At 44.2% G+C, this 263,300-nt stretch overlaps 2 protein-coding genes across 9 annotated transcripts; one reads left to right on the plus strand and one right to left on the minus strand.

Annotated features, from left to right (window-relative positions):
* Nucleotides 1-20,420: 20,420 nt before the first annotated feature.
* EPHA5 (EPH receptor A5) lies at nt 20,421-220,454 on the plus strand. 8 transcript variants are annotated; one of them, XM_075033393.1, is made up of 17 exons: nt 20,421-20,675; nt 36,915-36,979; nt 64,919-65,582; nt 130,831-130,986; nt 136,900-137,235; nt 168,190-168,314; nt 171,138-171,297; nt 175,342-175,447; nt 191,950-192,017; nt 193,435-193,560; nt 194,604-194,789; nt 199,784-199,845; nt 200,665-200,874; nt 202,730-202,879; nt 207,558-207,751; nt 211,233-211,388; nt 219,688-220,454. In XM_075033393.1, the coding sequence occupies exons 1-17, from the start codon at nt 20,549-20,551 to the stop codon at nt 219,791-219,793; spliced, it is 2,997 nt and encodes a 998-aa protein (XP_074889494.1). In that variant the 5' UTR covers nt 20,421-20,548; the 3' UTR covers nt 219,794-220,454. The 8 variants fall into 8 exon arrangements, with proteins under 8 accessions (XP_074889494.1, XP_074889504.1, XP_074889513.1 ...); XM_075033403.1 differs by having other exon boundaries at nt 175,345-175,447; XM_075033412.1 differs by lacking the exon at nt 219,688-220,454 and adding an exon at nt 215,058-217,636.
* A 27,263-nt stretch (nt 220,455-247,717) lies between these two features.
* On the minus strand, nt 247,718-248,839 carry LOC142036600 (glutathione reductase-like). The gene is given in 5 exon segments (XM_075039941.1): nt 247,718-247,852; nt 248,071-248,113; nt 248,115-248,202; nt 248,378-248,506; nt 248,590-248,839. Coding segments are annotated over 5 exon segments (645 nt in total).
* Between the last annotated feature and the right edge of the window lie 14,461 nt (nt 248,840-263,300).

The following is a 263,300-nucleotide window of genomic DNA, read 5'->3' on the forward strand; positions in this document are numbered from 1 at the left end:
CAATTCTCTGGCTCAGCTGCATTTCCACTATTTATATACCTGCAAAACAAGCACAGGCCAAACAGTTCCACTTTTTGGTATTCCCCTCATCTACAGAACTGGCTAACACTCAGTGTTACCTGGAGGCATCTGCAGTCTTAGGAAGGGGCATAGTGAGCTAAAACAGGTATGACCTGCTTGTGGAAGCAAACTGATTATCAAAGGGAACGCCACAGGGCATTCATCATTAAAAACTGAATTAACAAGGCACTCTGCATTTCCTCTGTAGAATTTTCTTTGAGGGAGGATTTAAGGGATGCTCTGGATTCAGGACCTCAATAAATATATTGAAGTGTCACTGCAAACCTTCTAAAACACATCCCGACCCACACATTGGCATGCTACTACAGCAAGGCAGGCGCGTACAACTTGCCAGCAAGGAACAGTACAACACAAGACAAGCCTTTGAAGTCTTCCTTAAAATCTGGACCTTGGCCAATCCGCCCAGGTGAACCAAACACTGCTTTGAACAGCAGACCAGGGAGATCCTCCATACAGTCTACCATCAGGATACTTGTCTCCTACCCTGTCCCAAGGAGCTCAGTTGGATAACAGGCCAGTACTTTGTCAGGTCTTAGCAGGGAGAGGTGGAGACATTAATGTGGGGTTTCCCTTACATTACAGCATTCATCTGAACACTCGTTTCCACTAGCAGGGCTGGTTTGGAGTCTGGCAGCTTTTTTGTGGAGTCTTTGTACAATCCAGCCTTTTCTCAAAGTTAATGCACTCCACACAGACCTTTTTGACTAGAAGGTATTGTGGTTTTAATCTAAATTCTCTGTAGAGGGACACATGCTGTCAATATCTTTGAGCAACTCACCACTGCAGTCAGCAGAGAATTCTGCTCAGAAAAATCAATGGCACAACCAAGCCCATGGTTGTTGGGACTTTGTTTTGTATATTGTGTGTTATAGCTTTTAAATGAATCTTGGCATTGATCCTTAGAAAAATTAATGAAAAATTAAATTAAAAGGAGAAAAAGGTGACAAAATACTTGCTGCAGTCAAAAGGCTGGTAAGTGCAAAGACAGTAACATATTGTGCTGCTAGAATAATAGATGTAGAATCTTGATAATGTCATAAAATAACTTTGCTCTAAGCCCGGCAGCTGTTTGTGGGATGTCTGGATCATTTGATTACTTATTGTAGAAGCAGCCAAAAAAAAGCAGATTAGGGCTACCACTATCTGAAGGACTACAAAGACCTGGCCAAAGGGAGGCCTATCTCAACAGCATACAAAAGCCTTCAAGCACATTTTTACCACTAAAAGGAAAGGGACTAGCTCTCCTAAATCCTTTAAGCACTTTGACAACCTTACCTATTAGGTGCAAAATTCTAGCAGAGTGCAGAAGCTTTTCCAACATGTACCGGCCCCACTAACTACAAAAAGATCCATTTTTACTAGTTAAGAAGCCACCCCCACCTCTCCAAGCTTTAATGGAGTTGTGATTAATTGCACCAAAGTGGATCTGGCCCAGTCCTTTCAATTCAACACTATTGATTTACTCCTGCAGCACAAGTAGCCCACCAGATTTTGACATTGAAATATGATCTACTTTAATGACACCCTCTCTTAGTAATATCTTCCAGCTTCCTCTGTTATTCATTCTGGGATTTAGATTTAATTTGGGCGCTGTTATGTTGCATATACTTTTATTGTGCTCTGTTTACAAAATGATTCTTGCAATTAATTACAGTAATGAGATTATGGCTAAAAGACTTACAGAATGCTGATTAGATAATTAATGATTGGTTGTTGTTTGTAGCATTTTATTGAATATACACTCCAGGGTGGTCTCTCCCCTTTCCTTTTTTGGTCTTTCTTGCCTAGAGTTCTAATAGGTAATTGAATAAATGATTAGTGGGAAAGTAGATTACATGAATCATATTTAACCCCTCGGCACTCAGACAGGAATCCAGAGTAATATAATGTGAGAAATATAAGAAATCAATTTCTTTGGTATTTTCCTTGTAGTAATTACAGGCTGAAAATAGTTTTAAATCAGACATTAGTTCAAAATTGGCAAATAGGCCGGACCTGACATAAGGAGCCTCTCTGCAGGAGGAAGTGATGTTAGAATAGCTGCCTGCCAGCAAGGCCAGGACTGACCATCCTGTAATGGCGCTGGCCAGGACACAGCCGAGCTTAACCATGCAACCTAGTGTGGCCAAGTCAAGTTGAATGGCTGACTATGCAAAACCAAAAATAATTTCCTTTCAGGGCCTGGGATGGAAACAAGAAATCAGGTCACCCTTCCCCTGCTCTCAGTAAGATCCTGTGAAACCCTTCAGCCAAGCCAAAGGCCCATCTTTCTTCAGGGCCAAGCCATACCACAGACAACAACATATACCACCATGAGCTAGACAACCAACTGGTGCAGTCAAATTCCAGACTGACTAAAAGCCACACATCAAAATACCATTGACTCAGTCTGGTTTGCTTTCAAAAGACTAGAAATAGAGGCATAAAGCCACAAAGATGAACACTTTGTGTGCGCATGTAATGATACAGTCTAATTAAGAGAGCCCCCATTGACTTAAACCTCAGCGCTTCTGAGAATCAGACCTCCAGAAGGCACACAGAAAATGAGGAATCTATTCAGGCCAGTGAAGCAAAAGTCCTTCCAGCTGTCTTCCCTTGACTGAGCCCCAGAGAAAGTCCATTCTGTATCCTAACAGAAGTAGGGACCTCATGGACAGTATTTAGATAACTGATAAAATTTTATATGCAAAAATTGACCAAATGAAAATTGTGGGGCAGCCTTAACTACTGCTTTCTTGGAAGAGCAGAACACTCTTCCCCAGTTATTTGGCTTGTTTCTTTGCTCAAGGCTGACAGCTCTTTCAAATCCTAACTAAAAAGGTTAGGTTTTTTCAGCGCTTTGTTGAAGGGCTTAGGTTTTCTTAACTAGCAGAAAAGAAGGAGCAAGAAAAGCTAGCACAGCCTACTTTCAGCTTCTGATGTTGCCAGTGAGATGAAATACAGAATAAGTCATCATGAGGAACTGATAAGTTAGATTTATTCACGGGGACCAAGGTAACTAAAATAAAAGTTATATTGTCAGAGAAGGAATTATGGTATTTTCCAACCATTCTATAGAAAAAAAAACATCAAGCCATGATCAGCCTCCAACTGTCCCACAATGACTTCCATATAATTTTTTATTACTAGAGTAACCCAGCATTCCCAGCAAAACAGGATGCACAAGACCAGATACAATATTTGAGTTTGGTCCTGCAGTTGCAGGCAGTTTCAACATTGTTGTGTGTCCCTGTTTCAGCTGGGATAGAGTTAATTGTCTTCCTAGCAGCTGGTATAGTGTTGGTTTGAGTTCAGTATAACATTGATAACACACTGATGTTTTCAGTTGTTGCTAAGTAATGTTTAGTCTAAAGTCAAGGATTCTTCAGCTTCTGATGCCCAGCCAGCAAGAAGGCCAGAGGGGCACAAGAAGTTGGGGGAGGACACAGCCAGGGCAGCTGACCTAAACTGGCCAAAGGGGTATTCCATACCATGTGATGTCATGTCCAGTATATAAACTGGGGGGAACAGGACTGAGGGGAATCACCACTCAGGGACTAACCGGGCAACAGTCAGCAGGTGATAAGCAATTGCATTGTGCATCACTTGTATATTCCAATCCTTTTATTATTATTATTATTGTCATTTTATTATTGTTATTATCATTTAGTTTCTTCCTTTCTGTTCTATTAAACTGTTCTTATCTCAGCCCATGAGTTTTACTCCCCCCCCCCCCCCCATTATCTCCCCCATCCCACTGCAGGGGGAGGGGGGAAGGGAAAGTGAGCGAGCAGCTGCATGGCGCTTAGTTGCTGACTGGGGTTAAACCACAACATTGCATCATATAGAAGAGGTATCTTTCCTTATAAAAAGATGCCTTTTCCCTGTCCCTAATACCAGAATAGGCCCATCTCAGGCCTGAAGATGCAGAATTTTCTCCCAAGGATTTGGCCTAAGAAAAAAGTTGTGTCACTGTCCTGCAAAGGGCAAGATCATCTCAAGACATCACCTTGTCACTCTTGTTTCTGACCTCAAGCAGTCCTTGAGCCACAGCTTATCATACAAAACCAGAATTAAGCATTTAAAGAATTATTTCTCTGCCTTAAGACATGTGCAATTGGGTCCAAAGGTGCAGACTTTTCTAAAATCCTTCTGAAGGGGGCAGAACCTGCTTATGCTCAGCCTCCTGGAAAAATCCAGGCTTTTACATGCCTGCTTCATAGGTGAAAGCTTTTGAAAGTCACACTTCAGCCCCAGGTGCTGGGAAGTAGACCAACTTGCTCACAGTAGTTCAGATGTCAGCCTCCACAGGTGAGGTGGAAACAAGCATAAGCTTCAAAAGGATGCGAAACCGAAGATTCCAGTGTTGTGCCTTTAACAAGTCACTTTTACCAGTCACATGACAGATTGCCAAATTCACTTAGATAAGTTGTATTCATTAACATCCATCAGAACCTGGCTATCCTGTGATCAGCATTATTCCACTACCCCGTCAAACCACCCAGATTACAGCAGATGACATACCAGCCTATTCTGAATACATTCTCACATTGATTTAATGAATGAAGATGAATCATCTTGCCTCCATCTACTACTAAAGACACAGGCCTCCATAGATAAATTCCTGCATGACAGACCTATTCACTCATGGAAGAGCAGATTAAGCTATCACATGCCCAAGGCGCATAACTTTCACATTATTCTCCTGTATTTCTGGCAGTTCAGTGGTCTTCCAGTGGAACACATATCTTACAATTCATTTTCAGAAGACAAAGAAACCTAGTATGGAGAAAAGCGGGCAAGATTGCTCTCCACCCACCATCAAAAAGAAACATTACCAACTGACTATGATAGCCACACATTTGAGGGAAGCTACATATTGGGCACAGTTTCCTTCTACACAGCATGATCATAGATAATTAACATACATGATTGCCAAGAACACAATTACAAGCCCCTGGCTAGAACCTGACTTTGCAAGAATACCATTCAAATCAGGGGTAGGAGGGTCACAATCTGTTCTGATTATATCATATGTTATAGATGCTTCCAATATGTTCAAGACAAGGAACAGGATTGCTGCTAATACAACACAAGCTTTTTCATAAGGTTCAGAAGCTGGCTGTCTTGGAGTAAAATCAAAGTCTAACAACACTCCTGGTTTGTGCGAGCACGGCTAACAACAAAGCTGCTTAAGATGCTTTTTGTTAACTCATGTACAGCACCTAACACCTGATCAGTCATTGTCCTAATATTTTAAGGGATTAGCATCTATCTTGATTGAGAAAAAGCATAGGAAGGATTTTATTTTATTAAGAACAAGCATGTCCTGCAGTTACACTTACACACCAGTCTGTGGCAGTCCTCAGGCTGCTGGCAGCTTGCCTGCACTCGTGCAAAAAACTACTTTGCAGGAGTACAAGGTTTAAATGCCTTCCACAGTTCCCAGCTAAGAGCTAGACCCCTGCAGCTTGACTCACCTCCTATGACCAAGGCCTGAATGAACTGCACAGCAAGCCAGAATTCAGTTTAAGTCATTTTATTTTGAAGTTTCTGGCTATTCCTCATTTCATGCAATACCTGCTTGGAGACTACTAGGGAAGCCACTGCTGCGGAAGGGAGAAGCAAGATTGAATATTAGAGCACTCCATCTCCAGCCCCCCCATTCATACATGAAATTTCAAGAGGGCAGTGGCTTCCCTTGTAGTCTCCAAGCAGGTATTTCAGTCAGCCTCCGTTTTGGAAAAAAACATGGGTGTTTGGACAACCATTGACCAATCAGAGTAAGAGTCAGTCTGATGAATTACCAAACCAATATTTAACTCAGACAAACCTCCTAAGCCAAGGCCAACCTCTTCTCACTTCACTGAGACTTATATCATATAGTTACCACTAGCTCTGCTATTTCCCTGAAGTTGGAGTATATAGTTTGGGGAAAACCCATGAGAATTCTTACCATCCAAGATGAAAGTTACTGAATATTTTTGCCCTGAAGCCAGACTGCAAAGTACTATAGATGCAAGAGAAAAATCAGAAGCTTGACAGGAGGAAATACTTGCAACTAGTTCTTTTATAAAGAACCCTGTACATCACAGACACCATGATAGCAACTTCCGTTTTTCTTGGCCACAAAGCAAGGAACCTAATACCACACGAATACTCATTCCACTTCCACAAAGCAGTGAAAACACCCATCATACATAGAGACCAACCTCAATCATACTATTGATTAACTACCTGCTCTCTCTCCCAACTTGCCCCCATGCACCTTTGGTGCCTTGATGGACAGTTAAATGTGATGTAAGCAGATAAAGTAGAGCCAAACAGTTATATTAAAGTGAAAAGCAGGACTTCAGTTGAAGGAATTTATTCCCCATCCACATATGCCAAGGGGATGTGTCAAGTTTGCTTGACAAATATCACCTGATGTATTATTTTTTATTACTGGGCATCTGAGATAGAAGTCATACTCCTTTCTCATAGCTTTTATATACCCAGGTCTAAATAGAAGAGGTTGAGTTAGGTGGTCATTTGCTACAGGATACAGACTTCACACTCATAAGCCATGAGGCACTGTCCAGGATCTGTGTTGTATCTGACATGTGATGAGCTAACTCCCAAATTGGTATTTCTTAGTTTAATTAAAAAGATACAAGTTAAACCTTAACAGCATGCTACAGGAATTAAATGCTTATTTTTTCATTATTTGCCTATTGACAGACCACATTTATACTATCAGATACAGCACTGGTATGAGGAAGAAAAAATCTGTAGTCCCTAAGACCAGTACAAAATGGTGAGACCATAAAAATCAACTGGTGGTTACAGCTGTACGTTAAAGGAATATTAATCAGTCAATTACTTTTTTCATTATAGTAGCTTCTATAAATTAGTGTCTGAAATAATTCTTTTGTAAGAAAGACTATGGAAACATTTCCAGCAAGGAAAGTGAAATTGCCAAAGAAAAACCCAGGCATGACTTTAGTTTCTTGAAGTTAAACCTGCAAAGGGTTTGGGTTATCCAGCATGAAAAAGCACTTCCAGTAATGTGCAGATTTTCTCAGATGCTGCACCTTACACAGCTAAAGGCACCAAAAATCACTTTTGAGCAGTCTTTCACAGCTCCCATACGTTGCTTTTTTAAATTTTTCAGGTACATGCATACTTGTCTTTTGCAGGCATCAGATAAGTTTCCATTTGGAACAGCTGAGATGGCAATAATTCTTCAGAAATGTGTGAAAGTTGCTTTCTGTGACCATCAATCCCATTTAACATGAATACATATAATTAAGCAGAAAAAGTCCATCCCTACTGTAGTACAGCCTCCATACATCCTCTTGTACCATTGGTGAGACCAGCAGATTCATGACCCCTGCATTTGGCCAAGAAAAAATTCTCTACTGGAGAACTATGGGCCCCATCCTTCCCCATGTATACACTCCTCACCCTCCCTACCCAGGAGCATATAACTCATGGAGCAGCTTAAAGCACTTAATTATTGTTAGTACAGCACAAGTCCTTAGGGATCCTAGCAAGGAAGTACCTTATCACACACACTGCATAAGAAGAGCAAGGAATCAGTCTCTAGAGACTTCACAAGCCAAATGCCTGTATATACATCTAGATGGAGAACTTGACGTATACAGATTAAAAATAGAATAAGATGAAGTGAAAGGGTTAAGCATTATTGAACAGGCTTCAAAAATAGCACACTAGTAGGAAAAGGAAAGCCCTTCAATTCTGTGCAACTGCATCTGTAAAACTACTTGCACTGTTTTGTTTAGGAAAGACCATATATGAAGTCTGGGTGGCAGCCCCTGTTTTACACATAATAAAACCCAGGAAAGTGAAAGTTAGCATACAGATCATCAAGGATTTAAACAGTCCTTTCAGGCTCATAAGTATGACCACACACACCTTAAGACTCCTTGGTTCTGCACTCAAACACCAGCTCACAAATAAGAGCATTACTGAAGTCTCTAGGCCATATCACAACACAATAAACAAACTGAATCACTGCTCTAAGTTTAAAGAGGCAAAAATATACATTATGTAAATTAACCACATCAAGTATTACTGACAGACCACATTTCTTCTGCACTTACTGTAGAACCAAGTCTATTTTCTGTAGTTCCTTGCACAAGCTTAGTTTTACACACCTGAAGCAGCCTCAAACACACCAGCAAATTTACCCACAGCCTGAAATTCAACATATGCTTAAGCAAAGAAACAAAACTCATCAATGTATTAGCAGCTGTGCATAGAAACAACCTGCACTGACCAGGCACATAGCTTTCACCTGTACCTAGCAGGCAAAGCTTAACTAACCCAGCTGAAACAATCAGGTTTTGGACTGCCTAAGGAAGACCCAAAGTTTTAACCAATTTTAACTACTTTTCTGAAACAGCAATTATCACAAGGAGCCCTAGTAACCACCTCTCCCACCTCCAGTGTCCCAGGGAAAGAAAGGTACTACTGATAAAAAGTATGTATGGAGGGTAAAAAGCAGCTCAGGAAGAAAAAGCCATAATACTACTTCTCAGGAATAAACTGAGAGGAGAGAAAAGTCTCTACTTCTTACTACGGTAAGAAAAAAGGTTTCTTCAGCTCCCAAAACTGAACATCCTTATTCTCTGTATGATGTTTTAAACATTTTAGTAACAGAAGAACAGAGCTCACCTACACAGCTGAGAAGCCCCAAGCTACTCATGAACAAGAGCTGCTTATGGAAAAGGCACAATTATTTAGTTGAAAAGAAACTAAAGGGCTTAGTAACATGACTGCTACCAACCAGAGACCTCTTGTAAAGGTCTCCATACTGCCTGAAACCAACAATAAGATACCATCTACAGCTCATAAACATCTCTGTAGGCTTCCAGACCCCTAGCTCGCTGCTCCCTAGCCCTTTATTTTTAACAAAACAAGCAAATCTTTCCTACTGCAAATCTTACAATGAAAAGAAAACACATTGCTTTTCCCAGTAAGCTACAGCCTATCCCTCCTAGCTCCCCTACCACACAGTCCAGCTCCCTCTCACAGACAAATTCCCTCCACATGCAGTCTTTATAGCAATTGTGCCTAACTGGTGCTTGGTCACAGCTGGGGGAAGGTATCAGACACTATTTATTGCTTGGGTGCACAATGGAGGCTGTTGTTTGTTCCTTGTAAGACAGTTGTAGAGTAGAAGATAGTTTGGGTCTAATTTTGTATTAAATGTTGGGGTACATCATATTTATTAGCTTTTTCAATGTATTGAAGCAAGTGCTGACTTTGAATTTTGTCTTATTCAAATGATTAGCAACAGGATTTCAGCCCTTTGATTTTATTCTTTTTATTTTATTTATCTTGTGTTAGTTCATAATACAGAAGACTGAAGCTGTTTGGTATTTCTTGTGGAAAAGGTGTTGTAGGCATACAGTTCATCTAGTGTTGTGGTTTCATGGATGCTTTCCAAAGGTATGTTGTGTTATTAACTGATATCAGTGTTTGATTATAGAGAAAAAGAGGCTACTTTAAATTATGGCTTATAATATCTCTAATATTTCTAGTTGTTTTACTACTTTTTTTAAACTTTTTGCTCATGCCTACAAGAGGCTTACAGAAGGTATTGATAGCTTATTAACCATTTATAAAGTGAATGTCTTTTCAGAGGACTGAATTTATGTGTTTGTTTAAAAGTAGTAACTGACTAAACTTGTTCTCAAACTTAGTCTCTGAAATATCTCAGTTCCTCTAATATTTCCCTCTAAGAATCTAGTTTCCTAGTTAAGAATATTATAGCAGGTAATAATTGAGATTTTAATGAAAGTTGATATTTTCCAATGCAGGGAAATTAATGAACAGGAAAAAAAGATTCTAAAACTTTGCTTTATCTGTCACTATGGAAGGAGGATGTTCTGACTGTAGCCAGTGTTATGTTTAAAAACATAACTTTAGTCATTTTCTTGAAGGCTTTAAATTTCTGTAGTCTAGATGTTGGTCTTAATAGTGTTTTAGATGGCTCAGTAATGATAACTAACTGGGGAAAATGTTAGTATTATTTTAACCTTTTGGAAGGATCAGTCTGAGTATCTCCAGATCTACATGGGCAAGCTGTAGACAACAGTTTGGTACAAAACCAGGATTTTTTTATTACATTTGTGGTTACAAAAAGTACTGGAGGGGGTTTAAGTTCAGGTAACAGCTTCTACTCTGTCATGTACTTGCTGTATACATGTTGCTCAACTTCTAGTTTGACCAGGGTAGTAGGATAAAAAAAGCTTTCAGTAGCTAGTGATACATGTGGTTTCTTAGTTACAGTAATTCTGGTTCTTTTATGTTTCAACATTAAATAGGACTCTTCTGAAATGCAAAAGTGAGAAGGACTGAGACTCAGCTAGGTCTTGGTTGATTCCCTTCTACTTGAATGAGAATCCCACTTCTGGTAGCCTAAAAATGATGATGCTATGCTAAATGCTGCATCTCTAACCTGGTGTGTCAGTGCAATGTGATTTCCAGTTTGCTGGCAGCCCATCTTGCTCAGAGTACTTGTAAACAGTGATGCTGGTATTTTTATTGGCTAATTTTACAAGCTGGCATCTGCTGTCAGCAGCTTCGTGTAAACACACTCCTGCCACAGCATCTGTTCTGCTGCGTACTGCCCTTACCCTAGCGCTCGAATGGAGCTGGGGAGGGAGAGATAAAGCTCTCTTCTGAAAGGAGGTTATGTGTTGAAAAACAGGAGCTGAATAAAGGGCTCAGACTTTCTCCTGGGACTGAATTTCTGGAAATGGACTACTTGAGCCAACTCAAGGACACTGTTTGCTAAATGGCTTTGAAGCCTCCATTTAGAGTCCAATCCTGCTCGGTGTGTGAGCATATGTGCTTTCTTAATATGAAGCAGGAAATGTGACAGTGATCAGAACAGTGGACTTCTGTATGGAATGGAAGATGAATTTTTTTTGTGACTAAGACTTGACTGAGATGACAGGACTGAGTTGCTAGCCAAATGCAATTAAGCTAAGACTGATCTCTTGGAACCCAGATATAACCTACATGGATATAAGTATCAGGAGAGAACAGATCCCGGTCAAAACAGGGACTGTTGTGCAAGGAGCTAGGTATCTACATGGAGACAAACCTTTGGTCATAATGGAGAAGGTAAAAGGTAACTATGACCTGCACTTTGCCAATGTGTTATCAGGCTATCTATGTATAGCTATATATATTAACACCAGAGCAAATCAGTGGCAATGCCACAAACTCCAGCTTGCTTTGGTGTCAGGACAAAGAACAGACCTAGGCAAAAACTGAATAATTACATTAATGTAGTATGTTATGAGGTATTACCGTGTTTAAGTGACCTCATGCATTTCCTACTGCTTCTAGTGTAAACATAGTTGCCCTGTTTGAGTGTCTAAGATTTTTTTCTGTGCTTATCACCACCAGCTTTCCTTCCAGCAGAGCACTGAGGGCTGTTTCAGATTGGGATAATAGAGAAAGAAATGACAGATGTTGGCCTTGTATTTTTATTGGGAGGTGTTGAGGTTTTTGGTTTTAGAAGTTCATGTAAGGCCTTGGATCAGTCCTAGGAAAAAGGTCAATTGCGGAGCAGAGAAAGCTGTGTTGCTTTATAAACATGGCCTAGGAAGTAGACGTTTTTTCTCCCATGTTCAACAGTGCCCAAGTGACATCTTATGGCTGGTCAACTTTTTCCACTCAGTATGTTTTTCTGCCTCCCATGTTTGTGGGGGGATGACACCCAAATACTGAAAAAGTAGCTACTAACCTAAAAATAAACGAAGCCTGCTCCATTCTCCTGGAGGTGTGGGCATACCTGCAGCAGCCTCTTCTCCATGGATGCTGATATGATGTGAATGTGCTCACACCTTCCAGATTAGGGGCTAACTCAGACCCAGAACAGGTACCTAACGTGTAGGTGCCCAGTTCCTGGGGAGGTGGTGAAGAGAGTTAATGGAATGGAGTTTGCTGTAAACAAAATGGGGAGAGCTTGGTATGGAGGAAACAAATTCACAACACATGCCAGCAACAAAGCAGCAGAGAACAGAAGCGTCAACTGCTACCTTGTTGCAATGGTCAGCCCCTTTGCACAGCATTTTAGTAAATGCTCATCTTTGGTGCAGATGCTTGTGCTGGCCAGGGGGTAATGCTTGGTGCAAATCCCTGCCTCTCTCCTGGATGCTTCTCTGTAGCTCTGAGGTGCTCATACTTTCTGTATAATTGCCTTTGGTTAGGGGACTTGTCCGGAAAGGAGGGACTGTGGATTTGATGGTTCCCTCAAAACACAGAGAAAGCTTATTTAGTGTTGAAATGTTTGTTTGGCATGGAATAATTCTATCTGAATTGGTCCAGAAAGATGAAACAGGTAAATGACTGGTCAACTAGTTAAGTTAACAAGATAGGTAGATTTGCACTTCCTCCTGACTGGACTCTTCCCTCCCCTGTAAATGCTTTTTAATCTTTTTTTTATTCTGTGCGCAGAGTCATGTTTGTCACTTGAAATATGACAAGCTGACTTGTCATATTTAAACACAACTTGCTTGTTAGTGTCGAAGTGGTTCTGAGCATGTGCAGAAACAACATGTAGCCCCACAAAAATAGGATGTTATGTTTTAATTTAATGTTACATTGGGATGTGTAAGGGGTCTGGGTAGTGTGAATATGAAATAGGAGTCAAAATACTGATTCTTGATTTAACTTCTTTAAACAAACTGATCTGCAGAGGACAATGTGTGTCTAAGATGGGATATGTTTTGAGATGGTTATTGTTCAGTGACCAGTTCTTGGGTATGGATAATGCATTGACCAAAAGCCATACTAAGGGCAAGTTTTCAGTAAACCTTTATGTAAATGGCCTGATAATGACTTCTGTTCACCTTGCTTATTTTATTATTCACTTCCCTATGTAGCTTCACTGTCTAAAGGACCTATGCAATCAGTGCATCTGTAATGGTTTTATTAAAGTTTAAATGTTTATACCAGGCTCAGTACTTCCTGAAGTAAATGTCTTTGGGTGACTATTGCACTCTGGGTAAAATGTTGATTATGTGCCCTAGACCAGAGACCCATTATAAATTCACATTACAAAGTATTCTGCTCTAGGCTATAGCTGTAATCTGATTGCCACTCCTTTCTTGACTTGCTGTGCATGTGCCCCAATATCCTTCACCTCCTGACTGAATGAAATTGTAATCGCCTACTCTTCTATTTAGCTGGGGGCAGAATTAAAGGCAGAAAACATAGGCAGCCAGAAGTGTCTGGGAGTGCACACTTGGGAAGGCAGAACCTACCAAGGGGTGAATTGAGTGGAGATTAAGCAAAGGTGCCACAGCCCAGAAGATCTTGGAAGAGACAAAGGGGAATGACGTTTAGAGAGCAAAGAGGAGGAGCTATAAAAGGAGAAACAACTGGTAACAAGCTGCCAGTTCTCTCTTATAGCCATGTCATGATGCATGGTGTGCTTACACCCCAGTACTGTCCAGTGCACCAGTAATACTTCAGTGAAATCTGTGAGGAATACAAACACGCTGTCTGAGCATGCAAGAGATGAGGTTAGAAAAGCCAATGTCCAGCTGGAATTGGATCTGGCAAGGGATGTCAAAAGTAATGAGAAGGGCTTCTATGAGGAGGTGGTGACAAGCAGGCATGGCCAGTGGTTATGTTAAAGGGCAGTCCTGCTTGAAAGAGAAGGGAAAGGGTGTCTGGCAAGGGAAGGGGCAGACTCAGAAGAACAGGGAGGTAAAGTAAGGCACACCAGTGGTTGTAAGTGTTGGATTTGGCTTGTCTGGTTCCCAGGATACTGCTTGGGTTGTTAAATCAACTGCCAATGAACAGTAATGCAAAAATACTACTGTGATAGTCATGGTGACCAGGATGGATGGTGATCCCCTTCAGCCTCACCTCAGATGTAATGCTGACCCTTTAAAGCACGTCTTTAAGAGGACTTTACTTGCACCTCATTTGGGAACCTGTCATTAAGCATTGAGTAAAGGGATATTCTCAACTGAGAAATAGCTTCCTCGGGATCACTCTGGATGTCTGTGTCAGAAGCAAAACTTATATCAAGGCACCTGAGTCTTGTAGCTTGATTGCAGTATTGCCTAACTGCTCCAGTTCTGTTAATGAAGGAACAGTTTTTCCTAGTAATGAGCAGAAGTCTGTCTGGAAGGCTTGCCACTTCATGGTAGCTAGACCCTCATTTTGGGAAGTTTGTGTATAAAAGGTGGCTGCTGATTTTTTGCCTCTTTCCATTTTTCAAAATCTAGCACAGGTAAGCTCTTTTGAATAGTATTTTGTTTGTAACTCTTGGATGGGGTAGGGAAAGAAACACTGAAAGCTGAGTGACAGTGGGAAACACATGTATTGTATGTCACTGGGCAATACTTGCGTCAGAATTTGTCACGTAAGGCACTCTGTCCCAGAAAGCTAGCCCTGATCCTACCTTGTCACTCTGGTTTTTTTTAAAAGTTACTTTAAAAAGCACATGTCAAAAAAATATTTATACTTGCTGAAGCACTTCTGAGTAGACACTGGAGTTTTGCAAGCGAAGTATTTCTGTTTGGAACACAAGGCCTACCTAAAGGCACAACTTGAACATTGCAAAGGAAGGAGAGAAATAAATATGTTCCTGCATTTCAAAATAAGTTGCAATTAGCTGATGGAAAGGACTCAAAGACTATAGCTGTGATCCAGATGCCATCTCAAGAATATAAATGAATGTGTTGGCAGCTGAAATTGCTAAGCATTTGCAAGTATTTGAGATATGAAGTGACTGACAATGATGTGATTTATTTAGGAAATCATTAGGGGTAGGTTGAAATAGAGAAGTCTGTATCAAATGGCTCTGCTTGGAGGAGCTAGGTGAGATGAAAGGGATTTGCTTTCCTCAAACAAGAGGAGAATGGACACAGTTGGCCTTGGTATGGAATACAGGGCAGTAGCTTGAGTTAACAGAAGTAGTCTGCCTATAATCAAAGAAATTCAGGGTAGCCATCCAGACTGCCCTTAGAAATTAAAGAAGGCATTATTGACCTTATGAAACATAGTTCAGGAAGGAACTGAGTTCTGGACAGTATTGTATGTAGGAGATTAATGTACTTCATTATTAAATGATACACTAATATAGTGATTTTCATCATTATATCCATTATTGTGTTTGTACCTTGAAAGAATGTGCATTTAATGAGTGAAGTGCTGAATGTGAACCCTTGAACTACAGTAATGTCCATATTTGTTAGCGTAGATCCTGATCCAAAATGACATGCTGGAAAAGGAAAAGTGAGAATGAAAAGCAAATGGATGCTCTAATAGCTTTTGAGCTTGATTCAGGTCTGCCACACACCTTCTGTGTGACCTTGAGCAAGTTACTCAAGGGCTAGGTTTTCACAAAGCACTCTGGTACTTGCAAATGTACCCAAGTCACTTGCCCGAGCTTGTGCAGTGTCTGCTAAAGCTCATGACTGAATGTCTTGAGGAGATAAGCCAGTTCCTCTTAATATCTGCTGATTCTTATTCTGATGCAAGAATAAGATAATTTCATTAATATTTTAAGAACATTGTCCCTGATCTAGAGGAGCCATAATCAATTCAGTAATTTTTGTCTGGATCTTTAACATCTCCTTTGCTTCTGTCTATCTGTTGCAGGAGTAGTAACGCTCCTCTTCCTCACAAGGGTGGGCTGGGAAGACTGATTCAAGAGCGTGAGGTGCTGAGCTATTGCAGTTAGTGGATGCACGTAAATAGCTTACGATGAGAAATGTGGAAGCGAGTCCATTATTAAATTTATACAGGGCTAACAATGTAATCAAATTAGCCTTTGCACTTTCTCCTGTGCTCCACTTTCTGCATTAGAAAATCTCCATAAATCTCTGCAAGCCATTTCACTTGTTCCCTTCAATGATCTCCTTTGCTGTGATGCAAAGAAACACCTCAATACTTGTTAAGTAGCGGGTGGACTGCAAGTACTGCCAGCTCTATCTGCTGCTACTCTCAGTGCTCACAAGCATGTACTTCCATGTCTGACCTGGATTATTTTGCTGATCAGTCAAATCCAGATTGGCATGCAAAATGATATACGTTGAGCCCTCCGGGCCAGGGACTGTTCCTTTGCTTGCAGGTGTACAGTGGGTTTTTAACACCTGGGATCTGGCTCCATGGGGTCACTACAGGGCAGTGAGAGAGGGGAGTCGTGACACAGCATTTGCAAATGGGAGAGTGCACTGCCAGGTCAGGGGCGTTGGGAAGAACTGTTTTCAGGACCAAGGGCTGGGGATGAAGCACTGCAAAATAAAATGCCAGGCTGAAATGTCATGCTTTCTCTAAGCCTTTTCTGACTGAAACAAATATTCACATGTTTTTCCCATGGATTTTCATGACTTTGGATCCAATTTCAGGCTGTAAATGAAGTGAGCAGATTTTCCTAAGTGCACAGTTGCCAGTAGCTCATGTGTTTTGTGCGGATGGCAAAAGACAAATCGGTGCCGAGACCATAGAAGTGGCTGGGTTGTGAACTTCCACAGGCAATGCTTTATTTACCACTTGCTCATTTTTCTTCATGCAAATACTGGTTCGTTGCTTAACATCTTGCTCTGCGCTGAAGTATGAAGGTTTCAGCAGTGACCGAGGGGCACAATCACTGATATACCTCGTCTGGCCAAGGGGTGGCCCACCTGCACTTGATGTTTAACTTTCCTGTCCCCGCTGGCTCTTGGTACGGATTGTTCTGTTGTCTGCTGGGGCTCTGACTATTGCTTTCTGCAGTCCTACACAGGCTGCTGTGGTGTTTGTTGAACACAGCCATTTTGTGTTAAAATTGTAGTTGCATTTATGGTACAAATCCAAATATATCTACTATGCAAAGCTGCTTAGCTGCTCCCAGATTGCTTTTAATATGCATTTAGTTTTTGAATAGAAGGTAATTCTTCTGTTTCAAGGGGCTTTGGAGGGGGGGAAACGACAAAAACTAATTACTAAATTTCACGAGGGTATTCCTTAAAGGTGTCATCTTCTCTGACTCTTTTGAAAGAAAAGGACTTTTCAAAGGAAAACAGAAATGTTTATATGCCTATCTAATTAAACAGTTTGTTGCATTACAGTGGGGCTTCTATTCCATCAATGCAATGAAGATGTGGCTTTCGTGGGACTGTTTACACTTAAATTTAAAGTATGAAATTGAATCTTTTCTCAGATGGCCCTATTGAATATGGAGATTCAATAAGTATTATGCCCTTACACTTCAGTAAAGGATAATGATACAGGGAATAGATTTGGTTGGCAGTTTTTGGTTCCCAAAATAATCTGAAGGATAGACTCATTTATTGTTCAAGTGTATCCTGTTGATGATAGGATAAACAGCACACTAATGAAATGAATTGGCAATGTGGAATTAGAAGCCAGTCAGAACACAGGAATTATATGAAGGGAACTACATACATGGGAGAGAAATTAAATTAAACTTGGAAAAATGACCTTTTGCATAGCTAAGTGAAATAATCCAAAATGCACTAACTCAAAAGATGTCTGGTTTAAAAAATAGTTTAAAATATGTGCAATAGCTGACAGCAAATTAGATATGAAGTGGTGAGTTAAACAGGGCAAAGCTGTCACTTCAGTTTCAGACACTATATGCAAAAGCAGTTTAGAGATAGTTGTTTATTATGGCTTTAGTATGATTACACTTCTGGGCACACTGCTATGAGGGAGATGTTGGGAAAACTGGAGGGAATTTGGAGTATAACAGTATTACTAACACTCTATAGGAATGACTCATGAGAAAAAGATATAAAGGATCAAATACAAACCTTAACTGAGTGATGATGAAGAGGCAATACTGTTTGCATAGGTGAAAAGGCATAAATGTAAGGGGCAGGAATGAATTAATGAGATGCAGGAAGAAAAATTGGAAACTAACACAAAATACAGGCTGGATATGGGGAGAAATGGCATGAGCCTGAGGTGGTTTATGTTCCTGAATCGTTTGCAACCCACACCTTGTGATTTTTACAGTGGATTCATTCAAAGCAATAAAAGATATAATCTGGTGGGAGATAGGATGAGATCCCATCAGATTGTCCAGTTTCTCTCTGATTACCCATCAAGGCTACCAGGAATGCTGCAGCACTTTGCTAAAATTTCTGTCCTCTCTTTAAGAGCCCACTGGGTGCACTGATGAGGCAAAAGGCAGGAGAGAATTGCCTGCTGCAGATTACTAGTAAGATTGGTGGCAAAACAGGGAGGAGAGTTGTAGAAGACTGAGCCCCCACCAAATAGGATCCACTAGACAGTGCATAAAGTTGCAATACCCTCTGTTTGGTGATAAGGCAATATCCCTTTTATAAGGCTGTATTTAGGGGGGTTTTATCAGTAATCAATGATGTCCTGGGAGATGAGGTTGGGACACTCTTCCTGTGCCACAGCCAGGGTGGAGAACAAACCAAACATCTTGGAATCAGAGCTGGTTTCCTGCAGGAAAAAAGGCAACTAGGGTCAAACCTAGAGCATGGTGGCTGTTCTTAAATAGCTTATGAATCATACGAAGCTCATCTCAGTGTTTCCTAGAAAATTATGATGTCACTAACATATCATCTGAAATGCCTCTAAATTATAAGCCTGGCAGTCCAAACAGCAGTTAATGACTGTCAAATAGCAGACAAAAATAGGAGACAAACAACAGTTTGACATGAGATTGTGATAAGAGACTTGTCAAGCTACAGCAGTCTTGCCCCTTGGCCAGTGGAGGCTCCCATCCACCTTGGCATTTTACTTGTTCTTTGCCATCTGATCCTTTTTACTATGCTAGCAAGGTGCTGTTTCTGATGTCGTTTTCCTGCATTGCCCTGATTTCTGGGTGGCAAAACTTACCACTGCTTCTACAGATGGCAAATCCCTAGAAATGAGTATACCACATGGTGCTACTCCCATCTTAAATCTGATGCAGGGCTGGGGTCAGATGTTCTCAGCTGTGATTTATCCCAGCTGAGGATCTGGCCATGCAGCTTCATGCAGGGGTGGTCTGATGGCAAACCTTAGCGCCTTTTGAACTGCAGACTAGTAGGATATTTGGATAGTGAATACCAGATGCATGCCATGCTTTTCATTTGGCTGGTAACTTTACTGATGTACTTCATGTTTTAAAGCAAAGCCCCTTCCGTGTCCTCCTGGTGGCAGTAAAAATGTTGACTAGCTTGAGGTAGAAAATCCTCCTGCAAAAGGAGCAAACGTTTTTGAAAATAATATGCATGTACATTTCAGGACTATGTTTGTATTTTGGGAGTAGCTGAGGTTTGCATATGGTGCAAGGGCACAGAGAAACACATTGTCCAGCTACTTATGAATAAAAAATGAGCAATGGTGGCTTATCGGCAGTTCCCCTGGTTGAAGACTACTTGTCCTCTTAAAGCTGGCTTTGGGGATTTTGCAATTTTAATTGCAACTTGTTTGGAGCCCTGGACCTGAGCCTTGCCCCCTGGAGAGAAAGCCTTTTGCAGGTGCTCAACTTTCCCTTACTGCTTTTATAATAAAAATGAACAGGCCAAAATCTTGGCAGTGGTGTGAAGTGGAGGAGGCAGCTCCAGGTGAGAGGGGTTTTGGTCAACCTTGACTTTCTGCTTCTGCACCTGCAAGGCTGGGGTTTTGTCTTTATTGGCTTATCTGGAGGTAGTCCCCTCAGGGGAAGAACTGGTATGGGAGAATGAACCTCCAAGAATTAATTTCTCATACTTTTGGGATTTATGTCTTTATTTTTTCAGGAAGATGAAGTGGGTGACAACTAGGGCTCTGACAGGTAAAAAACCTCAGTGAAAACTTCCATGAAACTAGTTGTCAGCACTGGATTCAAAGCTGTGCTCTGGTGGTGACCTGAGGTAAAATACACCTGAAAACCATCTTTCTATTGGCTCCATGATGGAGTTTCTGGCATTCTTGCTTCCCTGCCCGGGGACGAGCCTTCCTCTCAGGCTTGCCCGCCCTGTGACATCGCGGCTTCCCCCGCTCTGTGGGCTGGGGAGTTTTTGGGACCGGGACCCGTGCCGGCTGTGGGGAGAACCGGGGCTCCCCGTCCCCCCTCCGCGGGCTCCCGGGGGCCCGAGGGACGCCTCGCAGGGACGGCGCTGCCGCCCGCTCTCCCCCGCGGGCAGCGCGGGTCTGGGGGGGGGGGGGGGTTCCCGCAGGGCGGCCATTTTAGATGCGGTCCCCGCTGCGCCCCGGGGCGCCCTGAGGCGCGGCGGGCGCCGTCCCCCACACGGGATGGCGGCGACGGCGGCGGCGGCGGGTCCGCCCCGTCGGGGGCGTCTCCGCGGCGGCGCGGGGCCACCTCCCCCATCCCCGCCCCCGGCTCCCCAGTCGCGTCGGCGGCTGGACGGGAGCGGAGCTGAGCCGAGCCGCGCTGCCAGCCCGCCCCGTCCCGTCCAGTCCTGAGCCGACCCGAGCGGGCAGCGCCGGGGGGGAGCCGCCGCCGCCGCCGCCGCCGCCCCATGCGCTGAGGGGCGGCGGGATGGGGCCGCGGGGCGCCGGCGGCTGGGCCGGCCGCGCCGGGGCGCCGGCTCCCGGTTGGACGTGCCTCCTGCCGTTGCTGCTGTGCGCCGCGCTCCGGAGTCTGCTAGCCAGCCCCGGCAGCGAGGGTGAGCGGGGACGGGGCGGACGGGCCGTCGGGGCAGCGCCCGCCGAGGAGGGGCGGGGGGGGCTGCCCGGCGGTGCGCTGCCTCGGGCTCATCTGACTCGATTCGGGGACTTTGGGGGGGCGGCGAAGGGGGGCTCTGCCGGCGGGGAGGCGGATGCCGCGCCGGGGGAAGCGGGCGACGCCGGCCGGTGGGGCTGGCGGGGTCCCGGGGAAGGGAGGCGGCAGCGGCCGCTGCGCGCCCCGCGGGTGTCGGGAGCGGGGGAGGCAGCGCTGCCTCAGGGCGCGGGCGGGCTTGCACGGGTGGTTTTGCACAGATGCCTTGGCACGGGCGCGTCTTGCAGTGGGTTTTTTTTCTTTTTCTTTTTTTTTTTTTTTTCGGGGGGTGGTGTTGCATAGGTGCCTTTGCACGGGTGGGTTTGCACGGCTGTGTTTCCGAGCGGTTTAGCGCCGGGGGAGTAGCACAGGTGCATTCCCGCGGGTGGGTTTGCTGAGCTTTGCACGGCTGTAACTGCAGGGCTTAGTTTGCACAGGGCCGGGGGTGGGGGGGGTCTTGCGGGGGTGCGGGCAAGCGGGGCCGGGAGCGGGACCGGGGCTCGGGGAGGCTCCCGCTGGGCAGCCGTGCAAGCGCTGGCCGCAGTGCGCTTACTTCGTGACTTAAAATACATGTATAAAAGAGGAGGGGAAGCCGCGGAGGTGCCGGTAGTTAACCCGCAACGCAGCGGAGCGCGGCCGCTGGGCACGGATTTTTTTATACGTTTCATCTCTGTGAGGCCGATAGCCAAAAACATGTGTCCAGGCTTCTTGTCTAGCGGGGTACTTCCAGGCTTTCAAACCGGACTGTGGTGTTTTGTTGGGTTTTTTCTATTTTTTTTTTTTTTTTATACGTGGTGCGGGCACTGCTTGGGGCTTTTTATTATTATGTTGGGATCCGAGGGCAGAGCTGTAATGGGAAAGCAATGGGTGGAGAAGTTCAGCATCTGAAGGGGATGCCGGCGGCTCGTACGTAGCAGGCTTCATGATGCACCGTAATTATTTGTGAAACTCCTTTAGAGGGAGGAGGTATGCAGGGGTTGGTGAAGGAAAACCGTACCAGAATTTCAAAGATGTGGCCTGAGGTAACCAGCTAGCTGTAATTTATTTTGGAGACCGAGAATGATGTGAATTGCAGTTTTCTTAAAAGAAAAAAAAAAAGTGCAGAGGAAGGGGAAAATACTGTTCCTCTGTGTGTGAAGATATCAAATGTTCGGGAAGTGCGTTGGTTTGGGGGATGATGGAAATGGCTTTGGCTTTGCCTTGGTTAGATAACAGTGGGCCCAATCCTTCTGCCCCCACGCCATTTCGCGTGATTTCACCCATGGGAGCAATGCTGGGGAGGTGGTGTGGCTGCTTTTGAAGGGCTTTCCCTGTTACTCACCTGCCTTTTGGGAGGCACACTCTCCTGTGCGCTCCGGTGTGCCCCGATATGGTGCCAAGAGCCTGGCAGATGCTCTGAGCCCCGTCTCGGTCCTCAGTCATCCTTGCCAGTTCTTGGAAAAGCTGGATAGTACTGATGGAGTCAATGGGACCGTTTGAGCGTTAGAGGTGTCTCTGCACAATCAGGCAGCTGCAGAATAAGACTTTTACACAATAGGAAGCAGTACTGGAAAGGATTAATGAAGCTACCTAGCAAACAGGTCTAGTGGCACCTTTACAGGGAGGTTGCAGGGGAATATTACAGTAATGATGAGCAGCGCGAGCGCTTGCTTCACGGTCTCTCTCCCCCTACTTTTCTGACTGCTGCTCTCTAATATCTGTCTCTTCAGTAAATGCAAAGCTAAAAGACTGCTGGTAGGAGGGGTCTGACTGTGGACCTGAACTTATTCAATAACAGCTGTCCTTCCCTGCTAGGAGATTTATTTGTAAACAAGCATTATTTGACAAGCGCTTCTCACAGCATGTCTCCTTTGCCAATTACTACTGAACGGCTCTGCTTCTGGGAATGGCTCACCCTGCAGTACGTGAAGCCTAATGCATGAGAAACCTCAGATGCTGAAGTCCGCCTGCCTAGCCGTATGCCGCTGACACTTGTCACTGGTTTGGGTTTGAAAAGTTCACTTTGGCTGCTTCTGGGCTCTGATGAGAGAGATCCTTCCCTGGGGTTAGTTGTCATATTCAGCTGGTTGGGAACTTTACTTTTGCTTGGAGAGAGGTAGCCATCTTAGACCTGGGAATAATATTTTCAAAAGTTGGTGGTATTGGTTTTTCTGGGTTTTGTTTTTTATTTTCCCTCATTCTACTCACCATGGGTTAAACAACTAGTCGATACCCTGTGCTGTGTAGGTATGTAACGTATGTAGTTGCATAGAGGATGATAAATTCTCACAATTACTTTTTCCTTTAACCCTGCATCACATTTTTTGTTTCTCTAAATCTTACTGTAATAGACAGTGACTTTGTTGGATAAGATACATGCAGTTAACAGTTCACAGTGCATGATTTTCTGTTTTACCCTATAATGGAGGGACACTTAGGGAACATGCTTTAAAAATCTAGGTTAAGATTTGGAGGGGGGAAAAAAAAAAGGTAAATTCAGTGTTTGGGTTCCTTAGCATGGAAGTAGCTTTTTTTGCAAGGGCAGCTAAGCTTCAGAAGCTCCTGCCATTTTTATGGGGAAGTATTGAGTGCCCAGCCTGTATCATAAACCTGGTCACCTTCATAGATATCTCTAGTTATGGATTGAAGGATATACATTGGGAAAACTGAATTATTTTTTTCCAGGTTTTCCTATAATAGGAAAATAAAATGGATTTTGATTTCAATCACCTTTTCTCAGTTTATATATTAAAAGCAAAACATGTAGTGCAGGATGAAGACTCAATGCTATTTCATGCATTTTCAAGTGTTGTTTAGCCGTTATTTTTAACTCTTTAGCAGAGTTCATTGATTAGAACCAGAGATTTTCTTCTTCTCTTTGAATACTTTTAGAAATTCAGGAATTAGTCACAAAGAAAATATTCCAAGGAGTACACTGAAAATATTACACAATTCTGAAGTGCTGGTATTTCAGAAGTGCATTATTACTTTAAAATACATTCCCTATAATAATAGGGTGTGTGAGAGGCAGCCCTGCAATATGCGACTAGGCTTCCTGTACCTCCTTTAGTTTAAAAATGCATGTGTTTTAAATCTTTCTGTTGTAAGTACTAGGGTTTGGGAAGTGGCTTATATAAATTGTTTATGTAAAACACAGAATGAATGAAGCAATTGTTTAAAGACACATTCTGCCTCCCCCCCCCCCCCCCCCCCCAAACTTCATGATTTGTTACTCATTGCCTGTGGATTTGGATTGGTTTGCAGATCTCATTTGGACGTCACCCAGATGACCTTAAAAAGTGTCATGTGGGCAAATTATTAAAAGAATGGAGTACATCATATCTGATTGCTTGTAACAAAGTAACTCCACAACATGCTTGCATAATGTCATTAAATACAAAGTATATTTCATTTTAGGGCTTTCCAGGAGAAGTAAGTGGTGATGAGGCAGTGCTGTAACAAGGAAGTATATTGTTAAGCAAATGAAAAGAAATACAGTTTGAGATAATGACATTGACTTAAACAGACAAAGGTGAGAGAGACAAAATCAGTCCTACTTTGTAATGTGTTGTGTTTAAGACTAGAAGAATATTCTTTAGGTACAAACTCCTGCATTTGGTCCTCTTCCTCTTAATTCTTTCAGGGTTTTTTGAAGCTAGCTTTATCTTAATGTATTATTTTAAATTTGAATGAATGAATAAATGAGTACAATTAAAGGGGTGGGTCTGGTGCAGGCAAAAATAAAGGAAGGTTGTAATTTGCAGATTATTCATGCCAGAGCCTGGAATGAGCCTACCTGTTCTCAGTTTATTGACTTGTGTGTGTATTGTTTCATACTGACGTATAATTTCTGTGTCATGGCACACTGGATAAATACGTATTTAGGTATAACATCACAATGTTTATCTTTAATCAGTGAATGAAGTCTTTTTCAAGGAGGCTTTTTTCTGTATTTAGTAGAAGCAGGTGTGAAAATAGTCTTAATTTTCATATTGATGTATTTCAATTAGTCTAATGCTTTGGGTAAAAATACGCATGATCAGAACATTTTGCTTATTAGGTTGTTCTTAGTAGCTTGGCTTTCTATGTCATGCATTCACACAGCTATTGCATTTTGTGTAATTCTGTAGGTACTAAGTACTGCTAGCAGGCATGTACCTTGTGTATGCAGGACGGGTAAGTTTGGACACATTTCAGTCTGCTCACAGTGCTTTGTAAGGAGGCTTTGAGGAGTTGCGTGTTCTTTACTTCACGTATTGGAATGGTTCCCTGTGTGCTTTCCATGATAGCAGAGCATATCCTTAGTGCTGTGTGTTTATTTTACTCACAGGAGTAATCCCATTAACTTTTAAATTTACTGCAGTGGAATTACTGGTATGAGGAAGGACAGCTCATGTCTAATGGTCTTTTTGGGATCAGTCTGATGTGTGATGTATGGCTTTTCAAGAGGTTTAGAATGACTCAATCATGGCTTTAAAATGGAAACCACTATCCTTTTGACAGTAAAACAACATTTGAAACGCAGCATTTTTAAGTATATGACTAAAAGCATTGCTGCCTAGTGACACATGTTTAAAAAAAAGGAAATAAACTATAGCGAAGATTGACTCCAAGATAGTACCTGTTTCCTTTTGAAGTTTACCTTAAAAATTGTAACAAATAGTGGAAAACAGGCAAACTGTCTTAAGCAGAACCACTGACAGACTGTCTGCTTATAGTATCGTAAATGTTGACACCGTAAGTTGATGTATAAAGCAGCTATTTGCACTTCAATTTACAGATGGGTAAACTGGCAGGTACCATGGGAGGAAAGGAAGAGTTGGCAGGCTTGTCTGACAGCTTCTTCCCCCTCCGCTATTAATTCTCCCACTGTTGCCTCACTTTTTAGCTCCAGTATATGGTCCGTCTCCATGTCTGCTGTTCTTTCTGTTAAATAAGAAAACAACCCTTGCCTGTAAAGAAATGTTTATTCTTTGCACTAAAATACAAAGTGTTTTGCAGAAGGCTCGGGGTGGGGGAAGGTGGGAGCAGGACTTTGTAAAATCTGGCAGAAATTGCAAAGCCAGGACAGTTTAATATGTGGTGCCTTGCTCTCTGATCTCACTGGTTTTATGCTTTATTGTTCTGAGGATTTCTGTGCTGCTTCTGCAGGAATCCTTGTTTCCGCCACATGCTGAGTGAGCGCAGAGCCCTTGACCCGGGAATGTCCAGCTGAGATTGCTCAGCTGAGTGGTGATGTTGGGCCCTGTTGGCTTTAGGGTCTTGAGCAGAAGTGGGACTGTTAGTTCCCCCCAGTCTTTCTGTCTTGGAGCTACATTTTTAGTGGTCTGTTCCTGTAAGTGTGCCGGTATGTATATCCTTAAATAGAGATGAGCTTTAAGCACTGATCAGGGATGTCAGGGAAGTGAGACCCTGCCCCAAAATAAGAAAACAAACTTTTTTTTTAACATTCTCACTTCCTCCTTAGGAGATATATCTAAATCTGTATGTGGTTCAAGGGCAAAATGAGATGTAAAAAAACCAAACACACACAGATTGGTCACTTGGTAGAAGCACTGAATTTCTTAGTTAAGTGCTCAGTTCTATGGAGGAAAGAGTATTTAGTGCAGCTCTTCAGCAGATACTCAGCCTACTATCCATTAAAAAGGTTTTAAAAAAAAGGAAAGAATCTTGTGCTTATAGTAAAACATCTAAGCAGAATTAAAATATCTGTCATAAGTGCACCTTTCTTATTTACCGTAAGTGCTGGTGAGAGATAGGGCCTCATTCCAACCAGGATGGACTTAAGCTAGGTATTTTTCTTTACTCAGAGAATGTTGCAGAAATACTGTGTTAATGATTGCATTGGAATGAACAATTTTTTTTATAACTTACTCTTTACTAAACTAATTTTCTCTGATCTCTGCTGTAAAATTGCTGCATATTTTAAAAGCTTGTAGAGAATCTTTTTCTCCTTTGAAAACACATTTTGTTCTTAAGATGTCCCTGGTTTTGGCACAGGCAGAACAGAGAGATGGATTGTCCTCTACGTTCACATCATGCCTGTCCCTCCTTCTGCTCTGTGACTGTCTGGACATTGAGGTGACAGGTTTTGCTGAGGTGAAAGTGTGTGCTGCCCCAGTTGCTTTCACGGCTGTCTGTATTGGTGAACTTGAGCACTGGCCTTCAGTAGCTTAGGTCTCTCTGGGGATTTGTTACCATTTTAGTTGTCTCTTTGACCTATTATATCTCTTACGGTCTCAGTTTTGGTATTTGCTATGGCTTTGGTCAGTGCAGTATCTGAGCCTCTCCGAAGGTTTAATGCGCTTAGCCTCTCAGAAGTAGAAAGCAGTTATCCCTGTCTTCTGCAAGAAAGCTAGTTGAGAGGAGACAGTCAGGAGGAGATGTAAGCACTGCAATTCACAGCACTTGACTTCTAGGTTTGGGAGGTGATGGATGGGTGGCTGCTTGCAGAGGTCCAGTGTCATGTTGCCTGCTGTGGACAAGGGTGCTGTGACCTGCAGGCTGCCCTGGGCTGTGTGTAGAAGCAGGAAGGCTGTGCTAATGCTTTGCAAAGAGGACTAAAGATGCTTTGGGCCAGAATAATTGGCATGGGAGCATTCAGTGCATGCTGCGACTGTCTCACTGGGGGTGTTGGTGGTGGCAAACACCCTCCTTTTCTCTCCCTCTTCCCTGGTATTTGAGTTGTGCAGGAGGTATGTTAGGAGGACTTTGACCAGGTAGAGCTGCTCAGGTGACCGCTACCTGGTAGGATGGGAGATGCCTCCTGGAGAAGGTGATGTAGCGTGTACTAACACAGCAGATCAGGGAATACTTGCATGAGCTGGTCTGGCAGCCCTGAGGAATAAGGTGAGTCCTGCCTGTTCTCTTCCCTCTGGCAAGCTCCTGAGCATCAGCGGGGGTGCAGCTGGCATGCTCCTGAGTAAACTGTGCCTTGGGGGTATGCATGGAGAGGAAACAGTCTCCTGCAGAAGTTGAGAGGTTCTAGTTTAGGTGGCTGTGTAGCAGGTATTGAGTCTGTAGGAGAGAGGGTAGGACCCTGGGCTTGCAGGCTTTCATGTCAGCTACTTCATTTTGGTGCAGAGGGCAGCACTGAAGTGTCTTGCCAAGGTATTAACTCCTGGGTTCTCTAACCTGGATCACTTAATGTTAGAAAGAGGTCAGAATGACCAGTTTGAACTTTGTAATTCTCTGAGGGGATAGAGAAGCACCTGGGAGGAAATTAATCATTCAGCATCAGTAATGTGCATTTCATGATGTTTCTGTGTAGAGTTGTATCACTTTTTAAACTGTTTTGCATGTCCCAAACCAGTGAAACTACTTGGGGGAATTATCTGTGTACTTGCCTTTGTAAGTTAATTTCTCAAAAAACCTCAGTCATTTAGGTTTATTCATCTTTGATTTAGTAATGTTCACATTCATTTTTTTTCATAAAATGTGTTGGCAATGTGCTGTTCCCCCTAGCAACCTCCACCTTCTTCCCTTAACAGAAATAGAAGGGATAAATTGTCAACTCCCCCCCGAAAAGCCAATAGATCATCTTAAACATTTTTTTTTGCTCCCAAATGCTGTCTAAGCATTATGTCAGTTCCTTTTTTTCTGCTTGAGTGAACTCAGTGGTGGCAGAGCAGTCATTATTGTCAACACGAAGGCTTTATTGGTGATGGACAGTGAGGTCTTGAGTCCACTGGTAGTGAAAGCTGACAGCCTTGACACTCTGGGTGTGTCTGTGCCAAGTTTCTTTACTTTTTTTAAGTTTAGTTGCATGCATGTCCTGATTTTGGCTGGGATAGAGTTAATTTTCTTCCTAGTAGCTGGTATAGTGCTATCTTTTGAGTTTGGTGTGAGAATAAGATTGATAACACACAGATGTTTTCAGTTGTTGCTGAGTAGTGTTTAGACTAAGTCAAGGATTTTTCAGGTTCTCATGCCCAGCCAGCAAGAAGGCTGGAGGGGCACAAGAAGTTGGGAGGGGACACAGCCAGGGCAGCTGACCCAAACTGGCCAAAGGAATATGCCACACCATGTGACGTCATGCCCAGTATATAAACTGGGGGGAGTTGGCTGGGGGGGACAGGGGCTGGGAGCAGATCGCTGCTTAGGAAATACTGGGCATCAGTCAGTGGGTGGTGAGCAATTGCATTGTGCATCACTTGTTTTCTATATTCCAGTTATTTCTATTATTATTATGGTCATTTTGTTATTATTATCATAATCATTATTATTATGGTCTTCCTTTCTGTCCTATTAAACTGTCTTTATCTCAACCCATGAGTTTTACTTTTTTCAATTGTTTCCCCCTTCCCTCTGGGTGCGGGGGGAGTGAGCAAGCAGCTGTCTGGTGCTTAGTTGCTGGCTGGGGTTAAACCATGACAGTGCATAACAGAATTTGATCTCCATGTCTTTTAGGATACCTTTTAGGAATGGAGACCATATTGCTTTTAGTTGGTAATGCTCTGATTTAGGGAATAAGGTGAGAATTCACCTCAGCACTGCCAGCAGGTGTTTTGATTGCATTGGGAAGCTGTTGGGATTTTAGGGCTTGACTTTATGTGTGTGCTTACTAAGGTGCTTGCTTTAAGTAGGGTCTTGAAACTGTCTGCCTCCTTCAGTGGCTTGCAGATGCCTTGGCAGTGGTTGGAGACCCTGGGTTCTGCAGACAGCACTGGTATTTTGTTTCTCCACACAGGCTGGTTGTCAGGTTGCTGGTTGCAGGTGCTGGTTGTATCTTGCCTTCAGTGGAAGCTGCTTTTTCATTCTTAATGGCAGGGTGATACATGCCCAGATGGTTTCCCCAAAAGATTTGTGCTGCAGCCAGCTTGGAGATCTGCTATTGTGTTGGTACAGTGTTGTTTCCAGTGAATCTTATGAGTGGGGCTGGAAGCATTTTGCTGACTTTCTTCACAGTGAATAAATCATTTTCAATTAAATGGTGATTTTGGTGGGAATGGGAGTGTTTGCCATTAAAAAAAAAAAAAAAGCAAACCATGCTGGAGTTAAGTTTCCAGGCACTTTGGTGTCAAGCTAATAATCTCCTGACCACTTCTGCTTTTAAGTTATGTATAGTGGGAGAAACAAATGACTGCCTCTTGTCTTGAGTGCAAGTCCTTGTAAGGAAAAAATCTGCAGTTTCCTATTTGTTTTAGTGGGTCCAGTTATTGAAGTGAGCTTTAGGTCCCACTCACTGGTGCTACGGCCAGTGGTGTTCCTGCAAGGGAAAAATGCAGCCAACCCGAAGAACTTTGTCAAAGGGCAATATCGCACCGCTTGTAAACAGTATGTTCAGACAAATTACAGATGTAATGCAGAAATTACTGGGTAGAATTTTCTGGCTGATGTTATGGTTGCAGTTGTCCATCTGGCCTTAGAAACCTATGAATCTGTGATGCAGATTCTAGCGTTTTGGCTCTTGCTGTAAAAGGGAATCATGAGAAAACTTGGAGCAGAATGAAGCCAACATAATAAAATATAAATCTGCAGTTAATATTAGTTTGTGAGTTCATTAAGTAGTGTATATTTTCTTCCTCCAGTGGGCTATAAATAATAGGTACTGCTACAGCTTGCACTCTGCTTTAGTTTGTTTCCACTGATGGAAATGTTTCAGAGGTTCTTGCCTGTGTGTTTTGTCCCAACTCAGTGTAGCTAATTAATTGAAAACATCTGCTCCCTGATGACTTTGATTTCTTTCAAGAGTTTTTTTTATTTGTTTTTGCTTTCTTGGATTATTTTTGACTGTCACTTGTTGGAGCGCCTTGGATTTATACTTTTTGAAGAAATACTTGGCACAACAGGGAAAACAGTTGGAAAATGAATGGTAACAATACTGCAATAAAACCAGTGAAGATTTATGAAGCAGGAAGACTTTGACTCATGATGATGAAGAGTCCTCTGCAGTCAGTGTGTCTTGGTAGTGCTGTGAACTCCAGTAGTGCAGGAGGAAAGATGGGGAGGTATGCAGTGTAAAAGGAGAAACCAGCTCCGTTAATGATGATGTGTTTGGCAGCTATACACCCTGCCTTGGGCAGAGGGAAAGAGGAGGAGAGCAGAGAGGTGTGAAGCTTGGTGGAGAGCCTGTGATGCTATTCAGGAGACTTCCTGAGGAGGGTTCCGTGCAAAGCACTGCTGTTGCATCTTGTCATAGGACCCCCATCCAGCAGAGCATTTTACCTCATGCTTAATTGGCGCTGTGTGAGTATTCCCATGACAGGTTTCTCACAAGTATTTTAAGTGTAGTTGCTCCCACAAGCTATGAGTCAGAGCTGGGGCTACCTTGATGTAGCTCCAACCTTTCCATGGGTGGCTACATCCTGCTGAGTGCTGTGCAAAGGGGGCCAGGAGCTGTGGGAGGAACCTTGAGGAGGATGTAGCAGCACTTGATTCACACCTTTTTTCATATGGGAGTTCAGATTCAGGCTACCCAAAACAATGTTCAGATTCCTGTTCAATTTGTAACAAAGGTATTAAAGCAGAGTTTTGCTTCAGTTGTTTAAAAGAAAACATTTTGATTCAAATGTTATTGTTTAAAAATGTGCTACTTTAGAAATCATGTGATGTTTTAAAATACTTATGCAGACTTTAAGGAAGGTTTCTTTACTCCTGTTTTTGTGATGGAAACTGTAGTTACAGGGTATTGATTTGGTCAAAGAAGATGTTCTTTTCCTCCTGCTTTAGGTGTATTTCAGTGAAATGAAAGATTCTTATGGCTTTACAGCTTCATGGCATAAAGTCCATCAGCTTTTGCTATCTTGACCATTTTGCCTGTTCTAGAGTGATTTGTCAGGATAAGCTTTGGTAGAGCGTGCCCTGTGGTAAGCCTTAGCTTGCAAATGGTGCTCCTGAAGAGCAGGACTACTCCAGTGTATAAGGATTTATTGGAAATCAGCTCAAAGACTATGGCAACCCAGAAGAGTTCAGTCTTTTGTATGTCTGCAGGGACTTTGCCCTAGTGTGAGCAATGAAGGTTTTTCTGGAAGATTCTTACATACTGAAATGGCAGGAGGGTGTGTGGTTGGTAGGATCAGAAGTGCTCAGTGGTTTAGCCTCTTGGTGGGGGATTTTTGTTTTTTTCAGCTTGGTTTTTTTCCCATTTGAAATTGGAGTGAAGAAAATGAAGTTGCTCCAGCTGATCTTGCTCCAGGCCAAAGCCAGAGGAACCATCTCGCTTCAGTGGTGTGACCAAAAAAATCCATAGATCGGTGGCTTCTACTTGAGGCATTGTACCATCGTGACGGACCTGTCCTGCTTTTGCCTGGGCAAGCTAATGCTGCCACATGGCACTCTTTTAGGTGGCTGTGTCTGGGGTGCTCTGCTGTGTGGGCAGCAATGTTGGTTTAGGTAAATGTTGAATGCCATTAGCCTTGGCATTTCTTGTGCTTACTTCCAGCCACAATCCCTGTGTAGCCATGGTGAAGCTGCTGAATGCTGGCTGTATGAACGTGATGGGGACATTTGAGTAAAAAGCCATATCCAGTCTCCCTGTCAGAGATTCCTGAGTGAAAAAAACACTGTTAATTCACCAGCTAGAGGTCAGGGCAAAGGTTTAGATCACTTCTGGTTTTATTCTAACTTGATTGCTCACCCGTAGTAACCAGCCTGTCTGAGAACAAGAGTGTATGCAAATTCCCTGAGCTATTATTCTGTATTAAAAAAAAAAAAAAAAAAAAAGGCTGTGGTATGACTTTAGACTTAATCATCATTTATCCTACCCTGAAGGCATGGAAGTTAATGATGATATAGATCTGTGCGGTTTTGTGTTCCCCTTGACTGAGCATTAGAAATAATTAGGGCTTGTGGGATGGATGCACTGATGGTGGAGATGAGCAGAAAACATTTTTGAATGTGTGTATATGCCTCTTCCAAGTTTGCTGGCAAAGATACAGGTGCTAAGTGTGTGCTTATGGGCTCTGAGGTTTCTTACTTGTTCGCGGAGACATAGCTAGCTGGTGTTGAGGAGAAAGGAAGCGGGAATAAATGAGTTCTGTTATTTTGGAGGCTTTCAAGATTATGGGCCAAGCAGAGTTGCTAGTGATTTCTGGAGAGATTTCTTCAGCAGGGTAAGCTTTCCTGCATCCCAAGTGCTGTTGAGTACAGCTCTGGGTTATGCCTGCGAAGCATCTACAGCGTTGGGGCTAGTCCAGGGATCCCAAGCTATACAGGAGGCTGGTGCTAGACCTCTTGAAGTATGGAAGCCTTAAGCCCATAGTTGGAGGTTTTTCTGAGTTACCTTCTTCAGTGACCTGAGTGTTTGGGTTAGTTGGTTATTAGACAGCCATGGCCAAATGCATACTGATGATCATCACAGGTTGGATGGGGAGGAACTGGTTCTGCTGCTCTAGAGAAGACCTCTGGTCTCTTTCTCTGCCTTGCTGTGGATTGAACCAAAGACAGTTTCAGGGTTGTTTTTATTCAGGTGCAAAAGAGCTTCACCTCTTCCCAAGTAGCCATGTGGTAAGTTATGGAAGCATCTGTTTGGGATGGTGGCAGCCCTTCTATAAAGTCTCTGCTAAAATGGTTTCCTCTGTGTTACAGGTACCTAGTTTACCTGCTGTTTGCCCACTGTTTCTTCCCCAGCCTGGCCAATCTGCAGTTCTTTGATGAAAACCATTTTAGCAAAAATAATGTTCCTGCCAGGCTGGAAGGTGATGGGAAGAGAGGTGGTGCTGAGCCTGTATGGACTTGTGTAGTAGGACTGTGTGCTGGTGGCCTCTCTGGCAGTATGGGATGGGAAGGCTGCCTGAGAGTGTCCCAAAAGTGCTGGTAGCACTGTCACCCTGCATGGGGAGCTCTTGCAGCTGGGCCATTGGAGGAACCACCCCCTTGGACAGGGGATGCTGGGGCTCTGGCCTGGTTCAAGGCTGAATTGGGGTGGGGTTGGGACCTGGCAATGATGCAAGTAAGGGACGAATGTAGTAGAAAGGGTAGGGTGCTGATGGGGAGGATGCAGGTACCTTGATTCTAGATGGAGCAGTGGTAATTGGTATTTATACCAAAATCTTGGGGATTCTCAAAGCAAAACATTTTGGTCCTTGCGGTCAATTTAGAATAACTACTGGCTAAATATAGTCCTCAGAGCAGATCAATGTAATGCAGAATTTTAGAAGACAGACTGTGAAAGCAGTCCTGGGTAGAAGCTCATGGGGCAGCCAGAGGCTCTGCTGTGCCTTAGCAGCCCCTCAGAGCTGTCTGAGCTGTGCTGGGAGCCCCCCAGTCTCCAGAGCAGCCCAGGCACAGCCAGAGCTTAAAGTCACTTGTTGCTTTTTGTGTTCCTGGCATGTGAATTTTGGGTTACTGTGTGGTGCCTGTCAAAAAGTGTATCCTGTCCTCTGGTATATATTTTGCTCTATACAGAATTCTGCTGAAATAAGGGAGGAATTGAGTCTTTTCTAATTGGAGATTTAGTATTCAGCTCCACTGGCTGACTCACCGGTAGGAAAATTCCCACTGACTTGAGTTAGAGTTGAATGGATTGTATTATCTTTTCATATGCAGAAAATTATTTTGAAATTGAAGTTAATAACAGCAATTTAAAAATTGTCATTGATAGAAAGATAATACAATATTTAGTTGTATCATGTTCTTTTTATGATCTGATGTTTGAAGAAAAGCACTTTTTCTGCTTTTTTCCTTAATTAGCATGTCATGAAGAAGTTTGTGGCATCAAATACACCATCTAATTACATTCATTAGTAGCATCTCCAGGACAAGTTTTAATTAAGTTGTACAATGTAGATCAATACTTGTTTTGCATCCATTGCAACTTACGACAGGAATATACCGTTCTGCACAGTTTAATTACAGTGATTGTAATAAAAGGAATTTGAGTAAACCTGCCATTTTGGCAACCGCACTCCTGTCTCTTGCTTTTTAAAATAGTATACAGTTATACTATGGGACATGTTATTTATATGTGTCCTGTTTTGAAGAATATTTTAAGATTAATCTTTTTATCCCATTAAAAAGAAAATGCAGTGTGGTTCAGGAGCACTTGGGTACTAGTGCTTGACTTCAGCTGGAGCAGGAGAAATTAATGAGCTTTTTACCTGAAGACTTCAGGAGGAGAAAGACTGGCCATCACTGTGTAGATGATAGCAATACTTTATTTTGCTTAGACTGTGGGGTGGAAAGCCGCCTAATTGTATGTTTACTTACTGTGAATATAGTTCAGCCTGGTCTCCGAGTATTGCTTCCACCAAATGTCCTGTAGTTCGGAAGCATTGCCAGCTCCCAACTGTTTTCTGTTTTGGCAGGAGAAATCAATCCAGGCATGAAAACCCTGAGCTACCACATGTTTTTGCTCAACATCATGGAAAATATACTTGACCAGGCAGAATGTCTATATGCCTTATGACAGTGTCCTGCATTAATATTTGCATAAATTGTGAAAATACCTGGACAGACAAATCTCTTTTTAAGATAAGTGTTTGGTGCCAGAGTTGAGAACTGATTTTTTTTTTTTCCTACCTCGGCATTGTATTTTTGTATTTTGGGCTGCTTTTGTGTTCAAGGGATTACAGTAGTCAGCCTTCAGTACAGTACAATGATTAAGACCAAACTGACTTGGAGAACTTTGTTTTTTCAAACTAAATATGTTGTTTAATCTTCATTTGTTTTTTAAATACTCCTTAACATTTTAAAGGAGCATGCCTTTTAGTTTAGTATACTTCTGGGTTTTCTTACTATGCCTCTGTAAATAGTGTAATCCTGATATCTCAGGTACTCACTTGGCAGCATTTTTAATTTTGTCTGCGGTGCCTTGCAGTGGGGTGTCCTAGGCTGGTGTAAGGAAGGGTCTGTATGCCCCGTAGGTGTTTGCACTGGTATGTTTGGCTGTGCAGAGACAGCAAATCAGCCTGAAACACAGGTACTAGGGGTGAGGGTTATGATACTCACATCCTTTATGCTTGTGCATGCAACCTGTTTGTTCCTCTTCCCTAGCAATCTTTAAGTACCTACATGGTTGCATTTCTAAAGGAGTGACTGGCAAGCCTCCTCCCCGTTTCAAGCTTGTTCTTGGGCTAGATCATCCTGGGCTGGAAAGTCTTCAAAGTCCAGTTGTGAAAACTTCCAGTGGGGTTTTAAAGAGCACATAGGGTAGAGATCAGGAATTGAAGACCCAGTGAAATTGCTTCCTTTTCAGGAAGGACATGAGTACAAAAAGTGAGGTATTACGCAGACAAATATACTGTGAGAAGTGAGTGTTATAATACAAAGTGAAGGAAGTGTGCTATTAAAGTGGAAGAAAGTTCCTCCTAGGTTGAGATTTTGGATGACAGCTGTTGATTCAGAGACAACCTTTTAACTTGGAGATTTAAAGCCCTGGGTACAGGAGGTAAAAGCTCAGCATCAGAAACTGCTATTTTTCTTAGCTGAGTTACGTGTGTGTGGATTTAATTACTTCACACTTTTTACTCAGTATTTCAGGTAATATGAGGGGAAAAAATGTATAAGCTTGGGAATGCTTTTTTTGCTGTTTAATGGAGATTGTTGATTGCTTATGGGACTTAACAAAGCTACTCTGAATTTATGGGGGGGGGGGGGGGGAGAAGATCCCTTGGATCTCTTACAATGAAGTTGTCAAAGACTTGGGGAAAAACATGGGAGAGGGAGAAAAGAATAGATTCCTGATAACAGTAATACTGTAATACATCCACATAAAATACTTTAAAAATTGAATTCATAATAATCAGGAAACTCTGCATGTTGTTTCTTGTTTTATTTTTGTCTTCAATGCCTGATTATGCTAAAAACATATGCCACCTTAGAGGAGATGTGTGTATAAACATGTATAGATGTTTGTGAGTGTATGTGTATACCTATATACTGTACGTCTTGCACACTGTGTTTATGTGTATATGTACTATGTATTTATTCCCCCCAAAAGACCAGATTCTAAGAATGTGAAGGATCTGGGTCTTACAGAAGCTTAGTGTATTTGCAACTTGGTTTCAGTGGCAGATCTCAAAGGAATAAAGTAATGCATGTGTAGAATTATTTTCAGTGTATGACCTCATTGTTAGAGGAGTTTATTGCATTGTTGTTCTGCTTTACAAAAATCCAACTTTCTTGGTTATTTATAAATAGCCTGCTTACCATAGCCACCCAAACCTTGAAATATTTACTGAAGTTTGAAATCCATCCATCTTAACAGTTTTTTTTCTCTTATTTTCAGTGAATTTACTGGACTCACGCACAGTAATGGGGGATCTAGGATGGATAGCCTACCCAAAAAATGGGGTAAGTCTCTGTTGTTGTTTGCTTTCTCTCTCTCAAATTATACTAATCGTTTCCATTCGGAAAGTAGACTACTGGGTTTAAAAACTCCCTGGAGTGATTTGTTGGCAATGGAAGGGAAAAAAAATAAATAAAACAACAAGCTGTGACTGGAAAAATGGAGCTGTGTGGCTAGGGGATTGATTTATTTATGCAGTAGAGCCAGCCACAAGTATAAAAAAAACAAAACAAAAACAAAAAACCAAAACAAAAAAACCATGAGTCAGCCTCCTCACTCCTCCCCTCACCAAGAAAATCCATGATGTTATTTAACTTTTTTTAAAAATATAAATTTCTGCTCTTTTCTTCTTATGCCTTTGCAGTAAATGTACAACACAATTTTCTGAAAGTTTTCTTCTGAAACACAGGGTCTGGGACACTGCTGTGAGCTTTAAATGAACAGGATTGTTCAGAAATACTTCTCAGGCACATGATAAAATTCTGGGAGCTGATAACACTGGAACAGGAGCTGAGTTTTAAGTACCTTGAAGAACCTCTGTCCCTTACCATTACCTATACTGAGAACTGAAAGAACCTGGCCTCCTAATTTGATACCTGAAATAAGTGCTGAAGTTTAAAGCCATTACTACCCTCCAGTGTGTCTGCTTGGCCTGACTGCATCGTGCGAGCAGTCATTGCTGTGACTTTAGGTCTTTGGTTTGGCTGGGGCATCCTCGATGCTGTACTGTAGCAGAGCTTTGGTACAGTCTCAAAAGGTTGACTTCTGCACAGTGCTGAGTATTCCTGTCAATTCCTGGGAGCCATGAGCACTGTGTGAGTTGAGAAAGTATCCCAAGACAAATGCTGTGCGACTGAGCTCTCCAACAGGGCGGCTCTCAGGAATGTGTTATTCCAGAGTTTAAGTCACCAGCTGAAATGGGCTGCAGAATTGTCTTGGATGCCAGTTGGATTGTCATAAAAATTGTGGCAATGTTTATATAAGACGCAGCCAACCCTGCATATATATATATGTTACACAGTGAATTAAAATCTGGCTTTCTGTATATTCTGTGTGGATGAAAGGTTGTAGAAATGGCAGCCTCACTCAGACAAGCTGCATGTTTGCAGGCGCTGGTTATGGCAGGGATGTAAAAGCTACATAGGGAGCTGAGTTTATCCTCAACTCAGTTCAAGATCTAATCTTGTTGTGGTCAGAGTCTATAGCATATTTTTTTATCTACTGATTTAAAGCCAAGAACTAAACTTGTTCCCCTTGCATGTGTGGGCATCAGAATAACCAGTGCCAGATGTGCTGGCAGAGCAGTGTGTTGGTGCTGTGGCACACCATAAAGATCCTGATGTCCACTTCTTAATGGAAGATTTTTCCCTTTTGGACACCCTTGGTATTTTTCCTATGGTATAAAGCACTGTTGCTGTATATCCCAATGTCCTTACAGGAATATCAGTAGAAAAATAACTAGGCCTGAGGAGTTCAGAAGACTTCTGAGTCTGTGTGGATGAGTAAATGAAAAGCTAAATATCCTATGCATAAGCCTCAGTTGTGTCTTTTCATTATTTAGAGACACCTTTCTATATTTACAAGCTCAGTTTCCAAACAACACCTGGAAGTGCATTCATGAATGCCAAATTAATGGTTACTGACTCAATAGGGAGAATTTTTTTTCCTTAAATTAACTTCCACAAATAAAGTGAATCAGGCAGTTGGTTTTTGAATTTCTAGGAATCTCCTCTTAATCTTCTTTGTTTTCATGGGACATCATAAAAATTCAGGAGGTTAGTCCAATTGTCTCTTTTTTGGCCTAAATATTTGCAGTATTTTACAAGTACTGAAAAAAGTCTTTCCAGATTTACTTCTCTAACTCCCTTACCTGCTCTGCAATCAGCTATGCTGCAGTCATACTCTGTTTGCTTAATTTTTTTTTTTAAAAAACCATCTACCTCATATAAATATTTTAAGTAACTCTCACTTTAGGATTTGAATTTGGAAAAGGAGGGAGCTTTAATTGAGATCAGAGATATGCAAGCATTTTTTGAGGTATTTTTATACAAATTTGTTATGCCAGAATGTCCTCTTAGGGAAAATTTTGGAAGGTCCATGTATCTGTCTGCACAGTGCCCTATCAAGGAAAGGAGCAGAAATGGGATAATGTGTCACACTTCGCAACACTACAGTGTGTAGATACAGACCATGTGCTGAAGTAAGCTTTTTGATGCATGGTATTTTATTATTGCTATTAACAGTATCTTGTAGAGTCTAGTCACTTTTCAAGTACATGGTAGCAATTTCAATGGTGATATAGTTCCAACTGAAGATACATTAGCTTTTGAAGCAGCTTTCAGCTCTTTTAGTGTTGCTGCTTTTCCACTTGATTTTTGTTAGGAATCTTAAAGAAATGTACTATTTTTCCTAGAACCACATCTGCTACAAGTAGGAGATTGCACCAGGAGCACAGCTGCTGTTAAAGAAAGCAAGTGTTTAGTCTTTATAGTTGTATGGGAGTGCTTGGGAGAAGTTATCTGTGTATCACAAAGGCTCAAGCTGGTAGGTTTTGAGAACAGATTTCTACATTTATTGAAAAAACCCTACTACCGCCACCAAAAAAACAAAACCCAACACAAAACCCCCACCAAAACAATGGGGCTAAGAGGTGCAGTCAAGCCAAATGAGCTTGCTTTTGGCAGATTATTTGTAGGTATCATCATCTAAATTTTTGTTATAGCTGTGTGCCATGGTAATCTTTGTGTATTAAAGCTTTAAAACATTCCATGCTCCAGGGACGTCTAGCTGCCCTCATTTAGCCTGTTGTTCACCTCATTTTTGCTGAACACAATAGGAAAATGTGATCTAACTTGGGAAACGAAAGCAGCGGTGTATGGGAAGGAGACTGACCCTCCAGTCTGGAGACAGATTAAGCTTAGAGGTAGACCTGTTTCATGGCTGTAATTCCAAATAAAGCACCGCAGCTGCTTTAGTCCCCACAAGATCAGACCTTGGTCTACTGCTAAACAGTGTGCACCAGCTCATCTTGTGAGTAATGGGTTTTAGGGGAAGGGAGAGGAGCGCTTTAGCCCAGGGTTGCCTCTACAGAGCTTTGTCTAGCTAGGTCCTTATTTGGTACAGGTTTTGGTAGTGTCCAGTTTCCATGCAGCCTGGCCAGCCTTCATTTCTCCCGTGCACATAGAAGGTAAGAAAAATCCCCCCTCCTCCTTCGTATGGAGTATTGAGGGTTCAGGGGAAATGAAATGATGTGAGTGAAGTAGGCTGTGGACAAGCAGGGGTTGAAACAATGTCTCCTGGTGTGAAGAACTGGCTGTTTGCAGGAGAAGGTGCTTTCTTCTTTCTGCTGCTTTGCTCTGAAGGATTAATGAATTGTGGTAGTGTGGCCTCCTGGCTGCCCCATGAGGCCTTCCCTGGCTGTGTGGGTTCAGCAGCTTGCAGCAGTAGGCTCTTAAACCTGCAGTTATATCTGTTAGAGCGTGAGGAAAGTCCTTGTGAGGTCTGCGTGGCCATGGAGCTCAGAAAATGGACTCTCTCCCTGCCAGTGGAGTGTTGTCAGCATGGAAGTGCTGCCCCTTTTGCAGCTCAAGTTGGGAATTGATCCTGTTATTACATGCCAAAGGGACAATTTGGACTTGGCTTTGCAGCTCATGTAAGTTTACTTTAACCTGAAGGAGGTCATTGGAATTATCAGAGGCTGTATCAGAAAAGTCTGGTCCCTCTTGTGTCGTAGGAAGCCCTCCAAGCACATCAACAAAACCAGTCAGGTTTTCTTATTGAAGCCTATACTTGTACAGCAGGTCTGCAAAGCCTTTTACCTCCGGACTGATTCCTGGGGTGCCTCTTAGGATTACCCAAACTGGGCACATCAGAGGTTTACATGTGCGTTATATATAGATGGGACACTAACTAGCTCTGACCTACAGAAACTGCCTGCACTTGGCTGTGCTAAACATACTTGCTTATCGTGTGGAAGCTCACAGAAGTAGTAACAATGGTAAGTGCTGTGAGAGAAATAGCCAGGCCAGGTCAGGCAGTGTTCGTAGGCTATATTGCCTCCTCTCCTCCCTTATTTTGGCAGGACACTCTGCCTGATGCATTTTGACTCCCTGCAAAGCCGTAGCAGGGGGAGAAGCTAGAAAAAGTCCCCTGTAAACCTTTGCTGTTCAGTCTTATTTGGTCTGGCCAAATAAAAACACAGCCACTTCTAACACTATCCAGATAATTGCAAAAGTTGCTGATTAAAATAAATGCTTTATTTTAGCTGGCTTGATTTATTCAGCGATTATGTCTGATTTTTGTTTCAGTGGCTATAATAGCACTGATTTACTTGTTTCAGACCCTCCCTCCTTTCAGGGTTTATTTTAAAACTTATTTCTTTACAGCTTAGAAGTACTCTTTTTCTGTCCAAATCAGAGCATCGTACACCTGCTTTGCTTTTGTGTAACAATCCTCTTCCATCCCCTCCACCTCCTGTTCATTTCCCTGACCTTCCTCTAGCACAGAACAGGAAAGCCTGTGTGGTCCTTGGGGTATTGGCTGTGTGCTGTGGCTTGTTGTGCAGCTCCATGTGCTGGAAATTTTTTTTTAGGCTCAGACAGGAAAATAAACATGTACTAAGGAACCTGGTCCTGTGGAGATGTTCATAATTCTTTATTCATTGCAGAAAAGGAGAGAGCTAGATGACTTCTTGCATGTGAACAGCAAGAGGGAAGGCAATTACCCCTGCTTTTGGTGGTTAGTAAGGCCAAATACTGAAAGTCAGGGGGGGTAAATTCAGCTAGATTGATTCTGCAAGTTGCTTCTCATTTATGTAGGACATTGGTGGGTTTGATATTTTTTTTAATTTTTTTTTCTTTTGCAAGCAGCATTTCTGGCTCATTCTTTTGAGGACAGGTACCCTAAGGTGCCTCTTTGAAGTTAAAAATAACAGTGGTTTAGATTACTCAGCGTGCTTCATTCATGTTGCTCTCTGTTGATCTTAGTTCAGATAGAGATTTTTATACAGGAATCCTAGATTGGAAGCAGTGTTTGTCCTCAGGGATAGAAATAAAATAAAGGGGAAGGGATAGGGGGTAGTGAAAGGAGGAGGAGGATTCTTGGCACCATTGAGCTGTGTCATGTAACTATGATTATAATTGGCATTTTTGGGGCAGTACTTTTGGCAGCCTGTGTTGAGGTGTTTTTTCCTTTTTTTTTTTTTTCCTTCCTGCAAATGCTGCTGCTCAGCTGTGACCAGTGTAGAAGAGGAATCAGGGGGATATGCTGTTGTGATTTAACCCTAGTTGGCAAGCAAGCACCACATAGCTGCTTGCTTGCTCCCCCTCAGTGGGATTGGGGAAGAGAATCAGAAGGGTAAAAGTGAGAAAACTCATGGGCTGAGATAAAGACAGTTTAATAGGTAAAGCAAAAGCCACGCACACAAGCAAAGCAAAACAAGGAATTCATTCACTACTTCCCATCAGCAGGCAGGTGTTCAGCCATCTCCAGGAAAGCAGGGCTCCATCATGCTTAACAGTTACGTGAAAACACCATCACTCCAAATGTCCCCTCTTCCTTTTTCTTCCCCCAATTTTATCTGCTGAGCATGACATCACATGGTCTGGGATATCCCTGTGGTCAGTTGGGGTCAGCTGTCCCAGCTGTGTCCCCTCCCAAATTCTTGTACCCATAGACTGCAGTCCCTTAGGGGAGTACCTGTTCCAAGTGGACCCTTATCCATGAGCCACAGTCTCTTCAGGGGTATACCTGCTGCAGCATGGACCTATCCACAGACACAGATGCTTCGAGGTGTACCTTCTTCAGTGTGGACTTATCCTTGGGCCACCATCCCTTCAGAGGTATACCTGCTGTGACACAGACAGAAGCACGGCCGCAGATGCTTTGAGATGTACCTGGTCTGGTGTGGACTTATGCACAGCCACGGACACTTTGGGGTGGCCTGCTCCTGCGTGGACTCATCCACAGGTCACAGTCCCTTTGATTCGAGTTCACACTGGAGTTCTAGCCTGTCCAGTGCAACAGCACAGAAGCAGCAGCAGTGCCCTGGCCATCTGCCAGCCCAGGTGCATCACCATTGCTGTTATCAAAATGTTCCCAGGCACGAAAGAGTAAAATGATAAGCAGTACAGCAAGCAGTGAAAGCAAAAAGCAGCCACTAAGAAGCACTAGACTCTAATATACAGCGAGGCAAGCAAGCCCCATGCTTGCAAGCACAGAGGCCTGTTAATTAAAAGCTAAACAGCACTAACAGCTATAGACTTGATCTAGCACATTCCAATCAAATCTGTCCTTATTTTGAACCCTTTGAGCCCCATGTTGGGTGCAAAAAAGGAGTGTTGTGGTTTAGGCCCAGCTGGCAACCAAGCATCACACAGCTGCTTGCTCACTCCCCCTTGGTGGGATGGGGGAGAGAATCAGAAGGGTTGAAGTGAGAAAACTCATGGGTTGAGATAAAGACCATTTAACAGGTAAAGAAAACAAGGAATTCATTCCCCACTTCCCATTTCCAGGCAGGTGTTCAGCCATCTCCAGGAAAGCGGGGCTCCGTCATGTGTAACATAGCACCATACAAGCTACTATGAAGAAAATTAACTCTATCTCAGCCAAAACCAGCACATATGCTAACATGGTAATAATGCAATTCATACTGCAGCAGGGAGCATAATGGAAATAAGTAACGCCTGAGTAGGTGAAAAAATATATTAACGACACCCTAAAACCCTGCAATTTGGCTGCTTTGTTTACATGTACATGCTTTTGTGTGTGCACAGGTTAGTAAGAAACATAATGCACATCGAAGTATTTGAAGTTAACTGAGCAATCCAAACTAAAGCAGTACTTAATTTTCTGTTATGTACAGAATTAAGGAATTTTACATGAGTAATTTGTGGGATGAAGTTGAAGTCAATAGAGTTGAAATATATGGGGTGTTTGTTTTCCACTAGGATTCCTTAAGGTAAAGTACAGTATCTGTGTATATGTAAACTTCTGCTCTCTGTGACCTTCCCCCTGATTCTTCTTGTGCTTACATGGTCATTTTTTGCTTGTATCCCATGGAGCCATGATGATGTGTTTTCTTTTGGTTATGCTGCCTGTTTTAGTGTGCCAGACTGACTCATGCATGCTTGTATTGTATAGCATAAGTATAACAAAAGAGCTTGAGCTTTGGGTCTGAAAAGACACCAGAAGTTAATAATGCAGTTGTGCAGGACCCTTGTGGTAATTGAGCTAAACTGTGTTTTAAAGCAGTGCTGAGTTCATGTTTCAAACTCTGAAAGCCCCGGAGTGAGATTGAAGATGCTGGAGTTAATAGGAGTAGGGGCACTGCCATGAGAGCTGAATTTGGCCAGCTGACTACTGTTCAAATTGGTGGATTTCCCTGGTGAGTTGTTGGCCTTGCTAGTGCTTGTAGAGCTGCATTTGTTTCACAGAGCTTAACCTAAAGAGATCAGCTCTGCAATGGAGAGATGCATCTTGTGTGGAAAGGCTGATGGAGTTGGGTGTAGCATAGAGTATTGGACTGACCTACAACCACTTTGAGGGATGCAGAGAAGAAAGGAGTAACCTCTTGTGCAGGTTTGCAATGGGTATGACAAGGAAAACAGGATTTGTTTTAGCTAAGCTGATTCAGGCTAAATTTGCTGGAAAGTACGTACTTTCTACTGGTGCACCTTTGGGGCAGATGTGGGGTTTCTTTCACAGGAGGTCTCTGACAGCAGGTCAGACCATAATCTCTGTTACTCTGGACAAGCAGAATTCATCTCTTCTGGAGGAACAAACCAGGTGATCGCTTTTGGCCTTTTCCAGTCCTACATCTGAAGCCCTCCTGTCTAAAAGCTTGTCCTGACTCTGTCTAGGGTGAGATCTGTTTTTGTTTCTCTGAGCTTTCCTTTTTTTTATCTTGCCTTGCTTAAAAACCACATTACCGTTACTCATTCAACACCCTGTATTTAAGATCCACTCCTTTGAAACTTGCAGCATATTAGCTACGGTATGTAGCTGCTTTTAAACCAGAGTACCTCATGCTAGATAGCAGTTCTCATTGAATAGCCTTACCATTTTATTCATGTCCTTTCTCATATCTTCTTTCCTATCTGAAGTTAAATCTTCTCACTCCATTTGAGAATGCTCTTAAACTTCTTGTCCTGGACCCTCAGCTAGCTGCCCTTTGGTTTGTATGCTGTTGACATCAATCAAGCCTTTATTTGGGAGCAGCATCTGGCGAGGCGTAGGTCTTATTAAAGGACACCTAAAATGTCTAGAATACTCTAAGGTACTGTAAAATAAATTAATACTAGTAAGATTAAGAATAAAGCAATTCTTTATCTCTGCTAGAACTGTATTACTGGAATAATACATTACTATCCTGGTCTTGAAAATATACCACAGAAAAAATCAAGGCTGATCCCTCAGTGTATCGTTTCGTAAATACAGTTGTCAGCATTAGGTTCCTCCACACAAGCTCATTGGGCAAACAGTAATCTCCTTTCATACTAGAAAGTCTTTTTTCCTCTACTGTCTAGCAATTACGTTTGGGGATAAAAGAGCTTTGAAGAGCTTTATCTTCTAAACCCATTGTTTTCTCTGTTATTTTTGTGCTAGTTTCAGAAATATTAGTATCCAACGGTTAGTGACCATACAATTAAAATGTATAAATGTAGTGCTGCTATGGAGAATTAGAAACTTTGCAGAATAAAATATTACCATTACAGAATGCATATGCAACAGCCTAAGGTTTATAAAACATGCATTAGGATTTTATAGCTTATGTTGATGGATTTTTTTGTGGTATATTACTACTTCATATGCTAAATATATGTACCAGTGCGTTACTTATCACTTAATTGCATAATCCTTTTATAAGACTTAAAATGCGTTGGCTTTGCTCTTGCCCCATTTGACAGCATATATTTTTATTCAGGTTAATGGCTTTTTTGGGTAACTAAATTCAAGAATGCAGTCCTGTTTGGTTTTCATTTTACTCATTCAGGAAAGCCAACTCAAAAAACATGAAATAAAATGAATGCTAACTTCATAACATAAACACATGGTAGGTTTGTCTAGAAGGAGAAAATTTTAAATGCAAAATTCCTGAAAATAGCATTAAGATGGAAGCTGCTATTTTGTCTTTGTGACCAGTGGTTGCCTCGTGTATAGCACAGTGAATGAAGACAGTAAAAATTAGAGGCCTTTTTTGAAGACCCATCACCTAGCTTAAAACCAGTAAGGAGAGCTTTTTGATTGACTGCTGGTTTACTGCAAAGCCCTGATATGTGGCTATTCAAGAAATAGTTCAGCAGCTGAACGTCTCATCCATTTTTTCAAGTTATTAATGGGAATGGTCCAGGATTTTCAGAGACTGAAAATGGTGGCATCATGTTCTCTGTTTGCTTGTCCTGGTCACAAAACCAGGGGTTTTTTTCAGTTGCTGAAGGCTTCATGCACATATGAAAGGGGAAGGTGGGACTGGGTTTTTGGCTATTGAAAGAAAATGCCAGTATTTTAGTTGGAAGCTGGTTTTGCCTCAAAATATTTTGGGTTAATATTCTTATTTTATCTTAAGATGTCTTCATTTTGGGAGGAAGAAGCTTGCTGAGCTATGTGATTTAGTGTGTTTGACTAAAGCAGGCAGTAATTATGAGGTCTGTTGCTTTTAATATTGGAAATACTGTGGCAAACCAGATTGGAGATTAAGTACCAGGAGTACACATGGATGCATATACATCCTTTCGGGGGTTGTGTGTTAACTCTTCTCCAAAGAAAAGTGGTAGCTCCTGTCACCAACTTTTAGACTCTTCCCAACATGAATGATGAAGCACTGTTGAAGGGAGCGTGGGTGACACCTGCCTATCAGTCATCTCTGCGTTACCACTGTGACATTGTAAGCTGCCAAGCCCCTGTGATCGATTGTACCCCATGGGCTGAACAGTGAGTATAAAAGAATTGCAGAACGTGATTTAGCTGCTGCTTCCCCTGCCTGGTCAGAGGGTTTTGAGGGAAAAAACCACCCCAAAACCTTGAAAAAAGAAGGAAAAAAAAACCCCAACCCTGCAGTCCTTTGAAGAGTTGTGAGCATTTAGGGGAGAGAGTGATTCTTTTTTTCCAAGTGTAATGGGAGGTTACTGTTCCTCATTTCTATTTCAAAATGGTTTACTGAGAACACATCAGTGATGTAGTAGTGATTTAGTTAGGAGTGAATGGCCCTTGCATGTTAGTTTGATCCTTACCTACCACTGCTGTATGATCTTAGTAAGGAATAATCCATGGACAAGTTGCGGGATAGCTGCAGGGGAGCTAGGATCAGGCCCTGGGTTTGGTAGGAAGCAAGCCCCCCTCCCCCCCAAGAAGAGTGGGGGCTGTGCATCAGCATGTTGATGGAGGAGGAGGAGGACAAAGAGTTACCTGCTGAGCTGGGCACCTGTGGGGCAGCTCCCGGGAAAAGGGTGGTGATGGTGACAAATAGAGATTGCTGATGGCTTTTTAAAAACTGCATCTGTCAGACCAGGCTGAAACACCCCCAGCACAGCCCTTGATTTGCCTCCTTTTGCTGCTTTCCAAGAAGGAAATTATTAGATGCCTGGGTTTTGCCAAAATGCTCTGGTAAGTATTTAACTTACGTATTCTTGCGTATTTCTCTTTTGTGTTCATTACTCCAGCAAGTGCCATGCTAGTGCTTTGATTATATTAAATTCTTGATTTAACAAAATGAACAGTAGAAAAAAAAAATGATTCTATTTTAGGCAGATGTGTTTAAATTGTTAGAAAAGTTACCCATTCCTAAAGCCTGGTTTCACTTTAAGAAATCTTACTGATTTGGGTGTATATGAACTACCTGCATATTGAAACACAGAAGATAGTATCCTGTAGATCTGTTACTGTGCTGAAATAAGATAAACCAGAAGCTTGTAAAGATGTGTGCTTTCTGTAGATAATTACCCTCCTTGGGATGCTTTCTTGCAGTATCAAAGATGAGAACTTTTGGCTCTGAAGCGGGGGAAGGACTGAACATTTATGTTGCAAAAATTCTCATTTGACTTCAGCAAAAATTTTTTGGGGCAAGTGACCTGGCCCTTGTCTTCAAAGGTCTTCCTATAACAGCAATGATTCTTCCTGTAATATTGACAGTCCATAATGCCGTACAGAAGATGCAGTTGGCAGAAGAAGGTAGTAGCGCAGAGTATTTCTTAACATGATTTGAGATGGTGTATGCCGTTAATCCATTTGCAGTTCTGTTCTAGTTGCAAGGAAGAGCTGCAGGCTTGGTGTTAACTCTTGTTCAAGTCAGCCCCTGCCCTGACTTCCTTTTGGCTCTGAGCTAGGCCAAGAACTGATGAGTGAAGGCAGGGTGGGAGAGGAGGTGATGACAGGATTTTGTAATTTAAGTATCTACTTCTTGAAAGTGATCTTTCAGAATTAATTGATCTTTCCGGTGTTTGAGTTTCTCTGTGATGCAGATGTGCTGCTTGTAGGGAGCAATCCTGCTGAGATGATATCCCGAAGACCAGCATAAACCAAGCAGGGTGGGAAGATTGTCTGTTTCTGAAAAGGAGGACTCACACTTGCTATTTTTTCCTCCAGATGATTAGGAAAACTTAACACCATCTGCCTGTGCTGGCAACCTTTTTCATTGGGACCTCGATTTTTTTTCTGGGGAGGGAGAGGGGTTTGTCTTTGCATATTCAGCCTGCAAACTCCAGTTACAGCACTGATGCTGTGATTCTCCTGGTTTCCTGCTGGAGCCTGGGGGTCATTCTTGAAGTTTGTCACTTGAAGTTGAGGGCCATCAAAATAACTTCTGCTCTGTACGATGTCTGCTCAGCGTTGCTTGCTACTGGTTCAGTCAACAGTAAAGGACAGCAAAATTGTGGCCTTTGGTCTTCTATTCAGAAACTTTGGAGGCGTTCAGTTTTGTTTTATTTTAGCTTTATTTTCTTCAGAAATTGGGAAGATTCACACTTGAGTTTTGCCTTGGTTTCAAACCTCCAAACTGTTTGACTGGGCAGCTGTTGGAGCTTCTTGCAAGACATAATTTTAAGCGCTGTTACAAATTGTAGGGCATGCACTGACTGTTTTAGTTGATTGCAATGCAAATATATAGTAAGCCCATAAATCGTATCCAGTGTTGTGATTACAAATCGTTACAATAATGCGAGATTATTCAGTTTGTCACAAATCCTTCTAGACTACACAATTAAAGTCATAACCACAAGTATAATCCTGTGAGATAAAGTCACTTCATTACACAATCTCCTTCTGGTTTACTGTTTGCTTTATTTTGATGCCAGATCGAATAATGAACGTTCCTCTGTAGTTAACTTCAATGACAGCATATATGCTTTTTGTGTCTTGCTAATTCTGGAGTTTATTTTACATCCTTAAAAATATGGATATTGATTAATACAATAGTTGGGTAAAACCCTGATGATTTCAGTTCTAGTGCTGGGAAAATCAACCTAAAAATGAAGTTCTAGAAAAGAATTCCTAGTTATGTCAGTCACTATAGATGTCTTGTCAGACAATCAGAAAATAAATGAGTTGTGGTCATTGATACGTGATGTTAGGTGATGGGGTAGGTGACTACAAGCAGATTGGTGCCTCCCTGCAAAAGCAGCGGCCGCAGTCACTCTTCTGCAGAATTACAGTGAAGCAGAGTACGGCTGCTGAACCAGGAATGAAATGAATATTTCACTTGGAAACAGATTTCAGACCAAGTCAAGTCTTTTCGCACTGTTTCAGAGATCCATCTCCAATCTTGTGTGGTACTTGTCTTTTCCTGATGTTGGATGTCATGATGCTTCCAGTGCAAAGGAAACTGCAGTGGGCTAAGGAACAACTTGTGCCCATCGGCCAGAGCCTGATGACTCAGTGTGTCGGAGTAATTCTGATAAATACCCAGACTGAGATAATCAAAACCTGTCAGGGGATTTGGTTGTTGTCCTACTTATTAATTTTAATGATAATTGAATATCTGTGCCAATTACGCAGGCTGTAAGCTCAGCTTCCCAAGCCCTGTATATTCAATTTCAAAATGCTGCTTATTCAGAGTCTGGTATATTTAACTCAGAGGGGTGGTCTTGATGTGGACAGGCAGTACAGATAGGCAGGAGCTATTGTGTCCTTTGGAGTCACAGTAACTAAGTCTGGCAGAGCCTGTTTCTCAGAGCTGTATAAGTTTATCGAGCTGGCAAATGTCTTTAGCCCCCAGGGGATTTGGTTATGATGCTGCCTGTATAATGTTTGTAAAAGGCTGTTGCTGTGAAGGTGGTGGAAAGAAAGTGGGGAATCTTAAGCAGCTGTTGCTCGGTGTTTGCAGAGCTGTTTTGTTGGATGCCACTAGCCCAGGTAAACCTTTTGGACTCCTCTCTTCCCTGACCCTTTTGAGCATAGCGTTACTCCTGAGGTTTTCTGCTTGCAGGGTTAGCTCCTCCAGTGCTAACCCGGGGTGTTTTCCCCCAGCACCTCTTTGCAGAGGCTGACCTCGCCAAAGCTGGATGTGCAGAAGTCCCTGTGCATCTCTCCAGGTGTTGCAGAGGGTCTTTGGCAGAAGCCAGAATCTGTGTTGAGAATTTTTGTATGAGAGAGGCGTTTCCCAGATGAATTCTCTGGTGCATCTGTTCCTGCTGAAAGAGCACCTAAGTGTCCCCATTGATCAAGGATAAAGCAAGTAACCGAGACCCAAAATGGGTGCTAGTGCTGTAGGTATCCTGTGTTTTCTTGAACTGGGCATGAGCTGAAGGTAGCAGTCTTAATTGTTGCCTTTAAAAAACAGAGTGTCCCCTTCCTCTTTTTGTAACCTTTGTTTTGTCTGTTCAAAAATAAAGCAGCAAAGGGAGAAAATAGGGTGAAAACAATTTTTTCATGCACAATGCTGTGACGAAAGCTATTACTTGGCAAATTTCCTTTCTTCTCTGCTCTGCACAGTTTTAAATCTGAGAACTGAACTAGTTTTCTCCCATATTACAGTAAATATGTAAGTAATCAAAATGATATTAAGGAAGAAAGTTGGGCAACTCCCTGCTGTTCAAATATGTTAATTGCAAATCATTGACATTCTAGACATGCTGTTTCTTACTGAGTTATAGTTTCCTTGCTGGTGGAGTAAAACAATCAATTGAGAAAAAAGCACAATATATTAGTATTTGCTAGTTCTTGTTATTTAAAAATAAGAGCAGATTTGTGGATGTGTGAGCTGAAGGTAATGGTGTTGTAGCTTCATAGGATTTAAGACCAGTGGGTCTGTTAACATTATGCAGTTGAATCTCCTGTGGTATGTACAGTGTAGAAACTTGTTCAGGGGTCCTTGCAGCAGGTCTGTAACCTTGGTTTGACCTACAGTGCATCTTCTGGAGAGGGATTTCTTTTTTGTTTTAGTCTTCCTCATATGGTGAGTCCACCATATCCCTTTGTAGCTTGTGCCAACAGCAAGCTGTCCTTGTTATAAGGCAAACTAATCTTTCTAGCTTGAAGTGGTCAAACTTCAGTTCTCAGTCAATGGGTCTTGCTATGCCTCTTCTTGCTAATTCTAGAGGTATGTACTAGTCATCGCCCTTCCTCCTCCCCACACCCAATTTCAGGCAAGTAGAGGCCACAAGCAAGTTAGCCACATCCCAGCCTTCTCTTCAAATTTTTTTACAGATTTTTATGCTGTAAAATAGGTTTTTGATTTCTCAAGTAGCTGTCAACTCTTCTGGGATCTTTACAATTTGTCCTAGCTGAAGTGTTGCCATTTGCAATGAAAGTGGCTTTCTGGAAGTGGTCTTAAAGTGTTGCATTATCTTTTTTTTTGCTCTGTGAGGCAAATGGATCACGAGGAGAAGAAAAATCATCCTTGTGATGGAAGCCAGGTAGAAGTTAAGGGGGAATCTTAGTGGCTGCTCAGCTGAATGCTGTGGCAGGGAGGAGTTGGGGTACAGGGCTAGATGTATCCATGACCTGAAACTGTGTGCTAGAGCTGTGCTGAAGCCTCTGCCATCAGTTAACCTGGGCAATTGGTTATTTGGTAAGGGGAGTCCATGGGAGATGGACGTACTACTACATGAGTGCATCTTGTATATAATTTCTGGTGGGAAGACAGGTTCCTGTTAGAGGAAGATAGCACCCTGCAGCCTCCTAGAGCCCTAGGAAAGGTAGGATTCAGTCCTAGCTCAGCATCAGCTTTAGTGCAAGTAAAGGCTTCAAGCCTGCGAAGCCAAATACCTTGCAGCAGCTCAGGACTCTGCATCCCTGAGCAGAGGAGACTGAACTGAAATCACCTGTGTGCTCTGATGGCCCATCTCTGACTGCTTCAGTGCACGCAAATATGAAAATTCCCCTTTTGTGTGTATGAGTGGTAGAGTTCTTTGGATCTGGTCCTATGTCACTCACACCCAAGGTGAGGGGAAGCTGTGGAAATGCAACAACAGGTTTTCGTGTCCTTCCCCTAAATGGCTTATTCCTTTACTTAGTATGAAGTTTCTTTCACTGCTTACTGTTTTAAGTTTCTTTGTGCACAATAATTTATGGATGAGAGCACACGTTATGAGAACACTTTATGGACTGTGCACGGGGGGGGCAACTTTTCAATGTCAGAGTGCCATTTCTTCAGCTGTCTAACTTTCAGTGGGTATGTGTTTTGGTAAGAAGAATGATGTCAACTAACCATGTAACCTGTAGAAATGCTGTTTCCTATGCTAATTAGTTCTTCCTCTGAGAATTGTACTTTTAATTTATTTTTTAAAGTGCATTCATTCAGCCTTTTCCTTTCAAACTTCAACACTTTGTGAAACACACATCCAGTTTCGCTGAAAGAGTCTGAAGCTGAAGAGACAAAGTTTGAAAGGGGATTGATTTCATGGTCTAACTGCTAAATAATGATGAAACTGGGTTTGTAATTTCATGTTTGTGTGAAGTGGTCAATCCATCCATTTTGTAGAGTGAGTGTAAGGTCTAGAAGAGGGTTGGATAAATAATCATCTGTAGTTTCTGTGCTGAGCAGTGCCTTCTGGGGACTTCTGAAGTTTATTTAAAACTTTTTTTACCGGAAGTTCAGGCTACAGATGAGGATTATCTTGCCTAGCAGTAAAATGCTGTTGCTGCATTTCAGCTGTTATGTCCATAACCTGCACAAAACTGCGAGAAGCTTGCATTCAGTGATGGGCCTGCTGTGAAAGTGTCTTTTCCATATGCCAGTCCAAGGGAGGTCCTTGCTTGTGGTTTTCTGACGGGCCCTGGGCTGGTAGGGGACAAGAAGCACTGAAAGGAAACACTGAAGGCTGGAGCTGTGCACTACAGCAGATCGGAGTGTTTGGGGTGGCCAAACCCAACGGGTCTGCCGCTACCTGGGATGGACCGGCTGTGGCTCTGTGCACTTCTCTTCATTGCCCATCTTAACCTGAGTCTTGTACTGCTGGAGGAAGGGTTGGTTGATGGCAATCTCTTTTCTCTTAAAGAAACATAGCCCCTTCCCATGTCTGTATTTTTAGCTACTCCTTCTACTCTACAGCTTCAGCTTCTAACCCACTGTTAATTCCGGTGTACCCTGGATGGAAAATAACGGTAGTATGAGCTTGTAGCTTAACTGAGCAGGCAAAGACCTAACAATAGACCAACTACTGCATTTTTTTGTTTCAAATTTTTGTGATAGCTTTTCCTCTGAGGAACTGTATGTCCTCAGCATTTCAGTGTTCTTCCCCTCAGTGCCTCAGGGACTTGGGCCTGGAACACACCCTTGTTGTAACCTGGTGAGAGGAACATAAATGAACCTTTAATACCTATATATTCAGCCTCTACTCCCACTTGGCATAGGCCTGTTGGTGCTAGCTTTAAGGCACTTTGCTTTGATGATGGATACACGTGGCTCACCATGGGCTAGGCTGCCTGAGCAGATCTTTTCTTCTGAAACTTCTCCAGATCTCCCTTGAAGGTTTCAAATTATGGAGGTTAGACTCCTGTGCAAGTTCTCCCTATGGTTGATTACACTCCCTGCCTGCCCCCCGCCCCTGCCCCTTACAATAACTAAGTTATCTTACCTTCTCTTCAAAAGTGTTTAATTTCAATTCCTGGAACTTTTGTTGGTGACATGAAAAGCAATCTAATAACAGAAATTTTCTCCTCATGTAGGTGTTGCAGTATTACTGTCAAGGTAACACATACTTTACCTCTTGGTTAGGTAAATAATTTGAAATTTTTCAGTTTCTTCTGAAAACTTAAGCAGCTTTCATAGACTTTGCATTATCACAGCTGGTTGCTGAAGCAGCATTTATTTTTGCACTGCAGACATCTCAGCTCAGTATTTAGCACATGATTGTATTTGCTTTCCTAGCTGTGGCATGTTGATATTCCATTGGTTCTTCAGTGGTTGTCAGATGCTGCAAGAGAGTGTGGAGTAGCAGGAGGTTGCAGGTGAGGAAAAATAGCTGATGAAGTATGGAACCTCTCCAGAAATGTATCTTTTCTGAGATGGTTAGGATATAGGACATCAATCACAAATAAGCAGCACATCCGTGTTTCTTCAATTCCAGATTTAAAGAAACATCGAGGTCCAGGTTGCATCTCTGTCTGACAGATTCACATCCTTGTAATTCTGGTGCCATATTTAAATAGCAACATAAGCCTGATGCAGTGGGAATTAAATCCCATAGAATAAAAAGTAACTAAAAGTTTCATTGTGTTGTGGAATAAGCATAACAAGCATCCACATGTATAATTTATTACCTATAGCGGGTAAGTACTTAACAATAGTCATAAACTCATTCTGTTCATTCATTTTTAGATCTTAGCATACTGATTCAGACCTTAACTGAAAGTGAATATACAATCAATGTGAGGCTTTTTATGCTGGTTTAATAATGTAGGCCTGCTGAGGATCTTTAATTAAATAATTATTCTTTGTTCAATCAGGATAGATTGCTTCACTATAGGGATTGCAGGCAAGCACATGCAAAATCTGCCCCGAACTGATGATGTTTTATCTGCTTACTGTAATCCTGTGTAAGTGATAGTCTGTCACATAAAGCAGTGAGAGCAACCCAAAAACCAGGAAAAAATTGTAGTCAGATATTAAAAATGTAATGCCTAATTCTAAGGTGATCAAAGAAAAGTATGCTAAGATGCAATTTGGTGCTGCTGTGAACAAAGTTACAGCTGTCTGACAAATGGGAAAAGTGGATTTTCTACAGGGTTCAGCTTCAACAGCTTGCTTTGGTTTTGGTGACAGTTGTAAGGTGCTCAGCATGTAGGGAATCAGAAAATCTGGGTTTCGGTTTTCTTACGGGTGACCTCATGTATTCAAGAGGTGGCAAATGGAGCTGTTAAGAGGAGGTGCAATAAACTGCATGGTGTATGTGCCTGCTGTGCACGCCAGTTCCCATAAGAGGGTCTGCGCAGGCAGAGCAGCCTTCTCATTTCTTCTGTCTGAGGGTATTGGAAATGCAAAAAATCTGTTTGGTGTGGGGGCTGCTGCTCGTAGCATTGCACAAGGCTGGTTTTGCATGGCCCCTGCTGCCGCGGCATGTCATTAATGCAGCTCACAGCGGCTGGACTGAGAGGACTTCAGTGTTTATTAGGGGAATATAATCATTTAAGCCTGAATAAGCTTCAAAGCTCTAATGTGGCTGTTTGGCCAACAGAAATGAGATGTAAATTTGTGCTGAATAGCCACTGATTACAGAAAGATGATTAATGCAAGATTTAAAATTGATTTATGGGTGCAGTTGTCAAGGCCTAAGTCATGAATGTAATATTATCTCTATGAAAAGCTTTGGGTAGATGAGAGATCAGGGAGCAGGGGCAAAACAATGCATTTGCTGGAGGATCTGATAAGGTGTATGGGCTGTCTACAATCTAGTCAAATTTGGTGTATGCCAAAGAGGTTAGACTTTGCCAGCGCAGCACATTGATAATTGTATCACTTTGCCTGAAATATTAGAAAAGCAAGAAGTTTAATCTGTTTTATTTTCATTAAATGTACTTTTTGATCAAGTATTTTTTCTTTCTTACTGGAAACTCTTGAAAAATGTTTCCTCACTTTCACAAAATTATAGATAGCTGGTGACAATGATAAAGATTAGAGATTTAGATTATTTTTTGCAAATTTTCACTGTTGTGTGCATTAAATAAGCCAAATTATTTGTTTTATTCCAATTGTAGTAAACAGAAGCCCAAATAAATTTTGATTTATTTAAATATTAGAACAACGTTAAAATAACAAGGAAATCTCCCTTTCTTGCTGCCTTTGAAAATTGTTCTGTGAACCTCTTGGTATCATCAGATGATGGGTAATGTGAGCAGTATCCCAAAAGCTTTGAAAATCCAAGCGTTTGGTTGTAAACCTAGAATGTATGTCATACTGTGAGTCCTTCTGAAAATCTGGCTCTGTCAGTCTTCCAGTGTTAAACCATGTGGTGTCAACGCTGTTTGTTATGGCATTTGTTAAATTGTTCTGCAATGAGTGTTACATTAAGCAGTGAAAAATGATTTAATGGTATTGTGTTTCTTCATTGCCTCTTTCATGCTCATCTCCATTGTCTTACCCTCAATTGTTGGACTGTGGTTTGAAATGGATGTTTTAATTCAGATGTACAGAGAATTTCAAAGCTTAAAAAAAAAAAAAAAAAAGGAGGGGGGGAGTGGGGTTTGCAAATAATGCATTGCTTTGTTCTGGGAAGGGGTCAGAGCAGTCTCTGATTAGGCATGCTGGAGAGGGCCTGATGCTCCTTTTCATTTTAGTTGCACTAACCTTCAGCTGCATTCTCCTTCCATTTGGATTCTGGTCCTGACATCTTTCATTGACCATGCAAATGATCAAAGTCTGAGCAAAACTTGTGTCCCATTTTCATTTTTTTCCATTGCATCTTGGTGTGCAGCACTGAATAGGTGACTTTGTCCTGACGCTTCTTCATTTTTCAACAGCTTGAATTGTGCAGGTCTCTGAACAGGTAATATACTTCATCATAAGCATGTACTGCAAATAATTTTTAAGGTTTTAATTGCTCTTCTTTCTTATAGGCTTGCTTGGGTGGCACTTGGTTTAGCAAATTACTGCTTGTGTTTTGAGATGCTATCTCAGCTTTACAGAAATTTGCATTGTTTCTTGTCAGAAGTGCAGAGCAATCCAGGAATTGTCAAAACTTTTGCATTATATTACACCAAGGGAGTTTTACTGAGAAGTCTCCTGCACAGCCTGCTGCAGAAATAGAAGGTGTGGCAGCAAACTTTGCATGTGTATTACAACTGTAAAAGAATGTTGAAGAATCGTTCAAGTAGCAAATTCAAATGTTTAAACAACAGGAGCTGATGATTATGAAGTTCTCCATCTAACTTTAGGTGAGACTGATATGTCTTCACATCTAGCACTTCTTGAGAGGAGCAGTCATGCTTAGTCTGAGTTTCAGAATGCATCTTTCCTGTTTGATGTTTTCCCTCAGCTCCAAGCAGTGTGACTGTGTGAGAACCTTACTTGGCATTACTTCATGGAGGAGGAGGATTTCTAGCAGTCCTGATTGCGCACAGCACTTTGAAAGCTTGACCCCAAGTGGAATTAAAAAGATCCAAAACACTGTAAGATACAGAAGTATCCACCCAGATGCTTAAGTTCTCACTTCTAAAAATTGCATTTTTTTTTAAAAGCTGATTACTGCTGATGAGTTGTTCTTGGTATTGGAGTGTGCATTTGGCAGCATGGAATTGGGGTGGACCATGAGGGTGCTGTGAACATTCACCCAACTCATTTCCGGGGTAGTTCTGTTTTATTGTGGAGACGAAACATTAGTCATTGCCCTATCTTCGCTAATCCCCCTCCTGCCCTCTCGCAGTGCAAAGCAGTACATAAAACCTTGACATCAAGTGAAATTGAGCCTTGTTAAATATCGATGCTGTGGTGAGTAGCCTTTAACATGGAGTAAGGCCCTTTTTCTCCTCTTAACACCTTTGCTGCCCACATGTTGAAAGAGTTCATTCAGAAGCACATGTCTGGCTGTTCCTTTAATGTTGCTACAGAGTGAATTTGCTCTTTTTTCAGGGGTGTGGGCTTGTATTGGAAGTGACTTTTTAAGTCTGCTTTGTCCTAGGCCAGTATGATATGTGGGATAGCAGGGAATATGTGAGTGTTTGGTTAATACAGAGATGGAGAAATAAGTTCACTAGTCAGATGTGGCATGTCTCAAAGATGGTTTAAGCTTTGAGTTCATACATCTTTGCAATTTATTTCCCCCACTTATGTTTTAGTTTATGAAAAATGATCCTTAGGTTCTGGCTGGGAAATCTCCTGTAATGAGTGAGGAAACTCTCATTTACTTCAGATAATTAACTTCAGGATGTTCTGAGGCTGTGTGTTAACTGGACTGTGCAGCTTAGTGGCCAGAGTAGAGTGGCATTGTGAGAAACAGCAGAAAACTGCAATCCAGTAGTAAAATCACAAGTCTAGCTGAAAAGTTGTGGTGGTATTATTTATTTTTATTTATTTTCCTAGTTGGATGAATTGAGGGGAATGTGCCAAACCACCAGAAAATGTTAAGTTCCTTCTTTGGAAACTCAGCTTTTTAAATTAATTTCATTAGACCAGATTTCTGCCTGAGTTGGAAGACTAATCAGATCCTCTCTATCCTCTGTGTCTGTTATCCATTATGTTTTTTGCTTGACTAGTAACTGCTGTCAGTAGGAATATATGTCTTTATGTATAAATGTCTCAGTTGTAAAATTGCCATCCAAATGAGTCTTGAGCCTCGGGTGGGGGGAGTATCAGATGTATGGAAATGGTAAGATCTGGGGCAGTTACAACTGCTTCTGTTATTTAAAGGTTTTAACAAACACTGGGCTGAATATTGTTTGTATTGAATTCACTGCAGTTTCCTTTTGACACTGGCTCCTGCCCTTAAAATGAGCTCCAAACCCCCCCAAAACAGGCTGAGGCTGTGTAGGAATCTCTTCACCTTTTGCATTATAAAAGTGGATGTTGGTATTGGAAAGGAAAAGTTTGTACAAGTAAGAAGTTTGGTTTTTCTGTTGTTCTTGTTTTGGTAGCTGAAATTAAAAAAGTGTGTTTGAGGTTGAAGGAACTAGTTTGGGTTACTCTAGAACAGTTTTCATATTAATTTCTTTTTTTTTTCTGCCTTCTATTTTGCTTAAATTCAGGAAGAGAAGATGGTGAACACATGGTTTGGGAGGCTGTCAAAATCGCTGTTTTCCCCTTTACTGATTTCCCCCGTCGTCCCCCCCCATCCCCTCCCCTCCTCTCCTTTCCTAACTTGATCCAAGTGAATGAATTGCTCTGATTTCCTGATTGTTTTTATTTCAAATTTGTGATTTACTGGAAAAAGTCATGTGGTGGTTGGTGTCCTTCCATTGTCTGGTTAGTGCAGGGCAGGAGGGGGGCGTCTGCGAGGCTGCCCTGAAGCAGAATTTGAACTTTAAGCCTGAGTTGTCACACTGGCACAAATGCTTAAAAATTGTTGCCCAAGAGCTCTGTTTAAAATGGGATCCAGTGGCCTGGCAGTGGTGGAAGAGAGCTGGGCAAAGCCATTTTGCCTTCTATTCTGTCTGCAGGTGGCATGTAGTGGGCACCATTTATCCTGTAGATCTTGAGCTGTTTGCCATGTCTCTGCTCTGCTCCTGGCACTGCTCCTCCATTGGGAAGAGCAGACTTGGAAAGTTGGCAGCACTGTGTCAGGTTACTGCATTTTTTTTTCTGCTTGAGAGTGGTTTGGATCATTGTGCCTTGCTGTGAGAGGGCACCAGGCTTCTGAAGCGCTTCATCAGATGCTGGTGGACTCTGCCATGATTGGTAGTTCATATAGGTTATATATATATACTTCTTGCCAATGCCGGCATTCAAAACAGAACTGTTTTGCTTCTGCCAATCCTGGGGTCAGCATCACTTTAGAGGGGGTTACAAATAAGGTGACTTTTGGGTGCTTTCTATTTTGTGTCCTTGTTCTTTGAGCAAGCAAAACACTTTTTCTTTTAATGAAGACTGAAACACCCCCAACAAAAGCAAAGACTCTCCTTTAATCATATGGCTCCAGAGCTGAAAATCTGAGCAAGCCATGCATCGCAGGGCATGTTGATAAAACTGGCAATATTGGTGGCAGGCTTTGAAGTGTTGAATTTTAGGACTGGCATATCTGTAAGTGGTGTTTTGCAACAGGTAAGATGGTGACACAGCCCAATTTTACAGCTAGCACAGCCCTGCAAAACCTTCTGCAGTGCAGAAAAAAAGATGCGTAGTGCTCTGCCTGGCTTTCACTAGAGACTTAGCCTTACGTGACCTTACTGAAGTCACTGAAACTGTGCAGAGGAGAGCCTGCTGCTTCTTACTTACTTTAACTTTGTGCTAACTTTAACTGCTAACAATAGCAGGTGGAAAGCTGGCAGGCAGCTTAAAAAAAAACCCAAATAAACCCAAGTTTTTGGTTTTTGTGATGGGAGGAGAGCAGCAAAGGGATAGAAAGAGCAGGCTGCAAGATAAAGTTGAGTAGCGGGAGGGAACGTGTGTGGGAGCTGAGCTGGAGGCTATTGATTGGCAGCTAGGTCTTAACATCAGCTGCATAAAAGGAAATCGAAGAAACTGCCCAAATATTACCAGGATGAAAGGCAGGATAAATAGCAGAGCTGAATGCTGGGCTGGTCTGCCCTTCTGGAAGGGCGGCAGGTCTCCCCTTTTAACTTTGCATAGGGATTGCATAGCCCCACACTGTGCTCTCCTCTGTACCAGTGTGTGCTCATGCTGGATTTGACAGCAGGATTTTGGGGTAAAATTATCCTCCTCTGTCTGTGGGCAAAGTGTGTGGAGTATCTCAGATGCTTCTACACATTCAAAGCCTGGGATCTGAGATCTGTGTCAGGCTTGCCTTTCTCCAAAAGGAAAAAAAGGTGAAAATGCCTAAATCCTTTTTCAACTTTACATCTTTGCGAGCAGGTACCTGAATTAACATGCATAAGTTGCAGAGCTCCACGTAGTGCATTGGAAAATGAAATGGGAGAGGATGAGGCTTTTTGTACCCAGGGAGCTTGTGAAATAGGTAGTGGGAACAGAGGCAGGTTGCACAGTCCTTCGAGGGAGGGAGTCCTGCTGGGTAGGTTCCAGGTAAGTCTTAGGAACCCCTTTGCTTAATGCTCTTAAGCTCCCTTTCCCTCTTAAGATTCAGAGGATTTTGCTAAATGCCTAATTTCTCTTTCAGCAGTGCTAGGATGTGTGGAATTAGGAAAGAGGCTTGAAATTTCCACACCACCTTTAGTGGCTGCTAAAGAGAGTGAGTTACTGAAGACCAGTAACAAAAATTCTCCTTGTGGGGAAAAAACCCCACACACCCAAAAACCAAATAAACAAAAGCTCTGAAATTTTCATCCCCACTGTCAGTATTTTGGGGCAGCAGCCTTTTGGTGTGCTGTGGTAGCAAATTGCAGTTCTGGAATCCCAGAGATTAGAAACAAGCCTGAGTAACAGACAGCTGGTGAATGTGTTTTAAAATTGTCCATTTAACCCAAGGCTGCTCCACTGAATGCTTTTTTAGCTCTTATATTTTTAGTTAGATGTGTGATATCTTTGGCCTTTCTATAGGCAGACAGCCTGCATGAATTGCATGCTTCCTATTGATGGAGCTGAGTGCAGTCTTTAGCTTCTGTTAACTCGCCAGCAGTAGTGTACTGGAAATTTCTAATTCAGAAATAGGTCTTCTACAAATGATTTAACATCAGGCCATTGAAATTCATTTGTGTTTTCCTTCTTAAGGCTATTAAAGACGTAGAGAAAACATTTAGCACCAAATTAATGGTTGCATTTTTGTTTTAATCCTGCAGATGGGGTTGATTTATATCTCGAAATTATGTGCTGCACAGAGGAATTATAATATTGCACAGTTTTTAAGTTGTACTTAATTTTTTTTCATGCCAATATTTTCAGCTAGATGCTGTCTCTTTAGTGTGGTGAGTTTTCTTTTTCATTAACTGTAAGGCGCTGCATTTCATCCTCTAGTTTGTATTCCTTTGTCCATTGAAATACTTGTCTGAGGTCTATGGTGATTGGGAAGCTGGGACGAGGCAGAAGGTGCTGGGGCTCTTGCCACCATCCCCTTCTTGTGGAGGGATGTAAAAGCAGAAGGGTGGCAGGCTGCCTGCAGTCTCTGGGGGGAGGCAGATCCAGCTGAAGAGAAGGAAATAGTGCACTCCTACATGCAGATAGAAGAGAAGAAGATGGGATTAAATAACAGAGCAGAGATTTTGCACAATAGTGGCTGCTCTGATAAAATCTGGTTGGCTTTCCCTTGAGGATTATACAGAGATAAGCAGCCTTAGCTCATTAGCACCTCTCTTTCCTCTTGCTCTCTGATGATTGCTTTAGGTTTGATGGCAGGACTTGCTCTGCTCCGGGGTGCAGTGCTGGAAATGCAGCACATCCCGAAGCCTGAGATGTTAGGTCATATGCCATTTCTTGCAGCTGAGATAAGACTCTAGCTCAGTTGCTGTATGTATGCTTGGACCTTCCTCCTCACAGTGTTTAGTGCTCTTGGTGCATGAAAGCAACCATTAGAATCACAGGATTGAGTTTTTGAAAAAATGAGCTTTCTTATAGTCATTCCCACTAACACAAGTCCCGAAGTAGTGATGGAAATGAGCTTAACTTTGTAATTCTGGAGAGCATGATGGTCTTTGAAAATTGATCTGGCAAGTATTAAAAAAGAGGAGTGATGTTTTTCAATGTGCCTTCAAGTTAGGTCACTAATGATACTACTGCAATATCACAGTCACTGCAAACGTTAGTTCTTTGAAAGAAATACACGAGATGCTCCCTAACTGTTGTACGGAGTTACGCTGTATACCTTGTGGCAAGCCATACACATCCCCACTTGCTAAAACTGGTCTGAGCAATTTCCAGCCCTCGGATGCTTTTTACCAGCTCTTGCTGGAGGTTAACACTTATCCATATCTGCTGTTGACGTGTGTGATTGTTTGAGTGATCCTCTGACCTTCAGCCAGAAAAAACAAAGGTTTAAAGTCATTAATGTCTTTCCTGGGCTATACTGGGATGTGCTCGCCTGTCCCCCAGGCTGATTCGGCAGGGATGTCTGCCTAGGTTGGGGGGAGACTTCGCATTTTTATAGTCATGTTAAATGAATCCACTTGGAAGCATATTTAGTACTTAAATTAACCAGAGTAGTTGAAGAATGGTGCTTTCCTGCTTTTAATTCATATACCTAAACCTACCCTATTTACTGGAACATAGAGAAGCTAGCTGCAGGTTTGTGCTATCTTGCATGCTTTTCCTGTGTGTTTTCTCAATGACTCTACTCTTTGTAATTGTTAATTGCCTCTCCTCAAAGTTAGGTGTGAATCCTGCATGGATCTGCCTAGCTTTTGCTGCAGGCCTATCTCCAGCTAACTCCAGCACTAGCAGGAAGGGCAGAGTGACAAGTACATGTTAATCACAGTGGGCTCATGGCCTGTTTAAGGCCAGGGACATGAAAAGGGTTTAGAAGTTAAAATATTGCTTACTATGACAAAAATGCCCTCAGATTAGGTTCCTCACTCGGAATACTGGTGGTACATGTGGACTCTGCGCATCGTGGTGGGTGTGTCTTGCTGAAATTGCAGAAGTCCCCGCTTTCACATCCCAGGTCAGGAAGGAGAGGAAATGCTTTTCTGCTGGTGGTGTAACTCGTTTTGGACTGTAGCATCAGGTTATGTTTCCATGCCACTGGTTGCTGCCATTTTAATTTAAAATTTAAGAACAGCATTTCCCTTAAAAAAAACTTCATCATTATGTTGACCCTGAGGGTGTTCCCTGTCAGCTCTGCAGCAATGGCATCTGGGGTTGAGAAGGCTCTCAACTTCGTCTCAGGCAGTATTTCCAATGAAAAAAATTGGCCTTTGGCCTCAGAAGATATGCAGCTTGGAATATAGCTATTACCTTGTACTGGAGCACCTTTAAATTATGCTCTGTGCGTTTCCTTTGTTCTGTGTCCGCAGCTGTGACTAGATGTGGGCAGCAATGCTGAACAGAGGATGGAAGAGGCTTTGGGAATTAAGGCCTTGCAGATGAGCAGGTCAAAAGTAGAAGGGAACAAAACTGAAATCATCACTGGTTCTCCCAAGTTCTTTGCTGTACTTATGTGGGTTAATCTAATCTCTTAATGTGATACTACAGTTGTCAAAAGCAGAGAGGAAACACTGATGTTGTGTCTCTATTGTAGGCACTGTTGCAGTGCTACTAACTGTGGTGTGCTGGGTCAGGAAAAAGCATTTCTTCGAAGTGATGCACTTCAGAGTGTGGCCAAAATAAAATGTAAAAACAGTTGCTACAATTCCCACAAACAGCTGTGAATAGTTATCTGGAGCTCTGCATAACCTGTGTAGCACACAAACAGCTCAAGATTTGCAGATCCCTCTACCCTTTACTGGAAGTAATCTTCTCTTTGCAGGAGCAGGCACTCCTCTGACTCGCACACTTGGGGAGGGCGAAGGCCCATTTATTTCATACATCACTCTGCTGATTTTCTGGCAGGCTGTTTGGTGGGGCAGAATAGCTTGGAGAAATGTGGTCATCCTCATTGCACTGGGCAGTGATTTGAGGATGTGGTAGAAAGGAGCCTGGGGGAGCAGGGACAGACGGACTGTAAATAGCTTTTCTCCTATGTGGTTGCATTGGAAAAGGCCAACTCATGGCCCCATCTGCTTTTGTTTTGTTCCCTAACAAAATACTAGTGGACAAACCCAGCAGTATGTTTTCCCACTTCTGAAATGTCTGAAACGAAAGGTTTTAGCTAGCATCCTTTTATATTTCTAAAGGGTCCTATATCTACTTTATCAGGAATGTATCAAGCTTTTAGTATGGAAAACTTTGCTATTTAAAACTTTTTCCCCCTAAAAGTCCTCTTGAACCTCTGAAGCCCAAGGTGCTCCTAGATAGGAAAGCTTAGATTTTGCAGGAGCTGTAACTTTTAAAAAAAGTAATACTTGTCCTTTTTATACAGTGGGAAGAAATTGGTGAGGTGGATGAAAACTACGCTCCGATACACACATACCAAGTATGCAAGGTAATGGAACAGAATCAGAACAACTGGCTTCTGACCAGCTGGATCTCTAATGAAGGGGCATCCCGCATCTTCATTGAGCTCAAATTCACCTTGAGGGACTGTAACAGCCTTCCAGGAGGACTTGGGACTTGCAAAGAGACTTTTAACATGTATTATTTTGAATCAGATGATGAAGATGGGAGGAACATCAAAGAAAACCAGTACATCAAGATTGATACCATTGCTGCTGATGAGAGCTTCACAGAGTTAGACCTTGGCGACAGAGTTATGAAGCTAAACACAGAGGTGAGAGATGTTGGGCCTCTAACGAAAAAGGGATTTTACCTCGCTTTCCAGGATGTGGGTGCTTGCATCGCCCTGGTCTCCGTGCGCGTGTACTACAAGAAATGCCCATCGGTGATCCGCAACCTGGCCCGCTTTCCTGACACCATCACGGGAGCAGATTCCTCGCAGCTGCTAGAGGTGTCGGGCATCTGTGTCAACCACTCAGTGACTGATGAGGCGCCGAAGATGCACTGCAGTGCTGAGGGGGAATGGCTGGTGCCCATCGGGAAGTGCTTGTGCAAGGCAGGGTACGAGGAGAAGAACAACACCTGCCAAGGTAAGGGTTTTCAGGGATGGTGCCGTGCTGAGGCTGCCAAGGTGATGTGTGGTCTTGGCTTTCTTCTTTTCCATGTCCTTCATGCTTGGTTGAGTTGACAATGGTGGGTCGGGTTCTCGCTTCCACTGAGGTCCTTTGAACGACTGTGCCTTGGCTGGATGTAGTGGGACTTGACACCTGTGAATGGGTCTTTCTGGTGCTTACAGGGCTGTGGACAAGGAGAATCTGGCATGCCACTATTACCTCTGGAGCACTGTACTGTTGGCTCCATGAGGTGATTGCAATCTGACCTGTTATTTAAGGCTTTACGCTTTTTTCCCTCAGTGTCAAGGTTTCCTTATGAATTTTAGAAGCTTGGTTTCTTTTTTCTGGACTGTACCAGGGAATGTTTGAAGTTAATCTCCTGATGCAAGATGCATTTTGGTTTTGTATTTAAAAGAGTATGTTTTTCTCTCTGTCACTCTATGGGGCTGTGTGTGGGAATTTCATGTTGTGTGAGTTATTGATTCTCCTCTTTGCTAAATAGTTTAATACAAAGCTGCTCAGGTGTTCAGAGTTAAACCTAAAGCCCCACTGCTAAAAATGCTTTCATATGTGCTGAAGTTTTCACACAAGTAGCTGGCTGAGGTTCCTAAGCTGCTGGTCAGGATGGGTCTCCTGAATCATCAAGGGCCTTGTGCAAGAGATCTAGGGTATCTGAAGCTCAAGACTTAAAAAAGAATACTTTTAAAGAAGTGCAACATACTGTAAGAGTCTATAAGCTCATTTTATGGTTTGCTGTATTGCACGCTTGTTTATAAAATTTACCCTTCTGTTCTAAGTATGTAACAAGTAGCTTAAAACCAATTTGGACATAAAAGAGAAGGGGAAAGAAAAAAAATATTTCCATGCAGTTTGTTTTTTTTGCAAAATTATATATTGGTCATCGATCCCATCTTAATTGCCTTGTACTTGCAGCCACTTGGTAACGGATAACCTGTGGGGAAGGCAGAGGGATTCTGCTCCAACTGAAGCTGGTGTTGCATTTTCTCTTCACCTTGCTCCAAACATTTGTTACTGGTGTTTGTAGTGTTGGTGCAAAGGAGAGAGGAGTGCATATCCAAAGCAAACTGTGGCCTTGATCCTTCAGTCCTCAGTCACGCACTGTGCCACTGAAGATTATATAGTTTAAGTCTCTTCAAGTCAAAGGTTGACTTGAAAAGAAAATATAAGTATGTTTGTTTCTGGAGAAACCTCTAGTAAACATCACGTGGAGTATACTTTTTGACCAGGATAGTCTCCTTTTTCTGCAGATGTAGTCAATATAGCAAAATCTGACTTGGTTTTGCTTTTCCTGTGGCAATAAAGACACTTCTCCCATTTAGGGGGGAAGAAGAGACTGACTTGATGTTTGATACTGCACAAGGAGAGCTACGATCAGCATTAGCCCAAGCTGAGGAAATCTAGACTGTCACAGATGAGGGATGTGTGTCAGATCAGGAAGGATCTGCTTTATTATGGCTAAAAATACCGTGTCCCAGAATAACATGCACTGGTTTGGTGCTATGTCTAGACACAGACTTCAGTCACCTGTAACAATTTTTGGAGGAAAGGGGTACATCCGTTAGTCACCTTTCAAATCCTGCCCTCCCATGCTGCATGAGCAGCATGGTGTGTCTCAAAGCACTCTTAAGGATCTCAAAACCAAACAAAAAAACAAAACACCAAAAACACCCAAACCAAAAAACTGGACTGGTTTAAACTAGAAACCTGAGACTATCTTTGAAGAGCCTGCTATGCCTGTGGAGCAGTTGGGTCCCTGGCAGTGCTGAGATAGCAATCTGGGGCGTGCTTTCAGAAGACCTGAGTGATTTGAGGTTCTGCTTTCCATTTTGGGGTGTGGGTTGTGTTTTGAAATTTATTTTTCTTAGTCATTTGAGAGGACATTGTCTGGCCCCACAATTTATGACTGTGTTGAGTAGGACTGTGATCGTAGTTTGGAAGTGTAAAGATGCTTTGTGGAGAGGTACCCTTGTTCTTCTGTCATATTGCATAGCTGCATAAACTACTTTAGTACTTCACCTACAGCCTACATCCAGGGCAGGAGTTTATCACTTTAATTGCTCTAGAACTGTTAAAGCCCATAATTCTCATTTGTAGGAAAGCCCTAAATTCCATCACCAAATCAATGGGATGTTGGGATCTGAGTGCCTATGGCAAAGTCTGTTTGAGGGCCCCATTTGAATGTCCTGTGTTTAACCCAGGTCATCATGCCAAACGTTTCCTGCTGGTTGGCTCTGAGATGCTCAGTTGATAGGAGACATTCAGCCTTAGGTCATTCAGGAGGTCTGCCTTCAGTGGGTATGGAGTTCACGCTGAAACCCTGTGTGAGTAAAATGCTTTCCAGTTTGGATATTGTTATATTTACAAGAATGAGGTTTTTTCTAGGACAGTAAAGTTAAACTTTGCAGCCCATAAGCGGAATAAGTAACACCAAGAAAGGTCCTATGTGCTTGTAAATGCTTTTTTTTTTTTTCCCGTTCACAGCCTGACTGGTGTTTAGGAAATGCACTCCATGTTCCTGGTTGACATGACGATGGTCTTGGCACTCTGCAGTGTAGCTTTGACAAACACCTAAATAACTTCTGACCTTTGGCTTGTAAATCACTTGGGTGCATCTTGTAAGCGGTCTGCCTGCTTGCTTTCACTGAGGCGTAAGCAGGTTATTAGTGACCACACTTTGGGAAACATTTTCAACCCAGAAGAGCCTAGCTTTATTAAAATTTCTCCTGCAAAGATGACATTTTCCAAGTTCTAGTGTCATGTCTGGACAGAGCAGACTACACTCTCTTATTAGAGGTGATGTAAATCCCAGTCACCCTCACAAACATATGGGAACTATTGAAATCCCTTCTGCCTACAAATCATTAATTGGCAACGATGTTCTGAATTCATCATCTTGTCAGCAGGGTTCCTGTTTGAAGAAGGCACTGACAGTAACAGCTGAGCAATTTCTGTCGCTGGGGACACTGAGGTTGTAAATATGACATGGTCTAATCTCCTTATATAATGTGCTCACTCTCTCAATTAATATAGGCAGCTAGGTAGCAGTTACTGTAAAGAACCCAAACTGTTTGGATTTTTACAATTCTTTTGGCAACATGGCCCATTTATCAGCAATTGCTATGGGACAGCTAGAGGTAAATTGTGACTGTTTTGGGACGTGTTTATAAAGGACCAGTGTTAAGGTTCATTATTCACAAGAATAAATTGCTGTACTAGTTAATAAGAGAAATGAAAGCAGTTGCTCTGTGAATTTCTACGCTGGTTTCCAGAGCGGTGATTTGGTGTCACTAAAGGACTGATGGTTACTGGCTTTGCCTCCGTTCAGCCAGTGCCATCTGAATAGGTCCTTGAGGAAAATGCCCACAATTTCAAGTCTCCTAAAGGTGGTTTCCTCCTTAGCAGGCCAGCAACCAAAGTTGAGGGCCAGATTCTAAAATGCTGTTAAAACCTGATGTAGGCTGAAGTCTCTGTCTTTACCCATTTAGCGGTTTGGCCAAACAATTTCTTATCTGCCCCAGTCTATGCTTTCCTTTTTCCTGCAGTGTCATAGGGGAGTTTTATTGAAACTTCAATTTTAGTTGCTTACTGTATACAGCAGGGCTCACCATTGGGGTTTGCATAGGAAATTAATAAAATTGCTGTGAAAAAGGCATCTTCTGGCACTTTTCTTTGTATTCATCCTCACCTTCAGCCCAATATGTTCTCAGTGAGAAGCAAGAAGCACTTTTATGCCTTTAAAGGCTCTGGAGCCTATGCTACTGGAAGGCAGGGGATGTTGACATGTTAAGTTAATGAGACCCAAATACACTTGAAGTGGTGAGGTCATGCTAGTGACTGGGGGGCTTCAGAGTGGTAACTGCAGATGTAATTCATTTGCAGAGCCTGATATTCAGCTGCTTTTAGAGCTGAATTGCAAATTAATTAAATATTTGTTAAAAAAAACCTACCAACCAACCAAAACCAACACCTGCATTGAATGAGAGCCAAGCTGAAAAGGTGAGTAGTGAGTTCAGGAGGTCACCAGGCTCTCCTTCCCAAGAATCAGTGCATGCTGCTACTTGAAGAGACGTCAAAAGGAGTACAGCTGGTTTTAGCCAGCTACAAGGCATGGACAAGATTACAGATGCTAGAGGTGGACAAAATAATGGAGGAAAACTCGGTGAAATCTTTCTTCACCCTTGCCTTCTTCTGAGGAAGAACTTTAAAATTGAGGGCTGGAGGGAGGATGGGTTGATGTGGTTTTCTGGTTTTAGAAAGGAATTGCTGCCAGAGGAAGTACTTGGATTTATTATTTTTTTTTGTAAAACAACTGTAGAATGTTCAAGCCCTTCTGCTGTCTTAAATATTGATGTTTGTTTGATTAGCCTTCCCTTAATCAACTTTGCTGAACATACCTCAATGCATTTACAAAACAATATTTATTTTTGCTGATTGCTCATTACTTGTATTGCAATTCAGCAGAGCTCTTGCCAAGAGAAATGAGAATTTCTTACAGAAAACAAAGGCTGCAGAAAAATCTCATGTTCGCAGGTCTTTTATTCTGGATATAATTAAAACTAATTGACATAGGTAGCTAGCTTATGTAGATCAGAAGTTTACCTGCCGAATCAGTTCTCGGGTGATTTTGTTGCTGGCTGATTGGGGGCGAAGCAGAGTTACTTATCTTCCTCTGAGAGCAGTGCAATCAGTGCAGACGTTTGAAGGCCCTTTCCCAGAGCAGCGATTGCCCCCCTGTTGATCAGCTATTGAAAGGATGTTCGGAGGCAACTGTTTTTTTTGCAGCTGTGCGGGAGTAGGCACGCAGAGGTAGTGACCCTCGGCTGGTGGGTAGCAGAAGGCACTGTCTGTGGAGCATTGGGAGGCAACTGAGGGCTTGCAAAGGCGGTGATGGCAGAGCCATGCTTGATGACTGTCGTGTTTCTGTGTCTGCACAGCAGCTATCCCAGAGGCCTGACATGCGAATGAAACACATAGCTGATACCATGATAAAAAACCACCCACAACCTGTATTTTTAACAAATCAGCTGTGTGTGGTTTCCTCAGGTGATGTAATGCTGCAGCTCAGCTGTTGCCTTCCCTGTCCCCTTATTACTAAGAAATGGAAATGTGCTGCTGTACAGGTAACCTTATTTTGGAGCTTGGGCTTTTGCTCTGAAGCAGCCAGTTTTTGCATCTGATGTAGGCACAGGAGGGGGGCAACTTTTCTTCAGCCCCCTCCACAACTTGCTTGCCTGCTTCTCTGCTTCAGGTTGGCTGAATTCTCGCTCTGAACTCCTTGTTATGGATGATAGAAAGACAGTGTACTGCTAAATCCTTCCTGTCTTGTGGGAGTCTTCCCAGCTGGGACTTAGGTGAATAAGGCAAGTGTGCTTTTACCCTTGTGGTGGAGTGGAAAGCAAGCAAAGTCCAGGGATAAAATAAATGTCTCTTTTTAATTGTTCTACTGGGAGGTGATTACATGGCAAGAAAAACATTGATGGAAATATTCAGTATACGGAGAACACTGAATTTGGAAATACCGTTGCCCCTCCAGGGAGTTCTTTGCCCATCATTCATACTTCTCATGCGTTTTTCTGATTAAAACCAAATTGGCTGGGAGTGTAGCATGGTAGGTGTTTATATAATTATGAGCTGAAGTGCCTAGTTAATTTTAATTAGGCACAAAACCAACCAGTGTCAGAATAGCGGAATTTTTGGCCACACAGTGTGTATTATCTTTTCAAATGTAAAGAAAATCACTTGAATGCTACACTTCAGCAAAAGGCAGTTGTCACTGGAGGGGAAATGGGTTTTACTCTGTAGAGAGGTGTGTGTGTGTGTATGTATTTAGGTGTTTTGTTCTGCAGCTGAAATAATTAACAAAAGCAGGGAAATGTTCTCCACAGATCAAAACTGTGTTGCAACAGGATTGATTAAATATTACTCTCTTCTTTGTTTTATTTTGCATGGGTATTTGCCTTCATTATAAGAGGCACTGTATCTGTGTATGCACAATATATTGTGCTTTGCTAATGAATTATAACCTTCTGTACTACCTTGTATGCTCATAACCCTGATGACTCTGAAGATCTTTCCTCATTCTGCAGCAATGATTTTAGGCCATTACTTTGACCAACTTAACCTTACAGTTCTTTGCAGTGTGGCTGCTGTGCAGTCACCTTCCAGAAGGACAGTTAAGGAGTACCTTATTCCCCCCCACAAAGTATAGATTGAGCAGTGCAAATAAAACAAAGTTTGGAAATGGCTCTGAAAGTGTAAACTGTGAAGGTCATGTTTGCTTCTTAGCCATAAGATATTTTGGGGCAGATCTTAGGGTATGCTTTTTAGTCTGGTCCTAGATAACTAGCTGATATTTACTTGAATACTGACTTTGTTTGATTTTACCATTCTTGAATATAGGTTAGCCATTGGTAGCTTAGGGAATTCCTTAAATTATGAGATGGGAGAAGTGTTGCAGGAGAAAAGAAGTATTAGTCATGGTGCCATTAGGTTCCTTTGATTGCCACCGTCAACTTTGAATTGCTTGGAAACAGCTTGCTTATTAATTGTGGTTTTTAGAACTCTGGAGAAATACTAAGGATAAACTACATGAATGCTGGTTGGCAATCCAGTGAATTTAATTGCCTTGATTTAAGATATGTATGTCCCCAGCTGCCCACTCTGTCCCATTGCTGGAAGCTGCTCTGGGCTCTGTAGAACTGGATAGTCTGCCCATGAGCTGATGTGACCAATGGAGGCCTTGTCTTGATGCCCCATCCTGGAGGCAAATAAGATGTGGGCATTATCCCGGGATGGTGATCTTTAGCAGAAGGGTGGCTGCAACCTCTCGAACTGCCAAGGGTTTGCCAGACGTCATTTGTCAGAACCCTCATTCCACCTAATTTATATGGGGTATTAAAATAAAGTTGTACTATTGTGTTTTGTTCATAATTTGGGATTTTAGTTTTGTGTTTCTCATTTAAAAACACTTAGCAGTAGTTAATGATGTGTTGACATTTCAATAATAAGCTTTTCTCTCTGCATGCTTTACATCTTGACCATTTTAACTTGCTTTGTGTTAACACTGAGGTTGAAATTCATGCACTGCAGAAGGAGGCCACAACTGTGCCTTGTATGAACAAATTTGTAGCTTACTTTTTTTTCATTTCCTTAGCTGGATAAACTTGTATCCCGTATAAGGTGAGTGTTCAGTAGACTGCAATAAGAGCAAAGAGACTGCAACAAAGATGGCTGCAGAAAGAGGTGAATCTGCTCTTCATGTAAACGAGATGCCCATTTATTTTGCTGGAAGCTTGCTCATTTTCTGTCACTGAAGAAGTTAAGTATAGACACAATGGTATCCATGAACAATGCATGGTTAAGGTTGTATTGAGCATGGTACTGATGTTCTTCCATTTTTTTATTTCCCTCAGGGTGGCTAGGAGGTTGTTTAATACTGGAATGAACTCAGAAGAGTGAGGCTAAGTGTTATATAAACCCCAAACCATACACCCAAAACAGATTAAAGAAAAAAAGACAAAAGAGACAACGTCAGGCTTGTGGATGTCCCTTATTATTTTCATATACCTGTCTTGTCTTTATAAATGTATGTCCTTAAGAAAACAGCTGAAGTTTGAAGAACTGGGATTTAAGATGACAACTTTCTTCTCACTGTGAATGACAGTTAATCAAGCTAAGGCCAAGGAAATACCACCCCCTGGAAAATCCAAGCTGTAATAGGTGCAGCTTAGTGGCATTATTAGGATGAATCCACTGGCTGGGGGGGGAAATAAGACTGTCCCTGCCTGCATGCCTTCCCGTGCCACCTGAGGCTATGTTCCTGGAAGCAGGGTGGGTTGGAGAGGTTACGCATCAGCAGAGCATCTTCATCTGCATCTTCAGCCTGGCATCCTTGCACAGCCCACTGTGGTGGTGACGGTGGTGGGCTCAGCTCCCATGGCAGGTTTGCCTGGACAGCGTGGCACAGGAGGCAGAGCCAGCTTGGGATATGACCCATTCTTGCGGTGAGACTTGGTGGTATATCCTGAGTCAAGCCCTCATGGTAGGCTTTGAGTGGCTTATGAGTAGTTTTGCTGGCACTTCAGATGTGAGTATTTCAGTGTGGGGAAAGAAATAGTTAATACAGACTATTAAAAACATTTCCAGGTCCTACAAAGGGCTTTTCTCTGTTGGATCTTGAAGGGTCTACTTTATGAAGTAGGTCAGAGTCACTGTTCCCCATTTAATAAATGACAGCCTTGGGCCAGAGGCTGAGTTGTTCAGTGCCAGCTAGAGGCTGAACCAGGGCTCTGGGTGTCAGTGCTGTACTTGATCCTATGTGCTTCTTTTATGGTCTTAGACTAACCTAAACCCCTTGTAAGATCATTCATCTCCAGGTGGATTCATTGGGAAGTAACAGCAAATTTACCATTCCTCTAGAGCTAGAATTTGAACACAAGTTGTCTTTGCAAAAGACTTGCTTTTGTACCTCAATTAGATGCTTTTCTTCAAAAAATGTTTGGCCTGGAGGTGCATTTTCTGAGAAGGACTCTCACATCAACTGGAGCCTCTGCCTAGTGTGGAAGCTGTTCTGAGGAGTCCATCTCTGCCCAAAGGTCCCTTTTGCTGCCAGAGCCTCAGCGTCACTGAGTACCAGACCCTCTGTGTACAGATAAAAAAGCATCCCCTGCCCCAGCAGACTCTCAGTCCCTCTGCATGTATGTGACTAGTATTACTTGAATAAAGTGAGCCTGCCTAGGGAGCCAACATGTTTATTGAACTCTGGAGTCACAGTTACCATCCACCAAGTGAAATGGCTACCTCCTGCGTGGTCATAAGGGTCACGCTGCTATGGTACTAATTCCCCAAATAATGCATTAGAGGTCTTACACTGAGTTGAGCAGTCTGTCATCCCATTGCAACAGTGACAGAGGTCACAGCGTTGCCTTCGAAAGCTGCCTGGAAAGGAAGCTTTTTAATTACTGCAGCGCCAAAGGAAAAGCTGCTCCCTGTGAGCGTGGGGAATGTGCTAATTTGGTATTCGGTGGAAGCAGCTTGTGGGTTGCAGCTTCCCAGCTCCAAGCCACCTTGCAGATAGCCTGCAACCCAGGCAGTGACAGAGCCAGGACCGTGGACTTCATTACTGCTGGGGCTCTGTGCGGGTTTGAGAAGCGCCAGCGATGATGGGATCTTGGGACAGCAGCCAGCATTTTATTAGTATAAATCCAAGGCAATTGGGCATGTTAATTACTGGAAGAAAGCCACAGCAGGGAGGAAAGGGTTCAGGATGACGGGGAGGTGCCATGGTTAATTGCCAAGGTCCATGGATGCCCTGTGACCCTGTACTGGTGGGATTTCCTTTGTTGCAATGGTTGACTTGCAGCAGATTGAGTATTATCTCTCCAGGAAGAAACCTCTAGAGCGAAGTGTCTGCAGAGGGAAATTGAGGTAAAAATGGCTAAAGGCTCAATGAGTACTGTGGCAAAACCAGTCATGGGACCTTCTAGTCCCAAGTCAGATGTTGCTCAGGGCTTTTGCATGCATATGAGTGGTCTGGTAAGGGATAAGTGTACAGGTGATGGGATTTCACTCTTCCTGTCCTGCCTGTTTTTGGGGCTGCTTTTTCCTGAGCACTTGGTGCTCTTTCAGTGCCAGAGCAGGTGATTGGCAAGAGACTCATCCTAGAAGTGAAATGCATGGAAGTGGCTACAAACCTTTGCAGAAAAGGGCAGCTGTCTGTCTTGCAAAATAATCTTTCCTTCTCTGCCTACCCAAAGTTCTCAGTGAGGCTCAGATAAAAGCTTTTCTCCCCTTCCTGTGCACAAGGCTGGCCCATATTATTTATTTATTTGTAAAGCCTTTTTTTTTTCCCTAGAAGAGCTTTTACATTATTTTTCTTTGCTCTCACAGTTCAAGCATGATTTAATACGTCAAAACTTGTTTGCGTAGCTGGCCTTGATTGTCTTGCATACTTCCACTAAAACAGGGCAGTCATCCTTCCAGGCATGCTGCTGCCCAGACAAATGAAGTGTCACAGCAGCTAGGACCTGTTCTCATGTTGTGACAGCAGTAGCATCCTCTGACAAAGCCAGCAGCGGGGAATTTAGATGGGGGTAATGCCTCCGTATAGGGCTTGGATCAGACCAGTGTGGGCCCACACAGGCAGGTGCAGAGACAAGCTTATGCTTGAGCGACTTAATTGATCATTGATGTGCAGAGGCATTTTGGTCCAGATTGCGAGTCTAACTAGTACCAGAGAGAGAAAGAAACTGTCCTGTTGGTGCCTGTGTTGGCGAGCCTGGCAGAAATGGCACTTGGAGCCCTTGCTGCAGGGTAGTGCTGCATGCAGGTTTCCTGGCAGATGTGAATTGCAGTGTGATCTTGTGCTTTCTGTAGTCAGTGGGGATTTTATCATTGATTTTGATGGGAGGGAGATGATAATCCTTTATAATATATTCTTAACAACTAAATGATTTCCTGGCCTAGATCTTTATTAAGTGTTGGACTGACTGCCAGCAGAGCACAGCTTATAGGATAGAAATTTAGTTCATAATAATTGATGTAACTCAGATCAGACCTATTTCTCAGCAAGTGGTCTGATCTTGATCTCCTCCAAACCACCCAAATATCAGAGAGTTTCTGGCGCTTTGTGGTTGTCTTTTTCTCATCTCATGCAGGGGGACACAGGCTAAAGTTCATCCATGTGTTTCTACACTGTGCTCTGTTGAAAAGAGTAGGGAAAAAGTTTTGAGTCACTCCTCACTCTTATTACAGTTTGAAATGGCATGTCACCCCTTCGAGCCTTCTTGCAGGACTTGGTGCATCATAGGAAGCTTTCCCTAAGCTGCTGCTGCAGTGCTGTCTGCTCAGCTGACTCTTGCTCTGCCGTTGGTGTCCTCACGCTGATGTCTTTGGGCTCTCACCTCCTGTATGCGTTGGTAACAATACTCAGCAGTCAGGTCAGTCAGGTGCTTTTTTTGCTGGTGTGCTATGTGGGGTTTGCACTCGCTGGTGTGTGGGATGGCTGCTAGCTGGAAATCTGGTGCTTGGGGACAAGTGAAATGATTGTATGAGTATGTTATTGACTAAGCTCTGTGCGTGGCTAATGGCATTGACAAGAGCTGTGTCATCCTGATGGTGAAGGCAGCAAGTCACGAGCTGGCTCTGAAACGTAGTGTGTTGAGTGTGCTGGTAGATGGGGGGGCCAGTGCCCCCTGCCAGACCTTGCCCTTCAAAATAATGTAGGGGAACTGTTTGGTTTGGTGGCCTTCCAGCAGTTCCCAGGGCAGAAGGGTGCTTGGAGAGTGCCAAAAAGTCTGCTGCTTCCCCCGTGTCCCCCCCCACCCCCCAAGACTATGCTAGATCAAACTTTGGTATATAAAGCAGTTGGCCAGTGTTATCTGAAAACTTGATCCCATGGCTGCGTAAACTTCTAGTTGAATGTATGCTCTTACAAAAGGTGTTTATCAAGATGCTTGTGCATGATATCTTCTGTGTCTTTGGTCATGCCTGTACATGCAAATAATTTGCCGCACTTTGTGTGTTGTGCACACAACTAAGAACACAGTGCTTCTAACGTAGCATGTGTGTTTACTCTAATACCATGTGTAGCTTTGGGCTAACAGGAAAATTAGTGTTTTACAGGAAAAGCAAGACCAGCCCAAACTAGAGTCAGTGTTTTCAGGTGGAGGCATTTGCTTTTAGGTTAGAGGCATAATAGCATTAGCTTAAAGTTCCAGTGTTCATTTTCAGCGAGCTTGTTGTAAGCATTTTGATCAGGGAGAAACTGAGACTGTGCAACCGTCGTGCTGCAGTTATGTCTGTGGGACATTTGAGTCTGCAGAGGCATTGTGGGATTTAGTCGGAGGCACATCGTCACTGCCTACGTGCTGCTGGCAGATGGGTGAGGGCCTGTGGAAAGCCAAGCTAGACCATTTCTGGTTGTGGAGTCCCCTTCTGTGTTTTGTATTGTGTACGTGCATGCAAACAGTGTGGGCTGTGAATACAGAGAAACAAAAATATTATTTCTGAAACTTTATTGAGCAAAGGCTTCTGGTTTAACAAATTCAAATTTTACATGTTCCAAAGACTGATTTCCAGATGCCATTGGGAAAAGTGTCGGGCCACATTCAAATTAGCCTTGTTGTTCCATAATATCTTACTGAAGTACAAGGTTAATTAGTACCATAGGCAATATGCATTATTCATCACAGCAATCAGGCTTTTCTTCTGTTGGGCTGTTGTATGCTGCAAATGTTTTCCCTTCCAGTAACAAATCCTTGATATATTATTTTCATATTTAATCCTGCCAAATCGTATTTGTGATATATAAATTATGTGGGCACACTCATGCTGATGGAAAACATTTCAGGTGTCAAAAGGACTATAATTTTAATGTTTAACTCCTGACTTGATTGAGCAGAGACCTCCAGGACCATGGGAGATACAAGATGATTTTATTAATGCCCATCTTCAGTCTGACCCAAACTGGGTGTTACGGGTTTGTGTGGCACGTTTTTTTCAACACTAGGAATAGCACTAGTGACGTCAGTAGTGCTGTGTTTTACATCAGTAGTGTTTTCAATGCTAATTGTCAGCAGTATCTCATTGCAGGCGAGAACTGCTGAAGTCGTGTTGCTGCTATGGCACTGTGGCTGCTTTGCAATATCGCAGCACAGAACTGAAGCATCTCCATTCCCACCCCGAGGGTTGTGACCAGGGAAGGCTCTTTCCAGCAGGGCTCCTTCAAGCTCAAGGGCTAAATGTGACGTACCCTTGGCTACCTCCCAGTGCCAGGGTCCCTGCCCTGCTTCAGGGTCCCACGTGGGCTGCAGCTGTGAGCAGGGGAGATGGTAGCTGACTGGTTTGCACAAGGTTAGCAAGGGCTGGCTTTCACTTGCAAAGCCTGTTTGTGGTGCAGAGGATTTGGCCTTTCTTTCTCAGTTCAAGAAACCAGCACTACCTCATCCACAGCCAGTAATGAGTCCACTAGAGAAGAGTCATGTAGGAGGAGGAGTCACACAGTGCTGTGATTCATCTGATCCTTCCTTTCCCTAAAGGCAAGGCACTTTCACCCCTGAGATCCTGCTGCCTTCCTTGTCCAGCATTCAGGAGGCTGAGTCACTCCCGTATCCTGAGATTACTGTGCTGCAGGTGCCTATAGCTTCCAGAACAGCACTTGGAAAACACGGTGAGCTGCAGTGATCCCTCTCTGCCACAGTGCCTACTTAAAGAATAATAAAAATCTGAAAGATCTTTGGGAGGTCTTTTACTGCTGCTTTCTAGCTCTGACATTTTGCCTTGGCTGCCTTCTGGAGGAGTTTTCCAGGCTTCTGTCAGCTTTCTGTCAGCTGTACACGCATGTATTAAGTGCATAGATAGGTATTAGGAGGGAAAACTGAGACACAAAGGCTGGGTGACTTGCTGAAGGGCCCATGAGCCAATTTTGTCGGAGTTGGGAGGCTCAGGCTTCCTGCTTCTGCCATCCTTCTTGAAGATCATTAGCAATTCCTCTGATCTCTCTTGCTGTCCTGAAAAGGATTTAGGCATGCACTTGCTTTCTAACATAAGATGGTATAGTCTCCCTCCACAGCTGGGCGTACCTTTCAAAGTGATGCTGTGCTGTCAGGGCCCAGGGGGGTAACTTGCACTGACATGGCTGGAGGATAAATATGGCAGAGTTTTACCTTAAATAGCCTGCAGCAACAAATCCTCTGTGCTACGCCAGCCTTACTGAAGCAGTGACGAGGAATGCTTGAGATTCCTTTGTGTTCAAATTGGCAAGTAAATATTTTCCAGCAACCCTGACTCACTTCCCTTCTGCCCCTCTTGTTTTGCATGTGCATTGTTTTCCCCTCCCGCGTTTCCCTTTAGGAGGGACAGAACACTAGCTTAGGTGACTGCTTTGCTACTTGCCTCCTCCTGGCTGGGACAGAGAGGAATTTCAAGGGCATGATTTTTGCAGTCTAATGCAGAACACAATGTTAGTTTTGTGTCAGATAATAGAAAACGAACACAAGCTTTGAAAGTGAGTACCCTGGTGTGTCCAGGGCTTTTGGGACAGTTTGGAAACAGCTTTACAGCAAGAACAGGTGGGTGGATAAATGCCTGAATTACATTTGTCTATCAAACAACTGGCAAATGTCTGTGGTCCTTGATTTAGGTGCTGTTGTGATATAAACAAGTGAGCAGTCCCAGGAATGTACAGAGGTGATGATGAGTATTATTCTTTTCTCCTATTATTACCCACTGCTTTAAAACGAGTAGCTGAGATGCCTTTTAGGAGACCTCTGCTCTTGCATGAAACTGCATTTGTAGAGTAATTTGGATTGCTTCAGGTTAAACCAGAAGGGTATACACACAATGTTTGCTTAAAAGTTGATTATAGGCAGCAGAGTAATAAGTAAATTGTACCTAAAATATAATTATGTAAATCACCAAAAGTGGAATGGCTTTGTCAGCTTAGTCTTCAAGAGTCTCATCAATAACTTATGAGCTTCAGGAAATGCGCACTGCTCATATGCTACTTTGTTGCACACTGTTATGACATAAAGGCAAAGGAATTTAATTTTTTTTTAAGCATTCCTGGGGACAAAAAAAAAAGTTCACAGCAATCAGTGGTGTGTAAATTTAGTGTTGTGTTGTAGATCAGCATGGCTGAAAGTATTAATGAGAGAAAAATCTTCTGCAGATGCTGTGTCCATAGATCTCCGAAATGGCTCATGGGGGCAAAGACTAGACTATGTGGCTGATAAATAATAGAAGAGCTTTGCTCCCTCTCCTACCCTCCCTTTTCTTAGGTTTACATGACATGAAGCACTACTTGGAAAAAGTAGTGTGGCGTTCAGTCTGTATCGGAATATAACAAAAGCCATCGTTGTTCCAGCAAGAAGTTATATTTCTGTTACGTTTCAATTTTTGAAGAAGTTGGTCTATAGGTCTGTTGAATCTGAAGGGGAGAAAAAACTATTTATCACCACAACTGGCTGGCATCATGAGTGGAGAAAGAGCCGTGAAACTGGAGGGTATGCACAGGGGGGGAAAAAAGCCCATAATCTTTGCTTTGGCCACATAGATATAACCAGCAACTTGAAAATTTGTCTCTTTCAGATGTGCTTAAAAATACAAACAGTGCATATACCTGATGGCCCTACCCAAGGAAGGGGAGGTCTGTTCCACCAAGCAGCGTCTCGGAAGAGAGCTGGGGGTGGGACGTGGCACACCAGCCAAGCTAGTGACATAATGTTTGGCAGGCATCATGGGGACTCTGTGGTATTTTTTCCTGGTGCTTTTATCCCATAAATATTTTATGTCTACTTATTAAAGGATGTAGTGCTGTGCTAGGTGGGACTGACCTGTGATTTCCTGAAAAATGACCCCATAAACTCAGGTTTATCCTCCTTTTTTTCAGTGCTAGATTTTGGACTCTGCTTTGAATTTTTTTTCCTCCCCTAGTGGCAGCAGGAGATTAGTCTCCTAGATGCTTTAAAAATCACCATGTTTAAAAAATTTTTTGAATCTTCATTTCTTGGAGAAGAATAATCAGGTCCTACTTTAAATACCTTATTTATGTTTTGTAAAAGGCAATAAAGGAAATGTATGATTTCTTGGGCTTTAAAACAGCAACAACATAATGATAGTAGTACTAACACGTGGCTAACAGCCTTTCCAAAGCCAGGGAGTTTTGCAATTGATGATGAGGAAGAAAGGGCTGAGCAGTCAGTCTCAGTTATGCTTCTTGTATGCTTGCCTTTTTGGCCTGGAATTCCCAGGACTTCTGTCACAGGATCAAATATCTGTTGTATGTAGGTGATGTCATTATCCTTAGTTTGGTGATGCGGAAGCAAAGCAAAGAAAGGAATTGTGAAAATCATGTATCATTCAGTGGAAAATCAGGCTTCCCAATCTTGTACTCTACTTGCTAAACCACATGTCCATGCAGATACAGTGACTGTTATTTCTTCTCATTAGTAAGTATAGGCATGTATCTACTATATTTTAGCTGATCTTAAGTGACTCGCTGTCCTGGCAATAGTTAGTCTCTGATGTGATTCGTAGTTTACAATTGAGGGGTTTTTTTCCATATACCTAGGCCAGCATTTCAACTGTAGCTCAGTCAATCACTTTATTATACTTATTGCATGTTCTCACAGTCCACAGGATATTCTCAACTAGGTTAGAAAGCTAGAGACAGAAGAACATCATCGATGTATAAGTATTTCATTTCTAATGTCTTATGTTATTGGGGAAATAGGAGATATTTAATGTTACAGAAATTCCACTACAAAGTACATGATATTACTAAGCTATCTGTATCTTCCTTTCTTGAGGAGGCTGGATTAAATATTTTGCTCTGCGCTGACTTACTAAAAAGAATGATTTGCAACCATTTCTCTTTTGCTGAAGCACCAGATTCTAAATATGTGTTCCAACGCTTGCTTTAAAATAACATGCCACCGTGGATGGTGTTTCTACATCTCTTGAAAAGAGAGTGAAAGCGGATCAGTGCCTTACAAAGCAATATGCCTCTGTTTTGCATCCTGTGGCAACAGGACTAGATCTCTTCTTCTCAAGTAAAAATGAAAACAAAAGCTCTTACTGTGTTCATGCAAAACTGGCAATCTGCTGTTTAGACAAAACCCCTCAGACTTGCAGCTTCTGCAGTCAAAAGATTAGCAAGCCAAAACATACAAGTGCAAAGTTTCCAATAAACGATGATTAACTAGTGTGTAGAAATGAAGCGTGCTGTGAGCTTTCAGTCCCTTCAGTTGAACTGTTTTATAATGTAATGCTATCAGGATATTTCATTGTACACAGAAAGGCAAGGGAATAATGAAATATATGTGCTATAATTCCCATGTGAGGGTGAGTTCCTTGAATTTATCAAGCTTGCTGGTGTACCTCCAGAAATTTTCCCCAAAATGATGACTAGTCCTTTAATTACACTTAGATAGAGCTGTGGTGTTGGTGGTATTTGAAACTACGGATTGAATTAGGTAATGTAAGTGTCATTAATCTGGTGAAATAAAAATGCTGAGTTTTTTAATAAGGTCTCAACTTAATGTTTTTAAATGCTCTGAAAAGATTTAATGCTCAACCAGCTGATATAAATCTGCTTGGCTCCTCTGTAATTGTCTCTCTCAAGCATGTATCTCTCTTCAAGGGAACTTGGCTCACACTAATTTCAAAGCTGTTTACTGCCCACATGAATTTGATGGACTCTCACTTTTATTGTTAAAAGTTGTTAACATCAGAGGTTACCAGGAAGCTGAAGTGGCAGAGTCTATATATGGTATTAATTTTCCTGTTTTTTGGTGTTTTTTTTTTTTTTTTGTAGAGTACCACAGGAAAGCCCCAGTCTTTCTATTATGCTCTAGATGCCTAGACCCTGTCCAAAAGAGTTCGCACATTTGAGTCTTACTGTCTTTTAAGCCTTACAGGTGAGGTTTTGGCCCCCATTTTGGGGGACTTGCCTGTGTAACAGACTGTGGCTTGCTTTTTGATCTTGTAAACGGAGGTGTATCAGCGCCACTACTTGATCTTGCTGATTGCAAGGCATTGGGAGATGGAGCTTTGTAGCTGTATCAGCCTGGTGCATTGAGGTTTCACGCAGTGCTAAATGGAGTAGAAATATGCCATTGTTTTAATGATTACATTTGTTTATTCCTAAATAAGCTCAAGTCTTTTTTCCTGTGGCATTTTGTTTTCCCCTCTTTTTTTAGCCAAACATACTTTTCATAAATCATCAAATCGGTATGTTCAGACGAGGAAGGGAGAGCATTACTTGCCTTGTGTTCTAATTTACACATATGAAGTATGCTGGATTGGCATTCCTTCTTATGGAAATGGTGGTGGCTTCTTCATTAAGCTTATGTTCATTCAACTTCCGTGGACATCATTTATACTGGTGTAAAGTGAGTCCAAGATGAACTCCCTACCATGCTTAGTTTCCTTGTATGGAAGAGCTGAGAAGACCTTGCCTTGGGGGCCAGGATGGAGCTGCCTGCATGTCAGTGAGTGTATTTAGCCATCCTAATAGTAAATATTGTGGTTGAGAGGCAGTGGTATTCACAGGGGAGCTGAATCACTGCAGACGCTTCAGAGCAACAAAGAGCGGAAACTGTATCAGCCTTGAAGATGAATCGCTGCTGCAGTGATTAAAAAGATATATATTTCCCCTGTTCCACATAGGAGTCGGCATTGTTTTCCCTGGGGATTTTCATCAGTCTGTAAATAAAAGATGCTGATGGTTTCCTTGGGGAGCTGCTTAAGGTCTGAGAACATCGTTTGCCATCAGATACTCCTCATTAGGCAGTGGCTGGCATAGGGAAAGGCGGGTAGGGTGTTGAGCTTTGGCACTTTTCCTCTCCCTGGCTGAGTCACACCTTCCCTTTTTGAGGCTTGGTGTCCCACCATCTAGCTGAGATGAGGGAATACTTGTGGATCAGCCTCCCCAGGCATTTGGGGGGTGGAGGGGAGAAGGTTTCTTGGGGACTCGATGCTGTGTGAAGTTAGAGAAGTCCAAATAAATACTGTGTCTCTCAGCACGGGGCTGGGAGCCTGTGTATTTGCAGGCATGAGGCTGGTGGGGCACGAATGCTCCTGAGTACCACCATGCAGTTAATGAGCACTGCTGCTTTTCTTCCATCAATATGTGAGTGGCTTGGCAAGCATGCCAGGGAAGATGAGGGGCAGCTCGTGAGCGCAGTCACTGTCCTGCTCTTTAATTATTACTGTTTTCAAATCCCTTTCAGTATTCACAGCTCAATTTATGTGCTAATTGGCCCTTTTAATAATCAAAAGATAGAGACTACAAAAGTCGGGGTGTGCGTTCTCCTGGCAGTGCCACTGTGTAAGCTGTGATAAATTATCTGTGGCAAATGTTCTGTTGCCTTGTGGCGCTTGGCCTCTATCAACCAGCACGTTTTCTGCTGGGTCTGGTGGCCTCCAATGTGGAAGCTGCTCCAGGAAGGAAAAAAGCTGAGGGGAGAGTGGCTACCCGGTGCTGTGGTGCTGTTGGAGCAGGGGGATGCTGAGGCACAGAGAGGTGGATGCTGCTTCAGGGAGGTTTCAGCTGCTGGGGGTGGTGATAGAGGAGTGAAGACCACCTTCCCCAGATGGCAGGTGAGGAGCTCAGCACTGAGTGCATGTTGAAGTGAATTATCCACAGCTTCTCCTAAGGTACAAAATAGGATTCCTCATTTTCACTGGCTCCCTTGGCTTCCTGTGTCAGTCTCCTGCTCCTGTCCCCCATGAGATCCAAGGTGGAGCAAAACCAGGCTTCCTCAGCACGTCTGACTCTGTGCCATTGCATACACCGCAGCATTTTGCTGGAGCTGCTTGAAATGAAGCTATAATTATTGAGTACATATCTGCTCTCATTCCCTCCTACTCACCCTCTGGTACCTTGTGCCAGGCCTTGCTTTTCCCTGCAAACCCCCTCGCTCGTTCTGAGCACTTCCATCTCCCCTCTCCTGCCTCCCTGCTGCTCCTAGGTGTGGGAGAAGACCCCTCCTGCACCACACAGCCCTTCCCATGCTCTTCCAAGCCCACCAGTGGGCTTGCTTTTCTGTGCTGTCCGTGTTGGGAAGGGGCAATGTGCTTGGATGTAGGCTGCCTTCTGCCCTGGGATGCTGGTTTGCAGTGTCCACAGGGACCCTTGCAAGTGGAATCGTCGCCTTTTTTTGTGGGACAGGCAGTTTTGCTCTGATGTAGCAGTGTGTGCAGGAAGAAGGGAGATGTAACCCCTCCTGCCCCCTGCAGCATCCCAGGCAGCTCATGTGTGTGCAGCAGGACCCGGCATCTGGGCTCCCATTACCAGCGGAGTGAGTGGGACTGGAGAAGACCCCAGCCTCCCAGCTGCTGGGGAGGGTGTACATAGCAGGATGAGCTCCGTGGGGGGTGATAGAGGAAAGGGACAGCTCAAGTGGAGTGAGGGATGGCTTTATACTATAAAGCATGTGAATTTACTTTTCCAGAGCTTTCTCTGCACATGAGAGTGAGGAGCGTGGGTATGGTGTGGGCCTTCGGGGGGGATGCTGTGTTCTCTGCTTTTTACAAGAAGGTGGCACTTGCAATTTGTTCATGGTTGCTAGTTTGCTTCTAAACAGCTTATTTATTTTTGTGGACCATCACAGAGCTGGTAAACCTTTTTCCATGGAGATGGTTTATGATGTTTGTCCTGCTTATCTGGAGTTGAGAAGTATCCGTCTTTACCTTTGGAAAAGTCAGTCATTTTGGAGCAAGCTATTTTTGTTGGTGCCTTAGCTTCAGGAAATATTATCATGTTGCTTGTGACTTGCTAAGAAACTTTTTCCCTCCTAGGTGTTTTCCTTCCACTGATAACTGGTCAGTCTTCGAGGCCAGCCCTTTTAGAGAGAAATCAGACATACTGTGCATTAATTTCTTTTAAATCAGTTCTTTCACTTCATTGGCAAGAGAAGTTCACCATGAAAAAAATAAGCAAACCTTCTTTTCACTCTTTACAGTAATAATATTAGTAAAAGAGCCTTGAAGTAGAAACTGTTCTCTTAATTTCTTGGTAAATTTGTGAAAAATGAAGGGGAGGTTATCTGATTTGTTAACACGGCTTGGAAAACTCCCTTGGGAGAATCTGCTATCCATTATGGCTATGTGTCTGTGCAGAAATAAGAGTCTGCAAAAATAACCAGATGCACCTAGTACACTGAAAACAACAGTCATGATACTGCCTTGAATAATACTCTACTGAGTGATCTTGCTGGAGGTGAAATAAGATATAACACAGGAGAATCAAGAGTGAGTGTTGAAGACCGGGAGGTAGCTAGGTGTACTGCATAATTACTTAAAAATATCTCTTAGTTTGTCTTCTCTGCAAGCTTCGATGGATCAGAATTTTCTGGTCTTTTTCTAAAAGCAGTAATTTTCTTTTTTTCTTTGTTTTCATGGAAAGTAATGAACTGAACACAAGCTGATTTGTTTTGAGAAAGCTTCTACCCTGTTAACTAGGGACGTAAAGAATTCATGCTGAAAATGTTATGAGCCCGAGTTGCGTATAGCTCTCAGTATTCATATTAACCTGCCCTTTGACTTTATCTTTTTTTCTGGTGGGAGGGGAAGATGTTTGTATCCCTAAAAATACATGTGGTACCTAGTAGAACAAACCCAATAAATTATCAGAAAGCAGTATTAAAGGTGGTCAGTAAACAGAGTTCAGTGGGTTTTCCCAGCTCTTGCTGCAGGCAGGTGGATGTAGTGAGTGGCTGGGGTAGGGCTGGTGTATGGGTCGAGCAGCTAAATGGGAGATGTTTTTGCAACATCCATGCTTGGGGAGAAATGTGACTTGAGACAAGGGGTTAGACATGTTAATATAGGTTCATCTTGGAAAAGAGTAAGTTTCAGACTATACGTATTGCTTTGGTTTTGGAAAAAATGTAGAAAAAGCCTTGGGATTTAGCAACCTGTGAGACTTTCTCTTGCCTAACCTTTTCATGTTGGTTGTTTCACAGAATGTGATTTATGAAATGGGATGGTTTTAGGGGGTTGGTATTTGTTTCTAATTGATAGGTCCCAGTTTGTCTCAAGCCAAGAGTGACCAGATGTAATTACCATATGGTGGCCATATATAAATAGTTATGGGAGTGTGGGAAAAGAGGGAGAGGCGAGGAGATGGGTAGAGTATTGGCTGCGTGTTGTTGCTTCTTGCAGTAATCAGTATCACAGTATTGCAAATGTATGCATGCAGAAGTTGTGCAGTTTGCTTGAAAATCATGAATTTTAAATCCTACTTATTTGTTGAATTCTTTGATTTGCCTCACAGATTTTGAGCCTTTAGTTTTAATTTTCAAGCTTTGCTTGGCATATGTGAAGCCAGCAAACCTAATTAGAAAAAGGATGGAGGCTGTGATTCTAATGGGTCATATAATGTAAAATACCAAATATGATGAAAATAAGAGACCTGGCAAGAGTGGCAGGAAAACATAAACAAACCGTTTGTAGCTGATACTGACTGCTCAATGCTCCAACTGAGGAGCATGCTCCAGGAATAACTGGGTTAGGTTTTCTGACTTCAATTTGCTACTAGGTGAGACGAGATAATATAATAAAACCAATTTGGCTTCAACATTTCAGTGCTTTGCATCTAATGTCTTTTTCATTAGAGGAGTGAACAACTGTACCCATCTGAAGATCAACCTCACTGTCTGCATCTGTAATAGTCTCTGAGAGGACTTGAAATAATAGAGGTGAGTTTTGGGAATATGTACGGCTTTTACCTAGGCTATGTGAATTCTCCATTGGAGAAAAACAAACGTTAGCCCCCAGCGCTGCCATTCTGTCACTTTTCTTTCCCAGCAAATTAAGATATTATCCATAGTGTAGTAAATTATTTAAGATCAATACACTTGGCAAGTTCTTATCTTGTCCAGTAGGCTGAAGATGAAAAATTATACAGCACGTTCCCAAATGAAGTGTTGCATACATGATAAATAGTCGTTAAATTGTGCCTCACAGATGACATCATACCTAATAATACATTAGGAGTGTTTGTATCTATGCAGCTCCCAGGAGTCAATTATTTTTTCAGCTAGTGCTGCCTCATGAAAATAGCAGATTTTTTCACCAGGGCCAAGCAGCTCGCCATGAAGGAGAAACTAAAGCAGATACGTTAGTGGGAAATGTGGCATTGCAAGGCTGGTGTAGGCGAACTGAATACTTAAAAGTTGTAGAGAACCTTGAGGTTGATGCTTTTTTCTCTTCATCTTACTGGCAGTATCAAATGGCCAAAGTGCAGAAGCAAATGTTCAGCTTTAAAAACAATGGGGAGCAACAGAAATTTTCTAAATGGGGGTGTGCACCTCCAAGTTAAGCACAGGCTTAATGCTTGTGTAGTGATGTGCCTAGAAGGAAGATTTTAGTTTTTTTGATTTATATTTATTAGCTACCCAGTCACTAATGGTGCCTACATGAAACTCCTGAAAAGTTGAAAGCTGCCTCCTAGTTTTAGTAGAATTATTTACACATTGAGTTATACTTCATATATGTCACTGTCGGTATTAATCTGCAAGCAGTCAATGTACCTATTTGTATCATATGTGGCATATATCATATATAGAATCATAGAATCGTTTAGGTTGGAAAAGACCTTCAAGATCATTGAGTCCAACCATCATCCATGCCCACTAAACCATGTTCTGGAGTACCCCGTCTACTCGCTTTTTTAATATCTCCAGGGATGGTGACTCAACCACTTCCCTGGGCAGCCTATTCCAATGTCTGACAACCCTCTCAGTAAAGAAATTTTTCCTAATATCTAACCTAAATCTCCCTTGCTGCAACTTGAGGCCATTTCCTCTCATCCTATCTCCAGCCACCTGACAGAAGAGACCAGCACCCACCTCACTACAACCCCCTTTCAGGTAGTTGTAGTGAGCGATAAGGTCTCCCCTCAGCCTCCTCTTTTCTAGACTAAACAACCCCAGTTCCCTCAGCTGCTCCTCATAAGACTTGTGCTCCAGACCCCTCACCAACTTGGTTGCCCTTCTCTGGACATGCTCCAGCACCTCAATGTCTTTCCTGTAGTGAGGGACCCAAAACTGAACACAGGACTCGAGGTGCGGCCTCACCAGTGCTGAGTACAGGGGAACAACCACCTCCCTGCTCCTGCTGGCCACACTATTTCTGATACAGGCCAGGATGCCGTTGGCCTTCTTGGCCACCTGGGCACACCACTGGCTCATATTCAGCCGGGTGTCGACCAGCACCCCCAGGTCTTTCTCTGCCGGGCAGCTTTCAAGCCACTCTTCCCCAAGCCTGTAGCTCTGCATGGGGTTGTTGTGACCCAAGTGCAGGACCCGGCACTTGGCCTTGTTGAACCTCATACAATTGGCCTCAGCCCATCAATCCAGCCTGTCCAGATCTCTCTGTAGAGCCTCCCTACCTATGTCTTAACTGGTTTAGCCTTGTTTTAGAAGTGTTTTTCTGTTTCGTATGAATGATAGGGCTGAACATTTCATTATTTTGGGGAGTGATGAGCATGTGCAAATTATAACAATCTTGCATTGCCTTTCTTTGCAGCAGTTGCAAATCTTGACATAACCAGTAGTTTATCTTTGTAGCTGTAGCTCCTCCTTGAGCTCTGTTATGTAAATGTTTGAGCACTTTCTCTCCTCCCTTCTGAAAAAGTTCAGCTTTAAGACTATACTGGGGCAGAGGTGGTCTCTGATCCCCTTTCTCAAAGCTCACCTATGGCAAACCCTGGAGATGCAGGCTGTTCAAGATGTCTGTAGCACAGTCTCTTCCCGCACCATCATGCAGATGGTGCACCCCAGCTGAAGGGGAGCTGCAGGCACCTCATTAGCTTGAAACCCTGTCCCTCATCACAGTCTTTCCTTTGGTGAGAGTTGTTTGTAAAGTTTTCTCAAAAAAATATACCCAAGGTAGTTTCTGCCTTTCGTGTTTTCCTGAACACAGGTGGTAAGGTGGTTGTATCCACTGGATATCACGAGAATGATGTTCTTAAGTTTAAATAGGCTCCCAACCTACTTGAAATCCTGAATATGCTGATGCAGGCTGTATCCAGTACTGAACTGGCAAAGGTGAAAGCGTGGAATAAATATGAAGCAAAGGTTTTGACACTGGTGCATCCTTACTTGCTGCCAAAACAATCTGTTTGTATGTGTCCAAAAGCCTTTTAGGTAGTGAAAGTTATCCAGCAGTAGAGTACGGCCAGAAAATGTCTGGATAAAGAATGCTTTAAAATCAGAATTTCTTATGACAAAGAAACACTTGTCTTGATTAAAGCAAGAATACCAGTTGAAAACTTTTGCAGCTTTGATGACCTTCATCTCTGTACTCAGTTTACTGTGTAGAGCGTGTTTCAAATGCCTAAATACTTTGCATCTTTCACTACAAAGAGTGCTGGATGCCCCAGGAGTCTTGGAGGCTACCCAAATTGGCCTTAGACTGTTTTGAGACTGGTTGCTATGTGACCTAGAGAGATCCCCTGCAGCAGATTATCCTTCTAAGAGGAACCCAGCAGGTTTTGCTGAAGCATCCTGCTGAGATGAAGGAGAACAAGAAGGGTGCAGTGCTGGCTGATGCGCAGAAGGACCATGAGGTCATGAGGAACCATGCTTGTGGCATGGACAGCATTGGGAACCATGGTGCTTGCGGGAGTGGTCATGACTAACCTAATGCTTCTGGTCATTTCTCTACCACAGGCTTTCCTAGCTGCTGCTCCTCTGCTGCAAATTAATTTGGAGCAGCACTGTGCTGTCTGTCATGAGTTTTGCTCAAAAGAAAGAGCTGATAATTGTGATAAATTGACCCTGCAAACAGTGGGGAACAATGGTCGCTGTTTTCCATCTTTCCACATTCGCAGTCCCAGGGCCTGTGTTTCTGTGGGGACTTCCTGAAGCCCTGAGGGCTGTCACACAGGATAACTCAGTGCATCCGTGAGTTAAGGATTTAACAATTTTGCATGCTCTTTGATGCTGTTGGAGGGTGGTTTTCTTGATGGCTGTGCTGTTGGCTGCTCTGTCCACGGTCAGCCCCTTGTTTTCAGTGATGAAGCCTCCCAAGCAGATGATGTGCTTTTGGACTTCTGTTTTCTGTAGGGTTCCAGGGCAGAGACCCTCCTTGGAAGGGAAGGGCCACCTGGGACCCTCCCCAACCTCTTACTTCAAGTGGATACTTGATGTTTTTATGGTGAAAGTAGTTGGGAGTTGATGTGTTGGAAGTGGTTCTGTTGCTGGCTATCAGCAATCACCTCATGCATTTGCTCTGAACTCACCTTACTATGTGTGAATACATAAGCTGATCTATTGAGTCTTCCTTGCTTTAGCTAATTCAGTCATCCTTATAAAACACTTGTTAGTCTAATTCCAGCAACATGCTTTTGCTTTCCCTCAGGGTTTTTGGGTGTTTCTGTGCAGAAGAAAGGGCAAAAAGAGAAGAGGAGAGTGGGGGGGTTGAACCACGGTTGTAAGCCAAATGGGAGAAGTACATTTTGAGGAGGAATTTTTAGGACAAGAGGTGGGATGATCTCAAGTGACTCATTCAGAAACCAGGGGAAATTACCTTTTTGACTCTAAGTATTTTTGGTTGAAATTTAAGGACTGTAGGGAGAAAACATAAGAGTGAGAAGTAGTGGCTGGTATGGTGGGAGCTTTTATAAAACAAAAGAAACTTGCTACCTAAGAATAAAGCAAGAATACTGTTTTACGTGTTAAAATATTTTATTTTGATTACCTGTGGCTGGATTTAGTTCATTACAGTAGTGTTTTTAAGCATATATGAGTACAGTCTTATTGGAATGTTACAGCTAGCATCCAGTTTAGGTAGGACACCTACTTTCTGGCAGTATTGCTGACAGTAATGAAAACAGTGTTTTCATCATGTGTAAAACCCATGCTTGTTCTAGGTTAGTGTGGAAATTGTTTGCATTAGTTCAGTGCTAGCAATACAACTATAAATTGTGTTCAGAAAACATGACCTTGAAATACCTTTAGTTTTACACTTTTTTGCATGTTTAGTGTGCTCTACTAATCTTTCTTCCCCAAAACCCTGTTTTAGGGAAATGATGTATAAGACTCAAGGAGCAGTCATAGATATCACTATATTCTTCTGCTCGCTGTGTGCTTATTTTCTATTGCAATGCTCAAAGCATGTTAGGATATATTATTTTTCATGTTGTAATTAGTTTCTTTCTGGGTGGATGTGGGGTCTTTTTTTTGCTCTTAGGTATAATAATCCTGTGTTTTTGTTCTGAAAGTGTAGTGCAACAATTTGTGGTGTTTTGAGAAGGGATTGGATCCTTATATCTGTTCATGTATTTGAACTTCATGCACTATGTTTTGAGGGAAATCAGTTGACCCAAACTTTTGAGAGCTTTTTAGGATACTAGCTAGAGGGTTCTTCCATGTGACCGGTCTCCTAGCAAAAGCTGAATCCCCATAATCAGAAAATTGGACCTGTTTTCAGGTTCTTGTATTGGCCTCTAAAACATGTAGTTACCAGCTTTTGCAAATCTCACCTCTCTTCTAATTCAGCCCATAAAACCTCAATGTTTTTTCCTATATTCTCTTCCAGCTAGAAATTACCTATGCAGGATCGATGGTAGGAGATGTTTTTCCCTCTCCCTGCACTCAAAAGAAGCCAAGAAGCAAAGAGGTTTCCAAATCGGAAGCCAAGTTTTAGAAACTTCTCGGTATCTTGTAATGCTCATGGATTTGGAGAGCTTGTTTCAGGATGTGTGTTAGGCCTTTGAAGATCAGCTACAATTGCACTGTGTTGCAGGGAGCTCTTTGAATACTTGGCCAGAGCTTTATATTGTCAGTATTAAGTCAGTTCTGTGCTTGGGAAACATGGGCTGGGACTGTGTGTGTCACTGTACTTGGATACTGTGCTTGTCTGAACAGCTAGAGCCTATGCTGGTTACTCAGGGAGCTTCATCTTGCCCATTAAATTCAGTAAAAGTGGAGGTGTTCTCCCTTTTCAGCGAAGGAAACCTGAGCCACCTTGTTCCCTGCCAGGTTGGATAGGGAAAGGGGAATGATTAGGTGAATAAGGGGAGAGGACGGAGGAAGATCGTCTATTTCTGTGGTTACTTGCACAGCATTTCCACATGCTGAAAAGCAGCCAAGATTCAAAGAAAAATGAAGTAGCACTGGTTTGGAAAAAGAAAAAATTCTGATTCTCACCATTGTGACAAGCAACTGGAGAAATAGCTGAAGTATTCAGAAGAGACGTTGATGTGCCATCAGGACAAAATATTAAACAATAGTTCCTCTGAGTCACCTACACCCATGTTTTGACTCCTGTGCAATTGCCCTGATGGTCAGACTTGGTATTGAAGTGAGTAGAAGTTGCTAGAGCACAAGGGCTTTTTCTACTTGGGTGACTTATGTAGGTGCCCAAATAAGCGTCGAGAAGACTAATTTCAAGTGAGCCTTGCAAAAGGCAGCACCAGGGGCAAAATTGTATCTCCCTCTGAAAGTTCAGTCTTGCTCTGGAGACTTATGGCTCAAATGTGTTGTTGAAAGTGCATTTTTAGAAAGATGCACAGCCTGATTTCTGAGGACTAAACAGGAAATGGAGGGATTGATGTAAATCTGGGGAAGGCTTTGCAGTGTGCTGTGAACATATCCATCTCTGTGCAAAGAGTAGAGGCTGGGGTGTTTAAAGCAGTGCTTCTGACCTTGGACAAGTCTCTTTCTGCCTGTTTCCCACCTTCTTGTCAGTTCAGCCTGTTTCTACTGTCTTTTGGGGCAAAGCATACCAAATGGCACAGAGATTTCCTAACCTTATATGGGGCGTATCGATACTGCTGTATTACACATAACAGTATGCTTGGCACTTGATTTTTGCATACCCATCTGTTTGCCCTTACTAATGCTAGCTATCAGCTGAGTCCAAGAGCATTTCTGCCTTATCCTGGACATTTGCATCCATTAAAGTATTAATGATAAGAAGGGAAGGAGGACGAGCAGTTGGAAAACGAGATTTGCAGTTAGTAGTAGGTGAACCAACGGAGTTGGAATTTGCTGAAGCACCTGGGATTTGGTCAGACTTGCTCTCATGCATGCGCTCCCCATGCAGCAGCACACAAACACTGGGGTGCGGCATGGGCAGCCCGGGTGGCTAATATTTATTGAAAATGAACAGCCTGTGAAATCGCTGTGAAAACACTGCATTGTGGAAAGACTGCAGAGAGACCCGAGGGCAGCTGTTGGGATGAGACAACACAGATGCTCCTTTGGAAATGAGTGATTTGCTGCTGAAGAGCAGCCTGGCTCATTTGTGGAGCGTGCCCTCGGCGCTACCCAAACAGGAAAATCCACTGTGCTGGCTGCTTGTGTTGTAGCAGGATGGGGTTGACAAGTTAAGTGCTTCCTTTGGAGTTTTTACAATACGACTTTCAAATGCTGCCCAACAATGCCGAACTGGTGAGTTGATAGTGCTGCTTACTGCCTTACGGAAAGCCACGTTGCTGTGCATTTATTTGCTGCCTGTTTGGCCTTAATCCTGAATTTTACAATATTTATAGGTCAAAATTAGGGGAGAAGGAAGGAAGGATTTGAACTTTTTCAGATTCTAGTGCAGTCCAGAAATTTGCCCTGGTTCAATGATTTAAAAAAGGTGTACAGAGACATGAAAGCAATACTTTACAATTGGGCATTTTATGACTCCATAATAAAGCTTGAGCTGAGCTGGGAATCAAACCCTTTTTTTCCTAATAAAAGCAGTTATCCTGTTGACATGCTACAGAGTTTGTAAGTCCAGCCATTACATACCTTAAGAGTTAAGGCAAACATGTTAGCAGCAGATCTTGAAAGACTCCCACATCTCATCAGGCTCTCTGCGGGCTGGCTGCTGGGATGCAATGTATTTTCTTCCAGGTTCATATGCTGCTGAATGTGTCCATGCTCCAGCCCAGAGTTTGGTGATGGAGCAGGTAGCTGTAGTGAGCTGAGCTATGGCCGTGTTGCCAGCCTGTGGTGTAGGCCTATTCTGGAGTCTGCTGGCAGAGGGGGTCAAATTAAAAAATGGATGTAGGCATCTAAAAAGGGATTCAGATGGTCTTCTAGGGCTGAAATCCCAAATCCCTTCCCCACGCTCTCTCCATGCAGCAGTGTTATACTCTGGAGGTACCTTGTTAGGTACCTCTGACTTGAACTGAAAAAAAAATCCAGGGCACCTACAGTTATTCCTGCACAGAAAAAGTTTATTACATTATTATGTTGCTGAGACACAGAGACTGACCACCAACAGCAGCAGATGAGGCCCCTTGTATAAAAATGGGAATATGCTTTTGTTGCCCAGAGTCCTGGAAGTCCTCGTGGTGCCTGGGGGAGACAAGGATGCTCCTCATAGCTGAGGGGTTCAGCTCCTTCCTGACAAGAGGATAGGAAGTGCTGCTCTGGGGGCACGATTGAAGGAATTTGGATTCTCTAATTGTATTTCTCTCCTTAATATGTTGGGATTTCTTATCTGTGTAAACTTGACTGGCTGTGTTAGGTGTGTTCCGTAAATAGCTCCCTCTCCTGTACTGTCATTGCATATGAGTTAAATAGCAAGTCACTCCGAATTGTAGGGCTGTGGGAGTTGCTAGAACTGTGGGTAGTTGGAATATCTTTTAAAGCAGGTCTGCTATACCAATCCTGGCTTTTTCCTCTTTTGGTTATTTTGACATGAGAGGTTTTTCTGGAAATGTTTGGCTTTTTTTGGCTGTCTTGTAACTGTGCAGGAGGCATCAGGCGTTTTCCCTTCATTTTTGCCTGTTCTTGGAAAAAGCCTGTATCAGTAAAAGCACATTTCAGGTAACTAATACCTTCAGATATTTGCAGCCAGTGAGTGCCATAGAAAGTCTACAAATGAGCTGTTGGATGGAAGAATAGTTTGCTTAAAAAAAAAAAAGTGTTTTACCTGTTACAGAACTCTATTTAGGTCATCTGTTATGGGGGGGGGGGGAGCTATTACTCTTGCTATCTTCATGCTGCTTGTGATTTATTCTCAACTTAAGTATCATGCTGGCATCACACAGGATGCTTACGGTTCTGAACTGAGATGCCTCCCTCCTTGCTTGGTGGTAATGCCCTATCAACTCTCAATGGCAATTAATGCTGTTTTCCCAAAATGACTTCTGCAAAAATAAAGTGTAATTGGAAAGTAGTTGCCCATTACAGTGATTTATCTTGTCAGTGACTGATTTGTTACTTAACTTTAAAACATTTTATTGATGTCTTTGGAAAATGACTATGTGACCTAAGTAAAAATGTTAAACTTATTAATCATGGTAAGTTTTCTCTGCTGGGTTTACCATATACATGAATTACATAGCTTGTAAAATAGGCTGTTTATTATTCTAAGAAAATACAGTGCTGTACTACAGGCAGCACATAGTTTTAATTTTATTAGTGTTAAAAATAAAATGTTCAATAGATAAAAAGGTTAAGTGCAAGTTACTTGGTTCATTTTTTATAGAGTCCCTTTGAAGATAAAGATGCTGTGTCCATAGCGAGTAGCGTTGATATTAATTTCCAAAACCTGAAGCTCTTATTAAGTTGCAACTGAGAGGAGAATCACCTGTTTCCCCCCAAAACCTCAGGGGTGGTGGATTGCAACAATTTAGGCCTTTCTGAGCCTTATAGATTCCAAAATTTCTACAAATTTGTTATCTTTAATGTAAGAAAATAGCCTTTATTATCTATTGGATTCCTTTACATTTCTGGTGGAAAGCAATATGACTAATAACACTAGCTCCCCTCTTTGCTGCAAGAGTAATAACTGTGAGGGTTGGTTTTGAAAGCATAAATGCCAACCTCGGCTGAGTTGTGGCATTTCTCACAGAAGCGAGGAGAGTTGAAGAAAAAGATCTGGAATATTTCTGTAGAAAAAAGTAAGAAAAGGAGCGGGAGTGCAGCTCTGCTCGTTCTGAATTGCTTGGGATGCGAGAAACGAGCAAAGGATGTTGCAGATCCCAGGAGGAAGAGTGGCCATGTTGTAAAGGAGGACCTGAAGTACAAGGGTTTTCCCTGTGTCTCTGCTATCCAAGACAGTGTTGAGTTGTGTGCAAAGAGGAGTCAACTCAACTTGAAATCAATTTTCCCTTCAGTTGGAGTGTTTTCTGGTACTAATGGGGAAAGATGAGCTCGAACCTATTCATTTTGTACCTAGCGGTGCTTTGTGCAAGTCTTTCCTTTGCAATTCATCTTCCTCATGATAGGAATAGATGCAAGAGCTGTGCTGCAAGTGGGGGCTGTCTCAGGACAGGCACCTTGACCAAACTGAGGGACAAAAGTCAAAACGCAGATGGTGAAAGCATCAGACCTCTCCTTCTTGAACTAAGCAACCCGGGAACAGAAAACTTGGGCACTCACCAAAAGTGGCTAGGCAGAATCACGTTTTTTTAGCAGAAATCCTGTCATAAAACAATTAGAGCAAAGTTCTTGATGCTGATTAAAAGTAAATCCCATGGTTATGAAATCACTGCATTTTTCCATGCAGTGACTGCTCCCAACACTTCTCTTGCTGCATTGCAAGAGGAATGAACATTATGCCATACCAAGTGAGATTTCTGTGATTTCCATGTCTGATGGGGACATTTGAGAACAGGCAGAAACTTGGGCATAATCAAATTGGTATTTATTACTCATCTGTTTGTGCTCCATCGCTGGAGGATCCGAGCGGTTTATTTACAAGACTGTCCACATCCTCTTTCTCCTGCCAGTCCTGTGTTTCATTGCAAGTGATAAAAAGATGCTCTGATTTGGGTCTTGAAGACATATGTGTGTTAATATCCTGTTGAATAAAAATGCAGCTCTGGAGAACTTTTTCTAATTTCCTTCTATCTGTAATGCCTGAGACATTCATTATATGATCTCATTTTATTTTATTACCTTACTCTTTTTAATTTTTATTTTATTCATAACAAAAACATAGGATGAGCAGAAAAGATGAAGATCAAATACAAGACCAGCAACAGATAAAGAACTTTGTAACATGAAATAGGAAATTTCATGCTATTAATATTCAATCGTACTGGAAGCAGGTAGGGTGAGTTGGTTGGGGGGAGAGAAATCAAAAAAATCTGGGAAGAGCACTTGCCTTGGAAGGAACTCTTCTGCCTGAAAAAGAGTCTGGATCATGTGATTGTTGCAAAATAGCTGTGAGTGGTGAATTTTACCAACATTTATCTTCACTATGGAAGTCCTTTATCCTGTTTCTTAACTGGGATAACAGATGACTAAACCTTGTGGTTCTTAAGAAACAAATGCTTGAGGAATTTGGCCTCTTGGCCTCCTGTCCTGCTACAGATCTGGGGGACTGGGTTTATTGCTGGACAAGGTTCACAAACTGCCTTGTCTCATTCCTGACCTATAAATAATATTCCAGATGGGATAAGCTCTGAGCAGGGCATGCATGTGAAACTGTCAGCTCATACTTGGTCCAAGCAGGTGCCAATCCATGATGTAGCTGAACAGGGGGAAGCTGCGGTGTATCCCAGCTTGAACATCAACATTGTGAAAGGCTTGGAGCAGGGCATGGCTATTTTGTGTCTGAGGGAAAGCTGTGAATGCCTGATGAGGAAGTAAAATATTTAGGTTTTGCAACGTACTGCAATTTGTGAGTTGGACAGTGATGATGTGAAAAAACAAGAGACACAGACTCCAAATTCCTGCTTCTCTTGGAGTTGCAATATGATCCTCGAGCGCAAACTTCATGGAGATCTGGTAGCAGCAGGAGAGACTGCAACATATATTACTCGCCTAACTGTGCATCTAGTGACACTTGCAGAGTCTTTTGACAGCAGGCCTTTAAGCCTTGATCCCCAAGTCTACATTTTAAGCAGTAAGCATTAAAATTAAGGATTTCAGTTTTTAAAAGTGGGATTGTCTTATTTGCTTGATTCAGAGACATTGCTTAAGATGTTAAAGGTGGTTTATTGATGGCCGTTGTGGGTTCTGGCATTTAACATTGGCCAGATCATGGCTGAGGAAGTCTTTTCCTGTTGTTTGTCTGTAATGTGTCTGTGGGGTTTTGCCCCCATCAGGCACTCTCCAGAACTGGTGGTCCCAGCTCTGTAGGGCTCCTTGTGGTCACCTTGTCAGCAGTGCATGGTCCTGTCCTGATCGCCTTGATTTCAATGAGCACTTGCCCCTGTGTTCCTGGTTTGCAAAGGCCGTTGAAGTCAAATTCAAGTGGTAGGTACAAAGCATGGTGGCAGTGGAATACTGGAAGGACATTGAGCTGGGTGCTTTTCACAGGCTATTTGACATGGTATAATCTACTTTTGTACTTTAGTAGTTCATTTCATTAGCTTGGCACTCCCTGTCTAAATATAAAAAATGCACACTGAAAAATCGATTACTGTCACTTGTCAGTGTGCCTCATTTACCCTGCCTCAGAAGCCTGGGGATAATTGGCAACAATGGAAAAGTTAGCAGCCTCTGACTGTCAGGAAGGTTGCAAAAGCACAAAACAGGGTCTCCTATCATGACATTGGCACGTCAGCTTTGTAGGGGTTTTGAAGCTGGGTTTGGAGACGTGGTGCCCATCGCAAGCTTGTTCTTGCTCAGAAAAGCCTCCCTTCTCTGAGTTGCTCTCTGGGACAGGCCATCCCTTTTACCCAGCTCTGCAAACCTGTCTGTAAGCAGCTTTCTGTGAAAGTCAGTTTAAAGAGCTGGAAGTGCTGCTCAGGAAAGAAGCCTTGTTGGGTCTTGTAGCTCTGAAATAAATCCACATATATAAATTTTGAAGTTGGTTCTTCAGCTTGTGCTTATGTTGAAACTTGGATGGAGTCCCGTGAAGATGCAGTATATAAAGTTTTCCTTAGGGAAGGTAAGCCCATGCTTCTAGGGAAACACTGGAGAGTTGGGTGTACTTGAATTGTACTACAGCCTTTCTAGTTGGAGCTGTGGCTTTAGGAATAACTCCAGGCAAAGATTATAAACTCTCTAGGGTGCGTTGTGTTTTAGTCCTCCTAATCTATAATATTTTCAGACTGCATATTGATTGATTTTCTTTTTTCTTTGGTGATGTTAAGAATAATTACCAAAATGAAAACCTCAGTGCTGGACATCTCTGCTGCTTTGATATGTTTTGTTATTCCTGGTTAATCAGCAGTAAGTCTCAGGGTATCGGTGGGTGGTCCTCCATATCATCAGTTAATACAGCTCTGTGGACCAAACCTTGATGTCTTGCAGTTTAAAGTATATTACTTGATGGAGCAGCTGAGGTTTTGTCCTGTCATTTTGAATGATATTCCATAATACTATTTAATGTGATGTTAACTTTCAACAGGGGCATGACTAAACACTAGAAATTAAATTTTTTGACATTTGTCTGTTGTTCATTATGGTGGATGTGCAGTTTGGCATCCTTTTTAAGTAACACTGCATCTAGCACTGATAACATGCTCGGAACATAATGAGCTGTCGAAAGATTATAGCAACGGAAGGGTCAAATAATCACTTAAACATGGTTAAAAAAATAATTATTGAAAACACTGTTGGGCTGCTTCTTCATTGGATTTAGTTAAAATGTTTAAAGAAAACCCCCCAACTCCCATAGTTCTGTTTCCCTGAGATAAATGCAACAGAAATAGATAATATAGAGGAAAAAGAAAACCTCTTATGTTTTAGCATTGTTTTAGAGAAATAAAACTAAGCACCCTGACTTGACAGGGAGGCACTCTCTGAACATATTTTGCAAGCGTGTTTGTCTCTCGGTGCAAATTAATTACTAATTGCCTGTTATGTGATGTGTTGAAATTAGCTCTTTCTTCCTCATCATAGCTTGAGACATCTTTGCCTCCCACTTCTTAAGGAGGTCAGGGCTTTGGCCTCCTCTGGAATCCCAAATGAGGTTTGTCAGTCAAGCGTAGCAAAATCTAATCTCATCCAGAGAAAAAGAAGAAAACAGACCAGAAAATGATCTGATTTTCTGATTTCATGGCCAAGGTTACCCCGGGAAGTGCTGAAAGTGGCATTTAAAGCCCGTAACTAAGGTGGCATGCCAAACTAAGCACTAATAACAGAGCAACCGTGTGGAAAGATATCGCTTTAACAATTTTACAGTTGCTAAGTGTGAAAATTGTAGTGTGGGCAAGCGCCTGGAATCTGTGGCAATTGGTTCAAAGAGCTGGAATTGATGCTCAGTGAGAAAACACTCTCAGCCCCTGTAACTCTTAAACACCGATGAGGTCAGTTCCTGCTTTTGCTGTTCAAACATAAGGCTGAACAGCTTCATTAGAGAGACTTTTTTTTTTTTCTTGGAGAATAAAAAGAAGCAACAGCACCGCATAGAAGGGGGTTGGTGGCTTGATAGGATGGTGTTATCAATGTGATCTTGTGCTGCACAGACGTAAAAGAAAAAGGATTAGGTGGGTGCACTTAAAAGATGATGCATTCTTGCTTGTTGTAAGTGCCATTCTGCTTTTGCTTCTCAGACCCACATGCTTGTTATGCACATGCATGTGTGCATGCTCCCCTCCCTTGAGTTATGCCTGTGCACAGCTTCACTCACTGAAAGTATTTCCCTGATACAATGTGTTAGGCATGATGCATACATGTCTCTGGGATGGGGATTGGGAGATGATGTGTATCAGGAAGGTGTTGAAAGAGCAGATTAAAAGCTAAGCGTACGTTCCTGTTTCTGAATTTATCTCCGGGCTGATTTGCACTAGAGATAGTAGATGCCTTGGAAGAATAATCTGTTGAATGAGTTTCTACATCAAAGGGGTGGCTACTGTCTGCCAGATATTAAACCAGCCAAAGGCCACTAAACATCTTCTACAAATTATCAGCCAACCTTCCTATCCCAGCATGGTGAAGTGCTCATATCATGGTGTTTTGGGTTTGTGTGGCAGGGTTTTTGGTAGTGGGGGAGGGGGCCGCAGGGGTGGCTCCTGTGAGAAGCTGCTGGAAGCTTCCTGGGCTCCAAATTGGACCTGCCTTTGGCCAGGGCTGACCCCATTAGTGATTGTGGTAGCGCCTCTGGGGTAACAGATTTAAGAAGGGGAACAGGTAGTGAGTGGGGGGATTGGAATGTGAGAGGAACCCCTCTGCAGACCCCGAGGTCAGTGAAGAAGGGGGAGGAGGGGATGCCCCTGCAGCCCGTGGTGAGACGGCAGGCTGTGTCCCCCAGCCCATGGAGGGGAGCGGGGGAGCAGATGCCCACCTGCAGCCCGGGGAGGAACCCACGCTAGAGTAGGGGGATGCCCCCCGAGATGGCCATGACTCCATGGGAAAGCGCACGCTGGAGCAGTCTGTGACTGGAGATCGGCCCGCAGAAAGGACCCATGCCAGGGAAGTTCGGGAAGAACTGCAGCCCCTGGAAAGGATTCATGTTGGAGAAGTTCATGAAGGACTGTCTCCCATGGGAGGGACCCCACGCTGGAGCAGGGGAAGAGTGAGGAGTCCTCCCCCTGAGGAGGAAGGAGCAGCAGAGACAAGGTGTGATGAACTGACCCCAATCTCCATTCCTCCTGCGCAGCTGCAGGGGTAGGTAGGGAACTCGGGAGTGAAGCTGTGCCCAGGAAGGAGGGAGGGAGGGGTGGGGCGAAGGTGTTCTAAGGTTTGGTTTTCTCATTATCCTTGTTTTGATTTGATTGGTAGTAAATTAAATTGGTTTTGTTTCTTCCCCAAGTTGAGCCTGTCTCTTGCCCGTGACCATAAGTGGTGAGGGATCCCTCCCTGTCCTTGTCTCGACCCACGAGCTTTTCTTTATATTTTCTCCTTATCCCACCGTGTGTGGGGGGGAGGAGTGAGCAAGTGGCTTTGTGGTGCTTTGTTACCAGCTGGGCTTAAACCACAACACATGGGCTGAATGTAGCAAGGGCTCCAATCCCCCTTGTAAAACTGTGTTGCCAGACTTCCCTCCTCTGATCAGTCTTGGCAGCAGAGTTGGCACTTGCCATCTTATGCAGCAAATGCCTAGGGACTATCCCAATCACTACCGTGGTGGCAGACCCACCCCACCAGAGATGGCTGTGTAGCCAAAGCCCTGCAGCTGGAGGAGCCTTTGCTGGGACTGGAGGAGCTTTGCAGAGCTCCTGATCACCCTTGGGGAAACACTGCTGGGAGGAGAGTTGTCTACAGCATGAGGAGCCAGGCTGCAGCAGTGCTGCGGGTTGATGGACCACTGTGTCTACAAGGCACTGGGTGAGAAATTGCCATTGATGTTAGGAAGGTGCCCAGAAGTGATGATTACAATAGTCCTTTCTATGAACATGGGAGATGATGTGTCTTTCTGGCTAATCCAGTATCAGCATCTTTGCAGCTGAGCTTGTTTGAGTGTCTAAATGAGGCTGCAGGGATCAAGCTTTAGGTAGCTGTTAGTTAAGGTTGTGGCTCTTGATCAGCTGGCATTAGTGAGGCTCAGGAAATTACCCCTGTTGCTCTTGGGTTAGGGGTGGGAATTTTAAGCCTTATCTATTTGACAACATATTTATAACCTGCCATTGAAAAAATTTGTCCTGGCCTGTGTGAAGCACAGCTAGGGAACTCTTCAGAGCCAGTGTAATTTTTGTGAAGACTTTGTAATGGATTTTTTTCCCATCTGTATTTCTACTATTGTAAGCCTTGCAGATCTCTTGTGTGTCTTTTTCTCCTAGCTAGTTTTAACTCTCGCCTTCTTAAGGCAAAGATTCCTGTGTGATAGCACTAGAGAGGCAAAATGTGTCAATGGTTGGCTGAGCTGCAATAAGCTATTTCTGCACAAATTTCTTCTCACCTCATGTTGATGTCAGTATGTCGTGTTTCCAGAACCAGAAGTCTAAAGCAGCTTATATTTAACACTCTCTCTAGAGAAAGACTGGAGCCTTGCATGCTCATGCAGAGTAATGAGCTCTTGTCTTTCAAGGACAACCCAAGAAGATGTCTTGGGAGCCCATGCTCTGGAACACATTGTGCCATGGGCTGCCTGATGCAGGCGACGAGCATTTGGGCAGGTGAAACCCTCACTCGGTGGGTGGGAGTGAGTGGATGCTCCAGCGCAGGCTTCTGCAGTGCCTGCTTAACCTGGCAGCAAGTGCTCAGAGCTGGCTGACTTGGCCTAAGTCAAGTTATGATTATGAGTTAGTATTTCTCTTGTTTTTAGGAAAAAAGCTTAGAGAGCAGAGGACTGAAGAGCAGAGAGGACTTCCACTGTTCTTGTGCTAGGCCTTGACTACCATAAGCACTGAGTCATGTAGTCGTGCCCATTAACTCATTTTAACATCTTTACTGTACTACCTGTTCCAAATAAGCTGGAGGTCTGGTTTAACCTTACTTGGAAGCAAAAAACCAAACTCTCGACTTCCTCTATATGGAGGACTCCTGGTGCAATGAAAGAAAACAAAGGGAAATGCTGATTCAGTTCTTTCTGTAGATCTCTGTACCACAAACCTCTCCGTTTTGGAAGAATTATGAACCATGTGTTGCCCCTGCCAGCATGCCAAAAAGGAGACTTACGGAGAAATTGCGCATATGCAGTCCTTAAGGCTCTGTTCTCAGGAGCCATACCACCTGCTTGAAATGGGGAAAATAAAGCAGTCCCAGTGTTTTCTTTGCAGCTCATTCCTACCAGCTCTTGCAGGTGTGCTGAAGCATTGGGAAGGCTGGAAGAGACTGAAAAAAGCTATCTCCCTTTGGGGAACAGCCTGAGCAGCTTCTGACGCTGGGAACAGCAGCATCCTGCTGCCACCGATGGTGATGTGGCAAGGCATTGGGCCTTGGCTGGCCTATTTGGGTTTGTTGGGGGTTTTGGGTGTGGGTTTTTCTTCTGGTTTTGTGGTTTGTTTTTGGTTTTTTTTGCAACACAAGGGAATTAAATGTATTTGCAATCAGGCTGTATTGTAGTTGTAATCTATGGCAATTGTGGATGTAGATTTGTCAGATCCTTCATATTTATCTTAAAAAATTTGTTTAGAGCTGGCTCAGTCTAAAGATGCTAGAAATGCTGTTGTTGTTTCAATGGGTTTGGCTTCAGAAATATGTTGTCTGCATGGGTACTTAAAACCACATCCACTGGCATGTACTGCAAGCTTTTTTCTGATGCCCAGAATGCACATTACATGTTTACCTATGTAACTTTGTTTATAACACATTTTATAAACTTTAACCCTTCATTCATGTGCTTTGCTGCATCAATCATGTTTCTTGCAGCCAGAGATATTTGGACTCCTGCTTGTCTACCTCCTAAATGAGCAGGTGTGACCTCATACATTTAAAGTGACACATAGGAGATATTTCTGGGTTTATCAGTAACAGAGAGCAAGAATTGCTTACTTTTCTATCTAACCTTTTTGGGTCGGAGGGGAGGAGAGTTGGGGATGGGTATCACCATACACAGTGATTAAATCTGTCATGTGCCTGAGTCTGAGATGTCACTGCTGGCATCTCTGTAGGTGGCAGAGGCAGCTGTTAAAGGTTAATGTGTGTTAACTTGTGTTTTTATATCTCTATCTGCCGTCCAAACCCTAAGGGAGGGTGAAATGGGGAGCAAATGACTGGAGCAGGAAGGGGCTCTTGGGGCAGCCTTGGAAGAAGTCAGAGTGCATTGGGTTCAGTCCTTGCCTGGGCTGGAGAAGGGTGGGGGGAGATGATGCTTTTTCTGCAAGACATCATTTTGCTGTTGGTTTTCTGATAGAGGCTTTGAAAAAAGGAAGGAGCCCAGGCTGCCTGCTTCCTTCTCCAATGAAGAGGCAGCACAGCCCCTTATAAGCCTCTGGACTTTGGTTTACAGCCAGGCAAGTTAGTTCCTCCAGGTTGTCTCCTCTTCTGAACTGGTGGCTAATCCCCTAAATAATGAGCTTCTCTTCTTTAAAAAAAAACTTAAAATAATGAAGCATTAGCTCCTAAACCACCTAGGGAAGTAGCATCTGGTGTGTCTACTAAGCCATATGCACTCAAATTCAATATAGCAACAGAAAAAGACAGGGTGAACATTAATTAAGAAGTCCACTGATAATAAGAACTGACTCCTCTGTAGAACTGATCTGTGCTTGAAATACAGTCTGATTTTAAAAAAGAAGGAAAAAAAAGACCTAATTGGCAAAAGCTGAACTTTGAATATTCTAAAAATAAAGATATTTTAAGGGGTGGATTATAATCTATTTGTAGACAAATAGTACAATGGATTCTTTCATTTGTGCATCACTGCCTTTTAGCTCAAGACGTGGTACCCAAATATTATTCCCTCCTGAAGATTTTGTTTGGGGTGCATCTTCTTCCCACATCAGCAAGAACACTGCCTGCTCTTTTCCTCTCAATTACTCAAATGGTTAGAGGGACCAGGCAAAGGAATGTTTTAAAAAACACCAGAAGAGCCCACAAAAAAACCCAGAAAGGCCCCAACACATTTGGATTGTGGATGGATGTGTGTTTAGGGGGGTGTACATCTATTTATATATATATGAAGCTATCTGATACATGTTTAAGAGATTACATTTGAATAGTGTTTTGTAACTAGGCAAGGAGATGAAGATCTAAATATGGGTACTTGGCTGATAAACAGGTATTGTGCAGTGGTGCTCTGCAGTGGCAGTGTGGATTTAGTACTGTGGATGGAGAGGGATTTCAGACCTGAGGTCAAGACCTGCTGGATTCCCATACGGGGGTATGTCCTGTTCTCTTGGCCATGTCTGCAAGCCCAGCTGGCAGGAAACTTCCCCGGACTATGAAAGCAAAATCCACCAATTTCAGTTTAGAACACCTTGGCTAGTGGAGGGAATGAATTTCACCAGTAGACGTTAGCAGGCTTGCACAAAAATAATGAATCATTAATTTGCCCTGATATCTTTGCTGCAGTTTGATGTCCAGTTGTAGTAGAGTCAATTGGAGGATGCTGTGTTGTTTGTGATGAAAAAGGTTAATTTATGCATTGTAAGCTATTCTTACGGTTTGGCTTTGTTTCAGTCCTTGCCCTGCTCTCCCTTCTGATCTGTTTCCCATAGGAATTTTGACCAGAAGCCCCAGATGCTGCTATAAATTAACCTAAATGAGCAGCCATGGTGCTGTATGGGAAGAATGCAACTAAATGTTTTGAGGGTATATAAAGTACGTGTATCATCAGCAAAACTCATTGCTGTGGAGACTTTTATTAGAGCAGCTACCAAGTGTTTTCCATGAATGTTTCTGAATGAAATTAAAAACTTTAAAAATTCTTCTCATAACTTTGGCTAAGATAACCTTTTGCAGAGTGAAAGTATCTGGGTTTTTTGGACAATGAGTGGAAATTATTTAAATGCATTAATTATCCAGCAATTCTTAGAGGAGAGATAATTTAGAAAAAATAGTTTCCAATGAAAAGTTTTGATCAACCATAATTATAGGTGCATCTCAGTACTTTGCTGGCGAGTAACTGGAGTGTGTCCGAGTTCCCCCGGTGCCCATTGCTTCTCTTGGCAAAATAAACTCACGGGTTCTAGTAACTGTTTAGTAAAAGTCTAGCAATTTTACAGATGTGTTAGTACACCATTTATACCTGCCTTTTCCCTATGTGGAGAGCTCTTCTGTGTTAAGCAAGTCCTTTTTTCCATGTGTTTCTTCATGAAAAATTGACAGTCTGAGTTTCTTGTCATAGCAAAGCCAGGAACAAAAAGCAGGAGATAAAACCTCTTCCAGCACAACCAGATACAGAAAGTTGTAACTAACATCTTGATGGGAAAGGAATGGTATCTGTTACATATGTTTAAACACGTGCATATACACGTGTATGTATACTTGTGTATTTGCGTAGGTATTCTGATTTTTAAAGGGATGAATCCTGAAGGTGAAATGAACACTGGAGATAAATAGAACCGATTTTTTTTTTTCCTCTTCCATGGGACTAGCTGAGCCTGTCTTAGTTAATATAAATCTGTGTTATGAGGCCACAAGTCTGAAAGCGATGCTTTTGCTTTGTGGAGTCAGCACAGTGCATGTAGTAGTAATTGAAACCTCAACTGACACCTGACTCCTATATTCCAAAACTCAAAGAAAAAAAAGCAGAGAGAAAATAAAAATATTTTTTAGTCTCTGCATGAAAATGCTTCAGCAGCTCTCCTTTAGATCCCAAAGATACAGGATGCACGTTTCTGGTGTTATAAAGGAAGCAGTTTTTAAAGCCCACAGCAGAGAGCGATTGCTGCTTTCATGTTCATGGGGACAGTAGTATCTTCCCAGATACAATTCCCAGCGTCAAAAGAGCCTCTGGGTTATGACGGTAAGTGGAATATCCGGGTCCTGAGGCTCAGAGATATGCAGGATGCATGCAAGCTCCAGCTTGCCTTGAGACACAGGCAAGTCTGCCTGCTCTTGACAGGTAAATGTGTTTCTCTCAAAGGGAGAGTTGTCTTGCAAAGCAGCATACACTAATGGCCTGGAGGTCTGACCTACTTTGACGGCTGGACTCAATCTTAAAGGTCTTTTCCAACCTAAACGCTTCTATGATTCTACCCAGCTGGACCCTGTTTAGTGCCTATGTGATACAGATATGGCCTGTATTTTGGCATTCAGACTGGGACCTGAACTACTTAGGCTCAAGGGGTTAAGCCAACCCTTCTTACTGCATTTCTTTCATGAGAGCTAGCCAAAACCGGAGGTCTTGGGTTGTTGTTGGCTTTGTTTTGTTGTCTCTGCTCTCATCTCTCCCTGGTGTGCAGCTGTTGATAAGCGCAGCCCTTCCAGGTCCTATCACAGAGAAGTCAAAAAGAACCTGCAGGTGATGTTTCAGTCCTGGCATTATTGTTTGCAGAAAACCATACCATGAACCCAAAATGGCTTGTGCACAGCTGTTGTTGGCAGCAGCTGCTGCCTTACCGGACTTGGTAGCATCTCCAGATATTGTGAGCTACCGAGTTACAGACTACCAACTGCCACTTCAGTGTTGATTGCCACAGTTGTCATTATTAATCTTCTTTCAGATTTCATGATTTCCACTCCTGCAAGTGTCCCTTTCCATTTCACTCCCCAGAAATGAATAGAGAAGGAAGTTTTGGAAGGGTTTCGGCTTCGCTTCCAGTGATAGGCTTGGATATGGTACAATGTGAAAGCAGCCTTCCTGTGTTGTAGAGAAATACACTCCTAGCAGCATGCTGGAGTCACTGGGGATAGATCATTGCATGACTTGCCCCTGCCTGGAAGGCTTACCTATTAGTCAGGTAAGTGGATTTGCCTTGAAAACATCCAGCAAATTCAACTGTTGATGGTTTTAAACTCCACGAAGAAATCTGTGCATCTACAAGAGGACTCTCCTGCTTCATTCCTAGAAGCAAGGTTAAAAGTTATTAAAAAGGGTCAGAAATGCATTTGACATCTGTGGCACAAACACACTCAAATCTTCATCTTGGGGGAGGGAGGGCCTTCAGGTAATGGGATTTAGGAATTTTCTCTCCTCTTTAAGACCTTGTTAGGTGATGTGATTGCCTTGCCACCTAGTAACAGGCCAATAAGGAGACTTTTGATGGCTGTCACTCAGCAAGGGAAGTGAATGAAGTTAGATGATGGTGATAAATTGCTTGCCATGTTGGCTGCAGAAGGGGTTAGGACAGGGCAATTGTCTGCCTGAAGCGATGCGGAGCAGGTGCACTAGCACCTTCGCTCAGTAATGGGAAGTGCATTATATTAGACTTAATCTGTGCATGCATGTGACAGCGAGTGCTGCAAGGTATTGTGGGGTTATTGTTGTCATAAAATCCTTAAAAAGCAGGAAAAAAACCAGGTAGTAAGCAGAAATATGTTAATTTATCTGGCAAGGTCAGTACAACTCCAGAGAGCAGTATTGCTGTGTTAACTGGCACCGTCAAGTTCCTGGCCCTACATTTCTTTTTCTTCCCGTAGGTTCCCCCTGCCTCCACCCCGCCCCAAGTTTTCCCTATGCAGAGTTCTTTTTGTCCCTTCCAGCAAATGCCCCACACCTTTGCATCATGATTTTCATTCTCTCTCACTATGGATTTCTTGCTTTCTGCAGTTGCTATTGCCTGTAATACAGTAACAAAGCTGACTTTTGCCCTGGTCACATCAAGGGAGGGGACGTTGTGCAGCATTGCTCAGGCTGGGGTGATGCTGCAGGGGAAAACATCTAGGAAAGGGTATACCTCTAGGGATGTAAAGTGCACATAGCAGAGCAAAGCTCACCAGTGATGGTCCAGAAAAATGGTGCAACTCTGTAAATGAAATACATCCAGACCTTTCCAAAGGGAACTATTCTTGGGGCTGGAGTTGGAAGATCAGGTAAGGCTTTTCCTGACCAAATATCTCTTATTGGTAGGATTTCATTTGTTTCCCTGCTTTCATTGCTGGACAAGGCTAAGAGCAGATGCTTCCCCAGGTCCCCAATTGGTGAGTTGTGGCAGGTAGGGTCTTTGAGCTACATCTGTACCATACTCGAGATGAGCTGGGCAAACACTCTCCTTGCTTTGGGTGGTGTCTGTAATGCAAAGAATGTAAATGTTCGTTTGGTTTTGATTCAGTTTTGAGCAGAGTTAATCCTGGGTCAAACAACGTTATAGTACAAGTCCTAAACAAGCAAATCTTCTTCCAGGCTTTCATGCTGACTTCTTAGAAATAGCCACTCAGCTGTGTGCATTGCTGCATAGCTACGCAAGTCTGGCTAATTTTGGTTTCCTAACTAAATCCTTGTTGGTTGTTTTGAATTTTTAGAGTGAGATTTCCAAGACAAGCAAGCTAAAGTTAGGTTTCTAAACCTGTATGCAGGCATGTAAGTAAAAGGTGTGGAGTAAAACCTCTATCCCATTGAAGCTAATGGTGAGCCTTCGGTCACTCCTAATTTTCTGGGAGGGCTTATTAAGTTCCTAGGAGTAGCTGGGCACTGACACAGCACAAGACAAAAATCTCACACTCATTTCTTGCCTAAGTGTAGGACTTTTCAAAGGAGTCAACGGTACTGGGAGTGATCTGGACTTGGGTTGCCAAATCCTTAAAGATTGGGCTTTTAAATGCATTTAGGTATTTCATGACTGGACATGCAGGACTTCTGAAAACCTAATTCTGGCTTAGAAAGTTTTCACCCAATATCTTGCTGTTAGAGTAAATGAATGTCTGTGAAAGGTGCTAAGTATTTGTTAAATTTGCGCCTTTTTGTTTTTTAGAGGCTAAATGTTGCCATTTGCCTTCTAGGAGGGAGTGAGTTCTGGTAGCAGCTCAGGAACATCCCCTTACTGAATCCAAAGTGATCCAGAGAAATTTTCTGGACTTGGTTGTGGAAAAAAAAATAAATGCCTGCTTAAGCCGTATCCTTTATTAAATTTGAATTTGTAGCATGGGATGAAAAATGTCTCTCTTCATAAAGGGTATACTTTATGAATCAATTCTCCGCGATGGTGGTTGATGGAGGCTTTATACAGAATATATGCTTGGGAATTTAGCTTGGGCACAGACACAGCTGCAATTTCCTCATGTCTATCTTTCATGAAATCATTGCAGCAACATTTACCTGCCTTCGTACCTCAGCAGCAAATGCTTGCATAGAAAGGAGATGACAAATACAATTCTCTCCGCCACGTTACTCTTAAGAAATATTAATTGCTTGTAAAGCTAGAGGTAAATAATGGAGGGGGTGAAAACAGAAGGGGGAGGCCAGGAGGGAGTCTGTGATCCAAATAACTGCGTGGTGGGGGGTTGAGCTGAAGGCACTCTCAGATTAGAAGTAATCACATGCCATGAAACCCATAGGTAAACACCTGGTGTCCTGATAACAAATGTTGTCACAGCACAACACAACCAAAAGGATTTTGCATGCGTATGCCTTGCTAGGACGCTCACTTTCCTGCAGCCCCTCATTTTCTCAGTTAATCTGAGTGCCATCAGGTCAGATCCTGCTTTTAGGGCTCACCCAGGGGCTGTGGGGTGCAGGGACTCCAGCATTGCTGGAGGCGGCGGGCACAGAAGCATGTTCTGCAGTTAGTGCTACATGTCTCTTGAGATGTACCTTGCGAATAATCAGTTGATATAGTAACACTATCAAACAGTCAAGATTTAAAAAATACTTTGGTTTCTGAATTACAAATTGCAGTGAATTTTTTTAGAGCAGGTGTTGTTATGGTGTGAGAAGAGCTGGCTGGAGTGACAGCACGAAATCTTCCAGTGCATGTAGACCAGCACGATTTCCCATGCATATGGATGAAAAGAGAGGAACTATTTGTATTTTCCCCAATAGGCTCTACCAATGTCTGACATATTACCGCAGGTCTTCCAGCAGAATAACAAAGAAAACAATAGTTTTCCTCCATGGTCTCATTGACTCTCTCTAAGAGTTCTGGCTTGGTATTAACAAGTAAACAATGTTTGCTTCTGCTAGATTGCCTTATGCTACAGAGATAAAATAAAATTACCAGGAAGAGAAGGTTTTATAAACGAGTTACTGTTTTGTGTTTTTTTTCCTTTCTGAATACAACCCAAACCAAATGCTGCCAACTGAAAGGAACAAGGGGAGAAGTCACTGAAGGAGGAGGTGATTGGATATATATTTATTGCATTTGTAGGAGTACATTATTGCTGATTCAATGAAATAAGAAAATTGTTTAGGCTTGCCTGAATGAGCATTACTTTATCTAATCAACCTTTTCTAAATTGGTCTTAATGTACTTCTATAAATACATTATTTCTAAACCCCAGGTTGTGTGGGCAGCATCAATTCTGCTCTGCTGTGGCACCGAAATGTGCCCACCCTTTTATTCCATGTTGGAAAGCATTATACTCCCCACCCCCCCGCCACCGAAAGAGGGGTTAAGAAATTGGTTGGAAGGATAATGGATCATGTGTGGCTGAGTGGGATGGGTTATTTAGTGGCAGGGTGCCAACTTCTCTGTAAGCAGGCTGCTGAGCGCAAGCCTGGGCTGCCGCATGTGTAGGGCTGGTTTTGGTGCCCCTCTGGCAGCCTTCTTGTGTCCTTCAGGCCAAGAGGACTCAGCATCCTTGTGCCCATGAGGTCTGTGGAGTGAGTCGCTTTTCCAGGCGGCGTGGGAAGCCCAAGTGCTTTGGCATTTAAATACTGAGAAAACTCTGTGGCTTGGGACTTTTCAGAGTGCTGCCAGGCTCAATTTTGGAGTTTTTAGAAGATAACCTCCAAAATGTGACCCAGAAGGCTGATTTCATGAGGAAAAAGAAGGATGCACTGCCAGAGCTTAGTATAACCTCAAGCAAAGGAGTTGTGGTGGTATTGATTTGGGTGCGGGAAAGGGAAGAGCCGCATGGACTTTGCCTTGAGGAGCTGGGATCAGGGGCTAAGCTCTCCTCCTTGTGCTGGTGGGCAAGGAATTTTCTGGCTAAGCAAATAAAGAAGGGTTTTAGTGCAGGCTGATGGTTTATGCCTTGCTAGCAGAGCATGCAACTTCTCCTTGCTCCTACCAGAAATTAAGCTGGGACTGTTCCCTTAAACGCATTAAGAGGTTGTAATTGTGTTGTTATTAAGCTGAAATGATACATCTAAAGATCTTCATGCATGGATCATGAAAAAGCTAAGTAGCATTGCAGGGCTGGGAAGCAATAAACCATGGATTCATGCAAAGAAACCCCCAACAACCCTTGTCAGTTTTGCCTTTAATAAGCAGTTAATTTAGCTCAGAACTGGCAGAATTCCCTGTAGTTTGTGCAGGGAATTTCTAGGTTACACTGTGAACATCAGAGTAATATTTGGTTATCTGAGACAACTGACAAGTGTTGGAGCGTGACAGCTATTGGGAAAGCAAATTCCAAAGACAGGTTAAATCTGAATATATTATAGCATAAAGGCTGCTATAGGTGTCTATTATGGCAGAACAAAAAGCAGGATTGTTTTAGTTAATGATAGTAGAGGCTCTGTCTACATTAGCAGGTGGGATGACACATTGGGGATGGATTCATAGGGTGAAGCGGCATGCTGTGCATCTTGCAAGGTCCCTGCTTTGCACTGGCTGTGGCTTGGCCCCATGGAAAACCCTCGAGCATGGTAAGTACACTCCCAGGGTGCATCTTTAGGTTGAGTTTCATCCCCCCACAAATCCATTTTGCACAATTGGTATTCTGTGCTAAGGGATGGTAAGTTGGGATAATTGAGAGGTTCACTTAAAAAATACACTCCTGAACCGAATCTTCAATCTGAGTACATTTACATTGTATTTTGCAGCATTTACTTTGTTCACACTTAACTTATTTAAGCAACTGTCCATTTTAGCACCAAAACATGGTATGGTCAGTAGCTTTGCTAACCCTGCACCTGTAAACAAGGGTGTCTTTCCTCCATCAAACCATGACTCTTCACTGTACTCCTATGAGATACACAGCACCTGTTACAGGACTGTGTTTTGAAGATCCTGTTGTGAGTGTATGGTTCAGCTAGCCAACAGGTCTGTCCAAAGGAGAGGCCTTTAGCAAACAAAAATACAAGCGCTACAAAGAGAGGCAATGAAAGCAGCCCAAAATCTGTTTCTCTCATCTAAGGAGGGTTTAGAAGACCTTTATTGTCCCTTCTGTGATGTCCTGATGTTGGTATGGAGGTATCCTAATGAAGCAATATGGAGAAGATAAATGATTTTGTATAATTTATAGAAATCTATTAATGTGGGGAAGGTGTGTGGGCATATTTTTGTGATGATGGCCAGGATTTTGGTTCATAATCAGCACTCTAGCAGGGTGCTTCCCACCCCACTGTAAGACCTCAAGGGATTGTGTCCTAAGGGTGTGCAAGCAATTGCATTTGATGCTCCATGGTTGGAGAGCAGCCCCAGGTAAGACTGTAGGTGACAAGTTATCTTGGCACACAACAGCTCGCACCGGTTGGGGAGCTGAGCCATGAGAAGCCCAAAGTTAATACACAGTTAAATTTGGAACTTGGGAACTGCAGCTGAGAAGCTCATGACTATTCATTTTAGGTGTTGAAACGTCTGTGGGGTTGGGGATTGGAAGGTGAGATGCTGCAAGGGTTGCAAGGTAAGGTCTCTCGGGGGCAAACTGGTGTGTAGGGAGGTGGTAGCTATTGCACTGGGGGCTTTGCAGAATAGCAGGCTTAAGAAATAAACAACAAACAGACCATATTTGATCCCCGCAAGGCAATATGAGAAGTTTAATGCATAACCTTCTGCAAAAGCAAAAACGTCATCATTCATAACCTTTTAAGCAGCGATCTCATTGAAGGGAAATAACAGATAGCAATCTGGTTATTTATTTATTTGACATACTTTAAAAAAGATGAGAGCTAGTTTCTATTTGTTCATCTTCCGAATGACATACAGCTCTCTGAGTAAGCTACACATAAGTTTCATAGACCGTGGCGGTATATTTTGGTTTTTTAAGAGCTATCGGGTAAATCCAGAGACTAGCAGATAATATACTCAGCTTGAAAATGATAAGCACAGAGATATGAAAGCCATTCCTTTCCCTGCTGTTGAAATGGGAAGATTAGTGGAAATGTCATGGCTTAGAATTCATGAAGCAATGTTCTCCTAATCAGCCATCAGACTAAATTACCAGAATCCAGTATATTTGTATTTATTTCTTTTATATGAAAAGACTCTGTCTAAAGGCATGCTGAAACAGGTGTTATGTATAGAAACCTTATACGTAATGTTCTGCATTATAAGGCTTATCTCCTAATTGTTATGTCTGTGATTAGCTACTATAAAATAGCTTGGCATACAACTTGGTAAATACTTGCCATAACATGCTCTGCAGGAGGGGTCTGCCAAAATGCAGTGCTGCTCGCTGCCCATTTACCTTGACTGGGGGTATGGCCCACGTATGTCTGATGGTGCTGTGTCCTTTGGCTCTGGAGCAAGTAGGGGGTAAAGGTTTGCTTTGCTTCAGAAGAGGTCTCGGCAGTGCCTGCAAGTAATTTGCTGCTTCCAGTTGCTAGTGGTGGTGTCTGGGTGGATGTGTCCGTATTGCTTCTGTCATTCTTGGGAGATGTATATATGCTAGAAAATGTCGGATTTAGGAAGAGCAGGGGATAGAATTTGTATAAGCATGTCCTATACATATAAATATAAAAATATATATACACACACACTCATACATGTGTCCCGCTGTTCCTCAGCTGGAGGTTTCTGCCCCTTCGGGTCTGGACACTAGAATGAGTGAATAGCAAAACCAGTAACAAATTATTTGAACTACTCAGCTTGCTTCACTGAAGCAGGTGAAGGAGAGATCGCTCCAACTGCTCTGGTGGCAGATCTGGAGGGGGAGTAACTTCTGACTAGGAGAGCATTTGGGGCCAATAAACTCTTCCCCCATTAGGGCCGGGTACAGGAAAGGAAACGGGCGTCCTTGGTGCTTCCTGGGATGGGATGATCTTTGTGCTTCCCTGTTCTGCAAAGGGAGCAGGCTGGAAAATAGCTCTGCTTGCTCCTGAGGATGCTGTGTGAGCAGAGAGAGGAGGATGCTCCCTAGTAAAGGGAGCTCATGAAGTAAGGAGTCAATGAGGGACATAAAGCAGAAAAAGCACAAAACCTGATGGGACAACATAGGATATCTCCCCAGTTAGTGACCTTGTAATGGGAACCCCATGGGCCCAATAAGTGTGCCAAAAAATATTGCATGGTATTTTGAGGTTATATTACCTTTTTTATCCAGCACAGACAAAATTCATGTTCTCTGGTCTAGGATGAGATTTATAGTGGTGCAGGATATTAGTACTTTTCCGATTACAGCACTGTGGCGGTAGGAGACTTCCATGCGTCCCTCTTGCTGCTAGAAGGCTGACAGCGTGTGCTTATTGCCTGCATGTGTATTAGCAAGGGTTATTAATTTCTTTTGGATGCCAACCTAAAATTAGTGTCCCTTGGCTTTTTCCTAACTGAAAATGGCTTTTTAAATATGTAAGAATCAGAAATCTTTTTTTTTTTTTGATACCTGGGTCCTTTCCCAAGCCTATCATTCACATGATCATTTGTCATTAGGCACAGCGGGCAGGAGGTTAATTGTAATTGCGCGGTCACCTGGACTATTGTGTGATTTGAAGCAGAGTTTCTCTGCTGTGTCAGGTCCAACAGTATATTATTTGAAAGCGTTAGTGCCAGGTTGCTCTTTAAATCTGCCAGGGAACTGAGGAAGAAGTCATTTAAGCTTTCGATTTAGTGCTCTCTTCTTGCTGTCCGCTTCAGGCCACTTTACTAGTGATAGCAGAATGTGAGCGGAATTAAAATACAGAATTTTTAAATAAAATAAAATCAAAAGTCGCAGCTGAGAAGGTGGAACCCTTCATCTTGGTAACTTAATACCATGTATCTTTGTTGACAACTCCATATGTAAATCACTAATTATTCTAAAGTATTCAGTTTCCCTCCAGGAAATCCAGACTTCAACATTAAAGGCTAGCTATAAGGAATGAAAGCCTTGTGCCAATTCCCCACAGGTTTTATTAAGCTGCAGAGAAAACCCAAGTTATTTTTGCATCGTGAATAACAGTGATAGAGGGGTCAGCAATTTACCTACATCAGTGGAGATTACTGGGTTTGGGGCCATAATTGTGAACACTTTACGACTTCAGTAATAAGTATTTTCTACCTCGGTGGAGCAGCAAGGGAAGGAGGGCATGACTGGCTCTGCTCAGCTGAGGTGTCCTTTGATCGCTTTATGCCAGAAGTGATGTCCAGGAATGCTGTGAAGGTGCACAACTGATCAGGGATGTCTGTCTTAGATGGCTTTTGATATAGGCTTTTTCCCAGCCTTCCCTTTTTTGGGATGGCAGGTCATTTGCAGACCTGCCTGGTGGCTGGGACTGGGTTTGATGGCTTTGGCCCTGTCTGGTCCAGCTCTCGGGCTTGCGGTTTAGTAGTGCTGCCAAAAGTGAGCTGTAGGTTGCTTGGTCTGTGTATGTGATGGTGGTACGTACCCTCCCATAGCCATGGGATGGCCAGCTCTCTTGTCCATTGATGCATTTGAACAGCACCTGGGTCGTCTTGTGTGAATTGGGGGGGTGGCTGGGCGCCGGATGAGGGCTGTGGTCTCTCATGTGTTTTGGACCATGAAAACTGTGTGTTGGGCTGCATGGCCGTTGAAGGGAGAGGGCAGGTAGAAGATGCCTCTCTGCACCCTGGTGATGTGGCGTGAGCAGGTGTCGTGGGTGAAGGCAAGCCCTTGCCTGGTTGTACTGCCTGGAGGCAGCACTGGTGTGGCTGATGCTGCGTGGAGGCCCTGTAGTGACTTTGACATCTGCTGAAAGGTAAGATCTGGTTAAAACTCCCACTACTTAACACGCTTGTTCTGGATTTTAACTTGAGTTATACGTTCACTTTTGCTTTTAAACTTCTCTTGAAGACAGTCTTGCAGAGATGCAGGATTCACAGAGGCGATCAGAATCCCTTCTTTACCTTCATTCACCAGCCAGTTACCATAATCTCTAAACTCTGATTACTGTCTTGTTTAAATGCTATATTTATTTTCTGTTGTTTCATCTTTGTAGCTAGTTCTTACTGTGTTTCTTCGTAACCCATCCGTGTGCTTCTGGTCCAAAGTTCTTTGCAGGGAGAGACAAGCTGAAGGCTTCTAAATTTGGGACTCAATAAGCAGATCATGTTCCTACATTATCCCTGGAAGAGACAGCTTCATCACCTTTTGCTTCTCTCCTCAGGCTGGAAAAGGGCAGCCTTGGGAAGCAAAACTTCCTATTTAGATTTCTTCTTAAACCTAATTTCTCAGAAGCAAAGGAAAGCTTTCTTTTTTTTCCTCTCTCCTTTTAAAAAAGAAATAAAACCAGCCAAACATCTTCCTGTGGATGAGTGTACAGTGATCCTGATACCTTCTCCAACACTGGCCTTTTGTCTTCTTTCTCCTCTGCCTTCTATTTACATTATTCTTGAAGGAGCTATTGATTAAAGGTTGCAAACTGCCTCAGATCCTGCATATCAAGCTGCTCATTCTTTTCAAGTTGCTTGGTATGTGAAGAGCATCCATTTTTGCACTGCAGTGCAGCTTTACCCAGATACCTGGTCTCTTCATCCCCATCTCTGCCCCCCCTCCCCACTTCCCTGCCCTGTTTTTTTTTTTCTTCCCTTTACCCTCCCATCCTGCTAAATGGACATCTTGTCAAATTCTGTTTGCACAGACTGACAGCTATAGAGGTCTTGGAGAAAAAGCCAGATCCCTGCACATACACCCTAACAAACAGAATCAAAATGTCAAGGCACAAGTGAAATATATCACTGTGCTTCCCTGTCAGATTTTGCTAATATCACCTGGATAAATTGACAGAGGAACACCTGCAGCAAGTTAACCTATTTTTATTAGCACTTGTTTCACATATTTATATTTGGTGATGAATATAGGGACTGCTGGGGAGAAAGCTTTCAATTATTTCCTGGCAGGATGAAATGCCCCCTGTTCTTCATGCCCAAAGACAGTCAGGGCAGTGAAGTCACTTTCAAATAGCACAGCAATTAATAAAGAAAGAAAAAATAATTTCACAGTCTGTTGTTAAATTAGCAATTCTTCAGAGTGTCTGGAGTTCCTGGCAGAATTAATATGCACTCTGAAGCCTTGGGCAGCCTCAGTGCATATCATTTACCCAGCAGCTGTAAGAGCAAAATGCAGAGATGAGGAGAGGTCCTCGATTGCAAGGGAAATACTGGAATTATCTGTCTAGTAATCATTCAGAAGCCTTGTTCACAAATAATCAAGAAACATTTGGATTTGGATTACATCCCTCATTCTTTCAAGACAAAAGTAGCAGAAACAGTGGCTGGAAAATGATGTGTTAAGTAACAGGGGGGCAAGGCAGGGAGCAACATACATTCGAGCAGGGAGAAGAAAGACTACAATAAAAGTGCAATAAATTTCCCTTGTATTGAAGAGGAATATTTTATAGCAGCTTTCTGCAAATTGAATGCATTTACATAAATAATGTAGCGACACATTTAATTGCAACTATTTATTTTTAAATTTGGCTGGATGACAAGAGAATTTCAGTGTGGAATAATGAACCTTTTGTTTTTGCCACTTGTGCAACTTTCAAAAAAACAAATTGTGAATGGTATTTGGGCTAAGTGTCAGAGCCTCAGAAGTGCCTAGCTGCTGTCTAGCGCATCTGAGAAGAAACCAACATCCAGAAGTGCATCCATATGGAACGGATGCTGGATATTGGGGAGGCCAAGAGATGACAGGGAGGAAAATATTAACAGTCCCTACTTGAGTCAGGAAACTCCCATTTGGTCTTTCAGTGCGAAGTGTACCACTTCAGATAAAAGAATAAATACTGGGCCTTTTACATTTGCATCCTGCTGGTTGACCTGTTGGTGTTTGCATTTTCAGGCTTTCTTCTCAAAAAGGCTAGAAACCTCTTGTTTGTTTGTTTGTTTGTTTATTTTCATGGCAAGACTGATTCTTCAGATTCTTCTGCAGTCTCTACATTTCAGGGCTGCTGAGAGGACAAGCAGCATCTTCCTGTGCCACCCTCACCCACTGGGTATCACAGGATAGATGCCACAATACTTGACAAAGCTTTGAAAACAAGCTGTGGAAGAGGAACTGTGGTGTGACAAACTGTTAGGGGCGGTTGTATATGAGACAAGATGAGCAGGTTGCAGTCTTCTCTTGCAAGGCATAGGTATGCCAAACCCAGGGTGCAATGCCCTTGTGCTCACACCAGCTTCTCCCCTTTCTCCCCTCTTATTCTCTTCCAGTCTTCCCTTGAACAGATCAAATGTGAATGGTTTCTATAAAGCAGAAGCATTGGGGTTTTTTTTCCCAAACCATCTTAGGAGGACTGTTCAAGTTGGTGTGATACAAGGATGCGGAGATGCAGCAGAAATTACAAATATAGATGGTGCTGGGTTTCCAGGGCAAACAGGCTCATGTAGGCAATGCTTATTTCTTTGGATGTAGCTGGAGAGCCACACGTGTTACACATGAACAACAATATCCCCTTATAATGGTGTGAGAATTAAATCTCCATAAATCAGGTTTTGGCAGCTCAAAACCTTAAATAAAAAGCCTGTGAGAATGGCCAGCATCACTGCTGCGAAGTGTGGTTCAGGTTAGTGCTTTTATGGGGAAATGGCTTTGGTGGAAAGGAGGTTGTGGTGAGGTTTCATGTAGCAAGAGGGAAAGCAATGTTCACTTTGTTTTAGTTTTTGTTTCACATCTGAATTTCTGGAGCAGTTGCATATGTCAAAAAGCCATTTTTGGGGCAAGAACAAAGCCCATGAGAAGAGGCAAGTGCGCAGGAATGCGAAGCAGGACGTCTCCCTCCCTAGAGTAGGATGCTTTTGTCTCAGAAAAGTACTGTTTATAGTCTGACAAAGAAAATACCTTCTTGGGATGTAACTGCATTTCTTTTTTTCTCTGGGGTTTTGGTGTTTTTCTGTCTCCTCTGGAGTCACAGCAGTTCTAGCTAGGTCATGGCAAGGACAGTCCAACTTCAGCATCCAAAAGCCATGAGGCCACCTACCCAAATAGTCTTGAGATTGGCTCCAAAATCAGGAGGTTTAAAGTGTCAAGTTGTATTGATTTATTTGGGGTTTGAGCATGTTTGTTCATATGCAGCAGTTTTTTTCTAGAAATGGGAGAGATTGTACTGAAATAAATTCTCTTGTTGCAGGGCTGCAGGATTGGAGCTCAAAGAAAAGCTCCCAATATTGTCAGGCTGACATGGGAAGAGCCAGCAATGCCTCAGGTTGCCCTTTGTCGAGCTCATTCCTAAAGAGGAGCTGTTCAGTGGAGTTACTTGGCAAGGCAGATGAACTGTGAAGTGTTGCTATGTTATCTGACCCAAAGGAGTAGTTTAGTCAACTTAAATAATGTCAGTATTTTTATGTCTGATTAATTAAACTGAAATTATGAAGTGTTTTATCTGCATGTGATAGGATAACTGCTTGATGTTACTGCACTTTGTTGGGTGTATGGAGCTTGCTCAGCTTTCTTCATTAAATTTCTCAGGGTATTAATACTCGCCACGTCCTCCTTGCACACACCCTTTGATTTATTGCCTCCTACCCAAAGCCAAAGCATCTCATAGTATGCATATCAGGCCACAATTTAGCTCAGTGAGACCTGCATCTGTAACTCCAACCAGTGTGCTCCAATGCTAAAACCCACCAGCTTCTGTGGAAGGAAGCATGACTGAAGGGAGATGTTCCCCAAGAGACACGTCCACATTTCCTTCTGTGTGCCTCTAAGCTGCGTGCCTGCTGCAGAATTGGCTACCATTGCCTGTATCTTAAATTTGCAAAAAAAACCAAACCCAAACCCCCCACTTCCCCAGAGTCACTTTTATGTGCATAAACCCTTTTAACACACTTAGACCAGGCAACTCTGGTTAAATCCTTCCTATCATTTTTTGGTCAGAAGGACTGTAAAAGATCCATCTCCGTCGCCCTCTGATGGAATTTGAATAGATGTGTCTGGAGTGACATATGTTCAGCCATAAATTACAGAGGAACAATTTTAAAATAAATTGTCTGCAGCCAGTCCTACCAAATTTACCTCCTGAGACAGATGATCATAAAGCTAGAAGCAAACAAGCCCTTAAACATTTGAGGCAGGGTTTGAAAGGATCCTTTTGTGTAGGTGTTAGCATCACTGTAGGTTGGTGGGATGCCGCCTATTTTGGACCAAAATAGTCAGCGGAGGGAAGGCTGATTTTATAACACCTAGAAATCTTGTCTACACAAATGAAGTTGCACAAGGTAGAGCTAACCAGAAGGAAATATTTTAAGTGTTTTTACTTCTCTTTACTGCCTGCATATGTACAGTCTATTAGTTCAGGCTAAAACCTTGAAATGTTGGTAGAGTAAACATGCATGACATAAATCATCAAAATAAATCCTCCCAAACGTCATATTTCTTAACCACAATAGGTTGCAATTGTCCAAACCACAGCATAATTAGAGAATCTTTCTTTCTTTCCTGGCTGGGCTCCAGATCCCTATGGCAGACTGAACCAGAAGACTAAAACCCTTTTACTGTAGTATTGTGCCAGCAAACATGCGGCTTTGAAGAACCCTATTTTCCAGGAGATTTTGCCGACTGGTCTTTGCATTACTGTCCATAATATGCATACACAAACTGACAAAAAGGGGTTTTGGCTGCATCATTTTCAAGTTTGATCCTGTCCCCCTGTTGCCATTAGGGATGATGCTTGTTATTTCTATTCACAGTCAACGCTGCTGTCGAACTCTAGGGAGTTCTGCGGCTTGTCCATCAATCCTCCCCCTGCTTAGAATGCAATGCAGCTTGAATGTTTAAGTTACCATTCGCGTAACAAGGATAACCAGGGGTGCGTGTCTTTGTGTGCAGAAACACCCAAAACAGACTGTTGTGCCTCTTGGATTATGCATGGAGCCAGGCATCTCAAGTTATGTTTACGAGTGTACAGAAACAAATGTCTCTCTGCTGCCTTCTGTATCTTAAATTGTATTTTTCCCTCAGGTGCAGGACTGTAAATCATCACTTCCTCTGTTTAAGGGAGTAAAATGATTTCAGTTTGTCTTCATTAAAAAAAAAAACAAAAAAACATGATAGTAATTTAAGTGTAATTTAAGCGCATCTTCGTCCTGCACCTCAGAGAACAAAGTGAAGATACACAGATTTTTATAGACATAGAGATTTACAGAGATAGATATTTTATAGCTATAGTAGGCAGAGAGGCTGTAGCAACAGGATGTGGACTGCCTTTTTTTATTGTAAGCCAGATAGTTGGGGCTCAGCAAGACCAACCTGGATCTGTCCCCCCTTGTAACCAGAGAGCGAGGAGGACCACGGGTGCCATCTGGGCTGAGAGCTGAAGGAGTCCTTGTACGCAACTTGCAAGGGCTATTGCAATAGCATGCAGCTATTGGTCATGGAAATTTGGGGTTTGCTAGGAAATGACACTTCATCCCAAGCAGTGCTTTCTCTAGAAATGTACTGGTTTCTCCCAGGGTTTTTTTGGACAGTAAAGTTTTGAAAAAAAACCCACAACACCAAAGCACACCCAGCTAGCCCTGCCATTGACACAGCTGGTGGGAGCAGGCTCACGCAGTTGCTGAGCGCTTTTGAAAAATCTTCTGTTTCCCTTAAGAGCATTTATTTTCTATAGCTTGCTTTCCTTCTATGACATCAAACCCAAATGATAGCGTGGGTTTGCATATATGCCAGGATAAATCTCCTTCCCTGCTCCTCCATCATGCTGCTGAGACTTTAGACTTGACTCAGGTTTTGCCTCATTGATTGCTTCAAAATCTTCTTTAGAGCAAAGTCGGGATGTGCAGAAATATAGCCCATTAAGATCTTAATGTAATCAGGAGCATTTTCAGATGCATTGTGTTCTAGGTATTTTTATGGCTTGCAAATGTAGCTGACTTGGGAATTTGATGAATTTTTCAGAGTGATGCCATGTGATGAAGTTTTATACCGTTTAGAAGAAACACATTAATGTCATTAGTGGCAGTTAATTCTTAGTTTTCCAGCAACTATGGTCATGTCATAAATTGCTGTGTGACAATTTAGTGAGTCACATGGTAGAAAAAGTGGTATTTCAAAGGGAGGAACTGAAAGTACTAATTTATTTATATTCTAGTTTTCAAGGTTGTTTTGGTATTCGGAGCTAGGGCTGATTTCACTGTGAAGCAGAGGTAATGCAGCCAGAGTTGGTTTGGGGTTGGATGGAACAGCATCAAAAGACACAATATTTTCTTAGAACAAAAATAAAGCTTAAAAAAGTATTTCCCACTTGAGATGAATGAATTGGCTTACATCCAAGGTAAGGGTCAAGTCTCTTTTTTCAAGGTGTAAAGCCCTCAGATGCCCCACTTATCCACCAAGCTCCAGGAACGTGTTTAAAACGTCCTTTAGCAGGTCTTGGGCTGCAGTGTTGGATGCTGGAGTTGTGGAAGGATGCTGGCAAATCTACTGGATTCAAGCAAACCAGCAGCTTCGAATTACAGTGTTTTATTAGCAGGTATTTATTTAATTCCCTTCAAATCCCCAAGGCGTGCTGCAGGAAGCAACGTAGCACTATTGCAGATAGAGAGACCAACCCTAAAGGAGATATAATCAGGGCATTTAACACATTTTTCTATAGCTTTATAGCTTTGGCAGCAATTTTGGTGTTGGCCTGCAGTTCAAGGAGAGCCGTTAGGGAGGGCAGGATTAGCTCTTGGGAGCCTGCTTGTAAATTCTGCAGGAGGATGCTCAGTGGTGGGTTGCTGTAGTTCTTGAAATACTTTTTAGAAGAGCGTGGAGATCATCTGTTTATATATTGGTTGGGAGACATGAAGACAGTCTGCTGTGTTTTTTGTTCTGTTTTTTCTTGTAAGTAGAAGTGTGTGTCAGGAGCATAAGCTGAGGCTTGGAGCCGCTCAGCAGTTTAATTGATTCCACATTGTAAAGACTGTACCTCGCTAAACCCTTCTTTAGGTTTTGGATGCATCTAAGAGGAAGCAGCCCCCTCTTCTCAGTGCAAATGCTTCAAGGCATGGCAACTCCAGAGACGAGAAGAGGGGTTGGTTTATTTGTAGCGTGTTTTTGCTCAAATCTTTCAACTCTCGAGGCATATTCCCTGCACTAGAGCAATGTGCTAATGAAGGCAGAGTTGATGAGCTACAGAGCTTCTCTCTTTTCTGCTGAACACACACACGCGCGCACACACACACACACACAGAGCCCACGTCCTGCCTGTGTTTCAGCTGAGAGCTGGCTCGGTGCATATTATGGGTCTGTCCATGGGACAGAGAGTTTTATGCTGCAGTTGCTTCTAAAAGCTGTGGTAATTTGAGTTGTGTGTCCCTCTCCAAAGAAGTTTACAGCCTGAAAAGGCAAATGGGACTAAAGGGTAGGAAGAAGCAGCAAAGGGTGTTGCAGTTTGGAGAGGAAACCTCAGTTTCAGCCAGATAACCTGTGCTCCATCTGGACTAGGCATCCTTATTCTCATTAATTTTTGTTAGACTTTGTCCATAAGCTTTATTTATGGATTAGCGGCACTGCCTTATGAGTTATACTTGGTGGTTTCTGATTACTGAGGAGACTAATTTGGTGCTCTGCAAAGGGAGACAGTGTAATTCCTGTTTGAGCTTTATTTTCTGGGATATATGAAAGGTCGCTTTGCTGATCCTAAGCACTTAAGTATTGTGGGCTTATCCTTCCAGCATCATGAGAGTGCAAAGGGAGTAATAAGTTGGACCTTTTTCATATTTCCTGGGGTTTCAAGGCTTATAGGGTCGTGTTTCCCAGCTTTTCTCTCTCCAGGGACAAAACTGGAATTCCCACTGATATTCCCACCCAATTGGGTGGTTTTACCAACATGGCCACATATGTGCCTGTAGATATGGAGAGCGTCGGAGGTGGTCCTTGCTTCCAGCACTTGTTGCCTGGGGTCAGTGCGCATCGAAGGTGTGGGGCAGCCAGAGAGGAGAGGAGCCCTGCCTGTTTGATGGCAGCCTTCAGCTGAAGCTCAAGGTTTGTTACAGGGATGCAGCTGTGAATCATTTGATGTTAAGGCTTGCAGAAAATAATCTGTCAAGTAGTCCCAGTTCTTAGCTGTTATTGGCTTGTTCTGCCTGCTTCTCCCCCTCCCTGGCCCCAGTACTCACTGTCTCTGCTACTGATATAGCACATAAAGTTCAGCACGTCGTTTGAAGAGGCCAGTTTTCATTGTAAGAGGACCAGTGATTCCTCCTCTATCCACCCACGTTTGAAAAGCCAGTTTCTATTAGCGTGGCTCTTGTGGGCTCCTGTCTGCAAGGTACGAAGCTGGTTTCTAATCTGATTGTTGCCACTTTAAAGGATCAGCTCACACCATTGCTGTCCGAGAGGCTCTTGCTGCTGTCCTTCATTGCAGCCATCTCTCTCTGGCCTGGCCTGAAGTGCGCAAGCAAGAGGCTGCACAGATGTTAATGCTCCGTGCCTGCAACATTTTGTGGTTGCTACTAAAAATAAAAAGAGTGAAATTAATTTGCTAATAATGGATGTGCTACTAACAGAAACACATCCCACTTGTACCTAACACCAGCAGGTTGTTTATGGCATATTTGCTATGTCTAAAAATACTCTCTTTTTTTTTCTAGCAACCAATTTCATTTAAAGACTTATTTTCACACATCGGTGGCTGTTAATCAGTTAAGGAGTTATCAGTTTTAATATTAGGAAGAAAGAAGCAGATCTCATCAACAGCTTAAAACTTTATTTCATTTCTTTTCAGCTGGCTTGCAGCAGATTATGGGGAGTCTTAGGCTCATCTTATTTCTCCTCCTTTTCCTACCCCCTTGAAGAGAGAGATAGTACCATTATGTGTGTGACTGTACTGTGCTAGTTCTATGTATCCTTTCAAGAATCATTGAATTAGAAATACTGAGATAAAAATGTAAGAAGACTAAAATAAGATTTAATTAGAAATTAAACCCCAGACACCCATGTAATTTTAAATAAAGCCATGTATACTTCACGAAGAGATTATAAGGTTGACTGTCAGAAGAGGAATGTTAAGATAAAGACCAAAACCCAAGGTACATGCAAGGTAAGCTGTTTGTGGCCCTGTTCTACTCTGAATCTGATTTCCAAAATAGCTGAGACATTACCACTGGTGGCAGAAAAATGACACGGTACTAACCCCTGCTTTTGGCTGTTGAGCTCAGCCAAGACTGTGCCTGTCTGGCTACCGTGATTCCTGCTCTGCAGTGTGGGGGCATAAGATGTTCCTGGGTCAGCTTTTATCTAACAGCATCCGTTTAATCACAGTATGCCTGCTTATTAGAGGATTGCTGCTTGAACCACCTCACTGGCTCTCCTTTCCTTTGTGTCATGTACAAAGCAAACATAGGAAAGGGTACAGAGAAAAGCGTTGTAATAGATATTAGTTATGCCTGAAACACCCAAGCAGCTACAGCTGCTTCTGCTCCTGATCATGGTAGTGCAAGTGTGGTTTCCATCAGGAGTGGTCCCCAATCCGCTGGTCACAAGAGGCTGGCTGTTCTGGGGGAACCCTGCAAACTCCCCTCTGTCCTCCCCAAAGCATCTGCTGCAGGGGTGTGGACTGGGCATGCCACCACTTGCTGTGGTGATTCTTGCATTTATTTTTATCTTCTGTCCTCCCTTTTTTTGCATATCCCATCTCGTGTCCCTGAATTCTTCCTTTCTAACTGACACAAGAGTGTTTCACTTAAATACAGCAGCACGCTGCTCTGCTGGCTGTTTGTTATAAGAACTCATGTTGAAATCTTCAGTATAATTTAATGCTCTTGAATGTTCCTCCTTATACCTTTTGGATAGAGAAGGGACTTGCTTGACCCATGGGAGCCTGCAGATTATACAAAAATTGATTCAGTTCAGGTTTATTTCACATCCCTCATTAAAACATGGGTTATTGGCGTTGTACATCTGCTGGCTCCGTACTTATTCATGAAAACGAAACATTCCCTTTGAGCTGAGCTACGTATCATACCGTCATTAACAAGCTGCACCTCGTTGAAAACCTGTCAAGGAAAACTGACTTATTTTGCATTTGCTGCTTTGCACAAAATAGAAGCACAGTAAACTCTTGTGCTGTAATGATTTTCTGTCTGTCTTGATGGGACATAACGAGATAAATTCAAGTCCTTTTTTGAAGGCTAATTACACTGAGTACACACTAGATGTGGGCTGCCCTCGTTATATGTTGCGCGTTTTTGTGCTTTCATTTCCCCATCTCTATTGTCTGTGTGTGCATCTGAGTTTGATTTGGCTTTGAAATACAAATTGTAGGCTAGAGAGGAGCAGTTTGGTGGTCTTCTCTCCCAGAAGACTCTTCAGAGATTGTATAACAAGTCCTTGCTGTAGGTAGGGTAGCATTTGAAGGTGGCTGTGAAGTAAATAAAAAAACTTAACTCTGTGCTAGAAACTGAGGAACGTGCCATAAAGCATGAGGGCAGCTTGTGGCAAGTCTGCTAACAGCCATCAAGAATAAATTCAGCCCTAGGTCTGTCCACTGGTCCTGGTGTACGGACACAAAGCAGATGAACTGCATCCTGTAGAGTTCACAGCCTAGGTATGGAGCACTAGTTGGATGATGAGCGATTATGGAAATTGCATTTTTAAAACCTGTAAATCCCCCCAGTCCTACTAGTTGTTCTCTGCCTGTCTTGTGGGAAGAAAGGGGAGCTGGGAGAAGGTGGGGGAGGGTGCCTGGTTTGGGGAGGTCAGTAGGGATGGAGATGAGCATCCCCTAGAGTAGGATGGAGAGGCTGCAGGTGCGTGATGGAGACCTGGCAGCCCATAGCGGGCTTGGCAAATGCTTCAAGGTTGTATGGTGCTTGCTGTGAGAGCTTTGTGGTCCAGGCAAGACTGGAGGTGGGGCCTGGGGGAGGTCTACTGGATGCTCTTGGATCACACCTCTTTTGATGCATGAGTGATCTTCATCAGCAAAGACTTACTGGGTGGCTCTGGGAGTTAGGAGTTGATGTGCAAATATCTCACCTTTGTTGAAGAAGCTGGTGACGTAAAAGGGAAGATGTCGAGAATGTTTCTCTGGTACTGCAGGAAGCAGAGCCAACTTTAGGGACAGTTGTCCTAGTTGGTCCATCAGAGGAAAAGGAATCATTAGTTAAAACCTATACTTTATCTACAGTGAAGATGAATTCTGTCATCACTGGCTGAATTTTAGCACATGACCTTAGTGCTGTGATTGTCTGGGACATTCCTGGTGGGATAAGATTAATGCTTTTGCTGTGAGCTCATTTTCTTTGCAAGCTAATTACAACTGAGGAGGTTTGAATGCAGATGGAAAGGCTCTGGGATTTCCAGGTAACTTCTGTAAGTCTCATAGCAGACCTGTTCATCATTGATAGCATACTGGGCAGAACTATTTTAGAAAGTCTCTGAAGGAAAAAACATAGCAGCACTTGGAGCTGCTTTAACATGTCTCCATGTCTCTGCTTTTTAAGACAAACAGAAAATCATGTTTTCCTCCTTTTGCTAACAGTGGGTTTGTAATTCTACATGTAATAGTATGATTACAGGGCCAGCTGTTTTTTTCCTAAAGCCAGGGTGAATATATGCAAACCTGTGGTTGTCACTGCTCCTGGCTGAGTGTGCACACACAGGTGAAGTTACAGAGTGCTTTGCATAGGTGAAAGAGTACCTTGTTTCAGGAGGCTGGAAAAAAGATATTACTGTATTAACTTCAAATTATTTAAAAAAAAAGAAAAAAAAATCCCAAGCTACTCTTAGCCATATATTATATTTGCGAGAACAAAAATCGTTCTTGTATCAAGTCTTTGTGCCTTGTAATGCATATATATTGAAGCTGGAAGGAATATCTTGTATGGCAAGCATGCCTGGTTCAGGCTATATCCAGAGCAGTCTGTCTTATGTGGAGCACTTTAAAATTCATCACAGGTTTGCAGGGAAAAAGACCCTAGGGAAGTAGCCTTATCACAATGTCTTAAAGCTGTCGATCTTGAGATCCCCTCCACCACCGTGTTGGTATTTGTTTGCTGAGACATTGATTTCTAGGTGTAGAACATCTTAAATGAAAACCATAAGATGTATTTTACCTGTTTTTCTAAGACTGAATGAAAAAAACCCCAAACACTATAATGTTTTCTAAAGCAGAGCCCAAAAGATGTTAACTCTAATGCATTCAACAAGGAAAATAAATACCCAGCAAAGGCAGATGCTAGGGGAAAAAAATGATCAACAGCTTCTCATTCTCTTTTCACGCAGATATTTAAGTATGCACTGTCTGTTAGTAGCATAGACTGTTGTAAAGTATGCAAACCAAATAGCTTTTGAGTGTTTGTTTTCTAGCTGAAGATATGTTTTGTTTTGTTTTTTTTTTTAAAAGGAAATGTGAAGAGACTAATTTTATGATGGAAGAGCTTAGTCTGTGGTTCTTCTTTTCACAGTATGCAGACCTGGGTTCTTCAAAGCTTCACCCCACAGTCCATCCTGCAGCAAATGTCCCCCTCACAGCTACACGCTTGATGAAGCATCCACATCTTGCCTGTGTGAAGAACACTATTTTAGGAAGGAATCAGACCCACCTACAATGGCCTGTACAAGTAAGCATGTGCTTATAGGGTTGTTTTTAATCCTTTCGAGCTGTTCCTGTACTGTGACTGGACATTATGATCCTAATTAATGTGCTTTTACAGGCTCTGGGCTGGAGTCTGAAGTAGTCTCGACACACTTGTAATGTCACTGGCTTTGTCTACCGTACCCCCGGTTGCACAAGAACAGACTTTTTGAAGCCTTTTGCTTCAAAAGCTGGCATTAAGCCCAGGAAGCATTTTTGTAACGAGGGGTCGCTCTGTCTTTTGCCATCCACTCATGGGCGGACTCAGCCAGCAGCATGGCATTCAGACATCCACATCCGTGCGTGCGTGGGTACTGGTGTGGGGCATGCATGCGGAGGAAACGATGGGTAGTGCTTGTCAAGCAATAGGCACGGAAAGAGCCTACATGGCCTTGCTTAGTATCATCTGTTAGCTCATTTTCAGTAAACGAGCAGGGAGAGACCCCTACCTTTCCAAGCTGCCTGGAGATGGTCTTTCTTCAGGGTAGCCTCAAAAGTCTGTGACGGAAACTGCTTCTCCAAACCTGCAGCAAAAATTTAGAGCTTATCCCCTTGGTGTAGGGGGAGGGTAGTATAACAAGCAAATGGGGGTCTTGCGAGTCCGAAGTGGAGTTGGTGGAATAAGAATCACTAATTTTGCCCTTTTCCTTCCATCTGTGAGCTATCCTGTCAGCTGCACCTTGAAAGTTTCTTGTTCAGTTTATGTTTCAGATACTTAACGGCCACAATTCGCATGCCCCCAGCTAGTCCTACTGAGTATAGCACAGACCACAGGTTTTTGCTGAGCTGGGTCTGTCATGCTCTGAATGTGATTTTTGTGGTGCAAAAGTTGTTAAAAAAGACCAAAGAGGAGCTGAACTACTGGGGCAGGAGCAGGTAGAGCTTCCGAGGAACTTAAGCAATGGAGGAAAAAGTAGGTTTATGAGTCCTTTCACACACAGCCACTGGGCAACAGCGCAGAGGTGACTTCCATACTGTTTCCTTGCATTACGCATGCATGGTAGTGGTTTTTTGTGCCTTTGTTCCCGTGAAAACAGATGTCCTTCATAGCTTCCCGGGTTTGCACTTCAAAAAGAGAAAGAAAAAGTCTGTTCCTGTTGGAGATACACTCTTGCAAAGGAATTTGCCCTCGGCAGGTGTCTGCTTGCCTGCAGGAGGCACTTGGGGCAGAATCGGGGCCCGTGAACTCTGCGTTCACTTTTCACGAGCCGAAGGAGCATGAAGCACGTGGCTGTTGGAAGGTGTTCTGTAGGGAAGGAGAAGACAGCCTTAGGCAGTGTGGCAGTAGCTGGTGCTGTCGGATCAAAGTGGTCTGGGGGGGAGAGTCACGCAAGCACTTCTCAGTTTATTAAATAGATATGCTGGTGTCTTTTGGAGCAGTAGCAGGGGGTGGGTGGGTTACAGCATAAAAAACTTTGATACCAGGGCTTCTTGATGTCCATTTTGCCCCTCGGCCTGACTTAAAAAACATAGATAAACGAGAGACGTTGAGGTCCAGCATGGTATTGGGAAATGGGAAAGGAAAGGAGTACTCTGAGCTCTGGAAATGCACATAAAATTGGCTTTTCTGTGCAGGCAGAACCAAAGCCAGGGACTGATACAGCGTTATGCCAGACTGCCGGTGTCCACAGTGCCTCCTGCCTGTCCTCAGTGGTGGTGTTCCGTGTCCCGTCTCAGGATGGAGGGGTACAAATCCAGTGTGTCCTGCTGGTGAATTAGCACAGGGAAGGAGCTGCCATCCCCAAGGAAAAAAAGGTTTATGCATACCTGTGACTTGAGCATAGGGCAGGATTTTCGGAGAGGCACAAGCAAGCTTGGTGACCAGGTCATGTTAAAAAGAAATGAAATTTGAGTGCCTGTCTCACCCAGGTTTCTGGTGCAATTTGAATCTTGAAGGTAAAGGCTGTAATTTCTGATTCTGCGAATACCATGGGATTTTCTTTTTATGTTTGTTTGGGGGTTTTATGCATATTTGTTTTTGGGGGGGTTGGTTTGTTTGTGTTTTGGGGGTTTGTTTGTTTTTTGTTGGTTTGTTTGTTTGTTTGGGGTTTTTTAAGTTTCTTTGGGGGTTTAATGTTTGGGTGGTTTTGTTTCAGGGTTTTTTTGTTTTGAAAGCTTACTATAACCTAGTTTAAAGTGCAGGCATGGTGCCTGAAGCTGTATTAGGATATGGCTTGGCAGGGTACTGAGTACTTCTCGGGTAGATGAGAGGTTTAATGCTGACCAAGGCACTGCTCAGCTTCTGTTGCCCGCTGCAAACCCTAGTGCATCAGTTGAGCATGGTGCAGCATTTCTGCTGGCATTCATACTTACTAGCCCAAAAGCAGAGTGGGTCATCTGAGCCTTCTCCCTGTGTTTTAGTCACCGTTGCTTGCCCTATTCATCCTTTCTTGGGATTTTGTCCTAATCCAGCTGTATTTCTGCTGAAGGTGATAAGGAGGGCCCATGTGCTACCCCAGCTCAGCTGCAGGGGTAGTAAATTTTGGCAGGGACAGTAAAGAGTACGTAGCGACACTAACAGTTTAAACTAGTCCAATTAGGTCTGGAAGGGAACATCTCATCGTGAACTGAAACACAAGCAAGGCAGACTTGAGTCAGGACTGGTGGGAAGATACTGCAAGTTTTTGGTATGTTTCTATTATTTATTACCGTGGAAGATAATAATAGTCTTAGGATTCCCTCAACTTGAAATCTAGTTAATTTTAGAGAATACATCAATGTCCATTTTTAGCTCTACACTTGCAAAGTCCCCTTGCCGGTTGGTATAGCTATAAAATCACATTTTCCTAATTTAAAGTGAATGTTTTTCAGTCCCAAGCTGTATCAGTCGCCCCACCACCACCAGCATCACTAAAGAAAACTGCTACACCACTGCCAACTGTTCAGTTAAGTACAGTGGGGGAAAAAATATAAATACATTTTTATTTAATTTTTCCAGTTCTTTAAGCATGTTTTGTAAGTAATGTTTGGTAATTTTGAAATTAATTGTGCTGTGATGCAGTCTGAAATAATTATTGCCCTCATACAAAACAAATGTTTGGTCCTGATGGGCATTTGAGAATTCTCTTAATATTATTATTTATCTTTCAGGAAGTAATTGCACTTAGTTTCTTCTAAACTAAGTAATCCTAGCTTCAGTTCCTAGCACAATATCTCTTTAAATCCAAAACATAGTTACACCCTTTTTTTTCACCTCCAATCTCTGTCAAGTAACCCTATTGCTGTTCAGAGCATACTGGGGAAATATTTTTAATAGTATGACACGTGGGACAAACTGAAGATTTTATAGTATTTAGTGTAGTATTCTATTCATAAAAAGTTTACAGTTCACTATATTCTGAGTGTGTAGATATATATATTTGTATCTTGAAGGTAGTTTCTCTCTCAGGTTATATTTTAAAATATGTGCATCAGCAAACAACAGGTTTGCTCTCTGTCAAGAAAAATACCAATATCTTTGTGTTCAGAAAGTATTTGCCTCTGGTCAGTAAATTGTGGTGCAGAAGGGGTGAATCTTACCTCCTTAGGGTATAAAGTAGCCAATTAAATAAATAAATAAATAAATATATATATATATAAAGAAAAAAAGTAAACTAATATCTTTGTCCTTGACAAAAGGAGGTTGGAAATGAAAACAGACCTTCTTAGCAGACCTAGGGCCCCCCTCTTCCAAAGGTATAACACTGTTTTTTTCTTGCAGCTGTGATTTATCAAAGTTTTACCCAAGTGCGGTTTCAGGATTCTTCAAGTAGATCTTGTTAGATATCTGTAGACTACTAAAGACCTTTCTCTGAGCCCCTGTGAGAGTGCTAATTTAATCGGTTATGAAGTCCCACTAGCTTCAAAGCACTTCCACTGAAGTTGATGTTTTTAAGCCTTCAAGAAGAGCAGCTGACTCTTCTGTACAAAGCAAGTAAAAACCTCTGGTGACTTTACAAAAGTAATAATTTATCCCCTGTTAAAGACACATTGTCCAGTAAGTGTTTCTTGTGCCTGACTTCTTTATTTTTTCCTAGAGTGCTGGTAGCAGTAAAAGGGCATTCATCCAGTGGAAGAAAAAATAGGGCAATTTAACCGTTAAAAAACATATTAAAAAAACCCTGAGTGCAAGATACATATAACTCCACACAGCTCCAGTGATGAATTTCATAGTTTCCATTATATCAGTATGAGTATGACAGTGCAGAAAATAGTCCTGACTTGGACTGTACCTTGGTGTCATTAGCTAAATAGTGCTGGTTCCCACAGCACATGTTGCAAGTGGCATGCTTCGAAGTGATCTGAAGTGATCACAGAACAAAACAAAGCTGATCTGCCTTTCCTAAACTAACTTAGCTTTTGTCTTCAACTTCTTCACACTCCCCCCCGCCCCGAAGAAAAAAAAAAAATCAGGATTATTTATTTCTTCTGGCAGCGGGTTTCTCATTGAATCAGAACAGCTTGACTCGAAATCGTGACTGTTTTATCAGTGTTGCCAATTTTATAGACTTAAAAAGGGGAATAGGGAAGGGAAATAGAGGAAAATGCTTCTGGTTTATAAGATAATTTCATTTTTGCAACACTGCCTGTTTTAAATAACGAATCGAGTTTAATTATCACAACAAAATGAGAAGATGACAGCCTAAGACAGGCTGTTAAATTCATATGGATTTCTAGCTGGTGAAGCTACTTGTCGGGCTTTTTTTCAAGGAACTGCTCATGGGTTTTGACAGCTTCATTCAAACTGAAGGGGAGTGTGTTCCCTTCCCTCCTCTACCTCCCTTAGAAACATCCCAGTCTTTGCTCTATAGCTTCTGGTGATGCCGTGACTAAAATCCATCCCGGCTTGCTTTGATATATTTCTCCTTTCTTCCTCGTTCATTAGCATTCCCTGAGTATATAACATGTGGATCTCTTGCATGAGATTCCTGCTTGTCCTTTCACATTGTCTTCAGGGTGTATCTGCAGCTTGCCCTTCATCTCCAACACAAGCCTGTTAGAGAAAAAAAAAAAAAAAGCTTGCAGCACCTTCTGCAAGTAAGCAGTCTTGAAGGTGTCTCCAGGTGGGCTTTGCTTGCCTAGCCATGGCCTTTTCCAGCAGGATGAAGGAAACCAGTTCACATCTTGCAGGAGCTGTGGTACCTCTGCAGCAGCTCTTCCTCCTTGGATAGCCTTGCCAGCACCACGCTGGCATCCTGAGCGGGGAGGCTTGGCAAAATAAGCAAGCGTGGTGTGGCTAACCAACCGTGCTAGAGCTTGGCAGGGACCAAGAAGGCTGCCGTTGAGTAGCCAGATACGACTGTGTTTCCAGTGGCCCGTGTAGATCACCATCTGCTTTGGGCTACATTGAGCATCTCACTTAGGTGTGATTTGGATGCCCAAGCTTAGGCTTCACTGTTGCCAAATAGCTGATGGGAAGAGGCGGGTGCATGCAGAGGAAAGTTTCGGTGTCTGAGTTGAGTACCTAAGTGGCATGAATACCCCAGTGCATGTCTGTTTTTTAGGACCTAGGGCTAGTAAGATAGGGGCCGTGGGGTGAGGAGGGGGGATCTTGCCCCTGGTGAAGCTGACAGTGACTTGGACAGAGCAAAGATTTGCAGCTCCCTTCACAGGAAGAGCAAGGACAGCACCAGAGGCAATGCCCTGGGGTGGAGTGCTCCTCCTGTTGGGTTTGAGCCAGCCCCCTGTCTTGTCCTCCTGCGCAGGTGGCTGCATCCCAGCACAGACCCTTGAGGTGAGATGGGAGTGCTCAAAACAAATCCCAATTTTCCCAGGTCTTCGGGTGCTGCTGCAAATGGTCCCTTGTGTATTTTCTGGCACGTGAGCAACGGGACATCTCTTTTCAGCCTAGAGAGTAGTAGAGAGCAGGATAACTGATAATACTGTTTTTACCATGTGTTTTTCTCACTTTATAAACCAGGACCCCCCTCTGCTCCTCGGAGTGCCATCTCAAATGTTAACGAGACTAGTGTCTTTCTGGAATGGATTCCCCCTGCTGATACTGGTGGAAGGAAAGATGTGTCTTATTATATTGCATGCAAGAAGTGCAACTCACACTCAGGTCTGTGTGAGGCGTGTGGCGGTCATGTCAGGTACCTCCCCCAGCAAACCGGCCTGAAAAATACCTCTGTCATGATGGTGGATCTGCTTGCTCATACAAACTATACCTTTGAAATTGAGGCAGTGAATGGAGTGTCCGACCAGAACCGCGGAACCCGGCAGTTTGTGTCTGTAAATGTAACCACAAACCAGGCAGGTAAGTGGATCTTCAACCTGGGGAAATGTCTGGGGTGGGAGCCCGAGCCAGTCAGACCCGGTGCAGACCTCCCTTTGAAATGGGTGGAAGTCCCCAGCATGGAGGGCTGGACTGTGGCCTCTTCAAATATGTGTGTGGGGGTGGTTGTGTCTCATAGGTTATAATTACTGCAGTCTTCAGCATGTTTCCTTCCAGCAGGACGCACTTTTAGGATTTGTGGCTTTTTCCTTTTATACTAAGCTACTTGGAGATCCCTCCACTTCTTTGCATTTTGGTGTATCCACCCACTAAACCCGAAAGAAAACAGTTGCCTCTCCTGTTGGGAAAGGGAAGTTTCTAAGAGTTCATTTCGATTCCAAATGCCAATGGTTAAAAAGTCCTAACTTTGCAGACTGTTACCCTAAGAAAATTGTTTTGAGTGTCTTTGGGAAATTTAATCCCTCTTCTGCACTGTGATGCTAAAGTGACTGGGCTCAGGCTGGTGAGATATGGTATGCTGTCACTGTTTCTCCAGCAAGGTAGGGCTGAGATGTCAATGCGTATTGTCTCCTTCTTGGGTTTGCATTGTACAGGCAGAGATCATGTAGACTGGTTTGTTCCTTTGTCCAGGGCTCAGATCTGCCTGCCCCTCCTTTGCCCAGCGGTTGAAAATAGCTGTCACCTTGAATGCAAGCAGGGTGTTGCCATTGTCCCCTGTCATTTGGAGGTGTGATGGGAGGCAAAACATGATTACATCTCCTTCCATGCACATCAACACACCAGGCACATCACGTGGCTTCTGTAATCCCTGGAGACCTTTCTATCCTTCTTTTCTTGACCCTCATGCTCTGTGTTTTAGGGTCTCTCCCTTTGCCTACCTGGCTTGCTTCCTGCCATTTAATTCAGGCCTCCCCAGTGGCACTTCTCTGCTGCAGAGCCCTTCCAGGAATGTGAACCGGTGGCATTTGGGACCGTGAGGACTGTGCTGCCAGATCACTGGAGCCACCCCTTGCCTTCTCCTTACAGATAAGGCTTAGCCAGGAAACCTGGTGCAGTATGCAGCATAACAGCTAGATGGAGATTGGCAGATCCTCACTGTGGAGCAGAAAAATGCTAGCTGGAGCAGGGCTGCATCTCATTCCTGCTACCCAGGTGTACATGCGTGGGCTTGGCAGCCAGCAGCAAGAGAGTGCGATGGCATTGCACTTCATCAGATACCTGTCCTGGTAATTAGAGTGGATTGTTGAAGTGTTGGACAAATCGTTGGGATATAGCTCAAGGAGAGGAAATAAAGGCACGCCGGGGTTGCTTCTGATGGATGTGGCAGGAAATCTTCTGGCGAAACATCAGTGGATGTCAGTATGACACCTGTTGAAGGCACCTGTTCAATGCAGATCAGTGGGTGTCACGGTCCTAATGCTGTTTACTGTTTTCCCGTTGTGAAGGCTGCTGCCAGTAACTCTGTTGTTGGAAAAAGTATATTTTCCTGTTAGTGGGTTTGCATTAGTATTTCATCACTGGCATTGGATTTTCCCTGATGTGTGGAGTTAAATCCACATAAACCTCAGTAAATGTAGCTGCACGAGAGGAGATGATACATTGCTGATCAGTGCAGACTGTGAGGAAATGGTCCTGGTTTGTGGGTTATGTCCCAGACTCCCCATAGTTGCAGCAGGATTTATCCTCATAGCTGCCTTCCTGTGCATCAAGCCAAGAATAACTCCCTTGCACAGTTATCATCTCCAGTCTTGTATTGAAAGGTCCGTTACAGGAAATGGTAGGCTTCCGACGAACATGGCTCATGCTAAGGACAAGTGGGTAAATGTAGCTTCTGGTTCAGTCTTGCTATTTACCCTGGTGAAGCCGCAATCAAGGGAGATACTAATGGATCAAGCCATGAGTGTTTAGTTCACTGTGTGGTGTTTAAGTTGCATCTGTATGCTCTCGTGTTTGATTCAGCAGGAGTTTGAATCAAACCTCTGTCCAAAGCATGGAGTGGTGACTGTATTTTCTTGTCTCTGGCCGGTCCCACCACTTGTTCAGGAGGAGAACCAGGCCTGTCTGCTGGAGCTGTAGCACCAAACGTGCTTCCCAGTTATGTGCTGTTTCAGCACTCCCAGGGGTGTGTTCATCAGTTTGTCCGTGCCAGAAATAAAGCGGCTGTAGAGGGGGACTTCGCAAATCAGACTACCTGCCAAGCATGGCAAGTAGATATCTGTTTTCTTAAGGTGCCTCTGAAAAATGTCCTTTGAGGCAAGTAATGGAGCTGTGCAGGTGGAGTGGTCCATGCCTGGCCATGCCCAAAGATGCTGGATATATCTGAAAAAGCCTCACCTTCAGCTATCCTCTCTCAAATAAGAGCAGGCAGGGCATATGGGGCTTCAGGGAGTCTCAGCCCACTCAGGGCACATGGGGCTTCAGGAATTCTCAGCCCACTCATCTTCTCTCTGAAATTACCACCAAGAGATGCAGCTCTGGGGCCTCATCCTCTCCCTCGCACAGGTTTTCTGATGGTATGATTATATTTTCATGAAGGCTGGTGTAATGAAGTCGAGTCACTAAAGGTAGTGACACAAGGCCAACTGGAGCAGTAGGAGAAATCCTGCTACAAGAACTGCTGGCTGCAAAAAATGAAAAAATTCCATGCTGTGGGATAGGTCTGGCTGTTGGAGTCCCACTGGCAGGTATTCACTAACCCAGCACTGCAGAGAAATGCCAGGGTCTGTTTGGTTGGTTTGGCTTTTGTCCATCCCGAAAAGACCATGCTAATTTCAGGACTGCAGAGAATGCACAGGCAGTGGGGTGCTGAGCGTGTACCACCTCTTCTGTGCATGGGAGCTTTTCGCAGCAGAAACTACCTCTGGTTTGGGCTCTCAAAGGCATTGCTTCCTGGAAAAAAAGTGTTTGTCTCCAAAATAATTTGTCTCCCTTCGTCTCTCCCCAATTTAAAATAATGAGAAAAAGAATTGGCACCAGCAATCAATCTGGCATTTTCAGACTGATGTAATTTTCCTCTGAACTTTTGAAATCAGATTCGGAAATACAGCAAGGAAACAGTAATGTTTTGTGCACAAGACGAGGCAGGCAGATCAGCTAATCTCAGCTGGTGACCCCAGCGTGTTTCTGCTCCCCCAGTCCCTGGGGACCTGATGGTACTTGGGATGGTACCGGTCCACATGGTACACAGTGACCTTAGGCTTCGGTTACAGGATTAGTTCCCCTGTCACCCTCTTGCAATCTGCAAACCTCTGTTGTTTCTGTGGGATTTTGTACATGTTTTCTGCTGGAAAACATGTATCTAGAAAGGGTGAGCAATGCCACAAGGCAGGGGAGGCGGAAAGTGTGCTGGCCTCCGTCGTGACTACCCTAGATCTGCTGCACGCAGGCAGAGGACCTTACTGCCTTCGCAGGCACGTGGGTTGGCCAAAGCATGGTTCTCACCTATGGGATTGCTGCAAAACACGTGCCCAAGGGACTTCCCAGCACAGATGGCAGGGAGCCATCTGTAATGCACTCTCACAGCACATTAAAAAGTGTGCCTCATGCACGTGGGCTGGAGCCCAGTGAATAATTCATAAGTGGCAATGATGGGATTGAGTTAGCCATCCTTTTCTTGCTCATGGTTTTGCTCGAGTTTTCATATTTTTGAAACTGCCACCTATTTAGGCGGTTTCCAAAGAGCAGTCCGCATGTGCCGCTAATATTGAAGTTTGCTTTTCAAGTGACAACTGTGTGATGTTTTTTTTTTTCTTAGCAATTTCACCAAGCTGGATGATTAAGTAACGCTGTCACTCTAGACAGAGATGTGCATCTCCCTTGAGGTCTTTCATCTTATCTGCCCTGTATACAGAAAGCACCTACCATGACGTCTCGGTCAGAGACGTGTGTCTCGTAATGGGTCCGTAGGGAGCAAGCAGTTGTGATTCATGGTTGCCTGAGTGCCCGTTGTATCATTGTAGGAGCACGCTGGGAAGATGCAATGTTTAAAATCTTTCTAGGCTTAAAACCTGCCAAGAGTATTCACTTTAAGCCAGCCTAAACAGTCAAGCAATTTTCTTTGCTTTTCGTTTCCAGCATCTCTCATGCTGGGCATGGCTTCAGGCATGGAGCTGGCCTGGAGGTAGGGGGTATAAGAGTGGGGTGGTTCTCCTGCTGGCATCCCAAATGCCACGGACTCCTTTACGCTTAAAGACCTTCTCTGTGTGTGTTTTCAGATAAGACCCCTGCCTGTTTTCTGTTTGAAAAGTCAGAAGCTAGCGTTCAATCCCTTTCTGTGACCTGTGTGATATTTTTGACCCTTTTGGGGGAGAAGGGGAAGAAAGATCCTGACTTGCTGCTTGCTAACAGAGGAGGAGTTAACATGTCTAATGCCTCAAGGAGTCTGCATGCCCGAGGCCAAACCAGAGATACAAGTTGCATCCTGTGGTGCAGCAACGCTATTTAAGCAAAGGTGTTGGAGGACAGGACCTGGCAACCCGTACTGCTGCCTGGGAGGCATGGCTAGATTCTTGCTTGATCAAAAAAACCCACTAGATGCTTGGAGCAGCTGGAAAGCTCTTGGAGCAGGGAGGTGTGCTAAGAGCCATGATCCACGCTCTGATTGTGCAGGCTGGGATGCTGCAGTGCGGGGGGAGCAAGGGAGGTGTTTTCCTTAGCACTTGGGATGTATTAGTCTTTGAAAAGCAGGCAGGGGTGATTTGGAAAGGGAAACCTGCAACACAGAGCTTGTTGCAATCTTATGTCAGCAGCTGCATGCTCTTGAAACCGATAGACTGCAGCCCTGGCACAGTCTGGGAAGAAAACACCAGAAAATGAGGCAAGAAGATGGCTGTGCTGGGAAGCATGTTTCAGAGATTGCCTTTGGGGATGGACAGGTTTAAGTCCTGTGATGTTCAGGATCTGATTCTTGCAACTTTCAAGTCTCACAAGGCTTGTTTGGTTTGGCTTGGGGAGGGGGGCAGCTTGCTTATTTTCTTTAGGAATAACAAAACATTTCAAAGAGGGTGTTCCAGTAGATGCAGCATGTTGGATGCATCTCACATGAGAAGCAAGACTGGTTTTGCAGTTCTACTTTTCAACCAGAACTGCTGACCCAGGGCCTGCAAAAGCTCAAGCAGATGCTTATTTTTGGAAAACTCCCTTTCTGCAGCCAGGGTGGTGAGCAGGGCTTGCCTGTGAACGTCCATTTTAACAGTACTCGATCCATTGGGCTGCATCATCTTCCCAGCAGTGGTCAGTAGCAGATACCATAGAAAGGGTAGGAGCACGAAGCAGACATGTACCAATGCTTCCTTAGAGCGCTCTCCAACCTCTGGGGACAACCTTTTTGTGCTTTATAGCCCTTAATGGATTTTTCTCCCATGAATTTGTCTAATCATTTTATGAACTCCCAAGAAAATTTTAGCAGCTGCAGGCCATTCTATATGAATTCGGTATGTCTGATAGTTTAAGCTGTGCTTTAGATTCACATTGGTCAGAGAGGAGTTATTAGTGGCATAAATAGAGGGTTTAAGGCTTACAATTGCCCATCTATTTGGAAAGCACTGTCATTTAGAGATGCCGCACTAGCTTCCAGAGTATTAACACAGGTATTGCAGCATTTAACCTAGAATGACGTAGTCTTAAAAGCAAAGTGTAATCGTCCATCCCAGGATGGGCGAATACAGGGATATTTTAATAAGCACAGGTAAACTAGTACTGCCTCGAAGACCATGGTCTCCATTTAAACTGCGGCGCACCTGGGACTGTAGTGTGTGACAGCATGGCTGCCCCTTGCAGCAGGATCCTTCTGCTGGCTGTGAACACCTTTCGTGTCCAGAGAGATGCAAAAATGAGTATTGAGCTGCTAGTGAGTGTTCAGGGAGGAAGAGAGAATAATTTCATTTGTGAAGTCCTGTGCATATGCTGGTAATCAGCTTCAAGACATATTTTGCTTTATTTTTGAAGCATGGTCACATGTAATCAGAGAATGCGATCGTAGGTAGTTAAAAAACAAACACACTGGCAGAGCAAAGTTGAAGACCACTGTTGCACAAAAGGTTTATTGTTTGACTTTTTTTATTGTGATGGCCGCATTTATTCTGAATGCAAAATCTTCATCCACCATCCTATTCCAGAGTCGTGAGTTCACCCCAGCCCAGATGGCTGGGTGTCTGCTACCAAATGAATTATGGATCAGCTGAATATTTTACAGTTTTATTTATAACTCCCCAGTTGGTAATTGCTACTTTTTCATAGTTTGTTAAAAGTCTTTTTGTTATACTTGGAGTATTAGAAATACATGCTTGAATATTGAAATAATTCTTTGGAATATGAAAAAAAAAAATCCCCCAAATTACAATACAGCTTTTAGTTAGAGGTCTTTTTTATTCTTGAAGTGTCTGAGACAGCCCTGTTTTTGATATATGAGGAGATTAAAAGATGAAATAAAAAGCATTTTCCTGCATCTACAGACAAACCTTTCAATCTTGACATGAAATTAAAACGTCTTATGTATAGATGAAAATAAAAATAGTAAGAAATAGTCATCCCCATCCATACTCCTAAAAAAGGGAAAGTGAAAGGTGCTGAAATTCTCGTGATGAGATTCAACCAATGACATCTATTGCATGTTGTGCAGTAGGGTGCAGGTTTTACCGTCTCCCAGTGGCAGTGAGACAAATATCTTTATGGTAAAGTGATTAGTCTCCTTCAAAGCATGCTGCTTGTGACGCAGTTGCATGAGCTACAAAAAAAAAATGCCAGGTTACACCTGGGGAAAATTTATCCATGGACTGCACCCGGATGGTGCCATCCATGAAGCTGGGTACAAGGGAGCAAGAGCTGCCCAAAATACCCCGCTTGAGGTGCTGCAGCCAGCAGGACTGACACTGATTCCTCTATAATATCCCAGAGCTGCTGGGATCACCACCAGCAGCATAGACTCAGGCTTGGGCTAAAGTAGCAGAGACTGAGCAGCCCAAGTCCAGATTTTCAGAGGTGTATGAGGAGCAAATACTGACATTTTCCAAAAAGCACAGAGCAGGCTGTGTGTGGTAAGAGCTTCACAAGGTCAGAGCTGTAAGAAACTTGTGTTTTTGCAGAGCACCACTGATGTTACATTGCAAGAGTGATAGTGCTGTTTTAAAATTTTATTTCCCATTTTGCTGGCATATTTTTAAAGGATTGCCAAGTAATCTTACATTAATCTAATTCTAATCGCCTTAAACCACAGTCTTTGGGGCCAAGGAGTTCTTTTTGTATTGTGCTGAGCACAGTACTTGGCAGAGAGCAAAAGTAAAGCATCTAAAATGGCTTCACTGCCCAGATGACATCAATGTATAGATTATTTTTTTCCTGTGAATGCAGCTTCTGAATTTTGCTGCTAATAAAATCCTATTCAGCTCTGTAGTCTCAGTCTGCAAGCTGATAATTCCTTTGTCTGATATGTTATTTCTCTGATTTTAGCATTAAAAGTAGCTTTAGATTTTTAACACTCTGTAGAGATGATAGTTCTGAAAGTGCTCTTAAGACACCAGGACTCAAAAATAACCAAAAAAGAATGTAAACATACTTCCAGTGCTGTTCAAGAAAGAGCAGAGGACTTGTAGGCATTTAATAAACGTCCCGCTTGCTCTCTGGCTGCTGTTTCTTTACCATACCAAGTAAGTTCTTTGTAGTAGTCTCCCTCAAAAGTTAAATATAACGGTGGAGGAGCCAGAGTAGTTTGAAACGTTTGCATTTCAGTAATTGTGCATTGAGTGAGCTGTTCTATAGAAACACCGCTTAGGGTATAGCGACTTCACAGGGCATTTGTCCTTTCCCATGCAACTTAACGTGCTGATAACATGAATTTGAATGAGCATGAAGGTGTAAGTACGCACATGGCAGTGTGTATGCATTTGTGTGTGTGTACAAACATGCAGGACACATGCCGGGCAGAAGATGGAGGTTACCCATCCTTGTTTTATGTGGTTATCTGTGACAGCTTTGTAAAGCTCACGTGGTTCAGATGCCTTTTGCTCTTGCTGCCCTCATACCAAATTGCATGCTAGCTGGTCCTGTGTTCAAAGAGGGTGGCTCTCTGTGCTGCAAGGCCGCCCGACAGTTTTCTGGCCCTATTTTCCTCCTGCCTGCTTTCTTTTGCCTTGAGCCCAATCTCTCCTTAATACACAGTTTGTAATTTGTCTATTTATTTGTTCATTTGGCCAGATTTTTTCCCCTTGGTTGCTGATTCACCTGGTGTCTGCACACACGGAGCAGGCTGGCTTCTGCATCTTGGAAAGGATTTTGCTGTATCCAAACTGAAGTCCAGCTCACATAGTGCATGAATTACAGGCTTCCAATTAGTATTTTACAATGTCAGGCTGAAATGCTTTTCTTCCGTGGATTGCTTGTTATTGGAGAGGTGTGTTTCAGGGAGGCTTGGAAGGTTTTTCCACATCTTCTACTGTGCTTGCTATTATAGTGCACTTCAACAGCAAACCCCATGCTCATTCCTTGAAAGACATCTGAAATGCTACTTCTGGCACTTGTATTTCTTGCAAAGAGTTAATGTAATAGCAATAACAGGGCTGGCTAGTGCTTTATCCCAGCTTACTGCCCCTCCTCTCTTCGCTGCAGAGCGGCGGGAGCGCTGGAGAAGTCTACCTGGCTAGCCAAGAGCAGCGCCAAGGTGACAGACAGCCCAGCAATAAACTGTATTTCTTCCACTGCAGCTGGGCCAAAGTTCAGCTACATGCAAATACTACAAAAAGCTCAAGAGTTGGAAGGCTTTAATTAAAAAGCACTTCAGATGTGCTTATTTGCTGGTATGGCAGAATGCTTTCTGCATCTCCTGGTCCTGGTAGAACAGTCCTGGTCAAAGCAAGTAACTAATGGGATTTCTGGCTAGGTCAGTACAATAGAAATCACCAGAAAGAAAGTGTTAATTATTTATTTATTTTTCTGCTTCTTCAGGCTTGATAATTTTTAAGAATACGGGGTCTGATCAAAAGGCCCTATATGAATCAATGCAGGACACCCACTGGCTATGGTGGCACTGGGTGAGGGTTTTCCTGCTGCAATGCAGCAAGCTGAGGCGATGTATTGCTCTTTGCCGAGAGATGCCAAGCATGCCGGCCTGATCCTGTAAGTGCTTTGGCTTGGGCAAGCCTTGGAGAGAGTGCTGCTCTGTGGAAATTGATGGAAAAATTTGCAAACTCTGTTATGCATTTGGCAAAATCCTCCCTGTGGGTTTTGGCCAGGGGTGGTGAGAAAGTCAAGTGGTAGAAGGGGCCCTTTTCTCCCAACCCTTTAGCTCTGCAGGACCTTTGGCAGAGAGAGACGAAGATGCCTCAAAAGCAAATTTGCAGAATTAGGTGGAAAATGCCAGTGGAAGGCACCAGCACCCAATTGCTGCCTTCCTGGGAATACACATCGCAATTGCCCATCATGCTTCTGCATCCTGCTGTGCAAAATTTGGGCATCTTTATTCTGTGCCCCTAAATGAAATGAAAGGAAGCAATGTTGAATCAGTTAAAAGCAGAAAACTGGGCTTGCCCTCCCTTCTTTGGTTTGCAAGGGCTTATGGGACCCTGTGTGCAATTCTTTCGTAGCTTCTTCCCAACTTTCTGCAATCTGCCTCAATCCAAGAAGAGAAGGTGGTGCTCAGCCAAGAAGATTACTAATCGTGCTATCTCCTGAGTTGTCTTTCACACAACTCAGCATTAGTGTGGCTTATTACAGGGGACTGATCTGCACCGCACCGTTATCCTGTCATCTCCAGGGCTCTGCCTTCCCCATGATGGGTTCCTGCCTTGGATCATTAAACCATGCAGCTCCGTGCTTCTGCCTTGTTCTCCTGAGGAGTGACACCAAGAGCGTGAAATCGCTTGCTGACCTTGCTGGAGACTTATGGTGTGAGCCTCTAAATGCCTGGCCATGCAAAGACAGTTTCCACAGAGAGGTGCTCTCACCCAGTTCAGTAAACTGGAAGACTATCGCTGCAGAAATGACCGAGTTATTTAATTTATTGTACGTCTCTTTGTACCAGGAGCGACTTGGGTCCCTGCAAGGAGATGGAAAGGAGGTGGAGGATGACTGGGCAAGGATGCACATGAGGGCACAGACCCATCTCCGCCTTTTCCAAAATTGCAGACAGCAACTAGCAAAGCTGGGTGTGCGTGAAGGACAAAATGCCCTGGGCTTTCCACAGAGGTGATGCACCAAACCCTCCACTACATGTTGGCTGAGGCTTTGAAGGGGACTTATGCCAGAGTCAGATAGCCTTGCAGGGCTTCAAGTGCTATTTGCAAGCCCTGCAGAACATCTCTATAAAACAAAACAACTCGCCATAAAGTAGTCAGGCAGTTGATAAGTATTGCTTGTGCTCAAAGAATAATTGTGCATCTGTCGTGGCCTCACACTGTTCCTATATCTTCTGATATTAGTCAACGAATGATGACTGCTATTTTAAATTCAGCTTGTACAGTGTCCGGTTCTTCATTTAGGACAAAATACGGAAGGGAAATACATGGTTGTTATGCAAATGAATGCAGTAAATAAATGCAAGTTGGCTCAGCTTTCTTGTGTCCAGACCTGATGGATACAGCATCATTGGAAGGGGTGCCTAATGTCAGTAAATCACTATTTCATTGCCTACAACTTAGGCGCTGCCTTTCATCAGGGAGGTCTTTCAGGCATCTGGTTTGTTGATGGGGAAACTGAGGCATGGAGTTGCAGTGTGACCGGCTTGAGGGCACACGCCAGGGCTGGCACTCTTGCTGCTCCTCTGCCCCTGCTGAGCCCTTCCCATAGGGCTGGAGCCCTGAGCTGCGCTGGAGATGTTTCCTAACCTGTTTGCCACACTGACTTTAAAAGCAGATAAGAGAGGCTGGTCAGAGTCCACTGAAGAAGGGCTGACAGGTGGGTTGTTGAGTTTTGGGGGTTTTTGTTTTTTTTTTGGTTTGGGTTTGTTTTGTTTTGTTTTGTTTTTCTTAATTGCTTTCAGTATTGCTGTGATTTCAATTTCACAGCAGCAAGAAAAATAGAAATGTCAGTCAACAGTATATTTATCCAAAATGTTTAGTGAGCTAAAGTATGCTGAATAGCTTGGGGAAAAGTGTGGCGTGGGGTCTGTTTGCTCCCAAATCTTAATTGCAATAGTGACAGTTCCCTTCTTCCCTCTTTTACACCATCAGTCAGGAAAGACAATTTTTGATCCAAGCCCAGCTGAATGCAAGGTATTGCCTGCAATACGTTTGGTTGGTGAACTGTGCTTTGTTTGCTAAAAACGGAGCCATTAATAATGTGACAGTGATCATTCCAAGCGGATGCAAATTCCAATGCCCAGGCGATTAAATGTAACTAAAATCCCAATCCTTTTTACTTTCTATCCAGCAGGAGAGCAATTGCTACCTCTTCAGTAAATACACTGTGTTTTAGTTGGCCTTTGGCAGTAATAGTATTTAGGGTGGCTTGGCAATTATTCACTGATGAGGGTCCAAAAAAAGCACTTAACAAAATCAAGGGATAACAGTAATGAAGTGCTAAAGGCACTGACACTTTGTTTATCCTCTCGAGAATTTAGCAAAGATTTCAGCGGCCCCTCCTGGTTTCTCTACCTCTCTCAACTTTTGAACCTGAATCATGAGACTGGCTGCCTCCTAGCCAGGGGCATCACTGCACAGGGCTGTGTCAGGCTGTCCTCCACTGGGATGCTGTGGTCCAGGGCCGCACAGGGCTGTGTCAGGCTGTCCTCCAGTGGGATGCTGTGGTCTGGGTTAATCCAGCCTTCTGCTTCCCGGTCCCCGTGGCTGAGACCCAGGCAGGTGCCAGAGGGGCTGCACCGGTGGTTTGACAGGAGAATATGGAAATATCTGAAGTATGGGGCTCTCAGGTCTCCTGCCTCTGTGTCTCTGGCTCCAGCTACTCTGCCTCATAGAAGTAATGATGTACTTCTGGGGATGGGGCACGCACGTGGCTCCTAAACCATTTGACTGTGGAAGGTCTGTGCCCTTTTCCATAGCAGGAGAGATTCGGTGCCACATTTGGAGCAGTGCTCCAGCACGCACAGCAGCCACCTTCTGCCTTTGCCAGGTGGATGCTTGAAAACTTGAGAGATGCCTCGAGTCAGACTTTTTTATAGCTGCCATTTGGCTGAATCCAGGAGCGTTTTCCTCTCCAAGAGAAGCAGCGGGTATTTTTCACAGACCAAATGAAGCCACCTGTTGGGTTAACTGGGCTTCGTTCAGTCCCCGGGCAGCCCTACATAACCTTTAGGGCCCAAAGGAGTCTTTGAAGTACCATTGAATTTCATTGTTAATGTCTCAGTCATTTACCCTGAATGGAAGAAGGTATTTTTTTTCCACTCGCAGGCATGAATAAACTCTATAGATTGCAGGAAATAATCCCTTTTAAAGGAGAGTTAAAAATGCTGTCTTTTAATATAACATGGGAGGAGGCAAGAAAAAAGAAACCTGGTGCTGAGCTGTGCCTAGGACTGCTCCAGCTCTTCTCAAAAGCACTGGATTTTGTTCAGTGATTAGAAACAGAATAAATCAGATAAAAGGAAAGGAGCTGATGACAGGGTGATACATGGGTCGGAGAAGGGGAGGGAGTGGCAAAGGAAAAGCACATAATGTGGGTGACTTAAATTATGTGGAAGGTGGGAAGATTGACTTCCCTGTCCTGAGCAGGGTGTGTGAGAAGATACATTAGTCTATATGCTATCAGGGGTTGATGAGGTCTTCTCGAAGATGTTAGTAGTTACTTGGAAGAAAAAAGGTGCACTCGCTGGCAGTATTTATGAGAGCTTTAATTAAATTTCACAGACTGAGTTCCAATTAGAAAGGAAGGGGGGAAAAAGAGGAAAGAGAAGATGTACAGCATGTGTTAAGATCACAGTGATAAATCTATGGCTATGGATAATGGTAAACAAGGTAGCCGTACATCATGGCATCATTTGCGCACTTCTATTTTTAGGTGTTTATTCCAACTTCCCCCCCCATCACAAGTAAAATGCTCATAAAGGGGTCAAACACAGGCCTCCGTTACTCATCTTCTAAGATGGAAGGCAAAGATCATTTGCAATTGCTGCGGTACAAGGCTATTACTTTTTTTTTTTTGCCAAATCATTAACTGTGTCATAAAACAGCACTCCAGAAAAGGCAGACAGAGACAGATCGCAACATTTGTCTCTGTGCTCATGTGAACAGTGGAAAAATACTGCTATCATTAGTGCATCCTTTCACATTATGTTTAATGCTGCAGGTTCCCACACTTAGAATCATAGAATGGTTTGGGTTAGGTTCACGTTATCCTTGTTATAATCTCACCTAACTGGCTTCTGACCCAGATGACCATGATGTCTGTTTATTTTAATGTCAGGAGGTAACACTGAAAGGGGAGATGTATAAATTGCTCAGCACTGGCTTAATTCTCTTCCCACTGTAGTCAACCAGGGACTTTGCCATTTACTTCACTGCAAGGATGGTACCTCCATGTCTGAGTGGCTTTGACACAACTCTCTCATTACGTCCCTCTCACATGCCTTGGAAAGAAGCTTTTCTGTACTCTTTACTTGTGTAAGCTGTTTGCCAGTATCTCTGCAGGTGATGCAGGTAAGAGATGTGTTTTGTCTAATGACATTGGCGTTAGGCATGGGGAATACCTTGGATCTTGCAGTATTGTTAATTAAATGTAAGTCTGCAAACAGTTCATGACAAACACTGAAATTGTGGCTGGAGAATAGCAGGAATTAGCTAGTGAGATTGCTTTCATTTCAGATAATATCATTCCTCCCACTGATTAATAAAAGCGCTAACAATGTTTCTTAATAGCAGTGAAATGGCTGCAGTGAAGCCCTGGCAGTACTTTGGCGAATGGGAATTTTTGCTTTTCTGTAATTCCATGATCACACTTGGAAAGTTAAAACGGATCAAAGGAAAAAGCTCCCTTTTCTTTAGTGATGTTGAAACCAAAATCCTTGTTTATTTAAAAGTAGCTATGTCAGGAGTAAGGTTTGATGGAGTATAATTGCAAAGTTCTTATTTGGCAATTAGTATCTTGCAGCCATCTTAATGCTATTAAGAAACAGGCATAATTGCACGTAGGATGCGTATATTTATCATGGGAGCTGGCACTTCAGACCATTAGGAAGTATCTGTAACTTTGCTGTGTGCTGCATGTAGATTAATCTAGTTTAGGAGACTTAAGAGCCTGTCAGAGAGACGTTCCCATCATCCGAGTGGTTGCTCTGTCAAGTGGTAGGAGAGCACTTGGAGAGGCACCAGATGTTTCCCATAGCCCTGCTACAATAACATTGTGGGTCCCTGATATTTATGCATTTCCAGAGGTTTCCCTGTTTCTGGCTGCAGTATGCACCACTGCCTGTTTTATATATACACATAAAAGAAAAAAATTTGGTGAGGGCCAGGAGGGAGTAGTGTTCATCTCTGTTTGAGCTCTGTTGCGCAGGGTATTTCTGCATGCCAGCATCGGAGGAGAGAGACCTGGACTCCTGGGAGCCGCTGGAAAAAGGCTTGACTATGCAATAACGCCAGCCACATGTCACAGGCACAGGGCTCTGCAGCCTTAAATGAAAAAATTGTTGGGGATTAAACCTGTTCTCTTGTCAGCCCATCAAAGAAAGTATAGGTAGAAGCAGCTTCTTGCAGAAGTAAGCAAGACTGGAAGTCGTGGCTAGGGATAAGACAGGAACAACTTGCCAAGGGAAGAAGATTTTCAATAAAAGATCGTCATTAGCAGTTCAGCGCTTAGAGCTTTTTAATTAAATGTGTTTGGGATGGGATGGACAAGGAGGATCTCGGGGCAGAGATTGTTTCAGCCATAGGCCTAAAGCTACTGCCAAAGATGAGGTTGTACGCGCTTCAGCGGAACATGTTAACTGTGAACCTCGTGGTGCTTTGTGAGGGACATGAATGTCCCTCCTGCATGTTTTACAGGCTGGAAGAGAGACTGAAGTGATTTTTCCCGAGGTCACCCAACAGTTCAGCAGCAGGGCTGGGAAGAGACCAAAAGTCACCAGGGTCTGGTGGCACGGCACTTCACTGGAGTCGAGGTTGAGCCATAAAGTTGACATAGTTTATTTGTGTCCTCCACTTCTCCCCCATGTTTCTTGACTACTTTTTAGTGCTCTGTGCAGGAATACAGGGTAAGGGATTGAATCCTAGTGTACGTCTGAGTCCTTCCTGATGAGGACTGCTGAACAATACAAGACCATAGATAGGATCTCTTCCAAAATTAGAGTAAATTTTTTCTGTGTTCATCTGCAGCTGACCATAGGTCCAAGTGGTCTTCTCTTTCATTCATTGCTTTGGCTAATTCAATACCTGGAGGGATATATTACATTTCCCCTTCCCTTAGTGGATCAAATTCTTGTCCTACTTGTATGGAAGTTATTTCTGATTAAGTTGGTGAATAGTCTCTTATGCAGATGAATGCAAGGTATGGCCTGATGCCTCAGGTAGATTTGATCTTCCCACTTTTTCCTCTGGATGTCTTCACAGCTGCTGCTCATGTTTCTGTTTGGGCTCTAGAAATTTTGGCTTTAAACATAAATTTTTTCCCAGGGTGTTGAGAAAGCAAGATTATCTTGTGCATGAAAGTATAATCATTTTGATTTTCATTCTTTTAACAATGCACTGTCTTGCAAAACTGCTTTTTTTCCTCCACAATTTTCTGAAAATCCCTTTGCCCAGGTCATTTAGTATATAGTTGTAGTAGATGATTTGACATGCCTTACTGAGGAAAAGATGAAGCAGAGAGCATCAGATTTATTTTTGGGTCAGTGACTGAGATGTTGTTTGAGTTCCCAGAGCTTTATCATAGTGACCATCCTAGGTCTTGTCAGTAAAGAGATGATCTTGAGAATTAGATCACTAAGATTGTAATATACTGCTGTGTTAGACAAGATTCATGGTTGAGAGAGGATATGGCATTTAATGGCCCTTTTAAATGTCACATCCAGCCTTTAAAGGCCATAGTCTCAGAATAAACAAAAGAGAATGCAGCTAGCTCCAGCAGCTTTAAAATGAGCAGCACCCCAGTGATGGCAGTGGGAAGTCGCGGTCCATATTTATGCAGCAGATACAAGACTAAGTGGCCACTGGAAACCATGCAAGGATGATAGCGATATCCTTCTTGAGATACAAGGTAAGATGTGCCTATGCGGTCAGCATGCCTTTCATTTAGCAGGAGAAAGAGGTAAGTAATATGAAGTTCTTATCAGAGTGATGCACAAGAAGTTAGACAGGCATTAATGGCTTGAGTAATTTTGGTTGGAGTACAATAAATAAAGAGATTGTGTACCACATGAAGTAATATATGCCTCTGCAGGCAGTTGCTTGGCAGCTGTACGACTGGATGGGATTTTTTTTTCTTTTTTTTTAGCTATGTAACATCTTGAATGGATGATAACACTGAGAAAAATGTATTTCCACTTTTCTCAGATGCATTCATCACTGGTAGAAAAAGGCCCATGGGAGGGTAATCCATGGAGCTGAATTCTGTACACTGTAGTGCTATATAGTATAAAAATGCATGTGGACAGTTCACACTGATCAGATGCAATAGTTCAGTATCTTCAGGCTTTTTAAAATCAGACTGTTTTTATAATTTTTATAGACTGATAAATGTTGCCTAATTGCTTGGAAATTCACTGACAGTCTTCAAGGGACATTCAACTTTAAAAAGCACACTTGAAGCATACATTCTTACTTAAGTCTTTTTTTTGATTTTTTTTCTGGGTGACTCATGAAAGTGTGCATATGTGTATATATTTAAAAATGTCATTTTCTGTTTTGTTTTTCAGGTTCTCAGCAAGTAACTGTTGTATTGAATTTTTTTTTATTACGTTTTGTCTTCAGTACTAATTTCTAGAACAAAGTTCAGTTATCGCTTAAAATGTTCTTTTTTTTAACCAAGTTTATGCCTTTTTTCAAATGGTGCCCTTCCTTTACCCAAGCAGACATCACTAGTAGATACAAATGTGGTTTTGTAATTAAGGACACAGGGCAAGATGGGCAGTACTCCAGCAAGCCACTGCATGGTGAAGTTTGGTAATCTGCCCCCAGGGGTGAATCATTATTGATTTAAAGGAAGATGAAAACTCAGTGGTATTTTGTGGGAGGGCTAAATTATCTCTTCTGGCCTTAAAATCTAGGGATATTGATTTAAAATTGATTATCTTGGTTTACCTGCTGCCTATAAATTTGCAAATTCAAGTTAAATGAGCATAAAACATGTTCTGGTTGAGTCCAGTTTATTTGTACAGAGTTTTAGCTAAACTGTTTTGAATGCTGCTCTTTTTTGTTAAGCCCACTTAACGGTGTGTAGCGCTCTTAGAGTACTTCTCATTTTTGGGGGGGCAGTCTAGCAACATTGAATTCTTCACTGTAATTGAATCCTGATGCAAACCTAAGTCTGTGTTATTCTTGCATCCACTGCAGTGACCTTGATAATGCGAACCCTTCACCTTTGCTACTCCTAGGAAGGCAGTCCTGTAAAAACGGGATCAATTATGTGCATTGCTAGGATCCCATTTTCAATACCAATGAATTAAAAATGGTTAGGGCTAGTTAATGGGCTTTCCCCTTGTATAGAAGGCGGGGCAGAGGGGGGAATAAACGAAGGAGAATAGAAGCTGAATTGTTTGAGAGGAGGTAGTCTCTGATTTGTTTCTGCCATAGATTAGGAATGATTAATTATCATGTCAAAAGGCGGAGAAGCTAATATACCCCAGAATCTACACATAGTTATTTAATCATCCTGCTTGATGCATAGCATTCATCATTCACATTTTTAATGCCACTTATTGTTATCATCTCACATTTGTGCAGGGCACATTTAAGGAAAGAAAAGTCATCCTGATAGGCAATGTCCTGGGGAATAGAATAGTGGAGAAACCCATAGGGTTCCATTTCTGGCTCTTCAGCCAAACTAGCTTGAGCCCTGGCCCCACGCAGACAAACTATTGTACAGGTCTGATCTTGAGATGACAGCCCTGTGGATGACTCAAGTTGTTGTGTGAAGGAAAACCTTAATGAACTCCCAGCTGTACTGGGTGGGTAGCCCTCAGTGGTGTTGTAAACTGCTTTTTTTCAAGAGCAAGCGGGAGCTAACATTGTCACAGACCTGTGAAGGATGCAAGCAAATGCCTGTGAGCAGCTATTATGTGCGCAGTAAGCCCATCCTGTCACCTGCCTTGTTTGGACTACTTTTACCCATCTTCAGGGTGCAATTTCAGCCAGCCACTGGATGAGGTGAGCACTTGCAGCATGAAGGTTGGTCAAGGGCAAGTCATAAATGTGCAGGATAATACTAAACAGGGAAGTGTTTTAGGTATTGCGTGTATGGAGACATGTGTGTATGTATTTTATTTTCTCACTAAACTTTTTGGTGGTCTAGTCCACACACTGAATAAAGATGCAGGTGAGAGAGTTGGAAGCAGTAGTGCACTTGCTTAGGTCTATCCAAGACATCCCCTGGTCCAAGTTGGAGAAGAGAACCAAGAAACTCCTCTGAAGGAGGAACCCCTGGTGACTGATCATGTTGAAATCCCCTTTTCTCTTCTAGCAGTTACAAAGCTGAGAGGAGGTGAGTGATCAGTATAAAAATAACTTGCCAAAACCAGATCTGTAGGCCTATTATAGTGGTTGTGAACCAAAAGAGGAATCTGGGTGCAGTGAGACTTGTCTCACCTCCATCTTTCTATAATGAGGTCTTGGGAATGCTGGATGAGACTATGTCACCAAAACCTCAAGATATATTTGAGAGTGCAACTTCACAAACGCTTACTCTAAAGCAGTAAGTTGCTTGATTCCTATAAGCCTCTTCCTAGCCATATCTATGAATAGTGAAGCCACTGGTTTTGTTTCGCAGCCGGGAGGTGTATGGATCTGAAATGTGGATTTGTGGCACTTTTTTTTTCCCCTGGCTCTTCAGAGAGCAGCACTGTTGGAAACACAAGCCAAAAAGGCAGAAAATTCCCACTCTTCTGTCCTGTGTGCATATATCTCACCTAATTTTTGATCAGTCATACCCACAAAGCAGTGAAAAATACTATCGCAGGAGGACCAGCCAACCAGTATAGATTGCGTTAAGCAGTGTATTGCAGACAGAAACCTGTTTGACCACAGTTCTGATGCTGAGGAGAAGCTAAAGATGTGTCCATTTATGCATCACGTGTGCAGCTACAATTTAAAACATCTGAAATCTCTCTTGGGACCATTTAGCTTCTGGATGGCAATCCCACCCTCGGATGCTCGGGCTGTTTTCCTGTTCCCATAGCATTGCCCCGACCTTCAGAGCCCGTGGTGACCCAGCTGAGTAGGCAAGTGGTTAAGACATACCCTGTCAGCAGCAGAGGGGAAAAATTGGACTAGAGAGTCCCTGTACAGTCTGTAAATTGGGTTTTCATGTCAGAAGTGTTCTGGAGTATCCTTGAGTTTGACTCTAAATCATTTTCAACGCCTTCAGAAACCAGCTGGACTGAAAAAGCCTGCCATATTTTGTCAGAAGAGAGTCTATATTTGCTTCCTGCAGGAAGGTAATGCCTCTGCAGGGTGGGAGAGTCAAGAGCCATGCTTTCATATGCAGCTGCATTTATCCCATTCAAAACACTGATGTTCATCCCGGGCCTTGTGTTGCTCGGTTGTGATCTCTGCAGTTCCACCTCAGCAAAGCAATTTTACACAGCGCTCATTTTTAAGCACACAACTAGTGCTTCTGGTTGGAAACAGAAGTTGGAGAGAGTTATTAAATTATGAAAATAAGCCTTTACCACAAATTTCCCCATAATTTTCCTTTTTGTCACTCACATAGGGTTTTTGTTCCATGTTGGAGCTCAGTGTGGTGTCGCCAAGTTCCTTGTGATTTAAATAGAAGAAGCCAGCTGCCAGCAGTAATGCTTGCAGGTATTCCTTCTTTTCTTTATTTGCCTTACAGCAGTGCCTGCAGGCCAAAGGAAAGATTGTGCTGGCAGCACCTGAATAGTTAGTTCCTGCCCCTCAAGTCAAAATAGATAAAGGAATTATCATTATCTTCATTGCACAGATAACAGCAGGGGAAGATGAAGTGACTTGCCCATGGTCATGCTACGAGTCTCTGGCAGAGCTGGAAAGCAAAGTATTATTTCCTCTGGTCTTCTGCTTTTATCCCAGTGCCATCCTTTTGTGCGACTAGCTGCTTTCAACAATTTAGATTTTTCCTTAGCATCTCCTGGCACAAACGTGCAGGCTGGTAAATGGCATGAAATGTGTGTCTCCCAGATCTTTGTCTTTCAAGATCCTTTTTGTTTTTTTATCACTCACCTTATGATGCCCAGCTGCCTTTGTAGAGCCATGTGTCTGGAAGGATCTCATGATGTGCTCATCTAACCTCCTTTAAAACCTCCAAAGACACAGATGCCACAGGTTCACTGGGTGGTTTTTCCTGGTGCTTCATTATTTTTCTCCTTAGAAAGCTGTTCCTGAATTTAATTCTGTGTTTGTCTTGCTCCAGAGACAGCAGCCTTTTACTTATTTGGAGACTCATGTTCTCTTTCAGTCTCTTTTCCCCCAGAACTGAACAGCTCTCCTTCTTTCGGTCTCTGTTCATAGCTTTCTCAACTTGTGCTTGTTCTCCGATTCCTTCTTGGATTCCTTCAAAATGTACTGTGTTTTTCCTGACATTCAAAATGGGGCACAGTAGGGAGCCACCAGCTCCCTCGAGTGCTTTCCCTTTCTCCCTGAGGACCCGATAAATCTCTTCTCTGCCTCCTGGGACACCCTGGGTTGAAGCTGCAGCTCTTCTTCCTTCCTTCCAAAGGGGCATTGTGTACTCCCATGTTTCACACTGCAAAGGTTACCCCTCAGGAAACTGAAGGTACCCGAATTTCCCGTGGTAGTATCAAGAGATGTTTTCCCAAGCACCTGTAGTGCACTTTGATCTGTGCCAAATTTTCTAGTTAGCTTCATTTCAATGCTTGGAACCTGAGATTTTAGGGCAAATGGTACCTATGGTCACACCTAAGTTTCAAAAAACTGGGCAGGATGTCTGGGTTGGCAGCAAAGATGAGATCTGTTAGATTTTTGTTTCTATTTGTCTGCCATTTCCCTTAAAAACAGTAATAGCCTGGGCAGCATTTGCCCTGATATATAAAAGCCACTGTCAGTCTGAAACCAAGGACAGGGTGGGAGTGGGTTTATGGATCACAGGGGGGTGTGTGTGTGTGTGTGTATATATATATATGTGTGTATATATATATATATATAAAACCACAGGTATATAAACCTTTCCATTTCAGCTTTAGTCACTTTGAGGTTTTACTGCTCTAGGTTTTTGTTCTAATATAACTTCTTTGGTTTTTTGTTTGTTTTTGTTTTTGTTTTTTTGTTGTTGTTTGTTTGTTTGTTTTGTTAAGAATTTTATTTCAAGCCTTCTGGTCTTCATTGGGGAACTTGCTTATGGAAGAGGTCTGGACCATGGTTCTGCAAAGCTCTGGCCAGCTCAGGGTCCTGTCAAAGGTGGTGGGCTTGTGCTTTTATCCCATTTATGAAAGAGACATGAGAGAAGAGCAGTGGTGGCAGGAGGGACCAAGTACCATAGGAAATCTAAAACTAGCTACCACGGGAGTTGAGGACTTTTTCATTCTTCCCTCTGACCTGCTGCACCTCTTCGGTAGCTATTCTTCAAGTGGAAACATAAGGAGTTTATTTGGCCACCTCTGATTTTACTGGAGTGTTTAGTAATTTGGCTTTAATATTAGAATTCATCAGCAAGACTGATTGGTGTATCATACAGAGTGGCAGGCTTGGCAGAGAAGGAAATTTCCCACACAGTTTAAAAATGGTCTGTGAATTTACCGGGTTTAGAGTTTGACAGCAGCTGGAAGAAGGATGCAGCATGTCTTGTATGAAGAAAGGAGCCAATATAGGAATTAAGAAGGTGGGTTATGGCAGGGAGCAGGAACACGCACATTTTATGCATTTTATTCAGTAACTATGGTTTTGTTTTGTTTTTTAATGGTGTGTGGTTTTTAAAAGGAAGCTTTTGCTTAAATGCAGATAAGATATTAGGTTACTAATGATAGGAGAGGCACTGGTAAGTGTGCTGGAAGCTAACCTGATAAATGCACTCAATAATGAGGATTCTACTGCAAAATGCTGAGCCCTGTGGCTATGATCCAGCAAAGTGCTGACAGCAGTGGTAGCGCTTAAAGTTAAGCATTTTCCCAAAGCACTTTGATGGATCAGAGCTGGAGTCCTTATCACCTTGCTAGCAATGAATTTATAATAAGAGTCTTGTGAGTCAATAGTATTTATTCTTAGGCTTCACAACGAAACCACTAATGGAATATAGGGAAATTACAGCTCTTCTGTGGCGTGAAGGAATCTGGCTCTGGTCTTAACCACAAACTGTTCTCCAGCTTTGAGAAAAACTTAGTATCTTGATTTCCAGAGGCCCTAGAAAAAACAAAAACATGTATTGCAGTTCCCTGTGGATCTGCACCCTGTAGCAAGATATTCCTTCACTCCTCTCTTCCCTGCGCCAGCAGCCCTTCATCTCAAGTATGCCTTGGCCTCAGGTGCAAGCACCTGCTAGGGACAGCAGAGAGAGCCCTCTTCCCTGAGCCGGGGCAAACCATGATGCCTTAATGTCTCCCTCTTCCTTCCTGGGATCAGGATAAATTACAGCACAACAGGAACTGTCTGTGCAGGACTCAGGGCTGATGCTGCCATAAGCACAAATGGATGTATACTAGGCCTGGCAATTGGAAAGAAGTTTCCCAAATAGTGAATTATGGCCATGGCCAGTCTTGCCAGGCCAATTTTTAAATTATTTTTTTTTTTAAACAGTCTGTAGCTTTATGAAGGGGATTTTGCATTACGGTGTCTGTGACTCTGGCTTTGGAGTCCCTGCAAAATACAGGTGAGTGTTTGCAAGCGTTCAGGTTTCAAGGGCAAAAAATTACGTCAGTTGACATTACAGAGCATGGTGCCCTTTGTAGCTTTATTATATAGACAGTCCTTAAAATTCTCATATACCTTTGTTCCTGATAAGGCATTGAATGTGTTTGTTGAGTGAACAAGCTGCAAGTAATACTTCCCCTCCCTCGAGATGAGTGTGCTCAGTATTCTACAGTTGTCTATGATAAGTCTTCTCAGAAATCACAAAAGAAATGAAAATAACAGAGTACAGAGGATTCTCAACAACTGAAGTGCCAGGACACTTCTCATTTCTCTACATCCCAACAATGGGCATTTCCAATGGCGACCATGCTAGTTAGCTCACGCTGTCTGGAGATAAACCACCACTGGTGCCATTATTCTCATTTACAACTTTTAAGATTGCCAGGGGCAGGGAGGTTTCCTATCACCTGCAATTTTCTCTTGTGATATCTGGTCATGTTTTCCTAAAGCCCTGTGCCTGCAAATCGTGGGAACCTGCAGGCAGCTTCCAGTCTTTAAAAGTATGTGTCTCATGTCTATGATTGCCAGGAGCTGAAAGCATGTCTGTACAACTCCGTAAAGAGAAGGCAAATGGTAAGAATCCAATTTATTTTTTGAAATCATGTGCTTATAAAAGTCTTGCCCGAGATTATGCGGCATTGGAGATGGCGGTGATATATGATAGATTCCATTAAATATTTGGGCTCTATTGTATATGGGGCGGTGTGCACATGATTAATGATGAAATAGTCTTGGCCAAAGGCTCTATAGTTTAGTGCCCAGATTCTGTGATGTCTTTAGGCTCTGCTAGTAATCCTGTCACAACTGCAACATATGATAGCTGTGTCATGGCATAGCTTTGTTATGCTAAATTTTTTAGAAGTTATTTACTTTTTTTTGTGGCAAAAGCAGTGATTTTTAGAAATATTTGTGCAGTCAGCAACAGGGCATACAGAAAGGAGTGCCAGAGGTGAGACATTGCTACGCCTGCCTGGGTTGCCCCCACAAAGGTAGGCGCTTCAGTGAGTCTTAGCAGTATTTTTCTAAGGCAAAATATTTTGTGAATGGCAAAGCTTGTGTTAGCTGCATCCACTGTCCTTTGAGCAGTAGGTGTTGAGACCTGCTTTTTTACAATTAACACTGTATTTTGATTAAGAGGAAAAGTCTGCATACAAATGCTTTAAAGTGATGCATTTTATTGCTTTCATAACTTATGCATCAATAATCAGTAATCAGTCTTATTAATGAGGTATATTTTATAGATACATTTTTATAATACAAGTTAATGTAATGAGGATTTGAGTAGTGCTTTTGTACACGCAGTAATACTACTCTCTTACTATTTGTTCTTTTAATACCGTTTTATAGTAGCAGCTAAATATCATAGAGTGTTCGTTGAAAGATATGTGGCAAGAAGCAATAGGTCCTTATGGGTGGACCAGTTGATGTTAGCTAGTCGCTGTGAAACAGAAGATACTTGGTTTCCCTTGTTTTTTCTCTTTGCTGTTTCTCTCCTTGCAACCTCATCCAGGAAGATGCTTAAAAAAAAGGTGAATTTAGCGTGCACGCACTCCTCCTTCCCCCAAGTTGTGCTAGCACAGTGGAATTACAGCAAAAACAGGCTATTGGGGCACAGTAAATCTTGAAGCCTTAGACCACACTGGTACATTGCAGTCCCAATCTCAACCAGGCCTATCTCCTGAGTTATTACACAGATCAGAAGTAAGATATTAACCGTTATCCCTGTGCTAATGCAAATTGCATGCAGATTACTTTTGTTATCTCTCTAATGTGAGTATGAATTTAAGTATTTTTTCTGTTTAGTATCTTCCAGCCATGAGCACTTCTCTGTAGGGGGGCTGCTGGTAATTAAAAGCATCGGGTTAGTAGTGTCCAGAAAACCACAGCATCCATCCTGCTCTCTTTGCCTTTAGCAAAGGTACTTTTCTGGTATCTTAGGTCCAAGCATTAGGAGTCTAGAGAGAAAGTATCTGAGCAAAGCTTTGTCAAAGAAAGAACAGGCTCTCCAAGAGTATTAGGCAGCAATTTGGGTATCGCCTTGCACAAACCCAAACCTCTGTCCAGCTGGGAGGCAGCAAGGTCTGGGAGCACCTTGACTCTGTGACCAGCTTGGGCTTCAAGTCATGTCCTGCTGTCAAGCTCAAGGAGCTGCATTTATAATCTTTTGGGGACTGAGGTGGGAACCACCTGAAAGATCACCCCTTTTCATATGAGATGAATCTGGTTGCTTGGGTTAGCCATGGACTCATGTTACAAAAACGGGATCTTGCCTTCTTTTGGGGCCGCTGAGTGCTTGAATTGGCTTCCTCTCTCTTGTGTGACCTCTTTTGTTTCAAGGCACACATCAAGGCATCTCAGGTTTCAGAGGCATTCAAAATGGAGGTAGGTACAGAAACTGTAAATTGGTCTAAGACCTGGCATTTACCTCAGGTGTTCATCTTGGGAGGTAGAAGATGTGAAGAAACACTATATATTTGTTGCCAAGGAAATTTGAAGACTGTGTTCTTGTTTTGATATTTGATATGTGAAAAGGCCCAGGGTGAAGTCCCCGTCTGCTCAAGAGAGACCTTGAAAAATCATTTGAAAGAAGATTATCTCCACATATGAAACATGTTTTAGGATTGGGCAAATATTTGGCAAGGTCTTTGAACTTAATCCTGGGGCTAAAATTTACCCCCTTGCACTATGTAGAGCCTGTGCATCACTGAAATCCAATATAAGTTCTCAGATAAAATTGAAATGGCATTTAATGCTATGTAGTCCAACAACCTTTCATTCTCTGGACTCAGTTTTCAGAAGCACTTAACAAGCACCTGCAAATTGAGGTCCAAACTGTTTGCCTAACTAGCCAGGCATGGTTTGCAACTACTTGTCCTCAAGGGACAAACAGTTTTGAAACCCATTATCCGGCAAACTGGGGTACACTTTGGGATATTGAAAATTGCAGCACAAAAGTCAAATTATGCCTTAAATGCTAAGTTCTGACCCAGGAATAGTATCTGCAGTAAAAGTACCCTTAGGGGAGCCATTGGGTGTTGAGCTTTTCTAAAAATGTATTGTTTCTATACAGAAATGCAAAGAGATAATACAGTGAAGTCTTTTTTTTTTTTTTCTCAAAACAGTGTTTCTGTTTTAACTAATGTATATATCTTATTTAAAATTAATCTACTGCTTGAAGCCACCTGCAATTTCACATACCTTTAGTGTGACTCGGTGAATAATGCAGGTCTTGCTCTAAACTCTGAAGTCACCAAAGGCCTGAGAAAAAAAATTCAATAATGTCATTAATTAGAAACTGAGTGAAAAATTGCAGTATACCAGACTTTTGAAGTGGAACCAGAATTACTTGTCTTGTGGTTACTCTTCTGATACAGGTTTCATTTTCTTCAATTAAACCTGACTTTATAACTGCATTAATGGTAGCATAACTATTTGGTTATATGATGACAGATGAAGGTATTGATTTAATCACAAGCATTAATTTGACTTTTAAATCTTCTGGTGTAAATTCAGACTGCAAAAGTCTGGCATCACATGGAAGGAGGAACCCCAAGGTGTATTGTGAGGTCTGAAGTGTGGGATCCCAAACGTCTGCACACATAGGAATGTAATCACAGTAAAAGAAATTGCAAACACATGAAAAAGACATGAAAATCCATAACACAGATGTCTGTATAAAGGTGATGTCTATATCTGTAGACATATATGTCATAGATGTCCGTAACAGCAGCCAGGACAGAGATGATAGCAGCAGGATCTTCCTCTTTGATGCCTTAGTTGTCTTTGGAAAGGGACCAGAAGCCCAGATACCTGGAAAGCCAAAGAAAGGAGAGGTGCCAGCCCCTTTGCCTATGTAAATCAGCATCTCTTCCTGGGCTACTCTGGGTTGCTCCAAGTGAGGATCTCTCCTGGCAGAAGTTAAAGCTGGATTGAAGGTCCTGGGCTGGTGGCTTGGCTTTTGCACTGAGGGTGAAGGGGGCTAGTTCGTTGTTGTGGTTTTTTTTATCAGAAGCGGAAAACTTCACTGACTGTCAGGCTAAGGGTGAGATGGGAAACCATTAGATGTTGTTTCTGCCAGAGTGAAAAATATCAAGGCAAAAGTAATTGGGCTGGAGGGAGCATTAGATAGACCATGAGATGTAGAAACTGGATCATTTGTTTTATCTTGGTGCAGTGGTCATTCACCTGATAACATTAGTTTCTCTTAAAATGTAATTAATGTTTTATTCAACTAAGCATCATTGTATGTTAGATGTTAGTGGGACACAGCACAGTATGTTGTAAATACTGGGTTTGGTGCCTAGATGGCTAATTCAGTGCTAATGTCATTATCAAATGTGCAGAGGAAGAATGTCCTAAGACGTCTGTTCCTCATGAAAACATCTCCTGTAGTTATTCAGATGTGACTAATGATGCATCTTCTGCAGAAACTTTAATTTCCGTATTTGGTATGTCCCCTTATTCTTTTTAAGAAATGTTAGAACAACAACAAAAAAAGATAGAATCAGTTTTCTGTGCTTTTATTAGCTTCCTCATTAATTTTGGTCTCAGGAAAGCAAAAATGTATATTAGCAATTTCACACCTTGTTATATCTTCTGTTTGCTTTCATCACACGCATGGCTGTTTTCAAGAAATGGCAAACATAAATGTAAATGTTGTAATATCCCTCTTTGATTTTGAGTGTCTTGCTGAGAAATTAATGCATATGTGCAGATTACTTGTAAAGCAACATGTGAACAATCACAATGTACATCCACCCTTTGTAGTGTCAAGGCAGGGATTTGAACAAGAATTCTACCTGCTTACATAAGAAACGTGGGAGATTACAGCTTTATGTATCTTGAGTCTTGATGTGAATTCATTTTTTTACATGTTGTACTCCAAATGGAAGTGCTCCATGGCTTGGCCTCTTTCTGTTAAGAGGATGCTGCCCTTCCAGAAGCAGTGACCTTTGAAAAGCAAGTCTCAAGTAATCCTTTTATTTTCCTGACATCATATAGCACAGTATCCAGTTGCAGGCTTTTAAGATGGAATGATTGCAGACTTTGTCCGCTTGCCTGGATTGGATTACATTTTCTTTGACAAAGAAAACTCTAAAATACTTATACCTTCCTTCCTTCAGTTCAGAGCATCGTAATCTCTGTGCATTGAGGACGCAGAGTAGTTGCCGTATCATTCCAGCACCGCTGGGATTTATTGAATTTACTTAATTGGCCTTTATCTCATGGTTACACTTTAACGCTTCTTTTGAAGGAGATTCAAAAAGGATACAGTTACTCCTTTTCTAATTTACTTTGAGAGTTGGGTTACTCATTTTCTTATCTTCCCTCCTTTTCCCGGTAGAGCAGAGCATTCTGCAGAGCCACGATTGAACGTGTTAGAGACTTGCGTGGCAAGACATTTAAGTCCATGAAGCTGTTGAGTAGCCAAGCTTTTTACACACTGCTTTTTAAAGAGGGTGCTCTGTTTTAGGGGAGTAGGGAGATTGACAGGCACTTTTGGATGGCTGGCGGTGCATTTTGTCTTGTACTGTGCTGATGCACGTGAAGGAGAGCTAAACTCCCCTGAACCTCCCAGGGAAAGATTTTACAGCAGAGTTCAGGAGCACTTGCATTGTTCTTTTGTTTTTAAAGCACTTGTGAGCCTCAGTCCTATAAACACTTCAGGAAACCTCAATAAGTGGATGAAAAGTCCATTATTTGGTCAGGCGATCTCGACACTGAGAATTGCATGGGTTTTGTCTTCCTGAGAGGCATTTGATACCAAGGAGGGCTGAGGTCTCCCTTCACTGCACTTCTCAAATTTGCTTTTGCTAATAGGAGTTTTAAAAGGTTTAATGCTCCATCCTGCCATACCTCTGCTGCCAGCTCTGCAAGCCTGGGATAGGCATTGCAGGGATTTGGGGGCATTGGAGAACAGTCCCAGAGGGACACGGGTCCCTTTTTCTGAGTACTTCAGTGTTTCCATCCCCTATATATAGAATCTGAGTGGCTCATGGTGAGAAGTGATCAGTACTGTCTATTTAACTAGGGTTGTAGAATTGCCTCTTGTTTGGCACCACCACCCCACAGTTAGACTTGTTTTCTGATGCCTCTGAAAACCATGTAGCTCCCTTTGCATTAGAAGGGAAGTTTATCCTATTTTAAGGGAGTTCACTACTCACTATGTCTTCTCTGGGCTAACACATTTGACCATACACATGTGCACGGACCGTATATCTCACATGCACAACTCAACTTGCTGTGAACATGCATGCACAACATGTATTTAGGCACCTGGATTAATTAATGGGAAGTCCTATACCAGATTAGAAGTTTGAGTCTAGGTTGTTATTTCCCTTCACATAGCCCAGAAAACTGTGGAGCACATCAGCTTAGGGTAAGGTGACTTTTGCAGATGAAAAATTGTTGGTGATCACCGTGCAGTGTCTACGGAAATAACATAATCATCATTCAAATCAAGATGGTTTTTACTTGCTCAGTGGACCATTTGTGAGCACAGTGGTGGATGCACAGCTAAAAAGTGAGTGTTGTCTGTGCAGCTTGATGCCAGCTCTCCAGCAGAAAACAATATGGAAATGGTCAACACCTTTCAGGATCCTCCAAGAGCCAAGTTGGGGAGAGATCAATAAACAGGAATGAGAAAAACTGGGGCCAAAAAGAGACTGAGATGCAGGAGCTTGCTTTAAAACAGAAGGCTTGCTGCTAACCTTCAGTCTAGGGATAATTGTCTGGAGCTCTTCCCTTACTCTTTTTGGCTGAAGATCAGACCTGGCAAAATTAATTTGTTTGTTGTCTTTATTTTACTTAATGGGTTGGAATTTTTTAGTATGATGATAATTAGCTAGTCCTGCATATAGGAGAAGTCTTCTTTTTTGTAGTTCCAAATACATTTTGGAAGATAAAATGTGGTCATTTGCTACTACTCTTTGCACTCAGTTGCCCAGATAGCCACAAAAGTCTTTGCCATGGATCTCCCCAGCTCCCCTGTAATCCTTGCCAAGAGCTGGCATGTCCAGAGGGTGAGTCGAAGGCCCTCGGCCAGGCATGGGCTGGTTTTTCCTCTGGAGAAGCTGCTTTTGGCCTTGCAAATTAGAGACTATGAATTTCATCCCATCTTTTGACTCAGTGTTGTTTCCTAATCTCTGGCATGAAATACCTGGGGTGTTGGGGTTGCATTGTCCATAGCAACTTTTGCTAGGGAGCTGGCAGGGGTGGCAACAGCCACGACTTGAAAAGTCTCTGCAGATATCGGACTGAAAACAAAGGATCAAGCCCGTTTCTGATGCGCACATGTGTGCTGTGAAGGGCAGATAACCTTTCAGGCTAGCATCTTAAAATAATAAGCAGAGCTAGTATAGCTGCTTTCATGCTGCAGCTTCCCCAAGCATGCCACAAACTTCCAAACTGTGGTTGCCATTAAAATCTTTACAGTTGCCATTTGCAAGGAGTTAGCATCGCTATGTGAGCTGTAACACACTAGCGATGTTTATGGAGAGCAATTGAATTATAAAGGTTGTAATGGCCTTGCTACCCTGTTCCTTGCTTCTGGAAGGAGGGGGCTGGAAGATGCCTAGGCTTTACCTATTGTACAAGACAAAAAAAATTAGTTAAGAAGCCCACATAATCTAAGGTCTTCTGAAAAATACATAATGTCAAAGCAGCTGAAAGCAATCAATATGTAATCAACATGTAATACTGATAACGTAGCCCCCGACACATTTGAAAAGGCAAGGTGTGGGGTTGATGTGTTTGAAAAGTGCTTGAAAAGACAAGGTGGATGTATAAGTTGCTGATGGTAATTCATGTTGTTACTTTGCTCGGGTAGGTGATGCTGGTCAGATCCTCGGCTGCTGAAAATCTGTGCGAGTCCAGTTGTTAAAAAATGGGCAAATACCACCAAGGTGAAAACAGACCCTGCTGATCTGCAGTAGCTAAGGATCGCCTAGCATTTGAGGATGCGCTGATGAGTTTGACTTTGGCAGGGGCAGAACATCTTACTAACCATGGGTTTTGTCTGTTCTGTTTTTCTCCTGTCTTGCAGCACCTTCTCCAGTCAGTAGTGTGAAAAAAGGGAAGATAACTAAAAATAGCATCTCCCTTTCCTGGCAGGAGCCAGATCGACCCAACGGCATCATCCTGGAATACGAAATCAAATATTTTGAAAAGGTGTGACGGACTGATTGCTGAGCATCCCAAGTACCTTCTCTTTACTGTCCTCTTCTTTTAGTTATAATTATTTGAGTCATGGAAGGGAATGGAGTGATTTTATGCATAAATCAATGTCAGATTGATTTTGCAGTAAATGATTAGGAAGACTTGAAATGAGGGTGTTGTTTTCCATTAGTGCGCCACTTCTCTTGAACAAATACATTAAATCTGTGTGTCAGATTCCTCTCCGGCCTTATCACATTAAGATAGAGCTTGCTCATTTGTTAAAAATAGGAGGGGTTTGGGATCAAGCGTCTATCTCCTCCTGGAAACATTAGGCTATCCCTTGCCTTCGGTATTTCAATTTCTCACTTGATTTTTACATCCACGGTGTAAGGACAGGAGAAAGATTTTGTGGAGAGACTGTATCTGCTCTGATGTGAAGAAGGACATCCTGGCTTAAAAGCTTGCCTGGCTTTTCCAGCTCTTGCTCTCAGTCTAATGGAAAACACTCTCTCTTCCTACAAAACTTGCCTCTCCTAGTCTTCATTTCAAATGGTGACTTGTTCTGTTCCTGCAAAAATAATGCAGTTTAAATGAAAATGGTAACAAATGCACTTTGTCTAAATAACATCTTTTGAGAAATGCAGCCTTAGATCTTTGGAAATCTTAGATTTCCAAAAATCAGGTTTGCAAGAGTTGACTGAATAGCAGTTTCTTGCCTTAGCTGGGATTGTAAGGTGTTCTTTTTTCTTCTGAAACAGCCAGGCTTTCTACATGAAAATGATGAAATTGAGTCACAATTCACTTTTCTGGGGGGTTGAATTTCTGTATTTCTGTTTTAAGGAAGATCTTCCATTAGTTCTGGCCATGACCCAGGTGAAACCACTCAACATGGACTAGGGTCCTTCTCCTCCTCTCTTCTTTCTCTGACCACGGGAGGGACCTGCTCAAGCAGCCCGTGCAAACAGGGGAAAGAATTTCAGAAATCTTCTGCATCAGGATAAAATCAACATTATTTTTGCAGATGGGGGAGCTTGGGCAAGGGCACAAGATGTGCAAGTGGCTTAAATAGGGCTGAGGTTTTAAAAAAAAAAATTAAAGCACAAAGCAAGAGTCAGGATATGCTATTGCTGGAAATAATCCATTACTGATTCTGTTATTAGCTTGTTTGAACGACCGTTGTGGCGCATTGAATCCTTACCGTGAAGTGGCCTGGAAAGATTAGCCTCTAGAAATCTTGATAATGAACAAATAATTAAAGCAAAAAAATCCATGTATTTGTTTTATTTAGTTTGTTTTCAAACAAGTTGGGGGTGTGGGGAGGGCTTAAAATGTTGTATTTGTGGTCCAGAACTACTCTGAAATAGCTTCAGTAGATAGTTCTTCAAGTACAAGTCCTTCACGGGGAGGTAGCTACAGCCAGTCCGAGTTTATGCTGTCTTGATTTATTTCTTTCAGGCTGATAGTGAAGCTTAGTGTTTTCTGTAGGAAAGCTCAAGTGTTTATATGTTTGCAGAAGGCAACAGTGTATTGAAAACCTAATGGGGTTGACATACAAGCAAAGATGTGACCTAATATTCACTTATTGCTTTTTAACCAGTCATTGAGTTAGATTTGGGATGTCGTCCTTAATCCTTGTTTGTTGCTACTGTGATTTATATTCTCTCAGTTTTCAGCCCTTTATAAGAGTCAATTTGCAGCATTCATTTCCAAGGGATGAGAATGATCTATTTTAAATATTTTGGAAAATTGACTTTTGTCAGTTCGCATTCCTTTAAGAGAAATCGCTCCTTAATAAGAAAAAAAAAGTTGCGCATATATATATACACACATATACAGACATTTCTCCAAAACAGTCTTGTGTAACTACAGAGAAAATCTCTAATCCTACATTTGGAGATTCCCAGGGCCTTATCCAGGCATATTACTGTCTATAGAAAGTTGCCCATTAAATTAAAAAGAAAAATCGGTGCAGATCCTAAGAGCTATGCAGAACTCTTGGTAGGGAATTACTAAGAATTCCTGTGTACCTCATAATAATTTGGATCTGAGAGGATATGGTGAATAAAAAACAGTTTCCAAGTTTGTAGACCTTAATTTATGAGCTCTTGTCTAGATTATATGTTACAGTAAATAATTCTAAGAGTAATTACCAAGCATTTGAGCGAAATTTTAATCAAAGAAGTGAAAGTCTTTTGCATTAGAAACTGATGTAAATGAAGATTTATTTCAGCAATTTTTCTTCAAGTTTGTTGCTTCAGAAGAACAATGCAAAATTAGGTATTTTCCTGGAGTTTTGGTTTATTATCCCCTTCCCAAGGTCTAATTCATGGTTCTAGAAATGCCAGCATAAAGTTGTACAACATATAATATATTATGTTCCTTTAGGCCTAATTACATTACTGGGAAGTTGTTTTGGTATAAATTTAAATCCCTTTCTAAGGCGATGGGACTTCTTTCCTCTTCCCCGTGCCTTGGGATTGGTCTCTGTAGGATGAACCTTTCCATTGTCCTGGGCTGTGTACATCCTGAGCAATGGAAAGCTACTCCTACTGCAGATGCCAGTTTGGTCCATGTATTGTCATTTATGGGTGGAAAGTCCCTCTGCTCTGTTTCATGCCTCCTACAGTCATTGATTATGAAAGAGAAAATCAGATCTCACATTTTGTACTGCAGAAATGGCCTTCAGAGGGGGGTTTTGAGGAAGAGATCCTTAAAAATGCATATTTCAGTCATCCTTTGTAACATTGCTGTGGGGGTTGTTAAGAGTCTGTCTTCTCCAAGAGCCACTGTTTGTGTGTTTCAACTTTGTGTTTTTTGCTGGGGGGTTGGGAAAAGGACCAGGAGACGAGCTACACCATCATCAAATCCAAAGAGACGACGATTACGGCAGATGGCTTGAAACCAGGCTCGGCGTATGTCTTCCAGATCCGAGCCCGGACAGCTGCTGGCTACGGTGGCTTCAGCCGAAGATTTGAGTTTGAAACCAGCCCCGTGTGTAAGTCCTTTTAATTACTGTCAGCCCATGTCTCTGGAACGGTTACCAGTAATGAGTCAGGGGATCGATACCTTTGCAGAGAGCTCTTCCTTGTCCTGGCCTCATCTCTTGACTTTGGAAACGCCAGGCACATCATGACCGTGCACTAGACAGGCTAACACATCTGTCCTTGCTTCCTCAACTCACACGGTGAGGCGGGAATTGAAGTCAGGACGTCTTCAGGCTCCAGAAATTCATAGCGTTCCCTGCTTGGAAAAATCGAGAGCTGATGCCAGAGAGGACAAGGGCCCTCCTCTCAGGAGGGACAGAGGGGATGATACCTGCTCCTCTGTACCTCTTAATGGCTATCTGCAGAGGGTGCTGAGCTCTCTCAAATATCTGCCTCTGGGGAAAAAAAACTGAAATGGTGCCTCTCTGCAAGGGGAAGAATTGAACCAGCATTAGCATCTTTTGGTGTAAGATCCTGTCAAGTTGAAAGATGGTTTCTGTTGGCTGCCAATGCCACAGCCTCGAGGAACGGAATTTGACTTGTGATCAGAAATGGGAAAAATATGCACTGCAGGCACAGGACTTTTGCTTGGCCTGTTACAAATTTGTGGGGCTTGAATTTAATTATTTTTTATTATTTTTTTTTTAATGAATCTGATCATCCAGGTCTGGATTCTGGAGCAGATTCTGTGGTAGGCTAAACTCCTGAGGCACATAGAGGCTCAGCTGTTCTTTCCCCTGTGTTCAGGCACAGCTGTGGGGAAATTCTTTTTGTCCCGATTACCAAATTTTTGCAGATGTGTCAAAGATAATTTCCTCCCTCAGAAAATATGTCTTATCTATTTCAGTTTGTACAACTGTCATTTATTAATTTTTTATACTGTTTGCACAAAAGAGAAATTTTCTCGTGGAAATACACTGTTCATTCCTGTGGGAAAGAGCCTATTTTCTGTATGTTTTCCTTGGAAATTTAAATTCGTCAATACTTTGATTACTATTACTCCAGTTCATTTAAAATTCATCATCTTTGAGAATAAGATGCCAAGTTGTCTTTTCAATGCATTCTACCTTTGAAGCTGTAATAGATTTTAAAGGAATCATTATACATGTGCAGATGTAGCTGTGGAGCCAGTGATAGAGCTAATACAGTGCAAATTGCATCACGATGCAAACATTAATGCAATAAGAATGGTCTATTTAATGTATTTCTTATTGTATTAACCATTAATTGTGCCCTATAAGTAGCAACAAAATTATGTTATACCGAAAATTATTCTATATTATACTAAGGAAATTTTGCTTGCAGTTGGAAAGTTTCTAGTTTAGAGTCATTTGAGTAATAGGGTTCCAGACTATTAATAAGTAATACATGAAATATATGCACATTTGATCCAGTGCCACCAGTACCTATGATCCTGGTCCAAAAATAATGGCACTTCTGTAAAGCCTGTCATGTAAGTATGCGTGTTAATCAGGAATTTTGAGGACATCATGTGGTAATATCTTTAAACCCCTCGAGTCATTTAGTCACACGTGTACCCCAGTCTTTTTAGCGTTTTAAAGGCAGAGGAGTAGGTAATTCTCTGATACTAAGGACCTGCCGGTGTAGTCGGAGGAATACCTACTGCATGGTCCCCAGTTTGGGAGCTGGGAACTGTTCCTGTGTTGGACTTGAGCTCTGGCTGAAGCAGGACTTAACTGGATGTTTAAATGCTTGGTAGAATTGAAATGCAATGTGAGCCTCAGTATCTTGCAAAATGCAGCGCCATTTGACATTTAAAACCTTTTAAAAAGTGATTTTAAATTTTTTTTTTCCAAGGCCCTATGTAAAGTCAATATTAGTGCTGGGAGTGTGACCAGGCTCCCACTGCTTTCCTGCACGTCCTGGTGAATCTGAAAGCAAGCACAGATCGAAATCTCACTGCTACATCGGAGTGCAGATCTGAACCTCTTCTTAGAGCCAAAGTAAATTATTTTGATTCAAGCACAAATAAAAACCTTTCAGTGACTGTTGTGAGAATCAAAAACAGCCTCCAAAATCATTTGGACCAAACAACAGGTTTTGTTTCCAGTTTGCAAGGTTTATGTAAAGTTATTTTTAATACACTTGGAAGAAATATGAAACAACAGCCTGAGAAATGCAATGAGGGGGAAGCCATTACTTGTTTTGGGCTTCTCTCTTTTTCCAGATTCGGGGGGTTTTTTACACACTGTTGCCTGCATGTGCAATTCTGCAAAGTGCTGCAATGCAGCCAGGGCTGCGTTTTTCAGTGGAAGTTTTTTATTTGGGTCAGTCTGTTGCTGGGTGTATCTACTTGCTGCTGTCCTTTCCAAATGCCACTGAGCTTGTCTAGCCCTGATAAAACTAACATTGCCAAAAGCTGGTTTTCAGCTGGATTGGTGAGCTAATCCAGCTGGTCAGCCGGGCAGGAGTGAGAACATGTCACCCAGTTGAGGAGGGGTAATGCAGGTCCCCCCCTGGCTTTAAATGGCAACAAGGTTCCAGCTCAGCTTTTGAATTCAGGCTTTTTAGCTGCCATAGATCACAGCAGGATTTATCTCATTTCCCCATCCCTCGAGCTGTGCAAAAAAACACCAGTCACAGCTTAATGTTCTCCTTTAAATGTTTTTCTTTTTAATTATTTTGTCAAAAAAGCAATAAAACATCATCTTAAGGAGCCTCCATAAATTTGTGAGGCTAATAAAATCTCTGGATGATGGCATGGGTTTGAAGCAGTTAACATTAAATATTTAATGTATCGCAGCCAATCCTTCTGAAATCATTTACATTGCTGTAGCAGGTCCACGCTGCTCATTGTTGAGCTCTGGAGAGCTCCCGTACGAAGAGCTACTGGAAACCCATTGCAGATCGATGTTTAACGCCATACCTTTTTGTCTTTCTTTTCTTTTAACAATTAATATGGGACTATATTCAGTTATTTTATAGCCTCCATAAAGTTAATCCTGTGCTAAGAACCCCTTTTTACTTCACTTATTTAGTTAAAGGCTTCTTCAGTGTACTATCGATTCCTGCTGCTCCCCGGGGTGGATGAAGCTTCATCCGGGGCTGGCACGACAGTAGGAGCTATAATGAGGTTTTTCCCCACACAACAGCAGCGCCTACGCTGGTGAGCTGTTTTTGCAGGGAGGAAGCCAGACTTGTACCTCAGGATGATTAAATATATGGAGCTCAGTAAGCTGGCAGTGGAGAGGGCAGGGTGAGGAGGCTTTGGTTTCTGCTTGGGGAACCCCACATGCAAACCGCTGAGGAGAGATGGGCTCCTTCCCCTGCAGTGCAAAGCAGATAAACAAGATAAAAATGGTCTTAGCATTTCCATTTTACAGGCTGCAGGGCCTTGCTTACCTGCTTTTACTTAACCTGTGGCAAACCCCAGTTCTCCTGACCTTTCTGCTGGCATCTTGATCACAGGACTTGTCTCCTGCCTTTTGGCAGGAGGGCTCTTTATAAGGCATGGGCTAGGAGAGTTCTGCTTCCCTTGGCCAACTAAAAGACCAACCAGTGCATGTGTCTTAAAAAATTCCTGTTTTACAGAGGGCACCTACTAGCCACGTGACATAGATGCCACAAGGAGTTAGTTTTTAATTGTTTATAGCTTCTTGAAGTGCAGGTAATGCTGTTTATCACAGAGATCTTGCTTATGTCTCTTAATAACATTCCATAAATGTTCTTTCTGCAAATGGGAACCTGTTGGGTTTTGATCTTTTATCTCTGTGATTTCTAACGCAGCTAACCCAGAAAGACAAATTTGACTTTGCAAACTCAAAGGCTGCATTCTGCAACACTTTGGTTTCTGAATTCAGTGATGAGTTGCGATTTTGTTGGGGTTTTGGCTTGGTTTTGCATGTGTGCTTGGTTTCTTTCCACCCATTTCCTTTCCAAACTAGAAACAGACAGCAAAGGGGGAAAACACAAACCATAAAAGAAGAAACAAACTGGTAAGACTTGAAACCTCACTGGCAGCCTCACTAGAAAGATTCATGTGAGTGCTGACTATCATTTTAACCTTAATCTCCATTTTCTGTTTCTCATCTCAGCAGTAGCTGCATCCAGCGACCAGAGCCAGATTCCTATAATTGTTGTGTCTGTAACAGTGGGAGTCATTCTGCTGGCTGTTGTTATTGGTTTCCTTCTCAGCGGAAGGTAAGAGAAGAAGCTGTGTATTTATACTTCTCCAACTTTTGTAATAACTTTATCTGACCAGCTGATTAGCACAATTTAGGTGAAAGCAGCATGTGAACGAAGCTGTCGAGTGGTAGCACTGTAAAACAGCATGACGGTGGGCTGATTGATCTGTTTGGACAGGCAGGAATGGCAGAGGCTCGCTCACAGATGTAGTTCACTTCCCAATGATTTTCATCTCTGTATAGACTGGCCCTGATTATTCGACTTGATTCTCACAGGAGTGTTTTCACATTCCTTTAAAAATAAGCAGAACATGTTACTACAGGTAAAATATCCTGAAGCCCATATGTTTGCACTCAGAGCTCACAATGGGCTTTGCTCACAGAGAAAACCTGGGTTCAGGAAAACACTTGCAAAGAAAAAGAGAAGAAATCCAGCCAAATGGCCAAACGGACCAAGTTTTGGTCAGGTCTGGATTTCATTTTTCATGTGTAGGACACTAATGTGTTCCCCACGCGCTAGTAAATTATACAGAGAGCTCCCCCCACGGAGAGAGACGCTCAGCTTCAAACCATCAAGTGATCCCATTGACTTCTCATGTGCTTAAACATAGGCAAGTGATGAAAGCCTGGGCTATACCATCTTTGACAAATCTAATGGAAGTGGATGGAACTTGTTTGTGAACAAGGGATTGTGGTATTGGGAGGGAATGTGGCTTGTATCGGGATCAGTTTGTACTGCGGCACTAAATTTGCGTAGCAGCCAGCACAAAAGGCACTTGTTTCATATACTTCACATGTATTAGTACATTTTTTAACAGCAGTAGTCAAACGATGCAACGTCCTTCATGCAAAGCAATGTGAGGTGCATCTATTGATAAGGCTGAATTTGTTTTCACTGCAAAGTAAACTTTTATGCTTCTAAGATACCCATCAACCTGCTGTTGCTTTCATGATACAAGTCTGTCTTAAGCTCGGGTCTAGCAAGGTGGCTGTAAATTACAAGATATTGTTAAGTGTTAAGAGTAGTTACAAGACAGTCACAGAGGAACTGTGCCGATAGTGGACGTATTGGCTGAGGGTCTTATTTCCCAGAGGAGGTAGGGTATCAGTCTGTGAATGCAGCGTGGTGAAATCCAGCCAGGCTGAGCATCTCTGTCCCCAGGCGTAAGGCATCCATGGAAGGACACAGTTATTTCCTGTCTTAAAAGGTAAGTGTGCTGCCAGACTCATTTCCACTCAAGGTCAGAGACTGACAGTCTCTTCTAGCTCAGCTGTTCGAGCTCCTGTCTGCTTTGAGTGACTTGTTCAGCTTAAAAATGGGAAAGTAAATGTTCCTGTCTGCATGAGAAGCATGCAGTGGCATGGGGGGTTGAATGGCTACAGGCCATTCACACCAGGGGCTACAGGAAAGCTGTAGCCAAAAAAACTTGGCTCTGAACACTCTAGGCAGGAGTTCAAGTCTCTCCTTAAAGGCTGGAGGTTTTGAGTCAAATCCCTCCTCGAACAGAGCGGGGGGATGTGGACTTTGGCCTCCCCCAGCCTGGATGCATGCTTGTATCGATTCAAACAGGAGGATGCACGCGTGGATGTAGGGAAGCTATGGATGTAGCCTGGCATCTCTGCAAGGAGGAGTCTAGGGGAGTGAACTGCAAGTGGAGGGACGTATATCCCTCTGTGGCCATAAGGAATCGCAATTGTGTCACAACCAGCAGCTCTTGCTCTTCCCACAGTTGCTGGCAAGCACTTGGGACCCCTTTGGGGAGGATGTGCCCTTGCAGGTCTCCTTTTTGCTGCTACCCTCTCTGGTCCAAGAAAGCAGTTGCAAAGCCCGAGCTGTTTGTCAGCAATTCTCGTCAGTTATGTCTTTCTGTCCTTTGCCCTAATGGGCTTTCCAGGATGTGCTTCCTCTTGGCTTTTTATCTCTTGGCATGTTTATACAAGCCCTTGTCTCATTTGTCTAGAGTTTTATCGCCGCCTCTGCTGCTGCCTTAATCCTCCTACCTTGTACTCACACCTCTCTCTGTGAACCCCATGGCAGATGCATGTTCCCAGGAGCTTCTCCATGGTGCCGTGCTGGACGTATGGGAAGGGGCAGTCACAGGGAGTTGAGCTCTTGGTCCATTTTTATCTTTTCAACCCTTCCTCTAAACTAGGAAGAACCTGGTCCCTCAGCTGGAGGTGGCGGAGAAGCCTCCAGCACCAAGATTTGGTCCATCATTAGAGAATTGGCTTCAAAACCACAGAGCTTTTCGGCTGCTTTGAGTTCCCATGAATTTTAAAGCCCATCTAGTGCGCTGAGTGGCTTGTGAGAACAGAAAAATAAACCCCAGAAGCCCAGAAAGCTGACAGCCAATTTGAAATTAAACAAAGCAAAACAAAAAAAATTGCTCCTGTTTGGAAGAAGCAGAGATGCTGCTGAAATGTGTCACTCATGCTGCTTTGCCTTGGATATGATTTTGAGACAATTTGTGGAGTGACTCTCCTGCTGTGACACTGCAGGGACGATAAACACATTCCAAGTCATGGGATAATCCCTTTCTGAAGCTCTTAACCTGTTTCTGGAAGATGATTTCCTGTATCTTTGGAGTGGTTATGTTGTTCCAGTGCCTGGTTCCAGGGGGTTAAATTTCCTTTCCTAATTCTTTCCCATACTTGCTTTTAGAAAAATAGACATTTTGAATGCCAGGAGTTGCTCCAGCTGGAATCACCACTGCTTTCCACGCCAAGCAAGCTGTACAAAGCCCAGGCTCTGTCTTTTCTGCTAATGCAGGTACTGCCCAGCAGCAAAGCTAAGGAGAAAAACACTCTTGCCCTGCAGCACTGAGGACATAGCCTTGCCAGCTCCTGCAAACACAGTCCTCATTGCTGGCTCTGTGCTGCTCTCAGGCTCCCTGGGAGGCCATCGGCACCTCAGAATTAGGATATTCCTCCCCAGGATGCTGTATGGCATCTCTTTGCGCCTATCCTCCCAAGTGCTGGGCTGAAGCGAGCAGGTGCTTGAGAGCAGTCCTGCAGTGAGAAGGTGATGTCCTCCTGCTCTCATCAGCTTGGAAAGAAGTTTCCCAGCCATAGGACTCAGGGGTTTGCTAGGCTCTGCAGACTTTTTATTTTCTGTTAGGTCCCTGGAGGCAGAAGTTTCCACACCTCTTCCCCTTTATTTGCTTTCAAGTATCTCTGCAGTTTTCTCACTTCTTTTGAACGAAGGTAAGTAACAGCTTGGCATTTCCCGTTGGCAGCTGGCCCTAAACCAAAGGTCAGCTGAACGGTAGTCATGGTGGCATTTCCACATGCCAGTGTCCATCTGTGAAAATGCACTTTGTGTCTGAAGCTGGAGGTTCCTGGGAATTTGAAACTAAATGTGCTTTGCCCTAAACAATTAAGCTGCGTTTCAGAGCTGATTTACTTGCAGATGCTCCAGAAAACTCTTCCTGTAAATAATGCATTCTCTGACCAAGGTCATAAATGCCAAGCAGAATAGCTGATCGCTTTTTTAAGTTATCCTGCTCTTTCCATCAAGGGCATATTAATAATATAACGATCAGGATTACAAATCAAAGAGGTTCACTAAATCAGACTGTAGTTGTCTCAGCAAAAAGAGAAAAGTGGATTGAAAATCTATTATTAAACCAGCTACAAGCATTAAATTAAAGAACACGGAGTTGTTATTATCTTTGTTTTGTTAGGATTATGTGTTCTTCTCAAAAGCGCAATGCATTTTACAGATAGAGCAAGGCTATAAATTTTGCTTTGCTAGCAGTGCTTGAATTAGATGCCGCTTGGCATTATTGTTCCTGATTGAAGTATATATTAATCTAAAATCATTACAGACTTTTGTTTTACAGTCTGTGTTGGATAATGCCAGTCACAAAGATCTTTGTGCTCCGTCTTGCAAGGAGCAATAAGGTGCTGCAGTTGTTGTGGCATCAGCCCCTTTCTTCCTACCATCTGAGGTAAGAAGCCAGGTTTGCATCAGCCTGGGAAGGAGAACCACTGCTCCAGAGCAGTTCCCCCTCTTTTGTCCTTCAAATGCAGCCCTGTTTGCAAAACTGACAGGGTCTTAGAGTGAGTGTTGAGACTGCTGGTCCCTCCGGTCCCCCAAGCATCTGAGCTTTGTAGCACTAAACAAAGGCGTGGGCTTTTGCAGAGTAAAATGGGGATGCTATTAGGTCAATGCTGTACATGTTTGCAAGAGCTGCTCAAAATAACTAAGAAGTGTACTGTGCATCTGCATTTATAGCCAGCTACCCATTATGGATGACCTTTCCATCTCAACTGATCTTCCAAAGAACCGGGGGGAGCTTTTTATAGAACTTAAGAAAAAAAAATAGATATGAAGCAACAAAAAATTGCCCCTTGCCCTGTGTCATGCATATATAGAAAGTGTCTTTGTGGCAAGGAACTAGCCTTCGAAAGACAAAGCAAAGACAAATCTTGCCACCTGGGTATTGGCAATTAGAGGCTTCTGCACCAGAGTATCCATCCTTGACCTTAGCTGATTTAGACTTTTAAATATCAGCCCCTGCGGTGGCAGAGGGCTACTTTCTGGACACAAATATGTGCATCTTGTTAAAAAGCAACTTCCGTGGAGTAGAGAGGATGAAAAGATTGTGGCGTATATCCTAGGTCCTGAGCCAGCATTTGCAACCTTCTGTGATGTGTAAGGTCAAAATGGATGAATTTTTCCACCACCTCCTCCCCATCCTATTTTCCAAGATGTGTCAGGGCTTAAAATAGTTTGCTTTTTTGGTGTTTCCGTAGGAAACGGGAGACAGATAACGTTTTTCATAGAGAATTTTTCCAGCATGAGTCATAATTTTTGTTAGTTGTGGCTTTTTAAAGGATTTTTATCTCTACATTCTTGCCTGCTCTTCCTTCTTCCTACAGGACATTGTCTCCTGTGATTTATAGCCACTTTATGATGCTGCCTACTGCCAAATATTCCCTGCGATTCACCTGACAAGAGGAAGGATTTTGTTGGAGAAGCTAGTGCTCTGCCAAGTCAAAATTCCCATCCACCAAGATCAGGCAGGGTCTGGTCCTGCTTCTGTTCGGGTCAGGTTTTTTACGACCTCTGTCATGTTAACAGCCTCTTTGCTCTTTGGTGGTACGTTTTGCCAGAGAGGAATGTTAGCAACATTGGTATACAGGGTCCCTCTCTGGAAAAAAAAGTGCTCCAGTGCACCCTTCTGCACAGGGTGATGCCTTCCCAGGGCCGGTGTGGAAATCTGTTGCCTGTAGTCACCATCTCTAGCATCCTGCCTAGATCAGCTTGGCAAATATGGCTGCTCCAACACCTTTTTTCTTTTTTTATTCTAAACACTTTTTGGCTTAGTACTTCCATGCAGACACACTGGCCTCCACAAGCCAGTCTGAGCTGCTGCAGTTTCGAGGCGGGTTTAGGGACCTAGGCTAACCTGCCTTTAGATGACTTTGGCCCAGACAGAAGGTGAGAGTTGACCAAGTCTGTAATTAAGCTCCAAGCCCATGAGGCATTGCCCTTGAAAGCATCGTTTCTGAGTTATTCTGGCAGTAGCCAAGGGAACAGGACAGGAGGACCGTGATGAACAGATAAGTGGATGGCATAAGCTTTGTCTGAGCAGGGGAATTGTGGGGCAGTGCAGCAGTTAGTGACAAAAGCTCTTCGCCTTCATTCAGATGATGCATTTGATGGCATTGTGCAAGTCCTGTTTCCACGTCGAGAAGGGAACTGGGCTGCCTTTCAAGCTGAAAATGAAACCTGACTTCAGTGGTAGCAGTTCCAGGCTCTTGCTGAGCACTGGTGAAAGCCCCATGTGTATGTAGTGTTTTAAAGTGGGGTTTTACAGTGTCTTCTCTTGGCTATGGAGTGGGTAGAGGACGAAGAAGAAAATCAGACTGTCATCTGTCTGCACTTCTGAATATGTGGATGTTTCACCTTGCTTTGGATGCTAGAAATAGGAAGCATGACCTCTCCTGGGGGCACACCATGTTGTGGCATTTGGCCTTTTACCTAGAAAAAAGGTTATCTGTACTTTCTTACAGCTTAGACATAGCAAAGTATAATGCCAGAGGTCTTTCCAAGTGCAGTTCCTTTCCCTGGAAGCATTGCTCTCCTTCCCCACAGTAATTGCACAGATATCACCTGCTTGGGCTTCTGCATTCTCAGTTATTCTCGAGCAGCGCAGAGACATGCTTTAACGTGTGAACTGGGTATAGCTCAGCAGGAAGTGGAGGTGACTCCTTAAACATTCATATAGTTCTGGGCAAAGTAGGAATATATTCCTAGCAGCTCAGTGTGTAATGCTGCTCCTATGATGTTTGAAGCAAGCATGCTGACTCACGAGGTGCTAGGTGTAGTGCTGGCCTCCTGACCTGGAGATGCAGGAAGCAATCATTGCCATCGCTCAAGGCTGCGTGAAGGAATAGAAAAATCTTCCCAGGCACCCTGAAGTATTTCAGTCTCTAATTGCAAGCCTCTGAAGAACATCCCATTAGAGCAGCTTATTAAAAGCAACAAACGAGGCTTTCATTTATCATGACTCCAAGTCTTCAACTTATAACTCTTAAAAGCCGCAGCTATATATGGCAGAGCCTCTCTGAGATCTATCTAGCCACTAGAAATGTAGTTTAATTCCTAATGCTCTCTGGGTCATCTGCAGACTTGTGGTAAATTAATTACATTGATTGCAAGCACAGTTGTTGGGGCCCATCATATATATAAATTTCATTAACAAAGCATGTAGCCCAGGGTTTGAAGTGATGCCAAGGGTGTTGATAAGTCCTCCTAGCACAGGTTTATTAAAGTTTGCTCTCTGGACAGTTGGTTTTGCAAACCACATAGGCATTGCGGGGGTCACCTTTGCTGGAACTGGAGGAGTGTTGGCTTTGTGTGCCTGAGATAACCGAAAGCAGTGGAGTTGGTCTAGTCAAGCAGCAGGGCAGTGCCAGCAGGCTGCAGAGGTCCAGGAGGTGCCGCTGCAGCTCCAGGCTCCTCTCATTGCCTCTGCCCATCTGCAGCCCTTTCCTTGAAGCCAGGGCTCAAAGCAGAACTCACACCTCGTTTCAAGCCAGCTTGGCTTTTGGAGATGCTGCTGCCTCAGCACCTTGTTCTTCCCCAGCAAAGGGGATTTAACGCTGCAGGTGTTTTCACAATAACCTTCACCATTACCTGGACATGTCACCTGTTAACCTGCAGCAGATTGGAGGGGCTTTTGAGCACCCACTGGAGCCAGGGGCAGCCCCCACAAGCTCTCCTCATAGTCTGCTTGTTGGTTCAGTGAGGCTGGAGGAGACTTTGCAGATAATTTTGATGTATACAGTACTCAGTTCAACTCTGACTACTGCCCGATACAGGTCAGCTTGCTGGCTAAAGATCTTAAAACCCTGAAGAGGTCCGGGCATATTTCACTGAGCGGTAATCTCTTATCCTGCCACAGCATTTGATCTCATCTGGAAAGCATTTGCTTTCAGCTTCTCAGTTTCTAGACCAAGAAAGTTGTCTGTGGAGCAAGGAGAGAGGGAAACTCTGCCCCTCCTAGAAGGCATCAGCACCCAAATGCGGTGGCTGTGAGGGCACAGCGGGCTTGCTGGAGTTTAATATCCAGTTTTATTTGCCTCAAACTTATATTCTAAAGTTTACCTGCCAAATCAAGCCATTCTTTTAACATGAGCAGTAATAAATCTTCCATTGTCCTAACTGTTAAGGCCAAGTAGTCCATTACCTATCCAAGTGCTCCTGGGACTAGAAAGTGAATTTTGTTGTTTGCTGATCCAGTTTAGTTTGTTTCTATGAGCTTTAGGTTTCGCCTAATGTTGCACCTTAGAGTATTTTGACCCGAAGTGCACAGTGTTATGTGACAGGTGTGCAGGAGTAAGGCTGCATTGAGGCATATTTTCTTTGCACTTGAGCATTTTTTTCCTCCCCACAAAGGGAGCAAGTGAGATCTGAAGTGCTCTGCATTCAGTGCAGGGAACTGATTTTGTCTCAGAGCAGCTCAATTGCTGATGAAGTGCTCAAAGAGTTTTCTTTAGGAAAATAGCAAGCTCTTTTTCATTTTAAGGAGGTGGTTGCTTTTCAGGTTAATTGAACTGTTGTTTCAAAAACTTGACTTTGCACGCTGAGCAGTGTGGGAAGGTCTGGTGGCAGCAACTGTTAGAAAATGCCAGGGGGGAAAGGGCCTCCTAGCTAAAATGTAAGCTAAGTTGTCACAGCCACAGTCATCTGGAGACGTACCAGTTCCCTGCGCTCAAATCCTGCGAGGTTAAACCCAGAAAATGGCAAAATTGACTCAAAATATATAATTCTTGGGTTGCCTTTGTGTGCTTTTGGGTTTTGGACCTCCAGTGTTAATTCGATCAATGCAGAGGTTTAGTGAAGGCTGAGCTGCTCCCATGTTAGTATGACTGTACAAGCAGGGGCATTATGAAAATACAAAATATTGTCAATTATAGTAAAAAAATATTGGCATCATTGTTTAGAAAATGTTAGCAAGTTGTTTTGCTGATGCAAAAGGAGCTTAGAAAGACATTCTTCACCAGTTCTAATTTAAGTAAGCACATAATCCAGTATATAATTCTGTAAATCATTGCATGCCTGAAGTTATTTTGCATCATAATTTAAGGCCGTGCAGTTGCAGAATGTTAATTTTGTCTAAATAGGCTATTTTAATGTGTTTTAATGTGTAAGTTTATACTTTATAAAAATCTAATGGGCACAATTTTTTTTTCAAGAATTACGTATTATGATGATTTGCAGAGAAATGATGAGTGAGATCTTCAACTGACTTTAACCAGAGTATGTCTGCACCATTGGACTCCTGCTTGTATATTGTACTGAATATTCTTCCTGTTGTTTCTTCTGCACTGTGTTCTTTTTCAGGGTGAATTACCTTAATAGATTTGGTAACAGAAAAAATTGTCCATGCAAGTTCTCTGACAAGGATAAAGGACAATTACTGAGGTGCAGCCAGCCTTGGGTTATGGACTGATGCCAGGCAAACCCGTACTCTGATTAGACTAGAGTAATGGCTCAGCAGCCTTCAAAAGCAAGCTGTGGACGCACGCAGTGCCTTTCAACTCACCACATTTTGAGTTTACTTAGGCTGAATACTTTCACACACCTCATAAGGTCTGGGTCTGCAGATACATAATGCACGTGCAAAGCTTCACTGATACAAGGAGACCCAGAAAGGGCTGTGTGAGTTGAGTACATGCATAAGGGTCTGCAAAAGCAGGGCTCTCATTCATCCAGTGCTTTTTTTTTTTCTTAAAGGAAATTGTAACTGTACCGCACGCACGCTTGTGGAAAAAGTCACTTTGCCTGCTCCAGGGCAGGTGCTTAAGTTTAAGCACATGGGTGGCCCCGTTAATCCTAATGGTGGTACTCAAGTACGGGAAACACATGGTTAATTGCTTTGCAGGACCATGGTCTATACGCTCTCCTCAAGGCGTTTTTCCCCAATGGTAGCACGTGCCAGGAAATTCTTGCAGCCCAGGGTGTTAAGGTCCAAATAATAATTGCAATACGGAGGAAGAAGTGCGTATAAAAATGTTGCAAATGTATTTGCACCTTGCCAGGGCAGTGGGATTATTCCTTATCCTGGGCCTTTTTGTTTGCTTTTCAGTTGCTGCGATCATGGCTGTGGGTGGGCTTCTTCTCTGCGTGCTGTTGCCTATCCGAGCCTAACATGGTCAGTGTTCCCACCTGTGCTGGCTCCTATTTTGTGTCCTCCCTCCATGTTTTCTGTGCACAGTCTGCCTCTCCCTCCCTTTCTTGTATTGGCCTGGAAATCGCTTTCTCATCTGATCTCTGCACCCAGCTTGTCTATCTCAACAACTGGAAATAGCGTGACCTGAAGCAGAGTGTGTCTCCAGCAAGAGCAGGAGTCCCAAGGGAAAGAAAGCCTGATATGTTATGCTGTGATCGATCCAGACACCACACCAGCAATGTCATATGTCATAATAAAACATCACGTATGCTGGACACTTCATCAAATTCTGCTTCTTGTCACAAAAAGGGGCCAGGGGAGGTAATTTGCCCTCAGAAAGGAAACAGGGGGCAGGCGGGAGTGGAAAGGTATTTAGTGGCATGTAACATGCATGTCAGTGAAATGAACTGTATGTCATTGACATACATGTCAATGTATGACATACATGGCAATACATGATGCTGTTTGCCAACGATATGCTCCAGCAGCGCTGGACATATCTCTGTGGGTGTCAAGAGCTGCGTGTCCGTGCTGCATGCTGCCCTGTTCTGCCACCATCTGGGCTGCCTCACCAGTTTCTGGTCTCTTGTACTCTCCCCTCTTTTCTAACTAATTAAAGGAAAGGTGATTTTAATTTCTGTTGGTTTGACTGGATGCGAGTTGAGTTGCTCCCCGAAAGGAATGTGTTTTAGGTCTCTGAATCGGCTGTAATCTGTGCAGGTAGAGATCTTCCTAAGCCTCCTAGGAGACTCCTGAAATCACCATCCCCATCAGGCAGCTGCTTGAGACCATAGGAGCGCTGAGACATCCCATGTGTGTTGTTAAACCGGTTAAAGCATGACAGAAGGGTTTGCAGCATAGCTGGGTGAGAGGTGTGAAACTCTTCTACTGTATTTTTTGAGGGATGCTGAGGCTTTGCATGGTGGTGGTTGGGTCATGGTGCAGTCCCTGGCTGTGGGGCACTGCAGTCACCAACGTGAACAGTTTTTGGGTCCTCTAGTGCTGTATTTTGGCTCTGACAGAAGCCAGAACCAGGGAGTTTGCAAATGCAAATCCCAAAAGCCCTAAAGCAGAAGACTTTTTTTTTTTTTCCTGTTGGAGCATTTTTAAATTGATTTTTGTGACTTCTGAGTGCTTAAGAGCAGCGTTAGCAAGCAAGGATGCTCAGCTCAAAGTGTTTGGCTGCAAAATGTTCTTCTGGTATGTGCAGTCATTCCTGCGAGCCACCGGTTTGGCAATGATTGTGCTAGAAGAAAACCTGCCGGTACTTCTGTTGTCTGTCATGCCTGTGCCACCAGTGCATGAGCAGTCCCTCACTGGGAGTCATGCTTCAAATGTCCTCAGCAAGGCTGCCAACCAGAGAGTGGCAGCAATGGAAAATATTTCTCAAAGGAGACTGGGAAAGGACTGGATGGCTACGAGGAAGAGAGACGCATAGGGAAAACTTGGCTGACCTGGAAAACACCTTTTGCAAGTTTCCTCCTAAGCTGCAGAGAGACTAATGTGGTAGCAAGCTGGGATGGGGAAATGGGAAGAGTGACTTCAAGGCACGGATGCCGTTGGCTGTGCTATGGGAAGTCACGACAACCTCTTTAGAGAGATTTATGGAGAACACTTCAGAGGGAGCTTCCTGTGAGAGGGGGAAACAGTATCTTGTTTAAATTATTTTTAATTGTTCTGGCAGTGGTTTAGGAAAGCAGGGAGTCATTCAGTGCGAAGGCAGGGAAAGACTAAAGGCTAAAAATACCACCACTGGAATTATGAAACTTCCTTTGTAATGCATCCAAGTTAATCGGAGGTCGAAAGCAGGGTCGCGCTGTGTAGAGGGGGACAGCAGTGGCTGGGAAAGCAGCTGAGAAGACAGTGAACCTGCAACCCTTTAAGAAGGGAACCTGCCCTAGTTCCTCTTTGGGCAGTCATCTAGTGTATCTTTGAATTAAGCTGAAGATTGTAGCTTGTCATCTCCAGATGTTTTACTGCTCTTTTGATCCCGTTCTCCAAGTTATAGGACTTTGAGAGTAGATAGAGGAGTTGAATGAGTCAGATTCCCAGCCTGCACGAGTTGCTCCAAGTTACTCCACATGAAAGTTTGGTCCAGTGCAATGGAAGTAACTCATTATAGACATCAAAAAAGCAGGAGGAAAGTGAACAGAAAAATGGGAAACAACTTCCAGTATAAAAGCTGTTTGTTTTACACCAGGCCCTTGAGTATTCCCTGGTTTTGTGATACTGAATATATTCTAGGATTGCAAGCAGCAAAGGTGAATGCTGAACATGGACCAACATCGCTAGTGGTAGACTTTTGCCTCTGGCTCTCAGTATTGTTGTTGTTTATCCAGGATAAAAGTATTTTCTGAACAAGTAATTGTCTCCACACATGAGCTGAGGTGACAGGATCTTGGCCAGATGAACGGATCCATGTTTGTTTATTCCTCTGGGTGGAATGCGGTCCTGCCCTGCAACACGTATGCAGCCTTATTGCTTTAACATCTTGGCATAAGTAGTATGAAATGAGCACTAACCCCTTGTAAACAACAATCTTGCAGTCCTCTCAAACCTCCTGTAAAATGACGGCTCAAGATGGGTTGGATGTATTCCTCAAAGTTGATTTATTGTAAAAGATGTGCTTCTGAGTGAAGGTCTCGCCCCTGAAAAGCAAGTGGCATTTCGTCTCTGTTTCAGAGAAGCACACAGAGTTCATTTATCTCATATTTAAGAGATTAAATACATGTATAAATCTCTGCAGGACTGGGTTGGGAGATTGCATGCTGCTTTGGGGCACAAGCCATTCAATGGTACTGGCTGCACCTAGCAAGGTGAGGTCCCTTTCTTCATTGGGAATGTCTAAATGCTGTCCCCATGTGCATTTCCAGTAACACCTTGGCTGTGTGCTGAAATGTTTTGGCCTACGTCTATAAAAAAAGTATGTAAAGACTCTCCCACATCACTGCCTAGGCCATCCTGCCTGGGTTGTGACCAGAGCGGTGACCCTAGCTAGGGAGATGGAAACTCCTTCCCTTGGGCATTCTGTGGTTTTTGGGGATACCTCGGGTGGCCGAGGAGCCACACACCACCCAGCAAGGGCACCCTGAAGTACAGTCAGACACAAAGCATCTCCATTGGTCCAGGGAGAGCAAGCATCTTCCTGCCTCCTTTCTTGAAGGATTTTTCTCCGTGAATTGGCTTCTGCCATGCGTGGCAGTGGGCTTTAGTTTCCCAGCTGAATTCTTCATTTTTCTACCTGTCCATTTTATATTTTATAAACCTATATAGGGATCATTTTACAACTTCACTTTTATAATCTGCCCCATAAATACTTTATGAGCTGCCTGCCAATCTGCAAGTAGTTTTTAAATAAGACATGATGCCTTAAGAATATTTAAAGTCTCACTTTTTTTTCCTCTGATATTTTTATTGAAAAACACAGAGCTGTGCGAGGAAGACATCTGCTTTCTAGATACAGAAACTGGGACAAATCCACAACAGAAGTAAATGAGTTGAGATTCAGGTGTGCTGCTGAATTACATTAACTCTTTGGCTGAGTGTCTTCAGCTCAGTGGGAGATGAAGCGAGTGTCAGGATCTTTATGCTTTTGCTGTTCGTGATACAGAAAAGATATAGGAAATCTGTGGTTTGTACAATGACAATAAACTAGAGAATGAGGCTTCCATCAGGAGGCTTTTGACTCGCAGCTTTTCCAATAAATATTAAGAGCAAATGCATGTGCAGAAATAGATTATTTCACAAATAAGTGGGAGCTTTTTCTTCCCCCCAAATATATTACAAAGCCACAATATTTAGATACTTTTTTCTGCCAGTAAGAGTCACATAGTGAATCAGGAATGTTAATGTGAAATAGCAGATTTTTATGGGATTTAGCTGGGGAGGAAAGGAGAATAAAATGCTTGTGTGTGTGTTACTTAAAGCATCTGAAGGTCAAGAAGGGAAGAATTTCGGTTTAACCCCAGTCAGCACGTACATGGCTTGTTTCTCTCGATAGTTTAAGAAAGTGAGCGTGCGAAGGACACAAGTGGTTGCAACAGGCAGGTTTTGCTGCAAGCTTTGTTAGTGATGCCCAACTGTTGCTTGACAGTCTCAGTCCACTAGCTGCCATTGCACTTTGGTGTGTCTTGTCAAGGCTTGTTTTAATGATGCTTTGGGGGTCCCAGAACCTGATTTTGTATGCTAATGTGACATGCTGCTGTATGTGTTACCCAGCTTGAGAGAGGGGGACAGCTGGAGCCAACTGGTTTGCATTGGCCCTTTGAGTGTGTCCCTGGGCAGTAAAACATGGACCACTGTGCATCAAGGTGTGCTTGGATCACTGGACGCAAATGATGGCATGTTCCCCATTTCTGTCTCCTCCCTCTCTATGGTCAAAGAATCAGGAGATGGAGGTTTTAAAAAGGATAATGTTAGAAAAGCCTATTTATAGGTGAAGTACTCCAAACCTGAGGAAGAGATTAGGGCATTTGCTCTAAAAGACGAACAGAAGAAATCGTGTATATGTGCATTTGGTAGAAAGATTGAGACATTTATTTTTAAGAGGAAAATTGAGTTATACACCTCAATCCAGAAAATCACTTCTGCAGAAAACTGATGTAACTTTTGGCAACTTGCCGCAGAAATATTAGGGGCTGCCAGAAGTGGGAATTGATACTGATACTCTTATCTCTAGTTTATGTACTTAAACAGGGAGGCAGTATGATGAAGAAGGAGAAGAATCCATTTTCACCCAGGGATCGTGAATACCAAAACACACTTTGAAATGACCCTTACTCCCAGGGTCTCCGCGTACACCTAGTGCTTAGTTTTTTAGTTAATTAGGCAGGACCCCATCTCAGGAAGTGGCGCTGCTGCTGCTAGAGCAAGGCGACGAGCACCAACATGCGGATAACTGAGCCGTGTCTCCAGGCACCTTGTTGCCACTCTCGTGGGTTTTGCATTCGGAGCGTGATGGTCTCAGCTTGTTCACTGCTGCTGAAATTGCACCCTGCGTGGATAGTCTGGCTGTTTATCAATGGCAACCCATTTATCTCGCTGCCTGTGTCCCCAGACCGCCTGTCAGCCTCCCCCCTTGTCTTCTGCACTTTGTCTCAATCCATTCCTCTGTGCTTGCACAACCTTTGCAGTCTGTTTTTTCCTCCTCTCCCCTTTGCACAGGTCTCCCTTTCTCCCTGAGGTAAGCTTGTGTGCCTGCTCCCCTTCCCTGGAGTAACCCCAGGAGCTCATGTTGCTTTTCCCCTCCTCGACCGTCCGGTGTCCAGCTCTGCTGGGGCCAGCTCAGTGGCAGCGCATGCATCCCATCGTGTTGGGGCTTTTGTTTGTAATAGTGATCGTTTCACAAATCCGGTGCCAAAATCCTATAGCCGAAAGGCTGCTTGGCCCCTTGCATCCAGGCAGGCAGCAGTTCCCTGTAATAGGACTTCACGCTGAGGGCATGTTTCATGCAGATGCCTATTACTGCCTCCTCCTAATTACAGTTTTGTTTCTGCTAATCGTGTGCTCCTCCTTGCTGCGAATGATGCTGGAGTTCTTGCATCCCCCTGTCTCAAAAATCATGGGCAATGGAAGACAAGACTCCAAGTTTCTCAGCTTTAAGTGGCTTCTTGGTAACCTGAGGCTTTATTTGAGGTGTGCCAGCTAGTGATCCTGCTGCGTGCTGGCTGGCTTGCAGGTGTCTGTTGCAGGTTTTTCATTCTACCAAGCAGTGTCCCTCTGTCTCATGTCCATGTGGTTTGCTTTAAGGATGATCTAGTTCCTGTACCCAGTTACTTCAGGTCCTTGGAAAGACTGCCACATATATGTGCATCATACGTACCTCATCCTGTATTTTTAAGTGTGTATATATATATGTGTATATAGCAGTTCTCCTTGCCTCTGCAGTTACCCTGTGGCTTCCTACGTGGTTGTCTGAGTGAAGCAGGTCTCAGAAATGCCACCAAAGCAGCCAGTTAATGCTAATGCAATAACATTGCCTAGAGAAACAGCGAGAAGAGTGTGGGACGAGTCAGGGAAGAGCAGCCAAAGACTAGTAGGAGGATGCCCCGGGGGAGATGTGACTCCCACATGGCTGTGGTTGCAACTCCATGGTAGGATGCAGCAGCATCCTTGCACTGCCTGGTGCTAATGTGGGAGCGAGATAGGTCAGGCAGTGTCTGCGTGCCTTCTTCCATCTTTATTGCTGCTGGGCAGAGGGGATTGCATGAACGGTAGCTCCCCTGCGTAAAGACAGGAGATGTGCAGGAAACCCCATCAGAGCCAGGAGTACATAGGAGACCCTTGAAGGCAGTGAGGCAACACGTTTGGGTTTTTTTTAAGCCATTATTTTGCATGTGTATAATGTGTTAATGTTTACACAAGGCTGTTTTCTAAAGTATCAAAATTTAAACTTCTGCGCAAATGCCCAGTGGGTGAAGGGGAGCATGCAATACATACAACATGGTGCCTGCAAAAGCTCTGCAGTCCAGGAGATCTTGCTTCTGCGATTCGAACGTTTCATCCCATTCCCCTTCCATCGTCCTTCCTGTTCTTGCTTTTTTCTTGTTCTTAATAATAGCTGAATTAGATGTATGGTAGAGTTGAATTGTTCAGAAGCATCTGTGGGATTTGGAAACACAAGTCCAATTGAAAGTCAGTGGGCCTTGGGCCCTGAATCCCGTTAGGGAAATTGCAAGTAGTTTGATGAGCTAAAACTGGGACAGCAGCAGTACAGCCACTAGAGAGGTTGGACTCGTTGCTGCTCTGGGTTTTTGTGCTTTGTGTGATTTGAAGTAAAGAGAGGGGTTCTGCCATACCAGAGACAAAGACACTCTTCTGGGTTTTTTTCCAGGCGATGTGGCTATAGCAAGGCTAAACAAGATCCAGAAGAAGAAAAGATGCATTTTCATAATGGCCACAGTGAGTAAAGATCAAATGTATATATGTGGTTTTGGCTGTCTGTGGTAATGAGAAATACAACTGAGAGAGGGTTTAAAAAAAAAAAATTCTGGTTTTGATGGTAATTCACAAAAGAACTGTTCTGTTATTCAGTAAGTCCCCACCTGCCCCTGCTCCAAGCCCCATAGAGAACTGAACATTTGAACAGTCCTTATATGTGCCCAGCTATTCACACCTGTATGTTTGCAGCAGATCTCTCTAGCGAGCCATTTTGTTCTGTTCCTCTGTCTTTGCTGTGTGACCCAAGGTGCTATTAATTTTGCCTGGTCGGCACATAACAACTCTACATTTTCGTGGTCTGGACGTGTCAGTCCAGAATACCTGTTTAAAACCCTTGCTCCACCCCAGCCAACTGTGAGGACCAAGCCCACAGCTACTCTTTGCCTTGGATGCCTTTGCAGAGGCGTGAGGAGTAACGCCTCTTCTTCCTCCTAGGAAGCTTTCAGAAATGCTGTGTTAATGTCTTATGTATCAAAAAAACCCTGCAGTGATGCTAGAAAGTACATCTCATGGTTATTATCAGTCCTTCCATACATCTAAAGCCAGTGTTTGAAAAGCTTTCCTTCATCAAGTGCTGTGGGATCTGGGGATGGGTAACAGCGAGGTGCCTTTTGGGGTGGAAAAGGCAAACGCATCTTGAGTGAAAGTCAAATTTCCATTAGTGCTATGTAATGAAGGCAGCAGGAAGCAAATCAATTAAGAGCCACAGTGTAATGTAGCTGTCTTATTAGACTGATGAGCAGTTCTTCATGTGAGTAGCCTTAATGATTGTCAAAACAAACTTATAATATGGATAATGAAAATACTTTTTCCCTTCTCAAGTCCTGCAGAAAAAGCCTGCTATTGATTATATTTATACTGGTACAACCCACAGGCTTTGTACTGCAAATATTCAGTTCATTTAAATCTCAGTAACTCCATCTGAAATAATGTGGCCAATTGATTAGCTAATATGTGACTGGTAGAGCATAATTAATTGCAGCTCTCCATCAACCCCCACCCATCCAACTTGCTTTGCAAGTTGTTCCCTTAACATTTTGCTTTTTGTACTTTTCCTCCTGGCGTACACTTTCCAGACTCAGAAAGGGATCCTTTTGCACCAGACCCCAGACCAGCCTGTTACGCAGCGCAGAGAGGGATTTTTAGCTGTGTGTCATTCCAGCTGAGCCCTGTCATGTGCTTTTCTAAATATGATGAAATTGCACGTCACATATAAACTAAATGTCATTTTCCAAGAATGCTATTCATTTTTTCCCCGTAGAAATAGGTTTCCCTGCTGCAATGTTTTCCAGCAAAGCAGAATACAAGGGACAGGAGTGTGTATTGCCCATTTTCTGTCATGCCATGTGCCATTAATGCTCTTAATTTGTGTTTGCAGTTAAGCTGCCTGGAGTGAGGACCTACATTGACCCCCACACCTACGAGGACCCTAATCAAGCCGTCCATGAGTTTGCTAAGGAAATTGAAGCTTCGTGCATAACCATTGAAAGAGTTATTGGAGCTGGTATGGAAATGCATTTCATCACCCTTAGCAGCGTGGAGGATTGGCTGTGTTAACAGGAGAGATCTGAGAAGGGCTGTAAAATATTTGTGCTGTTAGGTACCCTGCAAGTGATGGGGAGAATGTTCCAGATGAAGTTTGGGACAAACGTGTCATTGTCTGTGGTTTTGAAATTCAGGGACTGAACTAAAAATGGCAGAAAATGGTCACGTTTGGACCAAGCTGAGTTATTTCAATGGATGCTAGGGGTAATGAGTCACTTAAATTTTCAGCTTCTTTTCACCATTTTAACCTTTTTCTCCTCCCCCATTAAGGTCAGTCTTGAAGCAAAAATTAAGAATAAGAAGTCATCTGGGAGAGAAAAAAAAAACCACAAACCGAAGTCCAAAGCTTTTAACGTCCTTGGTTAAAAGAAGAAACTCCCATTTTCTTTCCAGTTAAGCTGTTTGTTTGGAGTAGCATCCAACCTTAGGGATATTTTCTATCCTCTGAAATTGTGTTTTTGGAGGTAATTTACTGTTCACCAGAAAAAAAGAAAAAAAAACCATTTGGGTTACTTTTAAAAAAGGTGGTCATAAAATTGGAAAGGGTTTATAGTCTATAAAAATATATGTTGCTGTGAAAGGCTAACAGTATTCCATCTATTTAACTTACCAAAGGAAGGTTAAGAAGCGAGTGGCTTGTGTTTTACAGCTATCTACACAGGGCAGTGATATAGGATGTGACAGGACTCTTTCATCTAGTAGACAAAAACATGAAATGAGGAAAAAGCCCAATGGAATATAGAGCGTAACTCTTTAAATACAGGAGAATTATACTGTTCTTTCTAGTTTTCTTGTGCTTACGAATTACTTTGCTTGCGGTATGCCAGCTATTTGAGGTGGCAATCACTGCGATGTTCAGCTTTCCATATCCATGAGTGCGGGACAGCCCTGCGTGCTTTTGATCAGCTATCCATAGGGGCTGGGCTGCATGCTGTAGATGGATGTGCACCGTGTATTCCTTCGATGTGCCATGATCCCATTCATTCTGATTTTTCTCTGAAGGTGAATTTGGGGAAGTCTGCAGCGGACGGCTGAAGCTGCAGGGAAAGCGTGAGTTTCCAGTGGCTATCAAAACCCTGAAGGTGGGCTACACAGAGAAACAGAGACGAGATTTCTTGGGAGAAGCAAGCATCATGGGGCAGTTCGACCACCCCAACATCATCCACCTTGAAGGCGTCGTCACAAAGAGTAGGTACAATTTGCTGTGGACTGCTGTCCTTGAACTCTGGCTGATGGAAGAGTTGGTTAGAGGCAGAAGACCTGGGTAATTCACATTTTGACTGCGCCTTTCATAAGTTCTCAAAAACCAGTGAACTTCCCTTGCTAAAAATGTCACACTTCGTAGGTCCAGCCAGGAACAGGTTCCCTAACATTGTAAAGCGGGTTTGTGCCTGAAGGATTTCAGCGTTCTTCCAGCTAGAATGGACAGATAATGGCTAAAATGATAAAAAACATTTCACTCCCCCTGCAAACCTTGCCTCACCTACGCATAATATGCATGGGCTAGGAGAAAACCCCTCTTCAAAGGCCCCAAATTAAATGAGACAGAAATAGGAGATGATATGCCTGGCCAGCCTCGGGCAGTGGGTGGGTGATGGAGATGGTAGTAAGCCTGGGATGTCTGAATGCCGGTGGAGTGTGCTGCCTGACTTCTGCCTTGCAAGTAGTTCAGCAGCACTTACCGCCTGCAAAATGCAAGAGCATTTTGAACACAGTGATGCCGAGCCACCCGCTAAGTTTTTCGAGCAAGCTCACTTCTTATTCCTGCCTTTATTTGTTTACTTTTGAAACCGCATGAGCCCCAGGGTGAGCAAAGATGTTCCAAGAAATGGGAAGCAATTGCCCTGGCAGGGAAACACGGAAGATTTTGCTAACAAGAGTCTGGAAAAAAAAACCAAACCAAAACACAACCCCTGATGATTTCCAGCCATCATGTTTCGAGAAACCACTGAAGCAAAGCCCACAGGAGGGTAGTGCTGAGCCTTGTGATCATTTACACAGGATGTGAGCAAGGACAGAAGTTAGCTGAAGTTTTGCTTTCCAGAAGCAGGGAAGAAGAACGGGAGTGTAGCTGAAGATGACAGGACTGTGTAGAAACCACGATTAGGGCAAGCTCCCCCTGGGATCTGCTAGTGATGCCCGTGGTAATAGTTGCCCCTGGTGCTGGCATATAGATTATGGAGAGGGGTTGAGGGCTTGGGGAAAATGTGAAATGGCTGGCAAAACATCACAGCATGAGAGTTACCGAGGTCTGACTCCTCAGTTAGCAAAATAACCTTTCATAACTTTCCCAGCCCAGTTCTTGTCCAAATTTCTGTATGCACTAAAGATAAGGGCAGAGGAAGGGAAGGCACATCTGAATGTGCCCAGCTTAAACCTCTGCAGCTGTTGGTGCTGTGCTGAGGCTGTGGGAAAGGTGCAGAGGTGTTGTTACTCTTCCATTTAAAAGCCTTGGAGGATCTACATTATTCGCACCAAGGGTTATTTTTTTTTTTTTTGTTGAAAACAGCTACTCCTTTATTTTAGGTTATATTTTAAGTGTTTCAGGAAGTTTCTGCTAGCTGAAGAAGTACCAGCCTCTCAGTGTGAATGGCTGTCTCCCCTCTTGTCTTTGTGATTGGCAATGTCAGAGCTTAGCTACTGCCATTCAGATGCTGCTGTTTGGGGCTATGTGGCTGCTGTTAGTATCATTTGTCATTCATCAGGGGCAGGGTCTCCAAAATTAGTTCTTTTTCAGAGCTGCAGCAGAGAAGGTACAGAGATGCTAGCTGTTTGTCCTGTTTCTATCCTTATAACCTACTCAAAATCAATGCTATTTTGGAATCAACAGCCTTTTCTTGCATTTTTCCTTGAAATTGCATTTCCTAAAACTTTTAAGAAAAGAAAAAAAATAACCAAGATAGGTTTCTCCCCCAAAATGAATAGATATCAAAATCTCTCGGAGTCACCTTGTGTAGCCCTTAATACATAAAAGCTCCCATTTCTAGCCCTGCAGGGATGTGGGATATTGGGCAGGAAGCGAGTGATGATTATACATCCATAAAAGCTGATGCGGGCTTGAGTCTTTCTGGCTGCTGGGGCCTCAGGGGATGGGTGGGAATCCCACTTTTAGAGAGTATGTGCCTCCCTAGCGAGCTGCCTTTTATGTAGAGTGGTCACCTGCTCCAAAGGCCATGGAAAAGCTGGGAGTTTTGCTTCGAAATTGGACTTGGAGCAACTGGAGTTTGGATGCAGGGGGGTACTCGCACTGTGAGCTCTTCATTAGCTCAGTAAATGCTTGTTTACCGCACTCAAAATTTTTTCCATCGGGCATCTAGAGCATCTTCCCAGCTTTTTTCTCTTCTTTTAAATGGACCAAAACAACCTTTATGATTCCCAAACTATGCTGCTATCTCAAAGTATTATTTAACTTCTTTTTCTCTTCGGTGTTTTAGTCATCAGCCTATCGTAGATTCAGATCTTTAAGGTAAAATGTCTTTGCTGCATCATGATTTGCTTTGGAAGTAAATTAAGTTAAATTGAATTAGGCCATTTTTAATTCTGAATGAGACCATCCGCGCAGGGGCTTAATACCATTTAACTAATCTAGTTCAAATGCACACCTTAGTTAATTTGGATTAATCGTCTTCACTGTCCCCGTGCAGACAAGCCCTTAGCTATTTCTGCTTTACAAAGGTAATGACAGTCCTGTTTTCTTTCACAACCCGTTTGGTTGCGCTAATGGTGTGCACATTCCATTTAGTACATTGATATGAATGACATCTACACACATTTTATAGCCCTGTAATGCCAGCGGGAGGGAGCCCTGCTGACACAGAGAATCAACCCAGTGCTTTAGAAGGGCCAATGTTTATTTTTAATTTATTTTTGTCCTGGTTTTGGCTGGGATAGAGTTAATTTTCTTTTTAGTAGCTGCTATAGCGTTATGTCTTGGATTCAGTATGAGAATAATGTTGGTAACACACTGATGTTTTCAGTTGATGCCAAGTAATGTTTAGTCTAAAGTCAAGGATTTTCAGCTTCTCATGCTCAGCCAGCAAGAAGGCTGGAGGGGCACAAGAAGTTGGCACAGGACACAGCCAGGGCAGCTGACCCAAACTGGCCAAAGGGGTATTCCACACCATGTGATGTCATGCCCAGTATATAAACTGGGGGGAGTGGGGCTGGGAGGGATCACAGCTCAGAAACTAACTGGGCATTGGTTGGGGAGTGGTGAGCGATTGCATTGTGCATCACTTGTTTTGTATATTCCAATCCTTTTATTATTATTGTCATTTTATTCTTGTTGTTATTATTATCATTATTAGTTTCTTCCTTTCTGTTCTTTTAAACTGTTCTTATCTCAACCCACGTGTTTTACCTTTTTCCTTCTGATTCTCTCTCCCATCCCACTGGGTGGTGGGGGAGTGAGTGAGCAGCTGCGTGGTGCTTAGTTGCTGGCTGGGGTTAAACCACAACAACTTTGTTGAAAGTTACTCTATTTGTGTCTTTATTTCCATGCTCTTGTATTTGGGGCTAATTTATTCCACGTTTACTGTCAACCTGCAGCAGTCAAGTAATGAAACATAAGTGCCAGAAATCTTATTTTCTTTTCTCTGATGGCAACCAAAGGCAGGAGTCTGAAGGAGGTCCTCCAGGGTGGTGACATAATGAGATGCCAGTCTTGCTGCAATGCTGTCTTGAAGTGCCAGAGATAAGGGACCCAATGCTATAGTTGGAGTTTTAGTGTTTAAAAACCAAAAATTTTTTAAAAAATGAGATATATCTGGGATTTTCCTTCCCTGCGTAGCCACTGACGTGTTTGCCAACCTATAGCAACATCACACGAGATCTCTCCTCCCTCCTGCACGCAGCCCATGTTGTGTGTAGACAGACGGCTGTCGTCCTTGAAGATGGGGCCCGTTATTTTGTTTGGGACTCAACAATATTTTTTGTGGCCCCAAGGTGCATTTCTCATATCAAAAGTAATAATTTTGGCAAGCAGAACTGAAGCAGCACAGGTCCCTCGTGCTGTAAAGGTAGTATCTGCACAACAATGAGTGTTTTGATTGACAAGTTCACAATTATCTTTATTATGTAGATAATTAAGCAGTAAATTAGGCAAATAGTTAAGGTAACAGGAAAGTAGGAAGATTAAGATCAATTTAAATGGTAGAACATGCACTGATCTTTAGGAGCATTTACCTTCATGCACATGTTATGACACGTGGTAGCTCTCGTTGATCATTCTATGAAAGACATTTATAATGCACTTTACAAATAATTGACAGCTCTTTTGTCTGTGCTTCATGCTAGCTAATGGAAATTGATTTAAATAAAAAATAATTTACATGTTCTTATAAGATTTCATTGAATTTACAAGGGCTGGAGCACACCACATTAATTATTGCTATGTCATTGTGGCAAGCTAGCGAGAAATTAGATATAAAAACTGAGCAAAAACTATATATAATTACCATTAAAATGACTCGGGCATGAAAATTAATCAAATGGATTTGGAAAAACATTATTATTCCTGTCAACAATAGGAGACCAGGTCTTTTGTTACGAACTTTTATTTTGATTTCCACTTGCACTCATTCCATACTGAACTCACTTTTGTTCTTCAGCGTAAATATTCCTTTTCTTACTTTCAGATGTGTTTACAAGGGTAGTCACATGGGATTACTTGAATTACAAGGGATGTAATCCCATCCTTTCCTGGTCTTGGTTTTGGTGGCTACTGAGGTCAGATAGATACTTCAGATCATCCTGGCTGGTCCTATTGGGCTCCTGTTCTTACTTCAGGGTGTTGAAGCTTTAGGGAAGAGTCCAAAGAGGTCATTGTGTGCAATTTGGCCTCTGCAAGCTTTCAGCTTGTTCACAGACATGAGGAGAAGGTTGTGCATAGGTTGCCTGGTTTCAGCTTGCAACATCTTCCTCAAACATAATCTAAACACTCCAAGGCTTGGTACCCGACCCATAAATAAGGGATTACTTTTTCATCCCCTCCTCCTCGATTCCCCTATTTCTACATATATTCTGGCAAAAACTATTGTCATCCTGCTGGGACAGCAGTGTGTCTGTGTAGACTTACTGTGGCATGGCTGTATATTCACATTCAGATGCATTATGAAAAGACTTTATTATTGTTCACTTTTTTAAAATAAATTGCTAACAAACTCTTGTGCTTTTTTTCCCAGGCAAACCAGTAATGATAGTGACTGAATACATGGAGAATGGTTCTCTGGATACATTTTTAAAGGTAGTACTTAGATCCTTTTTCCAGGGGTACATTGGTTAAAGTTTGGGTTCTTTGTAGATGGTTAATATCAATGAAAATGTTTGCTGGGTGCTGGTCCAGCTGTTGATGCTGTCTGGAGGCAGGAGTAGCTCAGTTGTCTGTCTGATCTATATTTATACAGCATCATGAAGGACCTGGTTCGTGCATTGATACAAACAAAAAAGAATAAATTGGAGGATATTATGTTTATTTTAGAAGGCAGTCTGCTGCGTGGAAATGATTAACTTATCCTCCAAAATTTGATGTGTTCCAAGAGCACATCCACACTGTATCATGGCAAACCCCAGACATGTCAGAGTTTTTTCATGAAATGTAAGAGCTAGAGAAGGGAGGATAGGGGAAGTGGTTAGAAATGCAGTGTGGCAACGTGGGGAAGACCTCCTAACCCCAGATATTCACATGTGGACCTCTGCAGGTAGGATCTCTGTGCAACCTGGTGCCATTCAGTTGGCTGACTAGGAGACAGCCCACCCTGGTGCCTTTATACACATAACTACATGTGTTCACTCCCAGTTGTGGTCTCTTTATCAGTCACCAGGGGAAATAGCTTGCTCCTTGATCTCCAGTGAAGAGAACTACATTTCCTTAGGTTTGTCTCTAGAGATCCTAATCCAAACAGTGAAACTTTGAAAAGCTTCATGGTCAGAGCATGAGAGTAATGAATTATTAATTTCCCTGTTTTTCTTCCTTGGAGACTTGCCTTTGCATTTTTACTCATGCACACACAATGCTGAGGGTGCGGAGACTCTCAACTGATCAAATGTCTCCTTCCTTTTGCAGAAGAACGATGGGCAGTTCACAGTCATTCAGCTGGTCGGGATGCTGCGAGGCATCGCATCAGGAATGAAGTACCTGTCTGACATGGGTTACGTACACAGAGATCTGGCCGCCAGGAATATCCTAATCAACAGCAACTTAGTCTGCAAGGTGTCAGACTTTGGCCTCTCCAGAGTCCTGGAAGATGACCCCGAAGCAGCGTACACAACCAGGGTGAGTTATGAGGATACTGAACGGATGACCTCAAGAAAAATGTATTCCCTGCCACATTTTGGCATTCAGGCTCTCTAGCAAAGAGGTTTCTACAAATCCAGAGCCTCTAAGCTGTGCACGAGCATTTGGCCAGGTGTTACCAGTTAATTGTTATCAGATTAATTTTGTAAATGCCTGTAATTTTGTAGCGAGGATGGCCAAATAAGGCAGAACTTAACTAATAACTTTTAAGTTCATGTTGGGCACCTGAGTCAAATAGCAAAATTTGCAAAGGTGCTGCCCTCCCAGCTCTATTCTGTCCTCTTTGGTGAATACCAAAGGGAAGAAAGAGCAAGAGCTAGTGCTTTGCTTAGGCACCCATGCAGAGATGTAAGATACAGTCTTCTGGACAATTTGACCCTTTTACAACATTGGTAAGCATGTAATGCCCATTGCAAATGATGCACATTGCCCTCAACATTACCCTGTTGAAGGTGATTTCCCCCAACCTGAGAAAGAGCGTCTCCAGCCTCAGTGCTCTGTGCCTTTCCATCCTTGATCCATCCTTTCAGGGCATCAGCCCACCCATCCCAGTGCAAGGCCACGTGGCCCCAGCACTGCAGAGAGGGTGTGGACAGGACCCATCCTCAGCAGCACAGGCTTGGAGAGAGCCTCCAATATTCATGGCAGTGATTGGCACTCTTGGACATGTCCTGTTAGCATGTTTTTCCAAGGGTATTGTTTTACGGGTGGTGGGAGCTCTCTGGGCCACGTTCCCAGTTCCCGTGGAGATCTGGGAAAGGCCTTTCAGCTCCTGGCAGTCACAGACCCCACGACGGGACTCAGCGCACGGCTGCACCAGAGCCTCCCTGCAAGGTGGAGGGCTCTCAGCCAGCCCTGCTGCGGCTGCAACGTGCTGCCATGTGCTAATTGGCTCTGCTGAGAATCTGGCCCCTCACTTAAGGCATGCGCTGATAAGCCTGTGAATAAATAATTACTGGAAGAAGGGACTTTTAAAAATTTGCTTTGAAGATGTGTTTCGAATTCTACCTTTTTCCAGTAACAAACACTGTTAGGGGGCATTCAGGGAGACCTTCCAATATTTAGCTCAACACTGGGAGGAAGGGACTTCACAGTAAAATATATTTTGATATAAATCAAGGGAGACAACTCTTTAAACCCAATGAGAAAAGTATTCCTTAATCCGAACTCCCCTTTCCCTCCCCTGTTCCTTCTCAGAGCTGGTCTGAAGTTTGATTTCTAAAATGGTAGAAAGGGGAAAAGGAAACAGCAAAGCACATTTGACAGCTGTGGCATCATTTTCAGTCCCACAGCAGAGGCCAAGCAGGCTGGTCTTTGCACACACAGATTTCTGTGCCTGCTACGCAGATCTCTGCACGATCAGGACTGCATTAAAAAAAAAAAAAAAAAAAAAAAGAAGAAAGAAAAAAGGGCATTACTTCCGCAGCAATTTGCATGAAGCCCTCGTTAGATCAAAGTCTTCCTCAGCTTCAGAGCTGTCTGTTCCTCCCCCGCTTGCTCTCAGAAATGGAGGAACTGTATTCCCCTACCAACCCGTGCAACATAATTGAGATGTTGATCCTATACATGTCCCAGCATTCAAACAGCATTCAAACAACAAACCTTCAGGACAGCCAATTAGTAGGCAGCCTACAAATGCTTATGGGCTGAGATAATGTGGAAAGGGGCCCCATGCTGTCAAACAGATTTACTTTAAAATTCGATGTCTCTTTCCAGAGAGAAAATAACATCCCTTAGTGCTCTAAGAAGTGCTGTTTCGTCCTCTTTTGCATGTTCTCTGCCCTCCCCTGCAATTTGCTTTTTGAGGGGTTTTTTCCTTTTCTTTTCCTTCTAGGGAGGGAAGATCCCCATCCGATGGACAGCACCTGAAGCAATCGCCTTCCGTAAATTCACATCGGCCAGCGATGTCTGGAGCTACGGCATCGTGATGTGGGAGGTGATGTCCTACGGCGAGAGGCCTTACTGGGAGATGACAAACCAAGATGTAAGCACGTGCGAGAGCTGCCGCGTGATGGGAATTTGAGGGCTCTGCATTCATTCTGCAATCAGAGAGGCAGGATGGGGACAAAAGGAGGAGAGCTGCTGTAAAAATGGCTTTGCTCTCCCATGCCAGACAAAAGTGATCCTCCCGTTTGATGCTCTTTTTTTTGCAGCAGCAGCCCAGAACAGGCTGTGCGCAGAGGGAAATGTGTCTGCACAGAGACAAGCCTGCTTCCCCCAGCAGACCGCTGGAGCTTCACTAATGCTGTTAGAGCTGGAGCCTGTCCCTCCTCTGCTTAATGACAAAGGTCTGCTAGGGGATAGATGCTGATAAACTGGCAGCATTTCAATTGTGTGTCCAAACCCCTGCTGCCATGTAAAGCAGAAGCTCAAAGAGAGTCACGGTAAGGGTTTTGTTTCCCTGCACAAAAGCTGGGTGATTTGATCTAGTGATGGCAGTCCAGAGAGCTGTGTCTCGGTTGCCCTCGCGTTGCTGATCTCGAGAGCATAGTTTTGCTCCTGTTGTGAACATCTTGCAAGTCTGTGCTAATGCAAGCTCTCATGGTTCATTTGTACAGCACTCTACAAGTTGTGTCCCCTTGCTCCTGGACCCCAGTCCCTCTTGAGCCTCTGACCTCAAGGCCACCCTCTGAAGCGTCTCCAAACAGGGAGATGCCTGGGGATACTGTCTCCCTTCTGACTGCAGCTGTGATCCCAGCCTGTGTAAGGATCTCTTGATCCTACTGCAGGGCTACCTTCTACCCTGAGCTCACCATAAACATCTGTCCTTGTCTATGGCTAAAAGAATTTAAGCCTGGGTTTGCTAGATTTTCTAGGCTTCTCCTTCCTCTTCACATCTCTGCAAACCACGTTGTGTGGAGGTCTCTGAGGATGCCAGCTAGTACATGAGGTCAGGGTCGCCATGAGGCATGTGCGGCCCCCAAAGCAGCTCTGCAATGGGAGGGAAAAAGCACCACTCTGCGTGTGGCAAACGGAGTCATTCCTCATCCTTCCCACTTCACCTCTGCAGCCCTGCTGCCTGCGGAGATGATGCTGCCGGCTGGTCAAAGCAAGCAAGTCCTTGCTCCGCCGTGGGTCACAATACCTGATGTTTCATCCTTTTTCCTTTTTTTGAGCAGCGTCCCTGTCCCTGTGACTTTCTGCCGTTTTGCTGGCAGCAAAGGCTCTGGCTGAGCACTCTGTTTCTCCTGTGTTTTGTCTGCGGGCCTTTGCCATCAGTGGATGTTACTACCTGTCACACTGAGCTGCTGTCTCATCTCGCTTCGAGTCCAGGCGTGGAAACGAGTGGTACCTTTGAGACGGTCATGCCATGCTTCTTGCCAGGGAGACGAGTGCGTTGTTTAGCATGAATGCCCACCGCTTCTGGGGCTGAGGCTGTCACGTTTGCCGGGAGTTTGGTAAAACAGCATGTATCTACGCAGGGATTTATCTCAATCAAATACAGAGACTTTCTTCTATAGCCTGTGCAGAGAATGCAGCAATTGAGAGCCAAGCTTTTTCAGTCACACTGAGCACTGTAACTATCTTTAATGCTGATGCACCAGCATAGCACAGATGTTGTTCAGTAAATGCCAGACTTAAGATTCAGGCTGGTGCCAGTGAAATAATGCTCTGTGGCCAGGGGGAGTCCCTTGCCTGGATCGTAACACTATGAACATCCACACTTTGCAGAACTGTTCCAAAAAGCCCAAATGCCTCCATGCACTTTGGGGCACGGGGTGAATTTCACACTTGCCTGAGAAGAAGCAGATAGGGGACTGGTTTCTTTAGCAGCAGAAAGCAGAGGACCGGTGAGATGTTTATGACCATTGGTTCCTGCTCAGGCTTTGTTTGGGTTAACTCCCTGTCTATGTGCAGGTGGCAAGTGCCTGGGTGGTGGTGGCCTAGGAAACTTAGTTCAGTGCAGTGGCATGTTTCTCATGTGATTTATGCCTTCCTCCTTCACCTTCTGAAGGGCTCCTCTTTCTCTTACCTCCCCTGCTTGTGCTGGCAGAAGAATCAGTGGTGTTCAGAGTGTTGGCTTTCATGCAGAGGACCAGGGGGCTCTGCCCACCTGAATTGGACTCCGTTGCACAAGAGTTTCTTGTTGCATGGCTTGTAATTAAAGCACATCATTTGCAAGCACGGTTGGTGATGAGCAAAATGATTCTTACCATGTTACAGACGGATGGCTTTAAAGGAGGTGCAGTGCCGTAGGGCAGGCAGCACTGTAACTGGAAAGGCTACAAACCACATTTTAAAGTCATGCTGGTTTCTGGATGGCCTTCTAAAAATATGCTTTGACTCGACCACAAGATAAGACTGATGCAGGAATTGCTGAGAGGAATTTTGTGGCTTGTGTTACACAGGTTGCTAAGCTAAATGATCACAATGGTTGCTTTTTAGCCTTCAGACTGGTGGTTTTATGAAAACACAGAGCTAAAAGTGTTGCTTTGGTTTAGTGGAATAGACTATTCCAAATCGTCCTCTCTCAAACAGGCAGTTCAGTCACCTCAATCCGTAAGTGAGTAGTGCTTGTCCAGAAGAGGAACAGGGACAAAAATGCCTCCTTATAGGTGCAAATTTTAGCTCTTCAAGTCTTACAAAGCAGCACGCATCAATGAGTGGAACGGCGATGTGCCATTTTCTTATTTTCTAAGTGTTGTGGTGGCTACAAGTGACGCAATCTTTGCTGTTTCATTCTTTTGCTCCTCTTATTGCCAGACCCCAAAGCACCTTCAGATGCAAGAGTGTATTTCAGCGTCCTAGCTCCTCGCAGTATTTTGATACCATTTACATCGTATCGCCAGAATGAACGACATCCTGTAAATTGAGTTAACGCTATTGATTGTGATGTTGCTGCCAGGAATATCAAACATGCATAACCCCATTGCAGATGTAGTTCTGATATTCTGAGCTGGTGCCAGATGGTCTGCTCCCCGTCTTGCTACTATTTTCTTTCTGCTACAGCTGGAGGATGATCCGTTATTGTTATAAATATAGACGCGGACACAGCAAATAACATTCTCGTGGCTGTGCCACGCTGAGGCTTTTTTTATAGGGCAGCTGCAAGTTTGGTATCAGGACCAGCTGAAAAGCATGATGCAAAGAACAGACAGTGCAGATAGCATAGTATGATGAGGCTGTTTTTTGATGCTGCGAGCAAAAGTCAGGCCATAGAAGAGATTGCTTTGCAAGCACAGGTTGGGTAGAGAGTGGCGCAACTGCTCCACTGACAGATGAAATCTTAGATGGGTGCAAAAGGACTGCAGGTGTTGTGGGCCAGATCTTCAGATGTGCTCGCTACCCTCAGAGAAGATTACACAGCCTTACCTAACTTCTTCTCTACTATGTATGTCTTTAGGGAGTTTGAGGTTCCTGCTAGTGCTGCTCAGCCAGCCCAGCTCATTCCTGGGACTCTTCCACTTGGCAAAAAGCCCTGTGGAGGACAACTTGAAAGTGAACCATACGGTCCTGAATTTCAGAAGGTTCTGAAATGCAATGCCAGCCTGACACAGCTCTTCCTGTACTGCTCGTAAAGGGACTAAAGATCAAGAAAACTTCCATGCTAACCACAGACCCTTCTTTTTAAACACAGGATGTTTTCAAATTATGAGATGGTGCCTAGAATGAATGGCATCTGAGGCAGTCCTTGGAGTCCAACAGTGAAGTGCTGTGGTTTTCCACATAGCAAATAGCTGCTTCCAGCTCCTTTTGGTTGAGGAGTCTTGGGAGTAGAGGGTGTGAAGATGGGCCACTGGGACTCTCCTGGTGCGGTCACAGACCCTTGTGGCTTGAAACACGAGCTGCATTCTCCTGAAAATCGTAATGGTTCAAAATGGGAACTGCTGGGCTTGAAGCCCTGCTGCAAATCTGCCCCAAACTGGGGAAAACAAGTCGCTTTCTTCAATTCTGCCCCCATTTATTAATTTCTGCCTTTTGAGAGGGCAGGCAGCACATGTGCATATCACCTGTTTTAGATATAGAACCATAGATGGTTTGTATTTGAAATCAGTGCAACAACCCTCCCCTGGTTTTAATTTACATACTCTTGGGCTGACATTTTAAATTCCTGGCAGAAATGTGGCCACACTAAGAAACGACTAGACCCAGACAGTATTGAATGATATACGAGATGGTTGTTCTGCCTCTGCCTTGAATCCATCCATCAATTAGCATTCAAAGTCTCTTTTGAAATACAGTCAGACTTTTATTACTGTAATACAAATTTGTGGTCTAGCACATGCCTTTTCATTTAAAAAGAAGCCAACATCTGAATAAACAAAATCACTGCACTCTAAGAAGATGCCAGAAAGCCCCATAGGCTGCTTTTCGTGGACTTAGGGTAGGCTCTGGGTGTTTCCCAGTATATAACCTACAGACCTCACCTGAGCTTTGAACAAGTACAACCGGGCAATCTGGCCACCTGGTTGCAACAGTGCCTTGGCTTTCTAGATTCATTTTGCAGTGATGAAAAATTAAGTTATTCAACACATCCCATAGAAAATATGAAAGATAGTGGGGTTTACTGGGTTTGCTTCTTGTGTGCGGAGTTGGGGGGTAGTGGGATTTTACGTGAACACTTAGCTGGTCCCAAAGTCCTCTGTTTAAGTCAATTTGCATTTGGGAAAAAGGTGAGAGGAAAAAAGCAACCCATCAACCTCGTGTTTTGTCTCCCGTAGGTGATTAAAGCCGTGGAGGAAGGCTATCGCCTGCCAAGTCCCATGGACTGCCCTGCTGCTCTCTACCAGCTAATGCTCGACTGCTGGCAGAAAGACCGCAACAGCAGGCCCAAGTTTGACGAAATTGTCAGCATGTTGGACAAGCTCATCCGTAACCCAAGCAGCTTGAAGACGTTGGTTAATGCATCGAGCAGGTACAAACTCAGGCCAGAGCCATTTCTCAGAGCGAGGTCTTTGTCTGAATACCTGCCCCTGGGGTTGAATTACCACTTATTATTTAGCCTGTGCATGCCCATGGGTGGATGTTCCTCCAGCTTCATTATATCCAGGGGAGTTTTCCCGAATCAACTTTTTCTGTTGAAATTGGCACGCAGGTGAGCAATTCAGTTACTCTGTAAATGCAGTGCTGCTGCCACAAAGAACACTACTGTGGCCTGTCTTTCAGAAACGGGAGTTTCAGTGGTATTTATAGGTCTATGATAAAGCTACCTGTGCTCTACCCCAAGGTTAGAGAGGGCAAGACTTGAGTCCATGAAGTAGATAGTAAATGCTGCTCAAATTATCTGCCTGTTGACTTTATCTTGGTAATACAAATGAAGAGTGTCTCTTGGGGAAACTCTTAGGATGTGCAAAGCTCACAGATGTCCAAGTGCATCCTCCCACAACTATTCCCAGACATGCTAGCTGCCACTGCCAGTTCTGACAGTCTTGGTAATCACCGGAGGATCTCTGTGGTTCCCAAAGAGCTGTACACAAACCATTGGCTAAAGCCACATTAAGTGAATAGAGCAGCTGATGTGCAGTTAAACATGAATCTGAATAGATACACTGCTACAAGTAAGGTAAATACATTCAAGAAATAAAGCTGCACTTGGGGAAAGAGAGTTTAATATTTTTTAGTGAGTTTTAGTATTGGGGTCTCCACCATACTGCAGTCTTGGAGAGGCTTTTTCTTTTTTGCTGTAAGCACACAAGTATTATTTCTGAGGCATCTGTGTTGCTAATCACTCAGTTCCATGCAAGGTCATGAAGGAGTGATGAATATAAATCATTGCTGCTTCACTGGTGGCAGTGGACTTCCCCTGATTAACACTGGAAGAGACCCTTCAGAAAAGTTTAGTCTTAGACGAATTAAAAAAAGACACATTGTTTTCCTTGGACAGGAATGAGAGGAATTGTCACGGGTGCATGACTAACCAAATCCAACAGGTGTTAAAACTCAGATTTATTCTTCAGCAAAAGTTAGTTAGAAGTCCCGTAACATTTTATAAAACCACAGGCTCAATGATGTAAAGAGAATTAATACTACACAACCGACTTAAGAATGCCCAAGATTTAAAGTGATGGCTCAAAACGTGCATATTGCTCCCCTAAAAGCTGAGGGCTCTCTCCCTCGAGGAGTTGCCTCGGATGGTGCCCCGACCCGAGGGGGAGTCCCCGACTGCAGACCCGCTGCTCCGAGGAGGACTGATTCCCACATGTCCTCCGGCAGGACCCCGTTTGTACCCCTGTCGAATCTGACCTGTGGTCATTTAATCCTATTGGCCAGGAGGGTCACCTCGGTGTACGTGGCGCATCTCTATTGACCAGTTCAAATTTCAACCTGCAGCCTCCAGGGTTTCCTTCCCCTTCTCCCTTCCTGGAGAAGTTTCGTTTCCTGCTGGCGGGATGGGGGGGACGGGATGTACTGCCACAGGAATGTAAGATGAGATTAGACTGGTGGTGTGGACCAAAGCAGATGTACTGTTTTGAGCTTAGACCTATCCGTCTCCGCACCTTCTGGGCACAGCTGCATGTGGCCCATCTCGCCTGTTGTAGCTGGACTTCACATCCCCTTGCTGGCATATCCCCATGCATGGCATCTCATGCACTGGAAGAGGAGAAACATAAAATGTCTGTTAATTTCTAAATACAAGATAGGTCTGATTTCTTGGGCTATTTTACATGCATCATTTATCATCTGAAGAAGAAATTACTCTTATTAGCAATTAGATGTAATGTCAGTCCCAGCAAACCTTCAGGAAAAGGTTTATGATAGCATAAAATATGTGACGTTTCTCTTTTAAGTTCAGAACAGTCATCTTCCAGGCCTGTTATGCGGTGGTTCATGCAGTCTTTCATACATACCAAACTGTTATGCCAGAAGAGAGGAAAATAGGCAGCAAACCATTTCTCTGAGCTGCTAAGCACTTTGCTGATGTTTTATTCCATGAACAGGTCCCTGCAATTCCAAACCTTTCCTTTTCAGAGTTGCTGTGGGTATTTTTGATGTGGATGGAGCACCTGAACAGCCAGGCTTTGGGACTGTGTTTCTATAATCACAGATTGCCATGCCCAGACCATAGTAATTCCATATGAATCATAATTTCAACATACAGCAGCTGTAAAGGATTTTTTTATATATGTAATGTATTCTTTATGGAAATTCTCATTAATGCAAATAAAGGAGGAAGTCACTCTCTACATTACAGCATGTGCATACCAGTAGGTACCTCCTGACATTAGTGATGAAAATCCACTTCTCATTATGATTACTTAGGAGTTTTGAATTCCTCATGTGTATAAAATGTTATGGGAAGCCATTATGTTCTTGGTACTGCAAGTATTCACATTTTATTGGACCCTTCAGCATTGCTATTAAATAAACAAATAATACTAATGTGCTCATAAAATATATGAAGATTCCTGAAGTGCTATAATAATATAATACGCCAGCTCTCCTTCCAGTTGAGAGTCTTTTAAGTGTAATTCTCACTGTCAGAGGCTGACCCAGAAAACGTTTTTTTTTACCTGTGGGTAATAATCTTTATGCAAGACTTATGCTAGCTGTATGTCCTGGTTTACAAAGCAGGGGACAAATCCAGTTTCTTTTCTGGCTGACCTTGGACAAGCCCCCTTTGCTCTCTGCGCATCATTAGTAGGGTGGTGGACCTGTACGCAGCACAGGTCACTTGTGCCAGGTACTGTATTGGTGTTTCTGCTGCGGTGAAGAGTTATTATTTGCCTGAATTGCTTCTTCCGTGCGTGGCATAACGAGCAGGTAGCAATTGCTGTGGCGAGGTCTTAAGCGAGGGTGTGGGAGCAGGAGCCTACCTCTGTTTCAGGGCTGGAGCATGGTTGGAGCATTGCTGCTCTCTGCAGGGCTCATCAGATGCTGCCCGCATCCAAAATCCCCGCCTGACTCTGCGGGAACAGCCCCTGAAGTGTTAACAGCAGCCTGCCATTGATGGCCGCTGCTGGGAAATGTAATTTGGGTTTTGGCTTCCAGGCTCTGGGCTGTCTTAAGTTAATTATGAGATTTAAAGGAGGAGGAGGAAAACAGAGTGGGAGGAGTGAAACTGAAGACTTTAAAGTAAGAGTGACTGGGGGAGCCTGATAGAAGAGGAGCCTGCTTGTGGGCGAGAGGTAACAGTGATGGATGCTAGTCCTCTCCTCTTTCTGCTTGCAGTGAGGACCAGAAATGGCAGGAACTAACTCAAAAGTGGTGAAATTACAGGTGAGATGGTATGTTTGATGCATTGCCTATCAGGCCTGCTGGGAGGATTTAGGCTGCAGCAGTCACTGAAAACACAATGGAAGAATCATCTTTACCATATAAAAATGTGAGCAACTGAGTCACGTTGGGTACATCTTGATACTGATTTTGTTTGCTGCTTTGTTTTTACTTGTCTTTAGAGTATCAAATCTGTTGGTAGAGCACAGTCCAGTCGGGAGCGGTGCCTACAGGTCGGTGGGTGAGTGGCTGGAAGCCATCAAAATGGGCCGATACACGGAGATCTTCATGGAGAATGGATACAGTTCAATGGATGCTGTGGCTCAGGTGACCCTAGAGTGAGTAGTGCCCAGATCATTTTCACCTCGTTTGTTGGAATTGCAGAGGGGGGGAGGACAAACCATTCAAAAATATGTAGGGATGAGGCTGCGGAAAGGGAAAGCATTACCCTTTGTTTGCAGTCAGCAGTTTCTCTTTTAGCATCTGTATTGATGATAACAAGTGCAGGCAAGACTCAAACTTACAGTCACTACATTGGCAGCCAGTACTTTGGCTCCTTTACTCACAGAAATTAATGCTTGAGTTTGAATAATTGCCAGGCCGTCCTCTCAATATAATAGCAGTTGATTATTTGGGTTACTAACAAATAAAAACCCCACCCTACTAGTAAATGTATAGGAGCTGGCATCCCCTCTGAGGTATACTGGCTTCACACACAGTTGATCTGGACATAACCAAGCAGACAGTCAAGCCCAGTAAAGCATGGAAATAGTATTCAACATCAACAGAAATAAGCATAGATACAGCTGATGCCAGAAGAGCATCAGCAAACCTACAGCTCTAGGGGACAGGCTCCCTGGCTGAGACTCTTCTGAATGTGCCCTTGGTTTTTGCAGGTGGGTATGACTCAGTTGGGGTGACAGCACTCAAATGACTTGGTAAATGCCTCGGGGCTGCTGATTTGTTATGCTCCATCTTTAATTGCCTGCTTGTGTAATTACATCTGTACTTTCCTCCTGCCGCTTACTCAAGCTCACCCCAAAGCCTGCCTTTCTAGCTGGGTTAATTTGAGCTTAGTTTACTGCAAGTGTTAAGGCAGAATGGGAAGGATTGTGCTCTGTGCTGCTTTGGAGAAGGTTGTGGCTGCTCCAACCACATGCAGATTGCCAGTGCACATACAGAATCAGGGCTGAGGATTAGGAATAAAACAAGAAAAATCCCCATACCCCATAGAACCACAGGATTTCTCCTGTCTGCCACAGGTCTTGCTGTGGAGCTCACCATACAGGGTAGGAGGTCCTTTGCATGTGATGCAGGTCAGTAAATCTCTATAATAGAGTTGAATTTTGCACTACATGCATGGAGGGAGTGCAGGACCATATCTGCTCTCACTCAGACTTTATTTGCTCCACTCATATCACCAATATTTGTCTCTTACACCTGGACTCATCCAGTCTATCTTCAGGCATTCATGTGAAAACCCTGAGCTAGAGTGCATGGATTTCTACGTAGATCCTTTTTTGGGTGCCTGAGACACTTACATGTGGTTTCCCAGCCTAGTCCTGCAATTACATACCATGTTACTTTGGTTTTTGAGGACTCCATGGTTCCTTACCTACTCATCTGACGTGGCAGTGCCCAGAAACACCAGGCTTTGGGTCTCCATTTAGACTGGTGATCTACAAATGTTGACCAAGAAGTCGATCGCCAGGGTGGTCAGAGTCCACGTGGCAGAAAGACCTAGCAAGATGGTGAGTGGGAAGATGAGGGATAGGATGAGGCAGTAATTTTAGAGAAAAGGAAAACGTTGGAGCATTACCCTGTACTGTGCCACCTCAATCTTATAATCAGAGTAAGTTCTGGTAGAAAATGCAGATTGTCTAAAATATATCACAGACTTGTTGCTGTTTGGCTGAATTAGTCATATCAATGAAGAAAATGGGGTTTCACAAAAGCTTCCAGTTCATTCCTCTTTAGGATTTTATGGCATTTCAAGAGCTCCAAAAGAAATGCTCAGAAGTGAAGTGCATTGGTTTGGGTCAGAGAAAACATTGAGTTTTAGCCCAAATTAATGGTCATTTTTTACAGTAAATTAGAAGTTCACTTACTCATGTAGCTTTAAACAGTCTTAACATCCCTCTGTGCTGACACAGTTTTAGCATCACATACTGCTGACAAAACTATTCCTAACCTTCCATTTTCTTGAGTGCAACATTTCACATTGTGAAATTATCTCCTTAATTTAACTTAAAAATTTAAATGCTTCCCTATATTTACTCTTTGGTATTCCAAAAATTTCAGAAGTATACCCCAAAATCTTTTCACGCTACCCAAAAAGTACTTCAAAATGGTTTTTCCACTTGGCAGTACACCAAGAAATCCATTATCTGTACAGTTCTAGCCAGAAAGGCAAGTTGGTTTAAAAGTCTTTAAATAAGATTTTAGCTGCCAGGGATGCTCTGCCCCTCACCAGCTGCAAAACACCTCTAAGGCCCCCTTCACCAGGTCCCAGTCTGTTCTCTATAGCACAACTGTCATCCCACTCCGGTCCTTTACTAGCCCCAGTGGAAACAGCGTGTCTGAGCTGCTCAGCTTCAGCTTTCTTCTGGGCTTTTACAGCAGCAGAGCAGTGCAGAGGACCTGATGCCTGGGAGCCTGAGGAGCCTCTGGGGTTTGTTTCGTGGGGGTTTTTTAAGCTGAAAGGAGACATTTCATGACTCTATCTTGCAGTTCAGTTGAAACTAACTCCAACTAGTTAGTTATCCATGTCAGCAAATAAATTCCCCCCCACCATCTGCCTTGGACAGAGATGCTTGCATGAGTCAGGCTGGATTCTTGAACAGCTCAGCCCACATACCTTCGAGTTGCAGGGGTGGCTTAGCAAGAAGGCTTGACCCCACTCAGGTCTGTTTGTGGGAAAAACTGTGGAAGGTTCATTAAAAAGCCAACCAGCCATCCAAATCAAGACTTCTCTTATCCCTCTGAGATACAGTAAAAAAAGACAAAAGACCAGCTTCTCAGCTGTTAAAAAAGGAGAAACCATCATAGTGGCTTGAGAGGAAAAGTGTTCTGTGTTGAAGACCTGAACCCTGTGCTCAGGCTGATGTAAACTGGCAGATTGCCCTTAAAATCAACAAAGTTAAGGGAGAGAAATGGCTCCTGGGTGGGGTCAGCTGAGACTGTCATGGGTTCTCCAGAAAATAAACACCAGAACAAGCAAAGTTCTTTAAAGGTTAATATATTGGGGGTTTCTGGTTTTCATTTTTTTCTCTCTGTAAAAGGGAACAACAAAACATTTTGTACTCTGCAAAGGAGAATTCAGGTTAAATGTTCCTTGTCATTTTTAATAGAGGCAACTGTTCAGTATATTCCAGAGCTGGGACTTGGGGGGATCGGGCGAAAAGATGATCTGAACATCTGAAAGTAGCTTGCTTTCCCCAAATGCCATCAGTAAAACATTCTTTACAATTTAAGAGGTTGCCTTCAAATACCATCCAAAATGATCTTCCCCAAATTCAAACTGCATAGGAGGCAGATGTGGAAATTAGATAGAGAAAGGAGAACGGGATAATCGCTGCCAGAAATGGCAGGGAAAAAAAAAAAAGATGAATGTAAAGAATTCCTAAAATCTACTCAAAAAAAAAATTACTAGCACTGTAGGAGGGGTTGACCATAACGCTGACGGGACTGGTGACTGTGGGTGCCCAGCTTGTGGCCTCTTTACAGGACCTGGCTGAGATGGTAGATGTTCAGCATTTTTTTAAATCCCCCTTGGCAAGCAAAGCAAAATCCTGATTACCACCCTGCTTCTTTCAAACCGACGGCTTGATGTATTTATTCCAGAGAAGAGTAGTATTAGTGACAAATTTCTGAAAGCAAAAGATTAAAAAGCTAAAACCGGTGAATATCGCCCCAAGTCCTGAGCTCTGCCTGCTTAAGCAAAGACCTGAAATTGTATGTGTTCAAATAAAGAGTGATTTCTACATTTAGCTCTAATTCTTGCAAAGGGACGAATCACCTTGTGAAAAGTGGAGCCTCATCCTCCACCCCCTCTTTCCAACTGGATATCAGACTTGAAGGCAACCTTTCCAGTGGACCAGACCTGCTCTTTAAACTTGTGGACCACCTAGTGACTTTGAGTGTGTCTGGAGCTCTTTCAATCCACTGCAAGAATAACTTTACCAGGACAATACTCAAGAATAGATAGATCCATGACATGAGTTTCAGTCTGACCCTTGACTGGACCTATTACTAACCATGTGGACTACAAACTTCCACCTTTTGAAAGATCTGTACTCACTGAATCTCAGGACACCCTGCTGTTTGTTATTAGATTAAGAGCTCTGAATATTTGTAATAATATGTGCTGTGTTGCTTTGCATTGTGTATTTTTTTTCTTCTAAAATAAAATAAATTATTTATTAAAAGTTATACTGGATGAAGAACATTTAAGAGTTCACCTGCTCTAGATGCTTATTCTTAACCTGAAATATCAGTCCTGAGATTGTGATACTACATCTGCTTCTGAACAAACCAGTTCTCATCTCGTAATCAAGTAAGATGGGAATAATTATTAAGAGCAGATGAACTCTTAAAAAAAATTTTTTTTTAAGTCCTCATTTCGTGCAAAAGTCCCTAGCAAGTGGATTCCTCTCTCTTTAGCGTCTTCTGAAGGTCTTTGAGGTTCTTCTTCTTTCCCCTCATTCAGACTGACAACTAACTAACTCTGTGAGTAGTCCCAGTCTGCACGGGCAATTGTAGAGTTACACCATGTGAAGAAGAGTGGTGAAATCTGGCCTGGATGGGAGATGACATACAAAATATCTGTGGTAGGTTGACGGCTGCCAGCCACGGAGATCTTTCAGGAACCTGGCCCTTTTGCTTGCATGACTAACCGGCTGGTGAGGGGGCTTGTATTTTATGTGGCAATCCAGTCCTAGTCTACACTGTGTTTGACAAACTGGTCCGTGGTATATAAGTAGTTCTGTTTGTAAATAAAGTGTTTTAAATATATTTCTTGCAACATGAAGACCATGAATTCAACCTTTGCAAATGGAGGACATTGCAGGGAAGGGGATATCATGTTGTCCCTGGCACGTTGCAGCTGGGCTTTCATGCAAGGCGGTGGTAAGAGAGCACCATATGTGCGGCTGTATACAGGCTGTTTGGGATGAGCTGACACCAGTTTTCCCCTTTATTTCCTTGGCTTTTTGGTCAACTTAAGTCAGCCTCTTAGTGCTGACTCACTCGGCAAGTGATTCAAATTCCTGCCTGTTTCCATTTTCAGCCCTATGTGAATGAAAGAGAAGTGAAAAGGGGAGACTTCTCCCTGAAACAAAAATAAAAGTTGTCTCATTGCTAGGGGCATCAAGTATTTTGAAGCAGGGAGACACCACAGCACATGGGTGCACATATCTCCACGGCCTCGGGGAGCACCCCTGCCGCTACCACAGCGGTGCACACAAAACCTAGCACTGGGGGTCAGGTCACTTGCACGGCAAGTTGCAGCCTGGATCCTGATTGCAAGTGTTGTTTGCCCCTGGGTCTTAGTTGTGCCTTTTCTTGCAGGGAATTGCACATTTCTATTGCAAAGCACCAGTAGATACCCATGCACATCTCTGCGGAGCTGAGCCCAGTGAAATTACCAGTTGGCTGCGGTAACGTGAGCCAAGCAGCTCTGGACTGGAGCTTGAGAATAGTTGTTTTGCAGCCCTTTGGCACAGAAGTTGATTTTTTTGTCCCAAAACCAGCTGGTTTGTGCACCCAATTTTGTTTAAAATTGGCTTCTGCTTTACACCACTTTAAGCCCTTCAGCACTGGATGCACAGGACCGTGCAACATGCTGTAAGTTATGCTTGAAAAATGGGAATTGGAGCTACTGTATTCTGTAGGCAGTTTTTGGAAAGTTTTGTTGCTGGCTTTGCAATTTACGAGGTGGCTTTTGAATAAAGCTGCTGATTTTATACTAGGTGAGCATCTGGCTCTGGAGCTGTTGTCTTCTGGTCTGTCTTTGCGGAGGTGAAAGACCCCACGGTAGTTTTCTTCCCCTTTCTGAGGAGTCTCTGTGCTTTTGGCCCGTGGCTCCATATCCAAGATGATTTGACATTCAAAAAAAATAGACTGGATCTCCTGGTGAGCAGTTAATGGATTGAAACCAGAAACTCCTTTTTCTTCTTTCTTTCTTGTAAATCAGTAAGGCGCTCCTCAAGGATACTGAGTTTCGGGGGTACTATAAGGGAAAAAAAGAAGTTGTGTAGTGAGTAGGGGGTTTTTTATTAGACTGTTGGAGCTGCGTGTGAAATGCCAAGATGTACATGCCTTTCTCATGGTTTCAGGCTATTTTTTCTGCATAACATGCAAGAGTATCAGACATGATACATCTGTGAAATATGTGGTGCTGGATTTTCAAAAGAGCTCAGCTTGCACTTTAGATACCTGGGGGAAAAAAAAGAAAGCTGAATTTTCAAAAAGTGCCAGCAGAGCAGCACTCAGCAGGGGGAAGATGGATGTTGGCTCTTTTAAAAATCAGGTCCTATACTGGGTTGGGTTTTGGGGTTTTTTTTTGATCTTTGGTGTGAACTTCCAACTGTGCTGTGTACATAAAATAAATTGCATGTAACAATAGCATTACTACATTTTCCTTCATTATTAAGATGGCTTGCTGAACTAGTTTCACAATTCAGTGGAGGCAGAAATGAAAGCATGTCCCCCTGAGAAGGTAGACACCTTTTGCAGATGCTGCAGCCTTTTCTCTGCCAGGTAAGGAGCGTTGCTGATGTGTCTCATTGACCTCCCTTGCTCCATGCCCCTTACATTATGATTTCCCCTATGCATTGGCAAGATGCATTGCTGAAAAAGGGTACAATAATGAAATGAAGTGTTTAGCCTGGAGCAGAAAATCTGGTATTTTCCAAATCAGAAGGCTGAAAGCGTGTCAATCCTTGGAGAGCAACGGATCTAGCTTTTGACTTCAACCAGCGTATGTGTTAACGTATCAACCTTCACTCAGGATTGCTTTTTAATCAAAGCAATGTTCATCTATGTAATTTTTGGACATGGATGGTTGGTTGTATTCGCACAGGAGTCTCTGTCCAGGATGTGAAACTGCTGAGAGAGTTACACCTCCATGGGTAGCTCACACAACGTTACATGAAAGTGTTTTGGTGGTCATTGCACATGATCACCTGCAGTGCAGCATGTAGCCATGCTGTGAGCTGTAGTCCAGGTTTGCAATATATCTCAGGTGATGGTTGGGCTTCCAGGTGTCGCTGGCAATCCCCAGCCCTTGCACGTGCCGGCCCCACCAGTGTGGTTTCCAAAAAGCACCTACATATTCAAGAAGGTCACGTCCCACTGGCTTTTCAGTGGAGAGCTTTCTCCTAAAAGACTTGCACCCAGGGTGTCAGCAGCTCTGGGATTCATGCCTGTATTGACAAGGCTGTAGAGCCCTACTTTGAAAACATCCTTTATTCAGTCCAGCCTGCAGGTAGAAAGCAAGGGGCTGATATTTCTCTGGTGGAAGTCTTCAGACAAAATACCACATCTCCTCTAAGTCAAACTGCTTCTCTGACGGTCTCTGTGTCTTGTGTTGGAAACATGGATGCACCTGTCTTGATGCTTCTCTGAGCTTTTATTCCTACAATTTCTTTGTTAACACTTTTCCCCCAGAAAGAAATCTCTACAATTATACTCTGCCATAATCCGTGGCCTTACCTAGCTTTAGATGTGTCATTGAATCTGACCACCCAAGGTCCTGCTGTAGTATGTCCAGGGGACAACTTGTCCCACTCCTGTCTTTGGATGGGATAATTTGTCCCCTGGAGGTGCCTTTTTCATGCCATCAGCATGAACCTTGGTGATTACCTTCATCTATACACCTAAATTTGAGAGTGCTGAGCTTCTGAGAAAAGAGTCTTTCCTCCTAATCCTGCACTTCACATAAACTATCTTATTTTACAGCTTTCCTGTAATGGCAGCCCGGTAGACAGACTCAACACAAATGCCTTTGGCTTGTAGAATTCACCCCCCAAAAAATCAATGTGGGTTTATGGGATGATTTGCAAAAGCCCAGAGGGGAGCTGTGTTGCCAATTCCTGTTGACTTCAGGGGGTCATTAGGGTGGTGGCCATGCTCAAGGCTTTTGCCGTTCAGCCCTCTGTAGGAGCTGGCTCTAGCATTATGGTTTATGTATCTCTGGCTTTGCCTAGTCCGAAGAGGAAGGAAGCATGGATTGACCTCACTCTTCACTGTTCGTGTCTGAGATCAAATACCAGCCTCTCCCAGGAGAAGAGAAAACTGCAACGCAGGCTTTCTTACATGGCTTTTCTCTTGGAAATAGGACTTTTCACGCCTAGCAGACTCCTTGGCCAAAGGTGATGCTGACATTTTGCTGTCCAGCTTTTCTCCTTGGCCAGCGAGGTGATCTCGGTCAAATCACGTCACTTCTCTGAGATGCTGTCAAATTAAAAAATAAAAAAAACAATGGGGAAAATCAAACTTGCCAACTAAATTTGGCTTTGGGAGCCACCAATGGTAAGAGGTAGGCACTGGCAGCAGCATCAGCGCGTGCGGCGCGTGGTGTGCGCGGCGGCATGTGCCTGAGCGGTCCCTGGAACCAACGTCTGCTTTCTCCCACAGGGACTTGAGACGGCTGGGAGTGACACTTGTTGGTCACCAGAAGAAGATAATGAACAGCCTTCAAGAGATGAAGGTCCAGTTGGTGAATGGGATGGTGCCGTTGTAACTCGATTTTAAAGTCGCTTCCTCAAGTGGGTCGGTCCTGCACTTTGTACACTAGCCCTGAGATTTATTTTGACTAAAAAAAAAGAAAAGATAAAAAGGGAAATTCAGTTGTTTCTATAACTGAAGGATGTTGGCCTCTGCCGCAGTGTTTCTAAAGCAGTGTTTGACTAAAGTTTTCCTTTTCTTCCTATTTGTGTCCTCATTTTCATGAAGTAAATGTAAGATGCATGGAACATGGAAACGAATCTGCTGTACGTGAGGTTAACCCGTCTCTTAAGCTTCAGCAATGATGACAACAAGCCTTCCCACCACACGTTGTCTGTACATGGGATATATATATATATATATAGCACCTTTATATACTGAATTACAGCAGCACATGGTAATACTTCCAAGGACTGACTTGAGTGGAGGAGTTTTGTAGCTGTTTGTGGGCTCCTAAAAGCTGCAGTTTACTGAAGTTTAACTTCGAGTCTTACTTGTCTACAGAAGTGTATTGAAGAGCAATATGATTAGATTATTTCTCAATAGATATTTTGTTTTGTAAATCTAAAGAAAAGAAAAAAATGCTGTTACACAGCATTAAGTTATAGAGACTAGTGTATAAACGTGTTGCTTGCTCCATGGCAAATACAATACAGGGTGTATATTTTTTTTCCTCCCTCTGTGTTACCAAGTTCTTTTTGTTTGCTCTTCTGGGAGGATAATACATGATGAAGATGTATATACTGTACAGTTTGCTATGCATCAGGTACAAGATTGGGGCTCTTTCCTTGGTTTGTTCTTTTTTTTTCCTCCCCTTTGCTTTATTTTGTCTCCCTTTTGTGTTACCGCTATGCTTTGTATTTTCACTGCTGTTTGGTTTGAGCAACATATAAAGCCTTCAGTAGTTTTGATTATGGTTATGAGGTAGAAGGAGTCTACTTAACTAAAAGATGTCACCCTCTTCCTTTCCACCATCCCACTGGGGACATACAGAAGAAGAAAAGTAAAAACATCTGGTTCTCGGTGGCCTCCAGTGACAACGTGGCATCAGTTGTTTGTGTGTATGAGTCCTGCTCAAAGATAGAGTGGGATTGCCTTGGCACTGGCATTTCAGCCCGGTAGCTGTCACCCAGTGCAGCCCTCACCCCTGTCCCTGGAGCCCAGGAGAGAAACCATGAGGTGGTTTTAACTGGAAGGGATTTTGCTGTTCCTCTTCTCATTACGGGGATTAAGTCTTGGTGTGCAGTCTGGAGGCAAGCCTGTGGTCATCCCGCATGGAGGTTTTGCAGTATTTTGCCCAAAATGGTGGTGGTGGGCTTACTTTGGGAACCGTCCTGTCCCAGGTTGTCTCTCTGGGCATTTTCGATTTGGCTGTGGACCTGGCCGCTTTGGGGCAAAGCACAGAGAGGAGGGAACAGCAGAGCAGCCCAACGTGGTCACAGTGGTGGCATCCCATGGGTGAGAAGGTCCCATCCATCTGGGGCTGGCACGGCTTGGGTCAACACTTGGTTGTAGCTGGGGTTCAGTGCGTTCATTAGAGCTCACGGCTGCTGTTTTCAGAAGGACCTGAGGGCAACCCAGTCCCCTGGGAATCCCACCAAGAAACAGTTTGGGGCTGTCCTCCTCCTTTTGTTGGAGATAAGATTAATCAGTGCTGTTAATTTGATATTCATAGGTTGGGCTTTTTTTTTTTTTTTGTGAAGGCTTTGGTAAAGATAAAGATTTAAAAATGGCTAAGCAGATGGCAAGTGTTTGCTGTTTGTGTAGACATATTGCTTCCTTAGACATTGGGTAGCATCTTGTAGCATCCATCCTTAGTGGTAACATCGACATACTGACTTGCCACAGCTCCCTTCATCCCCAGCACTGCAGAGCCAAGCCCGAGGAGCTCATCCAGTGCTGAAGTATGTCCTTCTCCTTCACATCTTGCAGAAGCAGGAGTCGAATGCCACCTTCAGCTGTTTCAAAGGTCTGTCTTCCATTTCCCCCAAGCCTTTGGATGAGATTTGATACAAAGAAGGGTTTCTAAAGAGAAGGGGAAGGGTTGGTTTGTTTTGGTTTTTTCTTATCAGCAGGGCTTGCTTGCTTTCAGCAGGGCTTCTTCAGGCAATATTTGCCTGTTTTGAAATGGCCGCCTCCTACTCCTCTGCGAGCTGCTACCACGCTCCTTGGGAATTGAGAGAAATAGGAGGGAGAGGAGCCGTGGCGAGGTCTGACAAATCTTGACAGTGTGATTGCTCATCCTGTTGTTTCATTTTGGCAGTCACCAGACCACAAAAAGGCAGGGAGGGAGGAATCAAGACATAACAATTTTGGTGCATAAAAGAGATTTGTCATATAATAAATAAGATTATTAGAGCTGTCAGCAGAACAGTTTTGGGATTATTTGTGCCTCCCTGCCTGCAGCACTTGGGAAAATAACCCTTAGGAGGACAGAAACAACTTGTTTCATCAGGAGGAATCATTCGGTTGCTGCCCGCGTCCATCGGCCACACCAAGAGAGATGCTGTTAGCAAATATGCAGCATTTTCTGCCTGTCATCTCTGCTCATTCCTTACCTGTGGGCTCTGTGAGAGGAGTTGGGTTTGGTCTTTTTTCATGGACTTTTAACAGCAAAAAACCCTTTTCACCATTTGTGGGGTTTTAAAGGTGTATGTGGTATGGCTGGGATGCATACCAGATGCTGGAGTAACCTTCATATGAACTAGTGGAAAACAAACTGTTCTTAAGCCAGACTGCGTTTGTAAATAGGGCACCTCTTCTCAGTTCCTCCAATAAATAAATAAATAAATAACCTTTTCTATTTATTTCAAGAGCTCTTCTTGCTACAGATCTCTGTATAATAGGCTTTGTCTCAGAGCTAAAAGTAAAATGTGTTTTGGTGAATAGGGTCCAAAAGTTACAGCTTCTATGTCCTCAGGCAAATTCCAGAGACAATAGAGGTTTTCAGTTCCCATCCAAGAACTGCAAGTACTCTATATTTTGGGCATGATTGTATATATTGGGGTGCAGCGGAACAAGATGACAGTAGTATTTTACTGGTTATGCTCTTTGTAAGGGCTGTGGGTGGATTTCCTGCCTATGGTAAGTCTGAGTTCTTTGCTTTTCCAGCTCGCTACTGCTGCCCCTGGTCCAATGAACACTTTGTTTCCAGTATATTTTGCTGCTCATTGCAAGGAAGGTATTTCAAAAGGTCTTGGGGGGTGAAGAGGCTCTTTTTGATATAGTTTTTCATTTTGGGAGAAGGAAGTATCCCCAAGCATGGCTTGCATAGACTGACCCCCCTTCCATTGTGTAGCTACCATTTGGAAAAATCACCTGAGCATAAAAATGGAAGACTGATTTTAAAGGGGAAAAAAAAAAATCAATTTAAAATTTTATTTATTCCTTCTATATGTTAACAGTGAGAAGAACAAAAAATAAAGGTAAAAATTCTTTTGGTCTATTCAGTGTTGAATATAATGTAGAAAGTCCCCATGGTCAAGGAATTGTGACTCCTTGGGCTGCTGTGGTCTTGAAATTAGTCGTTAAGGCGTATGTAAGATACATCAGTAGCAGTCTTAAGAGTAATGCTTAGTTTCCAATCCTTTATTGTAATTCCTTAGGGCAGGTAGGGTGGGAGGTGGTGCATCCAGCACTGCCAGAGCCGCAGCATCCATCTCAGCTGCTTGCATCGGCATTTTAACTCATAGGAGACTGTAGCATTGCTGTATTTATTCCTCCCCCCCCTCCCCCCCCCGCCCCTTGGATGCTCTCTGTGCATTTTGTTTGTGTACATGTTTTTTTTTGTAGTGTAAGATATGAAATTTTCTATTTTTTCATAAAAAATAAAAACCTTTGACTAACAGCGACATCCAGTTGTGGATCACATGCACGCGTGCCCCCTCGGCTTTCCATGAAGTGTCAGGATTTTCCTCCTTGGAAAGGAAATAAATTCTCTTAATTCCCCCCCCCCCCCCCGATTTGGTGCTAATCTTCTGGTCCCTGGGGGAGAGAGGGGCCTCTGGGATGAGGGAGATGTGTAGACCCCACGTGAAGGCATCCTACCTTGTTACAGGCTGTTTCCTCTTTCCTCTGTTTGTATTTTGGGGGTAAAATCTGCTTTTTAGTCTGGTTTGTGGGACAAAGCAACTGCCAAACCGACTGAGCCCCAGAGCAGCCCCCGGCCACACCATTCCCCCATCCCTCGGAAACACCAATTTTTTGTGATCCCCCACCCCCTCCCAAGAACTGATACTCTTTTTTCTCTGTTGTTTTTTTTTTTTTTAGTGGGGGGGGACACCAGCAGACTCATGACTGGCCAGAGCACCCACCACCACATCCCCAACCCCATTCCTCCCCTGTCCCGGTGATTTGGGGGCAACCTCATGCTGCAAAGGGGTGCGGGCCAGCCTTAAAGACAGGTGAGAAAAGCCATGGGTGGGCAAGGCCAAGGAGGAAAAGATCAGCCTGGGAAAGGTGTAATGGAGGTGGTGGTGGGCAGCCAGCATCTTCTGGCTCCTGCGAGACGACCACTGCTGGAGTATAAAGGGTAGAGCTGTGGGTGAGGATGCTGGTTCTCCTGACGTCAGGGGAAGCCATGGCAGATGGTGGGTGGTACACTTGGACCCTGGCCAGGGAAGGCACGGGAAGCTGGGATGGCGGAGGAACGCTGCTTTATATACTAAAGGGAGCACAAGGTCAATTGGGTTAGCAAACTGAGGCTGTCAGCGACTTGGATAAAACCTCTCTGGATTGACATGCCAGTCCCTGTGCGGTGTTTCCTTATTCAGCCCGGGCTTGTCTGCTGCTGGACCACGATGGCAGTAGACACTGGGAAGGATCAGAGGGGCTCTGAGGACAGGCGAAAATACAGTATTAACTTGCCCCATGTAGGCAGCATCCTTGATAGCTTTGTGGAGGCAGAGCGCCCGCTAAGGGGAAAACACAAAAATGGGCAAACTTTAAAGAGTTGAAAAGCGAAATATCTATGCAGGTGATGGAGAGGCATCGGACAGCTGAGGCTGGGCTTATGGGGACAATGGGAATGTTCACCAGCTCTAGCAGCTTCAATGCAAAAAAAATGAAAGGCAGCAAGTGAAAAATCTTGAGAAACAAGGGTGTTTAACAAGTTCTCCCTGAATTCAGCTGCCATAGATATAGAGGTGGTGCCCTCGTTAAGATACATCCATGAAAGCAGCTGCTGTCTGTCCCTGTTCCTCAGCCAACATGAGTGGGAGGGAGAAGGGGATTAGGATGCAAACGGACAAAACTTGCTACTGCTACCAGTAAAGATGAGAGCTGGCTGCAAACCCCTTCTGTAATGCTCCGTTTTAAGTGAGAACTAAGGAATTAGGCAATTTCCTTGAGCCTTTGAGCCCGCCGTGGTTTGGGACCAGCCCTTACACAAATCTCGAATCAGGGTTTGCTTATTTTCCCCCACTGGGCTCGGTGTGAGAAGAGAATTTGCACTCTGTGGCCACCGGCTAATGAGTTTATTTGCTCAGGAGGGTAAGGTGCTTTACCTGCAAAGTAGGTCCTTAAGCATATGCCTGATTTATCTTTTGGGTGATTCTTCTGCACAGCCTCTGGCCAGCTCCTGCAATAAATGCACAGCTGCATCAAAAGTCACGAATGCCAGCGATTGAGGATGCTTAACAAGCTATGAACAGGGTAGTGTTATTCTTTGCATCACTCTTGTTTTCAGTAAACTGAAACAAACTGCAAAGCAAGATGACCCTAGTCCTGGTGACATTGCAGGGCAGCCAAACAGCACCTCTGTTCTATTTTTCCTATCTAAGAACCTAAAAACGGGGCTCGGGGGGCTCTGCACTCCCCCTGTTCTCTGCCAGCCTGGCAGGGTTCGAGCCTGTAGTGCTGGCATCCCAGGAGGATGCTGCAGCCCCAGGGCAGGAGCGGTGGGGAGGCTGCTCCCCATCACCCCGTGAAGCTGAGCTGCCGTGCAGAAAGAGATGCAAGATTTATGAAGCCATGGGGAGAAAGAGCGAGGGACTCTTCATGTATTTTTCATGGGTTGAACTGCATAAATAGCATGCAATGCATAAACTGTGACCGGATACTTCCACAAAAAAGGGACTGGTGAGCAGAAGAAGAGATGAAAGGATGAGATAGATTTATTCAAGTCAACACGGCTTGTTGAAAGTCACCCTCAAGTGCATTAAGAAGCAGCCAAAACAGCACGGCCTGATCCCCGGGCAATTAATCTTTGCTGACACGAGGAGGGAGCTGGACCCCGGGGACTGGAGAAGGGCACACATTGTACATGCTTGGTAAAATGGCTGGATGGGAGGGGAGAGACCACCTCATCCACAATGCCTCACATGCGGTATGGGACTTAAGAGATGCTAGGACAAACTATTGCACCAGCGGCCAGGTCGGTGCAGAAAGTGAACCGACATCGAGGCATCGCAGAAATAGCTCAAAACGGGTTAAGACAGGAAAGAAAGGGCTATGGTGGAAAATTCAAAGCAGGGATGCAGGGGGGAGTGCTGCAAAGGTGGCAGTCCCCTCAGCAGGTGCACGTGTGCTTCCAAGTGTGCAGTTTTAATAACGCATCCACTGCCAGAGCTCAAACCTCATGTACGTGAAGATGGGCATCAAGGAAGCAATCCCAGCCTGAGATCAGGTAGGAAACGGGAGCCAGAGCAGCATGGCCAGCAAAAGGCTTTGCTCATTTTGCACACCTGAGAGTAAACCAGGTTGTGCTTGAAGTTATTGCACGCCATAGGGTCTCTGGGGAAAAAGCCTTGGAGAAACTGAGAGGGGTGATGCTCACTGAAGATACCCATTGCCTCTATAACAAGACTTCCAGCTGGAGCATTTGGGGCAAGTCCTTGGGACCCACTGGAATTTGGTGGATGCAGACCCTTGCATTACAGTGACCTTTGATAACCCACTAAGGTATTGCTCATTATTTTCCTCCTGGAAAGGCCTATGAGCCAGCTGGGGAGGAGAACAAGGCACCCATGTAGGTCATTTTCTTACCCCATCATTTCCTTGCCTCCAGCTGGGGACAGCTTAGCTATTTGTAGCATCAGCTACTAGTAATATTCAGCAAATAAAGTATAATAGAAGAAAGAAGATGCTTCCTAACACTGACGTGCTGCTTTGATAATCTATTAGCAGCTCTAACCGGGATTTTTTTTACTGCCTTGAGTCTCTTTGAGCTCCCCCATAAGCAGCTGACAGATGCGTTTGTGCTGGTGCAGATGACTTATTTCTCTCAAAGCTTATATTTTAACTACAAAACCAAAAGAAAAAATATTCCGAGCTGAAAAAAAAGCAGCAAAACTGTGAGATAGGCTGCCAGCCGTTTTCTCGGTTTGCTCCCAATAAAGGCCATATTTATTACAAGAAAATTGAAATCCTATCGATTTCTCTTCTGAGGCGCTGTGTTTCAAGCTTGACATTTAAACACAAAACTCTGGGCTCCAAAGTTTAATCATTTACTCCTCGAGAAATACAGTGTGTGGAGCTGCAGAGCGAAAGGGCATGCAAGGTAAAAATGGTATTTCATTGAAAAAAAAAAAAAAAAAAGAAGTTACGGAAATGATATGTTCATTTAAAAAAGAAGATAGGGAACAACCTCTCCCATCCGGTGGGAAAAATGCCAGCAAAGTGGTGTCTTGCGGTCCCTTTCCATGAGACGTGTAGGAGCTCAGGACCACTGGGCTTGCTAATATCTTTCAAATGGGGTGAAATCCATGGTTGGACCCAGATATTGTAGGAGGAGGGGAAAGGAAGCGTATGTGTATGTATGGAGGGATATGCATGCACATGCATGCAGAAGCACCAGGTGATAAACTCTTAATTAAGACAAGGATTAGGGCACAACTGATAAATGGTGAATGGCAGCAAATAGCCTGGGAGTGAGACTGGATCGGGCTGAAAAGAGCCATTTTAGGGCCAGGCAGGGAGTATAAATGAGGATCATCAAGGTTCGGCGCTGGGAAGGATCTGGCCTCAATTGATGATCCTGGCCCAGGATGAATTAATGACCCTGGGGAGGTGGCCGGGATGGAGGGGAGGGAGGTGATGCTGGGGCAGCCGCAGAAGGGACAGGTAGTCTCACCAGTGCTAAAATCCCACCAAGATCCATCCCACCAGGCAGCCACCAGCTGCCAAAGCGGGGAAGAGGGGATTGAATGGGCATAAAGTGGCCAGGAACACACGTTTGACAAGAAATTAGGAGAAATTAGGTGGAAGGGAGCCATGGGCATGGCTTTTATCCTGGCTTGGCCACAGCTTTTGGGCTTGAAAGTTGCTTGCAGACCTAAAGGTTGATCCCCAGTGTCTGGGTAGGGAAGGTATATGTTTCTTTGGCTTGGAAGCAATGGCCATTCTGGGGGCCATTTTTAGTGCTTTGCAGTGCTCGGCACCTGCTAGAACCTGGATTTGGGCGATTTTAGGCCCTGAACATACCCAAGTGGGTCCTTTCCTTGGCCCAGGAAGGGGAGAAGGAAGCACAAGCGATGCCTTTACCCCTTTGAAACCCAGAGTTTGGAGAGCAGCGCTGCACAGCCAAAATCATAGGTCTTTTTGTAGCAGCAACTACACCTATTCCAGCCGAAAACAATAAAGTAAAATAAAATAAAATAAAATAATTGTAAATCTTCTGTGTGGGGAAAAGGCTGGTGGCTCTGGCAGCGACAAAGTTGGGATGCCCCTCGGGAGGGCAGTGCCAGGGATGCAGCATCCCAAAGCAATGTGAATAGTTGCTTCAGGGCACAGAAATCAGCCCTGTGGTAACTTCATCCTTCTCCCAGCCCTAAGAGCTGTGGGTCATTGCACTGCCCTGCCATTTTACACAGGAGCTGGAGAGACACCGAACCCTTGGCCCCCGTGCTTTGCATCCCAGGCTGGGCACCAGCCAGGGGCAACGCCCTCACGCACTATCCATCCCTCCCTAACACCCTGAAATTGGGTGATTTCTTCATCAGGGAAGGCAATTAGCATTCAGGTGCTGCTGTTGGTGTAATTAGAGGGGCAAAAAGCCGACAGCAATAGCTGCAAAGCCATGGCCCGGGTCAGAATTGTAATGGAGAAATAAATTATGGCAAGAGAGCGCATTCAGATCCGGACTTTAGTCGCAGCAGCTGTGGGGGCAGAAAAGAGCCCCACCTCCTGCCAGTTTATCATCCACGCTCCGGTGATCCTCATGGCCATAGCCGATAAGCAGTCGATAAGCAGCCTGGCTTCTCCAGCAATGGTAGCATCCCTGTAATGAGTGGCTGATAGCCCCGGGTACCACCCAGGGATGCTGCAAGTCCTCTTGGCACCACATCCTAGTTGTTTAAAGCCGTATGTTTCCCTTCAAAAAATCAGCTTATTGCAGGTGCCTTTGTAGGGGTTGCCAATGGGGTTTGCAATGGGGGCGGGGATTTAAGGGCCCCGGGGTTTTGCAAGTTTCTGGTTGGAGATGAGAACACCCAAAACCGCTGAAAAGGAGGAAAAAAGAGATAGAGCCTGATGGCTTGAAGTGCATTTGGGTGTAAAAATAAAAGACTAAATAAAACATCCAATCACGCTGGTGCTTCCTCCATCCCTGTAAATTTAGAAAGCCTGAGTACAGCTGAGTTTTGGGAAACAAACGACCAGGTTGTAGCCCTTTCCTTGCAGCCATGGTGCTGCAGCAGGAGGCTGTGCAACGTGGCATGGCTCCCTTTGAAACCAGGCTCCCCTCGAGCCACCCCCACGCAAAAAAAAAAAAAAAAAAAAAAAAAAAGCCACCAGGCAAGAAAGGCAAAAGGTCCATTTTCTTGGAGAAAAAACACCAGGAAGCTGAGTGGCAAGCTGAAACGCCTCCATCAGCGATGGTCCCTGGAGATGGCAGGGGATGGTTATCCCATTGTAAGCTCTTTTTTCAACAATATTACTCACCTATTCAAGGAGAGGAGGTTGGTAGCTGTGCTCCAGGTTATTTTTTTACACTGCAGAAACATCCCAGTGATGAAGTGGTGAGTTTGTAGGACTTGATAGAAATCAGGAGGTGAATGGAAAAATGGGGGTTTTTTGATTTCCCTAGCCCTGTGGTTAGATTTGATTTTAGCTTCATTTGAAGCTGACCCTTGGCAAAGCCCTTTTATATTCCTCAGAAAGTTTTACTGTAGGGCACTGCAACCTCCCCAGCTTTGACAAATGACAGCATGGAGGGAGGTTGTAAAAATATATAAGATAATATAACAAAAAAATATAAAAAATATATATAAAAAAATAAATATTTTTTTTATATATATATATATATAAGAGCCTTTATCAACTCAAAGTTAAAGCTCTAGAAATGTGATCTTGTGCTTCCCCTAATCTCAAGGGGAGCATGTGTATCTGAGCGATGCAGAAGCAGAGCTGAACTTGTGCTAAAAAGCAGCTACTCAACACGCCTTGATGAGTGTATGCATTCAGAGCTTATAGAGAGCAAAGCGTTTGCCACGGCGAGAATGGGAGAAGATTCCCCTCCTGTGAATTTGCCTAAGTACAGAATAAACATCTATTTTCTTTCTGCTTTCCTCCTTTTTCTAAAGCCCAGCTGTCTGTTAATTCATGTAATGATGGTCCTGCCCAGGACAAGCCTGAATTCTCATTCATATGCAAAAAATCGTAAGTGAGAAACTTTAGATTTGGCCCAAATAATGTCAGGCGCTTCTCCCAGTGAAGGAAATTCCAGCTTGCTGTATTTTTCCTGCTCAGTGCGTGCCAGATGTCTTTAAAAAAGAGGGGATGATTATTCTTCTCTGTGGAGCCAGAGCCAACAACAAGGGAAGGATGCTCCTGGCACGCCCGTAAGGCACTGCCTCCGCGCGGGGGCTTGGACTGAGGGAAAGCAGAGGGGAATCACCTTGCTCACACGGACGTGTTTGGGTTGAACACCAAACTTCTTGCAACGTGTCACATTCACCCTGTGAAAGGCAATGGCCACATCACGACGTGATGCATTTAGAGAGCCCTTCAGATGATATTCTTAAAGATACTTACCTTCTCCTTGTGGCCGTAGCCCAAGTGGTGTGTGCAAAGGGAGTGACCTGATGCTGTGTGGTCCAGACTTGGAGGATATAATCTGGCCATCAGGGAATATTAAGGTATCTTTAAAAAGTGGACCAGTGGCACCCCGGCATTGCAGGGCAAGCAGTGCCCCATGCATGCTGGCCAGGTGATAGCTGTCCTTTCTCCGGCACCTTACATACAGCAGGAGAAAGGAGAAAAAAAAGGGCTGAATATCACAGCAAAGGGACTGAGGCAGCTGGGAAAATCACATATTTGTGCAAAACCAGCTTCTGAGTACTCTTTTTCAGGTGGACCGCTTGGTGCTTGCACAGTGGTCAGCGCTGGCTCTCTGAAGACCTGCCTCGAGCCACCCTCCAAGAACCTGCAAAATGTTCATACTAAGGAAAGCAGAGGCTTAGGAAGCTCCTTTTAGGCTTCACCAAACCATTTTGCTTTTAAAGGGTGCTATCTGGCATGGTAAGAAAGATTGCGCTGAGCAGAAAGAGGAGGGCGATGCTTTGCAGCGAAGCTTTGCTGGAGGCAAATCACTAGAGCAAGTGCTGGGGCTCATCCCTGGGGGATAGGGGGTGATCTTATTTGGGGGAGAAATATCTATAAGCAGACAGATTGTTACTGCAAAACCAAACCCTCAGGTTATTGCTCCTTTGGGAGGCTCAGGCATCGCTGGGGGGTTATTCTGGGGGGCTGTGTGGACCGTGTGTGGTGGGCAAGTAATTTTTCAGGCTGGATACTTGCCTTGGGACTGTGCGCTTCAGAGAGAGGAAGTGATTTAAGAGGAAGGCAAGCAAATTCGAGGCTTTTTCTTTTTTCCAAAGGAAGAGGAAGGGTCAGGAGAGTATTTCTTTCCCACTGTCTCAAGATGAATGGAGGCTTCGTGGTGATGAGACAGCAGCGGTCTGTTAAGAGACTGGGGGATTTGGGCTGGCGGGGGTTTTATGCTGAGCATCACAGCTGGTGCAGGTGCATTTCCAGCCATAAGAAGTAATAACAGTCCCGGTGGAAACATTCTGCTGCGGTAAAAGCAGACAGAAATCTATTATCCATGTGAATGCAATGTCAATATTTACAGAGGGAGGTCAAAAAAGAGAGCTCTGCTCGGGAAATGTCAGCTCCGGAGGAGGAGGAGGCATTAGCGGCATTTGCATTTATGCCAGAGAAATCCCTTCAAGGCTGGGGAATATTGAGGAGGTTTTGTGACTTCCAGCCTTATTCACCCCATCTTCTTGTACTGTTGCACTGTCTGCTGCAGCAGTTTGGGGCACATCTGTATTGCCTGGAAGCAATGCTGGATGCTTCCTCCTCCTTGGAGGATGCAAGCATGGATGCGGGTGGTCATCCGGCCACAGTGGCTGCAGGCAGCTTTGCTTATCTGCTGTTGTTACTAGGGGCTTTTACAGAAAGGGAAAGACAAGAAGGTGCAAAAGGAACAGTGTCATGGTTTAGGCCCAGCCAGCAACTAAGCACCACGAGGATGCTCGCTCACTCCTCCCCCTGCTCAGTGGGATGGGGAGGAGAATCGGAAGAAGTGAAACCTCATGGGTTGTGATAAAGACAGATTAACAGGACAACACAAGGAGAGAAGAAATACTAATAGTGATAATACTAATAAAAGACTATACGAAGCAAGTGATGCACAATGCAACTGCTCACCACATGGAACCCAATGCCCAGCCTGTTCCCGTGATCCCCCCTGCAGCCAGCGCCCCCAGTTTATATACTGAGCATGATGTCATATGGTATCCAATATCCCCTTGGCTAGTTCAGGTCAGCTCTCCTGGCTGTGTCCCTTCCCATCTTCTTGTGAAAATTAACTCTTATCATCTGAGCCAAACCCAGGACAAACAGGAAAATGGCATGAGGCGAAGCATGCAGGGGCCAAAAAAGTTCCCCAGTAGAGTCAGGTCGGTACGCTCTGCTGAAAACCCACTGTCAGGTAGGTGATGCTAGAGCATCCCTCGTGCAGAGGCTTCCTGGCAGTGGAGGGGACAGGAGCTGGAAAAACCCAAGTTTTTTGCAGGACTGCCTTTTGACTTTGTACAGTCCCAGAAACACCAGCCCCATGTAGACAGGCAGGAGCTGTGTTTTACCCTGACCTGCTGAGGAGGTCTGTGCTATAAAAAGCATTACTTAATTTACCTGCCAGATATCAAGGCAAGAAATTACCAAATTCTCATTGCTTTTCTTCCAAGGTGGAGGCAGGATTATGGGTTTAGCTAAAGGATCTCATGTTATTCTTCTGCAGGCTTATTGCTTAGGGTGGAAAGTGCTCGAGATGGGTTTAATCCCCACTGCTCAATGTTATTAGTAACCATTGGTAGCACAGGAGTTCCCAGACCCTCTTACAAGAAGACCAAAGCTGCTTTGTGTGAGTACAGATGGTTCCTGCTTGGGAGAGGTTATAGCCATGGCAGGGGCAGGCAGAAGAAACACAGAGAAGGGCACAGCCTCAGAAACAGCTTTTTGCTGCTGTATCCAGCTGCCGCCCACAGATGTTGCCCATGGGAATGGCAAGATCCCCAGGTGATGCTTCCAGGTGTGAGAGGGCAGGGGACCATCGCCCCGCAGAGCAGGTGTCCAGCCCTGTGGCTGCTCGGGCAGAGTGGGGGTGTCCCCCCAGGAGCATTTTTCCCCTGGGGAGGGTGGCTTCTGTCATCCCAGAAAAGCCAGAAAACTCCCATGCATTTGCCAAGTGGAAGAAGCGCCTCTTGCCAAAGATGAGGTCCTCCATCCTTGGACTGAGTTTTTGCCTGTAACTCTATTTAACGCTCAATGAAAACTTCAGGCACGGGTGGCCTGTGAGGATGTGGGATGTGCTAAGCTGTGATTTTTCATGGCTGCCCAGTGTTTGGCAGTGCACGGCCACATGCATGTCCAAACGGATGGGAAACCACCCAGCAAGACAGAGCCAGCGGTGTAAACAGGCAGCGAAAACCCCTTTCCACTTGCCTGTGTACTGGGCAGGAAACCTGGGGAGCTGAAGGGGTTGATAGTGGGAAAACCTCTGCTGCAGCGCCGAGTTCAGGGGATGGGGCAGCCCTGCGGGGCACAGAGCATTCCGTCTCTCTTGTCCTGTGTGCCTGGGGTGGCAACGGACACCTCTGTGGCATAGAGAAAGTAATTTCTGGTTTTCCAGCTCCCTCCAGATTAAATGCTACTGTATTTGGGGGGATATTTTGGAGATGTTTCTCTGCCGGCCATTTCACTCATAGCAGTTTCATTAATAAAACAAAATTGGCAATGATCTTTGGCAGGTTTCTGCCACTTGGTATTTAAAGCCAGGTGATACAGATTTGTTCTGCACCGGCTCTCATGATTTGCTCTGTCTGTGCTGTCAGTCAGCTATAATTGAGTTGATATTAATACCGATTAGGAAGAATAACACTAAGTTCCTAACACCTGAGCACAGAGAAGGATATCACCATGGGGCATGTGTGTGTGTGTGTGTGTGTAGGGATTTCCTGCGGCCAACAGAATACCCAGCATTATCTCTGTGAAAATTAAGCCCCACGAACAGTGTCCCTCGCTTTCAGAGAGTCTGCAGACGCCTGGCCTGTCTCCCAGCTTGCCGTAGCCCCCCTGGCAAGAGCAAAGCTTCTTTAGCTCTCGTAATTCCCGTTCCCATCTCGAAATTCCCTGCCCGTCCCACTCCCACCCGTGTCCTCCTGCCGCGCTCCCCCGCGGCCGCCAGGGAGCGCCACCGTGCGGGGCAGTTGCGCGGCCGCCCCGCCGCTTCAACCCCCCACCCCCCGCCGCGGCCGCCAGGGGGCGCCGTCGCCGCGGGACCGGCGGGGGAAGCGCAGCGGCGGCGGGAGCGGAGCCGGGGCCGGCGGGAAGCGGGGTCCCGGCTCCCGGGTCTCTGGCCAGCGGGGACCCTGCCGGGCCCGGGACCCGTCTCCGGGAGCCCGGGGCCCGTGCTGAGGCTGCTTTCCCGCCACGGCTGCTCCCGGTGCCGCCGCCGCCGCCGCGTCTCCCCGCCCGTGCTTCGAGCCGGGACGAGGGTGCCGCTGTACCCGGGTGTCCCGGCTCCCCGGGGCTCCTCCGGGGCGGCTCCGGCCTCGGGGTCCCCGGACGGGAAACGGGGGAAACCGGGGCGAACCCGGCGAACCGTGCGGCGGCCCGCGGCCGTTTCCTCCCTTCTCCCCCCGTCCGCTGGCTCCGGTGCGGGAGCGGGGGCGCCGGCCGCTGCCCGGAGCTGGGGTCCGCGCCCTGCCTGCGGGCCGCTGCCGGGGCGTCGGTGCGGGCCCTGCCGCTCCCCCCAGGCGGCGCGGTGCTGCCCCGACCCCTCCCGGGGCCGGACCCCCGGCTCTCGGCTGGGGGCTCTTGCCGGGACCCACGGGTGACCGGGGGCGGGCGCCGCGCCGGCTGCTGCCCGCCGGGTTTCCCGGTCGCGGGGCTGCGGGAGCTGCCGCCGCTGCCCGGCCTGCCCTGCCTGCGCTGGCAGCCGCGGGGGAGCGGTTCGCTTTCCTCCCCCGCCCCGGTGCGGGATCCCCCGCGGGGGCCCGGCGGGGGCCCGGTGATTTTCCCGGCGGGTCTCGGCACCGGCTCTCTGGGGTCCCCTCTCGGGGGCAGCAGCCGCAGCTCGGCCTTTGGGGCGGGGGGTCCCCGGCAGCTGCGCGTTTCCACTACGGACGGGATCGGCCCCAGCTCGATCGCGCCAGCGGCTCCCGGTCCCGGCTCCCAGCCGCGTCCCCTGGGCGAGAAGGGGGCCCGGGCAGGGCTGGGGGTCTCCCGGAGCGGCCGGTGACCCCTCCTGCCCCCGGGCTGCCTCCTCCCGGCCGCTCGCTTCTCCCCAGCTCTTTTCCGGAGCAGCTGCCGGCAGGACAAACCCCTCCGGCCCGGGGAGAGCTCGAACCGGTGCGTGTGGGAGCTGCTGCTGGGGGGAACCGGTTTCCGCCGGGGTTCAGCCCTTCAGCCCTGCCCGGCGTCACCCTCGCAGGCGATGCCCGAGGGCCGGAGCCGGCAGCGTCGGGCACTGCCACGGTGGGGCCTTGGGGCGGCTCCGGGCCCCGCACGAAGCCCTGCTTCTACTGAAAACCACCTTTTCCCGCTCAAAACGTGCTGCGGTGGGAGCAGAGGCCGCTCCAGGGATCCGCGCCGGCGCCTGCAGCCCCACGGGTGACACGGTGAAGCCGGCCTGGCCGGGCACGGGGAGCTACGGCCGTCCCGGTGCTGCCGGTCCCTCGGGAGGTGTTGGCGGCACAGGCGAGGCCGCGTGGCTGGGCCGGAGCGTGGGGAAGGCTCATCCCGGCGCCTGGGCGAGCACGGCGGAGAGTGCCGGGGCCAAGGTGGGGAACAGATGCCGGTGGTAAGGACGTGCTGGGTGAGGGGAGAGCCCTGAGGCGGCAGCTGAGTGGACCTGCTTGGAGGGACCGACTGTGCCAGCGGGACCTGGGGAATCTCCGGTGCCACAGGAGGGGATGGGTCCCTGCAGGGTCCCTGCGGGTGGAGGGGTGGGCAGGGGTCATCGGTCATGTCCCCGGCCCTGGGAGCGGGGTGCTGGGACCGAGCGGGCACAAGGGAGCCAGACCTGGCCAGAGCTTGGGGAGTGGTTTTGTGCTCGGGGCACTTTGGCTTTGCCCCTCGTCCTGCCGGCAGGGCAGCCAAGGGATGGGGAGGGCAGATGCCATCTCCTGGCAGGGCTCCCCGCCGGGCCCTTGGGGGAAAGGAGGGGTCCCAGTGCCAGAGGGGCAGCGCTGGTGGGTCACTGTGGGTGCTGGTGCATGTCCCCAGGGAAGCTCAGGACCAGGGCCTGTGCCCACCCAGGTGGGTTCCCCCCATGGCCACAGGCTGTTTGTGAGCACAGGGGGGACTCCAGGCGGCCCCACAGCTCCCATCCCCGCAGCCCACCCTGAGCCCAGGCCAGGCAGGTCAGTGCCATGTGTTTGGCAGGGCCACAGCTGCAAGGGGTTAGTCAGGGAGGTGGGAGCGAGCACTGTCAGGGTCCAGCCCTGTGTCCAGCCCCAGGGCTGCTGGTCATAGATCCGTGCTGCTGCTGTTCCTGCATGGGTGGGGTGCTGGCTCTCACCCACTCTCCCAGGGAGAAATGGGATGTTTCTGGTGGCCTGTGCCCATTTCTCCTTCCCCTCCTGTTGCAGGTGCATGGCACCAGAGAGCCACTGCCAGACGCACTGGCTAGGGGCTGGGAAGAGCTGCCTGTGCCCAGCAGGCAGCAGGGGTTGCAGGGGCAGCAGCAGCAGCTCCGGGGGCTTTTTGGGCTGTGCTGCACCGCAAGGAGCTCTGACTGTCCCACATCTCTCCCTGCGCAGGGATGGACAGAGATGCCCCAGCCACACTGGGAGCCACTTGTGCCCAGGAGACCCATGTGGGGTGTGGACCCCCAGGAAGAAGCCGGGCTGCCTGCCCCCGCCCGGCTCTGCCTGCCCAGAGATGCTGCGGGGACTTTGTGGCTCTAGCTCAGTTGCAGCTTCAGGTCAGTTGCTTCTGCCCCTGCTTGTTTTGGGTCCAGCTCGTGAATGGTTCCAGTTTGTTTGCAGGTCCAGGTCGTGGACGGGTCCAGTTTGTGGATACCTCCAGCTCATTTCAGCTCCAGTTCAGTTTTGTCTCCAGCTCATTTGCAGCCCCCATTTGTTTCTGCTCTGGTTTGTTTCAGGTCCATCTCATAGATGGCTCCAGTTCATTTTGGGTCAAGTTTGTCCACAGCTCCTCTTCAGTTCCGGTTCATTTCAGCACCTGCTCCAGTTCATTTCTGCTTGTTCAAATGACCTTGGCTTTTGACAGGGTCATAAATCAATCACTGTCACAACCTGAATATGAACAGTCAGAATTGTACATTGTCTAAATATGGACTAATGAGTTAATGACTATTCCGGCTGTTGTACACACCTTGAATAGAGCTGGACACGCGAAGATGGTGTGAAAAGCGCCTTTTCCCCCAGAGGCTGTCTCAGTCATTGAGTTCGGCCTGGTGCACACCGGCCTCCCAAGCTTTGGGGACCAACGTGACCAGACCCCCGACCTCCAGCGGGGGTCCAGGCACCCTGCCCAGCCCCCAGCGCCCTCCCACCCCCCTGCGCCAGCGGGCAACCTGGCCCCCGGGTGTGACCCCCGAAACGGCCGAGGCGGTCTCCGTTCCCGAGCCCGAACACGCAGGACTCGGTCCCTGCTCCAACCCCCAGCCCAGCCCAGGAGCCCGTTCCCCAGCCCCCAAACCGCAGGACCTGGGCTCCGCTTCCAAGCCTGGGAAACGCCCGGCTCGGTCCGTGCCGCGGAGCCCCAACACCGGCCCCAGGAGCCGGGTCTCCGTCCCACAGACGCCCGGCTGAGCCCCCGGGGCTGAGCCCCGACGCCCCCAGCCCCGCGTGTGGTGCCGGGGACGGCCCCGGGAGCCCCGGGCGGTGCTTGGGAACCGGCCGGGGGAACCCCGGCCCCGCGTGGCCGCGGGCGAGGACGGCGGGCGCCGGGCTGCGGCCCTCCGGGCTTTATTCCGCCGAGCCCCGCGGCTCCCCCTGCTCCTCGGCGGAGACACCGGCAGCGCGGCCGCCCGGGCACCGGCCCCTTCCCCGCTGCCCGGTTTCGTCGCCGCCGTTCCCAGCCCCGGCTCCCGCGGGCTCTGCCGGTCCCCGCCCGGTCCCCCCTCCTCACCTCCGCCGCCCCGCGGCTCCGGGCGCCCGGCGCGGGGCTGGGCCACGCCCCCCCGCCCGGGGACCCGGCCCGGCCCGGCGCCGCCCGCCCACTGGCGGGGAGGGGGCGGGGCCAAGGCAGCGGCCGCCAGCGGCCAAAACGCCCGGGGGGGGGGGGGGGGGAGGAGGAGGCTCCGCGGGGGCGGGCCCAGCGGGCGGGGCGGCCCATCGGCCGCAGGGTCCTAGCGCCCGCTCCCTCACCGCCGAGGACGCTGCGGGCAAACCCCGGCTGCCGCTGGGGGCCGGGGGAGCGCGACGGCGGGAGAGCCTCAGTGCGGAGGCAGCGCGGCGACCACCGGCCCACGCCCCAGCTCCCGGGGGCTCACGGCGCCCGAGGGGCCGCCCGGTACTGAGACCCACCCGGGGGCCGGGGGAGACCCGAGGCTCGGCCCCCGTCTGCCCCCCGCTAAGCCCGGCTCGCCGGCTCCCGGCCCGCCCGGGGCTTCTGGGTCTCCTCGAGGAGGGAGCCGGGTCCCCGAGGGCAGGGCAGGCCGGGCCGGGCCGGGCAGCCCCCCCCTCGCCGCGGGGCTTCCCGCTCCAGGGCATCCCTGCCCGGTCTGTGCTCTGCGGGGGGTCCTGCTCTCCCCAGCTCCTCTTGGGTGAGGGTCCGGTTTCGGCCCCTCGCTGCTCTCCGGCCGGCAGCCCCCGCGCTCGGACATCGCGGGGTCAGAGCGGGCCAGAGCCCCCAGGCCACCCCCAGTGTCCGTCCTCGCGTCACCTCTCCCACCCGAGGTGTCGTTCGGCTCACCAGTTCTGCTGCAGCCATGGGGCCGGCGAACCCGTCTCCACCGAGCCCCTCAGGGACAGCCGTGCCTGGAGCTGGGACGAGTCTCTCCACAGCCTTTCCTTCAGGGAAGAGCTGCCAGGGACAGGAATTGGGGGGTGTCTGTCCCAGTTCTGTCCCCTGCATGCCGCAGGGTGGGGAGGCCGGAGGCGGCAACACCCAGGGGACCCCCATGGCCGAAAACCACAGCATTTACCTACCCTCCATCACCTGAGTTCACCCCTGGTCCTCAAATGGTTTCCAGCAATGACCTTCTCTGCACACTCTGTGTTATAAACGCTCGTGACAAATTGGAGGAGCCAATTTGTATTGGATAAAAAAATTGAATTTATTAGCAAGCGATAAGAGAGCAAAACAGCGCTGGGCGTCCGGGGAGGCAATGCTCCACCACAAGCTCGCAACTTTATGTTACAGTTACATTCCTTATATACATTTCACGTACCGCTTTCTTTTAAGTCTCCACCTTGTCCTGCTTCTTCTTTCTTCACTGGTGCAGGGCTGTTACTATGCAGATTCGGTAGATCTTCTCAAGGATGAGTATCCTTTGATGTAGAATGTCTTTTGATGTGGAGAAATACAGTCTTGGTAAATTGCAGCTGTTGTCCTTCCTCTCCTTATCTAGTAAGTCATAGCTGTTGTTCTTTTCCCTCCTTATCTAGTAAGTTATAGCCGTTGCCCTCTCCCGTGACCTTCACGCATCATTTAAGCAAGTCTTGTTATTTACACAAGGCATATGTTAACTCTCAATATGTTTCTTCCCCCTTCTCGATTTTATGAACAAAGTTAACCCATTTATTACAATCCCCCCTTTTCTATTTTATCCTGATTTTGTTCATTAAATCGATCCAATGCTTCTTTTGCCCGCCCGAGGACAGGAGTAATTCTTCCATCCCCGATTTGTTCATATTGCTTTCGTAGCAGCATTAAATGTGCAGCGTCTAAGCGCCCTTTAACAACAGCGATCAACTTATTAAAAATGCACGGCCCAAAAGTCAAAAATAAGATCAACAAAATAAGAGGTCCTGCAATAGTTGACAACAGGGTGGTTAACCAGGGTGAATAATTAAACATGGACTCATACCAGTTCTGTTGTACTTCCCAGTCTTTTTTCCGTTTTTCTAACCCCTCCCGTAGCTTGGCCATTGTATCTCTAACTACTCCAGTATGGTCAACATATACACAACACTCCTCCCGTAGGGCTGCACATAACCCCACCTGCTGCATGAACATTAAGTCTAAGCCCCGTCTGTTTTGCAATACTACTTCTGATAAAGACTTAACAGACTGTTCTAGGGCTGCCATGGCCTCTTCTATCCTAGTCAAATCCTCGTCGACCGCTACCCTTAGGGATTGAAATTTTTGATTTTGTTGTACGAGGGAGGATATTTCTGTACCAGCTCCAGCAGCTCCGGTTTTCATGAGAGTTGCCACCGTGAGGGCTGTAAAGGGCTCACGTTTCTGTATGTGATGGGCCTGAGTACTTTGATAGTCATAAACAAAACTTTCGGGATGGTAAATAAGCCTAGGTATCACAGCTACTTGTATACAATATTCAGCTGTCCAATTAAAGACCTTTAGGGATATACAAGGTGTAACCCCAGTTTGGGAGCAAATCCACTTAGTATTATCTGCAGGAATTAACCACTCAGCTGTTATTTCTCCTGATTTGCGAGTTGTGTTACACAGGTGTCGTTTGTCTTTTGGGACATTTCCTATACACTTTCCTTTTCCCGATACTTGGGACATTGTTATCCCTTGCTTACGTCCAGATTCTTTATTCCACATGCACTGAGCTGGATTTGTTCTGTTGGACTTTTTAAATCTACTGTCCACCCCAACAGCTTCATAAAAGGGTGGTCGAATGTCGTAACACAACCAACAATGTTCAGTGATATTAGGGTGGGTGGCATTCAGTACCTGATAACTGGCTTGGAGCATCTCCCACAATGGGTTGATTCTTGTTGATATGCCCGAGATATTGTTTTCAGCGATGTTTATGTTAGGGAGGACTGTAGCAGTCTGTACAATACTGTTACTATCATCTTCCTCTGCTACGACCGAATTTGGTCCTACACCAGAGGGTTCATTTGGCACCAGCTCTTTCCTTATCGTAATTATTCCCCCTGAATCTGCGCCTGGTTTCCAAAGTCTGACTCCCCATGTTCTCCCTGTTAACCAAGCAGGATCTTTCGGGTTGGTTACATTAATATAAATATATGGGCAATTTCCACTCCATGGTCCTATTTGGCTTCCATCCCAACCATGTGAAGCAGGTGTACATCCATGAGGTCCCCATCCTACGGATAGGAATTTATCTGGACCTCCCCCAGGAATCCAATCAGAAGCTATAGTTTCACAACCCCAATAAGCACAATAGTAAGAGTCGGGATGGTTGCAATACCCCTTTCCAGGGTTAGAACTGGGACAAAAGTAAAAGCCTAAGTTATGTAGACATGGGTTTCTGGGTACGATTTGACATAGAGATTGATTAAAGCTTGGGGCCCCGGCAGCAATTACTTGCTGTAGTATCTTTTGATCCTCCCACCTATAGAGCGTCCATTTGTAAGGTTGGTGGGGGTTCCCTTTGCCTTGGGTTGTCCCTATTATCATTAGTAACAGTCCTATCATCCAAGTGCTTAATCTCAAGTTTGAGAAAAGTGGTGTCCCTTTACCCTTATGACAGGTATTCCGAGGGTGCTGATCATCATTTTGATTTTTGTCTTCATCCCTGGTGAGAGATGGGAGACTTTGGGGAAGCTCTGAGGACGTTTTGTTTGGGAGTAATAAGTCAAGAGGCTCCGTGAGCCTTCTCTGGAGGTAGTTCATCAACCTTAATCCCCACAGCAGTACGTCTCTGCCCTTTTCTCTGCCTACTCTGTTGCTTAGAGCAGCGAGGTGTACCATCTTCTCAGCAGCAGTCGTATTCTTCAGGGGAACCTCCTTTATATTTACTTTGCTTTGACTTATATGCGTCCCAGTTTGTATCCTTCACTTCCCAAACTCCCCACCCCACTCTGACCACTGTTCATCTGTGGGATACTTGCACTATTTCAGCTTTCGTTGGGCATAACTCATTTACATTAAAGACAACACCTCTCAGGGTTTATGCCTTTAGCAAAAATATCCCACCATTCTTTGGAGTCTTTTATAATTTTCCCAGTTGATACTCCCACACGTAATGCTTGCTCAATTAATTCCTGTTCGTAATTATAACATTCGTGGCAAATGTCACTAGGGGAATACCCATAGGAGCAATGTGTCCACCACTTTTCTCTACAAAGTTTACACCTGTAACATACAAAGGTAACATATACAGTGAGGATTTTTACAAAAGACAGTCTCACTCCTCCACTTTTCTTCGGAACTTGATTTTCAAGCTGTCAGGGTCTCTGGTCGCCTCCCAATGAGAACTCCGAATTGGTCCTTTGATCCTGCTTGCATGAGTCCATCCTCGTTCTGCAGTTCGGACAGCAGTTTCTGTGGTAAGTAAAACAAGGGCCCCTCCCACCTAGGAGTGAGAGAGGATTCTTTCCAGGCTCTGATTAATACCATATCACTTGGTTTCACCAAATGTATAGGTATATCTAGGGGTGGCCTCTGTACCACCATTCTCTTCTTGCACAATCGCTCTCTCTTTTTCATCAGCTGAACAATATAAGGGTTAATACTATCTTCATCTAAAGTAGGGTAATTGGCTGGGCATTCCATATCATAGGGCATGTCATATAACATTTCAAATGGGGATAATCCAGTCTCACTATGTGGTTTAGTTATTTAAAAGTGCCAATGGTAAGCATTTTGTCTAGGGCATCTGTGTTTCTATCATCAATTTAGTCAGTTGTTGTTTGTTTCTTTTTTTTTTTTTTTTTTTTTTACTTTCCCCGAGCTTTGTGGATGTCATGGGGTGTGATTTCCCACTGAATGTCTAATGATTGACATAATAATTTTATTATTTTAGATGTAAAGTGTGTGTCCTGATTAGAGTCAATGTACTGGATTATCCCATATCTAGGTATTAGGTATTCTAATACAGTTTTTTTTTTTACTACCATCTATGCAGTAGCTTGTGCTACAGGGTAAGCTTCTACCTATTGTGTTAAATGATCTACTATTACTAATAAATATTTTATCCTGCAACACAGCGAAATCAACCTGTACCTCCCCAAAAGGTCTGCAAGCCGCTCTTTTTTCTTTCTTGTGGCTGCTTGTCGACTGACTTTTAAAATGTCATGAATGTTACTAGGGCTCAGCACATCTCTGCATATTAGCATTCCACATGTCACATTTCATAAACAACTCCCCAATAGATACTGTCCCACATTCACCACTGACAAGCCAAGCAGCCCTGTGCATACACAAATCTTCATTCCTTCAATAGATTCAATGAAATATTTTCAAAATATGTACAACAACAACCACCAAAATAGTCAACACTTGAAAAAGATGTTGTTACAAATACTTGCGAGACAACACACAACAGCCACATGAATTGGTCTCTACCTTAATCGCTCACAGTCCTTCTCTAAATCAAACAAGGAGCAAGCAAACAGTTTGAGACAGTTACATATTATTTTTTTTTCTTTTTTTTTTTTTTAGATCTGTGAGGCTTAATACAGGTGTCTGTATTAATGTCCTTTTTATTTCTTCTAATTTCTGTTCATTTTTTGTAGACCATTTAAGTTGGTTATTAGTTAATTTCTCACATAAGAATTTCACCTTTTCACTGTAGCTTTCAAGCCATGGTCTATAATATCTTAGTAATCTCAATATTTGTCGAATTTCCTTTTTAGTTTGTGGAGGTTTAACAATTTAATAGTGGTTTCTTGGGTTCTTTCTTCAGTTTCTCCCACTATTAATAGATTATCCACATATTGTAATAACTTTACCTCTCTGGGTAAAATGAAATCTTAACATTTTCTCTAAAGTTTGTCCAAATAGATTTGGTGACTCTGTGAACCCTTGTGGTAGCACAGTCCATCTCAATTGTCGTTTTCATCGATAGCGATACAGCAGTCGCACAGAAAGCCCCCCTCTCTTTGGTTGTTCACATAGTTGACTGCAATTATAGTTTTGTGGCGCGAGGAGAGGCGGCGGCCGCTGCCGAGGGGGACCTGCCCCCACCGCGGCCGCCGCTGTTGCTGTTGCGGCCGCAACAAAGGACTTTGCCTGCTGCTACTGCAGACTGCACGGAGCCGGACCCCTCTCCTTGATTTTGAATGCTTAAGTTTAATTCCAAAATCAAATCCCTTCTTAATAAATTGTATTCTGCCTTAGGGAGCAAAAGTAAATCACTAAGGACTTTAAAAGGTTTCCCTTTTGCTCTTACTACTGACATGTAACTCTTTCCTTTTTCTTCAGTAGTAAATAGAATCTTTAAAATAGACTGTATTTCTTCCCAGGTATAAGTATTGGGACCTAGGAATTGATCTAGTTTTTCAGCCACTCTGAGGGGATCATCTAGTAGGGTCCCCATTTCTTTCTTAATTTTTTTTTTTTTTTTTTTTTACATCTGTGGTATTTAATGGGACTGCCACAAACCCAATGCCTCCTTGATTGCCCCCGAGGGATACCTCTCGTAAGGGATACAAGAAGGCTCCCTTGGATGTGGCGGTTTTACTTCTTGTACATGCAGCCGGAGGTTTTTCTAATTCCAGTCTTGTTGATGATGGAGGCAGGGACATCGGTGTTACTCGTGGAGGTACTACGGCTGCCAAAGGGGGAGCCGCCGCAAGAGGTGGATTATTAAGATATGGAGGCGGTAAGTTATCTAGTGGTTTTCATTTATCATCTTTTTCTTTTCCCTTTTTGTTTTTATCTCCTTTTTCCTCAAACTTCTTATAAATATTGAGGTTGGAAAAGGACATGAAGTCCCAATCCATAATTCTGTATGATCACTTTCCTCTTGATTAAAAGATTCCTTTGAGTTAACATATATTTAAGGCTTGGCAAACCCGTTCCTCAAAAGATCCAAAAACAGGCCAAAAGACATGTGGTCTTAAAGGTTTCTTTGGCCATTCAACCATGCAATATTGAATTAATTTTTAATTTACTTTTTCCTTTTCTGGGGCCCCTTTCATTCCAATTTTGAATCATTGTCCCTAGTGGACTTTCTGTTAGTATATCTGGTAATTTGTTCCTTTCTTTCTGGTCCTGGGTTCTCGACTTTGTTTGACTCATCTAGGAATTTTACTGTAGCAATTCCTACAGCCTTTGGTCACCGGTAAGAGTGTCTTGTAGGGGGTTTAGGACCTATCACCCACCCACAAATCCTATAGGAATTGCTTCGGTCCTTCACCGGCCAAGTCCCTCGCGGGAGATTGGAACCACGGTTAGAAGACCTCCACGATCGCTTCGGAACTAAGTTCCGTCACACACACACACTCTTACACACACAGGCAACCGAATCCCACCCAACCGAACGGTATACTCCTTTAAATACTCACGACTCCATTGTCTTCGTTCGGATCTTCGCGCGCAGAATTATGGGTAAAATAAACTGCTGCAGCCGGCCAGGGAGCTCAAAAAATAAATTCTTTGCTTGTAGCATATTCACTCTCCTCTGGGCTGGCTGGTGGTCTCTTATTGTTTACCCATATGTTTAATTGTTGACACACCCAATCCTTAGAGGACCCGAACACGGGCCAGAGTACATGAGGATTGTTGAGAGGTTTCTCACCCCAAATCTCAATACAATAATTAATCATCTTTTCCTTAGACTTATCCTTTCTCTTTGGTGAACTGTCCCAATATCTTATCATCAGGCCTAAGGGACTATCAGGGGGTATGTTTGGTAACTTATTTTTCCTCCTTATTTTTATGGGTCCAGAGGGCTTGCTTTCCTCTGCCCCATCTTCCGAGGTGCCCTTATCCACACACATACTCACTTCCCCTCGGTCGTGACTCGCTCCCTCGCGGGCTACGAGAACTGCACTACTGGAGGGTCCGCACTCGCATGATCTCAGAGAGACATCGCACCTCGGGATAACCACCCCAACCAAACGGCTCACGATTTATATACTCACCCGCTCCTGGGGTCTTCGTTTGGTCTTTGTGCACAAAATTTAAGGGGTCCTGCAGGTTCTTTTGCTCAGTTATCGTAATTTAAAGGGGTTCGTGGGTCCAGGGTGTGGCGGCGGCACCTCCTCAAGACGGGGCTATCCGGGGATAGGGCGCCTCCCCGCTTGCGAGGGTCCGCACCAAAGAACCTGGATCCGAGTCACGGCACCAAATTTGTTATAAACGCTCGTGACAAATTGGAGGAGCCAATTTGTGTTGGATAAAAAAATCGAATTTATTAGCAAGCGATAAGAGAGCAAAACAGCGCTGGGCGGCCGGGGAGGCAATGCTCCGCCACAAGCTCGCAACTTTATGTTACAGTTACATTCCTTATATACATTTCACATACCCCTTTCTTGTAAGTCTCCGCCTTGTCCTGCTTCTTCTTTCTTCACTCGTGCAGGGCTGTTACTATGCAGATTCGGTAGATCTTCTCAAGGATGAGTATCCTTTGATGTAGAATGTCTTTTGATGTGGAGAAATACAGTCTTGGTAAATTGCAGCTGTTGTTCTTCCTCTCCTTATCTAGTAAGTCATAGCTGTTGTTCTTTTCCCTCCTTATCTAGTAAGTTATAGCCATTGCCCTCTCCCTTGACCTTTACGTGTCATTTAAGCAAGTCTTGTTATTTACACAAGGCATATGTTAACTCTCAATATGTTTCTTCCCCCTTCTCGATTTTACGAACAAAGTTAACCCATTTATTACACCCTGTCTGGGCCTCTGGCCCCTTCGGTTCCCCGCCAGGGACCCCAGGGGATGTGGTCTCACAGGGACGCCTGGGTCTCAGCTTCCCTCTGCTTTTCTGCCCAGTTTCCTCCAACAAGGAGGCTTCTGTGGATACTCAGCCCCTGCCTGTGTGTGTCCTCCCCTTGTCTCCTCCACAGCCTTTTGGTCCCTTTCTCCAGCCAGGACACAACTGGGCAGGAACCCATTCCGGTCCCAATCCCATCACCACCACAAGTGCCACCGTACCCAGCGTGTTCACTGCCCACAAAGCCTTGCTGGCACCTGGGAGCCACCCCCGCCACTTGGCCACTCACAAGAACATCCTGTTGTTGTCCCCTTAGCTCTCAGGCACTTCTGCCCCCCCCAAAAAACCAGCAACACAGGGCTGGCTCTGCTGATGCTGATGGGGTTAGGAAGGCTGGGCAGGATTTTCCTGCCTGCCGCCGTTTTGCCAGCTGGGATTGAGACACCACGGCAAAGCCTGGAGCCGCACAACTGGAAAATGTGAGTGCCCATGGCAGAGGACAGAGCCCACCCAGGATACTCCAGCATCCATGAGTACCCTGAGCATCTAGCCATCCTGCCCCACTCTGCTGCTCCCTGCACACCCCAGGGGCAGGGGATGGCAGAGGAGGAGCCCTGCCACCGGCAGCCTTCCCCTAAACCACACCGAGGGACCACGCCACCACCTCTCTTCACCTGCTGCCCTGCAGGCTGCTCGCACCTACTGCCTCAGCGCAGCATCGCCAGCTCTTCAGCAGAAGTGGGGTGAAGGGCGACAGTGTTTTCCAAGTTGGCCTTGAAGGTCACAGCAAAGCCCCGCAGCATTTCATCGTGGCCCAGCCCTTGCGTGTGCAACCCCACCACCTTTGGAAAAGAAGCGAGCTGCTGCATGAGACCCAGGACCAGTGAAATCCAGGCTAAACACCGGGCTTGGTGCTGAAGAGCTGGATCCCAGTGCAAGACCTGGTCTGAGTGGGCAGAGCAGACCATGCAGGGACAAGAGGACAGCTGCTGTGGCAGGGGGAGCCAAGCCACCACCCCCACCACAGCACCCAGTTGTCCCTCTGGTCCCTTCCACGCACCTTCTCCTCCTCGCCAGCACACACCAGCTTCATGACACACAAACTTCCTCTGGGTGATGGCGTGGTATGAGGGGGTGAAGGACATGCTGTAGATCTTCACCTTCTCCCTCCCGTGCGTGGCCACAGCTTCATCTGCAGCAGAAGAAATGACGTGGCGGGCAGGTGATGTACTATAAAAGAGGGAGTTAAAGCACATTTTGCAAAGCTCAGACTGCTTGCTGGAGATCAGATTATTTCCTCAAGCATCAAACCAGCAGCTCTGAGCCACCATGTCCTGACCCTCTTCCCCCGTGCTGCTGCCCCCCACCTTTGATAAGGACTATGGTGCTGATGGGCGGGTGGCTGAAGATGGTGTTGGGGTTATCCTGGTAGTCCAGCTGGGAGTCCTGCTTGCCCTTGAAGAGCCTGTGTGCCAGCTTCCTGCTGGCTGCGATTGCTGTTGTGGGGAGGGACGGAGAGCCTGAGCCACGGCACAGCATGGGGATGAGGGGCTGCGGGCAGGGGGCACGGCGACGGTACCTGGGGTGAGGAGGGCTCTCCTGCAGATGTCCCTGATGGCATAGACCCCTCTGCTGGTGGTGTTCTGGTAGTCATTTACCACCATGTGGCCCTGGGCATCCACCTGCACTCCCTGAGGTGGGAAATGGCAGCTGCCTTGGCACCCACCCTGGCCGAGATGCACCGAAAGCGCTGCCCGGGGCGGGGGGCTGAGCTGGTCGCAGCAGCAGCTGCCGTATTCCCTGATGTGGAGGCACAGCAAGAACACCATCCCATAGCAGGCTCCAGAGACCCCCAGGACCCCCAGAGACCATGGGACCGTGGGAGACCCTGCCCATCGGTCACCAGTAGTGTGATGGACCGTCTGGCAGCTGGTCCCCACCGCGAGGAGCACGACGCCTGTGGTGCTTGCAACAGGTAACAGCAGCCACAGTGCAGGGCCAGGGATGCTGCCAAAGCTGTGGCGCAGCAAGCGGCGCTCAAACCACTGGCTTTCACCCCAGTCCTGCCTCTCCAGGAGGGATGGGACAAGCCGCAGGGCTGCTCTGCATGACCGTACCTGCATGTGCTTCCACGTGTCCACCCCAGTGTTCTCCAGCTCCTGGGGGAGTTGGAGCTGATCATTGAGTCGAAGGTCCTCAGGGCCCTCAGTTGTCCCTCAACAGAGAGGACTTGGAGCCCAGTGTGGAAAGGGTCCCTGCAATTTCCACTGCCATGTACCCGGCAACAAGAAGAACGCTGTGCCTGTGGAGAAGCAACGCTACCGTGCAGGCAGGCAGCGCAGAGGGAGATGGATGGGGCATCGGTGCAGGCAAAGGATCACAGATGTCTCTGCTGGGTTTAGATCAGCCAGCTCAGGTACTGTGCTTGCCCAGAGCTCAGTCTGGATTAAGGGTGTGTGAATGTACCCAAGACATGGGGTGAAGGGATTCAGATCATTTGACCATGCTTAGTTTTGCTTCAGGTCTGTGAGGAGGTCAGCTGTTAGATGGAAACTGCTGGATTAGAAATTCCCAACGTCATTATTTCACAATGACTCTTACACTGTTTAACCCCTAACAGATAAAAGACTGATATTACAATTCAGATTTTGCATGTAGGAATAAGTGAAGCTTGAAATGAGATAGCTAAAAAGCAAAAATTAAAAATACTCAGGGCTTTTTTCCACCAGCTCTCTACTACCACCCAGCTGGGGGATGCCCTGCAAAGGAAGCTGGGGACATCTTTTTGAACACTTTGGCCAACTCTAATTCATGAGGATCTCTCCATGCCAGTGGTATGACATTTCAGTCTGTGTATATCAAGCATGAGTTATCCCAGCCTCAGAAGCTGTTTTCTGCCAGTCCTTGCAGCTACAGCAAATGTTTTCCATAGGTCAGCCCTGAGACAATGTCTTACACCCTTTAGCCCTTATTATTATCTTAGGGAGGGAATGTTTTCCCCTTTGGTGTGCTCTAAGGATTCCTTCTGATGTAACTAGCTGTTGTGGTTTAAGCCCAGCCAGCAGCAAAGCACTACGAAACCACTTGCTCACTCCTCCCCTCCCTGGCCAGTGGGATGAGGAGGAGAAAACATAAAGAAAAGCTCATGGGTTGAGACAAGGACAGAGAGGGATCACTCACCAATTATGGTCACAGGAAAAACCAGACTCAACTTGGGGAAAAAACAGAATCAATTTACTCCCAGTCAAATCGAAACAAGGATAATGAGAAATAAAACCAAACCTTAAAACACCTTCCCTTCACCCCTCCCTCCTTCCCAGGCACAGCTTCACTCTCGAGTTCCCTACCTACACCCCCCCAGCAGCACAGGGGGACAGGGGATGGGGGTTGGGGTCAGTTCATCACACCTTGTCTCTGCTGCTCCTTCCTCCTCAGGGGGAGGACTCCTCACTCTTCCCCTACTCCACTGTGGGGTCCCTCCCATGGGAGACAGATATCCACGAACTTCTCCACCATGGGTCCTTCCCATGGGCTGCAGTCCTTCACGGGCTGCTCCAGTGTGGGTCCTTTCCATGGGCTGCAGTCCTTCAGGCACAGGCTGCTCCAGCGCGGGCTTTCCCATGGAGTCACGGCCATCTTCGGGGGCATCCCCCTGCTCCGGCATGTGGTCCTTCCCGGGCTGCAGGTGGGCATCTGCTCCCCCGCTCCCCTCCATGGGCTGGGGGGACACAGCCTGCCGTCTCACCAGGGGCTGCAGGGGCATCGCCTCCTCTGGCGCACCTCCTCCCCTCCTTCTGCACTGACCTCGGGGTCTGCAGAGGAGTTTCTCTCACATTCCAATCTCCTCCCCCACTGCAGGTTCCCCTTCTTAAACCTGTTCTCCCAGAGGTGCTACCACCACCGCTAATGGGCTTGGCCTGGGCCAGAGGTGGGTCTGACTTGCAGCCAGGGAAGCTTCTGGCAGCTTCTCACAGGAGCCACCCCTGCAGCCCCTCCCCTGCTACCAAACCCCTGCCACACAAGCCCAATACACTAGGCAATGGACAAGGGATGCATCTCACAAGACAGAGCAAAAGCTGCAGGTAAAAAAGTTCATTTAATGCATGACCATTTTCACTAAGAATTATAATAACTAAGATATAAATAAGATGCATTATTCTGCAGAATACTGCAGAATTATTTCCCAGAAACAGGCAGCAGAATTGACTTGCCTAAACCTGATGGGTGACTCCTCTGCTTGGGAACCAAGATGAGCATTCCTGTTGCCACCAGCTTGGATTTGGGCTGAGGATCTCCCTTCTTTTACCTCTATCTCTCCACAGTGAGAGACCTTCAGAGCCAGGAGGGCTTTTGTCTTTGCAAGCCTGCTCTGGCTTTGGGAAGGCATACTAGCTCCATTTTTCCCAGATTGGGTGCTGAAGTGACAAGCAGGATTAAATATGAAGTCTGTTACAGTGAAACTGCAGGATGGGAAAAAAATCCATCTGAGTAGTCATCTCTCCTGGTAAAGGCAGGGTAACTCCCTGTGGTGGGTGAGTATTCACTGTCTCTAAGTGATGGCAATTTCATACTTAGAAGACTGAAGCTCCACAGACAACAGTATAAAATATTTGAAGTGTGGACCCTACACTCCTATAAAACTGGGAGATGGGCATTCATCCTTAATATAGAATCACTTCTCGTTTAGGGTAATTTCTTGTATCAAAACTAATGGATATTTGCACCCGGGAGGGATTTTGAGTTGGTCTCTCCGTGTTTGGTTCTGTAGATCACAGCAGCTTATGCTCCTCAATCTATTGCACAAAACAGAGAACTAAATACTCTCATAATTGTTATTTTATTTTAGGTCTGTATGAGCCACATACAAAGAAACTCAAACTAGCCCTTGTGTGAGAAGCTGTACAAATTTCAAAATAAGAAGGTATCTTGCTCCAAGAAATACATATGTGACTGAATGGCTTTTTAGCTAGCAAATGAACACGGGCTGTGGATCTCAGCCATCAGTTTGAACAGAGTACCTTAAATCCTGAGGGCAACAGCTTTACAACATAATCTATTTGCTCTTTTAGGTTTCCTAAACTAAGATTTAATAGGAAATGAAACAAAATGAAATGAAAGGACATGAAATAGGATGTTTTCTCAACTGGTCTAAAGGTCTCTCCCCCTGAGAGTTCACAGGTCTGCACTGCTTTTTTTCCATCTGGGAATTATGCCCAATTTATCTATTTGAAAACAAAAATGTCTATACATAGATAACAGAAGTGTGCATGTGTTTGTGTGCGTGCAGACACATACATCTACACATGAATAAATGCATACTGGCATATACATGAATATAATAAAGATAAACCCCATTTTTCTGAAAGATAATTGAAAACTTTTTGATTTACATCACAAAAATAGACCTTTGCTTAACTGTGACAGCTGGAGGACTGGTCGTGTCTTAGTCCAGCTGAGAACCTGACTCTGGAAAGCAGCTCCATGGACACCACAATCTCTGCTCTTCTTGCAGCAACCAATCTTCTCAGCTGTTTCTCAGATTTTTCCTTCTACTTTATCTGTCAGTAACAAGAGAAAGGTGACCCACAAGTTACTTCAAAAGGAAAAGGTAAAGTATGTGACAGATCCACTCTGCCTGCAAATACTGCCATTCTCCTCCCTGTCTGAGCCCATCACCAAACAGAAAGACCTTAGCTGCTTTCTCAGAGTACAGTACACTGTTCACTCATACACCTTGGGAAAGGGCATAACAGTATCTCTACTTTCAAAATCTCTATTTTTACGTACTTTGTGGACAGCTTAGCTCCAGGTTTCTCTTTAGACAGCTTTTGTGTATCTTTTTGCTCTTCCTCTATATGAAGTTACAAAGGAGCTGTGTATCAAAAAGGACTGTTTTCTTTCACTCCTTATCTAGTCTTATACTCACTGACCACATCCAGCTTTGAGTCAGCCTCTGCTCCTCACTGTTTGCTTGGACTTATTGTTTTGCCAACCACGCCAACAGCTCTTCCAGGGGAAAGCGGTGAGCAGCCTCCGATTTTCCCCACAGTTGGAACAGATTGGCTCCAAGGGCCGTCAGAGAGAATCACACCAACATCTTGGTTTCTGTGTGCCACAAGAACCACTGAGGAAGTTAAGGGGTTTCATGGGGTCTGCCAGAGCATCCCTGCTGTGGTCCTGCAGGCAGACAAAAACTCTGAGGAGGCATCATCCTCCAACAGCTGCACTGCTCTGATGCAAGGCTTAATGCAGAGATCATCAGACCTGAACTCTTCGGGGTCCAATGCAATTCCTCCAACTCAACTCATGGTGCCAGCTGAAGACCTTATTGTCCCCAAATGTCTCCCCAGTCTTCCTGAGGAAGTTGTTATGTCAAGAGGAATGGCAGAGCACAACACGTAACCATGTGCTTAGCTCCCATTTCAAATCCACCTTCACTGGAAATTCAAGCTGTGATAGACTGGAGCAGCCGAGATGTAGATTCCCCTCTGTTGAGGCTCTTCTGAGAACATCTGTCGAAGCCCCAACTTGCTGGAACCTGATTTGCTTCTGGAAGCTGGGGATTAACAAGCCCATTTCAAAGCTTTCCTCTTTACTCAGCCTGAAGCCATGTCTGCAGTAAAATTTCTCTCCAGTCCATGGTTGTGTAGCAGTGTTCAGCAATGTCTTCAGCTGTTCTCCCCTAAATTTAGGTCTTTAAACTGCTTACTTGATCCTAAATGGTGCTTCAGATGCCTAGATTCCACTGAAAGCAATAACAGAAATGAATGCTTATATGCCTACTGGAAACAATGAGTCTAATGAACACATAAAACTGCTGGAGAACTCAAGGGGCAATTTTTGTTTCACATCCTAACTGGATTCTAGGGATTTTCTGTCGGGGATGCCAATTATTGATTTTCCTAGTGGCTTAGCAGAGCTTGGCCAGCTTTGGATTCAGCCGTACATCGGCATGTTAGTCTTAGAAAACCTAAGGGATAATTTCTCTGCAATCTTTTCCTCTGGGTAAACAAAGCACATTTCCCTAGGTTCTCCACAGATCAAGAACATCTTCCACACAGCAGCGCAGGTTAAAAAGGTCAGCCAACTTAAATAAGCCCTAATTGACACTTACTTCCCAGAATGAGGGTTATCAAAGGTTAAGGTACAGTTCCCGAGGCAGTCAGTGACCTAATTCTAAACATCATTAATCCGTTTCACTCTGAAAAATAACACTGGCATTTCGAAAAGCCCACTACCTTAAGGGATGTTGCTGCTGCTTTTCTGGAGGTTGGCTGTGTTGGATTCCCTTGACAAGAGCTCAGGTCATATCCCACAGCCGCTCCTCAGATGATGCTGATGTTATGCATTTGGCTTGTTCCACCACTTATTGTTTCTGGTCTGCTCTGGGCTGCGAGCATCCTGCCATGGGAGGGAGCAAAACTCCTCTTCCTCTCACTCCGCTGCAGGTCGGTGAGAGTTTATCCAGTTCCCAGTTGCATTCCTCTGCCTATTCTCAAACAGTTGGCAATTTCTCACTCAGACTGTGGGTTTGAGCAGCTCCTGCTCTGCTCTGACATACGCTGGAAACATTTAGGCTCGGGTAAGTGTTATGGGCAACAACTCACCCATCTATAGACTGCATAAAGGACACTGTTATGCACCAGTCCTTTCTCTGGCACGTGGCTCCTCTCTTCATGGGAAGGTGCAGGGCAGCTGCTTTGGGTCCATGCCTGAGTCACCCTGCTGTCTGAACAGAGCTAGCCAGTGTGCAGTCTGAGCATAAAAGCTGTCGTGATCCTCCTGCCCCAGCTCTGCACGAGTCTCCTCTGCAAGCTGATACAGCAAACGCTCAGACGCATAGTTGAGAAGTGGCCTTCTAGCTGGTAACATATCATTCCAGCCCTGGGGACAAACACCCCTCAGTTCAGTGCCCCCAGGCCTTGTTAGGCCAGATGTTACTGCACAGCCATCCTCGACTAGATCTATTTACCAAAGATCAGTAGTCTAAAACACTTCAGTAGTAAATGAAAACAACAAATGAAATTATATCTCCAGATAGAAGAAAGCTGACAGAAATTTTTTTCTGACTTCTCAAAATAAGTTTCTTTATAGCTGATACCTCTTCTATGATACAACACTGTTCCGTTCAGGCTGAAATTTTGGGGATGGGAAGGGTAAGTCCTGTCTTTCTGAGCCCGTATCTCACCTGCTGGAGCAGAGCCCTTCTATGCTGCAGGCTGTCACCATGACTGGAGAGCCTGGTGCTCCTCCCTGTCTGCAGCAGTGCCAGTCTGATGCCACTGAGAGCCTGAGAGGACAAGAAAAAGAGGTGGGTGACAAGGGGACGCAAAGAGACATCAGGATCATCTGCCAGAAGCAGAAGGCGGCAGAGCTGGGGAACAGAGAAGAGAGTGCTGATCTCCCACAGGAACCTACACATGGTCCCATCAGCCATTCCACCATCCACCTTTTCTTCTGCAAGTTCAGAAAAGGCTTTGGGAAAGCTATTTCCCTCCTTTATAAACAAGACACTAGTAGCACCAATATGATGAGAGCCATCTCTCGAGGCAACTTGCACCAATTCACTTCCCATGGCTTTGAAGAAGAAAGTTACATTTCTCTCAGGGTTACTTTGATATATGCAGGTACAAAACCAGACTAAGAGATTGCAGATACCACATATTGAAGTAGACCCCCCCAGCAAGAAGTTCATGAACGCTGTGGTTGAGCCACCTAGTGAAATCGTGGATCCATAAAGGACAGCTTCGTATTCAGAGGTTCAAAGGCAAAAAGGATGTTTGTTAGGCAAAGTAATAAAGCACAGCTACTGTATGTGCTTTGCAATCTTCTATATCAGTCATTTAGGTGTTTCTGCTGAGAGCCAGGAGCTCAGCAGTGTTTGTAGCAGCTAGTTCATTCTTTTCACCCAACTGCTGGTGTACCACTGGGGCTTAGCAACAGGGATGTTTGGATGCTGTCTGATCTCCATCCTTGTAGTTGACCCACATGCCAGCTTCAAAATTGGTCACCTAAGTCTTTAGAGAGAAAGAAAGAGCAAGAAAGAGGAGGAAAGGAGAAGGAAAGCAAAAGCTCTAGCAGTGTATCCCTATGATTCAGCCAAGATCATCTTCATTTTGTTCTTGTGCCCTGCCCAAGGGAGAAAGAAACTACTGCTGGAAAAGAGGATATGGGTGTCCTAAGGAGTGGAAGAAAGAAAAGAAACCCTCCATGAAACAGATTACCCAAACTGCTTCTTATCCCAATTATGGAATTAACTCTCAGGACAAGGCACCTCTGCGTATGTAAGAACAGCATCACCAGCTCAGACGGAAGACTTTCTCTCTGCTGGGGCCCCAAGCCCATGGGTAGGGAAGAGATGTCAGAGGAAGGGAAGGTTTAGGTGACTCTTCCCTTGGCTTTACTTTTCTCAGGGGCCAACATTTCAAGAGCTTCCTCACCTGGTGGTTGTGTTGCTCCATCCCATTTGGCAGCCCCCCCAGAGCACATATCCTCCCCTGTCACTTTGAGCCACCCTTACACTTCCCAGAGCATCCTGGGGTGAGGACTGTATCATCCACCACCCTGTCTATTAAAACACCTTCTAGGTGGGGAAAAATGAGTATGTCTAAATTCAGTCGTAACTGATTTTATTTCTATCTTGTGTTTCAGCTGGGATTGCAGGTCTGTACACTAATTTGAATACTAACAGCCCAGGATTAGTGAATATGTTTTCTGCATGGCTGCATGAATGAGGTCTGCCGTAATACACCAAAAATGAGACTCTCTCTGTCAAGATGTTCACCATCCATGATAAATGGTTGGAGCTGTGTATTAATCTAGGTCTTGTAAAAACAGGCAGAGGACTACCTATAAAGATTTTTTCCAAGGATTGCTATTGGTATTATTTATCAGTTTAATAGCATGCTATAGGAGGAGGTCTGGTTTAGGCCTCTCTTAACTTTCAGTTCAGTAATGCACAGAGCAGTGGGCGTTGTTGAGAAATTCGGTGTTCTCACTGCTGTGAGAGAGGCAAGGCATCAATAAGGTATACACAGGTTACCAATTTCAATTCAAGCTTCCAGTAAACAAGCCTCAGCCTTCTGCTGCACATCAGGGTGATGAAGAGGGGAGTGTTGCAGCTCGATTCCCACAATAGCCATTTCTTTTTTCTTTTGACTTAGAGAAATGTCAGCCTACCCTTGACACATTTGAAATATCTGCACTGTGGCCTGCAAGACCTGTTTCAGGACTTGCTAGAAGACATATTTCATGTTCCTATTTAATTCCTCTTTCTTTTTCTTTTTTTCACTCTTGGATAAACTGTTCGTTAATGGCTTGCTTTAATGTTTCAGATTGTATTGTATAAAACACTGCTTTTAGTCATACAAAGTAACAGCCAAGTTACAATTGTCTTTCATTAATATTAGCAAGGCTATCCAAATGAGTACAAAATAACTCAATAAAGATACTCTTCCCAAGTCTCCCACTATTATTCCCACTTCACTTGACTCTATTTTTCTTTTTCAGAGTTAATTTCTAAAACAAACCCAAAAACCAAGCTCTAGCCATGTCTGTGCATTGAGAAGCTGCTCACTCTCTGACCCCCTCCACTTATTTTACTGGAACGACTCAGAATAAAGCGATTTATATAGGGAAAACACCACTCTCAGACCTCACCCATTAATATCTTTTTCTTTTCCCCTTGTGCCATAGTTCGGGAGGCTGTAGCAGATCTTTTTGTGTAAAGGTATTTTCTGCCAGGGAGCCCAGAGGCAATGCAGTTCCCTTTCTGGGAGCACGCATGGAGACCGTGTGTGTTGCTGGCCCTGCCTTGCTCCAGCTGCTGCCTTGAGCCAGGGGAAGGGATGCCTGGGTCAGCAGCAAATTTAGGAACTGCCAGAACAGCACCTGACCATGTTCAGAACACCCTGCTTTTAGCTCCAATCACAAGAATTGAATCAGAAAACTGGTCTTCCCCCAGCAGTCTGTTTTTGGGGTTATTTACAAACCCTGGGGCAATCCTGCCCCTCCCAAGCTGGCACAGACCCTCAGGGCAGAGGCAGCCTCTCCAGCGGAAGGATTTGCTTCTCTCCTGGCACAGCTCGAGCAGGTTCCTGAGCGGTATTAACAGAACTGAGGAAGATGCTGCTGGCACTGCATGAGGAGGCACAGCCCTGCAGAGCCCCTGGGCTGTCAGGAGCCAGCAGGCAGGGCTGGTAGGGACAGATGCAGCGTGGGGCTAACAAATTGCTGGTACCCAAGCTGACCCCAGGCTCAGACCACGGTCTCTGTGCCTGCCTTGAGAGCTGGCAAACGTGTCACATGCCCTAAGCAGAAGTTTGACCGTGGTGAAGCTCTATAGTGTGGGGAAACCTCAGTTGCTTCCACTATCTGTCTACAAGATGTTTCTTGCCCTTGGTATTTACCTTAAGGATGCTTTGAGAGGATGAGCTGTTAACACTTGCTCTATCACACTGGTTGGGCTGGTCCTTGCCAGATAAACCTACTTTGATTAGAGAAACTACCCGGTTTTGTTCACTGTTGCAAACCCCCATGGCAGCACATGCCCCCTTTCTGCCTCCGTTGTTGTCAGTCTGGGCCACCACCAGCACCAACCCCTTGGAAGACGAAAGACAGAAATGCTGTCAGAGGAATGTCTTTCCTTGAGGCAGCACAGATAACACCTTGTGCCACTGCAGGGTGCCCACCTCTATTGCATTACTACCTTGTCAAAATCCAGAAAGGGATTATAGAAGTCTGAAATATGTCCAGATGCATGGAAGGGAAAGAAAATGCAGCTATTTTAAATGTGTAGGACCATTGTAAGATACAGCTCATCTGAGAAGATCCTCAAGGCATTCCAAGCTTATTTTAACTAAAAACTTATTTAACTTATTTTAAGTAAGGAAAAGTGCTTTTTAGAACTAACAATTTCACTGGAAAACTCAAGAAAACTCCTCTCCAGCTGAGCATTACATAAAGAGAGTGCAAACTGTTAAGGCTGCAATCTGCACAGTCACAAATAGGGCAGTATCTGATATACTTACAGATGTTAGACTGAAAGTAAGGATTCATAAAGAATACCATTTAAGAAACAAGGATGTGTTAGTGCGGGGAAAAATGCACTCCTTCCTGTGTCAGTGCTGTGGCTGAAAACAGGCTAACAATATGGATTTCTTTATAATACCCCACAAATCAGAAATGCTCCTGTTCTTTCAGCTAGCTGTCCCACCAACAACTTCAACTTTTACAATATGCTTAATTTCATTCTTTTTTTTTTTCTTTTTTTTTTTTAACAGTGGAGAAGGAGCTGGAATCATGTTTTTTCCCAGGGGCTTGCTGAAGTGATCTGCTTGTGCCAGCAGAGCTCTTCTCACATCTGCAGAACTTGCTAACCAGCCATAGTCTGCCTTTAGGTGCACCTCGGTATCTCTCTGTACTTTGCTCTTCCTGGGCTTTGTTTCTGGCAAAAAGGCTTTAAATAGCTCAGAGTGGTACTGCACACTAAAAGAGGAATTAATATGGTCCATCTCTGGCAGAAGAGGCAATAGTCATAATGTGAAGAAGAAGGGTCTCTCCCAGACCTGCTGAGGAAAGTCACACACTTGTTCATCACGAAGTGGCACTTTCTGAGGTGCCCATCATGCTTTCTCACTCTGATGCATGCTGATACTGCACAACTGGGTAGAGAGCAGCAAGGCAAACCTCCATTTTTTCCAGTGCTGTTTGAGTTGTCAATGTTTCAGGATTTGTGCCTGTGGCTGACCCATGAGACTGCCTCTAAGAAGTGGGAAGATGCCACTGACCAGAAGCAATAGGAGCACAGCTTGGTCCCCAGTGAATCTCTTTGCCAGCAAAGTGCACCAGAGGATTGAGGTGACTTTCAATGGGCCAAGCCAAATGCACTAGTTCTGCAGCAAGAGGCACCGATTTATCTGTAGAGGAGGCATCACCAAAGCCAAGCAGCAGATGATTTCTCGAGACGTGCTGGTTATAACCCAGCAGCTTTCTTACCTGTAAATCACTTGAGGCAGCTGCAGAGCCATCCTAAGGATGCAAGAGCACTCACCTACCAAGAGGAGACAAGTCAGCTCTCTTCTCTTCTACACCTTCTTAAAAAAACACCAAGACCTGTGTGAAAATACCAGGTGTTATCTTGAATTACTGTTAGCACAGAGATGCTCCATCCATGTAGGTCCAAACTGAAGTGTACATTTTAAAGTCCTCTTAAAGTCCTCTTAATGTGCACCTTCCTTAGGAAGAAAATGATGTAAACCAAGAAAGGGCTGCAATACTTCAGTTCCTAAGGCAGCATACCCAATGTAACCTGGGTTACACGACACCTGTACATGTAATTAGTATGCAAATTAGTAAATTGGATTCTAGGAACAGGTGGATTACAGTATTCTCTAGCTTTGTTTTTCAGCTTGCCTCTGATCATGCCTAAACAGAAGTGTTGTAGGTAATTGTCGTGGTTTAACCCCAGCCTGCAACTAAGCACCACGCAGCCGCTCACTCACTACCCCCTGCCCAGTGGGATGGGGGAGAGAGAGAGAGAATCAGGGAGAAAAAAGTAAGACTTATAGGGTGAGATAAAGGCAGTATAATAGGATGGAAAATGAAGGGGAAATACTACTACTACTACGAGAATATACAAAACAAGTGATGCACAATACAGTTGCTCACCACCCACTGGCAAATGCCCAGCCAATCCTCAAGCTGTGCTTCCCTCTGGCCAAATCCCCAACTCCCCCCAGGTTACATACTGGGCATGACATCATATGGTATGGAATACCCCTTTGGCTCCTTTGGGTCAGCTGTCCTGGCTGTGTCCCCTCCCAGGTTCTTGCACACTCCCAGCCTCTGCTGGCAGGGCAGTATGAGAAGCTGAAAAGTCCTTGACTTAGTATAAACACTCCTTAGAAACAACTGAAACATCAGTGTGTTATCAGCATTCTTCTCATCCTAAATCCAAACCACAGCATTATAGCAGCTACTAAGATGAAAATTAACTTTATTGCAGCTGAAACCAGGACAGTAATTCTGTAGATACTACACCAAGTGACATGATTAAAAGGAAAAATGTATATAATAAGATAGGTACTTAATTGTAAAGTATACCTTAATTAAATAATTATTATTCCTAAATTTAATCAGCCTGTGAAGTGGTTTGCCTCCAAGGCACCTGATTAAAATAATGGCACTGAAATCTTTGCACACCAGGACAGGTACTCACGACCCAACAACTTTCAATGAAAAAGACTCCCTGGTGCATATGCCCAGCACCTCTGACAGTCTGCCCTCCTCAGCTAAGGACAACAGTACTGAGCTGCAAGGCAAGCCCCAAGAGGGCTTTTAATGCAATCATTTGGTTTAGGTACTCAGTACTTGAAGCTGGCTGTTCTGTGGTTCTTCTGAGAAAAGGAGAATATCCTTCCCAGAGGACCAATGGCTTCTGTCCGGTTGTGGGATAGACCCAATAACAGCTTTGGAAAGGTGGAGACACAGCAGCAGGGAGGTCTGCTGGAAGGTGAACAGGGCTGCAGTGAAGGGAACTAAGAACCAGCTGTTCCTTTGAGCTTGGACATCACTTGTTATTCTCATTCCTCAAGTTGTGCTGAGTGTAGAACAGGTTTTCACCTCAACAGGACTTTAATGGACCTCAGTCGCCTCCAGGAAGCTTTTGTTACTGAAGGTTTCTACCCTTTTGCTCATTCGTATGTCTCCCTAGCCTGGGATATCTGAAGGGCAATGACTGGTTTACGCTTCTCAGTCCTGCTTAAGATAACAGGGTGTCCCAAGGGCTGACCTAGAAGAAGCAGCCTTTACATGCACTGCTGCCATAGAAGAGGCTTGTAGTGAAAACACTATCAGGAGCTAAATTTATTTAGCTTAGATAAGAACTGTGGCATAAGTGATCTCACATTACCTGCAACATCTCTTATCTACCGGCCTTCCAGAACAGGGAGGCTCTGCCAGGCAAGTTTGTTTCCTGCCATAATTTTCTCAATTGCCTTTTTCCATTTTCAGACTCAGAATATTTTTTAGCCTTATCTAGCACTAATCATCTCTTCTACAAGAAGATATCGTCAATAACAGATAAGGATGACTAACAATTATTTTTTCCTTTTTTTTCAAATGTGAGGCATTTGAATGATTCCCTGCTGCTGAGTCCTGCAGAGCAGGACTAAAGACCCAGTCTGAGCTTTCCAAAGGAGTGAAAGGGAAATTAAGCTGGCACAAGAGGCAGATTTCTCTCAGGCTCTAGGGAAAAGTCCACCTGTATGTCTGTATTTCACAGGCGTAAGCAGATAGCAGAGCTCCGGCTGAGTCACTGCTTCTCTAAAAAGACTCAGAAGCAGGGTATTGGTATCTCCAGCTGCACAAAGTCACTTCTGCTGGTAAACCTGACCTAGCAAGACCTGCCATGCTCTGGTGCTGCAGGATTTGGCCCAACACCAGGGATGTAACTCCTCAAAACTCTGGGCTTAATTCTCACCCTAGCTTAGACACCTCATGCTCTCCAGCTCCCTCGATGCAGATACCATCCACTGCCTGATCTACAAATAAACCAGAAATGCCTATAAATCCTTATTCACCTTATTTTCTAGACAAGGCTGAGGTGGTTTTTTCTTCTGCCTTAACCTGTTGTATGGTACCCTAGAAGGATCACCCAGAGTCTTCAGTCCCTTCCAGACTAAGACAGAGCTTTTCTTGAAGTCTGGGGAGGCTTTTCTATTTCTTCTTTGGTTTGGGGATCTGTATAATACTGGGAGATTGTATGACACACACATGCAGCAATTTTTAACACTTACCCTGAGAGATTCAGGAGAGAAAAGTCTTGCAGCGGGTGCTTAGTTTTGTCAATGCTGTAGTTGGGACCAAAGAGCCCCATCTGAAAAATGAAATGCCCACAAATCAGCAAGATAAATACCGCAGCCTTTCCAGTCCTCATTGGCAGGATACTTACAAAGCCCGCCGACTGCTTCAAGGATAGAGGAGCTTTCCTGCCATGAGCATGCTCATGGAGCACTCTGCCAGAGCTCAACAGGCAAAAACTTCTATGTAATCATCTTAGGATAGTGGCAAGCTGGGCTGCTCTGTGAGGAAATTAAAATCTTACAGTTTGAACAGCCAGCAAAAAGTCAACACTCAGCCCCTGAATACTGGTGCTGGTAGTAATCTGAAAAAATGGTGCTGTCCCAGAGCACTTTGCTGGCTAGAGAGCAGCATGTCAAGGTCTGGCTGGGCAGACGGCACAGCTGGGAGCACACATCACACCTCCATGCTGCAAGCATCTTCTAAGCT

The sequence above is a fragment of the Buteo buteo genome, chromosome 1 (genome assembly GCF_964188355.1).
Source record: "Buteo buteo chromosome 1, bButBut1.hap1.1, whole genome shotgun sequence".
In the NCBI taxonomy this organism is placed as follows: domain Eukaryota; kingdom Metazoa; phylum Chordata; class Aves; order Accipitriformes; family Accipitridae; genus Buteo; species Buteo buteo.

Coding starts and splice junctions, on each gene's coding strand:
- EPHA5 (XM_075033393.1), top strand. CDS start 20,549: ATGGGGCCGCGGGGCGCCGGCGGCTGGGCCGGCCGCGCCGGGGCGCCG. Junction 137,236..168,189: donor TGTAACCACAAACCAGGCAG/GTAAGTGGATCT, acceptor CCTGTCTTGCAG/CACCTTCTCCAGTCAGTAGT. Junction 168,315..171,137: donor AAATCAAATATTTTGAAAAG/GTGTGACGGACT, acceptor GGTTGGGAAAAG/GACCAGGAGACGAGCTACAC.